General features: G+C 40.5%; 1 protein-coding gene and 1 long non-coding RNA gene across 6 annotated transcripts in view; both read right to left on the reverse strand.

Moving 5' to 3' along the window:
- Window positions 1-56,112: 56,112 nt before the first annotated feature.
- LOC134542666 (uncharacterized) lies at window positions 56,113-191,378 on the reverse strand. Its single transcript, XR_010076841.1, has 2 exons — window positions 191,242-191,378; window positions 56,113-62,382 (listed from the first exon to the last, which is right to left on the reverse strand). It is a non-coding gene; the product is annotated as an uncharacterized LOC134542666 (long non-coding RNA).
- A 45,203-nt stretch (window positions 191,379-236,581) lies between these two features.
- LOC134542651 (PC-esterase domain-containing protein 1A-like) overlaps window positions 236,582-288,358 on the reverse strand; it is an 87,813-nt gene continuing 36,036 nt past the window's right edge. The window contains exons 1-12 of one of the 5 annotated variants that reach the window (XM_063387067.1): window positions 270,086-270,111; window positions 268,507-268,631; window positions 264,345-264,424; window positions 263,344-263,430; window positions 261,692-261,834; window positions 259,480-259,630; window positions 258,247-258,374; window positions 255,467-255,540; window positions 252,646-252,927; window positions 250,815-250,918; window positions 243,514-243,604; window positions 236,582-237,855 (exon numbers count right to left, since the gene is read on the reverse strand). In XM_063387067.1, coding sequence (XP_063243137.1) covers window positions 237,617-237,855; window positions 243,514-243,604; window positions 250,815-250,918; window positions 252,646-252,927; window positions 255,467-255,540; window positions 258,247-258,374; window positions 259,480-259,630; window positions 261,692-261,834; window positions 263,344-263,430; window positions 264,345-264,424; window positions 268,507-268,582 — 1,455 coding nt within the window. In that variant the 5' untranslated portion in view covers window positions 268,583-268,631; window positions 270,086-270,111 and the 3' untranslated portion in view covers window positions 236,582-237,616. The other 4 variants (XM_063387064.1, XM_063387065.1, XM_063387066.1 and 1 more) reach the window with 4 other exon arrangements.

Below are 288,358 nucleotides of genomic sequence, written 5' to 3' on the forward strand. Positions count from 1 at the left end.
CTGTAGGCGAGGCTCTAGACTCAGACCCAAAACTACCATTTAGAGAGTCATTACACGAACCACCACCCCATACAAGGAATCAGGCCATAGAAACATTGCCTGCAGCACAGAAGCCACCAGCTATTGCTGAGTGGTGACAGATAGGGAACCACTCCAACAAGTCATGGCCAACCCAGTACCGCTAGTGTCCACTAGGAAACTATTACTGGCAAGTGAACTGCCCAAAAAAAACCTCAAATATCGGAAATGGTTCATTAGGAGTGTAATAGCTGCAGTTCTGCCCCTGTGCCATCATGGATATTGGGATATATCACCACACCAGCGAACATCTGATGCAGATCCCTGTCACCATAATTGGCCGACTGATAGTTGCCTACGTCGACACTAAGGTGGGTCACAAATTCAATATGCAGCACCTGACACTACCTTCAGACATCATGCCAAAATGCTGTGCACTGTGGCTGGCCATGAGCACTGGTAGCATGGTAATCGAGAATGCCATTATCGAGGTATGTAGGAGCTGGTATCCTAATAATCAGCAGTTGTGGAAGGCCTCTGGGAGGACTTGGTGCTGGGACAGCAGTGGCTTGTGTCGAAGGATGTTATTATCGAGCTGAGCTTGGGCAATGTCAATGTCGGCCGACACATGCACCTAGCTGTCTATGCTATTGGAAGTGTACCACACATACCTAGGGAACCAACTATGTTATCAGACTTGGATTATGATGTGCCTACTGGGATGTGATAGGGCATATACTGATGTATAGGCAGGACATTTTCGCCACAGCTAAACCCCTATGACACACCAGGGGCGGATCTAGACTTTTGTTTTGGGGGGGTCACCACCGTCTAATTTATCACCAAACCCCAAAACTGAAGCGCGCGTCCGGGGGTCCTTCCCCGGAAAAATGTGGATTTGAAGGAGCAAAATGGTGCAATTTAAGAATCTTTCGTATCTTAACATTGAATAAACCGCTGGCAGAAATATTAACATTCTTTAAGTTAATATTCACTACCAATGATATCTATCAAGGTTTATTATGTCCAAAGAACGAATTGCCCAGCATGCATAATTCAACCAACTACATAGGACACAGCACACTGCACTACAGTTGTGTTGTGATTTCAATCTGAATTAGTTTGGAACATTTAGTTGTACATAAATAATTATGCCATGATTGCCATGTTGGTTTGTTATGCATATATTTACAGGATAAACTCAAGACGCCTTTTGCTGGTCTTTGCAAATTTTGTAATTATTGCTTCAATGTCTAGCTGAATGTCTTTGTGGATGTGCAGCAATGCGAGACCAGTAAGTCTTTCTTCTCCCATTGTTGATCTGAGCCATGTTTTGAGACGACGAAGGGTTGAGAATGAACGCTCTGCTGTTGCTACAGAAACAGGTAGTGTAGCTAGGATTTTAAGAAGTTTGTTGATAAAAGTGTACATTACTGTGTCGCACAAATCAATGATATGAGGCAGAGCACTTGGTATTTCAATAACACCCCCAGATTCACGCTTCCATTTGGCGACCCAAAGTTTGAACTCTTCCAGGACTGTGGAGACCGGCACATTTAGGAGCTGCTTATACATCTCTGCTACCTTCCGCACAACTTCCAGATCTTCTTCAGTGTAGGTTGTGCGAGGCAAGAGTATTCCCAGACTGAAGATATCCATGACATCAGGACTGAGCCTCTTCTTCAAATCACTTATGATATTGTCCAACAAGGGAATATAAACTACTCTTCGATAATATTCCTCAGGGGATTGAGCTACATTTGGTTGAGAAAAATAATTCTCACGATATATCTGCCGTGAAACAATACGTGGTGTTTTCAGTTCCACATCCAACTTTCGTGCAAGATCTGCTTTAGCAAATAGTTGCCGAAAAACTAAATCGGCTTCCTGTCTCTTCTTCTCCAGGACACTAATGGTGTCTGTTACAGCACCCATAGCCCTCTTCAAATCCAAGGTGTGTGTTTGAAGTAAATGGCTTAGTGACACAGTTGTTCCTGTACAAAGACAAAAAAAAAAAAAAACTCGCAAAATTGAAATCACACCCGAATAAAATATGGCACCAGAAAGAGGGGAATGAAGTGTTTCTAAACTTACCTAATACATCACTCAGGCATATGGAAGAAACAATGAACTCTTGACTGATTAGAGCATGTCGAAGGCACTGGGCATCAGATGCAGTTTTGCTGTCTTTCCACTGTGACATCTCGTACAGAGCATCACATATTTTTACCAGTGTGTCACCGTGGAACTGCAAGTGGCCGTCGTGCCTCTCCACCCAACGTGTCTCGCAAATACCCTGCAGTGAGGTCCCACCTAGAACTCTCTTAAAGAGTTCATGTCTCTTTGCTGAGGCATTAGCAAATAACACAATTTTCTTCATTGTCGCTGATGTGTTGCGGCAAGGTACGACATTAGACGATCGTGCAAGTGAATTGTTCAACAAATGGTTATTACAAGGACAATGTTTGGCATGAATGGCTGTCTTGGCAAGTTCATGAACTGCACCCTTCATTCCAGAAACCATAACTGAGCAACTATCGGTGTCTATTCCAACACAGTTTGTCATATCTACATTAAACTTTTTGCAGAGATCAAGAACTATGTGTGCTAGGGCGATGCCAGTTAGACGAGTCTCCCCATCAGCATCTTCGGAGCGAATCATATCATATGCATTACTGAATGTGATGAAGTCCTCTCTAACCGATCCATTGTGAAGGTAACGAAAGGAGATACTTAGCTGTTCAATGTGTGACTCATCAGTTGTTTCGTCAAATAAAACAAAAGAATTTCGCTTCTTTCATTCTGGCCAAAATCGACTCTTGTATTTCTTCTTTGCATATATCAATAAGTTGATTCTGTGTCATTTTGCTTATGTATGTGGCATTAGCTGAAGTAGTTTCCAAGTGGCGGCGTAGGTTTGAATCACCAGAGTCAACTCTGAAGCGCAAGAGAGCTCTAAAGTTCCCATCATCTTTCACCACAGAACTGGTCTCTTCATTATTCGCATTTAGCTTTACATTAGCACTGGGACCATCACCGTATTCATGTAAGACTCCATCGTCCCTGTGGCCACGCAATGAAATATTTTGACGACCACAAAAGATGATGGTGCTGACAATTGGTCGTAAACGTTCTCGATTTTCTTTAACTTGTGCTTCTCTTTGTGAGCAAACCTGATTTGCAACTTCGAGTGATGGTTGGTGATATGTTAAAATAAAGTTTTTTCCAGCTTCAACAGTCCACTGGTGATACTGGTTCCGCTGGTGCGTCATAAGAGATCCTTTTCCTCCAAGCAGATCATCGAAGGACTTCAGAGGTTCCTTGACCATCCTTCTAAGAGGGGTGTTGGTTTGAAGGCCACCCCCTGAGCCTGCAGCAAAAAGGACACAGTACTTGCAATGAAGTCCCTGATCTTTGTGCGAAAGCACGAGCCAGTGAAATTTTTCCAAGTGCGATCTCTGGGCATACTTCTTTGTCTCTTTCCCCTTCTTGGTAACAATACAGTGAGGGAAAACATAATCTGATGGTGGTGTCCAGTGTCGCTCTAATAGCATAGCCTTGGTGAAATCATTTAAATTGGTTTGGCCTGTGTAATATCCATTATCAGACGAAAACTGACGTTGTGCCTGTGGCTTGTTTCTATCTGGCAATATGTGCTCATTAACAACTAAGGCAACAGGTTCAGGAGCTGGAACGATATGGCAAATTTTATCCACAGATGTATATGGTAGTAATGACGACGATGCACCTCTTGTCTCAGTCTCAGATTTTGACTTCTTACTGAAAAACTTGTCAATAGTTCTACCAGATGCACGACGTTTTGCTCCAGTCACATTCTTCAAGGAATCACCCTAAAATAAACCAAGGAGAGATAAAGTATTATTGAAATTTTTGTGTCTGTATGGATTTTTTTTAAAACAATAGTTTAATATTGTATGGTTGGCAAAAATAACATATAAGAATAATAATAGCAATAAAACATTAACTTATTTATTTGGTTGATAAAATTAAGTACTTATTTTAAAATGAATGCAAGCATTCACAATGTCGCGTAGCTTGCGTGCGTACATAACAGAGTTGATCAACTCAACTTTCTACTTCGTACGTACGTGCAAACGTAAGACTTAACACTTAAGATAATATTAATTATTGTTGCGAAATAATTTCGCTCTATGTTGCAATCTTTTTTATCACTTCCCATACAGCACAGTGACGTAGAAAAAACGTGAAATATACGTTGTTTAGGAAACCTGCTGACGTTAAATCATCATCTATTACACGTATATTCAACGTTTTATCAACATAGAAAGAACATCGAAATGTCCGCGACAGGCGACGTCGCCAGATGGACGTTAATTCTACGTCGATCGGAGGACGTGGATACCACGTCGGCTAGGCGACGTTTATGCTATGTCTATTGGAAATCGTAGAATCTACGTGGCCATGTGGACGTGAATTCAATGTCAGTTGGTGGAGGTTGATTGTACGTTTGGTTGAGGCCGTGGATACCACGTCGGCTAGGCGACGTTGATGCTATGTCTATCGGAAGTCGTAGAATCTACGTGGCCATGGTAACATGGATTCAATATCAGTTGGTAGAGGTTGATTCTACAGGTATGTACAAACATACCAATTTTCTCAGGGAAAAAAAATATTTTTCTTCCTGCCAGTGATATTCTCTACACTGAGGCATGAAAATTGCTTAAAAAGCACATATTGTAAGTGTTCTTACAGTGCCTAAGAATGACATCTCAAAATTGATACTCATTTAAAATAGTTATACACTGATTTAAACCCCCCCCCCCCCCCCCCCATACCCAATACAGTTGCATTTAATTACATTTTCCATATTTAGTCAGCTGTAAGCATAAGTAATTGCAAAATGTGTGGTTTTTTTTATTAAATACCATTTCAATTAAATTGGCAAACGTCAAAAAAAAATTTCACACTGAAACTTAAAGTACTATTAGATCACTCCATGACACAAATTAATTGAAAACATTGGGTGCTAAGTAACCTTAAAAAATGTGAAGAGAATGTAACATGATAATTAAATATTTTCACAAATATAACGTTTTCATTGTTTTTTTTTTTTTACAAATTACAACTCAAAATCACTTAAAACTGCTTATAGGCAGAAAAAAATTACAAGTGAATATTATTTACATAGTATTCAAAGCAGTTGAAAACAAATTAATATAATTCAAAATATCAAAAATTGGCAGCATGTTGACATTTAACAATTTTTCTAATGACACGTATTTGAGGGTACAAGCCCAAGCCATAATTTTTAAATAATATTTGACCGACCGGTTTCCCAGTTAATAGGTACCCTGAACTTATAATGATGACTGGTGGCCCATATCACAAATAAACACTAAACAAAAATATACTTACTTATTAAGAGTGCTACATGTAGAGTTTATAAAAAATTGCTTTTTTTCTATAAAAAAACCTGTTTTATTTTACAAAAAACAAAAAAAGTTTTTTTTTTTTCACAACAAAGATTAACTGTAAAGTATGAGCTACAGTATATAAAATAATTAAAAAAACCTGAAAAGTGGGGGGGGGGGGGGGGGGGGGGGGAAACTAAGGACAAAGTTTTTTTCTAAAAAAACATTTATTTTTGAGGGAAAAAAACACATGCTTTTTTTTTCATTTACAACACTAGCTACATCTCTTCTTCGCATGTTTTAACCAATTAGAAATAATGATGGACACTTCAGTCTCAGTAGCAGACGGATAATGGAAACGAACCACCCCTGAAACAAATTTTTGAAGGTGAATGAGTTCCACATGTTTTGTTACAGGGAATCAGTGCCTATACTACAAACATTTATTTTGGTATTTTGTTGCTTTTATGTTATATTTTAAGGCCTGATATCACACGGGATGCATTATGACAAATTTTCTAAACTCACTATTACAATAATTATAAATGCAGATAAATTTACTCAGTATGTGAATGGCCAAAGAAAAAATAGAAATTACAAGGGGTTTAGCATATCTAAAAACTTCGGAAAGATTTACCATTCTTAGACGTGGCAGAGAAGGAAGAGATCCAAAAGGAGTGGCAAAAATAGAGTGATAACTGTAATTGAAATCTTCTGCTAATACCCACTCTCGCTTGCTTCATAATTTACTGCACAACAATAATTCCCATGGCAGCAAAATCAAGCTACACACGAAATTGTTCCTCAGCTGTACACAAATATACATCTGTTTATACTTGACTAAGACACTGCAATTATTAATTTTTTAACTAATTGAATTTTTTTTGGCTAACCTAATTAATACTGGCTACTCACTCATAACAACATGTGAAAGTTCCAATTTTCTGAAATTTTTCTTCCCTTTTGCTCCCCACCAACTGTACTCTGCAGCCAGTTGATTTGTCAACATTCTTTTGAACAAATTTGTGACACTTCCTTGTAAGTGATTTCCTCCAATTACCTTCAGCGATAATACGCCGTTTTTAGTCAGCATGTAAAAGTAATTCCGTACAATTCATTCTGTACGTCATGATCACAATATTAATATTACGGTAAAAGTTTCGTATTGCGTATCCAAGGAGATACCTTCATTATGATGGCATGTTATTCAAGTATATTTAATGCAGCTGTACTAACCTAACAAAACGTGCTAAATCACAACAGCAAGCATCATGTACCACAGCATCAATATTTACAGGATTGTGTCCTCAGGATCAAGTGATCTCCTTGGATACGCAATACGAAACTTTTACCTATATTACAAATAAATGTGTGACATCATAAGAATAATAGTTTATATGAATTTACAGTACCTACGTACATTAAAAAACGGTAAAACTGGAGATAAACGATATCTGTTAAAAAAAATATTAAAAATCCCAAAATAGTGTCATTTTGTGCTCCTTAACTTCCTCTTTTCATTAAAGGCGGCGGAGATAAGAAATTCCAAATATTTAGGAGATATCGCCGTTTTTGTAAAACTGGAGAGTAAAGTTGTGTTTTTTTAAAGGAAATACAGCTAATCTACATATTTACCTTAATATTACCCACAATTCTTGTATTGATACTGCAATGGGATTTTTTAATGGTAGCACATCAGAACTTCAAAGTATCATTTCAGTAGGTTAAAGTGAGCCACTGCCGCTATTTTTACCTATAACCGTTTACCACTGCAACAGGAATCATAAACATGCATTATTCCGATTTCCTACATAACAACACGCAACGTAACGTACCCAACCTAACTTAACCTTTGTTTGTTTGGTATCGTATTCTACAATACACCTGCAAATGCTTTTAAAAACTAAAAAAATAAGTCCTCAATATATTATTCACAAAAAGTGACGGGAACTTTTGTGTACACGAGCCCAACATTTTATTTTCGAAAACGGCCGCACGTGAAGTGTCTATGGAGGTTATGTATACAACATGGGATTCGCGAATCCACAACATAAAATACACTTCATCATTCTAAACATAACAAACAAAACTGCATTAAATAGTACATAGCCGTTACAAATCTAAACTTACCAAACTAGTCCAGAACCACAGAATACAGAACAACGCCATTACCCGTTAATGACCAACTGTGCATAAACAATTCAAACATCCGTTTAAATCTAATTTAAAAAAATACTTATTACATTTAGTAAAAAGGACAATGAACATTTATTAATGTTATATTATTATAATTTTACATTAATTAATTATAGAGTTATTACTATCTAAAACTAAACATGATGGTCGAAAGATAGACGTCATGCCGACGTCTTGTAGGCGACTCGAACGTCGAACCTCAGGGAAACTGAAAAACACGTCGCTTCGACGTGGACAGTGTACACTTACTTCATGGTTTCAAAGACCACGTCGATTCGACGTCGGTTTTGGTGACGTGACCACATTTCGACATTACCACGTCGATGCGACGTTTCTTACACCAAGTGTGCTGTATGGGTTCTACTAAAAAGAGTAATGTAAACTTATGTATTTCCGACATCTTGTAATGGCAAAAGGTTGCGAATTCAATCTCAAAAACTTAACATACGTGCGTGTATTCATACGTACGTTAAATGTGGTTGTGAATCCGCCTTTCTCTTACTTTTACTGGCTTACGGAATAAATGTAGCACTAAAAAAATGTTGACTGTCATACCAAAACATTTTTGAGCAGTTAGTAGGTATTCTATTTCTATAATTGGTACTAATTAAGCTAGCTACACAATTAAAGTCTAACTAACTTACTATTATATGTTTTGCACTTTTTTACCTGTAAAACACATCACACTTCACACTGTGATGCTGAATGTTGTAATATTGACTGGATTGACGTACACAAAACAAAGGAGATATCATAATGTTTCATGTGTGAGCCTGCACAATGCTTCTTGATTTTTCCATGCTATCGAGATGTGCGCACTATCTAGCGGCATGGGAGTGAAACATTTCTCATTTCTTGCTAAGTAGAGTGAAAGAATTTTTTTTAAATACGCGAACAAGGGAAAAAACTAGCGAAAAGCAATTTGGAACATGTTTGAATGTATGTTGTATTAAATAATTGTAAGAATAATATATATTGAAATGACTTTCTGAAAATAACAAGAAAAGAAACTAGAGAATGGCAACGCTAGTCGCCAGCATGTATCAAACAGAAAGTAGCTTTCATACATCTTGATAATCAGTGATCATTGAATCGGCGATAGTTTTTGATCTTAAGCAAATTATTCATTCTCAGTTCACTGCCTGGGGGGGGGGGGGGGGTCATTACCCCTGTGACCCCCCCCCCCCCTCTGGATCCGCCCCTGTGACACACTATGGTGACATAGTACTGGATTCTCACAAGACATGACCAGCTGGTCTAGGAAGGCCTCAGGACTATGGTTTCCAGTTGCAGAGAGTTATCTGTAAATAGGTGCAATAAATGCTAAGGGATGATGAAATAGAGCCCTCCACAAATGTATACAACTTGCATATCATCATGGTGCTTAAGAAAGATGGAATATGTTTTTGTGGACTTTTGTCCATAGAACAATGTGATCATTAGGCCCCCATCCCTTCATAACATCATGGAGAAGGCCTGGCAGGCCTGGGTAATGCCATAGGATTCATGACCTTGAATTTTCCCTCTAGTTATTAGCAGGTACCAATCCGAACAGAAGATAGGGATAAATATCGCCTTCACTATCCCTGTTGATAGGCATTTCCAATTTTGTACCATGCCCTTCTGGCTCAAGTGTGCACCAGCGACTTTTAGGCCATGATGACCCATGTGTTCGAAGAGTACATTGGACAGTTTGTGATGGCCTACATTGGTGATTTATTTGTGTATTCAGAGATCTGATAGGGTAATGTACACAACCTGTCACTCATGCTGAAGCAACTCCAACCTACCACTTTGCCATCGTCCGGGGTCTCGGGCTCGAGTCCCGGTGCGGCTCCTAGCGGGAATGGCTGTTGTCGATGTAGTGTTTCCGAGTGGGTGCCAGACTAGCTCTGTTTATAGTCGATAGGTGGGTCGTGGGGTCGATTGCCCTGCGTGGCCCATAGGATCGTCGGCGGTGTTGCGTGGGATATGAGGAGTTCCCTACTTGGTGGTGGTTGGGAGTCGTATGGTTAATTGATTAGGCGCTGAAGTAGTGCAACAAATGACATGCGTCGTTTATTCATGCGACTGTGGGTTTGGTGTAATACCGTTGATTACACACCACGTCGTACAGAGGGTGACGTCACACAATACAGAAGTTACACAATTACACAAAGTTAGTTTAAAAAGTTACGTAATAAAGGCGTGGCACAAGTTTACAAAAAATGTTACGTGATGGTGCGTTGCACAAATTTACTGAATGTTACGTGGTGGCGCGTCGCACAAGTTTACTCAAGAACGTTCCAGGTTCAAGGCGTCGCACAAAATTACTAAATGTTACGTATTAGCATGGCACTAGGCGGTTCTGAGCCTGGTAATACAAAAGCGGGGTGGGGGCGATTGGAGGCGGCCAATCCCGTATATCAATGTTTCGAGGCGGTGTTCGCGTCCACTGTAGTGGAGCGCGAACCGCAGCTAAATTCGTCCAAGTTCCCTTACGGGGTGGTGTCAGCGCCGGGGCGACTGGTTTTAGCTCAAGTTCTGTGGTTCGGGAGGCGGCCCGTGCCGTATACTGAAAACTACCCCGCAGACCAAGTGTGGTGCAGGGGGTTTTGAAAGTTATGCGGCCGGATTAAGTCCTGGACCGAAAATTGGACCGGGTATGCACGGAGAGATTATTAAAAAGAGGTTTCGAGGAAGTGACAATAATTACCAGAAGTGAGTTCAATGCAGACAATGGATGGTGTCTCTCCGTGGGACGTGCTTCCGCCCCGGTCCACGAGTCGCGCTGTACTGGTGTGATGTCATGGCGTCCGGCCGAGGCTCGGTGCCCCTCGCGCCAGGGTTGACCTCATTACGTTATTTTCTAATGTAACACGTTAATAAGAGAATTTAAGGGCGCTAAATTCCTACATTAATTATTAAGGCTAAATTAACATTACTTGTCCCTTCTACAATTTAGAGTTAGTATGTTTACGAATTATGTCCTTTAAATTATACGTCACGCCAGAGACTGTTCGTCTCTTGCCGGACTGCTCCGGTGGGGGGTAATAACGAAACACAAGGGGTTAATAATAATGTCGCATGAATTACTTAACTAATCTAGGCAGAAGGCCGCCAGGGGAACACTTACACACGTATCGACACATTTACACACGTGAGTGTCCGGGCACTCCTACGTCGCACTTTCGTTAAGCAACTTTTAATTTATACGTAATATTGTTTATATTCTGTGTGTGTTTTAACAACCTGGTCGGCTGTAATGTCGGTCTGTTTATTATGGGGCCGGGTTCTACCTTGGCTGCTGGTGGCTCGCCTGACTCGGGTGGGCCATGGCTAGGGGCGCGTTCCGTTAGTGGGTTGAATACTGGCGGTTGCAGGTCGGGCTTTAGGGTGACCTTCGGTCGGACGACGTCAACTTAACCTGTGTTTTACACAGAAATAGCACATCGGTTTTATTTTGACACATAGAAAATGCAGATATAATTGACACTCCCCCCCCCCTTCCCAAACAAACTTACACAAAACTTATTAACCCGAACAATCTAAGAAATGTGAACAGTTGCAAACATTTCTGGAACTTACCAACTAGCTGAGACTGACTTTTCTATTCTTGCAACTCCCTGATGGACTTGTCATCACAAAAGTGGTACTGCTGGACCTAGTAGGTGCTACTAGATGCATTGAGGCAACATTTTCCCATAGCCAACACCTTGAGTGAATTGATCACGAATGGGTACTCTACTTCCAGATGGACAAGTGCAGAAGCAGAGGATGCTGTTTTGTATCATATAAACTATGGCAGGAGCCAGCACAGCATGTTGCCGTAACTGTGAATACTGTTTATTTCTGACTACAGGAGTATTATTTTGTGCTGGCCGATGTAGGGGTGTGCTCATGGGCTCAAATATATGAGCCAGCTATCTGCTCCTAGAAGCTTCTCGCTGTCATTGTTCCTTTCAATGCAAGTATGTCCTCAGTGAGCTACACGTTCACCATCTGCTTCATTGTTGGTGCTGCTCTCTGAGAGTTGACGCTTTGCAACTTCACTGTTTATTGCCACTGAGCGATATCCGCCACATTTCCAGTCTGTTGGAAAACGGGTTCATGACATTATCATGTTGACAGTTTTTGCAGTTCCTTTTTTTTTCACAGAATAATTATTATGAACTATAACGATTATATCAATTCTGCCGTCAGCCGCGGTCTCGTGTTCGAGATCGGGCGCAGGTCCTAGCGGGGTGGCTGGCTTTCTTAGAGATTTCTGTTCCGGGAGGGCGCCAGGCTAGCTCGGTGTCTAACCGTGTGATGGTCGTGGGTTCGTTGCCCTAGCGTGGTCCGCTAGAACCGTCGGCGGTGATGGAATTTGTTTCCTGATTAGGTTGGGTTGTTTAGGTTAATTTACATACACTGTTCTGGTTGTTCTACGGGTCGCACGTCGCGCACGGGGGATGCGGGGTGGACTTTTTATTGTTCACGATTGACACTGGTTCATTACATTGGGCGCGAGGTTTACTCGGCGGTACATGACTGCCAATGAGGCGTCGGAACACGTAGAAGTTTTGATTACACTATTATTACAATTACACTTGATAAAACGGCACTCTGTGGTGCTTTTACATACACGATTACACTGCACACGTTATCTGAGAGGGACACCTGCGTGCCTCTACGTGCGTTTACTTAAGTCCTCACGCCAGTTGCAGTCGAGGGAGAGCGTTCGATTAGCATCGGCTAACCTCGTAATCTGTAACTTGCGACGCGCGGGCCCACCTGTGCGGACCGCGGCTCGCTACTAAATTAAAAACACTTTTGAGCTTGAATGTAGCCTGTGCCTGTGCACTGGGCGATTAAATAAAGTTCTGGGGTGGCGGGAGACGACCCGTACCGTATACTGCACGGCCCCACGTAATGCTTTGTGTGGGGCGTGTTAAATTGACGCGGCTGGGTTAGGCCCTACACCGGAAAAGGACCGGGCGCACACGGGGAGTATTAAAAAAAAAGGTTTTGGTTGTGACTATAATTACCAGATGGACGTTCGGTGAAACAAAGAGATGCTGGCTCCCCGTGGGACGTGCGCCCGTCCCGGTCCGCGAGTCGCGCTGTACTGGCGTGCAGCCCTGGCGCGAGGGGAGGGGTGAGCTCCCTGTCGCGCCAGAGTTTCTAAAGTTCCGTTATTCGTAAAAATCTATATAATTAACTAATTTTAAGTGGCTATAAATTCACATAATAAAACTTAACGATTAAGTTAATATCTATATATGTTTTAGAATTGACATTTAATAAGTTTGTCTAAAATAAGTTTGAATATTAGAGTAAAGCTGGAGACTGTCTGTTTCTTGATAACTACTCCAGTGGCGAATGATAATGCTAATTTGGGGCGGTTTGCGTTACGTCACACGTTTCACTACTGAATTTAGGCTGAAGGCCGCAAGGGTTGCACTCACAGCTGTTTTAGTAGAAAACTACACGTGAGTGACCCGGGCACTCCTACGTTGTACTTTATTAATTAGGGGTTTTTGTTTGTTTTTGATTACTTTATTATTGTGTGGGGAATTTTGTAGGCACGGGGAGTGTGTTGCATGCGTAATAAAAATGGTTCGCTATTCTCTACCTTGGGCTGCGGTCCGCTCACTTGACTCAGGTGGGCCATGGCTAGGGGTGCTTTCCGTTAGCGGAGCCGAGTACTGGCGGAAGCAGGTCGGGCTTTGGGGTGGCCTTCGGCCGTACGATGTCAATTCATATAAATTATCATAACTTTACTTTTAATTTAAAAAAATGCCATCATCCGAGGTCTCGGGTTTAGAACCCGGGATGAGCCCAGTGATTGCTGGGGGAGATTATTTAGTTATTTTCTTTATGAGGGGGCGCCAGGCTAACTGTTGTGATTGCCTGGGTCGTCGGCCCCAGCATGGATCACTGGACTCGCGGCGATTATTAATTTATAAACCTTACAAGAGCTTCCAAATAAAGCTGATTCAGGCACACTGTTATTACACAGTAAATATGAGTCTTCTACATAAATTACCTGTTGTTTGTTGTGGCAGCTGCAACACTAGGGTGGATATCACCACACACAATCGTCTGTCGCAGTTAATGTGCACTGTCGAGCGCAATCGCAAATGTTGTCGTCCTTATGAAGATGCACAGTTATGTTCTTTACCGCAGGACGGAGCGTCCATCCTAGGCCACGTTCTGTTGGCTACTGCCTTGCGGCAGCATCGCGAACTTCCTCCGTGCGGGCTGCGCGAAGGGTGTGTTCCGCCAGCTGACGGGGTGGGGACCGGGCTTTACCGCCGCAGGAGGTACGACGTCAAAACTGTGTAAAATCTAGTCGCAAAATCTTACATCAATAATAGACCTAAATTGTGTAATACACGTTTATGTCAGGTATTTATCGACTGGATGAGACTGTCAGCTACTGTAAGTCATGATTTGAGATTTCAATTGTTAAATAACAAATGAGTTGCTAGGAGAGAACCTTTGATTCACACTCAACTGATATCGCCAGCTGATCGAGACTTAAATGAAAAATAAATATGTGTTTATTAAAACACATAGAATTTGAAAAACATTTTAAAGAGCCTTTCTCGGCTGAAACTCCACAATTAATACACTCTCGGCTAGCGAACATTGTGAGTGCTCATAGCATTTTTGTCGACCAAATCCTAAAACTACTGTCGATGACTACGGATTGTTTACCAAAGAAGAGATAAAAAGAAATAAACTTGGATTTCTTCAGAAATGAAGTGACCTTGCTGTTAAAAAAACCACCGTAAGACTTAAGGTAAATCGGATATGAAAGTAATCTAAGCATCGAAAATAGGGTTGTATCAAACACGTCTTACAGAGGTAGGAATATCGCTCTTCTAAAACGGCGTAGCTCTATGACTCCAACGCAGCACTGAAGACGCCAACGTGGTGATAGGTGTATGCAGGCTACGTGAAGTCACATCCGGTTAATAAAGTATTTTGACACGATTTGATTTCCTTTTCTCAACGTCAACGTCAACATTGAGCAGTGTTCGTACGTGTGCACGTCGTCTGAGTGGAACATTTCCTTGTTGGAGACTAATATTAATTTTGTGATCTAATCACAGAAGAAATAATGGCACCTAAACAAAGGATGCGTATTGCTAACGAGAAAGCTAGCAAAAATGTTACTCTTCGAGGAAATGTCCCGAAATCATCAGTGAGTACAGATCAACAGCTGTCAAAGTAGTTTTGTTTATTGAGACGACATGACTGAAATATTTTATTTGTAGTGTATTTAATATTTCCATGAATATCTCACGTGTAGTCTTTTCATTTAAAACAAATCAGTGGAATTATTCCGTTGTAGTTCTCATGTATGTTAGAAAACTAACGAGGTGTCAAATATAGGTTATAGGTCAATTCTGTTTTTTTTTTCTTTTTTTTTTTAGATTTCAGTAGTTTTAAATAGAATTATATATACGTAAATTAGATTTTGTTTAATTAAAATAATTTATAAACTATGTTTCTTTCTAAATATGTGTGTATTTCGCCATGCCTTGAGCTGTTACACACTGTCAATAAACAATGTGTTCGTTAGAGATAATTAATAAATTAAATATTATCTTAATGTATACTTGATGAATAAATTTGCTCTCTCTTTGGTAATGTCAGGCTGACCTCTTTTTAATGGAGCGAAAACAATGTAGCATGCTACATATATTATGTCAAATATACAGTTGTTTATTCTGAATACTGGTGTTACAATTTTCATATTTAAAAAAGGCTTTAAAAATACACAAATAGAAGGGAGGCAGGGTTTTATAAGTTTGTAATTGTATATTGTATGTTTCCATATGGATACTAGCTACTCTTTGGGGAAGAAAGACCCAGCTACAGTGGGATTGTCCCAGGGCCGGAACTAATGGGGGGGCATGGGGGGCATGTTCCCCGGGCGGCAAATATCAGGGGGTGGCAAAATATGAAAAGTGGTTCACTAAAACAAAATGAAACTAGTCATTAAAAAAAGTTTTGAAAGTGTACATATCGCAACCAATAAGTTAGCCAAGAAATTAAGAAATTCTATTTAACTTGATTATGCATAATTTGTAAATATATTCGTACTTAAAATGCGTTACTTCACTCTAAGAAACAAGTATTACCATAATTCGTGGTCTGGAGTGAGTAAAACCCCTGTGATGAGAGCTGGCATCTCAAGGACCCGTTGCGCGGGTGATCACTTGGCTGAGCAAGATGTAGCCCTTTCTCTGATAAATACCCTCATTTTTCCAGCCCCTACTCAGTCGCACCTGTGTTTTCGTACCATGTGCGTCTCTGCCTGAGGACGGGAGCAAATAGCAGTTCCCGAAACGTCGCTTGTTTCTGTTTTGGAAAAACTATTGTGTTTGTTTCGTCTATTCGTTTTGTAGTGTTTTTGTCTCGTTTCAACCATCGTGCTTAATTTTTTTGGGTTCAATATTTTTGTGTCGTCATCATTTGTGGGGTTTTTTCATTCTCTTAGTACATTTTTCTTTGTTTTTATTTGTTTGTTGACCATATTCCTGTTACAGAATATTTTGTGGTGTTTATATCCTGTTGACAACAGCAGTTTTTTGCTTAATTTGTGCTTTTTGTCTTTTGGTTATATTTACTTATTTATTCATTTTATTTTTTACTTTTCTTCTACAGAAAAAGTGCTTAGCAATGGTGTATGTCAAAAAAACTTACATCAAGTAATGTTGGAACTCATTGACAGATTAATTATGGAACTGAGTAACAGGTTTAAGGCTTTGGAGAACATTAACAAAAAGTTTGGATTTTTAAGTGGTGTTCAAATTCATAAAATGGAAGTAGAAGATTTAAATTCAAAGCAGCAGAATTACGAAACACAGTGCCGATCTTAACAAAGAAGAATTCGTATTTGAAATTGAAAGTTTTAACCACCTTGCATAAACAGTAGACTATGAATTAAAAGATGCTACAGCATCAACAATGTTGAGCCTTATATACAAAAATAAACTGGAGGAGACACATCCTAACATTACTACTGCTCTGAGAATGTTTCTCACCCTTCCAGTTACAATTGCGTCAGGTGAAAGAAGTTTTAGTAAACTTAAACTTATTAAAAGCTATTTGAGAAGTACAATGGGCCAGCAGAGATTAACAAATCTAAGTATTATATCTATTGAACACAAACGAGCTGCTTTGATCAATTTTGATGATATTATTAACACTTTTGCAGCTAATCATCATGTTCCTTATGTAATTTTAGTACTTAATAAACTTATTGGTAAGACATTAATTTTCACTGTTGTGCAAACAATAAACAATAGTTTGATAACAGTCTATTTCATTATAATAAAAAATGTAATTGTATTAGTTTTCCAATTAGTGTACTTGATAAATAAAAGTTCTCAATTATGTATATATATAAGTGAATGGTATCATTTCAACCACCACTTTTAACGAAAAAGGGTATTTTATAATATTAGTAAGGAGGGGGCGGCAAATTAAGCTTTTCCCCCCCTAACGAATCTCCTAGTTCCGGCCCTGGATTGTCCACATCTGTGATATGCGTTACCATTTCTGAAATATGATTAACCCATATTACACGTGATGCCACTTCAATGTTGCTGTGATACTATGGTCAAGATGCCCAACTTTAATTTTGGGTATAATTTCAAAGTCCTATTTTTTTTTGTTAGTTTACAAACCTAAATGATTTTTTCAGCTTTTACTTACTAACAATTCCATTTTTTTTTTTTTACAACAGGATAGTGTAATACTGCCAAGTTTCCCCCCCCCCCCCCCCCCCCCCAACCATTTGAGCTAATGGTTGGTGTTCAAAATACCTTTTAAACAAAAAATTTCGTACTTCTTGTAGGAGGTATAATAACTTCAGATGGATGCATTTTTATTATTCAAGTAGTTGCAGTGATTTTTCACTTTTCCCCATTCCCTTCCTTCAAAAAACCTTCCCTTGGTACAATTTTGCCTATTAACTAATGCAGTCCAAATTTTCCATCTTTGTTTGTTATGTATCAGCCTGGAAGTAATATGTGTTTAAAATTATTACAGATATGTTTTGTATAGGCTCCAAAACTTTGTATATTTATCATGTTTATGTTTTAATATTATCATTAATATTTTGAGTTTTTTTATTTACTTTTTATTTACAATTTTTTGTGGGAAATATTTAACGTAATGTGTAAGCGAATAAAAAAAATAGTGCGTGGAGTCCCTTCACGCGGAAGAAGTGAAACTTCGTAATGTGGAAATGAAAATAGGAAGGGGTAGAAATTGATTTTTAGTGAAATCATATTGTATCAAATCAAACTAAAATAAATCATGAAATCATTCAACGATAAAAGCTGTTTATTTAATTAAGCGGACGGGTTCGCCCCAAGGAGAAAATTGACGCGGCAAGACCTCGTGGACATAGAGAAATGACACACACTATTTATGTGTCTATGAAACACGCATTCACTCTCGCTCTGTCTCTTTCTATTCCCCCTCCCCAGGAGCGTTAAACGTTTAACGTAACCTTGTTGGAAGTTGCATTAGAAGTTTCACTTCAAAAATACTAATAAACTAGCTACCTCTGCAATGTGTACGCTCTGCTGTTACCAGAGGGGAGAGGAAGTTAGCGGAGGGCCGTGATTGGCCGTTAGTTTTGGGGAGGGGGTGAGCCCTCTGAGGGAAGGGTTCCTTAGCCCTGACACATGTGGTAGGATGTAACTTAGTGCTCGTTGGTCAAGGAGCCACAACAATCAGTCCAGGGCATAACCTAGTAATTTTTTTAAAATTAAATAATTTATGTAACTCACTTGGTGTTCGGCGGTGAAGAAGTGTGACCTCGCCATGTGTTATTGGAAAACAGTTTTCTTTTTGAATCTGCAAGCTTTGCCAGACACCCAAACCACATTGAAGTGAGCAGCTTGCCATGCAGTAGACTTACCTGAAAATCTGCGATGAGCCAAATATTCTACTAGTCATGGTGAAATGATTAAATTAGTGAATTAGGAACTTTTTGAATTGGGACTGTAAGTTCAAAGCAATGATAACAGCAGCGTGTATCCGTGTTTTCGTGATGCGGAAGAAAAAAAAAACAGCAATTTTGTTTGTTTTTAATTTTCCCGACTTGCACCAATTTACAAGCGGAGTCCCAACAGTCTATAAAACAAGTAATATTTTTTTGAGTTAGTTAACAATGGTTTTGGAGTCTAAGGACCTTAAATCAAACTCAAGCTAAAAATTTTCTAGAAGTCAAACCATGGTAACAACTGCCTTAATTAATCTTTCTTTGAAATTTACTTAAAACATATGTTTGATAAAAATTTTTATGACCAAAAGCAATACAGAGTTATATAACAATGCCTCTTCTTGAATCATTATGAATGGTTAGCATGGCTAGTGTATGTATTTATGTTTATTCGGATAATATGTTATGCACCATGAATTTGTTAATATACTGTATCACACATATTCACACATGCTCTTCATTAAAAAATAGCTATAAAAACCTTATCCATTTCAGCTATTCTCACAAGCATCAAAATATTAAATTATATTTTTTAGTTATGACTGTTCTAGTTCAAAGGTATTAGTTTTGACAGTTCAGATTGACTAACGAAATTAATTACAAAAATGAAAAATATATACTAACATAATATATACTAATATTTAAAAATGTCAATAAACACACAACAAATATCAGTGACTAAAGTAATTAGCACATGCAAATGACTAATAATGATTATATTATTAATTTAAATTTTATCAATAAATATTTATAGTTAGTTGGTACATTTTACTTATCCTCATTTTAGAACATGCATGTGTATTGCAAATATTGTACTAGAAACTCAGGCCTTTTAACATGACAAATACTGGCGACACGCGACTGTAGCGATCCAAGCAGCTTGTCCTAAAGAACGGCCAGAAAAAGCAAATTTCTGTATATTACAATGGCTGATCTCGGCACAGATTTCCGATCGTCGTTTGAAATATTGTCATAGAGTAATGAATTTACACCCCATACATGAAAACAGTGTATTCCTAATCGAAACAAGTTTTTGCAATCTACAAAAACATATTAACTTCAAGATTATGACAAATTACGTAACTTAAACATGACGACAAAAATACAAAGATCATTCATACAACTTTTAACAATGAAACATACTTAATTTTAAACCTGAATTTTAGTAAATGGTTTATTTCTTACATAATTCCGTGAAACATTATAAAATAGTTAATTTCCTAGGATAGGTGTTCATCTGAAAAGAAAACTCAAAAATTGTATTTTTAAGTACTACTGTCCCGACATTTGTATCATGTCGCTAACTTAACTGTATCAATTGCTTAAATAGTGAACTATTGGTAAACTACTTAAAATATTGCAATGCTGTTTAGCAGTCATCCAATAGAATGAGAGGAACTCAAAAATACAATTTTCAGAATTTTATGTAATTTTTTTAAAAGAACACATACTCTAGATTATTACCATTTAATATTTATGAAAATGCTTCTAAAAACCTTATCATATATAAAAAGAATAAACAATTAAAAGCATGAAATGTTGCAGATATATAACTTTTTCTTCATACTCATTGAGATTTGTTTCCATAAAGGTTGTAGACTCACATTTTTCACAGTTAGATGAAGAGAGTAATATTCATCTTATTTTAAATGGCAGTTGTGCAAATTTTCACTAAGAGGTACCAAACTTCCCTTTAATGATTTTTAGAAATCTTATGTACCTACTTCTTTTATGTTCTACTTTTTTTTTTTAAGGTCAGGTGTATTAAATTTCAACAAGCTTGGAATAAAACTTTAAATTTGTATTAAAAACATGCAAATGAACAATATAAACTCTGCTTTATATGTATATGTATATATACACACACATTCACGTATAGGTACTCAATCATTTTGATTTTGTTCATAAGATATATTTTTATTGTAAGTAAAACATAAATGTTATATGCCTACCCAATGTGAAATAACCAAACCCATCGACTATGCTGTGTATTTAAAGTTATTATTATAACACTTGCTTAAACAATATCAATTAACAATATAAATTTCTTTAAACGATGGTGTTAAAATATAATAATGAGTAATTTAATAAAATTAAAATTGAAATGTACAGGATACGTTCCCAAGTACTTTCGTTCATCAACCACACATATTACAACAGGGCTAAACACAACTATTGCAATTGATAGTACAATATAGTATTATGGATATTGCAATCCCAAAATTATAACATATTTTTAAGATGTGGCTATTAATAATTGGTCCGACTATTAAAGTTTATAAAATTTATTTCAGGACATTTTTGCTATCACAGAGAATTATTTGGCACACCGATAAGCTTGATATGTCCCCCGGTGTTCATATAAGTAAATATGTGTGTGTGTATGTGTGTGTGTGTGTTAATGCAGCCACTTGCAGACGACTTCGGTACCAACGCTCCTAACGAATTTTAACTTCAAAAATGATCGAGCAGTTAGCAACATTGTAATTGTTTCAACCAAATATTGCATGAACTTTTACAGCCATAAGAAATAACCACAATTGCAGAAAACTTGGGGAAAAAAGTACATTCTAAATAGCCAAGCTATTCTTATCACAAATCCACTAACGGCGTAGGATCCTGCCCTGCCGCTAGAATGTGCTGCTTAATGTATCTCCTTTTTTTCCTCCGACAACTTTCTTTTAATGTTATACTACAATATGTGTGTATTATATTATGCTCTAAAATGTGGTGAACAGCATTATATTAAAATATATATAACAAACCAGCAAATATTTTATTAATAAAACAACATATCTATTCTTTACAATAATTACAATACTTAAGTATTTTACTGTATGTATTTTTAAGTTGTTTGGTTAGTTTAAATATTGTACTTTATATCATAATTTTTATGCTTTGTTTCATCAAGAAAGTTAGTTATCATTTCAAAGTTATGAAAAAATTCCTTGCTTGGAGGAGGAACATAAGCACTGGTTTAGGGGGGGGGGGGGGAATAGAACCACTTATCCCGTTGTTTTCTTTCAAATTCTCTCCATTTGTTGGAATAATAGATTTTGTAGGATTTTTGGGGAGGGGGGAGGATATATCCCTCCATCTCTCCTCCTGTGTATACTCCTGCTTGAAACAGAATATTGTTTAATGCATATGGTAGGCATAAAATGTGAAATAAAATAATTTAACAATGATTTCACAGTTTTTAAATGTGACTGACCAAACCTAATCATGTTAGTGCAACGAGACACTGCCCAAGTGATCATGTATCGGCTACCACTGCCCTTGGAGAATAAAAAATTAAGCTAAAGGGGCCTCTAATGTACAAGAAAAATGAGGTAACTCATACACATGATGATGAGAAATGTTTTTTTTAAGACTACAGACAAATCTGACATACTTACCAGATGTTACTTGGTACTAAAAAAAACGAAGGATTCGGCTGTGCTGAAATGTGTTTTACCTCTGTGGTGCCTGGTCAAATTTAATCGCCTTGCGTCACCAACAATGACGCATAAGATGCTTGAGAGTCACTTGCGCATTTTCACAGAGTTCCAACAAATTTTATGATAGCGTGTGGCCATGGGCGTATATAAGGGGGGGGGGGGGGTCAGGGGGTCCGGACCCCCCCCCCCCCCCCCCCTTAGTATACGACATAATTAAAATTAGCAGAATATTGATGACGAATAATATAATCTGTGCCACAAAATATGAGCACGCGTCAGAACAATGAACTACCTATATGCTACGTGGACACTGCGCCTTGCCATCCCCCCTCCCGACTTCCGCGCACCTTCATACTGCGCATGCGCCGCACCCGCCTCCCGCGCGACACTCTTACTGCGCATGCGCACATCAGTCGAGTCTCGCGATCTTGATAGAACCACGCGCCATCGCCAGTCAACATGATTTTTCAAGCCATCTTTTGCTACTATTAAATGTCTACTCTTGAATAAAATTTTATTATGAAACGGTCATCAAACCAAGTATCACTTTTGAATTTTTTTGCAAAAAAGGAGAGAGTGAAATCTCACCTTGAAGAAGTAGATGGAGCGGACGCGGGCCCGTCCACAAACAGTAACGATGAAGCGAAGAAAGGTAAGTCTTACCGTTGTAGCTATGTACTATCTATCTGTAATTAATAACAGTTAACACCTAAGTATATACAGTGCAACCTAATTTTTATGTTCTTGGGATTAAGGAATTCTAGTAATTAACTTTTTTTTTTTACTTGCATCATAATTTTCCCTATATTATTAATGCATTATTTTCCCGTTTTATGCGAAAGCATTTATCGCAAATTACGTTGCAACAGCGCTGCATTTAATAGCAAACCACCAGAAAAGTTTATACTAAACATAAACAATAAAAGTTGAAAGTGAATAGTGTGAAGTTAACGTATCAAACATTTCTGTGTTTGGTCAAATGCTACTTTGTTCGCTGTTTGTAAACAACCAACTTTTCTTTTTGTACCACGGTAAACCATACAGCCATGAACCAAAACTTTGGTGACGTGACAACAAAATTAAGTTCAGTTTTATATCTCTCTCTTTTTAACTTCAATGTATTATGCATGAAATAAATGGTAAATACTTTAACATAACAGTGGTTTACTGGGCCATTTTTGAAATATTTTTATGCAATTTACCATATTCCTGAAAATAAGCACGTTCGTGCATTTTCGGCAATTATCGTTTACATTTGAAATATTATTGAAACGGCAGTTCACATCACTAAATTTCCAAACATTTCAATGGAAACCACTGACCTTTTTACTTCTGGACGTGAACAATCTTTTGAAAGACTTTCTTTTTTGTTAAATAGAATTGTTTCCAATAAACATCTGAAATAAATAAAATGTTCAATACTTGATTATACACACACACAAAGTCCCATAATAAAAAGGGAGAAAATATCAAGATAATAAGTTGACATTTTGGGTAGCTTCAAAATGCAAATCTCTTACTCAAGAACTGGAAATTTCATGTTCAGCTATTAATAGGCCTAATCATGAAGAATTGGAAGATTGGATAGATTAATTTTTTTACCATGTGAATTAATTTTTTTTAAATATATGCATAACATAAGCATTCCTGACATTTTATTTAGTGTGATATATTTGCTTCTTATTGTTTCTATCATAGTGAGATAATAAAAAAAAAGTTTTTTAACAATTGTCTTTTTTTATGTTTTTCCTGTTTTTACATATTTCTTTCCCGGTCCCTTGAAATATGTAAAAACGAGGTTTTACTGTATCAGTAATAAAGGTAAGAAAAATCTGTCTCTGGCTTGCCGGTGCCGGATATCTAAGTTTGGTAAGATCGGGTTTTGGAGCGAAGGTTATTATATTTTAAATATCTCACGGCCTGGAATTTCTTAATTAATTTTATTTTCAGTAAACTATTTACTTAATCATTCAAATTAATTTAATGAAAAATGACATTAGTTCTATTTATGATAAATTATTTTATTAACAAAAACAACAGCCGATCTCCATCCCACGAACTTCACATGAATGACACTTGTTCAACACGGAAACAAGAAATGTTGATCTTTTAGTCAATTAATTTCACTATGTATGTACTTACTCAAATATTGAAAATTGATGCTATTCTAATATTTATGTAAACAGTGTTGTGTTTTGTGTAATTTTTTATTTATTTTTTTTTTTCCTTTTACAGCAAAGGTAGATTTGTCTCCGGATATATCCATGAATTATGATGTTGGGAGATATGTATGTCATCCTCCAAACAATTATGAGGAAAAACTAAGAGCATTAAAAGAACCTTGGATTCCACCGGACATATTCAAGTTTCCAGTCACTGGTAAAAAGAATCTGTCCTTTCAACGTCATTGGATTGCCGAATATTCGTGGCTTGTTTATTCAAATGTCATGCAGGTAGCACTTTGCAAAGTATGTGTTGTACTTGGAAAAATACAAGGCGGTCGTGGTCACCAAGAACTTGGAGCCTTTGTTAGTAAGCCATTTACTAACTGGAAGAAAGCTTTAGAGAGCTTTGATCACCATGCAGATATAAAGTATCATAAGTTCGCTATCGAACAAGCAGCAAATTTCATGAAGATTACAGAAGGCAAGGCGCTTGATGTTAGTGAGTGTATTAATGTAGAAAATAACAAGATTGCTGCAGAAAATAGAAAAAGATTGAAAGCTATTATAGAAACAATTCTTCTTTGTGGGCGGCAAGAAATGGCGTTAAGAGGGAGTCGAGATTCTGGAGAAATTGGAATAAACGAACCCATGCATAATGACGGAAATTTCCGCGCGCTTCTTCGTTTTCGTGCACTATCTGGCGATGAAGCACTTAAAAATCATTTAATTACACAAAACCAACACAACAGAGCCATGTATACCTCATCAGTTATACAAAATGAACTGATTGCAATAATTGGTAATACTATTCAAACGCAAGTGCTTAAAAGGGTTCGACAAGCAGGTTTCTTTACTGTATTAGCAGATGAAACTGAGGACATATAACGAAGAGAGCAATTAGCGTTGTGTTTACGATATGTTGACTGCTCGACTGGAAATTCTGTCATCCGAGAAGATTTTCTAGAATTTATCAACGTAGAAGATGTTTCAGCTCAAGCGTTAGCGAAGACTATTATAACGCATCTCTTAAGCTATAATTTGGACGTGGATAAATTTATTGGGCAAGGGTTTGATGGTGCTGCAGTGATGAGTGGTCGCTTACGAGACGTGAGAACAATTATCGCAGAACAATACCCAAAAGCGCAATTCGTACACTGTGTGGCTCACGTTCTGAATTTGGTTCTAGCGCATTCAAGTGACGTACCTATGATAAGAAACTGTATCGGAACCATAAAAAGTATAGTTAACTTTTTTCATCAATCTCCACTTAGAGACAGTCTTATGAAGAAAATTGCAGATCAAAATAATTCATCTCATTCAATGCTTATCTCTCTCTGTGAGACGCGATGGACAGAAAAACATGTGGCTGTTGAGAGATTCGCAGAAATGCTTCCAGTAGTACGCACAGCACTTGAAACACTTCAGGATTCTGCTAATAGAAATGTCAGCACTGAAGCATACCAACTGCAAACAGCTATGGAAAACAGCCAATTCATCGTGTCATTATTTGTACTGAGAAAAGTATTTTCATATACAGTAAATCTAAATAAGGCAATGCAAAAGATCAATGTAGATTTGACCAATATTTGCAGTTATGTAAAAACAATAAAAAACACTTTACAAAATATTCGGAATGAAAAAGAGTTCGCGATCCTTTTTGAGCAAGCAAAGAATATCAGTGTAAACGACATAAATGTTCGAAGAACGACTGGAAGGCAAACTCAGCGCAGTAATGTTCCAGGAGAAAATGCTGAGATATATTATTGTCGAAATGTATTTTACCCTTTCATTGACCATGTGATTACAGAACTTGATGCACGCTTTAAACCACATGAAGAAACAATAGAAGGTATTCAAATGCTTCTGCCAGAGAAGATCAATAAGGACTCCAGGATAAGCGAAAGGCTTAAAAAAATAGCACTATTATTTTTGGGAGAAACTGAGGCAAATAATTTTTCAAGTGAGTATGAAATATGGCAGAATCATTGGGAACATATGGTGAAAAAACCATCCACCGCACTAGAAAGTCTAGATCAGTGCGAGAATCAATTTTTTCCTACTATAAAAAAGCTGCTCACTATTTTGGCCACACTCCCAGTGTCCACAGCAACCCCAGAAATATGTTTTTCAGCCCTAAAGAGGTTAAAAAACTACTTGAGAAACAGCATGGGAGATGAACGACTAACTGGGCTTGCGTTGATGAGCGTTCATCGTGACATAGTTTCTGAAGTGGATTCAGATCAAATCATAAATATGCTGGCCATAAGACGTAAAAGGGTAAATTTAATACTTTGAAGTTTTCAATTTTTAACTTTTTACCTCTAATTTATTATTTTATTTTGAAGGCTTTTTTATGCCAAATGTTTTAATTGACTGTAGTTTTTTTTATGTTGATTGTGCAATATGGAAATAAATAAAAGCTGAAGCATCACAAAAAAGATAGAATAAAAATACCTATGCAGTTTTAAAAAAATATTGATATACAATATTATGTTTATGTTATCTATCTTCTACTTTGTTACTTTTATTATAGTTAAATAAATTCTTTACGGACATTACTTACAAATTTTATTTTAATGTACTTAAAGTAACTATTGTTTGTATGTAGCTTAATTTTATGTAGCTGAACTAGTGTGTACCCATTTCATGTTTAAGTAATTGCTAAATGACTATGATTTGAGCGTTAAGATTTTTAGCCTTTACTCGCGGACAAACCACCCCCCCCCCCCCCCTCCTCCTCCATGTGAAAGCTATTGCTACGGCCGTGCGTGTGGCATGGGTTTATTAATACATACTACGAAAGATGACCATTTTTTATCGGTAGTTTACTGTTGAAAATAAATATAAAAACAAACTCAAAGTCCTGCTGGCTGTAAAAGTTTGTGTGTTCGTTCATACACGCCTGTTATCACTTGCTGCACATTTTAGCACTTAGTGATCACGATGAGCAGTGAGGAATTTGGGTCTAATGTTATACAGCCTATCTTGGAGGCGAGTCTGTTCACCGTAACACATTAGAATCATCACAGTGCCAGCAGCATCACCATCTAGTTGTAGGAGGGCCTCAAAGTAACTTTATTGAATGTTGCTAAAAATTCCAAAATCAGTAGTCATAATTGTCGGGTTGAAAGATTTTACACTGTTTTCAGCTTAAGGCTCAGTTTCACATGCCATGTTGGTTTTTTTCATCTTTTCATAATTATTTTTTTTAAGAGTTATAGCCTTCGTAATTATCATTACTTGGGGCAACTTTTTACACCCATAATAGTACAATATTTGTTAACAGTATTTATGCAAGAACAACAAATGCAAGGAAGCTAATAAGTTTACAATTTTATAAATAGCTCCTAAAACAGGTTATGGCGAAGAGAAAAAAAACTGTGACATGTGAAAGAGCCTTAAATGCTAAAATGTTTCGATTTTCAAAAACAAGTAACATATTAGCAGGGATGTGCCTAATTTCCTATAGGTAGGGGAGAATAATTTCATTAAATACACATTATGTTGAATTACTGTTTTTTAATAATTCAGGTTTTTTTTGCAAGTGGAAAACATGGCAGACTTCGAAGTGAGTGTGTGGAATTCTTGAGGTGTTCCTGATACCCCCATACATTCATTCAGTCAATGCTCTTTTGTCATCTCACCACCCTTTGTCGGCTATCATGTATGTCGATGAAACTTGAAGCCAATTCATTTCATTACGCAGTGATAGCTGAAGATAATAAATGACATGTTTTATTGTTGTTGTGCAAAGTATCTGTAATTATTGTATTCTTTCTTATAACAGCTGTAGCCCACTGTTTTCTTTGGTGAAACCAGACACAGTCTTAAGACAGGTGCATATTGAAAGGTTGAGAGGGCAAGATTTCTCCTCCAGTTTTTCAGTTGTCATCCTGCCGATGTTGATGCGTGGTTGGGTGGTGTCTGAGGGCGCCAACTAACCTTTAACAGGGGTGGTTGCTGTGGGCTAGTTCACAGCACGAGACTCCGTCTCTCGGTGGTCGAGACGTCGCCACGTGGCAGGCAGGAGTGGTTGGACCACACACACGACTAACTTGTCACGTTCTCGGTACGCACACAAACACCGATCGCCGAACTCCGCGAGTCGCACACGACTGCTCGCGCCGAGGGGTGAAGGCCAACTGGTGCGTACTGGTAGGTCCCGTTAGGGCTCGAGTTGATCTCCGCTCTCCATGACAATCGACCTACACCCATTCGAGACACTACCACCGACCACACACGCCGACCGGTGAGGCACCGAGGTGGCATAACGACCTGTGCGAGCCATGGGAGCACTTGGGACGACGTCAAAAGCCCCCCCCCCCCCCCCCCCCCCTCACCGAGGCCGTTATGCCCCTCGAAGCCTCGATCGCACGCATTGCCTCGGGGCATTTCCTCCGTAGGTACACTGTAAGTTCTCTGGAGTGCACTGTGTCTGAGAGGTGTTGGTAGATGTAGTGGGCGATATGCGGTAGCAACCTCATCACTGAGCAGTGGTGTGCATCCGGGAAAAGGTTCTGTCTAGGGTTGGTGAGGCCCCCAGCACGGGCCCCTAGTGGTGGTTGGTACCCCTCATTTATTCCGAACCTGACAGGGGGGGACATGAGGCCGGGTCGATCGCCGCACCACCTGAGTTTGTGACGTGGCGTCTGGCTCAGCTTGGTTGGGTACAGGTGGTGCTTTCCTTGTGTCGTCGGCCTTATCGAGAGGGACGATGGTCACTCCTCCGTCCTCCTGGCTGGGTTGCCCGTTGCCTCGCTGGTCTGCCCCTGTGGACTCAGGCTCGTCAACCCGCACCGAAAATGTCGATCTCTCCAGACTCGCATCCGCTGGCCATTTAGGGGGGGACATGCCCTGGGTAACGGCAGATGCCGTTAACCCCAGATAGTCCCAGTAACCCAAGCGCCTCATCATGTGCTGGGGCTCGGGCGACGAGCAAGTATGGTGCACATTCGCCGTCTGCATGGCCTGTGACAGGAGGGGTTGACTTGTGGCTGGTGTCATTGGGCTTGGTGATACTATGGTTGCATGATCTGTGTCCGATGTTTGTCTGATGTCCTTCTTGTCCTCTGTGGACCTTTGTGCAGGTGTCCCGGACCAACCTTAGGGTGGACTAACCGGAGATCATCTCGGTGAACCTTGGCGGCTCTTCCACTCCGTGTTGTGACCGCGTAGGTGGTAGGCCCGAGTCGCTTCACTACCTCACGGGGTTCGGACCATTTAGGGGCCAGGCTTGCGCAAAACTTCTTGCCTCTGGAGGAAAGGTGGTGACATCGGACGTACACCTGTTGCCCCGGCTCCAATGGCAGGGGTGGGTGAGTGGTCTGAGGGGTATGAGTGGCTCCAAACTGTGCCTGATTCCGGCGTGCATCCTCCCGTCTTTCGGCGACAGGCATTTGAAGCACTCGTTCAGCAGCGCCCGCTACCCGGAGTTCCCCTGGGAGGGCGAGATCCCGTCCCTGAAGCAACTCCGCAGGGGAGTAGCCGGTTACCACGTTTCGGCGGCGACGGAGGCAGTACAATATCTTGGGGAGGAGCACATCCCACAGGGTGTGGTCGTCCCCCAGACGTAGCCGCAACTGGACTTTGATGTCCTGGTTCCGGCATTCTGTCGGGTTTGCTCTTGGGTGGTACGTGGGTGTCGTGTGGTGCTCCACCTCCCAGCACTTACAATCAGCCTTCCAGCGTTTGAATTGTGTGCCATTATCTGTGAGTAGCACTCGGGGAAACCCATATCGTGGGAATACTTCGGCATCGAGGAGAGTGGCGATGGTCTCAGCTCGTACATTGGTGACGGCGAACGCTTCTGCCCAGCGTGTGAAAGTATCCGTGATTACAACCAAGAATCGCTTCCCGCGGTATGTGCGGGGGTATGGGCCCATTACGTCGAGAGCCACGGTGTGAAATGGGTCATGTGGCCTCCTGGGGCACTGTTGCTCTACCCCGTCAGGCCGACGGGCCTTGCGCTGTTGGCATGGTTGGCAGTCTCGCACATAATCGCGGATGTCACCTGCAACGCCCGGCCAGTGGAACCACTGCCGCAGTGCCCGCTGGGTCTGGTCGGCCCCCGGGTGTCCCGCTAGGTCGTGATCATGATAAAAATGCAAGGCAGCCTTCCGTCCGGCCAGCGGCACGTGCGTGCGCCACGAGCTCATGTCTCCGGGCACACGGCTCTGGAGTACCCCGTCAAGACTACGTAGGTGGGGAAGCTCCTGTTCTCTGCATTTAGCGAGGTCTGCTTGACTGACCAAGTCCTGGCTCTGTGCGAGACAGATGATCTCCATGAGGTTGGCTAGGGTAGCTGGCGCAGGGTCGCGGGGCCTCTCGGCCGTAGTGGCGTATAGCGCTGCTGGCGGGGGCTCACTTGTAGACCCCGTCTGGGGGTTGCAGGGGGGAAGTAAGTCGTCCCATCCCTGATCATCCTTGAACACAGTGTTGGCATCCGGGTGACGGGAGAGCTCGTCCGCCAGCTGGTTCTCCTGCCCAGGGACGTGCTCCACGCGAAAAGCGAAGTTCTGGAGCATCAGTGCCCACCGTGTGAACTTGGATTTGCCTCCCTGGGCGGAGTTCAGCCACTGCAGGCACTGGCTGTCAGTGCGGAGCGTGAAGCGTCTCCCCTCGAGGTGGTGTCGGTATCGCCTGAGTGCCCACACCACTGCGAGACACTCCTGCTTGTTGACGTGGTACCGCCGCTCTGCAGGGCCAAACTTAGCACTGGCGTACTCGATCACCCGCCTCTCTTCTCCAGCTCTTTGTTGGTAGATTACTGCCCCCATACCCTCCAGGCTCGCGTCTGTCTGGACGAATAGGGGAATATCGGGCACTAGCCGTGACAGGGTGTGACAATCCCTGAACTGCTGCTTGACACAGGCGAGGGCCTGCTCTGCCGCGTCCGTCCATCGAAACCTGCTCTTGGGTGACAGGAGGTCCGTCATTGGTGCGGTGATGGTGGCGAAGTTCGGGATGAATGACCTGAGCCAGTTTAAAAGTTCCATTAGCTTCTGCAATTGTTTTCTGGTACGGGGAGGCTCTTTCCCCTCTATCAGGGCCAGCTGATCTGGCAGGGGTCGACACCCGTCCGCGCTCACGAGGTGCCCCAAGAACTCCAGTTCCTTCGTGCCGACATGGCACTTGCGTGGCGCACACGTCAGTTCGTGCGTGGCTAGCCGTTCGAGGACCAATGCGAGGTGATGTGCATGATCCTCCCACGATCGTGACCATATGATCACGTCGTCGAGGTAGGCCGCGGCAAACTTGCCAATGTAGCCGTCCAAGACGCGGACCATCATGGTCTGGAAGGTCGCAGGGGCATCCATCAGCCCGAACGGCATGGCACAAAACTGAAACCTGCGCCCATCGGGTGCAGTGAAGGCTGTCTTGGGGCGGTCCTCAGGCCGAAGTGGCACCTGCCAGTAGCCGGACTTCAGGTCTAGTGACGTAAACACCTGGGCATCGTCCATGCTGGTGAGCGCTTCTGTAAGATTTATGAGTGGGGGTGGTGCCGGGATGGTTAGGTCATTAATTGGCTTAAAATTGATGCAGAAACGCAGGGAGCCGTCTTTCTTACTGGCCATGACTATGCGACAGTTGTATGGTGATGTGCTGGGCTCTATTACCCCATCCCCCAGCATTTCTGTGATTTGTTCCTGGATGGCAGTGAGCTCGCGGGGACCGAAACCCCCTGGCTTGGCGAATGGAGGAACATGGGGTACCATGGGTATACAATGTTCTGTAATATTCGTGCGGCGCAGCCGATCAGCTGACGCGAACACCTGCGGTTGCTGCCTGAGGGCTCTGTCTAGAAGGGCACAATAGTCTGGTGGTACGCCGTGGCGTAGGTCTATCAGCTGGGTAGGATCCGTCCAGGTAGGTGGGCGGCGATGTGACAACCCATACACGGTCCAGCGCCCCTGGGTCCCGACATGCATCCTACTTGCCCCGACTTCTATGTTAGCATCCTCCTGGACTAGCCAGGGTAACCCTAAGATGAGCTCATCCCTGAGGTCCTGCACTACGAGTGCGCACGTCCTGGTCACATAGTCTCTTATGCAGACACTCACCTCCACACGCCCAGTCGTGACCGTGCTAGATCCCTTTGTTGCGAGCTGAATGGTGTCTGCCTCAGGTGTCACTTCAGCATCAGGGACAAGGTGGGCCGCAACGTAGGTGTGAGTCGCCGCAGTGTCCACCAACGCCTCCACCGGCCTCCCATCCAGCGAGACAGGGATGCGGATGAGGTTTCCAGCCTTCGGTCCCATCCGCCCCAGGCGCGGTGGTGCTTGGCTGGGGTCCCCAGCTGTGGGTCGGGTCACCGGCGACGCCTGGTGAATGGTGTCGCTCGCTGGCGACATGGGGCTGTCCGTCATCGGGTGCTGTGGGCCGCCTCCACTGGCGAGTGGTAGGTGAAGCGGTGTGTCGGCGGAGGCAGGGCGTGAGGTCCGGGGACAGCGGCGTGTCGGCGGAGGCAGGGCGTGAGGTCCGGGGACGGCGGCCAACTGTGTCGTCGCCTCCTAGTTGCAGTTTCCCGACGGCGCAGGTCCTCCCCTTGACGCCATCCACCGCGCCTCTCTGGTCGGGCACACTCTATGCCAGTGGTGTTCGGGCGTCAGGCAGTATTGGCAGCGTGGCGGATGATCGTCACGTTCACTGGAAGGGCCACCACGTTGGCTGCCTGCCCGTGCTTGTTGCGCCGCCTGGCCGCCCTGATTCGGACGCGATGCCACTCCCCCCTCCTGTAGCAGGTTGGACGGAGGTTGGGCATCCCTTGGTGGGGGAGGTTGCACATATCGCACCACGGCCAGGGTGTCCTCCAGGCGTCTTGTCGGCCTCGCCTGTGGGACTTGGGGCGGCGTGACGCTCCGGGCGTCTCGTGCTGCCTTGAGGTCCTGTTCTACTTCCGTTGCGAGGGCGAGAAAAGCGTCTAGTCCCTTCTCCACTGCAGTACGCACGAAAGGCCGTACCTTGGGTGTCAAGAGCTCGACAATGTTCGGTAGCACATCCTGTATCCTACCGCGGGGTGTTAGACGTCGGTAGAGCCGCAGCTTCCCGTGCACAAACGCTTCTACTCCTTCCCCGCTAGACTAGGCTCGGCAGAACAACTCGTTCATGCAACAGGCCCGTGCGCGCGAGTCATCAAAGCGTGCCTCCAGGCGTCGTGCAAAATCAGTCCACGCGGTGTCGTAATCGCCTGTCTGAGACCACCAGGTTCGGGCATCGCCGCGCAACTGGCTGCTGGCGCGTTCTGTCCACTCCTCTGGTGCGATGTGATGGCGTGCTAATTTTTCCTTGCATACCCGCAAGAACATGGCTGGGTCCTCGTGGGCGTGACCCGCGAAATCCGGCAGTATGATCGGCCCACTCGCGACGAGCGGCGCGGGAGTCAGCTGTGCGTGGTACGCTTGCATCATTGTGCTCTCGCAGGTGACGCAGAGGAACAACCCATCACGAAAATGCACGAACTCGCGTACTTCAGCGTACGCGCGGTGTTTTGTGACCCCGCACTGTAGGCATCGGGCCGTCTCGCCTGGCTGCGCGCGGCTGCGCACAGCGTGTTTGTTGTACCCATTGCGGCGCTTCCCGGCTGCTCCTCTTTGACGCGGACGCGGCCGCACGCGCACTGACACTGACACTGAGCACTCTCGTTATTTACGAGTGACTCCGGAAAGGGTCTACAGGATGTCTACAGGTCACGAAAGTCACAAAAAAGTCACGAAAGTCACGAAATTGAGGGATTGGTCACGAAAGTCACGAAAAAGTCCGGAAATTAATGTAAAAAGTGTAAAAAGTAATGAAACTTTAATAAAACGGACTTTTTTTTAAATTGGTTTTGTTTATGTCTAGTACGGTCAGACAAATTTAATGTACAGGTCTACCAACTATACATGTATTTGTAGTAGCATTTATGTGGGGTAATACCGTTGGGTAATACTCAGAAAGTGACTTTTTGCTGTTGGTTAACATGAACAATTTCAATTGGCTCTTCGACTTTCTTGGCTGTTCCACTTTGTGCACTGGCCTTTGCTGTTACAAGATGGCGTAGTACATGGCTGTTCATCCTTGCGGGAAATTAACCGCATGATTGAACGTCTCTGTGTACTAGGAAGCTGTATTTTTAACTGTGATACTAAAATACTTTTAACGAGCGAAGTTAGGTTTTTCGTTTGTAAAGTAAGCCAGAACTAAGCGTGTACAACTATTCGAAACAGCATACAGTGATGTGCTAGTGCGGTATTTGGCTTTATGACTAAACTTGAGACACATCACAAAAGCAATCTGTGTATTTTAGTGTTGTAGGTGTTACAAATCAAATCACGACGAATAATTTAATATGAAAGGATGTACGACGTTATGATTAACACATTTGGCCTCTGCTTTATTATTATTATTATTGTTGGCGGCAGAAATTACAATCATGGTTAGGTAAGTTACGTTTGTTGACATTGTTAACGTTTATTTACTCTTTATCATGGTAATTATTTATGCGAGAGTGGAAGCAAGCGTTTAAACTCGTAACCAAAAAAAAAACGTATTAACTAAAAAAAAAAATTAGTCTATGGTATTTGGCTTGTGCGGAATTCGGTGGAAATAATTCGTTTTCGGGTGCGATTCGTGTGCGAGACGATGCCTGGACAACTCCATCAGCTACACACATGATTGTGAGTGTTTTTATAATTTAATTCGCTCACAAAACACTTTTTTTTATAAAGTTGACATTTGCTATTTTTAACCTATAAATCAACAATGGGTTAGATTGTGCTTCAGTGTAGCCAACTGCGGCATACCCACGCGGGTATGGGCTGCTTCCATTAACAGACTAAGATTTTCTTAATATATCTATAAACTATCTTGTGTGATAAACTGCGAACAATTGCGAAGCCTTATTTTCTTTATTTAATTATTTAATAATTATTTAATACATTAACATTACTCTGTTTTGATTATTTGTGGATTTTCGGCAATTAATATTTAATACTAACAGTTCATAACCTTTATTTAACTTATTTTCTTCAAAACACTTTTCTCAAAACTTTTATTAATATTTAACCTGAAAATAATGTGTTCCACCAGTTAATTTTATTTTAATTCAATGTTGTGTGCCAAAAACCTCAAAAAGTGCTTCGATTTATTGTTTTGAAAGTTTTTTTTTCACACAATTTTACCGTGATTTAGACAGATAGTACACTGGCGTCACTCCAGGCGCGCTGCGAGCGCGCAGACGAACTGTAGAGTCTGCTCAGTGACCATACAACAAGGACGATTCTGGCGAAAAACATTTTTTATTTCTTCTAAATTCAGGACTTAGTTTTAAATAATGGAAACCACCGAAATGAACTCAGACGAATACCCGGCACTACCCAATTTGGCCGCATCACCAGAAAAATGGACTTACGCCCGTCAAAAACCGAAAAACTGTATCAATACCAATGAAACGAGCATTGTTCATGCTACAGCCTCACCAGTGGTCCCTGACCATACCGAACCACTTTCTCGCCCAGTGAAGCCCACAGAGGCTCCTAGGAAGACCCAATCCACATGTTTCAAGGTGTCGGAACTCCGACGACTGGATGGGTTGATCCCAACATCCAGTCTCCCCCTTGCACTCACAACGACGACATTCACGACCACGACCGCCAGCATCTCGCCAATCAGTAGCTGTGTGCACAATTTCGTTCCCGTACAGCCAACAACACCACCAACTGCAACAACAAACCGACCCTCGACACCAACAACTGCAACTACAAGACCTGCAACAACAACTCCAACAACAAATACTGGAACAGCAGCAACAGCAACAACAGGAACACGAAATACAACAACTCATGCTCCAACAACAACACCAACAACAACCTCAACAACAAATCCCTGCCCTACTGGACCTCCCTCTGGGGCCACCACCACCAGCTCAACAGGCACCACCACCAGCTCAACAGGCACCGCAGCCGCCGCGTGACGTAGTCATGGCGGATGGCTTCGTGAGGCCCAAGAAGGCCATCAAACGCGCCAGGAAGGAGTCGATGGGTTCCTCCTCATCTGTCGCCTCCACCATCGCCACCAGCAACAGATTCGCCGACAACCTTCAACTGGACGCAGACGACGCTGACGACGCCCCCACTCCCCCGACAAAAGCACGAAAAACACCACAACACCAACAACAACGAAGACAGACTGTCAAAAAGGACCATCAACAGGCCTCCACTTCATCCGCCCCCGCCCCATCCCAAAACCGCCCTCCCCTACAGCCCAGAATGCCACCCATCTCCTGCATCGTCCCAGCCCACGCACAACCATTCCTGACTGCCACCCGACTCCAAAAACAATTGACTGGTACCCTCACCATCACCAGTATCAAGGACAAAACTTATTTCTACACATCAAACGAACACGACCACACGACGCTCTTCCACTCATTGAAACAACGAGGCTACCAGCCGTTCACTGGTCGACGTGATGACGAAAAGTGCGACAGGGTAGTCATAAAAAGACTACCACTTGTGACGACTGCCGACGAACTAAAAGAACAATTACTCCATGATGGCTACCCTGTCTCCACCGTGACCCCCCTGAGGATGGGGCCTGACGCGGACACCAAGCCCTTCTTGGTGTCCACCAACAAATTGGGGGAGGCACCCTAACTCCTTCAAATGAGAAACCTTGGCGGCTGGGTGGTCAGGGTAGAGAAGTACCGTGGATCCGGGAGGGTTCCGCAGTGCTATCGCTGCCAGACCCCCGGCCACCCCTCCAGCCTGTGCGAGCGCACTGTCCGGTGCTTCAAGTGCGCCGGGGAGCACTGGTCCCGGGAGTGCACTGCCGGCCCCGACAAGAAGAGATGCTGCCTCTGCAAGGGGGCCCACATCGCCACCTCACCTGAATGCCCCACTCTCATCGCCTACGCAAAACGCCACCCACTCCGCACCACTGCTGACACCCCCACCACCACCACCGCTGCACCCCCCCCCCCCCTCCACCCAACATCACCTCAGCCCGGTCCTTCCCCCCCCTCAAGGGAAATGCCTGAACACAACCACATACGACCACCACACCACACCTCACTCCACCAGCCAACACCTCCCCGGCCCCCACAAACAACCCCCCTGCCCCTGCCTCCACAGATACTTCCTCACTCACCGAAATATTCCACACCATCATCTCCTGGGTAAAGAGCTATCTACCCATCATCCGCCGCACCATGACTGCCCTCTCCCAAGCCCCCACCAAAACCGAGAAATTCGAAGTCCTCCTCCAAGCTCTCCTCTCATTCTTTGAATGAATCCTCCCCCACCCCTCAGAATCCTCATCAGGAATACCTTCTCTCTCCTTCCTAAACTACCCGACCTCCTCCAACTCCTCCAAACCCACTCCCCCGATGTCGTGTTCCTTTCAGAAACCTGGCTCTCCCCCACCGACCAACTCCAGATCCCCGGCTACGCCGCCCACCGCTCTGACCGGGATGGTCGGGGAGGGGGGGTGGCACTGCTTCTCCACTCCCGAATCTCCCACCACCGCCGCCACATCCAAACTTCCCCCGCGGCTGAGGCGGTCGCTGTGTGGCTCCACGGAGGCCCTTACGCCCTCACCATTGTATCCCTTTACCTCCCCCCACAGCACCCCTTCCCCACAGCCGACATTGTGGCCCTCGGCAGGCTCGACGCGCACGTCGTGCTTGCGGGGGACCTCAATGCCACACACCCCTTCTGGGGCTGCACGACTGCCAACAGGAAGGGCAGGTTACTCCGCCAGCTCCTCCGCACCTCCCATCTCACCCTTCATGCCCCCCCCTCCCCAACATTCTACCCAGCCCAGCAGAACAGGCACCCCAGCATCATCGACCTCGCCCTATCCTCGGCCCTCCCCCTCATCACAGACCTCCGCACCATCACCACCGGCACCTCAGACCACATCCCCGTCATTGGCTCACTCCACTACTTACCACACACCAACCCCCACCTCCCCCGCTTCGACTTCCAGGAAGCGGATTGGTTCTCTTTCCAGAACGCCCTTTTCCAATCCCTCGACCTCACCACCCCCTTCAACTCACCTGCCGATATTGACGCCAACACCCTCACCCTCACCCGTGCAATATCGGACGCTGCCCACTCCCATGTCCCTATGACACCACCACACTCCCTCATCATCCCCTTCCCAAAGACCATCAGAGACGCTCTGTCCCTCCGGAACCGCTTCCGCGCTCGCTGGCAGGACACCAGATCCCCGTTCGGCAGGAGGGTGTTCCTCCTGCTGAGGGGCTGGTGTCGCCGGCTGACGGCGGAATGGAGGGCCCGGCAGGAAACACAGCGTCTCGCCTCCCTCTCCACAACCACCGGCTCCCTCTGGTCATACCTCAGAAGGCTCAAAGCCACCCCGTCGACCATCCCACCCATCACCACTCCTGCAGGGGTGGCGGAAACCGCTAAGGAGAGATCCGAGGCGGTGGCCGCCTACCTGCAAACCACCTTCGCCTCGGCCACCAACAACTCACTTTCCTCTGACTCCTCAGACGATGAATCCTCCCCCCTCTCCCACCATGTCACTCTCCCCCCCCTTCCCGACACCCCTCCCTTCCCCCTGGTCACCCCCAGGGAACTGAAGGCAACAATATCCCACTTCCGTCTCTGCGGCCCCTGGCACAGACTCAATCCCCACCCCACTCCTGCGCCAACTACCCCGGCAAGCCATCGTCTTCCTCACTAAGCTCATCAATGCCATGTTCCTCCACTGCCACTTCCCCACCTCATGGAAGACAGCCATTGTCTGCCCCATCCCCAAACCTGGAAAGCCACCGACCCTCCCATCATCCTACAGACCAATCTCCCTCCTCCCCATCCTGTCCAAGGTTGCGGAAAGGACCATCCTAAAGCGCCTCCTCCTCGTCATTTCGACCCACAATCTCCTCCCCTCTCATCAGTTCGGCTTCAGACCACACCACTCAACTTCTCACGCCATTGCCCGGGTGGAGCTGCTGGTGGTGCAGGGCTTCTCCCGGCGGCAACACACGGGCATGGTACTCCTAGATCTCGCCTGAGCCTTCGACTCCGTCCCTCACGCTCAACTTCTCCACCGCCTCTCTGCCACAGCAATCCCCCCGCACCTCATCCGCCTTCTCTGCTCCTTCCTGGAGGATCGCTCCTTCCAGGTGAGAGTAGAGAACATCCTTTCAGACTCCCGATCCATCCAGGCTGGCGTCCCTCAGGGTGCCATCCTGAGTCCCATCCTCTTCATCCTACACATCTCCGACCTCACTCCCCCTCCCGGCACCTACCTCGTTCAGTACGCTGACGACACCTGCCTCATCGCCTCCTCCGTCTCCGAGGGGCTGCTCAGGGATCGCCTCAGCCGAGGACTCACCTCCCTCAACACCCAATTCCTTGCGCACGTCATCGGACTGAACCACACCAAAACACAGGCTATCCTCTTCTCCCGTTATCACCCACACAAGGACCGCCCCCCCAGAATCAACCAACACACCATCCCTTGGTCGCCCACCATCAGATACCTGGGAGTCACACTGGATGCATCCTTCACCTTCATACCACACCTCGACAACATCCGCACCAAAGCCAGGGCAGTCATGGGACAGCTCGCCCCAGTCCTCCGGCCTACCTCTGGCACCTCCCTCCAAAACAGGATCACCGTCTACCGCACACACGTCATGTCACACCTCACGTACGCCTGCCCCAACTGGACTCACTCATCTCTCTTCAACCTCCGACCCATCACCAGAACATATTTCCTCGGCACCAGACTCATCCTGGGACTTCCCCGCTCCACCTCACGACAACAACTCCTGCAGCAGACCGAACTCCCCCACATCCATGACATCATCATCAAATCAACAAAGAAATTCCTCAAAAAATGTTCATACAGCCTCAACCCCCTCATCAGACTCGATGCCGATCCCCCCCCTGACTCACCACACCCCAGAAGACCCCTCTTCACTACCGACCACCTAGAAGCGGAGGACTCTGAAGATGAAGAAGACGACATCCCATTGGGCGGGGCCGGCGGCTAACCCAGGGGACCAGCAACTCTACAAGAATGTGCTGCGGGACCAATGATTCACGGTACTCCAGCACCTCTATCATGACCACCCCACCGAAACATCATCCCAGTTGCCGTCTGCACAGGCCAGCCCCGAGCCAAACGGGCCTGGTCTCATCACCACACCATCATCAACTTCACCAACACATGTAAAGAAACACTTCACCGCTCATAAATCACCAGCCCCCAAGGACTCTTGTGTTGGGAGGGGCCCAGTGCCTTGTATATCATATTGTAAATATCTGTTTTTTATTGTTTATTGTGTCAAATTTTCTCTTTCATGGAAATAACCTTTTGTACTACTCTTTTTCAAATAAAGATACTTTTTTTTTTTTGGCGGGGTGGACCCCCTGGGGGGGTCCCCCATTAAAAAAAAAAAACTTGCGTGAGTTTTAAACTTGTAAACAAACATTTTTTTTTATTTAACGAAACGTGACGTGACCATACATTAACCAATAACATAATTTTCCGAGTTATACCCCTTTTATTTCAGTTTTACACATTAATCCCTTGTATTTCACAAACACAAACAAATATGTAGTGATATTTCAGTTATATATAGGCCTATATGCATGTGTGTGTTACGAAAATATATTTTCTCTCTTTCATCATACACGTTTATGATAATTAAATCTATTTTATTAAGACATTTTCTATAATATAAACACAAGTACATTCCCGCCAAATTAGCATTAAACGAGCATTTGTGTTGAAAATATCTTGCAGATTGTGTGTATTATGAAATGTCTCGTGGGTGTTTCTGTGTGTAGTGGATAAATTGTGATTATAAAAATGCCTGGTAAATGTAGTTTTCGAAAAAGCTGGTATGAACTGCCATATGCAGGCACCTGTAAGTTGTGGCTGAGACGCGATGAATCTGATACAAATAGAGCATTTTGCTGCATCTGCAGAACAAATTTTGATATTGGTCATGGAGGTGTCAACTCGGTTAAGACACATGAAAAGGGTAAATGTCATCTTCAGTTAGTGAATGACTTGAGTTCAGGCAAACAATCCCTAATAACTAGTAGGCTTAAGCTTAATTCAAATGTTTGTAGTGATGTGACAGATACTAGGCCTAAACCTTCATGTTGTGGGCTTGATGCATCTGATTCAAGTTTACTTGAATCAGATTGAAACAAAAATTGCTGCGTACAGTTTTACGCAAAAACTAACGATTAGTGGTCACTAAGGTCCTGAAAAGTCCTGAAATTGATTTGCCAGATATCTGTAGACACCCTGGTCTAAAACAGCCCTCACACAATCCATCCATGTCGATGTCCGGATCTCTCTGCATCCTCGTGGAACGTGGCTGGCCGCCCCGGGAGACGGGATGTGTCCGTGAACGCGGTCCGCGGTCGAGTGTGCTGATTCGGCTGCCTTCGGTTCCACTCGGTTAGGCTCGGGTGCCGAACGGCCGGAGTTGGCTTCTTTGGTGACGTGCGCGCTCGGCGGCCCGGAGAGGGGGAAGTGGTGGCCGGTGCTCCTTTCTAGCGCGTGCGTTGCTGGGGTGGGGGTGGGGTGACCTTGTTTGCCCTTGGGTCCCGTTAACGGCACTGGTCAGACGCGCCCTTTGTCCTGCGCGCGCGTTTTCCTCCCCTTTGTCCTGGCTCGCCTTTCGACTACTTTGCCGTAGTTTTGACGGGAATTTTTCGGGTTTTCTTTGCCTAAATTGTTTGCAATTTTGATGAGCCACCTAGATGGGCGCCATTTGTCGTCCTGCCGATGTTGATGCGTGGTTGGGTGGTGTCTGAGGGCGCCAACTAACCTTTAACAAGGGTGGTTGCTGTGGGCTAGTTCACAGCACGAGACTCCGTCTCTCGGTGGTCGAGACGTCGCCACGTGGCAGGCAGGAGTGGTTGGACCACACACACGACTAACTTGTCACGTTCTCGGTACGCACACGAACACCGATCGCCGAACTCCGCGAGTCGCACACGACTGCTCGTGCCGAGGGGTGAAGGCCAACTGGCGCGTACTGGCAGGTCCCGTTAGGGCTCGAGTCGATCTCCGCTCTCCATGACAATCGACCTACACCCATTCGAGACACTACCACCGACCACACACGCCGACCGGTGAGGCACCGAGGTGGCATAACGACCTGTGCGAGCCACGGGAGCACCTGGGATGACGTCAAGCAAGAACTAACTATGTTTGACTGTTTTAAGTTTGCTGTCAATTTTTATAATAAGAAATGTTTAAATTAATTTAAATAAAGTAAATTATTTAAACTAAAAGAATTACCAGGTTATGCCCGGACCATTCATTTAGGCTCCTTGACAGATGAACTCAAAGTCTGGAGAGGTTTAAATGTTTTATTATCTATTTTATTTGAAGAATCCATTAAAAAAGGTTAAAAAAAATTGGTTGTCTGTAAAGTCAGTTTACGGACGATAGTTTAACATGACGTCATAACAAAACATTGATGAAATGATTGCATACTTTTATGATTAAAATAGAATCATTTTTATTGAATTATCACTATTTTGTATGGATACAAAGAAGGAGTGAAATGATATCTACAATTTAATTGATAAATTTACTTTTATTTGCACTCATTAATTCAAATATGTTTATTACTTTAACGAACAGATTATTTTAACTATAACTTTTATACATGTTTGCTATTTAACTTCTTCCAATCTGTGTTATTCTGTTAAGGATAGGACGATGATAGGAAAAGTAGGAAACGAATGGGAGTGTTTCAAGTTTAATGTGCCTCGAAAAAGTCAAATCGATGGTTGTTCCAATCGAGTGGAAGAGAGATAGATGCGGCGCAAGCATACAATAAGCGTAACAGACACAGCGTAATGGGACACTTTTTCATGCGTGCAGCCGGCGTTCTTCGATTTATTAGACATTGTTACGTCAAAAAAATTACATTGATTAGAAAAGATGCTGTGGGAAACTAAAGTTGAGACAAGTAACATAGGAATAATATTTTTATATATGATACATAAAACTTTTATAATTCATTTTCAATAAATTTTGTTTTTGAGAGATTGCATTTTTTCATCTGGAATTAAGTAATTAATTAAGTATATTACAATTTTTTTCTTCAAAATTTTGTAAGGATTGTTTTAATTTTAGTTCCCAGAACCATTTGCTCAAGTACCTGGATTTCTCTGTAAAAAATATTGCTTTTCAGCCATTTTTGTATAACACTGAAATATATATTCAAATGCTTAATCATCTGGACTTTCACGTTCATACCACTAGGTAAAGATTTTAAAGCTCTTGAGTAGATGTTGTGATTACTGTTGGATTCTTATAGATTTTAATTCATCGTTATAACGTGTTTGTTTTTTCTCCCCTAGAAAACTCAAGAAGATAAATATCCTGTTGGGCCGGGACTGCTTGCACTCTTTATCTTTGTCGTCTGTGGATCAGGTAAGCTTGCACTTATATTTTCAAGACCATTACAAGCATCTTAGTCTGTGTATCCATGTGTATGGGGTTTGGGGAGGGTGGGGGATGGTTGTACATAAGATTGAAACCAGGAAGTAGTAAGTTATTCCATAGCTTACCAGAAAATATTAAAAGCATTGTGTATGACAAATATATAACTAAGGTTATACTTAAAGATTATTTGCTCGCAAACTCATTATAAATGTGTGTGTGTGTGTGTGTGTGTGTGTGTGTGTATGATGAATTTTGGTTTAAATACCAGTTTTGATCATCCCACTAATATTATAAATGTGAAAGTTTAGATGAACGGATGGATGTTTGTTACTCAATCACACCAAAACGGCTGAACGGTTCGGGATGAAATTTGGCATATAGCGAGCTCATAACCTGGATTAACACATAGACCAAATATTTATATGAAATTCCATCCCTAAGGGAGTGAAAAAGTGATAATTTCATTTTATAACAGAAAAAATCATATGTCATAGACATACAAATAGTCAGTGAGTGTCATTTCTCCATGTCAGCCACACGATCATACACATAATAAGGTCTGGCAAATTCATATTTTTCTCCTTGGTGAGACCAGCCCGCTTAGTGGAGCTCGCAGCGGTAGCAAAATAAAGACGCTAATAACAGTTTTGTTCTTAACTTCGTCAATAGATAGATTTGCCTTTAATTTTAAATGCACCATCATTTGATGTGTTTGTCATGTCTTTAATTTTCGTTTGTTTGTGCCGTATGCGTTCCTATACCATTAATCCGATTGTGATGAAATTTTGGTGAGTTGTTATACACATGCGCGTGAAGGTTTCTGAGACGGTATTACTATTTTGCAATAGTTGGAGCACGAATCATTCCAAAAAATAAAAATGTGTTTATTTCATATTATATAGCAGCACTTTGTCTGTTTTTGTTGTATAAGTGCGCACGCATGACAATTTATTTAAATATACATAAAAGAGAGACAGAGAGAGTGATATATATAGTGAGATAGAGAGAGAGAGAGAGAGAGAGAGAGAGAGAGATAGAGATAGAGATAGAGATAAGTTGAGATAGAGGCGAGGTATAGAGAATTAAATGGGTTAGATAAAGAGAGATATATATATAAAGAGCTATATAGAGATTTATACATAGAAGATATAGATAGTGGGAGGTATATATGTAGATATAAATAGAGATAGAGATACATAGATATAGATAGAGATAAATATATATTTAGAGAGATAGATAGATGATTTGTATATGTAACTACTTCAAACATATTACAAAACAAAACTGAATGAGGTATTGCAATGCATGCTGAGCATTAGCTAGATAATGGAATCTTTTCAAATTTTGTAATCTCTTATTTTTCAGCTTTTTTCTATAGTGCTTTATAGAGTCTAGATTTTATACAGACCACCAATTTTAGATATATACAGGTAAATAACTATACACTGGCAGAACAATGTCTGTTAGGATCTGAAAGTGATATAAATTATTTTGCATATTTGACATTCAAATTAAGAAGACAATTATTACTAACTACATCTGATTTCATAAAAGGTCCCCTTCACCCTGTGTCCAGCCCGGGCAACGCCGGGTACTGCAGCTAGTTTGTATCATAAAAGATAGTTATAATTTACTTGTAAGTTTTATTATGACATATTCCTGGTGCTTTAGTTATATTTTCTTTCTTGGAAATTAAATTATTTGTATCCAGTACATTAATGTTGTTGAACTTTTGCTAAATTGTGATTATTTTTATGTGTGTATAGTTAAGGTTAAGCTAATTTTATTATGTTAAAAGAAAATTAACTTTTACATGCATTATAGATGTAACTTACTAACGTTAAATATTCTGTATATTTGTTCATGTAGGTTCTACAGAATGTAAAAAAAAAAAAAAAAAAAATCTGATGAAAAGGTGATAGGCGACATAACAATAGTTATCACAAAATATTGCATAAGGAGTTAAAAAGTTTGTTTGTGGGTTTCTGTTGCTTTACCTACTACGTAAAAATTTTCACATTTTGCTAAAGGTTTTTATTGCTTTTTAAAAATGGAACTGAATAATTATTTTTGCATATAATTTGAATTTTGTGTCTAGTGACAATGAGGCCATTCATGGAGTCCAATTATTTTAAGGGACCATTCCAGCTTAGAGTTCTGAGCCATAACAGTCACACGGGTGACTAGTATTACTAGTATTACTAGTATTAGTATTACTAGCCTACCAGCTAATTTTAAAAAGAGACATGTGTTCAAGCCAGTGACCACAAGGTTAGATGTCTGAGACACTGACCTGTTTACTACTGGATGAGGCAGTGTGACACTTGTAAACGTGAGTCTGTGAAAAGTTGAATTCAAGTGATATATTTTTTGTTAAAACTATTCTTTTAACTGATGTTTCCATGTTCAAGGCACAATGTAAATGCTACCAACTTATTGTTAGGATAAATACTTTCTTATAATTTGATTATATACATACAATAATACAGGTTATGTCACAGTGTAAATGTAACAAATTTATTTTTAGGGTAAATACTTTGTTATAATTATAAATTGATTATTAATATACATTATCATAGTTTATTATAATGTAATAGATTCACAAATTTAATGAGATACCTTTAAAACATCCTGTAAAATAACCTGGACTTAGATACAGCAGGAGGGTGGCCACCCTGATTACCCAGTTTTGAACAGAAAATAAAAGTGCTGACAGTGACTCAGTCAAAGAATACATAACACGAATATATTCCTGAATTTGTTCAAGCTGCTTACAATGTACTGTATGTGTCCAGGGCCATCGAGAGCAGGCCGGGGCCCAGGGGATACTAACAGTGGGGCCCCTCCCATCACTGTTAAAAATACCTAATGTTATCAACAGTGAAAGGAAAAAATTTATTCTCTTATTAAAATACATTTAAAATAAGAAATGACATGTACTTATGTTATTAAAAGGTCAGAAAATTATTTATACTAACATTGCTCTATGCATCAAATCATGAGAACTGCAAGGTACTTCTTTCTCCAAGTTACCACCATTTGTGTTAGCACTTGTTACAAGGTCGTCACGTGAACTCTCTGTGACACTGCTAAGAGCATTTTCAGTTTTATCAGAGTGTACAGTGGAGATAACGCTGCATGTCATGTCATTGTCATCTAACCCATGAGTAATATCAGTTTGATTGCTTTTATCATTAACTTTTTCCAAGTCTGATCTGTTGTCCTCCAATTTAGCTGTAACTACAAAGCCTGTAATATATATCTGGCCACGACTAAAAATCTTGTCCCGAGCAGCCTTTTCTTTTCTGTGCCCCAGATTTATGATGGAATTCCATGATAATCATACCTAAAAAAAATACCAGTTAACTTTATGCTAACACAATTATCAGTTTTAACAGATTTTACTAGGTTTGTTATAGTAAAGGGTTAATTTTTTTTTGCATCTATTTAAAACTTATATATTTATAGGATTGTGTGATTGAACCTTTCCTCCACGAAACGAAAGCGAAAAAAAATTTATGAAGTTTCGCGAAAGTGAAACGAAAACAAAAGTTATTGTTAGATGAATCCAGCCTTTATTTATTGAAACTAGCTATATTATAAACATTTTAATACGCAGAGAAAAAGTGCGTAAAATATATACCACTTGTACATTTCAAAATTGTACATTCAGAAGTAAATATGTACTCTGCTGTTTGATAGCACAAATTAATCAGGTTTTTTTTTTTTCAAATGTTACATGATTTGGTTACAATGCCACAACGTTAGTACAATACTATTTTTTGTCAGCGTCTGACTGAATAGTAGCCTATCTGGCTATTCACATTGTTGGCCATGTTTGTTTACACTTTATTGCGATTTCACCGAAGAGCAAAAATAAACACGCACACTATTTAAATAGCATGTAAATAAATCTTAGTATAAATCTTTTCAAATAGATAGTATATTGTTTGCATTACTTGCATATGTGAATGTGGTTAAAATACATTGAATAATTTTTTTTTCTGAATCAATTAAAAAGAAGCGAACATTGTTAAGCTATCAAACATTTGTTTAGATTGAAATATTTAGCTTATTTATGAATTTAGATTACTGAAATTCTAATTGAAATCGAAATTAGAGTGGAAAAATTTTGATTTCGAAGTAACTTACCAAACATTCGCACAACCCTTAATTAATTTAATATAATTGATTGATTGTAGACTGTGGACGTGGTATTGTGTAAACTGCAGAGAATGATTTTAACATGGAAACAGGCACATGCACAGACGTTATGAACAACATTACATGTGCTTAAACTGCAGAGCAGATAACTGGATGCACTTGACTTACCAAGGCCAACTATTGAATTCTTGGAATTGTTCGCACAATCGTAAAAGTCAGGTTGCATGAGTTGTAATATACTACATTTTGTATAGCACTAACACACTCACACAGCGACCGATGCTACATGCCTACATGTAAATGTAACTTCATTTTGTATCTCTCTCTGCACTGCACACAGGGAATCGCTACACGCAACAAATATTAGGACTAGGCACACGCGCAACAGGCTGTCCGCTCAAGAGCTCACTGTGACGCCATCTGTTATCAGCACCAGGTACTAGCAGTCCAGTCAGTCAAGTGTCGCTGGCTCGCTGCTTACTAGACAGTACATAATTCACCCGGTTTTTTTTATGGCAATAATATCCAATAACATATTTTATAGAGGTCTTAGACAATAACATATGATTGCAGTGCAAAGTATACATACATTTAATAGTCATTTAAATCTACCATCGCCTTTTCAGAACGAAAACGTTGACATACTATGCTCGGGCCTCTGGCCCCCTAAAGGTAGTCGGGCCCCGGGGATTTTACCCCTGCTTCCCCCCCCCCCCCCCCACCGCCCCACCCCAATTCCTCTCGACGGGCCTGTATGTGTCCAACAACATTTGCAACAAAGCTTGATAGTTGATATACAATGCTTAGGTATAAAGAAAAATTTCTGAAAAACTTAATGAAAAAGCATAAACCACACGTGTGAGTAGTGTTGAACTTAAAACTTCCCAGCAGTGAAACTGTTTGTCCAAAGGATCAGTTACAACTCCTGCTTATAAATTTTAAAATTGGCATATTGTTTGTATCAGTGGTGGCTGGGGACTTTGTAAAGCCTTACACAAGGCTTTTAAGCCAAATTGTAGCTTAAATATTGACAATGGCTTTCCTAATTTATCTTGAGAATTGCTGTTGCCACAGGTGCATCGTAATAAATGAGTAGCTAGTCACGGGGCTGTGGGCGTTGCTTGGCCCTGGTTTCTATTTACATTTCACAGGCTTTTGTTTCCATAACGTGAATTAAATTTTGCAAATTCTTGCACTGAGATTCAACTCCTGTAATACACAATTCTGAATCTTTTCTGTTGCTTACAGCTGTCTTCCAGATAATCCAGAGCATCAGAGCAGCCTAATATGCTGTGTAACAGCTCCTTGCTCAAGAGAGTATACCGGTTGGCATATTGACTGCGCAAAATGAACTGAAAGCACAAGGAATATTGAAGCATTTTATATATTAATAACTCCATTTTTGTAGGTAGAGAAAATGCTATGGGGACCTGTACCTGTTGTTAAATTTAAATTAATTTCTATAAATTGGTATTAATTTTTGTGTTGTCTTTATATGGTGGAAAGCATTTCTTATGTTTATCTTTACTTTTTCAGATAAATTTCACCAAAATAGATTTTTAAAAACCTGTGCTATTTTGACTGCAATGTTTGTCTTTCTGGTGATATTTTTGTGCATTTTGAGTGTGTGAAGTGAAGTTCAAGCTATTATTACAAAGGATGTGAATATTTATACATGTATATTGTAAATAATAAGTTTGATTTTTATCAGAGTTTGTATGACTTTAGGTACTTAGAACTATACTCCTTCCTAGAATGATCAGACCATTCCAAAGAAAGTTATTTCAATTTTAAGAAATGCTTCTTGTCTTTTGAGGTAACCATGTGTTGTGCTAACGAATAAATTTGTTGAATAAAATATCAGTTTTATATTTTTTTATAACTATTCATAAAACTGGTGAAAGTCCATCCTCGAACTTAGCTTGTTTTACTGGAATGAAACCTATTGTGGATGTTTGATGAACTAATACACAATAAATGGTTATGGTTGTATATAAAAACAATTGAATACCTTTAAAAAAAAGCTCCTTTCCATACTTAATACTGAACTGTTTAAAACTCTAAAATGTTTTCTAGGGTTGAAGTGAGGTACAGTACACTCCCGATTATCCGCGAAATTAAGTGGCAGGGCCACCGCGGATAGTGAAAATCACGGATAATCCACAAAAGAGCCCAAAATGGGAAACAAAAAAGGAAACAATAATTTCTACTTAAATTTTTTAAATGATGCTAAGATTTTAGTAGTTTACTGAATAATTAACATACAATACATTTCAGTAATTTACAATTGTGCTCAACCATACGACTAGAAACAAAGTGCGACAGAGACAAAAATTGCAATGCATGCCAGCCTACTGCGTGAGTTCTGAGAAGGCCTGTGGTGTTTTACTGAATACTGCACACAATACACTCGTCAGTAGAGTTCACATTAGCTCACTTGTAATAAAATACAGATTTACATATGTGTTGTATTTTTTCGTAGCATGCGCGGATAATAGGGAGTTTACTGTTTGTTGTAATGAGGTCATACTACATACCACTCAAGGTGGAAAATGGTAGCAGGACCAGGGAAAGAATTTAATGTGCTGGAATCGAGTTAACATTTGTGTAAACAACTGGCTCAATCTGTAGAAATAGTTCATGCTAGTGTTGAAGAACTGTGTTATAATCGCGCATCACAGTGGTTCTTTGTCTCTCGAACACTATTTGCAATACCAGATCACTCGACAGTGTACATATCTGCCAGCTAGAGTGAATGGATACACTTACAGAAGGATAGATAAAGAGTGGGCAACTCTAACTCACTTAAGGCTCTCTCTCACACCAGACTGTAAATTTTTTTTGTCATTACTTTCTTTTTAAGTTCTATTTTTAAAATTTTAACTTAATACCTACCTCTCTTTGCAAGTGTTCATAATTTATTATCGTCCACTTCCATGACTTTTTACACCCATTATATTACACTACTAAGGAGAGGTAAGGGCAGTGATACCCTACTCAACTACTCAAGCAAGCTCACCGCAGTGTGCTTGTATAATAACTGCTAGGTTGCTGGATCAAATTTTGCTGCGTGCTTTTTTATCTTTTTCCCCCTCCCTTTATATATATATTTTTTTTTTAATTTACTTTATACAATGTTTTGAATAAAATTATTGGAATAGATGAAAATTTGGGTGTGACAGAAAAATGCTTTGACAGGAAATATATTGTATTTTTACCAAATTCAAAAGAAAACATACAGTTATAAATAGAGGCACGATTATATGGTAATGCGCGATAAAACGAAATAACACCGAAAACCGCTTGAAAACACGAAATAAAACGAAATTGTGCGAAATCCACGATATGTCACGAAATTTCGTCTATCCTGATTATTTACGTTTTTTTTTTTTTTTTTTTTCATTCTGTAAGGACAATTCACTATCTTCAGCACAATAAAATATTTCTGACAGTAACTAGCAGCCATATATATTATATGCGACGGTGATTCATTATAGATTTTAAAATGAAGTCTCGGAATTAACGTAATATTTTCATTAAACGGTAATCTTGTGTACCATAATATTTTAAGATGTTGATAACTATGATACAATGGCCGCCGTTCACTTTCTGTAAATACAAAAATAACAAACGTCCAAAATATGTTTTTCTAAGATTACGTTTTTAATCATTAAAATATTACACACTAAAGCACATTGCTTTTACTGTTTATTTAAAATAAATTACGTAGGGTACGAAAATAATATTAACCCTGCTTAACGTAACGATTGTAAATAATAAATAGTACATGTTTATGTCGGTATTTATTTCCACGTACGTATGTTGGTATTCGGTATGCGTTTGTATTTGCATATGTTCTCCATTGGCTGTATCCGAATACTGGCCTAATGGATCCCTTAGCTAAGGGATCCACTAAAAGTGCATCGTAGTGGACGCGGCCATCTTTGTGTTGAATCCGAATTCTCACAAGGGATGCCGATGCATCCCTTCACGCATCCACTAATTCGAGATTTCTAGGGATGCGACACTCGCATCCACTAACGCGTCCCTACATCCATTAGCTTCGGAATTGGGTTTTATTTTGTTTGTGTATAATATTACTTCAGATTTTCTGCAAAATATTTGTTTAAAACATAAGCGAAAGTGATAACTTAAACAGAGACAAATTAAGACGTTAATAAATATAATAAAAATACGAATTTAAACTTAAAGGATAATTCAAAACTCATAAGTATTTTTAAAGTTTACAATTTATAAAATGTATTTTATTTGGATCGCTAACATATATAACATACACGTTACATTATTTTTTAATTGGTAGGTATTTATTATTTACGTTTTGCTGAATATTCGTAGATATCCCTACACAAAATGGCTGCGTGAACATTAGTACGACTGACAGTCAACAGGTGGTGCTAGTAGTAAAAGTATTCGGATACTATCCATCCATTAGAAATGCGTCCTCTACATTGTGGCTGCATTTGCTAAGGGATGTAGGGATGTGTGTGCTAAGGACGCATCCCTATGTATTCGGATACAGCCATTGTTTTGATCTTTCCAGCACGGCAAGTTTTTAACGTATTAAGAGGTTAAATTCTTCCTATGTGATTTAAAAAATTTTGATAATGCCTAAAACGAAGGTTTCTGCCAGTGACCGATCGAAAGAATTTTCCAGCGAAGGATTTTATTTCAGTGATAAAATTTTAATGTGCAAATTCTGTAACTGCAGGCTAGACTACGAGAGACGCGATACGCTTGTGAAACATGTCGCGAGTGAGAAACATAAGCGTTTGAGGCAAAACTCATCTGTTAAACGACATCCTTGTCTTAAGAGTCTTTAATGCCATTAATTTGCTGTTCCACCCAAGACATGTGAGTAGGGTTAGCATAGAAGATGCAAACCTACAGAAGTCTCTGCATAACTTGCCTTCTGTTTCCCATCTTCCCATTGATACATTCATACATGGCTATGTTGCTTTCAAAAAACTAATTGAGGATGAACTTTCATTGCCAGAAACAAGCCAAATTCATGTTGCAAAGGTACTTTGCTCCCTTAAAGGGGACTACAGTGAATTTGCTCAAGCCAGTTTAAGGGCAATCTGGTTCCCAACATCAAATGTTGATGCAGAACGTTCATTTTCCAGGTACTCACTGGTAGTTAGTGACAGAAGACAACGTTTCAGTCCAGAAAATGTGGAAAATTTTACTATGATAGCATTTCAATAAAACCGTCTTAATAGTAACTTTGGAAGTGCTTAATTGTGTAATTTTGTAGTGTATGTGATTGTTATTAAGTCATAAAATTTTTAGTAGTTATTTAAAAGTTTGAATTTATGAATTTGCAAATGAACTTAATTATCTATGAATTTGCAAATGAACTTAATTGTAATTAGATCATGAGGTTTTAGTGTTTATTAATATTTGTTTTAATAAATTTGCATGTCGTACAGAAAAGCAAGAAAATTTTGCCGTGGGTATTTTGAGCAAAAAAAATAAAACCATATAACACCGAAATCTTTATTTCTTTACACCGAAATTTGTCTTAAAATAACACCACAAAATCTTGACTCTAGTTATAAATTAATATTAAAATTAAATGGGTAGAATGCTACAAGATTGTGCGATGAATATAGAAATATTTATGAATGTAAGTGAAGTTGGTTTTTCCACTGTTACTTCAAAAAAAATCTTAACTGCAAGAACTCAGCATTCATACAATGTGCTAGATTTTGTATAACATAGGTATTGCTTTCCGTGTTTTTATGATGAGTAGCATCCAGGCACTTGTTTTACCCCCAAGTGACATAACAGTAGATCTAGGGTAAAATAAGGTGGATGCCTTTATTTTTTAAATTTTTATTTATAAGAATACATTTCTTTTCCATTTGGTAAATATACAATATTACAGTATGTATTTTTGCAGCTAAAATATTTGTTTCACACCCAAAATTTCATCCATTCTAATATTTTTTATTCTAAACATACATAGAAATCATGGAGAAGAAAAAAGACTAAAAAAGTGATAAAGGGACTAATAAAGGGAGAAAAATGAAAGGGGAAAAAAAGCAATGAGATTCCATCTAGCGACCGAGCGGTTACTATATAAGGAGGCTGCCGGGATGAGCAGCGGGCTCACGTTCAGTCTACTTAAGTCACTTAAAATTTCAAAAAAGGCATCTTTCTCGGGTATGCTTCGCTATCTAGTCAAATGGCAAAAGTCGGGAGGTGACCTTCCCCTACACATGAAGTACGGAGATGTTCTGAGACCCAACAACCCTGCCCTCTTCTGTAAGCGAACATCTGTTGAAAATATTTGGGGCAGAAATATCGAGTTAACATTTTTTAAATAGCACTTAAATAAGAGTAATGATGAAAAAATAATAAATCAACATGGTGAGTAAGATGGAGCCTTAAGGCTAAGATCCTGAGTTTCTCCCGAGCGCGCAAAGAAAGAACACAACACACGTAGTTCCAAAATCCTCGATAGAGAGCACTAGCTGTACGGATGAGCTATGGTATGATGAGGGGGGGTGGGGGTGGAGGAGTAGGAGGAAAGAGCGCGCTTTTCTTAGAATTCCTTATCGCCCAGCGGGGTGTCATGTTCTTCAACGAGCTGAGGGGGGTGGGGGAAGCCAGCCAACTGCCTGCCTCGGAGAGAAGTAAGATTTCCGCTCGGTTTTCTCTGTCAATTCTCCCCAGACTTCTTCGACCGCTCGACCCTCAGCGCGTAAGAGAATAAATATTACTATTTTCAGTACATTTGACATTTCAGTTATAAACCCGTAGGTAACCGTATGCAACCTTATGCAACCCAGCAGAATTATAATAAATATTAATTTTGTGCATACATATGCAAACAAATATAAAGAACACTTCACTTATACGATAAACATATTGTACATTTTACCGCGGTGGGTTGGTGGCGAAACTCTCAGATTTGGTCTCTTCTGCAAGTTATGCACACAGCTGACCACTACAATCAGTGAGGTTGGCCAGTAATGCAGTTTTCCTTCCCGTAAAAAAAAGTATTGTTATATACTGTACGAAAAAGGGTTTGAGCTTTTATGGGTTTTCTTCCTTTACACATTTTGCCACAGATATATGATTGAACATCTAATTACGCGACTTTCTGTTGTAAAGTGATATTTTTGGGTATATGATTAAAATTTATAGTTTTCTGTACGACGATATAAAAATGACCTTTTTATACAATCAATTTATATTTGTAGTTGAATATATGTCCACAAAATATTGCCGCTTATTGCACTAATTTTAGTTGTTTGAATGTATTATGCATGTAAGTATGTATAGACGAGGATAGAGCTGAAGCATTTTTTGGTTTGCTTTTAGCCTACCTGCAGCTTGTGGCTTTCGATGACCCCTTCATTTTTATTTATCATGTATGATGTTTGAAATCTATGTCATTAGTTGCTCAATGACCCTGGCATTCGTCAAAAAAATTTCTTTTAAAAATACGTAATTAAAATTTACAAAATATGCTATCGTGTAGTAATTTATAATTGCAACATAAATATTGGCGGTCGCGTCTGACGAAATGGAGAGCACCTTCATGCTATCCCTACGGGTGACGTCAACCATCACCGGTAGTTCTCCTTGTAGGTATTTATGTACTGCAGGTCGGACAAGCATGAAATAACATATGTTGTAATTAATAATTATTATTTCTATAATTAAAATTTAACTCTGAAAGGGTCACAGACCTTTACCACAAACCACCTTCGCTACCCAGTCAGAAGTGTCTGAATGAACATATGTAGGGAGTAGGCTATTCGTCGTAGGTAAAAAAATAATATTTCAGAGGTGGCTAGATAAAGTGATACGCGAAGAGTAGTAATTCTTCCCTTCCCAAACCGTTAAAAAAAAAAAAAAAAAAAAAAAAAAAACAATTGACACGTTACCACATGCAAAACACTGCTTCAGATCTGGACCTGGATCAGGTAAGTAGAAAAAAGGCGTGCATAAATTACGACCACTGATGTAAAACACGGAAATCAACCAGAGTCTAAGTGATTAGGAGCGAGGAATACTAGTACAATAAATATAAGTCATGGACGTAGTTTTATAGTAATTTATACTCACGTATTAGAAATTGTAATTGCTGCATACCAAATTTACATTTTAAAATTGCATAATAAAGAAAAATTGAGAAAAAGTAAAAATTAGTAAGCTTAGTATATAATTAAATGTCTTTGGACAAATGAAAATAAAACAACTAGAGGACAAATTATTTATTAAATAGCAATGTATTAGACAAATTTTGTAGTAAAATAATTACACATCCATTGCAAATTAATGAGAAAAATTATATTTTTTCTTATATATACAAGTATCATTACATTACATTTTCCGCAACTGGTATACATAATTATGCTATGGGCCCTGTCATTATACATTGTCACTTTTTAATCAAGAATATATAAGGGCATAAACGTATGAGACCGATTTCTCTGACATCACGGCGGCCATTTTTAGTGTCAAAATTCCTCAAAAATGACTCAAAATTCCTTTTAAAAAAATTCCTAATTCGAGGGAAAAATTCCCGTTTGAGGAAAAATTTCCCGTTTTAGTCATCAAAAATGTCAACGGCTTGTAAATTCCTAAAAGCGGCTTAAATTCCTTAGCGTCAAGCCGCTCTAAACTGCCGAAGTCATGACCTTGTCAATTAGGATACCATCACCGCCATTGTGAATTATGTCGTAACTGTTGCAATTATCAGTACGCCTACTATTTTGAAAATACGTAATTTTTATGCTATAAAATCGGCAAAAAATTTAAAATTTATTAAATAATTTAATTAACAAAATTTAAATAAAAAATATTTAAACACACCGTTGCACATATCGTTACGGCCACCATCTTGGATTCCAGAACTGTTGCATGTTTCGTTATGCCCGCCATAATGGATGTGTATAACGCCATCATTTCACTTTTCTTTACGCCCGCCATCTTGAATTATAGATCTTTGCAATTTTTGTTACGGCCGCCATCTTGAAAAACAGTAATTATTGTCCAAAAAATGCATTAACGTTATTAAAATTTATAAAACATAAAAATTTAAATAATATCACTTCGCCATCTTGGATTATGAGATCACTACCACCATCTTGAGAATCCGTATTTATTTTCAGATTTTAATAAGAAAAGATTCAAAATTTATAAAAAATTTAATCAATATTTAATAAAATATTATTTAAAAACACACTTACAAAATGAAGTTCGGAGTCCTCGGTTCTAACCCGGTGAGTGCAAAAAATAAAAAAAATGGCGACCCATCCTTCCTCCATGTAAGCCGCCATCAGAATGACTTCCCACCACTAATGCTAAAGTGTATATATATGTGTGTGTATATATATATATATATATATATATATATATATATAGCCCGCTAGTATGACGTCACGCCCACCATCTTGGATTACGACATCACAGTCGTCATCTTGTTTATGTTTGCTAGAGTGCGCTACAGCCAGTTAGTTTAATTTTTATACACACGATAATTGCAACAGTTACGAGATAATTCAAAATTGCGGTGATGTCATCCTAATTGTCAAGGTCATGACCTCGACGGCTTAGAACGGCTTGACGCTAAGAATTTAAGCCACTTTTAGGAATTTTAAAGCCGTTGACAGTTTTGATAACTAAAACGAGAAATTTTCCCTCAAAACGGGAATTTTTCCCTCCAAATATTAATTTTTTTGGGGGAATTTTGACACCAAATATTGCCACCGTAACGCCAGATCAATAGGTCATTGACCCCATCCTCAATCCTCAGCCTGAAGCCAGGGCTTGGAGCAACCAAACTATAATACTACTACTAACATGTTTATTTAGGCCGATCCGAACTAAAGTTATGTAGTTATGAGCTTGCAACCTTGCGTACTTCACTTGCCCTTGACGAATCTGGACAGGTTCAATGTTTGGCCTCTTCACATGGTAATATCTAGCCAAAAAGGATGTTTACATTTTATTTTTGCACACAATTTTTATTGAGAAAAATGTTTTTAGCCGAAAATAGTCATATAACACTTAATTACTGTCCCGCGAATTTATGGCAATTTAATTTATTATTTTACCTACGTTTTGTAGTTACCAACAGTAGGCTGTGCATGTGCATGTAATTGTTTAAACTTATTTGTAAACGTGTATAAATAATGTTTTCATCAAATTTATAATAAAAATTATTAATGTTTTTTAAGAGTTCTTAAATTTTTAAAATCAAATATAACCTAAAATCGTTTTTCAAAATGGTGACGTTTTTTCAACTGGAAGTACGTGAGAAGTACACAGATTTATTTACTTGCGTACTTGAATTTACTTAACTTTCAGTTATGCAGCCCTTGTGATTTCACTTCCAGGGACAAGTACGTATAGTATTATATACTTTAGGCGAATACGGACACGGCCTTACAAACTTCAATTCATCTAGAAGAATTAATTTAATTTAATAGAGTTTAAAATTGATTTTATGAAACACGAAAGCTATTATAAGTTTAAATCCACTGCGGAAACACTTTCTAAGGCAGTATTTTTTGTGGTTCTCTGCAAGTGTATTTTTTGGTTGTTTCTGGATCGATAATGAAGTTTTTTTTTCATGTTGTTTTGATATATAAAATGGATACAAAGATAAAAATATAAGGAACAGGATGAATCTTAACGATTTAAATAGTTTTCGGTAGTGACTGAAGTGGTTTATTCATTTAAATACTTACTGTTCATTTTATTTTGTTTTACTTGGATTTGTTTATAACTCTAAAAATTAATGCAGCAACTAATAGAGTGATTATAAAAAATGCTGTTCGTATGCAAATGTATTGGCATGAATTTGCTAGCCTTTAAATCATTGAAATAAAAGTGATCTTTTTTTTATAGAGTTGGGTAGATTTCGGAGAAAGACTTCCTATTGTAGCAGTTACCACTGTGTAACTTCCGGAAAATTTCTACAAAGTTTTTCGTTACATAGTTTAGTGTCCCCAAAATCATCATCTCAAAACATTATATATGCATATATATAACATACATAAAATTTTATGAACACGATAACTACGTAATTTTGCACGAAACATTTCCAAATTAATGAAGAAAAAAAACAATGAGAAATCTTGGTCGAGTTTGTTAATGGAAAATATCTGACCAATGGGGCAGAAATGGGGAAGGTTTATTTTTTTAAATAGGACAATTGCTATAACCCGCGCATCCGTATGAAGAGTTATTATATATCTCGTTTAATTTATACCAAAAACCTTTTGTCAAAATAACTGCAAGGTTAAATAAAAATGGCTCAGAGGACAAAAGAATTTCTTAACTTCCTTAGCAGGCACGCCATCAAATCAGTTCAAATTGTTTGTAAACTTTAGATGTGTTCTAGAAAATGTTTATAAAACTATTTTTGATAAGTCTAAACATTGTTGCAAGGAGTTCAAACGATTAGAATTGAAAAACAAACAAAAATTATAACATTCTTGCCACATAAAATATAAAATACATTCTTATTTTCTGCAAACTTAATAAATAGTCTCTACAACTTTAGTCTGAAATAATACTTTATACAACCAACCTCCAACCAATACTGTAAGGGATTGTAAAAAAAACAGTGGCTAAAGAATAGAACATTTCTTAACTACCATTCACTACCAAATATGATACAATTTATCGAAAATCTTCTAAATAGTATCTAAAACGTTTCTCTGAAACAAACATTCGTACATTTGAGAATTTTTTTTTTTTTTTTTTTTAAGGAATTGTGTTGGCGTCATCCGCAAAGCTAATGAGATACACATTTTTACTGATTCTTCCGCAACATTCACGTATTCAATAATAGGTTTGGACAATGCTTTCTTGGGCAACCCCGATATTTGTTGTTTGGATATCAGAATTGACAATGTGGACCTAATCATTCAGGCTGAACAGAATGGGTACTATAAATGCTTCATGTCATTAAGATAAAACTGAAATAATTTGTGTGTTTTTAAACTATTCCCAGTTAAAATAATGTTTTTTATTCAACATTATATTTTGATTAATCGTGTCAAATCGTGTTAGATACGTTACAAAAAATTCCTATCGATTCATCATCAATTGCCTTGTATCGGTATCTTTTATAACAAAAATCAGCAAAAGCTGTTTCAGTGCTTCTAGCTGTTGTAAATTTGATAGTATTTTGTAATTTTCATACATATAATTTCAACACATTGTTCAAATATTATTGCAAAACAAGACATAACTGCTATCAGACGTTAATTTTATATATTTGATTTATTACCTTTCTCATGCAGAGAAATAGTTATTGCAATTTGAAGATATTATGGAAAGATTCCAGTAGTAAAATATGACTTTATTATAGGAAATAAAGGAACGTATATACCATTAGAAAACCAACCAACTAAAAAAAATAATAATTATAAAAATTAAAAAATACTTTACTACACATAAATCACAAATTTTAAATTGCCAAAATTACAATAACATTCAAAATATTGCGTGACCTGATACCTACAGAGCGGACCATGGGGCGAAAGAGGACGCGTGTTGTTGTAAAAAGTAAAATAAAGAAAAGACATTTAATAGGTCACGTTTGATCCACGCAATATGACTATAATCATAAAAACAATAAATCTTGTCTCAATAAAAGTTTACAATTAAAGTTCTACAGAGTTTCGTTAAATCATATCTGTGCAATATTAGGATATAGATGTTTCATTGCTCAATATAGTTCGAAGGAAATGGAAGAGTTTTTAATTGGCTTATTTCTATTTTCAAAACACAACGACTTACTGTCACCGAAACAAGTTTTGAAGTCGAAAGTTTAAAATAAATTTTATTCCCTACAGAAATCCTCTGCGATAGTTGGGACATCTAGCGGGCAAACTCTAAACTCATCGTGCCTGACGTCTAGCGGCGTAAAGCTGAACTAACACATCATTCGTCCATTTCACGAGCTACACGCGTCCGTTACATGACAAGTTTTAAACTAAAATTATTTAAATTCTGTACGTAATGTTTCAGTTTTGGGCTACAGGAATTGTAAAGGATACTCAATTTGATTTGTATGTAAAATAAAGACCGTGTACAGTTCTTATAAATATGAAATACGTCGTTTTAAAAATTTCTTAATTACAATTTAGTAACAAATAATTTTTTGATAAAATTTTTTCTACCACAATTGCAAAAATCAAAGCTTGATCTTATAATGCTGTAATTTACAATTTTTTTACCGACAGTGCTATTCGTGGGATAAATAATTTCCGTCGTGCTTGCAAAACTATGGATCTCGGCCTTAAGCCACATCTCTTAGATGTTAAATTTTTAACAAATTTTTTTTTTACTTTATTTTCTCTGTGAACTTAAAAAAAACTACACAACACAAACTACATGCATTTATGTACATGGTACATTAATGTTAAATTTTTTTAGTAAAAGCATAAACTAAAGTTTATAGATTGAATTTCACATTTTAACCTACAGACTTTAATAATTTGGGTGAATTTTGGTGTTATTTCAGTTTCGTCACTATTCACCATATAATCTTGCCTCTAATACCTGATGGTGGTTGTAAACATCCTCTTATTTATCCCCCTGCCTGTGCATATCAGCAATGGAAATAATCTGAAAGGGTGTAAGATGTAACCAAACCACACAAATATAAAAACTATGCCTTGTTTATAAGATATTTAGAATATAGTATTTAATTGCAACAAGGACCACCCTAATGGCAAAAATTATGTGTTGATGAAAGAAATGGTTGTTAATGTAACATGGAGGAATAATTAAAAAGATTAAAATTGTTTTCATAGTTATCTCAGTCATAACAAACCTTAGTTTACATGCCAGGAACTAAATGTGCTTACCTATTTCAATTATAATAATAACATATGATATACACATGGCAGGTAGGTACATAAATAGGTACATTATAACTAAAAATTAACTTCACTAAACTGGTGTCACGTCACACATAAAACACACAAACAATTAAAAGTAAAAAAAACTAGAAAACATTATCAATACAATAACTTCAAAAATGTTGTGGATGAAAAAAAATATTAATTGCAATGCTTGTAAACAAAACAGAAAACATTATCAATACAATAGATTAAAACTTCAAAAAATGTCTGGATGAAAAAAAAAATATTATTGCAGTGCTTGTCACTAAATTCAAGGCACCATTGTCTCCATTAATTTCTCACACAAATTTAACTTTTGGTTAAAAAAATTTTAGTATGACTAGCTGCTAGTAAACACATTTGAATTTCAGCACTCTGCACCTCCAAGAACATTTATAAAATAATGGGTGCAAACAGCAAAACACCAAGGACCCACACAAACATCAGTACGGCATTGGCCTTCTGCGGTGCCGTGAGCTGTACTTGGGCGGATTCCAGGAACTGTCCGGCGGTGCATACGAGTCGGACCACCATTGCTCCTGCGATGCTCCTGCAGTCTCGCATGCTGTACGCGGGCGGCTATTTCATCTTCTATAGCCACTACCAGCATGTCACTCATCTGTCTGTAACGCTGTGTAACCAACGATGCATTATCGCAGCTCGCTGCCGTCCCTGTATAAAAGACAAGAAACAATTTCCTCATGCTCAGACATTACCAGTTAATAAGTTCAGTGAATTAATTTTCTGTGGAAAAAATTCATTTACAGAGAAACTCTTTTACGAGACTGTCTTCAGAAAACTTCTTAACAAGGAAAACTTTTTAGACAGGAAAAGGAATTTTTTTTGTCCATAGTTGCTATTTGTATACTTGAACAAATTGACTAATGGTATCATTTGCTTATGAAAACTAGGGCCTATATCACTGGCAGATACAGACGAGGCCATAGCGGCACAACTCCCCCCCCCCCCTCCCCCCACCAAATGTATACTAATATTATAAAGTTGAAGAGTTTGTTTGTTTGTTTGTTTGTTTGTTTAAACGCGCTAATCTCAGGAACCACTGGTCCGATTTGAAAAATTCTTTCAGTGTTGGATAGTACATTTATCGAGGAAGGCTATTATAGGCTATATTATATTATCAATAACATTAGGGATCCTTACTAAAAGTGCAATTTAGAATCAAATGCGTTGGAGGGGGTTAGATACAACATGCAGTACACGTACAAAGTGTGTGTGACAATGCTGCAGGTGCTAGAAGTTTATTTCCTATTGCCTATTAACATTGTTGCCACACACTAGATGCCTTATCATTTTTAATTTTCCCATACAAGTAAAAAACACCCGTGTGATATTAACAACGAAGCAATCAGTACCCTCATAAGAGTTCAATTAGTATTTAAATACTTTTATCACTTAAATCACAAACCTAAACTATTGTTTTTTTTTTCCTCTCTGTGTTTAATTTGTTTTTTATTGCTCTTTTTTTCAAGTATATATATTTTACAGACTGGAAACTTCACAGTAATGTTCCTTATGTTACGCAGGATGACATTTTCTGAAAATTAGATGCCATGGGTGGTTAAAACCAGGCAACAGTGGATACTTTGTCTGCATGAGAACAGGATTTTGCATTGTTCATGCCTTCTGCGTCTCCATGGCAACGGGCATCGCGCGGCAGTGGCGTACCCACAAGGAGGGGCATGTATAATGAGCGGCACAAGAGTGATCTGCCTGTATACTGCCGTAGCGAAGTACGGGTACATCAGTTGTACGTTGCGTGCACGAGCCGGGAAACCATCGGTGCAATTAATTTTCTCTCCGGTACATTATACAGCATTGTAATAAATTTTCACTGAATTTTTTATTTATTTACCATTACTGTAAATGGAAGATGTGGCTTAATTTTTTTCCATTATTATAGCAGTGCGAAGCCGGTTCGGGCAGCTAGTAATACTCAAATTTTCTCTTAATCCCTCCTTATAATTTTCCAAAGTTTAATAAAGTATTATTTTACTGCATTGCTATACATAATATAGGACATTTTTGAACCACAAATAAAATGTACTTAATATTTCAATTCCAAATGTACTAAATTTGCATTAGATAATGTATTTTGGCCCTCTCCTGACTGTCATTCTGGATCCACCCTTGGCCTATACATATATAAAAACATTTTTTTTTTAAATTTCTTAGTGAAAAAATTAATTCTTGGTTATGTCACCCTTTTTTGGCTGAGTGAGTGTGACATTTTTTTTCTTCTGAATCATCAGATTTAACTCTGGAAGGAAGAGGATGGGGAAGGAGTGTAGATTACATGGGAAAAGTTCAGGATCATCTTGGGCTGAATTCTGTATCTTCACACTTATCATTAGGTATTACTTTAGTTCCGGATAATCATGAGATGCAATCAAATACCACTCCATGCTTGTTTGGTTCATTCATTACTCTGTTTATTCCTATTGACATGGAAACAGATTTGGTCACTGGGTGTTCCTACTCTCTCTAGCTTTGAAATGGAGACCAGCATTTCCAACGTGAGAGCAGAACATTGTAACTATTAGGTATGCAACCTGCTCTACACATTAATCTCTACCGAAGTAATAACTTATTAAAGTCTATCTTCAATGCATTTCTTTACAACCATCCCTGTATGCCAATATCTTTACTCTACTCATACTAAAACACCCTCTGCTCTCATCCTTGTTTAATCACATAGTTGCATACATGGTGAATAACAAAGTTCAGATTGAGGTTACAACATTTGTAAACATGTCAAAGTGAATTTACACATCAAATTCATATTCTAAATTTGCATCATAATCCCATTTTTAGTTGATGCAATATATTACTAGTAAATAAGTTGATGCCAACCGCCGGTGCTCCCTCTGGTTCGCACAGGCCGTTATGTCACAACAACACTTATGTACTCTTAAGTGCATCGAACACGCCCAAGCGTGATGTCCGCCGAGTGAGTGTAAGTGCACCGTGACGAACACCAAGTCGATTACAGCGCCCGGCCGGGTGTGGCAATGCGCTAAACTAAATCATTAATTATTCTTTCAAATCAAAAACAACCAAATTAATAACAATTAATAAGATAATTAATTCAAGGGAAATTATGTCCAATTGTTCTATAATCATGTATTGTGAAATATGTCTTTTAAGTCCAAAACTGGTCGGAGCTGTTTTCCCGCGCTTCACGTGTCTAGGCGCTAGGTCGCAGGGCGCCCTCGCGCTCAGTTACTGTCGGGAGCTCGCAGGGGTCGGTCGCTCCGGGAACGCAGAGCCCTCAAATTTCGCGCTACACCCAAGTCTCAGCAATAGTGTAAGTTCTTCAAATCCTTTTACCAGCTCTGTGCCGACCCCACCCAGTCGCACGATATTTCGTGCGACTCGTTAACTAATCATTTATTCCCATCAGGGAGATTTTCAACTCTTTACGTAATTTCATGTCCAGAGTTTAAGGACAGCGTAATTGAGTTACGCAGTTTTCCGGCTTCCAAAGCCAAGTAATCGTTATCGTCGAAGGCTCTCAGCCAGCCACGTGTGTCGAGTTTTTACTCATTAATTTACGTATCTAACTTTCATCGTATTAAAATGTGTAACAAGTAATGTGCATTCTAACCATGTATAACTGTTTATTTAGTGACTGTAACTTGTATGTTTTATTTAACGGGACCTACGTACTTTTCGGGACTTTTTATGTTTTGCAACAGGCTAGATTGCAACTAACTTTAGAACATTCATTCGCACGTGCTGTCTTACATAATAACGTCCATCTCTGTATAAGCTGCGGCAGCATTGCAACTCCGCGACTATCCGCCGCGTCTTTCACGTTGATAATCGGCCACAGTAGAAGTCCGCATATACCACTTTTCAACCTATCCTGGCCGCGCGTACCATCTACGCATAGAGACTCGCGTGCCGCGACGGTCAGACAACAGACGCGGCCAGTACTTGGACCAGTGTGTGTAACGGTTCTCAATAAAGTGCAGTGTCGTGTCAACCAGTTTACCATTTATTCATAAGGGGTCCTGGGTGGCCTGAACGGGAAGCCTAAGTTCCACATAGAGTTGAGGACCTACCCGAACACGCCTAAAGACTTCACCTTCGGCCAAGTTCGGGCCTTTGTTTTTATATTCATGTCAGCACGGCCATGTTGGTAGTTATCAAAAACACCTAATAATAATAATTGTGAAGTTGTGTTTAATTCATAGAAAGAAAGTGTATATTTAGTAATCATCTTAAGTTTATTATTCATTGTTATATCACAAGTATTTATTATGTTCAGGATCTTTCAACGCACTAAATTAAAACAGCAAGCATCATGTACCTCAGGATCAAGTGAAAAACTTGGATACGTGACTGAACTTTAACTAGCTTTCAGATTTGTGTTTAAATTAAGTGATATTTATCATCATTTAGTTCATTTTTTCTCTCTACAGGTTTTAAAGTTTAGCCTAGGTAAACGTAATTTTTTTGTACATTTATCCCTTGGATTTGTGGTACAAGATGCTTGCTGTTTTAATTTGTTACGTCGAAAGAGTATGGACATAACAAATACTAGAACATCACAATACAAACAAATTATCTCAGGTGTTGTGAAATAATTTATTTTGTAGCTGTTTTACATTCATATATATATAATAGTAATATCACAAGTTAGTTATGCCCATGTTCTTTCAATGTACCAAATTAAAACATCAAGCAACATGTACCACAGGAACAATGTATACAAGATCATGCCATATGGATCAAGGGATGAATTTGAATATGTTATACAGAACTTTTACCAATTTCACTTTCGGGACCAGTACGTATCACAATCTCATTCATTATCACATTAATGACATCATTAACATGGCACGTTTATGTCATTACCATATCTGTATTATTATGTGACTAGCATGATTATATGCTTGTTTTGCACAAAATATGTTTGTGTATTAAACTAACTTTCTGGTAACTTATTTTGGTAAATATTTACTTGGGCGGTATTTCCGAAAAAAAATGTTAAAAATCCGAAAATACCTTTATATAATGCTCTTCAACTTACTCTTTTCATTAAAAGCGGCGGAGATTAGAAATTCCAAATACTTTAGGAGATATCGAATTTTTAAATTTCTTCATATGTAGTTGAGCGGTATTTGCGAAAAAAAATGTTAACAATCCGAAAATACCTTTATTATATGCTCTTCAACTTCCTCTTTTCATTAAAAGCGGCGGAGATTAGAAATTCCAAATACTTTAGGAGATATCGAATTTTTAAATTTCAGCACAAAACCAGCGCATTCCTGTGGCGTACGTGACTGCACCATTGTTTCTTGTTTACGTACAAGTATTTTTTTTTTATTGGATAATGTCGTCACGTGATTGTTCGTGATAGGCCAGAATTCAAATGAACTAATACGTGATTATTTAGTTCAATTATTGTTTAAAACGGTGTTTAATTACCACCTCCAACTTAGGTGAGTTTTTAACGTTTCTAATTGTAAAGTCTTATTTGTTATTTTGATATTGTTGCGCAAGTAATAAGTAACAAAAAAATTTACGTCAGTTGTTACTGTACATCCTTTGTTACGGGTTTGTTAGGTAAGGTCAGTTACATTATAAATAATTTAAAACTAAGGAATAATTAAAATTAATTCACATTATTTTTAATATCACCTTAGTTTGAAAGTATTTATAATGTAACTGACCTGACCTAATCGACCATTTTAGTTTACTGTTCACCCTTTGTCCGGGTTTGTTTGGTCAGGTCAGTTACATTATAAATATTTTAAAACTAAACAGCCATTAAAATTAATTCACAAAATAATTTTTAATGTCGGCTTAGTTTGAAAGTATTAATAATGTAACTGACCTGACCTAATCAACCATTTTATTAATTACGCATTCACGATTCACGTATTCACGTCTCACGAACACGGCAAAATAACAAAAATGGCGCCGCTCGAATGGTTCCACAGGTCTTGTATTGCAAAATTAAAAAATTCGATATCTCCTAAAGTATTTGGAATTTCTTATCTCCGCCGCTTTTAATGAAAAGAGGAAGTTGAAGAGCATATCATAAAGGTATTTTCGGATTTGTAACATTTTTTTTTGCAAATACCGCTCAAGTACATATGATGAAATTTAAAAATTCGATATCTCCTAACGTATTTGGAATTTCTTACCTCCGCCACTTTTAATGAAAAGAGGAAGTTGAAGAGCATAAAATAAAGGTATTTTAGGATTTTTAACATTTTTTTTCGGAAATACCGCCCAAGTAAATATTTACCTCTATACTTAAATACAAGCCCTACCTGTACCAATATAGAACACCATACTGAAGATATATTACATGTCATTGTTATTTCTCAAGATATACTTATATCTGGTGTAAAAGAAGCATATGAATCTCCGCCGCCCAAAAGTTTTTTTTTTCCAGTGTTTGTACTTTAAGAACGTACAGGTATGCTTTAAACCTTTGATTACTTGCTAACCTATAGGAATTTAAAAAAATCTGTTTTCAGGGTAAAATCAGGGCTATGTCTAGTGTCAAAAAAAGGTTTTTGTCTAATTTTTTTTAGTTTGTGGAAAAGCCACAACGTACGATTATTACCCACCTCTCTCCTAACTGCAAATAAAATGCACAAAGTAATTGTATTGTTTTGCGGCTTTTAAATGAATAAAGAAAAAATTCCAAAATCCTTTTTTTCACATCCTGATATCCATCGAAATATTTCCCAAGAGGATGTTGAGGTACTTTAAGTAGTTTATCGTTTTTAAAACTCACAAGATTTTATTAAGTTTGTTTTAATCAACTAAAGTAAGAATAGTAAAAATTATAACTTTTTTTTTACTTCCTGATATGTTTTTGAGTCATTATCCAAGAGAGCAATACTTGCAGCAAGAAACTAACACATTACTCCATATGTGACAAAATCTGATTATGAGGCCCTTGTTTTTATTGAAGCAAGCTTTTTGCAAGCACAGCAGGGACTCGCACATGGCGGCACTTGCGATATCACAATCATGAATGTTAAAACTATAAAACTATTGGTAGACTGCTTGATGTAACACAGTGCTGTCTTACAAAATGATTAAAAAGCATTTCAGGAAGCAAAGGGTATTTTGTAATTTTTATTTTCTTGTTGAAAAATTCTGATAAACTGGAAAATTAGAATGAACACAAAACACTACTACTTAATTACTATAACATTTCTAAAAAAAAAATAGAAAAAATAAACCACCTACTTTTCTGGCTGCTTGTCTTAAGTTCACACCAAAAATATTTACTGTTCTGCCATTAATCTCATTTAGTGTTGCAGCATGCAGTATCACAAAATGCAGTCACTACTATAATCACCACACGTTTATATTCTACACATCTACCTGAGAAACATTAAGAGCTAAGTGCTGTTAACTACTGTTACTACTTGTATTAGAAGCAGTAGTAGTTTTTTTTTTTTTAATTAATATGTGTAGGTGCTAATATTGCCATAGCATTAAAACACCAAACACTCTTTGTGATGTATACAATATTTCCAATTTTTTTTATGTAACTGAATGTTTGACAAATATTAAAAACAAAAAAAAATAGTGAAAGCTGTGAATACATGAAGAACAGTATACATTTAAATAAGATACCAAAACTATTGAGCTTATCAAATTATACATATACTTACCAAATGAAATGTGTTGACCATCTGGTGTGTATCATGTTGCCATGAATATTATTTTTCTGCTATATAGTTTCTGTTAAATACTATGTATTACTTTATTGCTCTACAGTTTCTGTTATGGACTTTGTCTCCAGATTGCCATTTATATGACTTATTCTTTACATTCTCAGTACTTGTAATTGTTTCTGTTTGTTGCAGGCATGTAAGGAAATTAGAAAATGAGCTGAAACATTAAACTCCTTGGACACCCCATAGAAAGGAAGAATTATTTTCTGTTTAATGCTGGCATGTGAAGACATTAGAAAATTTTCTTGTATATTAAATTCTTTGGACATTCAATGAAAATGAATTATTTTGTGTATTTTTGTTATAATTGTGCTTTTTTTATTTCACTTAGAATTTTATTTCATTGCCATTTAATTGATAGTAACTAAGAAATTGAAATAAATTTTTTTATGGAGAAATAAAGAGTATTTTTCACAACTGTTATGTCTGTTCATTGTACTTCACCCGATGGGCTGCGATTCTGGTTGCCCGACCTAACACACATCGGCCATTCGGTCCTGCACCAACAACAACAACAACAACAACAACAACAACCTAATCTATCTACACTTCCGGCCTCCACACTTCTTGGCATGGCTGCCAACCTAGAACTATTGCACACATACACTACACTCCTTCCCTCTAAGAATCATTCACCCTACTACATTAACAATTTGGTTCTTTCTGTAGACACAGAACATAGTCATTGAATTTCTTTGGCTTCTCTCTGACACGTGATGACATCTGCTTCGCTGCCACTGGTGCCGTTCCCAGCTCCGGGTCCTGTTCCCTTGAGACAGGAACATCCTGTAGGGTGAACTGCAGACTCCTGTGCAGTTCGTCTGCTGGAGGCCCCCACCACCCCTGGTCCTGTTCACGGGGTGCAGAAGCCCCCTGTATGACGGCTTGGGAATGGCTCTGCCGCTCCCTCTCCCCCGGTCTGCTGGGAAAAACTCCCTCTCTTGGATGCTTTTGATCATCCAATGCGAAACCCAAAAAAGGCTCCGCACTGTCTCCTTGCGAGACCAGCTGGGCTTCTTGTTGTAAGGGCGGCATTATCGCCAACCCTAGGGTTCCTTTTTGTCCAGGCCTGCTACAACCTCTGCTGCTTCTGGATGCACCCCTGACTGAAGTGCGCCGCAGTAACTGGTCAATATGTCGTCTGGTGATCAGCCCTCTGTCCTCTTGAACCTGGTAAGTCACTGGGCCTTCCCTCCGCAACACAACCCCTGGGACCCACTTAGGGCCGGTAACATAGCTGCGAATTAGTACCGAGTCTCCTTCTCGGAAGTAACATCCAACATTAACCCACTTCTCCCTGGCTCCCCCATCCATCTCTTGACCTAATGAATGGGGAGACAACTTGTCGAAACATGTACGCAGTGTACGACCTATTAATAGCTCTGCTGGTGTTTTCCCTGTCACCGTACTGGGAGTTGTGTGCACTGCAAATAACATTCTCTGTAGTCTAGTAGTCCAATCCCCTGATTTTAACTTCCTCAGCTTATCCTTGACCGCCTGGACCGTCCGTTCTGCTAGCCCATTACTTGCTGGATGATATGGAGGTGCGTAACGGAAGGTGATGCCGTTCCTTTGCAAGAATGCCTTCATTTCACCCGATGTAAAGGCCGTTCCATTATCTGACACCACCATGTCCGGGATTCCATGGGTGCTAAAGATGCCTCGCAGCTCCCGTACCACGGCTGCTGATGATACTGTTGGCACCAGCTTCACCTCCGGCCATTTCGAAAATGCGTCCATCACAATAAGGAATGTTTTCCCTTGAAACGGGCCAGCAAAATCCACGTGCAGACGAGACCATGGTTTCTGAGGCACACTCCAAGCTGCATGTGTCTTTGCCGGGGCTCTCCGTTCTGACTGACCGGTCTCGCAGATACTGACAACATGCTCTATTTTACTGTCAATTTTCGGCCACCAGAAGTAACTCCGTGCTACAGCCTTAGATCGCACTACACCATCATGTGATGCATGTAACCTTTGTAGCAGATCTGCTTGTAATTTGTGTGGAATCACCACCCGTGTTCCCCACAGCAAACAGTCTCGATAAACTGTGATTTCCACCCTTCTATTCCAATACGGTCGAAACTGCTCCTGTGGTAACTCCTGAGGCCAGCCCTGTAACACAAACTGTTTGACCTGTTTGAGGACTGGATCTTCCATTGTGGCCTGTGCGACTGCATGAGCGTCTAAGGGTGCTTCTGGCATTTCCTCCAACATAAGTACTTCTGCCACTCTTGGAATGGGCTGGTCTTGTCGAGATTGCATCACCCTACTTAAGGCATCTGCATGTCCAATCTGCACCCCCGGCCGGTATGTGATTGTATAGTCGTACATGCCTAACAGCAAGCTCCAGCGTAGCATACGCAGTGACAAAATATCTGGAGTCGGGCGCCGTGGATCTAACAATCACAGTAATGGTTTGTGGTCTGTTATAACTGTAAAGGACCTGCCTGCCAAATACTGCCGAAATTTTGTCACCCCAAATATCACGGTCAAAGCTTCTTTATCGATTTGAGCATAGTTACGTACACATTTCTGTAATGTGCGAGACCCAAATGCTACTGGCCGTTCCTCTCCATTGTCCATGACATGTGCCAAAACCGCACCAACTCCATATTGTGATGCATCGCAGGTTAGCACCAAAGGCCGTGAAGGATCGTAATGCACCAATACACTGTCTGCCTGTAAGAGCTCCTTGGCCTTGGTAAATGCACTAACATGTTGTTCTCCCCACTCCCACGCAGCATTCTTTTCGAGGAGCCGGTGTAGTGGCTCCAGTACATTTGCCTTGTTTCCCAAAAATCTCTCATAAAAATTCAGTAACCCTAAAAATGCCTGTAGTTCTTTTACATTACAGGGCTCTGGCACATTGGAAATAGCTTTCACTTTGTCTTGCGTAGGGTGAATACCCTCAGCATCTATCTTGTATCCCAAAAAGTTTACTACTGTTGATGCAACACACATTTAGCTTTCTTTAATCGCAATCCAGCTTTTTCAATTCGAGAGACCACCTCTGTCACTCTAGCCCAATGTTCCTCTTCATTTGGACCCGCTATCAACACATCATCCAGCAGTACCACAACACCACTTATCCCGGCTAATAGGGTTTCCATCAATCTTTGAAATACTGCTGGGCCACTACTCACTCCAAACTGCAACCTATTAACCCTTGCCGTCACCCGACCTATGTGAAAGGCCCGGGGGGTACCTGACGGGCGCTACGGGCGTCGCGGTGCTCTTGTTGTCCGGAGGGGCGCCAGGCTAGCGGACTGCTAGGCCGTTGATGTTGGGTCGTGGGTACTCTGCCCCCGCGTGCCCCGCCAGGTACACGGCTTGAATCTACCCTGAATGGTTCTCTCTTGACTGTGAAGGCCGCTCGGCCGTGTGGAGGACGGGAGACTCCGGAAAATTAGTATACACGAGTTGGTGAGAATTACCTTTAATCTAGTCCCGCTACAAAACACTCTCACCAACACTTGGCGACGTCTAGCCGTTACACGATTAATACAGAAAAAACATAACGCTACGCGACATTAATGGTTACCGCGGCAGTCTCGCGGGACGCGGGTCGATGCTCGCTGGAGACGGCCAGCGCCGAACATTAATGGGTGCAGGGGTTGCTCTATGAGCGGGCTCCTAAATTCGGCGAAACACTTACGTGTGTGCAGCCGGCAGGCATATGTACGGCGACCTTAAGTAAAAACACTTTCGCTGGAGTCGGCCAGTACCGTACGTTTTGTGCTACGATACATATATCGCGGTATCACACTGAAGACGGTCGGGATAGGCCCGGCTCCGCAAAATACGCGCCGAGTCGACGTGGGCAGCGGTGAATTAACAAAAGGTTTTAAATTTAAAGATTTAGTACAGAATAAAAAGTAATAAAATGAAAGAAACTTGGATGCTGCCCACGGACACACGTCTGTTCCCGGCGCGGAGTGGTTCGAGACTGCCGGACATGGCCGCCTCGCAAGGAAGAGAAACTTTCTCTTCTTTGTGAGTCGGCGTCAAAATACTTATATTAATTTAATTTACTATATTACCAGTTAAAACATGTTTCAAGTGCCCAATTAAAATGTAGCACCTGGTAATTGGTGCTTAAGGCTTAACAATAGTTTTAATGTATTTAATTATTTAAAATGTGACATCAAGTTGGCGACTGTAAATTTACTACCATGTTGTCCCACTGTGAATTGTTTTAGAGGGACTTCTCCTATTCCGACATTCACAGGCATTTTAATTAAGGCCAGTGGCCGCGGTGACTGTTAATTTGGTTTGTTGTCTATTGGGGTCACGCCCAAGGCGCTCGCCTGACTCATTCCGGCTGGGCAAGGGGCGCGCTCCGAAAACGGGATACGGTACTGGCGGTGCGGAGCACGGGCTTAAAGGCCATGGTCGGTACGACGTCACCCTAAACAAGCCCTTAATCGTGTTGACCGTTAGCAAATCCGCTGTTGAGTCGTCAACTCGTACCTGAAGATAGGCCGCCTCCAAATCTAATTTTGTGAAGTATTTTCCTCCTGCCAATGATGCCAGTGCTTCGTTGATCGTCGGCATGGGATAACTCTCTGTACTGCATACAGTGTTTACTGTACCCTTGTAGTCTGCACAAATTCGTATGGACCCATCTGCCTTCATTATTGGCACAATTGGGGTTGCCCATGCAGAGTAAGGGACAGGCTCATAAACTCCTCTTGCCACGAGTTTGTCAATTGCCACTCCTACCTTTTCTCTGATCGCAAATGGCACTGATCGACTTTTCCTAAAAATAGGCTTGGCTTCGTCTTGAAGGGTGATAGTTACTGGTGGACCATTGTACTGTCCCAGATCACCATTGTCGAACACACTAGGATATCGTAATAGTAGTTCCCGGACCCACCTGTTTTCACCTTGCACTGACTTTGACCCATTTACATCGACCTCATTCATGTTCCCTCTGCCCTCTGCCACTGTAAATATACCTTCAACTGAAACACCCAAGGGCTGATACCAATTTCTCCCCAATAAACTGGGCCCATTACCCGCAGCTACCAACAAGGGAAGCGTCGCATTTCTGCCACTGCTCAATCTCACCTCAACCTTCTTAGTCCCTTTTACCATCAACTGTTCTTGTGACCACGTGCGCAAAGCAATGTTACATCTGTCCAGGACTGGCAGCTCCGGCCACACCAACTTGTAGGTTTCCCAGCTAATGACTGAAAAACTGGCCCCCGTATCAACTTCCATGCTGTGATTATGGCCATCAAGCCACAGGTTTACAACCATTGGTGCTCTAGTCTACAACTCCTGGAGGTTGTACAGACTATACATTGCCAACATGCCCTCTTGCTCTTGCTCCTGTAGGCCCATTGCCGTATCAGAAAGCACATGCGTCGTACCATTATGAACTGTTCCTCCCGTCTTTTTTTGTATGATCCTGTCTGTGTTTATCTTCTTTTTCTTTATGCATGCTCTTTCTAAGTGACCCCGTCGTGAACAGTAACGGCATACTGTTGTTACATGCCTACACGATTCTGCTGAATGGGGCCCTGAACATCACCAACATGGCTGCTTAAGGGGAAATTCTGGAAATTGTGTCTTTGTAACTACATGCTCCATACGCTTGCTCTGGTCTGTACCTCTTTCCCCTGCCACGACATGCACCGCATTGTGGTCACCATCAAGTGGACTTACCTCTGTGCTTGCATCACTTCTTACTTGCGAGACATTCCTCCCTGCTGCCTCTGCCGCCATGGCAATGTCGACCGCCTCCTTGAAACTGAGCTTATCCTTAGCCAACAAAGTATGCTGTACCGCCCTGTCACGCACCCCACACACCAGCCGGTCCCGTAACATTCTTTCCAAATTCGGGAAGTTACAATGTGCACTGAAACATCTCAACTCTGCTACATACACTGCTATACTTTCTCCCTCATTTTGATCTCGTTTGAGAAACTTGTAGGTCTCCACGATCTCGCTGGGCTTCGGCTCAAAGTGCGCCGTGAGCTTCATAAACACTTCACTCAGTTGCACCGCATCAGTTCCGTTAGGCGCGATTAAACACGTGACCAAGTCATAAAGCTCTGAACCACAAACTGTAAAAAATACCGCACACTTTGCGTCGTCAGTTTCAATTTTATTTGCAATGAAATAAAACTGAATTAGTTCTCGATATGACTTCCACGTGTCCCGACCCGCCACGAATTCCCCAATCGCTCCGATGGTAGCCATACTTGCTATAGCTCCAGTATTATTATTCTCACCCGCACACCTACAAAATATCCTCGTCGCCACTGTTATGTCTGTTCATTGTACTTCGCCCGATGGGCTGCGATTCTGGTTGCCCGACCTAACACACATCGGCCATTCGGTCCTGCACCAACAACAACAACAACCTAATCTATCTACTAGAGGTGGGTCGAAAAGTATCAACCTGATACTTTGTCACTGATACGCGCCTGTATCAGGAACGGCAAACGAGTACACTTGAAAAGTATCAGAGACTTTAGTATCAGTTCAGAATTCAGCTGGAACAACACAACGGCCAATGAATACAGTACCCGATCGCAGATGACGGTCACTTGGGCGGAGCTTGTGAAAGGGGAGGGAGCAGGAACGACGAATAAGGGATAAAGAAGGGAAAGAATGTAGGGGAGGAAGCGCAGGGGAAGGCGTTGAAGCCTTGAAGGAGAGGCGCAAAGCGATATTGTTACAAGCAGGGCTGCCACTCATGGGTTTTTCCACCTAGATCTGGGTTTTTCCAATGGTGTTTGGGTTTCTGGGTTTTTAAATAATGAATTCCAACAATTCTAGGTTTTTTATAATTTTAATTATTTTTATACCTAAAACAATAATAAAGGTAGTAGCTACTGTATCTTTTGCAATATCTGTTTGATAAATGCAAACAAGTCTATGTGTTTCACACACAAAAATACATATAAACACAAAACTAGTTTTCAAGAAGCTAAGTCGAATATTAAATTAGACACATTCTTCAAAGAGGCTTGCAGAACACAAAACCAATGCAACAATTAACCTTCAAACCAATCTTGTAGAATCAGACTCTGAATAAAGACTAACGTACATGATGCAGTTTTATAAAAACAATTACCGGTTTAAAGGATGCAGTGATGGTGTTTGTTTTGTCATGTATATATTTGTAGGTTTTTTTATGATATGTACTGGTCCAAGAATTACTTATACAGCCATTTTGCTGCAGTGTAATTTTCTTGTATTGGTTGTATTTAACAGTTTTCAGTCTTGTAAGGTAATTAATTGTTTTATATTAAAACCAGTTATGTTTATATTTTTGAATTAGTACGCAAACATTTTCAACGATAGCATTTTAGACGCATCTGGGTTTTTTTGTAGGTTATCTAGGTTTTTCATGAATATCAGAGTGGCAGCCCTGGTTACAAGTCGTTTTGTTTATTCTCCTACTTCAAAGTACGCTCAGTGCGCAGTGCGTGCACCGTCTCGTTCAATAATAAAACTAATGAAAATTTAATATTAAAAAGTACATTAATACAAGATATAATATTTATATTTGTGCACCTAACAGCTATGAAAATGCAAATAAATACTCAGTTGACACTAATAACAGATGTAATCAACATATGGACTTTCTTTTTTCGAAAACAATTAGTAACTAGTGTTTTTATACATTAAAAATGCACGATTTTATCAAAAATAAAAAATAAAAAACAGATAGGTACATTAGTGAGCATAAGTTACTATATCAATGTTTACGTTTCAAATGTTTCTTCAGATTAGTCGATGATTTATAACTCAGTTTTTGTTTACACAAATTACAATTAGCAAACTCATTATTTTCCGTAAAAAAATTTCACACAAATGAAGTTTTTTTCGTGCACTTATCAATTCCTTATTTCACTATAATGATACTAACTACAAAGCATGACAGCCCGCAACATGGTGATACACGGCCAGGACGAACTGCAGAGAATGTTGTACTGATTGATACTGGCTGTATCAGGCGGGCATGAGAGTAACAGAGGTAGAGAATTACCGGGCGTGATAAATAATGTATCAGATTCTCCTTCCGGTCGCACGGTCTGCGTACGCGGAGCTTTGTTGCCTCCTGGGACCGTCTGATACAGAAGTATCAGAGACTTGTACCTAGGTACATTACTGTATCAGTATCAGGTTGGGACTGATACCGAAAATTGCTGTCCCAACCCACCTCTACTATCTACACTTCCGGCCTCCACACTTCTTGGCATGGCTGCCAACCTAGAACTATTGCACACATACACTACAACAACCTTATATTTCATGACTGTCTATATCTTCAAAACTTACCAAACTTAGGCGATTCATATGGAAAAAATAATGCTGTCATTTAAATGGAAAGAAAAGTGTAAAGATTTTTGCTGAACGTTCATAATAAATAATTTTACTTTTTAACATGTCAGTTATCTTTAAAACACATTGTAGTTATTAGTACAAGAAAGAAAGTGCAAGATTTTATGCCTTTAAAATATTTGTGTTTAAATATTCAATGTGTCTTCGTTTTTTTCATTCCACAGCACATAAATGAATTTCTTTATAAAGTGTACACATAAATTTAAATGTAACATGTAACCTTTTATGTGGTATCGCTTTCAAGATACATTCACCCAGTGTGTAGGTACATATCAAGTAAACCAAGAACAATTAGGAAAGCTACATGGATAGGGTTTTTTGTACAGGAATGTTACGGATAAAATAATACAATGGAAAGAGATTACTGTTGACCCAAAAAAAGTTTAATATTTATGTTTATTTTCATAAAAAAAATATATTCTTTAGTGACAATGTAGGCTGCAAATGTCTCATACATTACTGAATTTCTATACTGAGCATTACCAACACAGAGCTTACACAGTAATATTTCCTCTTTACATTATACCATCAGGTGACACTCCAAAGTCTAAAACCATGCTATTGTTTTAAACAACCTCAGTATGTACCTTTATGGACAATTACTTTTATGGTGAGAAACAGAATGTAGTAATTAGTGCATAAAAGTAACTGTTTATTATTTTTGCCAACAGAATTTCTGTAAGCCTGGTTAATTAAATTCAGTATGCCAGTATATTACATGCAGTGGTTAGTTTAAGTGTAGTACATTCTGATAAATACTAATGAAAGTGTTAGATGCAATATTCCTTGTATCCAGTAAGTTTTTTGTTTGTGACAGGCTATGAGACATACACTCCAACATAATACATACAATTCACTTAATAGTCATGCAGTATATCTGCACAGTATGAACCTCACAAATATAATGAAACCAGTTTTTAGTGAACGACCAAAATATTAACACTCAGCATTTTCACACACATGTCTTAAATATTGTGATAAATGTTTTATAGACTTTCTCACCTCTAAATCTTTTTTCTCTCGTCATCTTTGCAGAGCCGGGCTTATCCCAACCGCCTTAGATTTAACCCTGCCACGTGACCACGCCGCAGGGTCGATAATTACGGAACTGGCTGACTCCAGAGGTAAGTGTTTTAATTTAATGTAGCCGTGCATATGTCTGCTGGCCTCAACAAAGACATTAAAGCACTTGTAGATTCACGGCTCGCAGAGCCTGTTCAAGTCGTAATTCAAAAACTTACGGGTATGGCCGACTCCATGCAAATCCCCAATTAGAATGCTGTTAGATGTAACGTAAGCACGTAACACAGCAATCAGAAACTTTTGTCAGGGTAAAGTATAAGGTATAATGCATAGTGTAACCCGCAATGCATAGCATGCTAATAAATGCAAGAACAAATTGACAGTGATTTCCAGTGCCCCCTTACATAAGTTAGGCATCAGCCAACCATGCTGCCTGAGGAGTGTGATACAACTTCTCTAGTTAGTAATTCAACCACCGCCACGATCCTAGTGAACAAAGCTGGGGCCGACGACCCACACAACAGCTGCATAAGTTAGCCTGGCACCCTCCCGGAAAGAAAATAAAATTTTTAAGCTGTAAATATATAAAGCTGATTTTGAATTTTCCCTGAAAAACAATTGAAACATGCTATAGATACAAAAATAAATATCATTATCCAGAAACATGTTGAATTCAGTTAAGTTCAGTTACATAGTTGAACAGTGACGAGATTCTGCAAGATAAGAATAGTCTCTGTCCTTAAGAGTGCGCGATACATGTGGTTCCAAGCAGCAAAATCGACGTTTGCGGTGGAGCAGATTCTGTAAATACCATGACATAAATTGGATTTTGGTAAAATATTATTTACAGAGTAAGGATGGATCTTAAAATGTCATTACTCGAAATTTCGGTATGCGTCTTATTTTATTAACTAATTATTCCTAAAAACGGCGAATTTGAGTAGACGAATGCTAGTATAATTTGATTGGAAATGGGAAACAAAAGAATAATATTATACAACACATATGTGCGCATGAGTTAGAAACAGCAGGATGCATTTAGAAGCAATACCAGCTGAAAAATCTGTTCCGCCGTAACCTTTGTAATCGGTATACGAAGAACGAATTTTACACATCGTAGTTCACGCGTCCGCACACAGATGTCGGGCACTCCGCACGCAGAGGTTCATTGCAGTAACACATAACAGATGTCGCACATGTCGGAAATCGTCACTACTTGTTTTGTTGTATCGCGCTACCACGAAGCCACATTTTTAAATTGAAATAGGTGGGAAACGCTGCAATTGGTGGCAATAAGACGTGTTTTAAAAAGAATAGTGACAAAGGAAACCTGCTTCTTTCTGCAAGGCGGAAAAATAAAAGTTAGGTAACTTTTTAAATTGATGATATTAGTTTGTTTTTGATTCCAAAATCTTTAAAACTAGTGTATAAAACTTTCCATTTATCTGAATATTTCAAATAACAGCAGCGCAGAGACTGTAGCATCCGAGACCGGCCGCAGTGTGGGAAGATAGCGTGGGAAAGGGCGGGCGGCGCCGGGCTGGCGAAGCCAGTGCGCATTCCACGTTCACACGCTGGTGACAGTAGATAGGACAAACTGAATCCTTAATAAATATAGTTTAAAAAACTAAAGAAACATGCTTTTAAAGATTATCAAACTAAAAAGTAAGAAATTTTAAAATTAAATTTATGACAATAGTATATAAGCAATACTAGTATAAATGAGAAAAAAGCTTGAGGCGCTTTGTGCCATATTTTTTGAATATTAAGCGCCCCATGCTTTTTTCTCATTTATACTAATATTGCTTATATACTATTGTCATAAATTTAATTTTAAAATTATTTTTTACTTTTTAGTTTGATAATCTTTAAAAGCATGTTTCTTTAGTTTTTTAAACTATATTTATTTTTAACTTTTTAGTTTGATATTCTTTAAAAGCATGTTTTTTAGTTTTTTAAACTATATTTATTTTTAACTTTTTAGTTTGATATTCTTTAAGAGCATGTTTTTTTAGTTTTTTAAACTATATTTATGTATAATTATCATAGGGAAATGAGTTACCGACACTACCTATTACCATCTGAGATAACTATTTGGAGTTGCAACGTCACAAAGAAATGGTAAAGTCTCTACGAATCATTTGCAGTTAGATGTATGGATATAATATTAGAATTTACCGGGGGGAAAAAAAAAAAAAAACAATTTTTTTTTCGGCGTGGCCGGGAGCAGAACCCACGATCGCTGAATCCGAAAGCTGACGCCACAGAAGTCGCGCGCCTTAGACCGCTCGGCTAACGAACGTAATGAAATGGGTGGGACATTTTACAGTGATGAGTCACTCACTCTTAGTCGAAAGAGTTACAGACGGACAGACAGAGTTACAGACGGACAGACAAACATACAGGTGAAGCTAATATAAAGCATATAAAAATGAGATCATACCCTGTTTCACCAACATCGGAAAAAAAAATTACAAGTTTTGATCTCTTTAGTTTATTACATATCCAATTATTATAATTTGACACCGTTCCGGCTGCCTCCCCGTCAAAGCTATCAAGTTTTGCGGGATGGGTCTCGGGGTTTGGGTTCGGCCAAGTGGCGGGAGGCAGGGACGTGTCCGTAGAGGTGATCCTTGGGCTGTTTAGGCCACCCAAGACGCCTTATACTACAAATGATGCACTCCGCTACGTGAAGTGTGGTTTTTATTACACACCAACCTCTACATGGTGCTATCCATCCCCTGGCCGCGACTGTTCGGGGTTAGAGAGCTCTGCGCATGTACGGCTGTTCGGCGATGACCCCGCTTACTATGGAGAGGGGGGAGTTTTGAGCGAACAGTACGTGGCGGACGTTGCTGCTAAGACCTGCGCGGTGATGCGCGGTGATGCACGGCCAGTGGTGTTGTAACTCACGATCTAGATGCGGTTGCGGAATTGGCGCGAAGACGACCAGCCTCTTCGAGCTCCCGGTGGGTACTGACTCACTCGTGTAGCACAGCGCTACAGCAGGCCTGCCAATTGCGCGCCAGAAGCGCAGCGCGCGGGAAACAGACGCGGCCAAGTTTAGGACCTATTCGCACGTTGAACAATGGAATTAACAAATAAAAACATTTGATGAAATATACATTACATAGTTTATGTCTGTGAGAGAAAACATGTGCCCTTGATGCTATAGTCCGGCGGAAGCACATTGCCACACCCGGCGGAGTGCTTCCGCCGAGGTGGCCGGTAGTGGTGCTAGCTGCGGGTCGTTCGGTGCACTCACACTCGTTGCACCATGTTGCACGCGCGGGCGTGTTCGTGGCACACGACTTTGAGAGGCGTCGGAGAGGCATCGCGGCCTGTGCGACTAAGAGGCGCACTATCGGCTGGCGTCAAATGCCCCCCTCTATCTGAGGCCGCTATGTGCACCGACGCCTCACAATGATCGCACGGGAGTGATGCACTCGAAGCGCGGCACTGGGGTGGTGTACTATGCCTGGGGTGAGATTCTAGGCCCTGAGCATCTCTCTTCAAACAAGAAAATGACTGTGTGCCTTCCTCACTATGCTCGTTCCCCCTCAGTAGGGGCAGTGATGTTTTGATGTGGATAAGCTCCATTGAGTTGCACTGTGGTGGCACTGTAGGGTCCCTGGCCTGGCCCTGATGATTGGTCCATTCGTACTCAGCAAGGTGAACCGGAGCCCTGCGGGTCCTCTGTGGCCGCAGTGGAGGGGAGGGGGCTGCCGCTTGCTCGGGTGTGATGTTCGGCGGGAGGCACCCCTTCAGGGGCAAGAACTTGTCCGAGGTATTGTCCTCAGTCTCGTCCAGGGGAGTGATATCCTCAATAATGTATCTCCCGGGCTCGACCAGGGTGTAGGCCTGGCTAGCTTGGTCTCTCTCAGGCTCGTCCGGGGGGGTGACATCCTCAATTATGTATGTCCCAGGTTCGGCCAGGGTGTAGGCATGGCTAACTTGGTCTCTCTCAGGCTCGTCCGGGGGGGTGACATCCTCAATTATGTATGTCCCATGTTCGGCCAGGGTGTAGGCATGGCTAGCTTGGTCTCTCTCAGGCTCGTCCGGGGGGGTGACTTCCTCAATTATGTATGTCCCAGGTTCGGCCAGGGTGTAGGCATGGCTAACTTGGTCTCTCTCAGGCTCGTCCGGGGGGGTGACATCCTCAATTATGTATGTCCCATGTTCGGCCAGGGTGTAGGCATGGCTAGCTTGGTCTCTCTCAGGCTCGTCCGGGGGGGTGACATCCTCAATTATGTATTTCCCGGGCTCGTCCAGGGGCGTGATATCCATGGACTCATGTTCGTCTAGACAGCACGTCCGGACTGGAGCCCGCCGCGTGCGTGATGGGTACCTTCCCCCAATGTCAGTTCCTTCCTCCCCCCCTTCTGACTCATCACCTGACTCGTCGACAGACATCTGGGGGTTGGCATCTACCAAGCTCATGTTCAGCATCCATGATGGCTCATCCCATTCCTCTGTCTCCTCCTCGTCATTCTGTTGCCATATCGGGGAGTCCTGATGGGAGCCACCCGCGGTGTCGATCGGAGGGCTCAGTGTATGGGCAGTTGGAGTTTCCAGTTCGGGGGGGGGGCAATATGTATCGGCTCAAGTCCCATGTTATCATCAGATGGTGGGGTGGTGCCCTTTGGCAGAACCTGCTGGTTCGTTACCTGCTGGCCCTCTGATTGAGGCACCCTCGAGTTGGGCCCTGGTGACACGCCTTCCGTTACCCCGGGTGCTACCAACCGCAGGTCATCCCTGTGGACCTTGGCAGGCCGTCCCCGGGGGGTACGGACCGCGTATGACGTGGGTCCGGATTTCCAGAGCACTTCCCTTGGCTCCGACCACTTGGGGGCCAGCCCCGCACAGAAATTGCGAGCGACCGATAACAGATGGTGCTGCCTCACGTACACCCACTGTCCAGGTTGTAGGGGCGTTGGGGGGTGACTGGTCAGTGGTGTGTGCTCCGATAGGAATTGGTTTTGCTGTTGCCTGGCCTGTTCCCTCCCTTCCTCAATCTCCGGACGGATTAGAGTGTCCGTGATGGCCGCTGCCACCCGGCACTCCCCTGGTAGGGCGAGGTTCTGTCCATACAGCAGCTCGGCCGGGCTGTGGCCTGTGACGGCATTCGTACGGCGCCTAAGACAATACAGTAACTTGGGTATATGTACATCCCACTTAGAATGGTCGTCCCCCAGGCGCAATCTTAACTGTGCTTTTACTTCTTGGTTCCGACGCTCGGTCGGATTGGCCTGGGGGTGATAGACAGGGGTGGTGTGGTGGTCTAGGCCCCACCGACGACAGTCAGCTCGCCAGCGCTTCCCAGTGAATTGACACCCATTGTCTGTCAGTAGTACCCTCGCGAAGCCGTAGCGCGGGAAAATTTCCTGGTCCAGTAGAGCTGCTATGGTCCCAGCTCGCACATTGGACACTGGGAAGGCCTCAACCCACCTTGTGAAGATGTCCGTGATGACCACTAAAAATCTTTTGCCCCGAGTGGTCCGGGGATATGGCCCCATGATGTCGAGTGCCAGTGTGTGGAACGGGTCACGGGGTCGACGGGGGCGCTGTTGCTCCACTCCGTCCATCCGCCGCGCCTTCCGCTGTTGGCAGCGCTGACACTGTCGCACATAACCCCTAACGTCGCGGGTGATGCCTGGCCAATGAAATGTTTTGCGGATGTCCGTCTGCGTCTGGTCTGCCCCGGGGTGGCCAGCCAAGTCATGGTCGTGGTGAAAATGTAGTACGCCAGCTCGTGCGCACCCGGGTACGTAGAGACGCCATGCCTCCATGTCGCCAGGCACCCGTGTCTGTAGCACTCCGTCTACTACCCGTTGGTAGGGGTGGACTGTTCCCTCACCCGCCTGCACTTCGGTCTGAGTGGCCTCGTCCGTCTGCTGGGCATGCTGCACGGCCGCCACTAGGGCAGTGAGGGTCTCGAACACCTGGATTGGGGCAATGTCCGGGGGCGTGGTCACGGCGCACAACACCGCTGGTGCCTCCTCCCCGGTGGCGACAGGTAGGGTACCTGGTGGGGGTAGTAGCCCCTCCCAGCTGTGGTCGTCCTGGAAAGTGGACCTAGGGTCGGGGTGACGTGACAGCTCGTCAGCGAGCTGGTTGTCCTGCCCCTTCACATGCTCGACCGCGAAGTCGAAGCTCTGGAGCATGAGTGCCCACCGCGTGAACTTCGACTTGCGGCCTTGGGCGGAATCCAGCCAGCTTAGACACTGACTGTCTGTCCTCAACGTGAAACGCCGGCCCTCCAGGTGGTGTCGGTACCGCCGCATCGCCCAAACGACGGCCATGCACTCCTGTTCGTTCACATGGTACCGCCGCTCGGGCTGGCCGAACTTGGCGCTCGCGTACTCCACTATCCGGCGTTCCTCGTTTTCCCCTACCTGGTATAGGACGGCCCCCATCCCCTCTTGGCTTGCATCTGTCTGCAAGTATAGCGGGGAGTCGGGCCGCAAGCGGGCGAGTCGGCGGCACTCCCGGAACTCGTGCTTGACGGTGGCCAGTGCATGATCTGCCTCCTCTGTCCACCGAAACCGGGTATTCGGTGACAATAGGTCGGTCATAGGGGCAACTATGCTGGCAAAGTGGGGTACAAAGGATCTTAGCCAGTTCAAGAGACCTAGGAGTTTTTGTAGCTGCTTACGGGTGCTGGGTGCAGGTTTGGATTCAATGAGGTTCAGGTGTTTGGGCAGCGGCCGACAGCCTTCGGCATCCACGAGGTGCCCCAGGTACTCAATCTCTCGCGCACCCACGTGGCATTTGTGGGGGGCGCATGTGAGTCCATGTCTGGCCAGCCGCTCAAGGACCAGGCCTAGGTGGCGTGCGTGGTCCTCCCACGACCGCGACCAGATGATCACGTCGTCTAGGTACGCTGCAGCAAACTCGCCGGCGTAGCCATCCAAGACGCGGACCATCATGGCCTGGAAGGTCGCAGGGGCGTCCATCAGCCCGAACGGCATGGCGCAGAACTGGAAACGCCTCCCATCAGGCGCGGTGAAAGCTGTTTTGTGCCGGTCCTCCGGGCGTACCGGCACCTGCCAATATCCTGATTTTAGGTCTAGCGAGGTAAAGATGCATGCATCGCCCAGCCCCGCCAAGGCATCCGTGATGTTGATGAGGGGAGGGGGGGCAGGTATGGTGACTGCGTTAATTGGCTTGAAGTTGACACAAAAGCGCATTGAGCCATCCTTCTTACTGGCCATCACAATCAAACAATTGTAACGGGACTCACTTGGCTCAATGACGCCATCGCGCAACATCTCAGCGATCTGCGTCTGGATGACCTCGTTCTCCTTGGGCCCGAACCCGAACGGTTTGACGAACCGGGGTTCATGTGGCCTGGTCGGAATGGCGTGCTCAGCGACCGTGGTGCGTCGTAGCATATCAGTAGCAGCAAACACTTGCGGTTGTTGTGCCAATACCCGGTTAATTAGGTCTATCTGCTCGGGTGGTACGCCATTTTGCAATTCCTCTAGGGTGATGGGGTTCTCTCGCCGAGGTGGTAGCCGCCGACCCAGGCCGTATACGGTACGCCTCTCCTGCTTGCCGACGTGCACCCTCCCCGCCCGCACTTCTACTGTAGCATCCTCCTGGGCTAACCATGGCAACCCTAAAATCAACTGGTCCCTGAGCCCATCCATCACGAGGGCGGTGGTTTGACTGGTGTGATCTCTAATGGCAAGGGTGATTTGGGTGCGGCCGACCGTAAGTGCCTTCGCCCCCTCGGTGGCTAATTGTACATTCTCACGCTCCGGGATCAGGTCTCCCTCGGGTATGAGTTGAGCTGACACGTAGGAATGACTGGCAGCCGTGTCCACTAATGCGTGCACAGGTTGCCCATTCATGGCCACCGGTATCCTAAGTAGGTACCCAGCCTCAGGTCCCAACTGTCCCAGGTGGGGCGACTCACCCGACTGCTCCAAGGGCGCTGCCGACGTCGTCAGAGGCACGTGGTGGCTGGTGTAGCTCGCCGACGACCTGGTGCGGGCCGCTGACGGGTGGCGCTGGTCATCCCCGTCCGTCGTGACGGGGTACGCCGGTGCATTAGGAGGCACCGCAGGTGCTGCCGTGGTCGCCGGGGGCACCCGGTAGCTGGTGTAGCTCGCCGGCGACCTGGTGTGGGCCGCTGACGGGTAGCGCTGGTCATCCCCGTCAGTCCTGACGGGGTACGCCGGTGCATAAGGAGGCACCGCAGGTGCTGTCGGGGTCGCCGGGGGCACCCGGTGGCTGGTGTAGCTCGCCGGCGACCTGGTGTGGGACGCGAACATCGCGACCAGGTGAGGCGGGCCGCCCCCACCCGCGCTAGGTGGATGGGACGGCAGCTGAGTGGTCCCCGCAGCAGCGTGCGGGGGCGGCGCCGACGCCAGGTGGACGGCGTCGCTCGCCGGCGACCTGGGGCAGGCCGCGAACATGTGAGGCGGGCCACCCCCACCCGCGCTAGGTGGATGGGACGGCAGCTCGGTGGCCCCCGCAGCAGCGTGCGGGGGCGGCACGGACGCCATGTGGACTGCTTCGCTCGCCGGCGACCTGGGGCAGGCCGCGAACGAGTGAGGCGGGCCTCCCCCACCCGCGCTAGGTGGATGGGACGGCAGCTGGGTGGCCCCCGCAGCAGCGTGCGGGGGCGGCACCGACACCAGGTGGACGGCGTCGCTCGCCGGCGACCTGGGGCAGGCCGTGAACGGGTGAGGCGGGCCTCCCCCACCCGCGCCAGGTGGATCGGACGGCAGCTGGGTGGCCCGGTAGTTGCCCCTCGGCGGCGGCGGGCCCGTGTACGGCACTACTGCACGTTCGACCTCTGCACGCGCCGCCCCCTTGGTGGACGGGGCTGACCGGGGCGTCGCGACGCCCTTGGCGCTGCGAGCTGATTGGAGGTCATGCTCTACGGCTCGTGCTCGTGCAAGAAAAACATCCAGCCCGCGAGTCACTGCTTCGCGCAAGAATGGGCGAAGTTCGGGGGACACTAGCTCCACTATGAAGGGCAGTATGTCGCTAGTTTGACCCCCGGGTGTTAGGCGGCGGTATAGTCTGAGCTTGTTATAAACAAACGTCGCCACCGCCTCCCCGTCACCTTGGCAACGGCTGAACATCTCACTCCGACATGTGTTCAGGGCTCGGGTGTCATTGAAGCGCGCCTCCAGCTGGCGGGCGAAGTCTTCCCAGTCTGTGTCGTAGCTGCCCACCTGGGCCCACCACTCGCGCGCCTCCCCGCGCAGCTGCGCACTCACGCGTTCCGCCCACTCTTCCCGCGGTATCTGGTGCCGCACGAGCCTCGCCTCGCATGCTCGCAAAAACACGCGCGGATCCTCGTGGTTGAGGCCCGCGAACTCCGGGAGGGTAATAGGCCCGGTGAGGGGGCGGGACGTGGTAGCTAGCTGACCCCCTGGGTGCCCTCGTGCGCGTCGCTCGCACCCCCCACACAGAAAAAGTCCGTCCCGGAAATTTACGAATTCCAGCGCGTCTGCGCATGCGCGGTGTTTAATTGTTCCGCACTGCTGGCATCTCGCTATCTCGCCTCGGTAACCGGGACAGTGGACAGCGGCGCACTGGGGACCCGCTTGGGTTCTGGGCTGCCCCTCCGTCTTGACGCGTACCGTTTCGCATGTGCAGTACAGGTGGGGGTACTCACCGGTGCTGTGGCTGGTGGTGTGCGGCTTGCCGCACCCGGCGCAATAGCTCTCCATGGTGATGGCTACGTCCGGCCTCTTGTCCATACGCGATCCGCGGCTGTCCGACCCGAGCGTCGGGATGAAGCGTCGGTGGCGGGCGCGGGCAGATCCGGGGGTGCGCCCCCTTGCGCTTACGACCGAGCGGTCTTGCCCGCACGCACGCGCCTCGCGGTTGTTTACGCGGCCGCGGCTGGTGACGGCTCGGTGATCTTCGGGCGCGCTCGTTTGGCCTCGGCGCGCGATCGGTCGGGGCTCGAGGGGTTAGTCGGGAGGGGGTGAGCGAACGATCTGTACGAGTGTAAGGGGGGGGGGGGGTGGAACCGTGGAATGCGGGAGCGAGTGAGCGAACGATCTTGGAGCGGGAGGGGGGTGGTGTGGCCTGATTACCCCAGCGCGTCCCGTTCCACGGCGCCTGCACGTCTGCGCGCGCTTTCTCTCCCCTTTGTGCTGTCCCTACGCGTAACTCTGCCGGATTTTCAGCGATTCGGATGGCGTTTGCGGCGTTGTTATGTTGCCACACTAGGTGGGCGCCATTTTGACACCGTTCCGGCTGCCTCCCCGTCAAAGCTATCAAGTTTTGCGGGATGGGTCTCGGGGTTTGGGTTCGGCCAAGTGGCGGGAGGCAGGGACGTGTCCGTAGAGGTGATCCTTGGGCTGTTTAGGCCACCCAAGACGCCTTATACTACAAATGATGCACTCCGCTACGTGAAGTGTGGTTTTTATTACACACCAACCTCTACATGGTGCTATCCATCCCCTGGCCGCGACTGTTCGGGGTTAGAGAGCTCTGCGCATGTACGGCTGTTCGGCGATGACCCCGCTTACTATGGAGAGGGGGGAGTTTTGAGCGAACAGTACGTGTCGGACGTTGCTGCTAAGACCTGCGCGGTGATGTGCGGTGATGCACGGCCAGTGGTGTTGTAACTCACGATCTAGATGCGGTTGCGGAATTGGCGCGAAGACGACCAGCCTCTTCGAGCTCCCGGTGGGTACTGACTCACTCGTGTAGCACAGCGCTACAGCAGGCCTGCCAATTGCGCGCCAGAAGCGCAGCGCGCGGGAAACAGACGCGGCCAAGTTTAGGACCTATTCGCACGTTGAACAATGGAATTAACAAATAAAAACATTTGATGAAATATACATTACATAGTTTATGTCTGTGAGAGAAAACATGTGCCCTTGATGCTATAGTCCGGCGGAAGCACATTGCCACACCCGGCGGAGTGCTTCCGCCGAGGTGGCCGGTAGTGGTGCTAGCTGCGGGTCGTTCGGTGCACTCACACTCGTTGCACCATGTTGCACGCGCGGGCGTGTTCGTGGCACACGGCTTTGAGAGGCGTCGGAGAGGCATCGCGGCCTGTGCGACTAAGAGGCGCACTATCGGCTGGCGTCAAATTACATACGGCCATCTTTGTATTGTCTCGTGGTAATAATGGGATTTGAAAGTAAAAGTATATAATTTAAAATGTCACTGAAAACTAGATGCTGCGTGGCATTTTGCTGAAAACGAAAATTAGATCACGTTGGCCTGTCATTCTCCATATTACCTGCTAGGGCTGCTACTGTAGTTTTTGAAGATGAAAATTAAAAAAAATAATAATAATGGAATGGAAAATAAATATAATAAACAGAAATAAAATTCATTACTAAACGATCATCAGTTACAATCTGGCTGTAAAATTAATTTGGACTTTACTAGTGCAGAAAAATATTATATAAGTACATACACTTGTTGAACTTTATTCTAGATGAATTGGTGGTCATGTTGGTAAAGGCGTTATAGCCGTAAACAATCGTTTAAGGGTTCGAATCCACTTAGAATTGGTCTTTTTTTCTATTGCGGAAATAGTTTAACGTTCCATTATAGGGACTAACATAAAGAAATTTTACAATATCAGTAGCCTTTATCGAAACAATATAAAATATGGCGACTACAAAGGTGCCAACTATCACACACTAAACCTTTCTCAGGTTGTATCTGGCTGTAATTTTTTTGTTGTCAAGTTGCAAAGAAATGGTATGATCGCAAGCAGTAGCGGATCCAGAGGGGGGGCTAAGGGGCTCAAGCCCCCTCCAAAAGCATCTGGGTCCACTATTGTTTTAGTGTTTGCCTTGATAAAGCCTAGCCTCAGCTGGGTCAAGCCCCTCCCAAACCAAAATCCTGGATCTGCCACTGATCGCAAGGGTTTTGTTTACAAATTTAATCAAACGATCATTACTATGGGAGTGGCGCCTCTCCCTTTACTTACTCTATGTGTTGCGGCCGGAGGTTTTTTCCCCCCCCCCCTCGTTGCAGCAATAGTCGTTAATATTTAATGATATGTTGTTTATAACGACGAAATACACACAAGTAATACCAAATATATTTAGTTCGAAAAGTAAAAGAAATAAAATGGGTGAAAAAGGGGGGGGGGGGGGGGGGGGGCAAATGGGCCAGCCCCGATTTTACAAAGGCAGCGATTTTACGAATGCCATCCTTGGAACCGTGAGCCAAGGGCGCCCATACCCATGGGCAGGGTAGGGCCGTGGCCCCCTCCCCCAGCTTTCAGGAAGAGGAAAAAATGTATGGGTTTTTGAGGATTTTTGGCAAATTGTAATTTTTGACACTTTTTGTCAATTTTTGAAGGTCTGCCCCCCCCCCCCCCTACAAACTACCATATGGGCGCCCTTGCCGTGAGCATACGTAAAATCGTGGTTCTAGTATTATTAAAATGAGGAAACTAACAAGTTCTAGTGTTGTCACAAAAAACGAACTCGAACCCAAATTTATTGACACGAACTTGAACCGAACTATTTCAAAGTTCGGTTCGAGTTCGAAATTTCGAACGTTCGCACAGCCTTATGCAATACAGTAGAGCACTCCTCAACCGGAATCATTGGGGGGAGGTCTATTCCGGTTATGGGAAAATTCCGGGTAAGGGGAGTTGCGGTAGGGAGGCAAATAAAAAGGCCTTTACATGCTGCACATATTAACTTATATGTATAGCCAAAGTTCTACTGTAAATATTTTCCACAGTTATAAAACCATACAATAAAAAATATGTATATCTACAAGTACTGTTTTCAAAACGTACCGGGTCGTAAAACCCCGGGCTGGTTGAATAACCTTCATTCTAGCAAGCTGGCAAGCGGGTGTTTCTTATCTCTGTGGTTGGGTGGGGGCGTGCGTGAGCGAAGAGGACGATGAAGAGGGTTCGGGGGAGGTAGTAGGACTACAGCTACAGTGTTGTGTTACTTCTGTGTTGACGCACAGGATTCAGGTTGAGGTGCGAGGTTCCGGGTCAATGACCGATTGCTCTGACGTCACGGCGGCCATCTTGGATGGATGTGACCTTGAAATTTGACCTTGACCTTGAATTTGACCCTCAAAAATTGCCAAAATTGGGCAAAAATTTCCCAAAATTCCTCAAAATCCGCCAAAATTTACATTTTAGTGGAAAAAAATTCCGCCAAAAAATCTCAAAAAAGTCCTCAATTCAAAAATCAGGATTTCGAAAATCCTCAAAAGTCATTTTGCCTTAGAAACCACGAAAATTCCTAAAAGAGGCTTAAGCATCCTTGTCTACAGCCTCCGATAAGCCTCTGACGTCATCTAGGATTATGACCGCCATCTTGGATGATGACGTCACCGTAGCAATTTCCGTTACGTCCGCAATCTTTAACTTTTTTATTTACTATCCGTTTTTAATGAATTTTTTTTAAAATTTATAAAAAAATTTAATTAATAAAATTTTAATGAAAAATATTTAAAAAAACAAGCATTTACGACACAGCTCAGAGTCCTTGGTTCGAACCTGACAGTGCAAAAAAAGTAAAAACGGCGACAAGCTCCTTCCTCACAGTGGCTGCAGGCAGACTGACCCCCACCACTTTTTCCCATTCATATATATCATCATGTAGTGTGACGTCATGTCCGCCATCTTGTCTTTGTTTGCTGGTAGCCATCATCACGTTATCGTTGGCTAGAGTGCGCTGATGACATGTTAGTTTAATTCTTACCCGCTAGAGTGCAGTAATCATTTATTACTGTGACACCCGTCATCTTGAAATTTGGCCGCCATCTTGGAAATCCGTAATTTTTATGCTAGAAATTCGGGAAAAATTCCAAAATTCAATAAAAAATTAACTCATTAAAGTAATGATTGATTTGATCTATTCCCGTCCTTGGTTCGATCCCTGACCGATACCAAACAATTTTAATTTAAAAAAACTGCCACAAAAGTGCCAGGTTCGAGAAATAAAACACCGCAAGTTCTATTAAAAACTTTTATTACATAATTTATATTCTACTACAGGATAACTTGTGCAAGCTGGCAATCTTATAATCATTTAGTTCCGCATCGGTGTGAAATGACTAATTCTTAGCTCCAATCGGCTTATGCTAGACAGAGACCAACCAGAACCTTTACTAACATAGTCCTCCTCTTCTTGACAGAGTTTCTGGATACCGTGTTTAACAGTTTTCTTCACATCGTCAGAACTGTAAATTACTGCAGCCGATGTCTTGAATGCACATTTCTTCTCTTTGTCATCGAATGGATATGGCTTTCCATATAAGCAGTCCAACCACAAGTTATATTTCAAAGGTCCGTTTGTTGCTATGTCATCAGTAAGCTGATTGATTATGTTCTGTCTGATATCGTCAAGAAAATTACAAATGTCTTTCGACTCACTAAGCGTATTTAGATAATAGTAGTCTTTCAATGTTCCACGAAATGCAGACTGTGCCAAGTAGAAGCCATTATCATTCACCTGTAGAGCACCGAACACAGTCTTAGGTTTAGTTCCATTTCCAGATGTCATAGCAATCGGTTGCTGTATATCGATTTTTTTGCTTGTACGCTCACGAGTCACCAATCTAAAGCGAGGAGTCGAAATGTCTGCAGGTATTTCAGCAGTAGGCGCAAAGACTTTACCGTTGCATTTGTTCGCATGTCGTCGCAAATTATCTATTCGAGTAAACCATTCATGACACTCATCGCAGCGAAACTTCATGCGAGATGGATTCTTCTTACATTTACTCCGTTCATGTCTTCGTGCATCATGGGAAAATGCAAAAGTCATATCGCAGTAGCTGCAAGGATACCGTGGTGATGAAGACGAGCCTTTCAGACCTGATCCAGATACTGACGTTGCTGCAGTTGTATCATTTCCAGGCATACTCTTATGCACATCAATCATTCGCTGTTGTATAGAAACCTTTACTTTCTGCCGCGCAGCTGGTCCTTTGCATGCCTTCATGTGCGTTTTCATATTATCTTTTCTGGCAAACTGCCTATGACATTTCTCACAAACAAACATTTTACGATATAGGTTCTTGGCACATTCGCTCTTCTCGTGGCGTCGAGCATTGCTGTTGTTTGAGATCTTGTCGCAGTAACAGCACCGATGTTCGTTAGTTGTTGTCAAATCAGCAACCATTGAATCCTCCATCGAGGGTGAAACAGCGTTCGTCGAGGTTTCCTGTACAGCCAGCACTACCGGTATTAAAGTCTCTTCTGCCGGTGGTATCTCGACTGTTGAAGTCTCCTCCAGTGTTGACGTCGACGTTGCCAACGGGATCTGCCCCACCATCGTCGTCGCTGAAGTCATGGTTCCCGTAGTTGATGGTACAACCTCCATCGAGTTCGACGTTAAAGACGGTAAAGATGCCATCGAGGTCTCAAGAACAGGTAATTACGCGACTTATGCACCAGAAGAAACAAAATAGGTCATCCTTACACCATCGTCGTCAGTAACAAACTGAGCTACCTGATTTTTTTTTCTTTTTCCTAGCCTAAGTTAATTCTAAGTGTGTAGGGGAGGTTCCAGGTTAGGGGAGGACCTAAGTGTGTCTCAGGCCGAAGCGTATACACTCTACCATGCGGGTTTTTAACCATGCAGGACAAGGGCGCGTGCATCGTGTGCTTATTGGGGTTTACTGGCCAGCCATGGCTGCGATTGGCGCCATGACTGACGCCCCATTGGTCGCCTAGCTTAAAAGCTAGCTAATGTGACCCAGGTAAAACCTGCATAGACACAGGGAAAACCCTGGGCCGGTTCATGCGGGGATCAAATAACATGCATTAAGCAAGCAGGTAACTACTGGACAAGAGGGAAGAAGGGTCCAGGTAAGAAGAGTTGGAGGGGCTGAAAAATCAACCATGCTGGAGTTGGGTGCTTGTTCCTTGCGGCCCGCATTTAAAGTTGGGAGCTCCTGGGTTATTATTAACCAGGGGCGCAAGCGCCCCCAGGGGTGGGCGACTTCACTCGTCAGCCCAGCCACAGCTGCCCAGGCAGCCACAGTTAAAACAGAAGTGGGCAGACGAGCCAGTAAACCGGCTCGAACTGCGGGCGCACGGAGCGAAAGGCAGCTTGACGTTGCGCAATCTTCATCTTCCTTCTTCAGGTTAACAGCAGTACTTTTCAAGCCAGGGTGGGGGGAGGGAACCAACCTCGCCACCCAAAATCCCCGAGACGGTTTAAGGTCGCGCCGCTCGAGGCTACTGCTGCCACAGCTACAGCAGCCCCAGCTGAAGGTTCCTGATGTCTTCCTTCAGAGTTCCGATGCATTTCAATTCCGTTGCGCGCGCAGCAGTTCACAGCTCCGCAAGTTCCAGCCCGCAGTTTGTCTACACTTCGCATTTTTTTCAGCACATCGAGCTCCCCTGCGGTGCCTTCGCCGACGAAGCTGCTTCCTGCCACGCGCCGAGCTACATTCAGGCTACCTTTCACCCCGATAGCCGTAATAACGACTCCACAGGCCGGCCATTGGTCCGCGGACTGCTATTGGTTATTCACAGCCACCCCAGCGAGATTGCAACTCTCGAGCTGGGCTCCCGTATCCGCCACCCGCGGGACGCGGTCGGTAGCAGTTGGTGCTGCTAGGCCGCCCCCAGCACGCACACAAATTCCACACGCACTGCCAGCCTTCGGTTACCCAATAGGGCGCAGGGAACTCCCAGCCAACAGCCCGCGAGAGAGATGCGCACGCCCCGAGAGACGACCACCGACCTGAGCTACCTGCTGTCTAGGACTCGCTTATATACATGCAACGGATGGAATAATACGCTAGTCAAATCAAGAACCATTTACTATAATACTAGAGTCAAAACAACATTTAAAAAAGAGGATCATATGATCGAAAAAATTCGATGAGGTGTTATACGTTCGTGTCTCATGAATTCGATCTCTCCAATATACGCTAGGCTCCAAGAGCTACAATTCGCGCCATCAGATCGAAAGCTCCAACACGCAATGTACGCAATGTACGCAATGTACGCGCAATACACGCAATAAATGTAATGAACACACAGTACACGCAGGAAACGAAATGAAGAAATAGTACACACAGTAAACGGAACGAACACGTATTATTCTCGCAATTGACGCACAGTACACGCAAAGTACACGCAATGTACGCAATGTACGCAATATACGCAATGTAGACACAATGACTACGCTTCGTTCGCGCAGGACAAGCATTTAATGAAAACGAAGCACATTTGGATGGAAATTCTATAAAACGAAAGCGATCGTCAATGATAAGTTAGGATATAATGCCACCAACAGTCTATGAATCCATCAGTTTTTAGTTCCATAAGTCATTGGCACCAATAGTCATTGGATCCATCAGTCATTTACTCCAACAGTCTTTCGGCTACAAAATTCATTGGCTCCTACAGTCATTGGCTCCAACTGCCTTTTGTTTCAACAGCGCCAATGATATTTGGCCAGAATGCTACGAGTCTAAAAGGATCTAGCTTGTTACGAGTTATTCATGGCTGCGAGACTGCATGGCTAAAAGACCGCGTGGCTACGAAACTACATGTCTTTGAAGCTACAAGAATACAAGTCTACTCGGCTCCAAATGCTCCAACAGCTCCAAATGCTCCAACCACTCCAAAAAGGCTCCAAATGCTACAAAAGGCTCAAAATGCTCCAACCGCTCCAAAATGCTTCAAATGTTCCAAAAGCTCAAATGCTCCAACAGCTCCAAAAGGCTCCAAAAGGCTCCAATTGCTCCAACAGCCTTTTGTTTCAACAGCGCCAATGATATTTGGCTAGAATTCTACGAGTCTAAGAGACTATGAGGCCACAAGGCTACGAGTCTTCAAGTTTACGAAACTGCGAGGATAGAGCCTACAAGACTATATGAGTACTTGACCACGAAGCTACTCGTCTACAAGGCTCCAATTGTGACATCTGTCTTTGGCTGAATTTTCTCTTTGGCTCCATATGCTCCACCAGCATTATCTTATAACATTACAAGGCTACTTGGTTACGTAGCTGCAAGTCTACAAGGCTCCAATTGCCGCATCTGTCTTCGGCTGAATTTTGTCTTTTGCTCCAACTGCTCAAACAGCATTATGTTGTTATAAGATTACAAGGTTACTTAGTTACGTAGCTACAAGTCTACAAGACTCCAATTGACGTATCTGTCTTCGACGGAATTTTCTCTTTTTTTACAACTGCTCAAACAGCATTATGTTATGTTATAAGATTACAAGGCTACTTGGTTACGTAGCTACAAGTCTACAAGACTCCAATTGACGTATCTGTCTTCGACGGAAGTAGTATAGCATAGTATTTCCGAGGACAGGCTTCAGGCTGTGGTGCCGGTGCCGGTGTCCGCCATCTTGGATTGTGACGTCACGGCGGCCATCTTGGATTGTGACGTCACGGCGGCCATCTTGGATTGTGACGTCACGGCGGCCATCTTGGATTCTGACGTCACGGCGGCCATCTTGGATTCTGACGTCACGGCGGCCATCTTGGATAAGCGTAACGGGACATAACGTAACGGGACATAACGTAACGGGATAAGTATATCACGGCGGCCATTTTGGATCCGCCATCTTGGATCCGCCATTTTGGATGACGTCATTGTGTGTGTTCTCGAACATTCCGACGTTGTGTTTTCCGACATATTGGATCCTATTAATGCTGCAATTTTTGTTACAGTCGCCATCTTGAAATTTGGACGCCATCTTGAAAATCCATAATTTTTATGCTAGAGATGCGGGAAAAAGTTCAAAATTCATTAAATAAATTGAAAATAAATATAATGTTTGATTATATCGATGTACGTCCTTGGTTCGATTCCCGACGAGAGTAAACAGTCGATCCTTCCTCCATGAAAGCTACCTAGACTGATCTATCACCACCAATACCAAGGTATATATCGTCAACTGGTATGACATCATGTCCGACATCTTGTCTTCATCCACTGGAGACCACCATCTTGTTTTCGTCTGCTAGAGTGTGCCGATATCATGTAGTATAATTATCTGGTCACCACACCTTACACCTTGACATTGAAATTTGACCTTTACCTTGAAATTTGACCTTGACCTTGACCTTGAAATTTGACCTTGACCTTTAAATTTGACCTTGACCTTGAAATTTGACCTTGACCTTGAAATTTGACCTTGACCTTGAAATTTGACCTTGACCTTGAAATTTGACCTTAACCTTGAAATTTGACCTTGACCTTGAAATCACACCACAACTAGAAGAACTCTATCTTTGCTCAACAATGATAAGTTTACAAGCTAGCAGAAACTGTTTATGCATTTTTATTTTTTTTATTTTTTTATTAATTTATTTTTATTTTTAAATATTTTTTCTTGTAATTTTATGATATCAAAGAAAACATGTGGTGGTTTTCTCTGTGTGCTTCCGATTAATCTGGTCAATATTATGATGGTTTTCTCCGTGTGCTTCCGATTATTATTGTTAATATTATGGTGGTTTTCTCAGTGTGCTCCTGATTATTCTTGACAATATTTTGATGGTTTTTCCCGTGTTCTTGCAATCATTCCTGTGGTTTCTTCAAGTGTTTCTGACTATTCTGAGAAACCGCTCTCTGCATGGATTTTTTTTGGTCTAATGAGACATGTCATTTTATTTGGAGTTACATTTAATTCGATAATTTCTGCTACTAAATCAAAACTTGCAATATTTTTATCAGGTGGAATTAACAAATATCATTACTCAGTCAAATTAATATTACGCCATGAGACATCTGTGGAGCACCAACATGCAAGACAAACTTCCTTTTCCTTGGAGTCTAGCGAAGCCATCCTTCTTTTGCGATCGTTAGTGAGCATCCCGCATCCCGCATAAAAGAACTAAATATTATTTACCTGCAAGCAACATGTGGCGACATCTGTTGTTGAAAAGCAGAACTACATGCATAAAGTACTTTTGCATGAGATATATTAATTCTCGCTGATGAAATGTGAAAAAATTTCTATTTAAGTATTGAATCTAATTTAAAACATTCAATTGGTATCTGGTATTAGTCTCAGTAACTAATATGAATTCCGATTTGGGATCTAACGCTGTATCGAAAGAACATAGGTGTAAGTTTTGCAGTAAAGAGTTTATCTTGAGAAAGAATAAAAGACAACACGAGAAGAATGACTGTGTTAAAAATCCCCTGCGCAATATGATAAGTTGTGTTCGATGTAGCAAGTCTTTTACGCGGAGAGAGAGCCTAAAAAGACATGGCAGAACTTGTAGCGCCAAGCCTGCGTACAAGCTAGAGGACAACGATGAATCTACTAGCCTAAGGAAGAGTGATCTGCATTACGACAATAATTTTCTTGGTTCTTCCGATCTCGACAAAGAACTTAAATTGAAGAAGGTTGATGATTTACGGAAGAAAGAAGACAATGGAAGAATCCTTAACGTGAAAAGTGAGAATATATTCCAGCCGAATTCAAGTAGATCTTTCCTACTTTGTAAAAATGATGGACTCCTAAAAAGAAAGCATGAAGACGATGAAGACACTTCAACATCATCAACATCGAATTATTACGGTAAATTGGGTGAAGACGATTCCTTCTACGGTGATTGTTACAGTGACTCTGAGGCTGTTGACAAAGACATAGACTATGATGAAGCACCTAAAGCTGCCAAGATCGAAGAATGTGGCGGTGTCCTGAGACCGAAACGATGGAAACGACGTGATATATTAAATAAATCTGATCATGCTTGTGATGATCACCGTCTCAAACATGAAAGTTACCATGCGGTTGGTGGTAAAACGGAAGACACCAGAGATCATAATATTTATTATAAAGGTGCAAGGAAGATGGTTGTAGAAGAGAATGATTACACATCATGGAAAGATCCAAACATATTGGTTGACCAGCTAAGACTTCTACATGGTTCGCTTTGTGCAGGAAACTATTCGTGCATCAAAGAAATATCCTTCATACTCAAGGAACTGAGGAATGCTGGCTACATACAATAATGACTTGTTTTACTTGCATTTGTATAATGTAAAGCAATAAAATAAATAATTTAAATTATAAGAATGTAATGTTTTTATTTCTTGTATTATGATTTCTTACTAAGACTTAGATCTCGTAACTTGTGCTTCCTTTTTGCCTTTTTTAGTTGATGGAGCTTCCAAATGTGCTTCCTTATTCGATGATGCATCCAAAATATGCTGCCTTTTCGTTGGCGGTGCTTCCAAATGTGCTGCCTTTTCGTTGTCGGTGCTTCCAAATGTGCTGCCTTTTCGTTGTCGGTGCTTCCAAATGTGCTTCCTTTTCGATGCCGGTGCTGCCTTTTCGTTGGCGGTGCTTCCAAATGTGCTGCCTTTTCGTTGTCGGTGCTTCCAAATGTGCTTCCTTTTCGATGCCGGTGCTGCCTTTTCGTTGTCGGTGCTTCCAAATGTGCTTCCTTTTCGTTGGTGGTGCTGCCTTTTCTTTGTCGGTGCTTCCAAATGTGCTTCCTTTTCGTTGGCGGTGCTGCCTTTTCTTTGTCGGTGCTTCCAAATGTGCTGCCTTTTCGTTGTCGGTGCTTCCAAATGTGTTTCCTTTTCGATGCCGGTGCTGCCTTTTCGTTGTCTGTGCTTCCAAATGTGCTGCCTTTTCGTTGTCGGTGCTTCCAAATGTGCTTCCTTTTCGTTGTCGGTGCTTCCAAATGTGCTTCCTTTTCGATGCCGGTGCTGCCTTTTCGTTGTCGGTGCTTCCCAATGTGCTGCTTTTCGTTGTCGGTGCTTCCAAATGTGCTGCCTTTTCGTTGTCGGTGCTTCCAAATGTGCTTCCTTTTCGATGCCGGTGCTGCCTTTTCGTTGTCGGTGCTTCCAAATGTGCTTCCTTTTCGTTGGTGGTGCTGCCTTTTCTTTGTCGGTGCTTCCGAATGTGCTTCCTTTTCGTTGGCGGTGCTGCCTTTTCTTTGTCGGTGCTTCCAAATGTGCTGCCTTTTCGTTGTCGGTGCTTCCAAATGTGTTTCCTTTTCGATGCCGGTGCTGCCTTTTCGTTGTCTGTGCTTCTAAATGTTCTGCCTTTTCGATGCCGGTGCTGTCTTTTCGTTGTCGGTGCTTCCAAATGTGCTTCCTTTTCGATGCCGGTGCTGCCTTTTCGTTGTCGGTGCTTCCAAATGTGCTTCCTTTTCGTTGGCGGTGCTGCCGTTTCTTTGTCGGTGCTTCCAAGTGTGCTTCCTTTTCGTTGATGGTGCTTCCTTTTCGTTGTCGGTGCTTCCTTTTGTTTTTCCTTTTTTGAAGGTGCTTCCAAATGTGCTTCCTTTTTTTTGTTGATGGTGCTTCTATTTTTAATGTTGTTTTGACTCTAGTATTTTAGTAAATTGATCTTGATTTGACTATCGTATTATTCCATACGGTGCATGTATATAAGCGAGTCCTAGACAGCAGGACGCTCGGTTTGTTACTGACGTCGGTGTTGTAAGGATCGCCTAGTTTGTTTCTTCTGGTGCATAAGTCGCGTAATTACCTGTTCTTGCGAACTCGATGGCATCTTTACCGACTTTAACGTCGAACTCGATGGAGGATGTAGAATCGACTACGGGAACCATGACGTCAGCGCCGACGATGTTGGAGCAGATCCCGTTGGCAACGTCGATGTCAACACTGGAGGAGACTTCGATATGTGCTGTTCCACCATCAGCTGAAGTTTCATCAGCATTGAATACTTCAATTAATGAAGAGCGTACTTCGCATCAGTGCAAATACTGTGGTGCATCATTTACTATCACCTCAAATGCTCGCAGACATGAAAGAAGCGGTTGTTCTAATAATGTTCAAAGAATACAATTTCAGTGCAATAAGTGCAATAAACTAATTTCACGTCTCGATAGCTTACATCGTCATTATAAAAAATGCTCCGAGACCTATAATGAACATGGTTATTGATTTGACTCATGTGTTGTACCGGCTAATGAGACTATATAAGTGATATGAACTTCAGTCCGTCTCTGGCTGCGGTGATGACCGGATCGGATAGACATTTAAAGTCATGTAAAAGGCTTAGTCCGTACAATAAGAAGACTGTTTGAATCGAGGAATCCAAAAGGCTTTAGTAATTTGTCTGTGTATTTTTTTTGTACTTGTAGTAGTGTAGTATGTATGTAATAAAAGTTTTTTTAAAGGAACTTGTGGTGTATTTTATTTTCTCAAACCTGCCACTTTAGTGGTACTTTTTTTAAAATATTAAAGTTGTTTTGTATCGGCCAGGGATCGAACCAAGGACATTAGTTGATCCAATCGATCATTATATGGATTACAAATTTATTTAATGAATTTTTAACTTTTTCCCGAATCTCTAGCATTACAATTACGAATTTCCAATATGGTGGTCTTGATGTCTGATAGGATGATGGTAGTAGATGATTTAAAGTCTCTTTAAGAATGTTGAACATGGTTTATTGGAATTATTATTTTTTTCATAAAATTAAACATTATTGCATCGATCGAGGATCGAACCAAGGACTGGAGCGGATCGAATCGATATGTAAGTTAATGAGTGATTTATTTAATGAATTTTGGAATTTTTCCCGCTTTTCTAGCTACATTATTACATGATTTCAAGATGGCGGCCTAATTTCAAGATGGCGGGGGGGCACCTCCATAATAAATGATTACTGCACTGTAGCGGGTTAGAATAAAATTATCCAGATGGAAATGTACTCTATAATACAAGTACACACACAAGATGGCGTACTCCAGCAGGTGGTAGCTCCTGGTAGCCTGTACTGAACATAAAATTTCGGATCCATGATGGTCGACAAGGACAAAGTCAAATTTCAAGGACAAAGTCTAATTTCAAGGTCAAGGTCAATTTTCAAGGTCAAAGTCAAATTTCAAGGTCAATGTCAAATTTCAAGGTCAAGGTCAAATTTCAAGGTCAATGTCAAATTTCAAGGTCAAGGTCAAATTTCAAGGTCAAGGTCAGATTTCAAGGTCAAGGTCAAATTTCAAGGTTAAGGTCAAATTTCAAGGTCAAGGTCAAATTTCAAGGTCAAGGTCAAATTTCAAGGTCAAGGTCAAGGTCAAATTTCAAGGTCAAGGTCAAATTTCAAGGTCAAGGTCAAATTTCAAGGTAAAGGTCAAATTTCAATGTCAAGGTGTAAGGTGTGGTGACCAGATAATTATACTACATGATATCGGCACACTCTAGCAGACGAAAACAAGATGGTGGTCTCCAGTGGATGAAGACAAGATGTCGGACATGATGTCATACCAGTTGACGATATATACCTTGGTATTGGTGGTGATAGATCAGTCTAGGTAGCTTTCATGGAGGAAGGATCGACTGTTTACTCTCGTCGGGAATCGAACCAAGGACGTACATCGATATAATCAAACATTATATTTATTTTCAATTTATTTAATGAATTTTGAACTTTTTCCCGCATCTCTAGCATAAAAATTATGGATTTTCAAGATGGCGTCCAAATTTCAAGATGGCGACTGTAACAAAAATTGCAGTATTAATAGGATCCAATATGTCGGAAAACACAACGTCGGAATGTTCGAGAACACACACAATGACGTCATCCAAAATGGCGGATCCAAGATGGCGGATCCAAAATGGCCGCCGTGATATACTTATCCCGTTACGTTATGTCCCGTTACGTTATGTCCCGTTACGCTTATCCAAGATGGCCGCCGTGACGTCAGAATCCAAGATGGCCGCCGTGACGTCAGAATCCAAGATGGCCGCCGTGACGTCACAATCCAAGATGGCCGCCGTGACGTCACAATCCAAGATGGCCGCCGTGACGTCACAATCCAAGATGGCGGACACCGGCACCGGCACCACAGCCTGAAGCCTGTCCTCGGAAATACTATGCTATACTACTGACGGAATTTTCTCTTTTGCTCCAACTGCTCAAACAGCATTATGTTTTAAGATTACAAGGCTACTTGGTTACGTAGCTACAAGTCTACAAGGCTCCAATGCATCATGACTACGTGACTAAGAACCATGAGGATACAAGACTGTGCGATTGCAAGTCTACATGGTTACGTGATCGTGAGGCCACAAGACTACGAAGCTACCAGAACACAAGATTACGTGATTACGAGGCTACAGGACTACGAAGCTTCCAGAAAACAAGATTACGAGACTGCGAGGCTACAGGACTCTAACTGACTACAATAGCGCCATTCAGTGGTGAGAGTTAATTTATCTCATGCAAAATAACCTGTTTAAAGTAGTATCGATTATTGTCAACAGACGACACCACATGTTGCTTATAGGTAAATATTATTTATTTATTTTATGTAGGATGCGGGATGCTCACTAACGATCGCAAAAGAAGGTTGGCTTCGCTAGACACCAAGGAGAAGGAAGTTCGTCTTGCATGTCAGTGCTTCACAGATGTCTCATGGTATATTATTTGACTGAGTATCTGAATAAAATTACCTGTCTTAGCCACCAAGTTCATTGTAGTTTGTATCAAAACATATTATTTGACTGAGTAATGGTTGTTTATGTTTTAAATTCCACCTGGTAAAAAAAATTGCAAGTGCTGAATTAGTAGCAGAAATTCACGAATTAAATGTAACTCCAAATAAAATGTCATGTCTCATTAAGTAAAAAATAATTCATGCAGAAAGCGGTTTCTCAGAATAGACAGAAGCACTTGAAAAATCCACAGGAATAATCAGGAGCACACGGAGAAAACCATCACACCTTTCTTTGATATTTGAAAATAACTGAAAAAATATTTAATAAAAATAAATAATAAAAGATTTGAATTGAAAAAAAATTACAAAAATACATAAAATTCTGGCTTGTACTAGAACTCTCTTGGCTCATCAATGAGAAGTTCACAAGCTTGCAGAATATATTTATGTATGTGGGACTTATTGTTGAGGGGTGCTCTAACTGGACTACTCTTGAAATGTCACACGTGAATGGAAACTTATCAAATAAGCGTAGCATAGCAATTATATATCGCGTCTATTAAAAACATGATTTCAGAGGATTTAAAAACGGCTATCCAGGACTCTTTTTGGTCATTACATATTTTCTATTGCTACATCTGGACACACATTAATGTTAATTGTTGCTGACATCACATAACACAGTATAAACAAATACTAAACGTCCAAAATATATATGGCACAACTGCATTGCCAATTCACTATCTAGCACTAGCGGCCGGCCGAGGTCGACGTGCGACCTGAAAGATAAGTTGTAACGCTGTAAGCAACTACCGCGTCTACCATAAAAGGCAAGTGAATGGGTGTTATGGGTTTGACGGAGGGGAAAAAGGAAAGGGAGGAGGGCATCGTGTTGTGAGGTTGTACGGGCCAGCAGATGTTTTCCTCAACTGTAGTTCCGGATAACTGGATGCCGGATACACGGGGGAGGAGTACAGTTTAATAGAATATTATAATTACATCATAAAATGTTATTGGTCCCGAAATGTTTGTATCAGTACGCAGTGTAACATAGTTACACTTATTTGTAAGTGAGGACTATTTCAAACTTTTGGGCACGGTAAACGTATCTTACGAGCTGCTATAGCTTCAATTATTTTATGTGTACTACTTTTGGTGGTGAAGCTTTTATGTGCTCTTGTTCTGTTTTGTGCGAGTACATTACAATAATCGTAATTTTCATCGCGACAGGAGAACATTGTAAAAAATCTCACGTGTCTAAAAATTTCATAAATACGCATGAACAGATGAATAGAAAACAAATTGCAATGGCTACTAAGGTACTATTCCATCTTTAACAATTAATCGTTAATTTGTGGTATCATATGTGGTTTTCTACTAAGACTATGCTTTATTTCAAAATAAATTTTGACGTACTTTATATAGTAAATTAAAAAAAAACTTATTGGTGGAAAATAACTTGAAAGTTTATGTATTTTATTGCTCAAAGACTTGTTGGAACCTACAGCTTCGAAGCAATTTGATACCCCGAAAATCTTAATGAAATTTAAGAACCGGTACTAATACTTAGCTTACCAACATGGAGGATTTTGGGCTCTTTTGGCGAAAAACCGAGACTGCCTAAAATGACTCATGCAAACTGAGTCAATAAAGGTGCTTCACCTACACCATTACAGACATCCTGCACTACGCCAAGAGACCCTGACCCTTTGACCCCATAACACGTAACATTTTTGAAATTTTGTATTTCCCCCAAATTTAATGTTACTGACAATATTTCATTTTCGTGACTTTATATTAATACATACACGACTATGTGACCTTGAACTTTACTACATACCCAAATGAGCCAAAAATCCCCCCCCCCCTTTATATACGCCCATGGACCTATCCTACTGTAAATTCATTTCATATAATTTTCTTAAAATATAGGTACTCCATAATCTTTTATATTTTCTGCACACATTACTAATTATTTTGTGGATGCGATTTGTAAAACTTCGATTCTTGCAAGGGCCGAACACGGAATGTCATCTTTCTAAAGTATTCTATATACATTTTTAAAGTTAGTAATGTATTATATATATTATATGTGTAAACTTTCTACTGTTTTCCATATAAATATATATATGTAAACTTTCTAATGTATTCTATATACAACATGTATCTAAAACATACTGACAAATTCTGGCAGAATATTCCTGGCGAAAATACAAGACGTAAACCTGTGTACCATACTTTTCTCGTCAATGGATTGGAGTTTTGAACCCCCAAAAATCAAATTTTCTTATTCTTGAATAACTTTCACTGCATCTGATGATTTTGTAGAACGCAAATTTTTCACCATTAGATACGTAGGTTGTAATGAACATCCTTCAATGAATATAACTGCATTTCTGTTTTAGCACATTTTACCACCTGAAAAGCTAATAATAAATTTAAAAAAACCGGGGCAGGCATTACAAAGCACGTTTGCAAGGTGTAAAGTTTCCTTTCTAAAAAAATCATATGCCACAGTTTACTTACTGATGATGTTAATTTCAAGATATGGAAAATTCCATTTTCGGAGGTTCGTAACTCGATTTATGAGTAAAGTGGTTATTAGGCTTTCGTCTTGTATTCTTTACAGAAACAGCCTGCCGAAGTTTGTACATGTTTTAGTGTTTTAGATACACGTTGTGTATATATGTAAACTTTATATGTATTCTATATATATATAGTGCTCAATAACCAAGAGTAAACTTACTTTGGTTACGTTAGTGAACCTATGACTAGCCTATGGAAAGAAAACGCTACGTAACATGAACGAAAAAAATATTAAGTAAAACATAATTTTTCACTCAAATTAATTACAACTTTCAATATTAATTTTCGATTGTCTATTTCGTGGGCATCTTTATCGGAAAGCCGCGGTGTGCTAGGGTTAATGGCTGTCGCTCATTAGCTGTTATAGTCTCTGTATCATATTTAGATATACGGCAGCTTCAATTACAGAACAGCCACTGAGCGACAGGCAGCAAGCCCTCCCACACCTTAGGCCGCGGCCTTCCACCATAGACGGTCATGGCTCTTAACGATACATATAATTTATTCTAATATTTGCCGCAATATAGATACACTACTTAAAATATAACAAGACTCTCTGAAAAAGGATTGAAACCCAGGCCACCGCGAATGCGAGTTTAGTGATTATACCTTCAGAGGTAGTATATAGGTGGGTAGTTACCACGACCATGTTCTACGTTATATGAGAAGAGACATACTGTAAACATTTGGACATGTTTACATGTTTATAATTATTGTTGTATCTTAACTTTATGTGTATTTCGTTATGTTAGTAAGAGTAACTATACATTTTTATGTAATGTATGTAAATGCTGAGTTGTACATGGTGCGACGACCCAGAGATATTCCATAGTTCATCAGTTGACATTGATATTTGGGATATTATTCTTCTTTATTGAACATTTATTCGAGATGTATTGTTCCGTTTATTACTGACTTCGCATGTAGGCACTGTTAGCTATGGTCTTCGAGTATTGAATTCTCGCCAGGTAAGAAAAGAGGTTGTTTAATTATTCTTCCTAGCTTAGATGCTCGTTGGTCGGCCATTTTCGGGAGGAACGAGAGACTTAAGTTTGGAACTGCGGAGTGAATGGACGTTCTCTGTGCGCGTGACAGTTCCTGGGTTCGGGAATTGCGCGCAGAGGACAAGAAGATACGTGGCTACCGCGTAATTAGTTATTTTTGCAAGTCTTAAGTGAAGGAAATCTGATTCTTCGTCATACAGACTATAGGGAGTCGCATTTCGCAATTAATTTTACTACCGCGTCGGGTGAATATCCGTCATTGTGTGTGTTGCAAGACTTCCGATCATCTTCAAGGCCGGGACACACATATCCGCACCGTGTCCGAGCCGTGTCCGCAACACGGCCGACTGTCGGTGACGGAGGCGGGAGGCCACACTGTTCCGAGTGTTGGCCGTGCGTACGGCTCAACACAGCCATCAGTATTGTCTCAGTTCTGTTCTCTGCGTGGTGTGTTTTTCTGATTTCGATCATGTTTTCAAAATTTCGGAACAGTGATCTAGCGATGATTGCCTTAGCTCTAGAAGAAGAAGAAAACGAGGATGCGCTGAAAAAGAGGAGACAAAGAATGAGAAAATGGGTGGACAGTGTATGGAAATCAAGACCCATAGAGGGAGAATTTATCACCCTGTTTCCTCGTCTCATGGATGATGACATCAAGTTCTACGGATATTTTCGAATGACACGAAATACCTTCCATCTTCTCCTCAACAAGTTGGAAGAAAACCTGAAGAAGAAGGATACTTTTTGGAGGAAATGTATTCCACCAAGAGAACGTTTGGCGGTGTGCTTAAGGTACGTGCCCATATTTTGTTAAGTATTTTTAAAGAGCTCACTAAATACAGATTTTCAAAATGAGATAATCAAAACTATTACCCAGGCTTCTCATTCTCAAGCCCCATGCTTTACGGTGAAACGTCTCGTTTTTAACCAAATATTCTCCTATCATATACGAATAAATGAGTTTATTTCCAAAGTACAAAAATTAATACAACACTTGTATAGCAGGAAAGTGACTGAACACGTGTTCCAGTAAATTTGTTTAGTGGACAAAATTAACAAAAATTGATTTAACTGTATTCAAAACATGAAATAGACTCTTATAATACAATTAAATAGAGTTCAGTCTTTCCATAGTCTAAATTGATGTTATTACGTTCTGCATTGTTATATTACTTTGTTTATGTCAGCCCCATCTTTAGGGAAGTCATTGTAATTTTATTTTAAATAAAGATAGTTTACATTTTTGTGCTTCATAACAGCAGTAGTGTTACTTACCCCTTTCATTCACTACCACGTTAAATGTAGTTTTGAAAAGTGGAAACAAGGGCTATGTACAGTATTTGGTTAATAAATCATATAACAGTTTGAAATAGAACAAATTAAATTTGAGACAGTAAACTGTGACGTATAGTTCTGGTAACAATATTGTTATGGTAATTAATTAAATAAAACATAAAATGTCCTGCTCAAAAACATTAAGCTCAAATATCTCAGAAAATAATATTTGTTACATACGCTATTCATCAACTGACCCCTTGAATTGTATGAGAGAGTTACCAATGGTAATAAAAAACACATAATTTCAAAACATTTTACTTATATTAAACAATATTTGGTAGTAAACATGTTAATATCATAGTATTTACATTTTGAAAAACGTTGTAGGAAAACCCACGTTGAGGTGATTCATTGGTGAATTCCGAATGTGAAGAAGAGTCATTGGTGCCTGTGCCTCTTGAAAATGAAGCGTGGTTCATCGTAGGCAAACTAAGCGGGTTTGTCATTTGTTGGTGGCTTTCGTTAGGGGAATGGCGTTGAGGTGATTCATTGGTAAATTCCGAATGTGAAGAAGAGTCATTGCTGCCTGTGCCTCTTGAAAATGAAGCGTGGTTCATCGTAGGCAAACTAAGCGGGTTTGTCATTTGTTCGTGGCTTTCGTTTTTTAATAACTGCTTCAACTCAAACTCTTGCACAGTGGTGAAAATTACAGTTTTTGCCTGGTTCAACAATACGGGATCCAAAGACTTTAGAATAGGAGCGAAGCCAGCAAGAAAAAGTTCAACAGGGTGTTGAGAATTGGTTGCACTGACTTTGCTTTTTTCTGCCTCTTTTTCGGCTAATATGAACGCCATTAGTTGGCTCGACGGAGACTGCTGAGCAGGTTTTTCATTATTGGGTCCCCTGCGTTTAACGTTGAATGGCATAGCAAAGTTTTTGTTTTTCCCAGGAATGGCTTGCATGGACTCAGCTAGAGGAACTGGAGAGGTAGGCTCAACTGTAGTCTGAGAACTGGTACCAGGATATTGTAAAACATCGTTTTGGCTTACAAGCTCACTTTCGGGATCATGTTTAGGTTGCGCCACACTTGTGTCCAATTCAGAATTGTCACTTTGGTCTTCCATTGATGGCACATTTGAGAGGGTTTCTCTTTCCACAATATGAGGGAGCAAAAATTCTAAAACATCTTCGTACTTGTACCTTTGTTTTTTAGCTGCAGCTTGTCCTGATTTTGTTTTCCTCTTATGTAGAGTTCGACGAAACTGGTCACGAATTGAAGCCCACCTTTTCCTGCACTCTTCCGACCCTCCTAAAAACAAAAAAATATGGTTTTAGAATAATATAATAATTGTATGTTACAAACTATCATATCGTTGTTTTCAGGTTTCTTGCAACTGGGGATACTTTCAAGACAATTTCCTATAGCTACAGGCTGAGAAGATCAACTGTAGCTGCTATTATTCACAGTACATGTAAAGCAATTGTGGACGTCATTCAAAACGAGGTCATGCCTGTGCCAGATGAAGCAAAATGGAACATTGTGTCATCTGAGTTTTGGGTAAAGTGGCAGTTCCCTAACTGCATCGGTGCTTTGGATGGGAAGCATGTTACAATTCAAGCTCCGAAGTTATCAGGCAGTTTGTACTGGAATTACAAACACTCATACTCCATTGTACTTCTTGCCTTAGTTGACCCATGCTACAAGTTCATTGCCGTAGACGTCGGAGCTTACGGAAAAAATTCGGATGGAGGTATTTTTGTAAACTCTAATTTTGGAAGAACTCTGGAGAATCGCCAGCTCAATGTTCCCACGAGTAGAGCACTACCTGGAACAAATGTCGAACTGCCAATGGTAATTGTAGCCGATGAAGCCTTTCCTCTCAAAAGTTACATGATGAGACCTTATCCAGGAAAAGGTTTGACAGATGACAGGAGGATATTTAATTACCATCTAAGCCGAGCCAGGAGGATTTCTGAAAATGTGTTTGGAATTTTAGCACAGAAGTTTCGCATATTCTTCCGACGGTTGCAAGGAAAACCTGAAAACACAACTACTTTAATACTAGCTGCTTGCGTCCTCCACAATTTCATAAGAGAAAATGAAGGAAGTAACATGGCAGAATTAAATGAAAGCAACGAGGGTATTGAGGGCAACTGCTTTCTTGAAGACCTACCACGTGTACGAGGAGGGTCAGCAAGAGAAGCGTTTGCTGTGCGAGACACATTCAAGGATTTCTTCAACTCTCCAGCTGGAAGTGCAGAGTGGCAAGCAAGGGCTGCACTGGCAGTATAATGCACCCAAGATTTAAGAAGTTTCTGCATAATATATCAATACATAGTGTAATATATTTTCATATTGATTTTTGCGCAAGTTGTAGTTAAAAATAAAATAAAGCTCACTTTCGTTTTTTTCGAATACCCGAAAATATGTATTTACCCTTTTTTTGCACAGGAAATGTTAGATATCTCAAAACCAACTTAAGATATCTAACTGAAATATAACCACTTACCTAGGTAACATAATGCTACATCCTATGCATTATTAATACCTAGTCACTTTTCGATTTTTCTAACGTAATTTAAATAAATTCAAATTGCAAATGTTGTTTTAAAAACTATAATATTTATGAAAGAAATTTGAAAATATTATAGCAATATGAAAATGGATGGAAATTGAGTACTTTTAATTACCTACAAGAAAAATGAAACACAATGCAATATATCACAGAATTTTCATAGCATATTAATTTTCATTGTCATCGTAAACACTAAAAAACATTTCAAATTTGTATTGCCAACTGTTAGAAATTGAAATTTAAGATTTCTTTTATGGTTTTCGCTACGCTCGCAGTTTAGTGTTTAAGCCATTATTTACCTCGACCTGCGACCTCGGCTTTAAGCTGTAAAACAAAATGAAGGAATATAAACATTTAACATACCTGGTGCTTTCAGTGTCTCGGTAATGATTTTCCACACCCTTTCCTTGTATTCGGCATTCCGATATTTTTCATCACTTTGATCGTACAGGACAGGGAATTTCCGCACTTCTCCAATAAGTTTTTCGCTCTCCATGTTGCACGAGCCAGCACCGTCACCGTCAAAAAATAAACTGAACTAGTCTGCGACGGCACGGCCTCGGCGCGGTCTCCGAGCACCACGACGGTGCTGACGCGGTGCGGTGGTGTGTGTCCTTACACGTTTGAATGCCTTGTTTTTCTTTCTCGCCGTAGCACGTCCAACACTCGGCAGTGTGTTGGCGCGGACACGGTGCGGATATGTGTGTCCCGGCCTTCATGCTGCAGTTCCTGTCTGCGCTGGTGAGAACTGCCCAATCTAAAGATTTTTCAGCACACCTGGAATGGCGTCAACAGTAGCTGTTATCATCAGTATTGCAACTGGATCGTAGTTTAGACTTTCTTTCACAGCAAGACTGCTCGTATATCCTGGAAAGCTGAGGACGAGATCAGTGGTCCGAGAAGAACGGAGTTTCAACTGCCCTCCCCTGAACTAAGCCGGTGTAAATATGCCATATTCACAGCACTATGAAACTGAATAATTTTTATTTTGTCTTTGGACTCGAATGAACACTATGAGAAAATATTATTTTATTTTATGTGATTTGTTTTTGCAAAGAAGTGCAATATCTTTGCTGGCTTGTAACAAAAAGAGAAGTTTTAAAATGAAAATGGAAGTTTCGGATTGTTAATAGTGAGTTCTAAATAAAATGTTTTGCTGTATGAAATAATTAAAGAATTGTATGCCAAGAAATAGTTTCATCAGGTATGTGTGTACAAATAGGAATAAATTGCAACTAGATACTATCCCAGTGGTAGAGTACTAAAGAGCTCATGACTCTAACTGAGTGATAAATTAGCCGGCAAAAACTTTTAAATTTGATATTTTAAGAACTTTTGATACGTGTTTTGCGCTCAACTATTAAAGGCAACGCTAGATACGAATATTTAAATATTGCTATAATTAACTTCTGCAGTGATCATTTTTTTTATTTACAAATCTATGACACTCTAGGTTACACTGGTAATATTTATATTTAAAATAAATATCAATCATACTGTGAGGGTTAGTTTCCCCGCAGAACTGACACCATAACGTGGGGCCTTTCGAAAAATCTAGTTGTAATTTTTTTTGTGATTACTATAATTAGTGTACAATGGAAACTCGTGGACGCAGCCGTACGAGCTCTGTACGTAATTCTAGGGATAACAGTGAAGAATCAGTTACCTATAGGTTGCAACCCATTGTAGCGTCTCCTGTACAAATAGATAGTGACGATGTAGAGGCAAGCCAGCATATGGAGCGGCCAGAGCCTGCCATGTTAACTGAGCAGTCAGTTCCGTCAGGATCACCGACGGATTTGTCTTCCATGATGCAGATGGTCATGGAAAGTTTATCACAAATGAAAACTGACCTTAAAACTGATCTTAAAACTGAGCTTACGCAACAAACACAACACCTTGCGCAACAAACACAACAAATGAAAACTGAGCTTACGCAACAAACACAACAAATGAAAACTGAGCTTACGCAACAAACACAACACCTTAAAACTGAGCTTACGCAAGAATTTAGGCAAGGACTGAATGAAGTAAATAGCAGTGTTGTAACAATCAGTAACAGATTGGAGACACATATAGAAAGTACAAAGCAACAGCTGATAGATGTACGGAAACGATGTGATGATTCAACTCATGCATTATCTCAGGAAATAACTGATCGTTATAACCAATTGGAAGGTCGTGTAGAACAAATAGCTGAGCAGGCTGCACGAAATAGTAACAACATTAATGAAATAAACAGTGCATGTCATGCAAAAGTTAACGAGGCAATAAACCAACACCATGCGGAAGTAGACGAACGCATTACACTCGTACAGAAAAAACATAATGAAACTAACGAACAGTTAGACGTACGTGTATTACATCTGGAAGAAAAGGTGCTTCAATTACGTCTATATAATATAATTAATACTAGTGTACCATCAGCAAATGTAACGACCAATGCTGATAAGCACACACCCGAGCGTATTCGCACAGTTAACTACACGCACGACGAGGCACAAGACTCGCCTAGACCTACGTCATGTAAGAGAGTATTAGACCAGGTAGCGGTTATGCATCACCCTATTCGTCAATGGTCTGAGTCGTTACCACAGTTCTCAGCTGGAGAAAACGAAAATCCAATGCGATTTATGCGTCCATGTTTAATTTGACAGACGAAGAATGTTTGAGATGCATGAATTTGGCACTTAAAGATCACGCGTATTATTGGTGGGAGTTGAGCCAAGTCTCAACGCACACTTACACCGAATTCAAAGACAAATTCCGACAACAATTTTGGAATACACGAGTGCAGGGAAATTTGAGGTCACGCCTGCATGCAGAGAAATATTATCCAGGAAAATCCAAATCCTTGGAAAATCATTTCTCACAAATGTATGAGAAAACGAGATATTTAGATCTACAAATGGATCTTGAAGAATTTGTGTCTATGCTTATATCTCAGCTCCCAATTAGGTACCAAATACATTTTACCGGAAGACATTTCGACGGCATCACGGAATTTCGTGAACAGCTAGTAGCATTCGACCGATTGGAACGACTGTCACGGAACTCTACTGAAGTAGAGAAGCCAACACAGCAAAAACCAGCGCCCTTGTACCAGCCATGGAAGGGAAATAATGAAACTAGGCACGTGAACCTTAACAGTTGGCAGTACTGTAAAGGTAGCTATCAGAACAAGTCATACAACCATTATAGAGGAGGAAAGAAAAGAAACAACTGGTGGGGAAAACGCAACCGAGCTGACAGTGACGACGAAAATTATAGTCAAATACAACTACAAAAACAGCCGCGAAATAATAAGCGGGAGGAACAGTCGAGCAAACACAGCGGCCGCGAGGAGGAATCAGCTTCGCCTCGTCGGAAGTCAGACAGTGGGTCGTCACACCATCAGTACCGTCAGCCACAACAGCAGCTGACATCATCTGCAACGGTTCAGCAACGTCCCGATTTCAGCTGTCCACCACCGATATTCTCATATCCACCTCACGGATATTTTGATAGGCAGGCTCCTATACCGCCTATTGTCAATACATTACAGTCAGATCAACAACTTAGCAACATGACTGATGACCTCACTGCTGTTATTAACGACAGGCAGCGGTCATTAACAAACTGTTAGTAATGTAACACTACCTACGAGGGAGGAAGTAGAATCACTTGTCCACGATCGTCTGATGGCAGAAGCGAAAGGTCGCCAGAAGCGAAATAAAACCTCTCGCATTAGCAACTTTAAGGTTGGAGATCTAGTACTAAAAAGGACCGCACCAACAAGCAACAAGTGGTCACAAGTCACACGTAAACTATTCATGTTATACAGCGGATCATATCAGGTGGCAGGCATAATTAGACAAAATTGCTACACGTTACAAGATGTTACGACTGGACAACATATTGGTAATTTCAACATAAATCAATTAAGGCCATATCATACTCCTGTAATATGAAGAAACCAACAGCGCGGTATGAAGCTACTATTACGTTTTAACTACGTCAACCTGTATTATTGTGTCAGTATAAATATAAAAAAAAAAGAAGTTGAGGACATTTATATTAACCTCAATTTGTTCAACGGTGTGTATAAGGTCATTTTGTTTGGTTAAAAGGAAAACTGATGAATAAAATTGTCGGGTGAACTGGATTAGTGTACCATGTTTAGTGTTTATTGTTTAATGTTTTGTATTCGTTATCCAGTTTATTTAGTTTGGAGTCATGTGTGAACTCCCAGGCTATTTTAGGTTCAGTACGAACTTTAATGTTCAAATTCCTAGGCGTTGACCTATTTGGGATGTACTCTTAGCCTAAATATTTATTGTACCATTGACCCGCACTTTGTTAATCAATATTTTTTTTCTGCGATGAGCATTGTATACACACGCATAGAAAATGTATTTATACCCTACTAAGTATAAGTCTACCTATATTTAATGACACAATATTTGAGAATCATATAATAGTAGTGAATACAGCCTTTCTAAGTAGAGTATTGGCATCAGATAAAGGCCTACATCAGCATCACATACATGCGTTGCAGTGCAAACATGTCTAAACTAATCTATATTGATCCCAACAGTGTATTGCTTGATATAATTACGGTGTGATTCCTTAATTTTTTTTGTGAGCATACTTCCTCGTCTCGCAGTAGAAAACAAACAAAACTCGTAATTGTAATCCCACAGGGTTACGTGACACTGAAGTGGACATCCCTTTCGCCCACATATCCTAAATACTTACAATTTAGTTTGTAACTAACGATTATAGTATATTATGTATAATTATCCAATATTTAATTTGCTATTGTTTAAGGTTAATGAAAAATGATCACTGAAGAAGTTTTTTTTATAAATAAGTTTTATTAGGGTCGCAAGTGGTGAAGAGGTTCGATATAATATTTAAGGCGCAAACGAACAGTTCGAGTAATCATGAACGCTTAACGTTAAGTGCGCGAATGATTAAACATAATGACAAATACAGTGTGAGACGTGTGTTATAGAAGAATTTACGACGAGTAACTGTACGGATGTAGAATACATCAACATAGTGTTCATGGTTGACGATAATGGTAACGAAAGTATATACTATTGTTGATCATGCACACTGGTCTGGTATCCCAAGTCTCCCAGCGATCCCGCAGCGGAACTGCTATCAGCAGTATTCCAGACATGGGATTGTCTGGAAATGCGACGACTCCTCGTTACGGCAACGATGTGTCAGTATTTGACATCGGACGAGGATACTCTCATCTAGGACCCGGGGTACAACGATGGCACCATCACAACCGAAGATGAAAAACAAATTTATTTTGAGGCCACGGTAAAGTATTTTCATCAAGTGTTTCCTGATAACAGTGGCAAGGTAAGCTGAGACTTTGTTTACTACGTGCAACTGTGCTTGGAGCGGCGAGGAATCGGAACAGTTTACGACGTCTGCACACTCAGTGTTACCAACCCTCTGCAGTGATTCAGTTCCATAGTTTAATATAAACATACAAACTTTAACAAACTAATGTGTAAATTTAGTATGGAAGCGGCAATCTGTAAATATGCCATATTCACAGCACTATGAAACTGAATAATTTTTATTTTGTCTTTGGACTCGAATGAACACTATGAGAAAATATTATTTTATTTTATGTGCTTTGTTTTTGCAAAGAAGTGCAATATCTTTGCTGGCTTGTAACAAAAAGAGAAGTTTTAAAATGAAAATGGAAGTTTCGGATTGTTAATAGTGAGTTCTAAATAAAATGTTTTGCTGTATGAAATAATTAAAGAATTGTATGCCAAGAAATAGTTTCATCAGGTATGTGTGTACAAATAGGAATAAATTGCAACTAGATACTATCCCAGTGGTAGAGTACTAAAGAGTTCATGACTCTAACTGAGTGATAAATTAGCCGGCAAAAACTTTTAAATTTGATATTTTAAGAACTTTTGATACGTGTTTTGCGCTCAACTATTAAAGGCAACGCTAGATACGAATATTTAAAAATTTCTATAATTAACTTCTGCAGTGATTATTTTTTTTATTTACAAATCTATGACACTCTAGGTTACACTGGTAATATTTATATTTAAAATAAATATCAATCATACTGTGAGGATTAGTTTCCCCGCACCGGATTATTTCCTTACTAATAATTTATTTATTAGCTAGAGGCTCATGCAATTCAATTTAACCCTGGACATTACTGGAATTAGATATCGGTATCAATGGGTCGTCGCGTGCTAGGAAAATTTGTATAAAATTTAGAGTTATCAAAGTTATCATTTTTTTTGTCTTATCTCCTATAATATTACTTAATAAACTATGATGAATTGAAATGTGGTAAATTTATAAACCCGTATGATACTCCTTCACGTTGACCTGATACTAGATCACACCCATTCAAAACATCACAAAATAAATTAAAATATTTAATTACTGATGACCCATCAATGTGGAGTGGAAAACAGTAAATTCTAATTCCAATACATTAACCACAATAACGTGGGGTCTGAAATCTAGCCTAAATTTGAAAATACGTTTCCTTTCTGTAGCGAGAAGTTGGCTCAATTTCAACATACCTAACACAATGATAATATAGTGAACTGTAATTCAATTTCGAAAAACCGATATGGTAATATTTTGTATTCAGAAATAACTTCCATTGAGATAAAGTCCATGTTGTCCGAACTTTGACGTTCACTTTTTAAAAAGTTTCTGGCAGTCCAATAGTTTTCTGGTAAAATAAGATCTTTGCAATCCTTTTCACAGAGACCTTTCTCACAAGCTAAACGTCAAAATTCGTACAATGAAATAGATTATAGTAGTTCTGTTTAAATTATGATTACCAGTTGTGATTGCAATAATAATAATTTATGTGTAATATACTGTAATGCCAGTAACATTGACTTTTAAGTTCACTTAATTGGTTACGGAGCAAATATTATGTTGATCGATAAAAAAAGGTATACTTAATTATACACAACATACATTTATAAAATTTAACTTAAAGTTAAAATTAAAGTATGTACATTTGGATTTACAGAAAATATATAAACTATTATTTAGGTCCATTGCGGGGAAAAAAAGATAAATTCTTGTTTGACTTTTCTTAAAATCAAAAACGTAGACTACACGGACTTCACTTTTTTTTTGTAACTTCGAAACGAAATTTGGAGAAACAATTAACAAATTTTCATTTAGAAAATAGTATTCTAGCAAACTGATTAGGATAATATTTCCTGGAGTAGTTCAGCTTCAGTTGCCTGAGCCAGTACCTACCTATTAATTCGGGTGCCGGGACGCCGGCCAGACAGAGCGGAAAACTGTTCCAGCCTATCAGGATGCGCCATTGGTATTAACGCCACCTCGCGTGGTAAGAGCAGAAAAAGTTGAGGTCAAGCCGATATTTTGTAATGCGGAAAGTGCCGAGATCGCCGATTTTTCAGAATTGAAAATGCTGTTATCTTCTCAAACTATTAACAAATTATGTTGTGTTTTATTATCTACAAATCAACGGTATATTTGTTACAAAACACGAGTCAGAAACGTCAAGTGTATTAAAAAAGGTATAAATAAGAAGTTTCGTTCTGCAGTTGTCAGACAGATGACAATACTAAACTATTAGGTATGTAGTGTAGACTTGTATTGAAGTTCTTTTTTTTTTTTTTTCGCTTGCAGTAAAATGTAAAATAAACATGAGTGATAATTTTACTTTGTAATATTTTATGTACCAGAACTGTTGAACGGTTTTTATTTAAACGAAGTGGTGTTGTATCACACAGTAACATCCACGAAGCGTAAAGGTTATAAAATGGACGCCGAAACAGTTAAGCATAAAATCGGCGTTCCTTTAAACGAAAAAAAAAAAAAAAAAAAAAAGATCTATCTGCTCTGTCTGGTTTGTATGAAACGGGCGTGATAGTCCAGTGTCGTCTTGTGCTTCTCAGCACATCACAAAGCCGTTTCCTCGACTGCTTCAGCTGACTCATCCCACCCTATCAGCCGTCCTTCATTTGTTCTATCTCACCCTCACCAGGTGGCATTCCGTTTTCCTACTAGTTCGTGGGATTTCCACATGGTGCCGCGCCGTACGCTCTTCTGGCCGAATGCAACGCTATCCTACGAGGAAAACCTAAACCACTTCAACTGACCACGCGCGAGAAAATATTATCTCCCTCGCACTCTTAAGTGAAACAGACTGTGGCTAAATGAGGCCCAGTAATTTTGAGCAAAATTGTAATCGTGCAAGTTCCCATGTACCACAGCTGTATTTACCTTATATTATATGCAGGGGCGCAACAACTAAATTTCCAAAAGGGGGGCAATATACCTTTTTATAAAGAATCATCAATCCCCCCCTATTGAAGCGGGGGGTCCGGGGGCCCTCCCCCGGGAAAAATCGTATTTCAAGGTGGAAAATGGTGCTATTTAAGCAGTTTTATTATCTAAAAATTGATTACACAGCACTTTCTTTGCCCCCGTTTGACCCCACTTCAAGGTTTCAGAGGGGGGGGGGGGCAAAATACCCTTCCCCCCCCCCCTGTTGTTGCGCCCCTGATTATATGTATATGCACAATAAATTTAAATATAATTTAACAACTTAAAAAACAAAACAAAAAGACAACAGAGTACAAAATAAATTTCAAAGAATTATTTCATTCTAAATATCAGTATATAAAACTCTTCCATTGCGTATAAAATTTTTGTAACTTTTACTTCCGTACATTCTTAACGATACGAAACATGCACAATGCCATCTAATGACATTTAACAAAACTATTATGTTTTTGTCCCTAGTTGTACGTTACGTATACGTTTTATACGTTAAGTGAAATAATCTCATTATTAAGTACTCTTTTTTAAAACATTAACTAATGTAAAATATTTCATTATCGAGCTTTAGCAAACGACTTACGTGCAATCACTGACACGTATAGAGGGAGGTTTATAAATCAATGACTCATTAGAAAATGTACGTGTTTGTTTCATCATCTGTGAAATATGTAAAAATATGATCGTGTAAACCTCAGAGGAATAATTAAGTGTCGTATCTCAGGACTGAGATTAGTTGTCGGAAACGTTTGATGAAAGCTTTTAAACTAGCAATAGTTCTAATGAAGGAATAGCCCAGTCAAAATATGCTAAAATTTCGCTCGTAGTCGAATTAAATCCGATATTTTTGTTACACTTTACACGTATTTAGTAGTGTCCAGGGGAATTAAAACCAAAAGTCCTGATGAATAGGAAGTGAGGTAGAGTCATAAACTAGAAAGAATTATAAAAAAAAAAGGCATTTGTTTTTTATTTTTAAAGAAATATCTCGTAAATGATTAACCTTAAAAGAAAACTTTTTTAATAAAAAATAAAAGAGAATTAAAAATCCTATAAAAGATTATTTCCTTTTTTCATATCTCCGATATTGTTTGAGATAGTCTCACTTAAAAAATGTTTTTTTTTCTTTTTTAAATTTTATCTCAAACCTTTTTCCTATAGCAAATGACCTATATATTTGTGAACCGTGCCTCTCGTATGCCAAATGTTGTCACTTGACTTTACAAGACATGTTTAAGCTAGAGTCCATGATGACCCCAGAATTCAAATTTTTGCATATCAGGGTCACTTCTCAAAGAAAAGAACTGATAGTGTTTGGTCAGACACACCAAAGAACAGACTTAAATGCGTAACATGAAAATTGTTAGGAGCCTCACACGAGGACGAGGATTCACTGATAATTTATTGAGCGAGTGGACCTTGGGGATGACTGAAACTGCATGTGCTCATCATTGAAGAGTTATGCGGTATTCATTTTATATCTTTGAACAACTTGATTTCTGACAATCTCGAAGAAGTAGGGATGCCACAGATCAATATAAGATCTCTGCTTAGCTAAATAATCACCCACCATTTCCTGGATCACAACAAATCATGTCTATAGCAACTGGACTAGTAGGGGATGCCACAGTTACCTTTTTCAATGCTATAGTAATTGGCAAGCAATCAATACAGAGTAATGTTGGAAAAATTCTAATCAAGCATTGTCACGAAAAGATCAAGCTCTCACTCTGGCGAATATTAGCTACACTATTACTTTCAATTGCAATAGCTCATTTATTTATAATTTGTTAGTTTTCCAGAGGATAACGATAAGTTAAGAAAAATTGGATGACTTGATCATGTATATGCAGCAGGGCCGGATTTAAGATGTGGGTGGCCCGGGGCCCACTTGGGTGGGAGGCTCATTGATTCAAGGTGTTGCAATATGTAATGCAAAATCACAAAATGAAACGAACACAAGTTTATTTACTAAATTTATTCACACAAATAATTCAGTTAGAATTATTTGATTTTTTTCATTAAAAAGTATAGTATAACATAACTTATTAATTACACATAAATATATTACAAATCAGCAAATGAATAGCATTATAAACCCATTACAATCCAGGCACTTTCCTTGATTTTCGTGCTGCAAAATCGCTTATGATGTCACCAAAGTCCAATTCACGCAGTATATCTGACTCGATGCTCATGATAGCCAAATTTACAAGTCGTTCCTGCTTCATGGATGTCCTTAATCGGTTTTCAATTAATTTTAGTTTTGAGAAGGAGCGCTCGCCACTGCAGTTTGTTACCATCAAAATTAGATATATCCTTAAAGCTATCTCAATGTTTGGGAAAGTGTCCTGTACACCCTTTTTCATGATAAGCTTGTACATGAAAAGTTCAGTGCTGATATCGTTTGGCTCTTCGTCAGTGAATATATTGGCAAATGTTACAAACTGACACAGTTCATCAATAAATGTAATGTCCAAGTCATCTGAATAAGACCTGACGAGCTGCTCTGCTGCGGCCTTAAGCTCATCTGAAGACAGTTCTTTCATATGGCTAAAAAGCTAAATTGGCTTGCTATATATTTATATGTCTGAAGACGTTGGTCAAGAGAAGTGATAAACTGATCAATAATGGGCAAGAGAGTGTCTGTTCTGTATTTTTCAGAAGGGCTGAGTTGTACTTCTTCTATATGGCCATAATCCAATGGGTTAAGACGCACATTTTGGCGCTTATGTCGAGTTTTCATCTGAACATACTCTGTTGAAACAGATAGCTCTACGCCTTGCTTCTCATAAATTTCGAAGGAGTTACGCTTTGTTGCAACATAGTTTTTCAAGCTGGTCAGTGATGCCTCAGCTGTATTTAGATCGAGTTTTGCTTGTTGTAGATTTTTACTAGTAGCATCTGTTCTTTGCAGGATATCATTCCAGAAGGTGGTGTAAATACCAATTTCAAGCTGATTCATCTGTGTTAACAGTCCTTCTGCTTCACACCGTACACAGCCTTTTTCTTCTAAGTCATCCACAATCTGTTTAAGTACATTCTTAATCTGCTGATAGTCAAACTTAAGTGCCTTAGTTGCGTCAGCTCTGCAGGACCAACGTATTGTTGTGACATGTTTGAGCGTCAATGCTGAGTCATTATTTTTCAAAGCCTCAGTCAGAAGCTGATGCCGATGCGTTGAAACTGTGAAGAAGACGAACAGCTTTTCCAGGAAGTAGAAAAATTTTATAGCACTCGAGCAGCTTTCTACAGCATTTTTAGCAACCAGATTTAGAGAATGTGCCATACAAGGAATCCAGGATGCAAGATTGTTCTTTTCTCTCATTTTGGCTTGTAAACTATTGTACTTTCCACTCATTGCAGAGGAATTGTCATAACTTTGACCGCGGCAGTTTCCCAGGTCTAGGTCATGTCTCTTCAAAAATTGCACTAAGCCATTGAACATGTCTTGAGCACCATGGCCTTTGTTTGCCATGAATGTTACAAAGCGTTCTACGGGGCCATCTTTCTCCATATACCTCAATACAAGGGTTAGTTGGTCAATGTGGGCTGCGTCGGGTGTGGAGTCCAAAGAGATGGAGTAATATTTTGATTTCTTAACTCTGGAAATAATTTCTCGGAGGACTTGTTCACCCATTACACTGATAAGTTCTTCCATTATTGTAGATGACAGGTAGTTTGTGTGACCCTTGCCGCGATTGGCTTAAGTTTCTATATGCTGTGCACGAAAGTCGTCGTACTGGGCGATGAGTTCAAGAATACCCAGAAAGTTTCCATTTCTAGGTGATCCCACTAACTCGTTATCTCCTCTAAATGCTAAGCCACGCTCGGCAATAAACATTTACTACTCGTTTCAACACTGATCTCCAATAATGCTCTAGACATTCGACCTGTTGGGTCAGCTCCGTATCAATTCGCCCAATTGCTTTTAACCTCAAATTGAAAGCAATAGTAGCCTTCACATGTTCCGTTGACCTCTCATGACTTTGTATACATTCTTGGGAATGTTTCCAATCACAGAATCCATTAGACGAAAGCTGAGAAGACTCAGGTGCTGTAAGTGTAGTTAAGCACTTCAATCTGCACGTGAAGCAGTAAACACGTCCATTAGAAGGAGCGAAGCATAACCAATTCCTCTTTATGACTTCTCCATTATGATTTTGACGACGAAAAAGCCCATGTGTGCATATTCTTGGAATATTGCGGTCCTTTCTAGGTTGCTGAACCGAGTGTACAGTGAACAAACTTTCATCACAGTGCCGGATTGTTGACACACCCCTTTTCATCCAGTAATCCCGCATCTGTTCCGAAATCATGGATGGCCAAAGTCCAATGTCATTGCCCCTTGGTGGGCCCTCAGATTCTACATAAGATGTGCCACTATCAGCCTCCTTTTCTATGTGTTCTTCAGTTGGACCAGTTACTACTTCTGCCTTTTCTTCGCCGAGATCTACAACCATTTCCACTGAAGCATTGTCAGGTTGATCACGTTCTGGAAAATCATCACTCCTTTCCTACACATGTCTTGATTGGACAGTAAAGAACTGGTCCAATTTTCTTATATTTGCCACCTCTTCTGCTGATTTCATTGTTGCTTCTTTTGCCTTACGTCTTTTAGAAGCACCAGACTCCCAAATTCTTGTGCGATGTCTGTGTCTATCTACTTCACGATTGTCCATGCTGGTAATCTGAAAATAACAAAAGAAATAAAAAATGCAAAGTACACTAATACTTGCATAATTTAAATATGTTTAAACTGTTAAATTACATAATTCCATGAGATTTTGAATAAAATAAACATTAAAAAAAATTCTACCAAGTAATTACGTAACTACTCTGATTTTTATTTATTATCAGACAAAACATAACATTTGTCCATCTTCCAATCAAATAATACATTTTTAACTGTTTAAATATATTTAACGTATGTAAATAAGAGTTTAATTTTGCGAGAAATAAAAAATTAAAATCTAACCATAAAGGGATCTAGCAGGTTTCAAACCCGAGCTCACAAATTACCAGCTCATGATTTTATCCATTACACTACACCAGAAACTTATCAATAATAAGAAAAAAGTGATATATAGTTTCTTTAGTAAATTAAAACTTTAACTGACAATTGCAGCAAAGTTACAAGTTATTGCTATGCATTAAACCCTAAAAATCTTCCAAATAAATAAAAAACTCAAAACTTTACCCAATGTTTAAATGAAACAGAGTTTTAAAAAATATATCCACTTTTACATGAAACTCCCATATAACACAATGTTAATGATGGGTTCAACTACTAGTAGTGCCATTAGTTCGCAGGCCACCGCAAGCTTCACTAAGCCTATTTAGAATGAAGATAAGTTGCCAGACCTATCTATATGACCGTGGACCTGACCAAATAGGCAGGGAAATGATGGAAAGTGCATTATATTAAAATTGAGATTTCCCTCCAAGTATTTTGAGGTTAGGTTTACACTGAAAGCACTGTTAGCATGCATTCATTGTTCTTTTTAATTAGAATAAATAAACAGTTTTTCACTTACCAAGATGTATCATAAGTCAAAGTCCAGGAATATGACTATTGATAAACATTACATGGAAAAATAAGAATTAACTTTTAAACAAGTAAACTACACATAACTGAGATCGCACTTGTCATAGGGACTCATAACATCACTACTCTCTAGAAGACAAAGACTAGTTCTGTACTGACATTGTGATTGTGCTGCCACCTATGAACAAGTTAGAAAATGAAACCTACTTGCTAGGATAATGATCATATTCCTGGTCACCAGTAATAATAAATCATTTTTATTATTTTTACATATTGCAATTTGTATTTTTCAAGTAAAATAAACATACTAAACATATTATTGTGAATAATTATAACTGGTGTAAATTAGTAAATTATCAGCCATTTTAACTTAATGTAATGTGCATCACTACGTTTTTGGAAGAACTAGCCAGTGCAATAATGTTGCATGATTTTTAATAATTTTAACTAATTTAGAATATAAAGTTTGGTTATTACATTTCTTATCAAGCTAGAGATGTCTTGTTAAATGTTCCCTATAATTGTAAACAGTTCACAGCAAAAATACATTTATTTTTCCTGTTTTGTGATATTCACCCCTATATTGGTGGGAGGCCCATTCTTGGTGGGTGGCCCAGGGCCCGGGCCCCTTGGCCCCCCCCCCCTCCCCCTTAATCCGGCCCTGATATGCAGTATGAGTTGGCTCCATTTCATTTAGCTCTCTTTGACGAAGCTGGGATACGCAAAACCAAGAAAGCAACCCCGTACATGTTTTATGTGACAAGGGAGAATTTGGACTTGGAGAACGCTGACTTTGTTCTTAATGGTGGATTCTTACTACACAGTCATATAGCCGACAAGTGGTACTGATTCATCTATTTGCCCAAAATATGTCAATTACATTATCATTTCTTATTTATCATGACTGTTGATGTGGCATTCCGTGCAGACCACTGAACAATTGTAACACAAAATCATAAACATTGGATTGAATTTGAGCACATGATTTACTTTGACTGGGCTAGTGTCTTCCATGCTAATTTTTTTTCTGGATACATAATAAAATATGCTGGAATTTAAATTGTTCATAACTTATATAGGTAATAACAGTAGAATTCAAAGCATTTTAAACAGTTTTAGCTACTTAAAAAAAGTACTATGGTGGTTGTGTGGACCAATTTTTACCACGTTTTTGTTTTTATTTTTGTATAAAACTAAAGTTCGAACTTATGTTTTGCTTACACTAATCCACTAACAAAGTACGTTCTCTAGCAAATAAACGCAAAATTTTTCACCTGACCTTTTTTAACAGCGATCATTAAGCTACTAACATCTTAATATTGTAAAGTATAAACAAAAAAAAATACCAATGCAGCTGCAGTCTATCTACTCACAAATAATTATTGTTTAGTTACCTATTTCTTAAGCACATTTTGCAATCAATCTTAAATTTTTTGTTGAGGCGCTTGCCAAACAAATGCATTTTATGTGAAACAGCTGACGTGGGTAATATTTGACTAAAACTTTGCGTTTATTAAAATTTACATCGAAAATTAACTAGCGTTCACTCGGTTTTAGTCAAAATGATGAAATTAAAAATTGTGTTTGTTGTAATCTAATTAGTTTTTTTAAAGTAATTAAAACGTGGATATTTTAAATATAAAAGAAAATAATTCTATACTAATTCATATTAAATAATTAGGACCTTCCTCGCATAATCGCGTCAACTTTTTCTTTACACAGTATCTAACTGATACATAATGTAAAACAAAATTGGCAAGTTATAATTCACAACTTCCCTGTCGATACCCAGCGATTGAAGCGATCGCAGCGGTGGAGTTTGGAACTACAACAATTCTTCTGAGAAACCGGACAGAAAAATTTAACCTGGGCTCGCGACTTCTATACATTATATATATTCAATGCTATCACTGTCCAGAAGTAGGAGCGATGATCCAGACATCGCAAATACGACACCGTACCTCAGCCAAAAAAAAATTCGACCACTGAGCGTACTTTCATGTGGGACAATAAACAAAACGACTCGTAACAATTTCGCTCTGCACCTCTCCTTCCCCTGCGCTTCCTCCCCTACATTATTTCCCTTCTTTATCCCTTATTCGTTGTGCCGCTCCCTACCCTATCAAAAGCTCCGCCCAAGTGACCGTCATCTGCGTCGAGTTCTGCGCACATTGGCCGTGGTGTTGTTTCAGGCGAATTCTAAACTGATACTAAAGTAATTGATACTTGAATAGTGTACTCGTTTGAAGTACCTCATACAGGCGTGTATCAGTTACAAAGTAGCAGGATGATATTCTGCAACCCACCTCTAGTGGAAGGTGGTGTGTTTACAAATACGTGCATAATCGTGAATGTGTTGTATACTGTTATTTCTCGTGGTGAAAATGGGAAGAAAAGGTCATTTCCATTCACGGTCGCATAAATGAATACAAAAGTGAACAGTTCTACGAAAGTGATACGAATATTTTAATGTGCGATTTATGTAATCGCCGTCTGGAGTGAAAAAAAAAAAAAAGATGTACTTGAAAGCACATTACATCTGAGGGACATCAGACTGCAAAAAAAAAAAAAAAAAAAAAAAAAAGATTCACCGAGTAGTCGGATGAAGAAAAAAAAGTCGGTAAAACGGCAAGCAATGGTGTCATTTTTAAAAATGCTACAAAATGCTAAATTTCAAATTCAAAATTCTAAATGTCATTATTTTAAATGCTATAAATCACCATCTCTACTTATGTAATATTTTTTTTCCTTATTCATAGGTTTTCATTGCTGAGAATACAACAATTGAACTTGGAGTTAAGTTTTCAGACGTAGATTACGTTTACTATTTTCACTCCTTTTCAGTTCTTGATTATCTATTTATTAGGTTCTATGACTATTATTTAACCTCTGAATTTGCAAATTTTCAGTTCGAAAGATTACATTCTGAAGAAGAATAAATTTTACCAATTCATTAGAATTAATTTAATATATTTTTTTTAAATAGTTTACATTTGATTTTTTATTTATTTTTTAAATTAGTTTTGTAATTTGTAAATTATTAATTTTTATTTTGGTTATTAAATCGAAATAGGTTATTTATTTGTAAATAATTTAAATAAGATTTAATTGTAATTTGTAAATATTACAGTAGTTATTAATATAACTTTATTATGTTTATGTTTATAGAATTGAAGTTATCTTAAAAACAAATGACATTAATTTTGATACTTTTTTTATTTTGTCAATATAATAACGCTATCCATTTGCTTTAAGAGGGCGATAAAGGGCTTCATTTAGAGATGTTTTAGTGGTCAATGCGACGGCAAGTAGAGGTCAAACCAGTTAATGCAGATGAATGAGATTTTTACACATCATTGAGGAAAGGTATAATGACTGATCCCAGTTGTTAGAATGTGGTTAAAGTTGTTATTAATAAGCAAAATTAATTAGTAAAAAGGTTAATATTAACACAAATTTGACAACTTGCAGAAAATAAAGTAATCGGAATAAGAAAAAAGTAAAAACTGAACGATTTACATGTAACATTCTTTTATAGTATATGATTTTTGGAAATAATTATCTTTATACAATTGCGAATTACTTGCACACGCGTAAGTCACTGCACATTCATGTTTGAGCCGAAAATTTGCCACTTCACTTGTAATGCCTACAGGCATAAGGATGGGGTGGAACGCCATAGCATGGCAAGGATTGCGAACGGGTATTTGTAACACAACAACAATTTTTAACAATGATTAAATTTTAATAAAACTTAACAAAAATAAATAACAAGGAAATCATTTACGTAACAAATAAACCAAGTGCTTAACACACACAGCAAAAGAGAACGAGCTATTATCAAGGCTACAAAAAAAGGTGAGATTTTACGCCGGCGCATCGTGGTACAAAACATGCGCGGTAGACGCATTGAAACTGCCAAATTACAAGATTGTCAAAACGCAGGGAAAACCCACTGCCTTATGCGGATTACGTGCGTTACAAATAGTAAGTTACATTATCTTAAAATGAATAATTACGTTACGTTTTACGTACGTCGACGACTCAGGAGAGAATAGTTACAAACAAGTGAAGTTAAATTAAATTAATTTACATGATTTCCAAAAGTAATATTCCAGGTGGCGATAGAAAGGGAATTTAGACAAAACATACAATATTCAAGAAACGTTTACATTATGGCAAGGGCCACCGCCTTACTCCAACTTACATTTTCTTTCCCCCGAGGTCGCGCACGTCGTACAAAGTTAAAGTTTAACTGACTGACTACATGCTGGCTAACAACCACTCGAGCTCTATACGAGGTCAGGCAAGCTAGTTAATACTAGGAGAACAAGACCAAATAAATTGAAAACGTCTGTTTGTATAACATATGTGCCGCGCAGCGCGCATGCGCCGAACGGAGGAGAGGGGAGGCGAGAAGCAAGCAGGCATACACTAGGAGGGGGAAGGAAGGAGGGGACGACGAGCCGCCGCCCGCGCAGACGCGCGGTGTTTGAAAGAATCGGCGTTCCTTACGCTTCAACTCCCCTGCCCTGGAACCACCGTGCTCGCCGCCCTCGTGAGAAACAAAGTCAGTGTCCATTCTAAGTTATAGGTTGCCAAAAAAAACTTGAAGTGTCCACGAAGAGGTCTAACTGCCAGTCCAAAAAATTTCCAATAATTTTCAAACACGTACACATACAATCCAAAAACATACACGTGATTAAATACGCCATTTATATAGGCCAAAGATTCTTGAATATATAAATATCTTGAATATACAAAGTCCAAAGTCCAATTACATTGGTTTCTTCAGAGCTGAAGATTATTCTTGAATTTAGCGGGACGTCCCAGGAAAGTTCACGTTCAATTGATTCGAGCACCAGAGTTCGAGAGTCGGCAGCCGATGCGCCTCCAGGCACAGCATGCGTCAGGCGCAGTGTTGCCAGGTCTACTGTTTTTGCAGTAGATCTCCTTCTTTTTAAAAAATCTACTGTTCTACTGCTAAAAAGCGAAAAGTCAAGCAAATCTACTGCTTTTTCCTGCCTCAACAATTTTTTTTATTAAAATTAACAAAAACGGCTTGAATATTAACTAAAAAGTGTATATTTTTATGTTCTTGAGTTTTCTAGCCTGCAACAGTTCAAATTTTAGTGTCACACTGCGATATATCGATTTACTGCGAGATACATTTAAATCGAATCTCTGATAGTTACCTAAGGGACTTTCCCCTCGTTAGTGGTGTGTGGCTGTGGCATGAGCGTATCTTTTTCCGGGAGTTCCCCACCCCAGGCGCCCTTATAGGTTGAGATAGAGCTGTCGTCACTCGTGACTCGTCTCGTCCGTCTGTCGAGTGTCGTCATCGTGTCGTGTCGCTGTCGCCTGTCGGTATCTGTTTATCAGTCATCAGATTTGTGTGCTTTGAAGTGAAACAGTTTATGTTACTGTTATTGTCTCGCGGTCGCCTGTAATAATTTCGGACGATGTGGTGTCACGGACAAAGTGTGCCGTTGTTTATTACGAATGGATTTTGATAACGCTGAATTTATTATTAATTATTTGCTATGAGTAAAAAGGTGAAGTATTCTCAGAAGTACAAACGTGAGTGGGAAAACGAAGAGTTGTTTAAGGGTTGGTTACAGTCTAGCAAGAAAGGATGCGGTTTTGCATATTGTAAGTCATGTAACTGTGATATTAGCATTGCTTCTGGAGGTAAAGGTACATTAATTAGACATGTAGAGTCTGATAAACATGTGCAATGTGGAAAGGAACTTATTGGTCAAAAAACATTAACTTCATTTGCATCTCAAGCAACCAATTTAAGTAATAACGTCAAAGAAGCTGAAATTCGTCTTTCTGCATTTGTAGCAGAACACAACATTTCATTTAATATAATTAGTCACTTGACACCCCTTATTAGATCAGTTTGCCCTGATTCTGAAATTGCAAAAAAAATCAAGTGTGGCCGAACCAAAGCAACTGCCATTGTTAAACATGTTTTAGGGCAGGAAAGTAAGGAATTACTTTGCAATATATTGAGGGAAAATAAATTCTCGGTGATTGTTGATGAATCAACTGACACAAGTTCTACCAAAAATTTATGTGTAGTCGTACGAGTGCTTTCTGGAGAAGGGGTTGTAGTTGACGCATTTTACGATCTCATTCCTGTGAGTGAAGCAAATGCTGTTAACTTGCATAACAGCTTGGTACAGTCATTTGAGAAGGAAAATATTCCTTACAAAGAAAACCTAATCGGTTTCGCTGCTGATAACGCTAGTGTAATGATGGGTAAAAGACATTCATTATCTATTCTTTTGAAAAACGACATGCCCGACCTTTTTATAATGAGGTGTATTTGCCACTCATTCCATTTGTGTTCATCATATGCTTGTGCGAAGCTTCCAAGGGAACCGGAAGATTTGGTCCGTGATATTTTTAATTATTTTCATTCAAGTTCTAAACGTATTGAATCCTTCAAAGAATTTCAAAGTTTTGTGAATGTAAAGCCACATAAGCTGTTGCATCCAAGTCAGACAAGATGGTTATCCCTTGAGTTGGTTGTATCTCGGGTTTTGGAGCAGTATGATGCCCTCATACTTTTTTTCACCCAGGCTGCCTTTGAAGATAAGTTATTAGCATCAGATGCCATTCTTCAAAAATTAAAATCACCCTTCAACAAATTGTATCTTGAGTTTCTTCAGTTTGTTTTGCCTATGTTCAATATCCTGAACAAGCAAATGCAGAGTGAGCAACCACAAATTCAAAATTTGAGGCCGAGTGTAGTTTCTGTATTAAAAACTCTCCTCGAGTGCTATGTTAAACCAGAAATTGTAAGATCCATTGATGTAGATAAAGTTGATTATAAAGATCCTAGAGTTTTTCTGCCGTTGGAAAATGTCTATTTTGGGGCAAAATTTAATATTTCTTTGTCAAAAAAAAAAACTTTCTGAGCAGCATGTGAAACTTCTCAAATTGCGTTGCCTAGATTTCTACATTGAATCTGTGAAACAGATTACAGATCGTTTTCCTTTCAATGATCCTATTTTCACTATGCTTGAAGTGCTAGATCCTACTAAAATATCACCTTGTCAATCTATTGCACCACTGGCTTCCCTGTTTCCAAGATTAATAAAAGAAAATGAGATCCAACAACTCGATACAGAATGGCGATTGCTACGTAATACGGAAATTGGTGGTAGTAGTGGCAGTAAAGACACAGTACAAGATTTCTGGGATAGTGTCCGTAAAAAATCATACGCAGACTCCAACCAGGTATTTCCTTTACTAGCCAAATTTATTTGGAGTCTTTTGAGTCTACCCCATTCGAGTGCTACAGCGGAACGAGTGTTTTCAGCAGTGAATTTGATGAAAACGAAAACCAGGAACAGGCTATCATCAAAGACAGTATGCGGTTTGTTACACACCAAGAGACTAGTTTCTAAATCCGAATGCTTTTCTTTTGATGTAACTAGTACAATAATTAAGAGAGTTCAAAACAAAATGTATGACAGTGATGATGATGATGATGATGATAATAATGATGACTGACGTTTTGGTAATTGAAGAAGGAGCAGGCTACAAGCAACTTTTTGTTTTCATCAGTTTTTTATAAGGTCAGTGAAAATAAAAAAAAAATTCTTGTGGTTTGTGTATCTTAATATGTAATGTGTGTGAAACAAGTTTTTGTTACTAATTTAAAAGTAAATGTGTGTAAAAATAGGTTTACTAAATTAATTGTAAAGGAAAGCTATATGTTTAGGATATCTACTTCTTTCTACTGTTTTTTCACGGTTCAATCTCCTGTTTTAATGAGTGGTAGACCTGGCAACACTGGTGTGGACCCACAGTCGCGCGACACGCGGTGTTATGCGTAGGAGCAGGGCCGGAACTAGGAGATTTGTTAGGGGGGGCAAAGCTTAATTTGCCGCCCCCTCCTTACCGACATTATAAACTACCCTTTTTCGTTAGAAGCGGTGATTGAAATGATACCATTCACTTATACATAATTGAGAACTTTTATTTATCAAGTACACTAATTGGAAAACTAATACAATTACAATTTTTATTATAATGAAATAGACTGTTATCAAACTATTGTTTATTATTTGCACAACAGTGAAAATTAAAGTCTTATCAATAAGTTTATTAAGTACTCAAATTACATAAGGAACATGTGATTCTGAATTAAGTATAATATTGTATTGATAACCATACAAAGAAATTCAATTCAAAATTTAATTTTTCGAGCATGATTAGCTGCAAAAGTGTTAATAATACCATCCAAATTAATCAAAGCAGCTCGTTTGTGTTCAATAGATATAATACTTAGATTTGTTAATCTCTGCTGGCTCATCGTGCTTCTCAAATAGCTTTTAATAAGTTTAAGTTTACTAAACCTTTCACCTGACGCAATTGTAACTGGAAGGGTGAGAAACATTCTCAGAGCAGTAGTAATGTTAGGATATGCCTCCTCCAGTTTATTTTTATAGATAAGGCTCAACATTGTGCTTAAAACTTTCAATTTCAAATACGAATTCTTCTTTGTTAAGATCGGCACTGTAAGTGTTTCCTAATTCTGCTGCTTTGACTTTTAAATCTTCTACTTCCATTTTATGAATTTGAACACCACTTAAAAATATAAACTTATTGTTAATGTTTTTCAAAGCCTTAAACCTGTTACTCAGTTCCATAATTAATCTGTCAATGACTTCCAACATTGCTGCTTTATACAAATCTTCAGCACATGCAGAAACTTCATCTTCACATAACTCACCGGGTAAAGTTTTATTTTTTCTTTTCCTTTTTTCTGAGAACTCATTTGATATTTCATTGATGCTTGCTAGGAATTTAGCTTCAATGATAGCTGCAGATGGAGTAAAGTCTCTACACGATTTCAGGAATTGTAGAAGACCCTGAAGGTTTCGGGCAGCCAAATCTAGTGTAAGGTCTTCTCTTTGCAAAACTCATTGACATGATTGATCTTTTTCAAAATAGCATGCGAAAAACACAACATAGTTATGAATTCCAGTTTCTTAATATTTTGTAAAAGAGACCTGGCCTCGCATTTAGTTTCAGGTGTCGACAGATTATGATTTTTAAGCTCCTCTAGAGCCTGTAAAATGTTGCTGTAATGTTTGTAGACAGCTTCGACCCAGGGCCGGCGCGTCCGTACAGGCGAACTAGGCAACCGCCTAGGGCGCCAAGTAGCTGGGGGCGGCGCAGCACGACACATAACAGCTCATATAATATGTTTAACGATTATTGAAACTAGATGAAAATGGATTTTTGTAACAGTTTGCAATGTTTATATTGATATAAGTAATTATTTGAAGTCCACGGTGACCTGTTTATGGTTTGTAATAAGTAAAAAAGTAAAAAAAAAAAAACACAAGCCTGCTTACGTGATGTATTTTGAGGCAAGGAAATTTTTTTTTGTGGTGTCTGGCGGGGGAGGCATTAGGTTTTTCGCCTAGGGCGCCAATTTACCTTGCACCGGCCCTGCTTCGACCGCTTCTAATATTGCAGAAAATCTAGTTTGCTCTCAGATTTTAATGTTAGTGGCACATGTTTCTTTAAAACTTCCCAACATGAAGTTGAAGTCACAAAGAAAGAATAAGTACTATTTAGAGTTCCAAAATGTTTTGTGCCTCAGTAGTAGCAATAGCCGCATTAGCTCCTACTAAATTGAGGGAGTGAGCAGCACATGGAACAAAATATGCTAGATTGTTCTCTTGAAGAAATTTGAACTGGAAACCTTTATACTTCCCTGCCATGTTTGCCCCGTTGTCGTAGGATTGCCTTCTACTGTTTTGTATGCTAAGTCCATCTTTTACTATTTTTTTAAGAATATCTTGGCTGAGACCTTGACCTGTTTTGTCACTAACTACAAAAAAACTCGGCGAATTACGATGTCTGTTTAGTGGCAGCAGGAGCAGACAGCCCAAAAAGCCGCTAAAATGCGACAACAAACAAAAGAGCCTGCTCCGACGTCCCTCTGCACATCAACAGCCTTCCCCCACAACGCCGTGAAAGGAGGGGTGGTAAACCATACCGTCGCGCGAGAGTCCGTCTTACACGAGAACCAACGGCGTAACTAATGCATTTTATTTCATCATTTCACCACACTCTCAGCCACTTAATGACGTCCCAGTATTTTATAAAAAAATTTCAACATCCATTTGTCCACAGAATAGTTCGTCAGGGCGTATTTGTGTTAGTGAGGCGAGATGATAAGCAAGACTCTCACTGGTGTTACTAGCGCGGTATCGACTCTAAGCACAAGGCTCTGAACTGGCACGCAGACTTCTCGTCGTACACAGGATAATTATGAAAATTGAGCGGAAACCATTTCATTAAAGGGCGGCTACATGTAGATAAAGGTGGAATGCAATATTTACCGGGCGTTTCATGTCTGAAAACTATACCGAAAACACGCGTTTTAGCTGTATTCCTTCTTATAAAAATACAGTTTAAAAATGAAATACAGAAACAGAACTACAGGGGAATCCTAAATTCTTCAAAAAGTTTCGCAAGTATTCCCTGCTACAGTAAAAACAGTGTTCTTGCAAAGCCTTTTTTAACTTCTTTAATTTCGGAACGAATTTTCTTACAGTATAAAACTCGTGAATTTTTCTCTGCACAGCACCACATGTGAAATCGTCTACTTCGATTATTTTCATGTGCTCTGTTTTCGTACCCATTGGTGTCGAAAAAGTAAATCTTGTTTAGCTCTTTGCCTTACCATCTGCTAGGATTCGTTTTACAGTTAAAATTGAGACACCTGTTGCAGCACTTGCTGTATACAATTTTAACAACTTTTTGGTTCGCTGAAATGTTTTGCATTATTGTATTGTAGACTATCTCTCGAGCTTGTTCCCGCAGTGGCGAGCCAGATTTAATACACGATTTAAATCCCGATGGTTCGTGGTTCGTGTAACTAGGATTGCTAGACAGCCGAGCGCGATCGGTGTTATCAGCCAGGAAGCGATTAAGTTACTAATCCCTTCCACTACTCGACGATCTCGTCAAGTGATCACCCGCGCAACAGGTCCTTGAGATGCCAGCTCACGCAGTGGTTTTACTCACTCCAGACCACGAATTATGGTAATACTTGTTTCTTAGAGTGAAGTAACGCATTTGAAGTACGAATATATTTACAAATTATGCATAATCAAGTTAAATAGAATTTCTTAATTTCTTGGCTAACTTATTGGTTGCGATATGTACACTTTCAAAACTTTTTTTTAATGACTAGTTTAATTTTGGTTTTAGTGAACCACTTTTCAAATTTTGCCGCCCCCTTATATTTGTCGCCCGGGGCACATGCCCCCCATGCCCCACCTTATTTCCGGCCCTGTGTAGGAGTAATCATAATAAAGGGTTCAAAAGCACGTTATGCGCATTATTATTAATTTACATTCGGTAATTCCCGATAAACGGCGAGGGCGGGCGGCACACCAGGGGCGGTAGCACTGTGCCGAGGCACAGTGACCAGGACCCATCAACGGCAGAGAAGATCAGCCGTTACAATTTGGTGTCAGAAGTGGGATCCCACCGCCTCGTGCTATCGTTTATCGGATTGCAGAAAGTTGTGTCACGCGTATCCGCGCCGCGCTGTATAAGGAAGATGTCCGTGTTTCGGTTTGACAAAAGTTGTCGCAGGTACTAATGTATGCGAGTACTGTATGCGGGCGTGGACAGGCGGTGCAAGAGCCTACGTTACCGTGCCGCGAGACAGCCGTCGCCGGCCGTCCCTGCTGTCGCGCCGCGCATGCAGCTGACTATCGCGCGCGCGCTCGGGTTGCATCAAGGAGTTGCATCCTGCCGCGCTACGCGAGACTCGCCGCGCTGCCGAGCTAGAGTCCAGCCGCGCCAGGCTTCACCACGTGCGGTGCATCCGCGAACACCATGACCAGTTCATGCAGCCTGGATCTCGACATCACTGGAATGAGGTGAGGTATTCTTTCCTGATATACTCTACAATCTAGTTACCATGGCATCGAACGTACAGCTGGAAGGCCACGAGCTTGATCTGCAAGCCGCCCTAGAAGATGGAAATGGCCGATTCAAGGACAGGCGCAGGATCCAGGATCCGACCGCCATCTTGGATTACGTCATCGGCGGCCATCTTGGACTCAAATTTTCCCCAACATTCCTTAAAAATGACTCAAAATGATTCAAAAATTCCCGTTTTGAAGAAAAATTTCCCGTTTTCGAGGGAAAAATTCCCGTTGCGAGGGAAAATTAGGATTTCGAAAAACCTCAAATGTCGTTTTGCCTTAGAAAGAACTCAAAATCCTAAAAGCGGCTTAATAATCCTTAGAGCTAGCCGCTTTAAGGATCCAAAATCCTAAAAGCGGCTTAAGCATCCTTAGAGCTAGCCGCTTTAAGCCTCCGAGGTCAAGAACTTGAAAATTAGAAGTCTATAGCAGCCATTTTGAATTATGACATCACCGTTGCAATTTCCCTTATGCCAGCCATCTTTAAAATCTTTATTTATTATCCGATTTTAATAAAAAAAAATTTAAATTATTAAAAAATTCTATTAATAAAATTTTAATAAAAATATTTTAAAATATATATACATTTACGACACGGAGCTCGGAGTCCTCGGTTCGAACCCGACGAGTGCGAAAAATTAAAATGAAGTCCGATCCATCCCTCTTGGTGTCTGCTGACAGACTGACCCCCACCACTTATGTCAAAGTATATATATATAGCGGCACCTAGTATGACGTCATGTCCGCCATCTTGGAAATTCGTAATTTCAATGCTAGAAATTCAGGAAAAAGTTCAAAATTCATTAAATAAATTTGCAACCAATAAAATGATTAATTAGATCGACTTAGGTCCTTGGTACGATTCTGGATGATGAAAAAAAAAATTAAATATAACAACAATTTAACATAATAGTGACAGGTTCGTAAATAAAACAACACAAATTCTTTCACAAAATAAATTTTATTACAAAATCTATATTTTACTACAGGATCACCTGCGAAAGCCAGCAATCTTATAAACATTTAGCCCTGCATAGGCGTGAAATGACTAATTCTTAGCTCCAATCGATTTATACTAGACAGAGACCAACCAGAACCTTTACAGACATAGTCCTCCTCTTCTTGACAGAGTTTCTGGATACCGTTTTTAACAGTTTGCTTCACATCGTCAGAACTGTAAATTACTTCAGCCGATGTCTTGGATGCACACTTCTTCACTTCGTCTTCGAATGGATACGGCTTTCCATATATACAGTCCAACCACAAGTTATATTTTGATGGACCGTTTGTTGCTACATCATCAGTAAGCTGATTGATTATGTCCTCTCTGATATCATCAAGAAAATTATAAATGTTTTTGACTCACCTAACATATTTAGATAATAGTAATCTTTCAATTTTCCACGAAATGTAGACTGCACCAAGTAGAACCCATTATCATTCACTTGTAATGCACCGAACACAGTATTAGGTTTATTTTCATGTCCAGACGTTATAGCAATCGGTTGCTGCACAACGATTTTCTTGCTTGTACGCTTACGAGTCTCCAATCTAAAGCGAGGAGTCGAAATTTCTACAGGTAGTTCTTCAGTAGACACACGGACTTTACCGTTGCATTTTTTCACATGTCGTCGCAAACTATCAATACGTGTAAATCATTCATGACACTCATCACAGCGGAACTTCATGCGAGATGGATTCTTCTTGCATTTACTCCTCTCATGTCTTTGTGCTACATGAGAAAAAGTGAACGACATATCGCAGTAGCTGCAAGGATACCTTGCTGATGAAGACGGGCCTTTCAGACCCGATCCAGGTACTGACGTTGCCGCAGTTGCGCCATCTCCAGGCATTCTCTTATGAACATCAATGCATCGTTGTTGAATAGAAACCTTTACTTTCTGCCGAACAGCAGGACCTTTGCATGTCTTCATGTGCGTTTTCATATTATCTATTCTGGCAAACTGCTTATTGCATTTCTCACAAACAATCATTTTATGATAAAAGTTCTTGACACATTCTCTCTTCGTGTCGTCGAGCATTGCTGTTGTTTGTGAAAATCTTGTCACATAGTTGTTGAATCACCAGCCATTGAAGTCTCCATCGAGGCTGAAACGAAGTTCGTCGTGTTTTCCTGTGTAGCAAGCACCACCGGCATTAAATTCTCTTCTGTTGGTGGTACCACGACTGTTGAAGTCTCCTCCAATGTTGACATCCTCTTTGCCGTCGAGATCTGCTCCTTCCTCGTCGCCGCTGACGTTAGGGTTCCTATAGACGATGGTACAACATCCATCAAGTTCGTCGTTTTAGACGGTAAAGATGCCATCGAGTTCACAAGAACAGGTGATTACGCGACTTATGCACCAGAAGAAACAAACTAGGTGATCCTTACACCGATAACGTCAGTAACAAACTGAGCGACCTGCTGTCTAGGACTCGCTTATATACATGCACAGGATGGAATAATACGCTAGTCAAATCAAGAACCAATTACTATAATACTCGAGTCAAAACTACATTAAAAATAGAAGTCCACTCAACGAAAAAGGCAGCACATTTGGAAGCAAATTCGACAAATTAAATGGACACACAATGCACGCACTTGCTCTCTGTCCAGGGAAGAAATTAGATTAGGTCCTGAAGAAGGAAGTGTCCTTCGATGCAGAGGGCTGCGGGATCGCTCCCTACTATCATCCATTTCGCTGTCGTTGGATGAAGTCATGGTGACAGGAGCGCGGGTAGAAACTAGTCGAACTAAACCATAATTCTGTGAAATACAGGCTGCCAGTCGCAACCCTGTAGCTGGTGCGGTGGTCATGGAAATAAATCCTAGGAACATCCCAAAGCTTGTTAATGTGTAGTTGTAGTCGCAGTCGCTTAACACCAGACAAAGACCATCCGTACCCCTTTCATAATTAGTATTCTTTTTCTTTACATATCTTAAAGATGTATTCAGTAATGACAACCTCCACTTCAAAAACTGCAAAGAGTGGAACATTCGTGGTTTTTAAGGCCCTCTTGTCTTTACACGTACCCATTGGCTTTTCACAATTACACTCAAGCACGATATACCTAATACTTGAGTGGACCATCCTCTTCAATTTCCTCCCAGAAGTTGGCTTATTAATTTAACCTTGATAGAGTCCAAGTATGTACGTGTGTCCTTGACAGAACTGGTATTATTTTCTACCACACAAGTCTTCAAGTTACCCCAGATTCCCACTTCTGCAATGATGAAGTCGTGGATGTTGGTCAAAACCCGCCTCTGTCACCAGCTATGTTCGGTTGGTGCTTGGCTTAGGTATGACTACAGGCTTAAGTGTGGCCATTCTCTGCTTCTTAATTGATAGTGGATCAGGACCCTTGCACACTTTGGTATGTGCTTTCAACTTACCAACCCTGGCGAACACTTTAACATAGTTCCCACAGGAATACATTTTATGGCTAGGGTTGAGACCGCAAGCCTTCTTCTCATGATGTGTGACATGGCTGGAGTTTTCGAAGGTTTTGTAGCAGAAGCTACACTAGGTGGCTGAAGTCTTGAGGGCAGCACCAGTACATGTTGTAAGATATTACCGCAAAATATCACTGCGAGCAACCATCTTTCCACACAGATGACACTGCTTGAGGTCATGCTGCTGGTTGTCAGCACACTGACGTTCATAACGGTAGCAGTTATTAGCTGCCGTATAGGTAGCAGGGCAGGCAATTTCTGCATGGTTGATTCATCACAACAATCGGTAGTCTGTGCTCAATGCACGGAACACGCGAAGGAAGCCCGACGTACGGAGAACTATAAAAGAAGTCTTAAGAAAACAATGTAGCTAACCATTACATGAAAATGTTTGCATACATAACTTCAAACCTACAAACTACAGCTTCAACAAACCAATCCTTAAGTTAGCACTACCTTGCCCGAAAATAATCTAAAAATCACTAAAATGTTAAAGTACTGTAACTGACAAGTTACACTGAAGTAGTCAAAAAATATTCAAAGTCCTGGTAACTGGAAACTTTTACAAATTTTTAAGTACAGAGAAGCATTTAGCTGAAAAATATTCAAAGTCCACACAACCCCCTCTCCACACAAATGTTTAAGTACAGAGAAGCATTAAGCTGAAAATATTCAAAGCCCTACATAGTTACATTTTCACACAAAAGATTAAGTACACAGAAGCATTTACCTCAAAAATATTCAAAGTCCACACAACCCCCTCTCCACACAAATGTTTAAGTACAGAGAAGTATTAAACTGAAAAATATTCAAAAGCCCGCACAGCTACATTTTCACACAAAAGTTTAAGTACACAGAAGACCCTAGCAGAAACAAAAATGTTCAAAGTTCTAATAGCTAACAAAATTATTTAAAAGATCATATAAAAAGGAAAAAAAAATAATACACAGCCTCAAATCCACTCATTTACACTAAATCCAAAAATTTAACCCACAAACTACAACTAATCATACTACCCCTCAATATAACAAAGAAGCCCCTGCTTGAAACCAACCAAACTTAAAATTTGTTACAATTTTAGCACTAAACGTAGCTCATGTGCAGATTTTCATAACAGCTCCTGAGTTTCGGTAGGTCTGTGATGTGTGAAGGGGTATGGGGTAAAAACCTTTATCAACCATGCAACAAGTATGATTAACCTCTATAGCTTGGTCCAAGTACAACCACTATTAGCTTTACCAATTAGAGATGGGGTCACGAGGTACTTTCACAATCATGACTCATCTCTCAATAATGTCTGAGAGTCTGAGCTATCTACAACTGTCTCAAGAAATTCACGGCATCGTGGACCCAAGTCCCTCAGCACACAGCCATTATCTACACACACAGTTAAACTTCTACATGACAATGCTTGACATGATAAATGTTATAGTTATGGAAGGAAAAATTCAAATCTAATACTTTTTTTGGATTCAGAACATACACATGCATGTGTGAAACTAAGCATGGGACTTGAGCGAAAACATTAGTTGCTCACGAAACATTTGGTGTAAATAACTTCATACCTACAAACCCACATTAAATCCATAATTCATAGTGATAAATTATCAAACCAACCCACAACACCATCAAATTAATCCGCACATTAGCATATTGCAGCTACCCCCACCACCCTTTGAATTCAATCTAACATAAAAGTCACTCAAATACCACCAATGTAAAAATTACAAGTCGAAAAATTAAGTCATTTCAGGACCGCAGGACCTTCTTCGTCTTTAGATAATTACAGTCATTTAGACCATCATGAAATTTTTATACATACTAAAGGACCAAGTGACTTTGAAAAATATTTTAGTAACACCAAGAGGTTTTCAACTAGTAAATATTCAGTCACTACATATTTTACTACGCGCAATCAACAAAAAGTAAGCAACATCAACGAAAAGGCAGCAAATTTTGGTAACACAATCAAAAAAAGGCAGCACATTTGGAAACACCATCAACAAAAAGGAAGCACATTTTGGAAGCACCATCAAAAAGGCAGCACTTTTTGGAAGCACAATCAATAAAGGCAGCACATTTGGAAGCACCATCAACAAAAAGGAAGCACCTTTTGGAAGCACCATCAAAAAGGCAGCACATTTGGAAACACAACACACTATTAGTTAATTAAATATAAATGTTACCCCACATATGACTACAAATGTAGTCAATTCGGCAGCAAATTTAACCAATTTTTTCCATCTGTCTACAAATGTAACCCTCTAGCCTATGTATTCCGATCTTCACCCCACTTCGTTTCAGAGTATGATGGGTGTATTCATACTGTTTATAAAGCTATGTTATTATGTAGCATGCAGGATGTATACTTGGTGTTCGCAAGAGAAGTAAGGATTCGATAGTTCTCAATGGAAAGAAAATCAAAATTTGTGTTGTCCTCGTAACAAGCTACCATTTCTTATATGTAACATAATAGTGAATTTTAATCAAGTGTCATCGTTATTTTCATTTGGTAAACTAACCGAAATTCTCAGCACATAACCAGTCACATGTAGAAATAATCTGACTATGGTGGATTATTACCCCAGAATTCACTGAAAAATGCTATGTGAGAATCAATTTTATTTCTAAAATAAGGTCACATTCTCCAGTTCTAAGAGTGAACATTATGGAGGATGTATATATACTTGATGTTCACAAGAGAAGTAAGTATTCGATAGGACTCAAGAGAAAATCATCAAATTCTTGTCAGGTAAAAAAGCAGAAGCACACGAAAAAAAAATTCTGACACAGTACAGTTGAAGCAAACTAAGAAATCCATCGAAATTTCACATGAAAAAATAGGATCACTCAGAGAAAACCATCAGGGAGAAGATGTCGTTTATAAACATCAAATATTATAATTTTTTTTAAAAGTACAATTTTAATCCTGCTTAAGCTACATGAGAGTTCTAGCACAAGTCAGCTTGTGAACTCTTTGCTTAAGCAACATAAGAGTTCTGGCACAAGTCAGCTTGTGAACTCTTTGTTTAAGAAACATGAGAGTTCTAGCTCAAGACAGCTTGTGAACTCTTTGCTTAAGCAACATGAGAGTTCTAGCGCAAGTCAGCTTGTGAACTCTTTGCTTAAGCAACATGAGAGTTCTGGCACAAGTCAGCTTGTGAACCCTTTGCTTTTTGATTGTGCTTCCAAAAAGTGCTGCCTTTTCGTTTATGGTGCTTCCAAAATGTGCTTCCTTTTTGTTGATGGTGCTTCCAAATGTGCTGCCTTTTTGATTATGCTTCCAAAATGTGCTGCCTTTCGTTGATGCTGCTTCCAAAATGTGCTTCCTTTTTGTTGATGGTGTTTCCAAATGTGCTGCCTTTTTTTTTATTGTGTTACCAAAATGTGCTGCCTTTTCGTTGATGTTGCTTACTTTTTGTTGATTGCGCGTAGTAAAATATGTAGTGACTGAATATTTACTAGTTGAAAACCTCTTGGTGTTACTGAAATATTTTTCAAGGTCACTTGGTCCTTTAGTATGTATAAAAATTTCATGATGGTCTAAATGACTGTAATTATCTAAAGACGAAGAAGGTCCTGCGGTCCTGAAATGACTTAATTTTTCGACTTGTAATTTTTACATTGGTGGTATTTGAGTGACTTTTATGTTAGATTGAATTCAAAGGGTGGTGGGGGTAGCTGCAATATGCTAATGTGCGGATTAATTTGATGGTGTTGTGGGTTGGTTTGATAATTTATCACTATGAATTATGGATTTAATGTGGGTTTGTAGGTATGAAGTTATTTACACCAAATGTTTCGTGAGCAACTAATGTTTTCGCTCAAGTCCCATGCTTAGTTTCACACATGCATGTGTATGTTCTGAATCCAAAAAAAGTATTAGATTTGAATTTTTCCTTCCATAACTATAACATTTATCATGTCAAGCATTGTCATGTAGAAGTTTAACTGTGTGTGTAGATAATGGCTGTGTGCTGAGGGACTTGGGTCCACGATGCCGTGAATTTCTTGAGACAGTTGTAGATAGCTCAGACTCTCAGACATTATTGAGAGATGAGTCATGATTGTGAAAGTACCTCGTGACCCCATCTCTAATTGGTAAAGCTAATAGTGGTTGTACTTGGACCAAGCTATAGAGGTTAATCATACTTGTTGCATGGTTGATAAAGGTTTTTACCCCATACCCCTTCACACATCACAGACCTACCGAAACTCAGGAGCTGTTATGAAAATCTGCACATGAGCTACGTTTAGTGCTAAAATTGTAACAAATTTTAAGTTTGGTTGGTTTCAAGCAGGGGCTTCTTTGTTATATTGAGGGGTAGTATGATTAGTTGTAGTTTGTGGGTTAAATTTTTGGATTTAGTGTAAATGAGTGGATTTGAGGCTGTGTATTATTTTTTTTTCCTTTTTATATGATCTTTTAAATAATTTTGTTAGCTATTAGAACTTTGAACATTTTTGTTTCTGCTAGGGTCTTCTGTGTACTTAAACTTTTGTGTGAAAATGTAGCTGTGCGGGCTTTTGAATATTTTTCAGTTTAATACTTCTCTGTACTTAAACATTTGTGTGGAGAGGGGGTTGTGTGGACTTTGAATATTTTTGAGGTAAATGCTTCTGTGTACTTAATCTTTTGTGTGAAAATGTAACTATGTAGGGCTTTGAATATTTTCAGCTTAATGCTTCTCTGTACTTAAACATTTGTGTGGAGAGGGGGTTGTGTGGACTTTGAATATTTTTCAGCTAAATGCTTCTCTGTACTTAAAAATTTGTAAAAGTTTCCAGTTACCAGGACTTTGAATATTTTTTGACTACTTCAGTGTAACTTGTCAGTTACAGTACTTTAACATTTTAGTGATTTTTAGATTATTTTCGGGCAAGGTAGTGCTAACTTAAGGATTGGTTTGTTGAAGCTGTAGTTTGTAGGTTTGAAGTTATGTATGCAAACATTTTCATGTAATGGTTAGCTACATTGTTTTCTTAAGACTTCTTTTATAGTTCTCCGTACGTCGGGCTTCCTTCGCGTGTTCCGTGCATTGAGCACAGACTACCGATTGTTGTGATGAATCAACCATGCAGAAATTGCCTGCCCTGCTACCTATACGGCAGCTAATAACTGCTACCGTTATGAACGTCAGTGTGCTGACAACCAGCAGCATGACCTCAAGCAGTGTCATCTGTGTGGAAAGATGGTTGCTCGCAGTGATATTTTGCGGTAATATCTTACAACATGTACTGGTGCTGCCCTCACGATTTCAGCCACCTAGTGTAGCTTCTGCTACAAAACCTTCGAAAACTCCAGCCATGTCACACATCATGAGAAGAAGGCTTGCGGTCTCAACCCTAGCCATAAAATGTATTCCTGTGGGAACTATGTTAAAGTGTTCGCCAGGGTTGGTAAGTTGAAAGCACATACCAAAGTGTGCAAGGGTCCTGATCCACTATCAATTAAGAAGCAGAGAATGGCCACACTTAAGCCTGTAGTCATACCTAAGCCAAGCACCAACCGAACATAGCTGGTGACAGAGGCGGGTTTTGACCAACATCCACGACTTCATCATTGCAGAAGTGGGAATCTGGGGTAACTTGAAGACTTGTGTGGTAGAAAATAATACCAGTTCTGTCAAGGACACACGTACATACTTGGACTCTATCAAGGTTAAATTAATAAGCCAACTTCTGGGAGGAAATTGAAGAGGATGGTCCACTCAAGTATTAGGTATATCGTGCTTGAGTGTAATTGTGAAAAGCCAATGGGTACGTGTAAAGACAAGAGGGCCTTAAAAACCACGAATGTTCCACTCTTTGCAGTTTTTGAAGTGGAGGTTGTCATTACTGAATACATCTTTAAGATATGTAAAGAAAAAGAATACTAATTATGAAAGGGGTACGGATGGTCTTTGTCTGGTGTTAAGCGACTGCGACTACAACTACACATTAACAAGCTTTGGGATGTTCCTAGGATTTATTTCCATGACCACCGCACCAGCTACAGGGTTGCGACTGGCAGCCTGTATTTCACAGAATTATGGTTTAGTTCGACTAGTTTCTACCCGCGCTCCTGTCACCATGACTTCATCCAACGACAGCGAAATGGATGATAGTAGGGAGCGATCCCGCAGCCCTCTGCATCGAAGGACACTTCCTTCTTCAGAACCTAGTCTAATTTCTTCTCTGGACAGAGAGCAAGTGCGTGCATTGTGTGTCCATTTAATTTGTCGAATTTGCTTCCAAATGTGCTGCCTTTTTCGTTGAGTGGACTTCTATTTTACATGCTTTATATTAGCTTCACCTGTATGTTTGTCTGTCCGTCTGTAACTCTTTCGACTAAGTTTTCTTTTCTTGCAAAGCACATACTTTTACCAGTTTCAATTGTTTCTTCCTCTGTGCTAGCCTTTCAGCTTGCTTAACTATTTTTACATGTTTATGTTACATGCTTTATATTAGCTTCACCTGTATGTTTTTTGTCTGTCCGTCTGTAACTCTTTCGACTAAGAGTGAGTGGCCCATCACTGTAAAGTGTCCCACCAATTTAATTACGTTCGTTAGCCGAGTGGTCTAAGGCGCGCGATTTCTGTGGATTCAGCTTTCGGATTTAGTGATCGTGGGCTCTACTCCCGGCCACGCCGAAAAAAAAAAAAAAATTTCTTTTTTTTCGGTAAATTCTAAGATTATATCCATACATCTAACTGTAAATGTTTCGGAGAGACTTTACTATTTATTTGTGACGTTGCAACTCCAAATAGTTATCTCAGATGGTAATAGGTAGTGTCGGTAACTCATTTCCCTATGATAATTATACATAAATATAGTTTAAAAAACTAAAAAAAACATGCTTTTAAAGAATATCAAACTAAAATGTTAAAAATAAATATAGTTTAAAAAACTAAAAAAACATGCTTTTAAAGAATATCAAACTAAAAAGTTAAAAATAAATATAGTTTAAAAAACTAAAGAAACATGCTTTTAAAGATTATCAAACTAAAAAGGAAAAAATAATTTTTAATTTAATTTATGACAATAGTATATAAGCAATACTAGTATAAATGAGAAAAAAGCATGGGGCGCTTAATATACAAAAAATATGGCACAAAGCGCCTCAAGCTTTTTTCTCATTTATACTTGTATTTCTTATATACTATTGTCATAAATTAAATTTTAAAATTATTTGTTCCTTTTTTGTTTGATAATCTTTAAAAGCATGTTTCTTTAGTTTTTTAAACTATATTTATTTAATGTAGTTTTGACTCGAGTATTATAGTAATTGGTTCTTGATTTGACTAGCGTTTTATTCCATCCTGTGCATGTATATAAGCGAGTCCTAGACAGCAGGTCGCTCAGTTTGTTACTGACGTTATCGGTGTAAGGATCACCTAGTTTGTTTCTTCTGGTGCATAAGTCGCGTAATCACCTGTTCTTGTGAACTCGATGGCATCTTTACCGTATAAAACGACGAACTTGATGGATGTTGTACCATCGTCTATAGGAACCCTAACGTCAGCGGCGACGAGGAAGGAGCAGATCTCGACGGCAAAGAGGATGTCAACATTGGAGGAGACTTCAACAGTCGTGGTACCACCAACAGAAGAGAATTTAATGCCGGTGGTGCTTGCTACACAGGAAAACACGACGAACTTCGTTTCAGCCTCGATGGAGACTTCAATGGCTGGTGATTCAACAACTATGTGACAAGATTTTCACAAACAACAGCAATGCTCGACGACACGAAGAGAGAATGTGTCAAGAACTTTTATCATAAAATGATTGTTTGTGAGAAATGCCATAAGCAGTTTGCCAGAATAGATAATATGAAAACGGACATGAAGACATGCAAAGGTCCTGCTGTTCGGCAGAAAGTAAAGGTTTCTATTCAACAACGATGCATTGATGTTCATAAGAGTATGCCTGGAGATGGCGCAACTGCGGCAACGTCAGTACCTGGATCGGGTCTGAAAGGCCCGTCTTCATCAGCAAGGTATCCTTGCAGCTACTGCGATATGTCGTTCACTTTTCTCATGTAGCACAAAGACATGAGAGGAGTAAATGCAAGAAGAATCCATCTCGCATGAAGTTCCGCTGTGATGAGTGTCATGAATGGTTTACACGTATTGATAGTTTGCGACGACATGTGAAAAAATGCAACGGTAAAGTCCGTGTGTCTACTGAAGAACTACCTGTAGAAATTTCGACTCCTCGCTTTAGATTGGAGACTCGTAAGCGTACAAGCAAGAAAATCGATGTGCAGCAACCGATTGCTATAACGTCTGGACATGAAAATAAACCTAATACTGTGTTCGGTGCATTACAAGTGAATGATAATGGGTTCTACTTGGTGCAGTCTACATTTCGTGGAAAATTGAAAGATTACTATTATCTAAATAAGTTAGGTGAGTCAAAAACATTTATAATTTTCTTGATGATATCAGAGAGGACATAATCAATCAGCTTACTGATGATGTAGCAACAAACGGTCCATCAAAATATAACTTGTGGTTGGACTGTATATATGGAAAGCCGTATCCATTCGAAGACGAAGTGAAGAAGTGTGCATCCAAGACATCGGCTGAAGTAATTTACAGTTCTGACGATGTGAAGCAAACTGTTAAAAACGGTATCCAGAAACTCTGTCAAGAAGAGGAGGACTATGTCTGTAAAGGTTCTGGTTGGTCTCTGTCTAGTATAAACCGATTGGAGCTAAGAATTAGTCATTTCACGCCTATGCAGGGCTAAATGTTTATAAGATTGCTGGCTTTCGCAGGTGATCCTGTAGTAAAATATAGATTTTGTAATAAAATTTATTTTGTGAAAGAATTTGTGTTGTTTTATTTACGAACCTGTCACTATTATGTTAAATTGTTGTTATATTTAATTTTTTTTTCATCATCCAGAATCGTACCAAGGACCTAAGTCGATCTAATTAATCATTTTATTGGTTGCAAATTTATTTAATGAATTTTGAACTTTTTCCTGAATTTCTAGCATTGAAATTACGAATTTCCAAGATGGCGGACATGACGTCATACTAGGTGCCGCTATATATATATACTTTGGCATAAGTGGTGGGGGTCAGTCTGTCAGCAGACACCAAGAGGGAAGGATCGGACGTGTTTTTAATTTTTTTTTTTGCACTCGTCGGGTTCGAATTGAGGACTCCGAACTCCGTGTCGTGAATATATATTTATTTTAAAATATTTTTATTAAAATTTTATTAATTGAATTTTTTTATTAAAATCGGATAATAAATAAAGATTTTAAAGATGGCTGGCGTAACGGAAATTGCAACGGTGACGTCATAATTCAAATTGGCTGCTATGGAATTCTAATTTTCAAGGTAATGACCTCGGAGGCTTAAAGCGGCTAGCTCTAAGGATGCTTATGCCGCTTTTAGGATTTTGGATCCTTAAAGCGGCTTTCTCTAAGGATTATTAAGCCACTTTTAGGTTTTTGAGTTCTTTCTAAGGCAAAACGACTTTTGAGGTTTTTCGAAATCGTAATTATCCCTCGCAACGGGAATTTTAACTCGAAAACGGGAAATTTTTCCTCAAAACGGTAATTTTTTAGTCATTTTGAGTCATTTTTAAGGAATTTTGGGGAATTTTTGATTCCTAGATGGCCGCCAATGATGTAATCCAAGATGGCGGTCGGATCCTGGATCCTGCGCCTGTACTTGAATCGGCCATTTTCATCTAATCGCCCTGAATTTGTTAACGTCCCGCCTTGAACACCTAGAGCGCGAAAATTCGGTACTGAGGAGAAATGCCACGAGTACACCCGTGACTGTAAGTGAAAATAATCAGGAAATGTCTCAGTCTGTTTCTGCACCTGTACGAAACTTCACTATATTGTCCACGATCCCAATATTCAGTGGTAGGCCGGAAGATAATGTTAAAATATTTTTCATTAAAATCGAGCAAGCTGCCAAGGTGTGTGGCTGGTCTGAAAGTGAGATGCTCGCCTTCGTGAAACTCAGGCTCGCAGGTGAAGCTTTAGATTTTGTTCTTGCTGACAGTGCATGTCAAGAAGCTGCCACTTTTTAAGAGCTTAAAAAACACCTTTTTGAACGTTTTGGCAGGAAGCACACGACTCGTTTCTATCGCGAACAATTGAGCCGTCTCAAAATCTCCGACCATGAAACCATTGAACAGTTTGCTGACCGGATACGCAAAATAAATGCTAACACATATGAATTAGGTCCTAATGACGAAAGAAATGAAGCCATTAAACACGAGGCTGACCAGAGAGCTCTGGATGCTTTCCTGAATGGTTTAAAGGGTGAGGTAGGCAAGTTTACACATATTTCTCGCCCACAAACATTTAAAGAGGCCATTGAGTCCGCGATTAATGTGGTTGAAGCAGATAAACGCCCTGGTAAAGAGCCCGAGAACACCGGTAAGTCAGTACTTGCCTTGAACCAAGTAAGGGGGAAATGCTTCTTCTGCAACAAGGTAGGTCACAAGCTGAAAGATTGCCACAAGAGGGCGAAAGCATGCTTTGGTTGTGGGAAGTCAGGACACCTGGTGAGGGAGTGTCCTAACAAACTCTCTAGTGCATGAAAAGGGTAAGTTAAACACTTACAGGACTGGACTAGCCACGAGTTCCAGTCCTCAGTGAAGTGTATACCCGCGACAGTGTCTGACAATGACTTAGAGGATTTGACAGTAGTTGTGAGTTATGGAGGTAGACCACTCAAGTTGTTAAAAGATACTGGCGCTCAAGTATCACTTATGTGGCAACATGTCGTTGGAGATGCAGCTTTGACGAATCTTGGGAATCCTAAATTTTGTATTTCAGGCCTTTCGGGTCACAAGCTGAAGAACTTGGGAGTCACGACTGTTACTGTACAGTTGGGTGAACTAGCCTTTGAGATGATTGTACAAGACGTCCAGAACAACTGCAAACGTTATGATGGGATTATCGGGATAGATTTCTTGACACTCACTGAGCAACTATAGATGTAGCAAAACAGAGTCTAATGCTGGGAAACAAATTGTACTCCCTGGGTCAGCGTTCTGATGGGCAGACAGTACGTGTAAAGGACTTTTACTTGGGAGTGATCAACCCATCTGGTCCAGAAATACTTACACCGTCCCCAGCACATCTAGCAGCTGCCGAGAAATTACTGCCAGGTACAGGAAAACTTGTCCATGTTATGGTCTCGCTCCCTAATGTTTGTAGAGTAGATAACTGTACCCTGTTATCAGAACCTGTTCAAGTTTGCGATATGTTGAATAATCAGCATTGCTATGTGGCTAGAAGCATTACTACAGTTAATGCTCAGGAAGGAAAAGTAGAAGCGCTAGTGAACATGGTGAACATGAGTCAAGCTGAGGTAGAAATTCCTCGAGGTACCCAGGTAGCAGTAGTAGATCTGCTGAATAAAGAAGCTGTCCTGTCTTGTTCGTGTGATAAGGACAAGTCAGTCGTCAGAGAAGACATAAATCAGTCGAAGTTTTCGCAAGATTTGAAATTATGTGGTCGAGTTAATGCTCACGAAGCAGAAATAGATTTTTCCAGTAAGTTAAGTCATTTGTCAGGTGAAGATGCACAGATGCTAAAGCCAAAATTACAGAAGTACCAACATCTTTTTAGAGAGAGAGAGAGAGAGAATCTGCCAGTAACACCTTTGGTACAACATCGTATTAATACAGGGAACCACAAGCCTATTTCCTTGAAACCTTACCATGTACCTTTTCAACAGCAACAGTTAGTGCAGAAAATGGTGGAAGAACAGCAGCCAAAATTTGTCGAGCGAAATGGTCTCCTATTTAGAGAGACTCGTTTGGGGTTAAGGTTAGTTGTCCCGAAGTCCCAAACAGTCCATCAATGGCAAAGAGGTTGACGTGAAGAAAGCTACCCCCAAGCCTGATGGCATGAGTGGCATGCGTGGGGGCAGAGGTGGACGAGGTGCTGTGCGTGGCCGTGGAAGGGGAGTTCGAGGAAGTCGTGGAGGAGGCTATGGTAGCCAGGGCTGGGGTAGCCAAAGTGGCTACGGAGGATATGGTAGCTACGACCAAGTTATGGAGGTTATGGAGGCTACACGGACTACTATGTAGGTGGCTATGGAAATTATGGAGGCTATGGAGGCTATGGAAACTATGACTACTCTGCATACCCAGGCTATGGTAGTAACTATGGCAGTACAGGTGGTGGTTACAGTGGGAAGCAGAGGGGTGGGGCACGCCAAACTCAGAGACATCAGCCCTATTAGTTCCCTCACCTGTCACCCCATTCATCATGTGTTTTTGTGTCCTTTGTCTTGCAGATTAGTTGTCATTTCCATTGGAAAACAGTGGCACTGCACCATTCCACCGACGTAATTTTTTGGGATGACATGTGAAAATTGGAAAGTGTGAATGTGCAAGTGATTTTAAATTATAAACAATAGTCGTGGAACTATGGCATGCTGTCGCATGAACTGAAGCCATTTTTTATTTGAAGTGTTTGTGTTCTCAGTGCCGACGGACTTTATGATGTCGACAACTTCTCTGTATCTATTGCATTTTGTCAGTTGATTTGTGAAGTGAAGGAACTATAATTTGTACGTGAAGATTAATTACGGGCATCTTTTAGAGGCAGTTCACATTTTAGTCTTAAGATATTTGGTAATGCGAGCTATTCCTGATGAAACAGCATAAACCATAGCAAAATCTTTTGTGTTCGACTGGATTTTGAAATTTGGTGTGCCAGATACCATTATCACGGATCAAGGAACTAATTTCCTTTCAGACCTAATGACACAATTATGCCAAATGCTGCATGTAAAGAAGTTGAGAACCACTCCAGGGCATCCACAAGGAAATGGGAGAACAGAACGTGTACATAGGACCATTGCTAAAATTATTAGCCATTATGTCAGTAACCGTCATGATGATTGGGATGTCTACTTGCCATATGTGTGTGCCGCATACAACAGCCAAGTGCACACCAGCACGCAGTTAAGCCCATACGAGGTAGTCCATGGCATGAAGATGTCCACTCCTTATGAGCACCTGACTGTACCTCCATCAGTTGGCAACAGCCATGTCGCCGAGTTCGCAAGAAAACTGCGCGATGTGTGGAAAGCAGTGAAGCAGCGCAACCACACCGCATTCTTACAGCAAGCTACGCAGTACAACAAGAAGGCTGTGCCAGTGAAGTACAGGATTGGCGATCTCGTGTTCCTGAGCAACCCGGTATTAAAGAAGAACCAGGTGAAGAAATTTCAGCAAGCATGGAAAGACCCATATCCAGTCATTGAGGTGTGTTCGCCAGTGACCCTCAAGCTGCAGCTGCCTTTCCGCTCTATCACCGTTCATGTTAATCGAGTGAAGCCGTACACTGATACAGCCATTCCACCTTCTGCGTCTGTCGACCGCGACCGTCCGAGAGGAAGACCTCGGAAACAACCACCAGCAGCACCCGCAGTCAAGAAGCCGCAACCTCCTGCTGCAGACGCCGTTGCTGTGCCAAGGCAACGCCAAGCAACATCGAAGGTACCCTCCCGTAAGTCACCATCGTCACCGGTGAGACCTCCCATCCCCTATAACCTGAGAAGATATCCGTGAAATGATATCTGTGTATGCTGTGCTGTGTAACATCTTTATCTTTTGTTTTGTCTTAGCAGTGGAAATCCAAGTGCGTCAGTCTAATGTGGGTATTGTGTTTGAACGTCATAGTGATGTAATCGTGTCAGATAGTGAGTACATAGTTGTAGTTAATTTTAATATTTCTGTCTTATCTCAGGAGTGTAAGCTGTTAGGTGACATGTTAGACCTAGTTTATAGTATACACCAAAATGAGTCCCGGAATAATGATAGCAGTTATGACAATAATTTTTATCTAGCATTGTCCCAGTTACGTGGTGCCTATGATTATTTCAAAGCAGAAGTTAATAGCTTCACCTATTTGCTTCCAGAGGACAATACTCAAGTCAGGAAGAAAAGAGGATTGTTTAACCTAGGTGGTAAAGCTTTAAAAGCTATATTCGGCACTGCAACTTCTACTGATATTGAGGATTTGAGCAAGCTCCTCAATAATGTTGATTCTAATTCTAAGAGTCTAGCTTCTGATGTCTCTAATAATGTAATTCTTCTGAGACATCTAGAAAAGCGCATTGTAGATAACACCCAGATTGTCATAAAAATCGCGACAGATTATGTTAGTCACTATGAGAATTGGTACCAGAATATTAGTAGTAATGTAGAAAAATTGTTGCAAAATGCATTTGTCATGCATTCTGGGATAGATTTGCAGGGTATATTGTTGCGTGCTAGCGAAGTACTTACCAATGCACGTTTTGAATCTAGCAATTTACGTCAAGCTATTGAGAACAGCGTTAATCATAAGCTTAGTAGTTCGATCATTAAGCCAAGTATGTTGACATTTTGACCTTGATAAGTGATAGCCTAACTCTACCAATTCACATGATCGCAACCGTAGAAGCAGCTAATTTGCATATTTATTATGGGTTGTCAACAGTTCAAACAGTGGTTCATGATGATTTGTTGAGACTTGTAATATCAGTACCGCTTGGAAATGAAGTAACAAATTTTGAATTATATGAGTTACACCCTTATCCTGTATTTGTTCGTAATTTAAGGCAACATGCTGAATTCGTCACACATGATTTTTTGTTATTAAGCTCTGATAGAAATTACTACAGTTTACTTGACCGTCATAGCCTAGAAAACTGCCGTACACATTGTGTTACTCTATGTAAAAGTGACTTTGTGTTGTACGACCGGAGTGAGCCATCCTGTGAAACTTGTTTGTTCCTAGGCAAGAATGTAACTACCTTGTGCCCTGTCAACATTGTGAAATTGTCGAAACCTTTCTTTAAAAGAGCTCACTCTACTTGGTTATTTGCAGTAACTGATCCAGTTGATATTACTTTTGTATGTAAAAGTGCTAAGTTTACCTGGCCTCCCATAAGTAAAACCATATTCGGTAATGGAATGATACCCAGACTGTGATTTGATGTCAAACCGTTTTAAAGCTCTTGCCACGATAACTGATGTAATGCATTGGAATGTCACTTATCCTGTTTTGCATATACCAGATCTAAGGCTAGAGGTCACATCAGAAAAAAATATTTGGTTGGTTACCAATAGATACTTCAGAAGACAAAAACCTGCTGTCAGAAATTGACGAGTATTTACAGAGTAATGAGTATAGTGTACCATATAGTCAGAGGTGCCCCCCCCCCCCCCAAACACAAGACTCACCCCCCCCTCCCAATTTATTGAGCCCCCCCCCCTTCCCGAAATTTTTTGTGCCATTTTCTCAATGATTTACTCAATGATTTTATAATATTATACTATTTTAATATTATACTTTGTCACATTTTGCATTAATTAAAACTGATTTTCTAATAATAATTTTGGTCATATCAGATCATATTTAATATTATAATTTAAGCATACTATGACATGTGACAATGTTCTTTTCAATCCTTGCTTGTTACCTTAATAGCTTAAAAATGAGATGAAATAGTATCGCAGCATCACTCACAATAGTTCAGCAGTACATTGGAAAATTTTAGAAATTCTGAATTAGACATATATTTAAAACAGTTAACATTGAGATATATAATATATATACATCTTAGCATAACAAACAAAAGTAATACATATAACTCCCTGTTTGAAAATCTAGCTCAAATTGAATTTGTGTCTCCTTGCAATAACTTTCACTAGCAAAAAAAAATTGCATGATTAAAAATTAACACTGATCTATATCCTTGACAAAAGCTTCTTCCTTGAAGATGTAGATCGAGAGAAGTTCTCAACGATTTCATCATTTGAAATGGATGCAAGCACATCTTTTACCGAACACAGAACCATTAATTTGACAACCATCTGTCACCCATGCACGATATCAGCCTGTTTTTCACTATACGTAACTTACTCATTGCTCTTTCTGCGGAACAACTTGTTACTGCCAATGAGAGTAAAGTTGCATAAACAACTTTAATAGCTTTAAACCCAGAAAAGTTATTGAGGCATCGATAAGGTTTCAGAAACCCTTGGGTTACCCACAAAACATTTTTCTTTTCATCTCCCTCATCTTCCTTTTCCTCTTCATCACCATCGATTTCTTCTGTATCTTCCCAGGTTTTCATTAGCCACTTCAGTCTCTTCATCTTCCTTTCTTGATGTCCTTGGGCTTTCTTTTACCACATCGGATAGTGAGATATTTGGATGTGTGGCAAGGTATAGATCACTGAAGCTGCTCAGTTCTTCAGCCACCGAGTCACAATACCACTTGTATAAATCACATAACTCTTTGATGTCTTCAGATTTAACATTATCTTTCTCTGCATTAATAACTCCTGTGTGAGAAAAGTGGCTCATTTGCAGAACCATTTTTAAGGAATGATCGGAAAATCTATCCTCGAGCTGACGATGCAGAGAATCTAAGAGCTTCAAATACATTTCAATTTTAAGTTTACGATTTAGGTCTATTATGGGCTCGTCAATTCCAATCTCGTCCATTGCCCTCTTCCTAAACCTTATTCTTCCAGGTACTGGTACAAGTGGATGAATATCATGTTTTTTCGCAAAATCTTCCGATTTTTTTTTAACACTTTGGACCAACCTTCGTCACTTCGGAGGTTCTTGATTTTAGTCTTAACACTGTTAATGATTGTTTGAACAGTCCCATAATCTATAACTACACCTTGATGACTAACTGTCACAGGATTCATTACAGTGAATACAGACTGGGCGACATGAAGAGCAGTGATTACATTAAAAGAGTTTAGCTTGGCAAGAGTCACGGTTTCTCTGTAAAATTTTTTTCTGTTCTGCAAATCCTCTAAAGCTGACGTAATCTCCTCGAAGCACAATATTATAACTTTTATTGCTTCGGCTTTGTTTGACCATCTTGTTGTTTGCACCCTCTTCAGTCGCTTCCTCTTGTCGCTCAACTTTGTTCTCAAATCCATTTTCTCAACAAAAACATCATGCCTTTTATGCCCAGAGTTAAACAAGCGATATAATTCTTCCAGCACTGAAAACAATTCTCGAATCTGGGGGCAAAAATCAATTGATTTCTCAAGAACGAGGGCGAATCTGTGCGAAGTACACCAAACATAGAAGGCAGTGTCATACTCATTTTGAATTAAAGTTTTAAGTCCTGAAAAATTTTCCCTCAGTGTCATACTCATTTTGAATTAAAGTTTTAAATGTCATTCATTAGTAGGGAGAGCGTGCCGACTCTGGAACATAGGCGAGGGGGGAGCGGGGTAATCCGGGGATTATCCCATTTTTTTATGGTTTTTTACGCATTTTTTATTGTTTTTTATGTGCAAATCCAGTTTTTTATGCGCTAATCCAGCGGCTAATCCGCTAATCCAGTGGCTAATCCGGAGATCCGCAAATCCGCAAATCCGCAAATTCGCAAATCTGCTAATCCGGAGATCCGCAAATCCGCAAATTCGCAAATCCGCAAATCCGCAAATCCGCCATTTTGTATTTCTAGAAATTTCCACCAACTTCGAATCGTGATGTCATGATTCTGTGTCGTCTGCTGGAATCCCGCCATCTTGATTTCTTCTGGCCGCCATCTTGTTTCGTCTGCTGGAGGCCGCCATCTTGATTTCTTCTGGCCGCCATCTTGTTTCGTCTGCTGGAGGCCGCCATCTTGATTTTTCCTGGTCGCCATCTTGTTTCGGCTGCTGGAGGCCGCCATCTTGTGTGACGTCATATACTTCTGTTGGTCGCCACCAGGTAGCAGCAGGTATTATTTTATTTTAACTAAAATATTTTCAGTGCCGAGGCTGGGATTCGATCCATGGGACGTGAAAACGTCCAGGATGTCGTGGTTACGAGGCGGACGCCTTGACCACTAGACCACGAGACCAATTGGAATATGGTGGAATAAATAATCTATATATGCTACGTACTGACGGCAAGTTTATGATAAATGGGGGAGGGTGTTTTTGCCTTCCTTAATGCATACCTAAGGCGCCACATTTGAAATTAAAATTATTATACAGCCGCCATCTTTAATTCCAGCACAGACTACCAAATGGCGCTAAATTCAAAAAATTAGTTGCCAGAGGCGCCGCCATCTTGGTTCTCAAGTTGGCTGGTAGATGTCGCTAGTATCGCGCGGCAAATTCAAAAATTAGTTGCCAGAGGCGCCGCCATCTTGATTCTCAAGTTGGCTACCAGAGTGTGCCACCGTCGCCATCTTTATTTCATATTTCAGCTGCCAGGGCACAGCACCATTCGATAGATCGAATGCTAATCGATATATTTACTTTTATTTCATATTTCAGCTGCCAGGGCGCTGCACCATTCGATAGGTCGAATGCTAATCGATATAATTACTTTTATTTCATATTTCAGCTGCCAGGGCACAGCACCATTCGATAGATCGAATGCTAATCGATATATTTACTTATATTTCATATTTCAGCTGCCAGGGCGCAGCACCATTCGATAGGTCGAATGCTAATCGATATATTTAGTAACAAGTGTTGCTACCAGAGGGCGCGATATTTAAATTTAAAAAAATATTACAACCTTTAAACAATTCTCCGCCATATTGGATTCAACAGCCCCACCATCTTGGAAGCACATGATACACCCAAGGACTCGTTCCAATACATGCACAGAGTGCACCGAAAAGATTGTTCCCTTACATGCACAGAGTGCACCATATTGAATGATCATGATATGTGTTCCTTTATATGCATCAGAAGCAGGCATAAGAAATATTTTCTTATAGGCATACTTTAGTGTTAGCTTTCCTGTAATGCATTTAATAATAGTGTAAGCTCATTATTATTATTTAGTGATAGTGAATTTATAACTATGATGTGTATTCTCATTCTCTTCGTCTCGACGTGGCGGAAGATTCTCTGGAGTGTAAGCTGAAAAAAAAAAAAAACTTGTGTTTGAATTTATAGTGGTATGCTGCTTTCCACATCACCTTAGAGACTATGTCTCAGGAGGTACAGCATTAGATGCGTTAACTCCTTTTTTTTATACATGGCGAGTTTCCCCGAGAGGCCTATTTTCCATGTTTAACAAGGGCGCAAGCATTATGCTTCACCGTCACTCTCTCCGAAGCCGCTGTCCACTCCATCATCTGGCTCCACTTGCTCTTGAGCCTCCATTACAGCTTCAAAGCATGCTATAATACCGTTGTAAAGGTATGTTAGAAACTCGTATTCCTCTGGAAATGCAGCGAACAAATTGATCGCGGAGACCTCTAGATGGTGTACTATCGCATCTATATTCATGCCGATGCAAGCATGAAGCGCATATTCAATGCAATCGCGCATTTCCTCAAAAGCAGCCATGTTCATTATGGAATTGTCAGAGACAGAATGAAGACTATAGTTGACCTGGTCTTGACGGAAAGATGACATGCAACCCCGATGTCGCGCTACACATTCCAATGAGGCGCCCAGCGCGGGCTGACGTCACTGCTTGTTGATCCCAAGCTGCAGAGTGCTGGGTCGTGTTCAGGAAGTAGTCCACACATTATAAATACATTGCAGGAATAGAATCTCAACAACAGCCCACACAAACGATTCCATAGAATATGCTTCGATTGAGAACAAGCAATAAGGTAAAATAAAATGTGTATATGTAATCTTAAACTCCCATATCCTTTCTCTTTACCCATGTCCTCACGGACATGAATTTTATTTACCAAGTATGTATCAGGGTATTTTGTAATTTGAATTTCTGAAGCATAAAAAACACCTTGTATTTCATTTCCATCCATATCACTCAAGTTATACACACGCGGAAAGCTGGACCTCATAGCTGTTACTTTAAACACTTCGTGAGACCAATTCGGTGTAAACCCCTTTTCAAAAACTTTCTTGTTTCGTGACACGCGTACATGATCCCCCACACGAGCCTTAGGTTTTCTAGGGTCAATTGTCTTTACATATTTGTAAACACTTTGTAGCAAAGAGTCATCCTTCACTTGATTCGGAGCCATGCCAATGGTGCGGTGGAATCTGTTATTGTAGACACGTAGAACTTGTGGTAAAATTTTAAGCCACTTATAATTTCCTTGAGCTGAAAACTCGCGAAAAAGCAGCGATTTTAGAGATCTATTAAACCGCTCTACCACACTTGCTTTAATCTCACTGTGAGTGGAATAATGATTAATATTTTTTCTTTTCATAAGAGCTCTGAAAGTTGAGTTATAAAATTCTGTTCCCGCATCACTTTGAATACTTTTAAAACTTCCTGCTTCTTTCAAAATACTTCTCATGGCAGCAGTAACCATCACACCTGTCTTTTGTTTAACTGGAACTGCATAAGCACGTTTGCTGTACACATCTATGGCAGTCAGGATGTACTTGTAACCACTGTTCACTTTACTGTATGGTATCATTTCTACCAAATCAATCTGTAGTAAATCATGGAGTCCATATGTTAAAACCTTTCTGCGAGGAAATATAATACGTTTGCCTCGGTGAAGCTCGTATGCAATCCCACGCTGTGCGTCGCTCATTTTGCAATGTATCCTGATTCTTGTAACTCTTCAAGTATCGAAAGGATTTCGTTATTGTGTCCGGTGTGGCCAGAAGCCTGCGAGGCCATTAACAACCTGAGTCGATCTACTATCTCATTCGGATCATTCCAATAAATGAACTCTCGTTTACGACCTAAATCCAATGTTTTATGTAACAATCCACTTCCTCGTTGCTGCGAACCAATATGTGGAAACAGTTGCTTAATGATATCAAATTTCGCATGTGACGTGCTTTTATAGAGATTTGTTGCAGGATCATTCTTTTTAAAATAAGCATTTGTAAGCTCTAGTAGATTACCATATTGTTTAAGGGCCGATTCCGAGTACGTATGCGGCTCTCTGCGAAATAAAAGTTCAAATAAACCAGGAGCAGGTTGTATTAGTTCATCTTTAACGCGAATCATATTGTTATCGTGAAAAAATACTTCTGTGTCCCCTAAAAACCAGCGGTTATGTCGTTTAGATACACCATAGGTTCCATCACCAGAGCGAAGGTTGTAGCTCTGCAAATAAGACTGCACTCCACCTAAAGAATCATCATATGGAACACCGTGATGTTTTAAAGGAATAGCGTTCGAGTCATCACTGTCGCTTGATTCTAAATATTGTTTCACAGTAGCTTCTTCCGCAGAATCCTGCTTCACAGTATCGATAGACTGTGCGAGCGATGTAGTAGGTCCAAGTTTATCCAAACGCGAATTAACAGACTTGAATATTTCTTCATTAATTGCATCCCTCTCCAAACGAGCTCGTTTGGCAAGTAGATACTTTGCACGAACATTTTCTATGACGCGCTCCAACTTACTAGCCTCAAGAGACATGACTGCAGAGTTAGCGATAGCATATCACCCTTTTATATACAACTAGCATCAATACGTGAGTGATCTAGGCATGTCTAGAGCTTGATGGTTTTGGAGGTGCTGGTTTTGGAGGTGTTGGTTTTGGAGGTGCTGGTTTTGAAGATGCTGTTTTTGCAGGTGCTGGTTTTGGAGGTGAAGGTTTCTTAGACAACACACCGCGAGAATATTCATCAGGAGTAATCGTCAAAACACCAACAGTGCGATTCATTTGTGAAAGCTGTTGTACAATTCCAGCATTAATTTTCAATACCATCTCAACCATGTTAGCATTTAGTGCATCATTTAGTTCCTCTATAAATGTTTGTGCGAATAAATCTAACCTGCTCTCCAACGAGCTGCACATATCACCCAACTTTGTCGACACAGCTGAAAGACTTTCATTTAATTGAGCAATTAAATGCTGTTCTTTAGCCTCCATATTGCGCAAGAACTCCATAATCCCCACTTGCACATCTCTTGTTACAGTAAGTGATCTGTTGATATCTGTAACTTGTCGTGTCATACCATCAGTCATCGAATGCAAAGCATGTGTAAAAGCCCCGCTTACTGCGTCAACATACTTCTTATTAGCAGCATCACCATCTTGTTTAGGATCACCAACTCTCTTCAAATGTTTCCAGCTTAAGTCGCAGTCCCCTTCACGAGTAAATGTCATGCATGAGTCGTGCGATCGTTTAAGTCCACCACCACCGAACTTTGACATCATGATTCATGAACCTATCACAATAAACTGATCAAAACCACATCTGTAACGCCCTTTATGTAGAGGAAAATCTTTAGCTATCACAATGAAACCATGCTCATTAGGACTGTTCCAACAGTGACCGCAAAGAGTTTTAAATCTCTCAAAGCTCATATCTGTACCGACATGGTCGGAAAACACATGTTTTAGATTAAGATCGTCCATTTTAAACAAAATTATTAGATTACAATTATCTCGCACTAATTGCTTTCGGGTTTGGGTATAAGTTTGTACCAAGTAGAAACAGTCGATCTTGTGGTGTCGCCCCATAGAATAATACTTTTGAACAATGCTTTGTTTATCACAAGCAACATCATCGAAGATTAGCACAGAGTTGGGGAGGGCTTGACTGGGGTCTAAAACATCAGCATTTTCTCGAAATTTAAAAAATTTCACTCCCCCGACATTTTCCAGCACATGGGCTAAACGTTGATATTTTGGTTGTTCTAGGGACTTGCTATATAAATACACATTCTCAAAACGTATCCCATTGGGGTGTTCTAGAAGTGAAAGAATAAGACAAGTTTTGCCAGAATTCGAAGGACCTGACACTATACACCGTATGGTATTTGGTAACAGAGATCCATGACGTTCTTCAGTTTACTAAACACATCATCATCAATTAGTGAAATTGGTAAAGCGAGCTGTTGTTGAACAACCTCCATTCTTAATACTAAACCTAAACACTATAAAACAGTCATCCTTATAGTGAAACCACTCAGTGTCTTGATATGTCTTGTATGAGACGGAAGAGAGGTTCAGGCTTAGTTAATTCTGTTATAAATAAGCTACCATTCGAGGCACATCTTCCGGGCTACAATTTCTGTGGACCTGGCACGAGACTAGCCGAGAGACTAGCAAGAGGTGATCGTGGTGTGAATGCACTAGACGAGGCGTGTCGTCTTCACGATATTGTGTATGCGAATAGTAATAACTTGGCTGAAAGACATAAAGCGGATAAAATATTAGCTGACACGGCCGAGAAGATTAGAAAGTCTCCCGAAACTAAATTTGGACAGAGAGTATCCGCGTGGACCGTTAACAAGATTATGAGAGTGAAACGTAAGCTTGGTGCAGGTTTAAGATTTTCATCATCATCAAAGAAGAGAAACCGTAAATCTGTCAGGAAAGCCCTGGGGAAGAAGGGTGGTCTATTACCATTTATATTTCCAGCACTCGCTGCATTAGGCAGCTTAATTGGTGGAGCTGCGGGTGTTGCTAAAACTGTTTCCGATGTCCGGAGTCAGGCACGTATGCAAGCGATAGCACGTGCAGCAAAAAACAGTTCAGGACTTTATCTACGCCCCTACCCACAGTCGGGTGGTGGGGGAAAGCGAAGAGGAAGAAGAAGAAAGAAAAATCGCGGGAGCAGGAAGCGATAATCAAAAACTTACCAAAGCGAGCTCTTACAAACCTCGAGTTAATGAAGGCGATAAAAGAATTGAAAATACCATACTTTAGACAAATATACATGCGCGATTCGCTACCTAAGAAACCATTGCGTAATGAAAGTGCTATTTTGAATCTAGACTCATCCAAAGGACCGGGAACGCATTGGACTGCTTATGTCAAGACCGGTCCTAACGTTGAATATTACGATAGCTTCGGAGACTTGCCTCCACCAGTGGAACTGATACGATATTTAAACAAGTGCAACATAACCTATAATTATGACAGGCAACAAAAGTTGCATTCATGGAATTGCGGTCACTTATGCTTAAGATTTTTAGTATCAATATATAAGAAGCATTAGTGTTATCATAAGCCACATATGCGACAGAGTGTTTATAGAGAGACCACACACAACGCGAGACGCAGTGTAAACTAGACAAAATGTCAATAACATTAATTTTAACTGGGAAGAGCTCGATTATGAGAACCTACTACTTCCCTCCCTTGCAATTGGATGGAGAGTGGACAATGGCATTGATCGATCTGACAACATATAACTCGATACCGAACATTGATGAAAATAATCAAGTTTTTCGATACATCGCAAACAATGAACATCATGAAATGAAATTACCAACAGGTGCATATGAAATAAGTGACATGGAAGCTTACATAAAACAGAACCTACCTGCAGATTCAACATTTCTATTACGAGGCAACCCCAACACCTTACAGTGCATAATGTTCAGCAAGAATATACATGTGGATTTTAGTGGAAAAAATACATTAGGTGAAATGCTTGGATTTTCTTCTCAAGTATACAAAGCAGGTGAGCTGCATGAATCGACAAATCCTGTAAATATATTCCCCGTGAATGTTATACGAATTACAAGCAATGCTGTGGGACACACATACTTGAATGGTAAATTAAACAACACTATTCATGAATTTTCCCCCATAGTACCTCCGGGATATAAGATAAATGAACGACCTACCACGCTCATTTATGTCCCAGTTACCGTTCAATCGATATCGGAGCTCGACATTCAAATAGTCGATCAGGAAGGACGCTTAGTTAACCTAAGAAAGGAAGAAATAACTCTAAGACTGCATTTGAAAAAACAATGGGAGTGAAATATTTTTCTAAGCATAAATGGAGCGGTTCAGGTGTGTCCTTATCCAGTAGACGACGAGACATCAAGCGGCTAACATCTGTTAACGTGAGATTCCTTAAAAAACTTGGATTTAGAGTTTATCCTCATGGAGAACACCGTTCTTGAAGTCGAGCAAGCACCACAATTTGAGGATTCTATTTCAAAAACTGAACTGCATATTTACAAACCATACTTAAATGGACCCTATGCCCCCAACTTTGAAATCCGTATAGTGATTCAAAATCATGATGCATACACAAACATCTCAAAATCCTTTTTGCGTATACGTGGAAAACTCGTAAAGGCAGACGGACGGAAACCGGACCATGCAAAGATTATAAACAATGGTGTATTACATATGATCAATCGGATAGGATTTGAACTGAACGGCGTTCTTATAGATCAGACCAGATCACTAGGAGTGGTATCTACAGTGAAGAATTATCTTTCACGAACTCGTGATGAATACGCCATCAGCAAAATGGAGGGATGGTGTCTCGAGGAAAACTATAGCTTGCCTCTAACAGCCGATGGTGTTTTCGAAATCTGTGTTCCGCTAAGCCATCTCCTCGGCTTTGCTGAGGATTATCACCGTATACTTCTAAACTCAAACAAGAGTTAATTATAGTTTTAGAAAATACGTACATTAACTCGATCGTAGATGCGAGTGCGCAGCCTCAAGCAGTTAATTTAACCATAAACTCTATCGATTGGGCCGTACCACACATCCAAGTGTCTCCAGCGGAACGCACGCGACTGCTTAAGCTTGTGGAGAAAGGCAGAAATATAGATATAGCATTTAGATCTTGGTCTGTTGAAACATATCCCAGCATGCCACAAGCACAAAATGTCAGCTGGTCAGTAAAGACAAGCTTCTCGATGGAAAAACCACGATACATAATAGTCGGCTTTCAATCGGCTAAACATAATGTAATGGCTGCCGATAAATCGAGGTTTGACCACTGCAACATAAAGAATATAAAACTATTCTTGAATTCAGAAAGTTATCCATACACGGATTTGGACATAAACTTCGACAATGGATTTTACTTAATCGCATATGATATGTATTCAAATTTTCAAGAGTCTTACTATGGAAAGCAGAATGCACCTTTGCTTGACCCTCATCAGTTTAAGGAACTGGCTACGTTATTCATGTTTGATGTAAGCCGTCAAGCTGAGAAAATACCTTCGAATATCATAGATTGCAAGTTGGAGATCACAAGCTCAGACAACCTACCGATCTTAACACAAGCATTTGCAATAATATTGCACGACAGACTTGTCTCCTATAATCCACGAGACAAAGCTGTTAAAATACTGGGTTAAGCATAGTAGAGGCTCAGTCGTGTCTCAGCCACCATGAAGTATGTTAATCTGCAAGGATTTTTCTCTCAGTATGGCTTTATTACCAAGGAACTTAGCATTGCTGACTCTGAGGGGAACATAATTACGCGAACATTCAAACCGCCGTTTGAGTGGAGAGACATTAGTCGTAAATACCGGAGAAGTAATGCGTGGCTCACTAAAAATTTTCATAGTTTAAAATGGGAACACGGATTGTTTCCCTACAACAGTCTTTCCACCATCTTGACAACTCACTTGAGTGGAACTGTAATAGTTGCTGGAAGCGAACAGAAAAGATGGTTGGGTAAACACTGTCTCAAACACATGCACATAGTGGATGCACAAGAGGAATATGGCTGCCCGGCTTTCAAAAAATTAGACATAATGTATGCTCAAAATCGTGACAGCATAAGACCTGTATCGTCTCGCCGTAACGTCGCATTGCTTAGGGCTTGGATGCTAGAACACAGCGATCCTGGAATGTTGGATGACGCGCTCGAAATGGAATCAACAACAAGCGAAGCAACGGTAAACATGTCTGGACTGGAGGCGCTATAAATTGAGGTCATCGTCCCGGGGTACGACAGTCAGCATACAGTTCGCGGTCGTGCGGGCGTAGACTCACTATATATTCAAGAAAAATGACGTTCGATCCATCGGCACGCTACGCAGACGTGTCACCCGGCTTTCGTCGTGTGGCATACCTTACCGGAGATGGAGAGTTCCACCTCATAGTCTGCAACTTCAATCATCACTGGAGCACCGATTGCGATCTGGAGGCTCCGGACTTTATTGAGACGCCCTGCAATCAGGTAGATTGTGTTGTGCACTACTTGAGACCCGACAGTAAATTTCCTACTACCTTAGAAGAACTTAAGGCAGCAGCCGCTACTGAAACTATAACCTCAGAACCAGATTATTCTGCAGTAAGGTGTGATTTGAGACGCAGCACGAACCCAGAGACAGTTGTGCATTGGGAGGAGCAGTGTGACGGTTATGTTCACAACACAACTTATGAAAACAGTGTTTGCTACGAGACATGTAGTTTCCTTCAGTGTAAACTTTATCGATTCACCCCATTCGCTTAAGTTTGAGAGCTAAGACAATACCTATGTCAGTCATGTTATCACCGCGATTCCATGATATAACTCAAAGCCAAGAAGATGCCGTAATAGATGAATTGTGGGCACCGAGCATCTTAACATGGGATGAAGCGACAAGATATTTTAATTATCCTCCTGATCCGCGATCTAAAGAAATGAAGCCTTCGACTTTGTTTGACAATACCGAAAATAGATATCTTTACAAACGTGCAAGTCTGAACTGTGTTGAATTTCATGTAGAGTTCTATGAATTTGATATTGGATTGAGTAGTCTTCGATACGTTTATTTCGAACTTTGTCGCGAAAATACTCATTTCCGACTGAGGTGGCACGCTGATAGACCATACAAGTCCGTGACTCTCTTGACTGTTTTCGACTGTCAGCATAAAGACTGTGTAATAAATCTTAGTCATCCAATGGCAAAGTTTCCCTGTACTATTGATGAGCTCAAGACATCCCGTGACAGAGACTATGAAAGTACTTTCTCCGAATGGTGTACCGGAATTAAACACTATCGCCATAATCCCGCTACATGCATGTGGAACCCACCTCACGACACGCCTTGCAGTAATCATTTGTGTTCCTTGTCGAGAGGTCGTTTATTACGAGAAAACAAATTCTCGGTGTCGACGCATCTAAGCAAGCAACTATGGGGATATAGATAATGGACTGTTCTACGAGATGCTCTACTCTATGGAATTTCGTAATCAATTTATTCATTCGGATGGGCAATATATTTTTAAATAGGATCGCCGCTTCCTGGGTCGACAGTCGAGCTGAAACTGTGTCGGTGTGAGGATCTGTGCCAAGCAAGATGTCTAACTTTCATTCAAGCAAGAAATACGTGAGTGTAAATCCTGGTCTAGGCAGTGTTGATTACAGCGAGTGGAGTCAAGACAATTTAAAACACATATCGGAAAGCTGTGACGGCATGTTTCACTCGAAACAAATACTCGACCCAGGACCTCAAGACATACCATTTGAATTAATTAACTGCTCGGGTTATGGACAATGTATTGTTAACATGCTTCGACACGATACAGTGCTGCCTGCCACGAGTGAAGACGTCTACGCACACGCATTCAACCAGACAGCTACCCAATCGGTTCAGGTTATCCCTGAATGCATTCAAATCAGCCCTGATTCGCCAACATCCATCATACCTGTAGCTGAGCCAATCACCGAGGCGACACCGAAGTCCACCAGACGACAGCGAAAGCCTGCTGCCTCTCGCAAGAGTCGAACCAGAGATCTCAGTCATTTAGGACCGGTGAGTCAAGATGTCGGAGTTCAAACAGAGTCTAGTGCTTCCATACAAAGAACTGACGAGATGGCCCGGGTAGCAGTGCGCTCATTACTTCTAGAATTATTAAGCAAAGTATAATTGAATTTTTGTCACTTTGTGTATGTAAATGTTTCAGCTGAATACGTAAATATAATATTCTTTGTGTGTAAGGAAATGTTCAAGTTAGCATTCAAATCTTTTTTTTATCGTCACTTTAATACTCTTTGTATGTAAATGTTCAGGTTTGTATGCAAACATTATGTGTGATTTTCTTGTAATATTTCAGTTTTGCATAAAGTTTTAAAATAAATTGTTAAAAGCATAATGCATATTTTATTACCGAAACTGTTTGCAACTTAAGTAAAGAACGTGTAGGTTACTGTATTTTTTATTAATACTCTTTTCAATTATATAATTTTCTGGTTTAGTATAATTTAAAAAAAAATGTATTCAAATTATCCATCAGTCTCTGCGCCCGCACGTTCACGAAATGTATGTTGACTACAATAAAACTAATGTGTAACCTCTGATTTATTGTTATGATTTAAGTATTCCTCTGATATAAAATAAAAGCTAGCATTGAAACGTCCTGCCTTCCTGGGCCGACCAGCGGGTTGACGTGCGAGAGCCCGTGGATGAAGCTCTCTATTTTCAGAGAAAGGAATTTGTTTTTCCAGACAACTGTCGTCGCACCTAAGAGGTGTCTATATGCTGTCACAGACTTGGTTGACAGTTTCTGCAATCGTTGTAATGCATTACAACGATTGCAGAAAAATGTTTTCAGTAAGCTATAATAAAAAAAACATTAATTAAATTTTAATTCTGAAAAAAGTGAATGGTAGAAAATCTACTTTCTAAAACAAAAAACATATAGTTTAACTAGTTTTCCATGATCACCATATTATTAAATGATTTTACCAAATATAATCTACTCAACTTTCTTAAATTAATAATTTTCAGTTTATAACTGTCATCTAAAGCCGACACACAGAGTAGGCGATTCCGCGAGAATTCAGGTCATCGCCCGACGCAGATTTATATATATATACACCTGCCACAGAGGTCGGAAACCTCATTTGATCGCAGCCAGCCCTCGTCAGCCCTCGATACCTCCTCCGCAGAGAGACGTTCTTCTCCAGATAAGGTATGTGTTCTGTCAGTTCTGACTGACAACACGAGATGGAGTACATTCGTTTCGTTAAAACACGTTCGCGCACTGTGTTTACAGTTCTTATTTAACAATATGTCCACTATTTTAAATAAATAAACACGTTAAAACGGTCGAATTAAGCAATAACTAAATCCATGTATTTATATTACTTAAATTGTGTATTATCACGGAAAAATTACTAAACTCTATTTTTTTTGTTGCGATTATATTACTTTGAATATTATTCCAACTTGTTTTCATAATTATTTTTACAACGGGATGCGTGTATTTAATATTTCTTTAATACATCTTTCATTCTGTTACTGAACACTATGCGCGATTTATAAAAACAACAACCATTCAGAGCTCGTTCTTTGCTTGCAAACAGTTAAATAAATTTTGTCAAACTTTAAACAATATTAAGCGTGATATGAAGTTGATATACATTTGTTTTCAATACAGTATGTTCCATGTAAATAATAATTCTCTACATTCTCAGAATATACCGACATATAATTAATTTCTTGCACATTGTTTACATGTCTTAAACATTTTATATTTCTACATTATTTACAACTTGAAATACTTCACAAATAAATATTACAAGAAGTTTTCTCATGACATACAATTATTTCATATTTACACTTATTTTTTCAATACAAATTTTTACACATATTATGGAAAATAATAAGTGCTGATACAGCTGTTGGTTTCAGTATATTAGAGCAAGCATCTTTTATTTATTTTTCAGGTTCTAACTTGTTGAGCGTATCCTTCTTTATTTTTTTTAAATTCCTTTTATAATAATGTCTTCTCCATACTCTAATAAGCGTGCTAGATTTGAGGAAAGCGAGCCTTCGATGTCTGAGCTCGATGAATCATCTATTGATTCATTGATTTCATCTTCATCATCATTTGAGTCTGTGATTTTATCGTCGGCTGATGATTCATCCAACCTAGAGATCGAAGACACGCCACCTCCCTCTTTGCCTAGCCTGAAGCCCGTCGCTTTAGATTCCGCATTGCAGGGTCGACTTGTTGATTCCAGAATCGCGAATGATATTCCCCAGCCCGACCCCAACATTAATAGATTTCTCTCCAGGTGCAGGGAACCCTTTCTGGACGTAGTGGGTGGCGTTCTCCGCCCATTCAAAATTTATCTTACATTGGCCGCGGTATTTATTAAGGAGGATCCTGTGCAGGGGCCCATCAGTGATAGCTTCCACTTCGCCTCCAAAAGTATCCCTGTTTTGTTAAGTGAGGACGTAGCAGAAATTTTCAGTTTCACATTAGTTTCTGTGCTTATGGAGCATGTAAGTGAGTTTGCTTTGCGCGGGTCTGGATGGATGTTGAGTCATGTAAAACATCTCGACATGCATGTCTCTGCATACCGACCATTCACGGTGGGGGCCGCGCATACAAAGTTGCCTGCATTTTTGTCTAACCGCAAAGCTTGTGTAAACATCGAGACTGACCGTGAGATGTGCTTTCTGTATGCCGTTATGGCAGGTGTGACGCCGGCGGCTGGGATGGTTACTCGTACTGGATCGTATCCTAATCCTCTCGAGGTTTTTGATACGACCGGTATGACGTTCCCCATGACACTGCATCAGGTTAAGATCTTTGAGAGTCTCAATAATATTTCCGTGAACATTTATTCTTGCGTGAGTGATCAGGGAACGATTATTGACGAGGATTTTAACAAACCTACTGATGCAAGTATCCAGCCGATTTGCATTACCTCTATGCGATGTGATCGCCATGTGAATATTTTGGCTATTCGTGCGTCTGGTGCTCCCGCTCATCTCCATTTCGTGACTATTAAGAATTTGTCCCGCTTGCTTTCTTCTCAACTCTCGCGTGATCAACATACAAAGTGGGTTTGCGAGCGCTGTCTTCAGTATTTCCATACTGTGGACAAGTTGAACTCCCACACTGATTTGTGCAGCCAACACACGGCCGTTCGGTCAGTATTCCCGACTGAGGAGACTAAATGGCTCGAGTTCACAAATGTATCCAAGAAGGAACGTATGGGCTTTGTCGCTTATTGCGATACAGAGACCTACTTGAAACCGATGTCCACCTGTTTACCGGAGACCGATGCCTCCAGCACCACGACGGTGAACGAGCACGTGCCTTATGCATGTAGCATTTTATTAGTTTGTTCGTACGATGCTTCGCTTACCAGATATGCGCACTTTGAAGGGGAGAATTGTGTTGCCGACATGGTCTCTACCTTTATTGATATGACTAAGTGGGTGTGCGCGATTTATGCTAAGACCGTTCCCATGAAAGCCCAGACTCCTGCTGTTGCTGCGCGGTTGGCGAGTCAGACACATTGCCATATATGTAATAAGACACTAGGTGACAAGTCAGTGTTGGACCATGGCCACCTGACCGGTGAGATTCGTGGCTATGCGCATTCTAAGTGTAATATTGCATTTAGACTGCAGAAGAACCAACTGGTGGCTATTTTCCACAATCTTCAGAATTATGACGCCCACTTTTTGATGAGACCATTAGTCTCACGTCATATTGCACAACCTGACGGTTCCTCCATTTTGGAGAACCCCGGGGAGGTCAGGGTTATAGGCACGTCTCTTGAAAGTTACAAGAGCATAACAAAGTACATACCGATTACCGGTAATGATGCGAGAGGAGGTACTCGAACAGTGCGTTTAAGATTCATTGACTCCCTTAACTTCCTAACTTCATCTCTGGATACTTTGGCAGGTAATCTCTCGCCTGCTCAGCTGAGCCTCACTCGTGTCCAGTTTCCAGAAGACGCACAGTTTGATCTAGCTCGGAGGAAAGGGGTGTTCCCATACGATTTCGTCACTAGTATGGCAGAACTGCAGACGACCTCACTACCCCCTAGGGAAGCATTTCATAATGCTCTTAGTGGGACTGACGTGAGTGACGGGGACTATGCTCACGCTAGATCTGCGTGGAATGTTTTCCGCTGTAAGACTTTGAACGATTACGCGTTGCAGTATTTGAAGGTGGATACGTGTTTGTTGGCTGACGTGTTCGAGAATTTCCGTTCAGTTTGTTGCCAGTCCTATGGCTTAGATCCGGCGCACTATATTACGGCCCCATCACTTGCGTGGGACGGTTTGTTGAGCAAGTCTGAGGTGTGTCTGGAATTAGTCACCGATCCAGATATCTATCTTTTCTTGGAGAATGCTGTTCGGGGTGGGATCACCAACGTTAGTCGGCGCTATGCGAAGGCTAACAATGTTTACATGAGCGATTATGACTCCAGCCTGCCGTCTTCCTACATCTGTTATTTCGATGTAAATTCTCTCTATGGTCATACGATGCTTGGTAAGCTTCCGGTGGGCAACTTCCAGTGGGTGCAGGAACTCGAATATGCAAACTGGAACTTTAGCACCATGGACACCGATGGTGACTGCTCATGTTTTATAGAGGTGGATCTATCCTTTCCGCGTGAATGTCATGACCGGCTATCAGACCTGCCGCTTGCACCTGTGAATGGCGTACCGGTGAACGGCAATATGTCAAAGCTCTTATTGACACTTGAACCGCGAAAGAACTATGTTTTACATGCAAAAACACTGCAGCACTACCTTACGTACGGGGCCGTTCTTGACAATGTTCATCGTGTTTTGCGCTTTGAACAAAAATCCTGGATGGCATCGTACGTACGGTATAATCTGAATTGCCGTGCTCAGGCAGCGAACCCCTTTGAGAAATCCTTCTATAAATTAATGAATAATTCCGTTTTTGGCAAATCTTTGCAGTCGCCGCGTAGGGAGCGTGACATACGTGTGGTTTCGCGGTACGATACCATATATGGTGCGGCAGAGTTGATAGGTCGTCCGTCATTTAAGGCAAGGCGGATCGTCGATGAGAATCTGGTCCTCATTGAGTTAGCCAAAGGTTCGGTAACCTTCAACAAACCCCTTTACACTGGTGTGGCCATCTTAGATTTATCCAAATTGCATCTCTATGATTTCCACTATAACTATATGCAGGTTAAGTTTCCCTTTCCATCTCTGCACCTGCTTTACTCAGATACCGATTCTCTTCTGTACCACATCGAGTGTCGCGATGTGTATTCTTCGATTCTCCCCGATTTGGCTTCTCGATTCGACACTTCGAATTATGCTCCAGATAATGCTCAAAGGTTTCCATCAGTCAACCACGGCATGACTGGTGTCATGAAGGATGAAGCCGCTGGACGCATCATTACTGAGTATGTTGGTCTTCGCCCCAAACTTTATGCATACAAGATGGACGATGGTGCTTTTACGCTTAAAGCCAAGGGTGTGAAGGCCAGTGTACTCAGCTCGCTACTTTTTGAGCAATATCTGGATTGCTTGCAAACAAATTCACGGGTTTGGGGGACTCAATATCATTTTCGTTCACGAAATCACATTGTTTGTACTGAACGCGTGACTAAGGTGGCGTTGTCATCAGGTGACGACAAGCGGAGCATTTCCGATGATGGAATTAGCACGCTTCCATGGGGACATTACCGTCTAGATCCCTGAACCTGAGTTCCCCACATAATAAGAGATTCTAACTTTTTTTTTATTTTATAATTTTCCAGTTTATTTTTTTTTTGTACTATCCTCATACCTTGGTACGCTCAATAAGCATTGCTGCTCCGAGTCGAGTTGTAGGAAAACAACAGCACTCCAAACTCCTCCTCCGCTCGGAGTGGTCAACTGGGTAGATGGCAACCAACTTCGATTCATTGCCTCCCCCTTCAGCCATAAAACATTAAGAATGTTGGACAGAACTCATGCACTACTGTACTGCGCATGTGGAGATAAAACCATCGGTATGTTTAACATGTAGAGATTGCACTCATCTTATTTACACGGTTCAGATAGTGAATCTGATAGTTTTCTTTAAATGCTAGTCTGTTTAATAATTTAAAGTAAATTTGAGTCTATCCTGATTTTAAATGCTAATGTGGTTAAACTTTGTTGCATGTCATCTTTCCGTCAAGACCAGGTCAACTATAGTCTTCATTCTGTCTCTGACAATTCCATAATGAACATGGCTGCTTTTGAGGAAATGCGCGATTGCATTGAATATGCGCTTCATGCTTGCATCGGCATGAATATAGATGCGATAGTACACCATCTAGAGGTCTCCGCGATCAATTTGTTCGCTGCATTTCCAGAGGAATACGAGTTTCTAACATACCTTTACAACGGTATTATAGCATGCTTTGAAGCTGTAATGGAGGCTCAAGAGCAAGTGGAGCCAGATGATGGAGTGGACAGCGGCTTGGGAGAGAGTGACGGTGAAGCATAATGCTTGCGCCCTTGTTAAACATGGAAAATAGGCCTCTCGGGGAAACTCGCCATGTATAAAAAAAAGGAGTTAACGCATCTAATGCTGTACCTCCTGAGACATAGTCTCTAAGGTGATGTGGAAAGCAGCATACCACTATAAATTCAACACAAGTTTTTATTTTTTTTTTTTTTTTTCAGCTTACACTCCAGAGAATCTTCCGCCACGTCGAGATGAAGAGAATGAGACTACACATCATAGTTATAAATTCACTATCACTAAATAATAATAATGAGCTTACACTATTATTAAATGCATTACAGGAAAGCTAACACTAAAGTATGCCTATAAGAAAATATTTCTTATGCCTGCTTCTGATGCATATAAAGGAACACATATCATGATCATTCAATATGGTGCACTCTGTGCATGTAAGGGAACAATCTTTTCGGTGCACTCTGTGCATGTATTGGAACGAGTCCTTGGGTGTATCATGTGCTTCCAAGATGGTGGGGCTGTTGAATCCAAGATGGCGGAGAATTGTTTAAAGGTTGTAATATTTTTTAAATTTAAATATCGCGCCCTCTGGTAGCAACACTTGTAACTAAATATATCGATTAGCATTCGACCTATCGAATGGTGCTGCGCCCTGGCAGCTGAAATATGAAATAAAAGTAAATATATCGATTAGCATTCGACCTATCGAATGGTGCTGCGCCCTGGCAGCTGAAATATGAAATAAAAGTAAATATATCGATTAGCATTCGATCTATCGAATGGTGCTGCGCCCTGGCAGCTGAAATATGAAATAAAAGTAAATATATCGATTAGCATTCGATCTATCGAATGGTGCTGTGCCCTGGCAGCTGAAATATGAAATAAAGATGGCGATGGTGGCACACTCTGGTAGCCAACTTGAGAATCAAGATGGCGGCGCCTCTGGCAACTAATTTTTTGAATTTGCCGCGCGATACTAGCGACATCTACCAGCCAACTTGAGAACCAAGATGGCGGCGCCTCTGACAACTAATTTTTGAATTTGGCGCGCGATACTAGCGACATCTACCAGCCAACTTGAGAACCAAGATGGCGGCGCCTCTGACAACTAATTTTTGAATTTGGCGCGCGATACTAGCGACATCTACCAGCCAACTTGAGAACCAAGATGGCGGCGCCTCTGGCAACTAATTTTTTGAATTTAGCGCCATCTGGTAGTCTGTGCTGGAATTAAAGATGGCGGCTGTATAATAATTTTAATTTCAAATGTGGCGCCTTAGGTATGCATTAAGGAAGGCAAAAACACCCTCCCCCATTTATCATAAACTTGCCGTCAGTACGTAGCATATATAGATTATTTATTCCACCATATTCCAATTGGTCTCGTGGTCTAGTGGTCAAGGCGTCCGCCTCGTAACCACGACGTCCTGGACGTTTTCACGTCCCATGGATCGAATCCCAGCCTCGGCACTGAAAATATTTTAGTTAAAATAAAATAATACCTACTGCTACCTGGTGGCGACCAACAGAACTATATGACGTCACACAAGATGGCGGCCTCCAGCAGCCGAAACAAGATGGCGACCAGGAAAAATCAAGATGGCGGCCTCCAGCAGACGAAACAAGATGGCGGCCAGAAGAAATCAAGATGGCGGCCTCCAGCAGACGACACAGAATCATGATGTCACGATTCGAAGTTGGTGGAAATTTCTAGAAATACAAAATGGCGGATTTGCGTATTTGCGATTTGCGGATTTGCGGATTTGCAAATTTGAGATTTGCGGATTTGCGGATTTGCGAATTTGAGATTTGCAGATTTGCGGATTTGCGGATTAGCGGATTAGCCACTGGATTAGCGCATAAAAAACTGGATTTGCACATAAAAAACCATAAAAATGCGTAAAAAACCATAAAAAATGGGATAATCCCCGGATTACCCCGCTCCCCCCTCGCCTATGTTCCAGAGTCGGCACGCTCTCCCTACTTTCATTTTCCCCCTTCCAAGAATTGTCACAACCGTAATAGGCGGAAAGAAAGATAATTGATACCGCGTGCAATTCTCTCTCTCTCCCCCCTCCCCCCCCCCCCCTTCGTTTTCTTGTTGTTCCGATGCTACGTCCGTCGCATACAATGCGGTGACCTAATAATTTTATTTGTGCATAGTTTGTAGAAAGGTCCAGCGCATGCCCTTATATTAGTGCCACATACATCCCGTGAATAGTTAGTAAGATACAGAAGCCTGGAAAACCCATTTTTGGCCATGTTCAGGGGTAATAAAATGTTGTTTTTTATGTACAGTTCATTTTGAAAATATATTTTAGTTCTTGCCTAAAGTTTGAGTTCTTTTCATACCAAATCCGTTTTCTAAAATTTTCTGTAGTATTCTGTTTAAACGTGTATTTTAAACACTATGTAACACTGTTCTTTTGCTAGGTAGGCGAGCGCCTTAATCAAGGGCAGTCGTTTGAAATGTGTGTTCTTTTCTATACTAATATTATAAAGCTGAAGAGTTTGTTTGTTTGAACGCGCTAATCTCAGAAACCACTGGTCCGATTAGAAAAATTCTTTCAGTGTTGGATCGTACATTTATCGAGGAAGGCTATATGCTATATTATATTATCAATAACATTAGGGATCCTTACTAAAATTCCAATTTAGAATCAAATGCGTTGGAGGGGGTTAGATAGAACATGCAGTACACGTACGAAGTGTGTGTTGACGATGCCGCAGGCGCTAGAAGTTAACGACTATTTCATTGTTAGTGCAGTCCTCATTACCGTTGAAATTTTGCGGGTACTTTAAATATAAAAAATTGCCCTTTTTTCAAGTTTATATATTTTACAGACTTGAAACTTCACAGTAATGTTCCTTATGTTACGCAGGATGACATTTTCTGAAAATTAGATCCCATGGGTGGTTAAAACCAGGCAACAGTGGGTACTTTGTCTGCATGAGAACAGGATTTTGCATTGTTCATGCCTTCTGCGTCTCCATGGCAACGGGCATCGCGCGGCAGTAGCGTACCCACAAGGAGGGGCGTGTATAATGAGCGGCGCAAGAGTGATCTGCCTGTAGACTGCCGTAGCGAAGTACGGGTACATCAGTTGTACGTTGCGTGCACGAGTCAGGAAACCATCGGTGCTATTCATTTTCTCTCGGGTACATTATACAGCATTGTAATAAATTTTCACTGAATTTTTTTTATTTACCTTTACTGTAAATGGGAGATGTGGCTTAATTTTTTTCCCATTAGTATAGCCGTGCGAAGCCGAGTCGGGCAGCTAGTAGATAAATGGCGTGAACACACGTTTACATAGTTTCGGTATAAAAACGTGTTCTAACACGCTGCAGCGCGATTTTCTGGCATGTAAACGGGCCCCGTAATAAGTGTCTGATACCGATATGTACATTTGTATTGCTTATTATATTTTACACTTACCTTTCTCATTCTGGTTCATAAATAGCAGTAAATGTCGATGTTCCCTCAACATAAGGTTTCCACGCAAAACTATCACTGCACTTCACCTCAATTATTTTTTTCCTAATTTCTAAATTGTGCTTAACTTTATAAAAATGCTTCTTCTTGCAATGGTCTGCCCACTTATCATGTCTAACAGTCCCTTCACACAAAATCTCTAAACATTTATATTTATATTGCGTTTGCTTTTTCGGCATGGCTACAATACCAGCATTATATCACGATTACACTTCAAAAACTAATTAATTCGAAGATGATAACAATAAGAATAACGCACAAGCACAACCCGACTTCGCACTGATACATTCAGTAATGTCAGACATAGCTTCAGTGTGGTCTAGCCAATTCTGGGCGTCGCTGCCAGCTATAACAAGCAAAACAATGAAATGAGAAGGAATGCGTGTAAAGTGATAACAATTTTCCTTTACTGTCTATATATTTCTGACTTGTAAAGAAAGTGTGGGGAATAATCGAAAATAGGGTCTCAACTATCAGGCGGGCATGAGATGAACAGAGGTATAGAATTTCCAAGCCTGATAGAATGCATCAGATTCTCCTTTCAGTTGCATGGTCTGCGCAGGCGTGAAGCTTTTTTTTTTTTTTTTACTTTTGAGTGTGTGCGCTTATTGTGGAAGCGGGGATAGGGTTTATCCTGAACCGACAGATGCCAAACTGCTTTTGTTGAGGAATATGCAGGGTTGCCAATTTGATTTACAAGATCCCTTTCAATTATCAAAGCACCAGAAACGTATTGTTATGATTTACCTGCGGGTTCGTAAAGGATAGCCCAATTAAAGATTTTTATCACACACAGTTTTATTTATTACCACTACTTGTCACTTACAAATAATCTTCTAAATTGGCAGATAATTAATTACACGTAAAAAAGGTCAATTCCCCAGTCACTCGTTTCACACACCTCGCTGGACCGCACTTCCGGTGCAATGCTCGCCGCAGCACCACTCGTGGGTCTCCGCCGCGGGACTCGGTCGCCACACTCCGCCGCCGTCACACCCTTCGCCGAGATCCCACACGACGACTCACTAGCAACTTCACCCGGGACTCCGCCGCGCCCGCGACTCTATCGCCCGGAACCTCCCGACTCCACTGAACTCACTCACTCCCTGCCCTGGAACTTTCGTCCAGGGACTTCGCCACTCTGCCGCACCCGCGGCACTATCGCCCGGAAACTCCGCCGCGGGAGAACTCCCCACTGAACTCACTCTTGAAGGTCGGCCCAACCTCCTTATATAGCCCTTGGGTTCCCGTCCAGAACAATCAGGCATGTCTCCGAGATATCACGTGACCTTCGCCGTCGAAATGCCCAGAAACGCGTCGTGAGTCCTCGAAGGACGCGGCGGCTGCTCAAAGAATGCCGATAAACGCAACAAGCATCGGGTTCCCACAAAACGCGCCGATAAACATGTCTGAATCCTTTTATTCCGCTGTGCGGCCTCTTTTAAGTAACTCGATCTGAGGCAGGTGCGTGCTGCGACGGTCAGGATGTTGCGAGACAGTATGACACGAGATACCAGGGAGAGGATGCTGGTGGAAGGGGGCGCAGACAGGCCGAACGAGTGCGGCGATGCCAAGTACTGCAGCCAAGCGCGATCGTAACATTGCCCCCTCCTTAAACCTGTTCGTCCCGAACAGGTAATGCATCTCCTCCTGGAGGTCCCCATGCTACTCGAAGTTTAGGCCTCCTGCCTTTCCTCCATCGCGGGCTGTACAGTCTCACCAGATAACCCTCTCTCTCTCATTAGATGTAGCTTCTATTGTCACCCGGCGACACTTCTGCGTCGTAGATGCCCCATGTCGTTCAGCCAGCTGCCCGAGACGGGCTGACCGATGCCTTGGACGGACCTGATACTCTTGAGTGCATTGCTTTTTGCCTTCCAACAGTTTCCTTGTTTCTTCCCTTTTTCTCTCCATTTCTTCTCTCGCAGCTACTTGTTCGCACAGCATTTCTTCCCGGCTCTTCTTCGTCTCTTCTTGGTTACTCGTGCCCTCTTGGTTCTTCTGTGTCTCACCTGGACTGCACTTAGTTTCTCCTTGTACCCTCTTCATGACTCCTTATGTTCTCATTTTCTCTTCTCGGTCTTTCTTCACCTGTTCTTGGTCTTTCTTCACCTCTTCTTGGTCTTTCTTCGTTTCTTCTTTGCACTTCTCTATCTCTTCTTGACTCTCTTCTCGGCTTTTCTTCAGCTTTTCTTGGCATTTTCCCCTCTCTCTTTCGTCTGTCTTCGTTTCTTCTTTGCACTTCTCTATATCTTCTTGACTATCTTCTCGGCTTTTCTTCAGCTTTTCTTGGTATTTTTCCCTCTCTCTTTCGTTTATCTTCATTTCTTCTTTTTCAATGTTCCTTACTTTGTAACTCATCTTCACTACTTCTGTTCTTTTCTTCAGTTCTTCTTTCATCTTCATGTCCTGGCTAATTTCCTCTTCGCTGTTCCCCTCTAGGCTGGTCTCCTCTTCGCTGGTATTCTCTTCGCTGGTCTTCTCTTCACTGGTCTTCTCTTCACTGGTCTTCTCTTCACTGGTCTTCTCTTCGCTGGTCTTCTCTTCGCTGGTCTTCTCTTCGCTGGTCTTTTCGTCGCTGGTCTTATCTTCGCTGGTCTTCTCTTCGCTGGTCTTCTCTTGGCTGGTCTTCTCTTGGCTGGTCTTCTCTTCGCTGGTCTTCTCTTCGCTGTTCTTCTTTTGGCTGGTCTCCTCTTCGCTGGTCTTCTCTTGGCTGCTCTCCTCTTCGCTGGTCTTCTCTTGGCTGGTCTCCTCTTCACTGGTCTTCTCTTGGCTGGTCTCCTCTTGGCTGGTCTCCTCTTGGCTGTTCTCTTCCAGGTTTATCTTCATTTCGGTCTTCTTTTCATTCTTCATTTCTTCCTGGCCATTCTTCATTTCATTCTGATCCTTCTTCATTTCCTCTAGGCTATTGTTTGAACCACTCTTCGTTTCTTCATGATGGTCCTTACCCACATTATTTTCACTCTTCACTTCTTTCGCAGAGTTCTTCATACTGGTTCTCCATGCCCTCATGTCATTCACCATTTCTTCCAGGAGAACCCTTATCTTCCTGATATCTTCTACATTTAACTCTTCAGCAGCCATCTCTCTCTAAAGAATTTATTAATAAAACAACCTAAATAATTTTTTTTCTAATACTGTTCTTAATTTTAAATGACCTAGCCGAACCTTCTTATTAAACTAACAATATCTCTATTACATTCAAAACTAACACTGACTACAGTATGCTCAAACTAACTCTAGAAAATTTCAAATTCACTAAAGTTCTAAACACTAACTATATTCTCGTAAACTAAATTCTATCCTTAACTTTTAATCTAATACTGTAACTGAATCCTAAATATATTAATTAGGGCTATCCCACTTCTGACACCAAAATGTTACGATTTACCTGCGGGTTCGTAAAGGATAGCCCAATTAAAGATTTTTATCACACACACAGTTTTATTTATTACCACTACTTGTCACTTACAAATAATCTTCTAAATTGGCAGATAATTAATTACACGTTAAAAAGGTCAATTCCCCAGTCACTCGTTTTACACACCTCGCTGGACCGCACTTCCGCCGCAACGCTCGCCGCAGCACCCCTCGTGGGTCTCCGCCGCGGGACTCGGTCGCCACACTCCGCCGCCGTCACACCCTTCGCCGAGATCTCACACGACGACTCACTAGCAACTTCACCCGGGACTCCGCCGCGCCCGCGACTCTATCGCCCGGAACCTCCCGACTCCACTGAACTCACTCACTCCCTGCCCTGGAACTTTCGTCCAGGGACTTCGCCACTCTGCCGCACCCGCGGCACTATCGCCCGGAAACTCCGCCGCGGGAGAACTCCCCACTGAACTCACTATTGAAGGTCGGCCCAACCTCCTTATATAGCCCTTGGGTTCCCGTCCAGAACAATCGGGCATGTCTCCGAGATATCGCGTGACCTTCGCCGTCGAAATGCCCAGAAACGCGTCGTGAGTCCTCGAAGGACGCGGCGGCTGCTCAAAGAACGCCGATAAACGCAACAAGCATCGGGTTCCCACAAAACGCGCCGATAAACATGTCTGAATCCTTTTATTCCGCAGTGCGGCCTCTTTTAAGTAACTCGATCTGAGGCAGGTGCGTGCTGCGACGGTCAGGATGTTGCGAGACAGTATGACACGAGATACCAGGGAGAGGATGCGGGTGGAAGGGGGCGCAGACAGGCCGAACGAGTGCGGCGATGCCAAGTACTGCAGCCAAGCGCGATCGTAACAGTATTTTCACATTAGAAGGTATAAGTATGTAAATAATATTTTTTGTCTCGTCTTTTAACACCCCCCACCCCCCTGAAATTTTAATGACGTAGTCTGCGTCGTTACCCACCTTGTGGGCACCCCTGATATAGTCGAATCATACAACTAGTACGTAAGCCTGAGTCCAGTGTAGCTGGTACCCTCAGTATTATCAGTGTATGCTTAGTGGGTTTAATTAATATTACGGTAGTTATCCTGTTTATGTTGTTTAAAAGGTACTACTTGTCTAAACTAGTGAAAGATTGTTCCACAGACTTAAAAGAAGTGACTGCGTCGGAAGTAAAGGTTGTATGGCCCCGTGCCAGAGAGCCAAGTGTGGCAGAACAATAGAATCATTGTTCATATGTCGTACTTGTACTGTATGTCGTGTATTAGTATGTTGGCGTGAGTGTCGCTGTGGGCTCCACTCTTCGAGGGGGAGAGTGATTGTAAGGTCTTGGGTGCATCCAGTGGGTCGTTCGTGTAGCCCCACCCGGTAGCTCCCTGCACGCCATTGGCTGTGGTGTCGGCGAGGTGCCGGGGGAGTCGGGAGGAGGCAGCCACTGAGAGAGGTCGCTCATGACGCCTCGCTCGCGTGTGGACCCACAGTCGCGCGACACGCGGTGTTATGCGTAGGAGTAATCCTAATAAAGGGTTCAAAAGCACGTAATGCGCATTATTATTAATTCACATTCGCTAATTCCCGATAAACGGCACACCCTCCTCCCCTTGTCTGTTGGGGGCGGGCGGTACACCAGGGGCGGTAGCACTGTGCCGAGGCATAGTGACCAGGACCCGTCAACGGCAGCGAAGATCAGCCATTTCACGTACTTTGTTCGGTAGCACTCAGGAGCCTGACAGGCATATTGTAAATAAATTTGGAAAACAGGACCTTTTTGTGGTACAGTTGCTTTAAAAATACCTAGTTTTAAAATATTTTAACAAACAAACATAAGGTTTTCAATATTTTTATAAAGAAAAGATAAGCCCTCAAAGTATTTACCAGCGACATCAAGGAAGATAACATTAATATAGAGAAAAAATGGCAAATTATTAAAAGGTGGGGTTTTGTTGCACATCTTTAGGTGGACAAATTGTGAGATATGTGCGGCCAATACCGCCAAGGTGGAAACTTCAAAATAAAACCAGATTTTTACGTGGCCCAGGCAACATTTTTGAAAAATGATACCTCGGTTACTATAGATATCAGTAAGATGTCAGCATGATAACATTTATCCTTACATCATTTTTTAGTCATAACAAAAATGTCAGTGGTATGTCAAAATTACGTAAAAATTCATTACCTAACTATGACTTACCAGTGATGTCAGACCTAGGTCTGGGCAATGCACAGTATACACAAATTAAACTTCTCATGTGGTCAATATAACTTCACTTACTGCTACTACAGCGTGTCGGTGACGCGAACTCAGAAAATTTTACCCATCCGAAAAGAGTCCAACATACACATGATACAGTCGAATATATACAATGTATTATGTGTATATATGCGTATACATGTACACAGGCCGCTGCGCGTCGCCAGTCTGGCGCAACATATCACTAAGCATATCCGTGACGCGAACCCATAAGTTTTGCCCCTACCGAAAATCGCTCAACGCGGCTAACAAGTTTCCACTTCAAAATTATTTTAAGGAATGGTAAAAACAAATGCAAGTTCTCAAAGACACAGAAGAGCACCAAAACATTAAAGCTTACACAATATTCTTAAAATCTTTTAAACCTAGTACCTAGTCACCGAACATAACTCTAACTGATTCTAAACCACTGGAACCACAACTATATCAAAATTCCAGTCCGAAGGATTTTTATTTTCATATCCTGCAAATTAGAGCTCATTTTATTCGTCAGAAGTCGCATGCAATTCAACGTTTACACTTTTGTTCTAACATCTCATGTTGTCATGTTAAAATTTTATGGTGTGGTTGTGGTAATAGCTAATACAAATTAATTTTCATCTCACTAAGAATAGTTTTTAACTTTCTCTTAAGAACAGTGGCGTAGCGTGGGTGGGGCGGAGGGGGCGGCCCGCCCCGGGCGGCAGCCCGCGGGGGCGGGTCGCCGGCGAAGCGGGTTGAGATCTGATCTATGATTCATTCATTACATGTGTCAGACACACTATAATGTTCCATTTTTATCTAAAATTTTGCGCACCAACTATTTTTTAATATTTATTTAAAAGAAAAACTGCGAAATCACTGACAGAGCTCTTTATAACGTTTGTTTGTTTACATACGAATGGCAACATCGCATCACGCCGCGCCGCCCGACGCGCGCGAGCCGAGTTGAGCGGCACTCCTTATTATGTTAATTACTCATACGAAATCTTTTGTTTCACGCGTCGGCCCGTGTCGATGCCTCTCTTTCGCACTCATTGAATATATATATATATATATATATATATATATATATATATATATATATATATAATATATATAATTGCTCACGAGTGTTTTTAATGGCAAACCCTGGCCGTTATACGTTACCGTTGCTGCAAGTAATTGTACGGATATGATGAATCCTTCGCCATACCGTCTTGGAGTTTATTTCGGCGCACATAATTCATCCCTGGAAAATCCTCGCGATATTCACACACGCCTCACCAACTACTCGCGTTCATCGTACCAAAGCGTTCTAAATTATATAAATGAACCCCGTTCATATTCAAAAATGAACACTCGTATACAGTTACTTCGATGTGGAACCATCACCATGGCCAACCCGCGTTTTACTTCACGTGCGCGCCCGCCTGGGCCTACCAGGCGACTCCGCTCGCCCGTCTCACCTGACGTCACACAATCAGCTGTTCTGCTCGCGCGCCGTCTAGCGCAGCGATTACCAACATATTCGGTAGTGTCCTCGAACTTTCCAGACCAATTTAATAACTTAAAATCTTAAACTTAAAAATAATAAGACTAAACAAGAATTACAAATTTCTTTTTTAAAACAACATATAACAAACTTAAATCCAAAATAACTCCTATTACCAGGGCATCCGAAAGATTAATAAAATACGTTAACCATTTCTGCAAACATAAACATTATCAAAGGTATCAGCTGTAGCACACATGCTACAGTACTTATCTTTGTTTGTTTTAGTGCATCGTGAAGTACCGTTACGCAATCACGCTTTACTCGTATGTTTGTTTCGCGAGAGTTTCGGATACGGAACGAAAGTCATTTTGATTGTGTTTCGATCTTTTAAATACTGTTGAATCTTCTAAAACTAAACATTTAGAACTTTACCCAATCTTTGAACTAGTTTTTGAAAATGAAAAGAGTCAAAGAAAGCGGTGCGGAATTCCGCAAAAAAAAAAGGCTAAGAAAGAAGCAGATGCGAAGAAGTCTGTCTCAAGGTGCATTACTGAAATATTTTAGTTCCAGTTCTGGTTCGAAAGCCACGTTAACGTCTTCGGTGGCATCCTGCAGCAGCGGAAGTGATTCCAGTGTAAGTAGGTATATGATTCCTCCATCTAGAATCATGCATGGCCTAGAATTACTCCAGTTATTTATTATTATTATTATTATTTATTTATTTATTGTTTACAAAAGTTACAATATTTCTTACATTAGTCTCGCAAAACCTATTCACCTAGGTTTGTCTGCGAGTACGGAGTCGCACTCGTTCATTAAATCTTATTTTATAATACACTTAAAATTTCTCTAATAGCTGTTTGAACATTGATTATTGTTTAAAAAGTATGGAGTATATTAACACATAAATTACATTGAGTTAAGGTACATCTTTTTAAGTTTACGACTGAATTTTGTCCTGCTACTTGAATTTAAAACTTCAATAGGGGATGTTTTCTAGTAGTAGTCTAGGAATATTTTTTTTTTTGTTTTTGGATAACTTGATTATTTATGGTACCTGTCATACAAAGAAAACATAATTTTTCATTTAGCTCAAAAATGGCGCCAAAGATTTTTCTCAAATTTCTCGTCATTTTATCTTTTAATAACATCTATAACATGGCTTACTCAGTCAGTTTTTACCGGGAAACTCTAAAGAAGGTAGCTGCCATACAAAATCAATTTTGTTTGTAAATTTTCCTATAAGCCCGGCAAACCGCGCCGTCACCAAAACCACTTTTATTTTGTGATAGATAAAATACTTATTTGAAATTCGAACGTGTCCTCCGGCAAATATTCATGGGAATACATAACTTATTTTACAGGTACAAGAAGAAGACGTACCTGCCGTCACAGTTGGAAGTAGTTCTGGTCCCACCACAGAGCAGGATCAAGACGAAGTCGACTCATCAAAAGTATCTCAAGCATCTAGTCATAAGCCTGCAGAAAAAGTGAATGTTGCCAAAGAAGACATAATTGAAATCGTGCCTTCTGCTCCTGCCGAAATCAAAGATGTGAATATCGACGATGTAGGTTGCTGGCCTTCTATGACCGACGAAGTAAGAACGCTTCTAGTACGTCGCGGATCTGACTCAGTACAGCACATCGATTCCAAATTTGCCGATGTTGTTCGCTCAGGGACTTCAACGAAAGGCGGTAACCGAAAACTAACCAAAGAGTGGTTCTACAAACCATTATCTAACGGCGAAAAGGTTCTCCGAACATGGATGGTGTACTCGCCTTTGAAGCAATCCTTGTATTGTTTTTCTTGCAAGCTGTTTGGCAATTCTGGCTCTAACTTCGCATCTGAAGAAGGATTCAACAAATGGTGGAAGCTAAATCCAAGAATAGGAGACCATGAAAATAGCCTGGGCCATGAACAGAGCTTCTTGAAATGGAAGGAGTTGGAAGTTCGCCTGAACTGTAAAGCAACCATCGATCAGAAACAACAAGAAGTTTTCGAAAGTGAGGAGAAGAAGTGGAGGGATGTACTGTACAGGTTGCTGAATATTATCCAGTTCTTAGCCAAACTGAATCTGGCCTTCAGAGGACATCGAGAAGACATTCGAGGAGATGATAGTGGCAATCGCGGGAACTTTCTGGAGTTAGTGCACCTCCTAGCTAAATACGACCCTCTTCTAATGGAACACCTGACAAAGATAAAGCTGGGAGCAAGAGTCTCAGTTTCGTATCTATCTCCAGAAACCCAGAATGAATTTATAAACTTACTGGGACAGCAAGTTCGATCCACCATCATCCGTCGTATTCAAGAAGCTAAATATTATTGCGTAATCTTCGACAGTACACCATACATCTCCCACAATGACCAAATGAGCCAAGTTCTGCGATACGTACATATCGAAGGAGAAAAAGTCGCCGTGGTAGAATCTTTCATTGACTTCTTCGAACCAAAAGGAAAAAATGCAGAAGATCTCAGCAACGATATAATCGCGAAGATAACATCAGACGGACTGGACATACAGAATCTGAGAGGACAGGCTTATGACAATGCTGCCACAATGTCAGGGATCCACAATGGAGTTCAAGCACGGATTAAAGCACTGAATCCGAAAGCTATATTCGTTGCATGCACAAACCACTCACTAAACTTGGCTGGGGTACACGCTGCTTCTGAATCAGTGGATTCCGTGATGTTTTTTGGAACTCTGGAGAAGCTGTTTGCCTTCTTTTCCGCATCAACTGTTCGATGGAACGCTTTGGTTGCCATCACAGGTCAAGCAGTAAAACGAGTCGCGCTGGAGCGCTAGACATGTAGCTGTCAAGATGCTTAAAAATAAGTTTGAGGTAGTTCTTGAGGTACTGGAACAATTAACAGATTCATCTCAAACTTCCGAAACAAGATCGGGAGCCAATCTTCTCCTGACAGCCATGCAGTCATTTAACTTCCTAACTTTTCTTGGCTTTTGGGCTGCAGTGCTACCTGAAGTAGATGACGCACAGATTTACCTGCAGCAACGAGGACTAAGTGTGGATAAGTGTGCTCAGAAACTCTGCGCTTTGAAAACCCTCTTAGTGGAAAGTAGAGACCGTTTCGTGCAAGAAGCAATTGACTTTGCTAAGACTCTCTGCGAAAAACTCGGAATCGAACTCAAAACGAGAAGAATTCGCAGGAAAAAACGCATGCATGGCGATGAATCTTCTGAAGATGCAGCTTTGTCTCACGAACAGGAAATCCGTCGAGAGATTATCGCATCTTTCGACAAGATCATTCAAGAAATGACGACTCGATTCCAGCAAATTCAAGAAATATCGGACAAGTTAGGATTTTTGATGCCAGCGAAACTTTTGGACAGCAAGTTCGAGTGTGATCTTTCCCATGTATTAGAAGACATCGATAAGGACGAGTTTCAGATGGAGCGGAAGCGTCTTCAGCAGTTTGTTGTTGTTGCCTGTTCTGAATCAGAGGAAGATATAAGTGGTAAAGGACCACTGGAGCTCCTCCAGTTCATTCAAAAACTGAATCTCGGAATTTCTGTTCCAAATATAGTCATCTTGATTTGTATATATTTGACTTTGGCGATTAGTGTTGCAAGTTGTGAGAGAAGTTTTTCGAAGTTGAAACTAATAAACATTACCTGAGATCTACTATGAGCTCCGCTAGACTATCAAACTTGGCTATATTGTCGATTGAACAAGAATTGGCTGCTAATATTGATTTTGACAAAGTTATTTCTGACTTCGCTGCTCATAAGGCCCGTGGAATCTGCTTGTAAAACCGCTCATCCTATTTTAACTTCAATAAAAGGTACCTCATTGCATGTGAAATTTAATTTTAATTAAGCACCTATAGAATGGGGGCGGCAAAACGGGTCTCCCGCCCCAGGCGCCGAGATGGCACGCTACGCCACTGCTTAAGAAGCCACAGAAAATGAACAATTTCCTAAGACTGTGGTGAAGTATGTTCGTAAATCATTTGCCTGGTTAAATAATAAATATTTGTAACGTAAGACGACATATTTTCTTTCTAAAAGTCGATAGATAATATGGTGCCAAAACAAGGGGAAATTTTTTGCACATCATCTATGGTAATATTTTATACAATAGAAATATACGTAATAAATTAAATTCATATCTCAATATAAATTACGCTATCTTTTTCGTAAGAAGCTACTGGAAACAAACTTAAAGTGTGATTTATCTAAAATCGTATGCGTCATTTAGTTCTTTACGTTTTTTTTTCTGGGCATCAAGCAGATTTTCAATTAACCCTTGTTTAGCATCGGTATGAATGTGACTAACTATATAAGTCAAACGAATACAGTTTAAAAATATAATATTCATTTTTTTGCTAAGTCCAACTGAAAATTGGACTTGCTAAAAAATCGGAACGACGTAGTGTTTTTGCTTTATTTTGCAGCAAGAGACTAAATATTCCAAAGTATAAAAATTTGTTCGGAGGTCGATAATTTTTAAAGTAAGTAAATTTTTAGCCGACAATTTTTTAATATAATTTTTTTTAAGGTTTAGTAAAAAATCAGTGAACGACCCAAAATATCGACTGATCGACGGTGTCGCATCCTCGGTCAGCGCGGGAGTTCGTGGCCCCAGGCGTGTCTCGCAGAGCCGGGGGCAGCGCAGTCGAAGAGCGTATGTGAAGTGGATGGAGCAGCGCACCGTCCGCCATGTTTCCCGCTTGCTTTCATGCCTTCACCAGCTGATACACCCCCTCCCCTTTAGTAGTACCATCATGAAAGAATAAACCAACTTATTACAATGTGAGATAGGCCAAACAAAAACACACACACCTACACACACACACACACACACACACACACACACACACACACACACACACACACACTTCGCGCCATTATCCCTCGCCTCTCTCACGGCGAGAAAACCCATTCTTTTATTCCTCCTCCAACCAAACAATTGTATGAACCTAGCGCTTATCTTACCTCACGGCGTCTCTCGGTTCGAACAGCAGCCTGCGACGTCTAGATGTTATCACTATTAACCTCCGCTATCAGCGAGCGACGAGTTACAGCCAGACAGCCATGCTCGACTGTTAGCGTGTGGACGGCGCCTGTGTGGTTATATTCGGCCTCGCGAAACTGCTATAAAGCATCCCACTCTTAGATTGCAGTGTGGAAGTAAATGGGCGCATTCTCTCTCTCTCTCTCTAACACACGCCGATTGCCGTTAGCACTGTCCTTGTTTCTTCGTGCGTTGTTGCCAAATATCAAACGAAATTTAAAATTTTAATTTTTGGACCAAGATTTTTTTCATATTGTATAGAATCAAAATACGCATCAGGCAATGCTTATTTTGAATACTTAACAATATTTTAAGTGTCCGAAAAAATTAAAAAACATAACTTATTCGCTGCGAACTGTTTTGAAGTATTCCGATATGTTTCACATCAAAAAAAGAAAACCTACATGTGTATTTCATTCAGATTTTTTTTATTAGTAAATTAATGCCTTAGGACGCCACCGAACAAATGTTAAGACAAAAACTGTACAGGTTTCACTTAAATAATTTTTTTAATATATTGAAATGCATTTTCTCACAAACTGAAACATCAAAAAGTTGACCCGCGGAAAAGATTTTTTCTATTAAAGATAGATGGGGAACGAAAGCGAGAAAAATGTTCACAATGAATTGAATTAGTTTTTAAAAGCAGCCCCATCTCAATTGCTTCTACAGTTTCCGTGGAAATAGCTGTTAAAGATGTGTCTTATCAGTACAAGAGCGCGCGCTGCCGTCGTAAGAGGAAACAGGGTCGTGTGTTTAGATAAGTGGGGTTCTGTCCTACAAGCAATTTCAAATACATGGCTTCCTTAGTCAACAAAAAATATTATAATCGATTCTTGAACATAATATGTAAAATGTATGAAATAAATACGAAGGAATTCAATAGCGATCATGGTACAAAATTTTGAATTACTTTTCTATCCTTCTCAACACCAAGCATCTTATCAAACATTGTTTTAGACAAAGTTTTGGAAAATAACTATGATATTATTACAAACAATTTAAACAGATTTGATAAGGTGTCTACTAAGGCAGTTACGTTTTTTTGTCCGGTGAAAAGTTTTTTCGAACCCATGCAGTTATGGCTGGTCGTATCAAAAATGTATTTAGAAAACATTTTTCGGCATTAGGTAATCCGAGTTATCATACGTTAAAACGGATTCGATATTATTCATATTATGGGAGTTGTTGCGATTTTTCTGTTTTTCAAAAAATCTTCCCCATTTCGAACCAATTGTTCGGATTTTTCCCATAACTTACTCGACCGAGAATTTCCATTACTGTTTTTTATTTATCATTTTGGACATGACTTGTCCAAACATACGGCATTTATCGGGCCCATGAAAATGTGATATATATATATATATATATATATATATATATATATATGGGATTTTTAGAACAGAAAAGAAAACTATAAGAAATTTTCGTCTACAATAGGTAGTTTTTATTTGAAATTTACATAAAAGTGGTATTATTACAATTTTATATGTGTAATAGTATAAAATATTATAAATTACGATATGATTTCTTAAAATGCTTCTTGTTCGATCCAAATTACAAATACACGCATCTCCTGAAATTCGTAATGTGTTAGAGATTTGGCAACAGCGCGCGCCATAAGCCGTGTACTGCAATCTAAGAGTGGGACGGGCTATATAGAGCATCCCACTGTGTGGAAGTAAATGGGCGCATTCTCTCTCTCTCTCCAACACACGCCGATTGGCGTTAGCATTGTCCTCGTTTCTTCGTGCGTTGTTGCCAAATATCAAACGAAATTAAAATTAATTTTTGGACCAAGCTTTTTTCCATATTTTATAGCATCGAAATACGCATCAGGCAATGCTTATTTTGAATACTTAACAATATTTTAAGTGTCCGAAAAATTTTAAAAACATAACTTATTAGCTGCGAACTGTTTTGAAGTATTCGGATATGTTTCACATAAAAAAAAAAAAGCCCTACATGTGTATTTCATTCAGATTTTTTTTATTATTAATTAATGCCTTAGGACGCCACCGAACAAACGTTAAGACAAAAACTGTATACAGGTTTCACTTAAATAATTTTTTTAATATATTGAAATGCATTTTTTCACAAACTGACACATCAATAAGTTGACCAGCGGGAAATTTTTTTTCTATTAAAGATAGATGGGGGACGAAAGCGTAAAAAATGTCACAGTGAATTGAATTAGTTTTTAAAAGCAGCTCCATCTCAATTGCTTCTACAGTTTCCGTGGAAATAGCTGTTAAAGATGTGTCTTATCAGTACAAGAGCGCGCGCTGCCGTCATAAGAGGAAACAGGGTCGTGTGTTTAGATAAGTGGGGTTCTGTCCTACAAGCAATTTCAAATACATGGCTTCCTTAGTCAACAAAAATATTTTTATCGATTCTTGAACATAATATGTAAAATGTATGAAATAAATACGAAGGAATTTAATAGCGATCATGGTACAAAATTTTGAATTATTTTTCTATCCTTCTCAACACCAAGCATCTTATCAAACATTGTTTTAGACAAAGTTTTGGAAAATAATTATGATATTTACAAACAATTTAAACAGATTTGATAAGTTGTCTACTAAGGCAGTTACGTTTTTTTTTGTCCGGTGAAAAGTTTTTTCGAACCCATGCAGTTATGACTGGTCGTATCAAAAATTTATTTAGAAAACATTTTTCGGCATTAGGTACTCCGAGTTATCATACGTTAAAACGGATGCGATATTATTCATATTATGGGAGTTGTTGCGATTTTTCTGTTTTTCAAAAAATCTTCCCCATTTCGAACCAATTGTTCGGATTTTTCCCATAAGTTACTCGACCGAGAATTTCTATTACCGTATTTTATTTATCATTTTGGACATGACTTGTCCAAAAATACGGCATTTATCGGGCCCATGAAAATCCCATATATATATATATATATATATATATATATATATATATATATATATATATATATATATATATATATATATATATATATATGGGATTTTTAGAACAGAAAAGAAAACTATAAGAAATTTTCGTCTACAATAGGTAGTTTTTATTTGAAATTTACATAAAAGTGGCATTATTACAAATGTATATGTGTAATAGTATAAAATATTATAAATTACGATATGATTTCTTAAAATGCTTCTTGTTCGATCCGAATTACAAAGACACGCATCTCCTGAAATTCGTAATGTGTTAGAGATTTGGCAACAGCGCGCGCCATAAACCGTGTACTGCAATCTAATCTTCTCGCCCTACATCTCCCCTCCTCCTCCACACCCAGCGCCACGCGGCTTACGCAACCGTCCATCACTCTGTGAGGAGGTCCGCGCGCTCCCAAATGCATGGCCGCCACGCACGACTACGGGCCCTGGACCCAGGCCCTCCCCCAACACCGTCTACACCACGAGGGCACCTAGACCCCCCATCCTCAGGGGGCCCCCAAACCACCGACAATTTCTCACACATTTATTCTCAAAACATTTTTGTCGAGCACAGTACCCAACAGCGCCACCGTCAAAATTTTTGCTTGTTGGGTTGCACTAATTAATAATATTTCAGAACTCATCCTAATTTACTAAGCACACCATCTAACGATGAAACATGTAAGCCACTCCAATTCCAAAGTCAAGCTGCACAGTCTAAACGAGGCCTAAAATAGATGTTGACATTGTCTATAGAAGATTTTGCTCAACATAAATCCCGAAAGAAACCATTATCTTAATCATAACCAAAAAACCAGCAGCATACAAAGTAATATCATTAATGACATATTAGAATGTTTATTTGACTACCCATAATACATAGAAGATCATAATAGAAAAAATGTTAGTATAATTCGCTATCTTTACTTTCCAAAAGGGCCCCAAATTCTTGTGTGCCCAAGGACCCCAGCATAGTTTAAGACGGATTTGCCCTTCCCAATTTTACAATCACGGGCTGCATTAAAATTACATGGTCATTTCTTACCCAAACTCTCTTTAGAATATCATTTAACCTGAAAATACAGGGTAGGCCTGTAATTATGAGTTACAATTTCATAAATAAAAACTAAGCTTTATTTGTATAATTATTATTACTTTAAAATATCCACGGCAGGTACGTACATTTATTTCATACACTGCGATAAAAATAGTTACAGAAAAATAAAATTAGGATTTATGTAAATCATACCCACTGACTACAAAATAAGACCACTTAACTTAATAACAGTTTTTCGAGCTTTCTTCGGCCTAAAATCAATTACATCGGAAAAGTAAAGATTCGTGGCCAATTCATTCTCAATTGCTTAATTACTAAATTATAATAGTTAAACATTTAAAACTAAACAGGGCTGGGCCCGGGCCCTGGACCCAGGGGTCCACCTAGTCCCACCCTTGTGGGGGCCATGCCCAAACGACTGAATTTCCGATCATCTGGCAGTGGATTGTTGCACGAGATTCAAGTTGTGCGTTGGCAAAACAAAAGCAACAGTTTAAAACACTTATTTTCTCTCGCGTTCATAACATTGTAACTCAGCAAATCTGATAATAAATACATCTACCAATCTCTTAGTGAAGCGCCAGGTCTATTAGGACTGAATTATTACTTGTACAAAATACCGTAGTATGTTTTCAATAACCTAACATGCATGGAAATTTAAGTAATTTGGTTTTAAACATATACGGTAAGTGTAATGTATATCAAATGAAATTGCATTATACTAAAAAATTAAAATCATTAAAATTATGAACTTTTAGGATTATACATTCAACAAATTTTTAGGATTACGAAAAACATCTATTGTTAATTCTGAGCCCATTTGTAATCACAAGCACGTGTGATTACTCCACAGGTGGTAAACATAGTACATATTGTTACGAATAATATGGGGAAAACTGAGTTCATAAGGTATAGCACAATTAGGTTTTATTATATTTTAATCGCACTTCCCTTCACTCGCGGAGGCCGGCGTCGTCGTTTATAACCCCATGGCGTCCTACTCGAAGGGACGAGAGCGGCTGTGACGAGTCGCGTCATCCCGGGCCGACCCGACGCCCGAAATGTCCAGAAAGGCGACGTTTATTCGCGCAACTCCGCGCGCCGGCCTCAAGAAACCTGCAGAATTCCCAGGCCACTTAAAGTGTCAGTGACGATAGTCCGACGCAGAGAGCGGAGGGGGATGGTTAGCCAGACCCTTGTAATCCGGCCGGGCACGAGTGTCATATGTGACATCAGCACCCGTGGGGCAGCAGCCAGACTCACTGGAAGGCCTGTTTAGGTACCTGGTTGCAATCCATATAGTACAGATAAGTACTAAAACAAATGCTAACAGATAAGATAGCCAGAGGATCACGGCGATTACAGGTAAGCTCATGTGGCGACTTTTTGAAGTCAGGGTCGCCAACATTACAGATCGATCATAGGGAACTCACACTCCCCTCATCGCAAGCCAGAGCATCTGACTTCACCCAGAAAGAGCACAGGAGCGAGCAGGCAGTACTCATGTCCAGTGTACTTGGACCCCGCATAGTTAACTTGCACTTGTGGTGTGCTAAAGAGATTCCAACATGTATGATTGTTGGCCCTTATAAAAAATTGTATTAGCCAGTCGAACAGGATGTTAAGTAGTATGAAACTGTTCCTCCCGTGCCAGGAGTAGGAATGTGAATTGTGTCCACCATCTTGGTTTGTGACATCATAGCGACCATCTTGGATTTCACAATTTTGTTTTCTAGAACTTTTCACCCTCTTGAATTATGACATAATCGTTGCAATTTTAGTTTTGGCCACCATCTGGAGAATCCATTATTATTATCAGAAAAATTTGAAGAAAAAAATTTTTTTATAAAAACCTTTAATTATTCAAATTTCAATAAAATATTATTTTAAAAGCAATTATGTTATGGAGTCCAGGGGCGGATTCAGGGCCGGGCGACCCGGGCAATCGCCCAGGGCCCCGCGCCTAGTGGGGCCCCGCGTCTGCCCTCACCCTAGCACTTCTCATGTAAGGTGTATACCCCCTAATGTTTATTAGAACCTCTTTTATATGTATTACCCGCAACATGCAGGGGACAAGTGTCAGATAATCGGGTTGGAAATATGGGACACTTTCCAGCCGGCGATGCTGATTAGTGTTTGCTTCAGGTTACAGTTGTCACAGATACGGCGACAACAAGGCTTTGCTCTGAGTGTCGTTTTCCTCTGATATATCTTTGGGGAAGGGCAGTGAAAAGTACACACAGTTGTGCTTTTTTTGTTATATGTTATATTACTGCTGCCAGTTATCAAAGGAATTGGAAGTATAGGACGCTATATATACCCTAAACTTCCTCTCAACATTCTCAATTTACGTGACTGTAGTCAGCGGCTGATAATTAGCCTTCCCTTAACTTTTATGATATTCAAAAGTGGAGGGGGTGTGAACGTACGCGTTACAGACCGATGTTGTTACTGCAGTGTCGCCAGATCAGTGGAAATATTAAAAGTCATTTCTATTCGTTCGTCCTGTTATTTTATTGTAACTACTTTCAATGATATTTATTAATAGGGCTAGTTGTTTTTAATTAGACAGTTTCATAATCAAGGCTGAAATTTTTATTTGTTAGTTTCAGTCAGATTAATTTACAATGACCTCTCGTGATCGTGAATTTGGTAGGAAATATGATTCTGGCAGTTCCAAACGGAAAAAAATTGAAAAACGCACGGAACTTGAAAAAAAATTAAGTGGTTCTTTAACAAAATATTTAAAGACTGATAAAATTACTGTAGATAAGGAACAGTTGTGCGTTCAAGATTCAATACCAAGACATAAAAATACCCAGTAGCCAAAGTGAATCTCCCCTGAAAAACAATGAAGTGTTGTGTTCCGAGTGTATGTCTGCATCATCTGAACATCTGTGCGTGCGAGATTCAACGATGGCAGAGGAAGAAGTTACTGTCGCTGCAGAGGTAGGACTCAGTAGCAACGAGGTGATGTATCCTGAGTCGACGTCATTATCATCTGCACATGTGCCATTAGAGGATAACGATGCGGTCTTCGACATCCGTGATGAAATGGATACCTTACCTACCAGTGTAACTGTGAGTGACCCTTTTTTATGGCCTAAACAATTAAGTGTCTTACAAATAACTAGTATAGTTCAAAACGGCCCTGTGAGGGTATACAATAAATCTTACCCCAAAAATGAAAGTGGTCGACATTTTACAGACACACATTATATAAAAACACTTATAAATGGTGAAGAGCAATAAAGGCGATGGTTAGTTTATTCCGAGTCAAAAGATGCTGTTTACTGTTTTGCATGTCGTTTATTCTCTCTAAGACCTAATCCCAACAGTGCCCTTGGATATAATGAAGGTATGAGTGACTGGAAGCATCTATCCGAGGTGCTCAAGTCTCACGAAAAGAGCAAGTGTCACAAATAATGCATGGTAAAATGGCTTAGTTTAAAAAACGGCCTTTCTTGTGAAAAAAAAACTATTGATTCACAAACCCAGGCCCAGATTCGAGCTGAACAACAACGCCGGAGAGACATTTTAGAAAGTCTATTAGCCATCGTACAGTTTTTGGCTAATCATAACTTGGATTTCAAAGGGCATGAAGAGAGGTTGTCCAATTCGAATAACAGTGGAAATTTTTTAGATTTGGTTAATTTGATTGCAAGATTTAAACCAACATTGCGAGAGCACTTGCACCAAACTATAAACAAGACAGTTGCCAGAAACCACTACCTGAGTAAAACTATTCAGGATGAATTTATCGACATAATGGCCAATCATGTTAGAGCTAAAATAATAGATAAAGTATTAAGGAATAAGTACTTTGCAATTATTTTGGACTGCACTCGAGATATAGCTCGGATTGAACAATTGTCAATAATTCTAAGAATAACAAACCAAGACACTGCAGAAATTGAGGAAAATTTAGTACAATTTGTAGCTGTAGAAAAAACTACTGGTGAAAAGCTGGCCTATTACATAATAAACAAATTGGAGGAGTTAGGCTTGGCTCAACTGTAGGGGTCAAGGCTATGACAATGGTGCTAACATGCATGGGGAAAGAGCGGTGTTCAAAGAAGGCTACTCAACATTAATCCTCTTGTATTCTTTGTACCGTGTGGAAGCCACAGCTGGAACTTAGTATTGGGAGACGCTGCTTCATCTTGTGCTCAAGCGCAGACAATTTTTGGTCTTTTGCAGAGATTGTACACCGTTTTCTCTTGCTCAAGTGAACGATGGGGTATTCTGAAGTCGTATGTCAACATTTCTCTCAAACCTCTTTCCGAAACCAGATGGGAGTCCAGAATTTAATCTGTAAAAGCTGTGAGGTATCAGCTAAGCAATGTTTGTGATGCTTTGTCAACTCTTCCTAAGAGTAACACAGACTGTGGTTTAATAAGTGAGTGTCAATCGTTAGAAAACGAAATTACTACATACGAGTTTGTTGCATCTTTTGCGGTGTGGTACGATATTCTTGTCAAAATAAACACCATCAGTAAGGCATGGCAAAACGTAAAGTGCATTTAGGTGTGGCAGTTAAGCACTTAGAAACATTTTTTCAAGTGGTTAGATAAATATCGTCTGAGCGGCTTCAATACGGCATTGGTAACAGCAAGAGAAGTAGCAGAAGAAGTTGGCATCAATAGCGTGTTTAAGAACAGCAGAAGATGGCGTAAAAAGAAAATGTTCTTCTATGAAAGAGAAGATGAAGCTCCCGAGCTTCCACCTGAAGATAATTTCAAAATAAACTATTTTCTGGTGGTAGTAGATGCAATACGAATAAGCTGTCAGCCAAGATTTGCAGCTTTGAAGACCTATAAAAGCAAGTTTGGCTTCATGTATCAAATCAAGGGCCTACAGAACATGAGTGACGAAGATCTGATGAATAATTGTCAAGAGCTACAAATTTCATTGTGCACCAGAGATAAAAGTGATATTGACGATGTGGAACTCTACGAGGAATTAAAAATGTTGGCCCTTGTCTACAATGGAGAACAAGACGATGTATTTTCAGTTCTTAAGTACATTGTACAAAATAGCTTGATAGATGTATACCCAAACATTTTTGTAGCATTGAGAATAATAGGTACAATTCCTGTGACAGTAGCATCTGCAGAAAGGGGTTTCTCCAAGTTAAAGCTTATTAAGACTTATATAAGAAACTCCATGACACAAGATCGACTATCATCTTTAGCCCTCCTCTCCATATAAAACGAGTTGGCAAACACTCTAGATTACACTGATCTCATAGAAGACTTCAGCCGGAAAAAAATGTCGCAGGGTTACATTTTAATGAATTGCAGTGAAAGCAAAAAGTCACAAGAGCTTGTATTGTGAGATGAGTTGGTGTTGTAATATTTTGCCTTGAAATGTTGTAGTTGGTTTTTTTTCCCTAAAACCATTTTTTTTTCATAAGTGAGGGGAAAAAATTCACCCATGTTATTTTTGTACCAAATTATTTTACGATTATTTTACATAATTATATAGCCTAAACAGCTATTTATATAAATTAACCCTCATTTACATGTGGCATATATTTGAGTATTTGTACAAAAACAATTAAAATTTATTTTCGTATTTTTATTTTTCTTCTTTGTATAATTTTTTTATGTGGAAAAATATCGTATGTATGTAAATGAAAAAAAAAAAGAAATATTGTTTTTTGCTTTTGCTTTTGCTTTTTTAAATGTTTTTATGATTTCACTTTAAAAAATATTGACAGATTTTATAGACTTATAAAATGACCAGATTTCACCAGAATTAAATTGTATGCATTAATAAAACTAACCCAATTACAATTTACCACGAAAGAAAATTTCTTTACCGTCATCGAAATTTAGGTTTCATATAGGCTCAAAAGTTTAATTTTCTAATTTTCCGGGAGAGTGACCACAAATCCCCCTTTCCACAGTGGTATTCCATACTCCAGTCTGATAAGAGGGAGCGCGTCGTTTGGCCTAAAATATTTGGCCTAAAACTAAGACACCCCCCCCCCCCCCCCAACCTAGAGATACAAGGGCCCCGCTGAAATAAATTGTCCAGGGCCCCGCAGAGTCTAGGTCCGCCACTGATGGAGTCCTGGGTTCGATCCTAGTGAGGGGAAAAAAATGGCAACCGATCCTTCCCCCATGAACGAAACTATTGAAACGCCTAGCTCGCGGTGACGTGGGCATTAATTCTCTTGATGAGAAGTGCATGCAGCACGATATTGCCTATTCCCTCGGCAAGGATCTGGAATCTAGGCACCGAGCTAACGAGATATTGGCACAGGAAGCCGAAGATGTAAGTAAATCGTCAAATGCGAGACTAGGAGAGAAAATCGCGGATCGGAGCGTTTCCAAAATCATGAAGGCAAAGACTAAATTATGGAATGGGTGATCGTCGTCAGACCAGGCCTTGCAAGCTAAGTCTGGTCTTCGAAAGAACAAGAAGGATGGTTTCCTAACTCTGCTGTTACCCGCCCTTGGAACATAAGGCGGAATCACTGCGGCTGCTGCGAACATAAGCCAGAGCCGTCAACACTAGCAAGAACCAGCAAAAACAGTTAAAGGAAGCACGGCACAATGCCAACATGGAGAACATTGCAATCGGTAAAAAAAAAAAAAAAGTACAGGACTTCACTTTTGGACTCGCAAAGGAGATTGAGGCATGTCCGCTCACCAATATAGTTTTAATCAAGTATGCTCGAAAACTGAAAACACCAAATTTCCGAGGTGTGTTTATGTGAGACACTTTACCCAACAAGCCAAAGACCCGTGGGCGCGCCATTATCAATTTAGACGTGTCGAGCAGGTCGTGGCACGCACTGGGTAGCATACACAAAGTCTGGAAAAATAACAGAGTACTACGACAGTTTTGGAAATTTACGACCTCCGCCATAACTTGGACGGTACCTGGGACGGACCACTACAATACAATTTTTCTACAATAACGAAATCGAACAGTCGCCTAACCAAACAAATAGTGGACACTTGTGCCTTCGGTTTTGACTAAAAAGGTAATCTGTAGCTAATTTTTTGTGCTTATAAATAAACTGTACACATACGAAAACAAATCAGTCATGTTGATAACACTGACGCCGACCGCCAATGCTCCTCTGTCGCATAGACCGCTATGCCTCATCAACGTCTCGCAAAAGCGTGTGCACCGAACGCGCCCGTGCGCGCAGCAAAGTGCAGTTCGTGCGACGAGGCGAACGCCATACAACGAGTGCTACACCGGCGCAAGGATCCGGCCGGGTGTGGCATATCCTTCCGCCGCACTACAACAAATTGTTATAATTATGTTTTTCCACAGGATTTTATTAAACATTATTTTTTATTAATTAATAATTAAGTCTTTGCAAAATCATGTTTCAATGTGCGATTTGTCCCGAACCTGGCCGGTTCAGTTTCCCGCGAAATTCACACGTTTCCGCGGGAGGGCTGGCGGGGGAGGGGGGTCGCGCGCGGCGACACCGCTAGTGTCCTTCGAGAGCTCAACCAGGCCGGCAGCCTGCGCGCAACGCGGAACCTTCAACCTTTGCATTCACCGACATGTAGTTTTCCATAGTGTAATTTCTTTTCAACCTTTTGTATAGTTCCGCGGTCGGCCTAAATTTACCATGAGGTACTTAACTTAATTCAATCAGTGCTCCGAGATGAGTGTTTTACGTCATACGTAAGTACTGTGGGGAGAGTATGTGTTTGTACGTCGGCGCTTCACGCCCAACCTAGCCTACAGGCTACTTAGTTTTGGCCCGCACGGGGCAGCCAGCAGGCAACACGTGCCATCCAACTTAATAACGATTCAGTCCCTGGGACACACCTAGTCACCACGTAGAGTCGCCGGAGACACGGGCCTACGTGTTGCTAGCCCAGTTTATCAAGTGTAATGTGTTAGTGGAATAGTTGTTCGCCTAAGTGTAATTCGTCATGTCAGGGCTTATGTATCACCGTCGTACGGCAGTGCGCCACCAAACTTAATAACGATTCAGTCCCTGGGACACACCTAGTCACCACGTAGAGTCGCCGGAGACACGGGCCTATGTGTTGCTAGCCCAGTTTATCCAGAGCTAGGTATTAGTGTAGTGTATTGTGCTTCAAAATATCGTGTGCCATGTCAGTGTCTTTTGTAACTTTCGCGTCACGTATACGAGTCTGCCCCTCACGCGCATAAGAATCGTGAGCCGCCACTGAGGAAGTGAGCTGCGCGTGTGACTAGTCGCGTCGGGCAAACCGTTACGGCCAGAACGGGCAGCACCATGTATTGGGCTGTGCTGTATTAAATTCACCAACTATCTGAAGAGGTTTTGTGTTATTATTCAGGCGTCCCGAGTGGCCTCAACAGCTCGGGGGGCCCTACTGCGTTGACCCCTACCTCTAGCCACAAGGCCGAACCTTCCCTGAGAACACAAACCTAACAAAATCACGTCTATATAATCGGAGGTAGCGGGGACGGCGTCAAATTGGCGCCCGACTAGTGTGGCTTTAATTTTCTAAAAATTAATTTCCAAATTTTGTTTCAAATTTTTCAAATTTTTTCTCAAATTTTTCAAATTTTATACTTCAAATTAGTGTACCAGTAAGGGCTCGCGTAGGAAGTCGGGAATCGCGCGGAAACGGACGCGACGCGCAGACAGCCAAAGGAGCGGGCACCTGGCGATAGGCGCGCGTCAAGTTACACGCCAGACGCGCATCAAGTTACGCGTCAGGCGAGATAACGGCTGTGGGAGCGGAAGTCCGCGCGCCTCGCACACGGATCAGGTGGCGCAGCTGCGCAGCTGCTACGCGCCGAACAGGAGCACGAACATGAGCCGTGACGGAGCGGTAAAGATAGACATGGAAGGGGTATGCCACGCATGCCTTCTGCCAGGGTTGCCAATAAATCATGCCGCGGCAGGGGTTTTCGCCACCTGTACCTGCGACACAGATAGGAAGCACAAAACAGACTTTGACGACAGAAAATCAGGGCCGACGTCTACAATTCAGTGCGGCGCGAGGGGATGTCATCGGTGGCCCGATGAGGTGGCGTTCTGCCACCAGTGCGGCACCGTGAGGCACCGCTCGTGCACCGAGGCCCGGGAGTTCCTTAACTTCCGGAATGGGCTATTCATGTGCCGCGCGTGCGAGCTCGCGCTGGACAGACCGTCAGCGACGCCGGCGGCCCCTGTCGCACCGCGCCCCGGCGGCACCCTCAAGCTGCCGGAGTTCGGAGGGCAGGAGCACGAGGACCCCGCAAAGTTCCTGCGGACATGCCGAGACAGGCTGGCACGATACGCGGTGCCTACAGATGAGTGGACGGAGAAGGCGTGCGATCAGCTGAGGGGGTGTGCCCTTGACTGGTGGACCACAGCCGGAGAATACGGCATGGAGTGGGGTGACTTCGCCAACGGACTGGAGGAGCGTTTCAACGACGCCCGTGCCCGGGCCCGGTGTCAACAGTCACTGTTCTGCCGGCCTCAGGAGGCGGGGGAGAGCGCGGAGGCCTTCATCAGGTCTAAGGCGCGGCTCCACCGACGGCTGGCGGAAGGGGAGGACGACAGCAGCATGCTAGGGGTAGTCGTCCAGCTGATGCTGCCCGAACTGCGGCCATTCCTTAGGGCCGCCACCGACAAGGGACTGGAGACGTTCGTGCGGTTGGCGAACGAGGTGGAGCGCCACGTGCAAGCTGTCCGTCGCAGCCGCGAGCCGCCCACCCGACGGCCAGGTGCGTCGCCACCGATGTTGGCGGCCCCCGAGGTCTCCAGGGCTCTGGTACCGTACGTGGAGCCAGTGCCGAGGCAACAGGGGGAGCAGCCGTCCCGACGTACCGCACCCAGGGAGAACACCGGGGCACCAAACCAGGGGGCTCCGCGCTGCAAGTACTGCCGTGAGGAGCGGTACCACTGGCACGACGTCTGTCCCACGCGGGCAGCTGTCTGGCAAGCCCGTGGGGCGGGCGGCCTTACGTCGGGAAACGCCCGCTAGGGGGTAGTGCCATGGCTGGCCACTGTCCCTGGAACCCTAGCCCGGCCTCCACTGTCACCCCGGCGCGCCCCGTCAGGACGGACGGGCGCGGCGCACTCGACTCGTCAGCGGCCTGCACCGGGTCGTCGGCGAGCCGCACCGGACACCAGGTGGCCCCGGCGACACCGGCAGCACCTGCGGTGTCCGCGGACACACCGGCACGCCCCGTCAGGACGGACGGGCGCGGCGCACCCGACTCGTCAGCGGCCTGCACCAGGTCGTCGGCGAGCCGCACCGGACACCAGGTGGCCCCGGCGACACCGGCAGCACCTGCGGTGTCCGCTGACACACCGGCACGCCCCGTCAGGACGGACGGGCGCGGCGCACCCGACTCGTCAGCGGCCTGCACCGGGTCGTCGGCGAGCCGCACCGGACACCAGGTGGCCCCGGCGACACCGGCAGCACCTGCGGTGTCCGCTGACACACCGGCACGCCCCGTCAGGACGGACGGGCGCGGCGCACCCGACTCGTCAGCGGCCTGCACCGGGTCGTCGGCGAGCCGCACCGGACACCAGGTGGCCCCGGCGACACCGGCAGCACCTGCGGTGTCCGCTGACACACCGGCACGCCCCGTCAGGACGGACGGGCGCGGCGCACCCGACTCGTCAGCGGCCTGCACCGGGTCGTCGGCGAGCCGCACCGGACACCAGGTGGCCCCGGCGACACCGGCAGCACCTGCGGTGTCCGCTGACACACCGGCACGCCCCGTCAGGACGGACGGGCGCGGCGCACCCGACTCGTCAGCGGCCTGCACCAGGTCGTCGGCGAGCCGCACCGGACACCAGGTGGCCCCAGCGACACCGGCAGCACCTGCGGACCGCCTGACGGCAGCGGCAGCGCCCCGGGAGCAGTGTGGTGAGTCGTTCCAATTAGGGCAGTTGGGACCTGGGGCGGGGCATTTACTCCGGATTCCCGTCAGGATGGATGGACAGCCGGTGCATGCTCTTGTCGACACGGCCGCCAGCCACACGTATGTGTCGGCTCAATGCTCGAGCGTACGGGACATTGTCTCAGATGTGGAGGAGGTACAGTTAGCGACGCAGGGGGCGACAGCGCGTATTGTTGGCCGCTCGAACATCACCCTCTCCATCAGGGACCATGTTAGTCACACAACAGCACTAGTAGTAGAGGGACTACGGGAGATGCTGATCCTAGGTCTGCCTTGGCTGGCGCAGGAGGACGCCACTGTGGAAGTCAGGGAGGGGAGGTTGCACGTTGGCCACCACGAGCGGCGCACAGTTTACAGCCTGGGCTATCGGCCACCCGCCGAGCAGGGGACACCCATCACGCTCGCGGACTTGAGGAACGGTGTGCCCGCTGCCCATGTAGAGCTCATAAACAATGTCTTGTCTCAACAGCCACAGGTGTTTGCGGCCACAGATATGCTCCGCCGTACCACAACCACGGAACACACCATCCCCACCCGACCTCACCAACCCCAGTTCGTAAAACCATACGGGTTCGGACCCACTGAAAGGCACGTCATCCAGACCCAGATCACGGAAATGTTACGCGATGGAGTCATCGAACCCAGTGAGTCGCCATACAACTGCCAGATTGTCATGGCGAACAAGAAAGATGGCTCCATGCGTTTTTGTGTGAATTTCAAACCAGTCAATTCAGTAACCATACCCGCCCCACCACCGCTCATCAACATAACAGACGCTTTGGCGGGGCTGGGCGACGCCCGCATCTTCACGTCCCTGGACCTCAAGTCCGGGTACTGGCAGGTGCCGGTACGTCCAGAGGACCGCCCGAAGACCGCGTTCACTGCCCCTGACGGCCGGCATTTCCAGTTCTGTGCCATGCCGTTCGGGCTGATGGACGCCCCCGCGACCTTCCAGGCCATGATGGTGCGTGTGTTAGACGGGTACGCGGGCGAGTTCGCCGCCGCGTACCTGGATGACGTCATCATCTGGTCATGGTCGTGGGAGGACCACGCCCGGCACCTCGGCCTGGTCCTTGAGCGGCTGGCCAGACACGGCCTCACGTGGGCCCCCCAGAAATGCCACGTGGGCGCGGCTGAACTGGAGTACCTAGGGCACATGGTGGACGCGGAGGGTTGCCGCCCTCTGCCAAAGCACCTGAACCTTATTGAGTCCAAACCCGCCCCTCGAACCCGCAAGCAGCTGCAGAAGTTGATGGGCCTTCTCAACTGGCTGCGCTCGTTCATTCCGCATTTTGCCAGCGTCACCGCCCCGATGACGGACTTGCTGTCACCCAAGCTCCGGTTTCAGTGGACCAGCGAAGCGGACGCCGCCCTGGATGCGGTGAAACGGCAGTTCCGCGAGTGCCACCAGCTCGCCCGTCTGCAGCCTGACCTTCCCCTGTTCCTTCAGACAGACGCCAGTCAGGAGGGGATGGGGGCCGTCCTATACCAGGTGGGGGACAAAGGCGTGCGCCGGGTGGTGGAGTACGCCAGCGCCAAGTTCGGCCAGCCCGAACGGCGGTACCATGTGAACGAGCAGGAGTGCATGGCCGTCGTTTGGGCTATGCGCCGCTACCGCCACCACCTGGAGGGCCGCCGGTTCACGCTGCGGACGGACAGCCAGTGTCTCCGCTGGCTGGACTCCGCCCAGGGCCGCAAGTCGAAGTTCACGAGGTGGGCGTTGATGCTCCAGAACTTCGACTTCGCGGTCGAGCACGTCCCTGGACGGGACAACCAGTTCGCCGACGAGTTGTCGCGCCATCCCGACCCACACAACACGTTTCAGGATGACCAGGACTGGGAGGGGCTGTTGCCGCCAGGGGGAGTCGCGCCGCCGGTCACTCCAGGGGAGGCGCCCGCAACTTTATTCCACATCCCAAGGGCCCCCGATTATCCCGCCGTCTTGCCTGTGGAGACACTGAGCGGATTAGTGGAATTCGTGAAACAGGCCCAGCGGACAGACGACCCCACACAGGCCGAGGTGCGGTCATGTGGGGAGCAGGTTCACCCCTACCACAGGTGCGTGGACGGGGTGTTGGAGACCCGGGTACCAGGGGACATGGACGCCTGGCGCCTTCATGTGCCGCTCGGTGCCCGCGAGCAGGTCATGGGCTTCCACCACACGCACGAGCTGGCGGGACACCCAGGTGCCCACCAAACCCAGTTAGACATCCGTAAGACCTTCCATTGGCCGGGGGTGACGCGGGACGTACGGGACCTGGTGCGGCGCTGCCAGCAGTGCCAGCAGAGGAAGACGAGGCGGTCTGACGGGGTGGAGCAGCAGCGCCCCCGACGGCCCCGCGACCCGTTTCACACCCTGGCCCTGGACATAATGGGGCCCTACCCGCGGACCACCCGGGGAAGGAGGTTCTTGGTCGTCATCACAGACATTTTCACCCGGTGGGTCGAGGCCTTCCCGGTGTCCAACGTGCGCGCCGGAACCATAGCCGCCCTGCTGGACCACGAGATATTCCTGCGGTATGGTTTCGCGCGCGTGCTGTTGACGGACAACGGCTGTCAGTTCAGCGGGAGGCGCTGGAGAGCTGACTGTCGCCGTTGGGGTCTCGACCACCACACCACCCCCATTTACCATCCCCAGGCCAACCCCACTGAGAGGCGGAACCAGGAGGTCAAGGCGCAGCTGCGGCTGAGGTTGGGGGACGACCACTCCAAATGGGACGTCCACCTGCCGAAGCTGTTGTATTGCCTCCGGCGCCGCACCAACGCTGTCACCGGTCATTCCCCTGCCGAGCTTCTGTACGGGAAGAACTTGGCTTTGCCCGGGGAAAGCAGGGTGACCGATGTTGCCATGGGCACGGTGGCGCGCCCCAATCATGAGGAGGGGAGGGAGCACGCCAGACAACGGCAGGCCCAATTCCTGGCGGCCCACACGCCCATGACTAGTCACCCCCCACCCCCCATCCAGCCAGGTCAGCTGGTATATGTCAGGCAGCACCACTTGTCATCCGGGGCGCGTAACTTTTGTGCGGGGTTGGCGCCTCGATGGTCGGAGCCGCGGGAGGTCCTGTGGAGGACGGGCCCCTCATCCTATGCGGTCCGGACGCCAAGGGGACGGCCCGCTAAAGTGCACCGGGACGACCTGCGCGTAGTCGCGCACGGGGTCAGAGTTGGCCCAACGACCCCCTCTTCACCATCCCCCACACTCCAGGAAGCCACAGATATGCCGCGGGAAGGAGCAGCACCTGAACCCACCACCCGGGGGGACATGCACACGGGCGACACAGACGTGGGTAGCCCTGATCAGGCACATGAGTGCAACCAACCCGACCTCCGGGACACCCCGAGCAGGTCCCCGGTGCCGCTGGCCACAGTTCCGCACGTCCCCGAGGAGGTGGGGAATCCGTTGGTCTGGTTTCCTGACGAGGAGGGGGAGGAGGTCTGTGAGGAGGAGGACGTCGAGCCACTGTGGCCGCTGGACCTCAGCCTGGCGGACGCCACGTTCCGGGTATCCGTGGACGAGCCCGAGGAGGGGGAGGAGGAGCCGGACAGTAGGGATAGGCGCCCCACCCGCAGACGTCGGGCCCCGGTCAGGACGTACTGCGCGGACGACAGCGAGCTGGTAGAGTTCGCTCCTGTCCCCGCCGTGGAGGCGAGCTGCCCGACCACCCAACCGGACACGAGGGGACCTACCACACTCTGCACAGTGGAGACCCCTACCAGCACAGTCCCCACCACACGACCACAGAGGGCCCGCCGACCCCCGGCCTACCTGGCGGATTACGAGTGGTCCAGGTCCCCGTCGAGCTACTCCACCCGGGCGCGGCACGTAAGGGGCGATCCAGGTGTGCCAACACTCGTGGCCGGACCCCTATCATTCCCCCCGCCCACGTCATCCATTCCACCACCCTGCCACACCCCGACCACACTGACCCCCCCACCCACTTGTCACCATATTGAGCTAGAAGAGGCGCACGTCGCTGCCCAGTCCCAGGGGGGGAAAGGACACGGGTCAGGGCGTAACCCCTTATCATTCATTGAGTGGGAGAGGTATTCAGGGCAGAATGTTTACATCACAACACACCACCACTCCGCCGCGTAGTGTAGGGCTCGCAGTGCGGCGAACGTCAGTGAAGTGCTCAGCGTGTGAAGCGAGGCGTTGATGCACATAGCGGTCTCAGAGAAGGGGGGGCATTTGACGCCGACCGCCAATGCTCCTCTGTCGCATAAACCGCTATGCCTCATCAACGTCTCGCAAAAGCGTGTGCACCGAACGCGCCCGTGCGCGCAGCAAAGTGCAGTTCGTGCGACGAGGCGAACGCCATACAACGAGTGCTACACCGGCGCAAGGATCCGGCCGGGTGTGGCATATCCTTCCGCCGCACTACAACAAATTGTTATAATTATGTTTTTCCACAGGATTTTATTAAACATTATTTTTTATTAATTAATAATTAAGTCTTTGCAAAATCATGTTTCAATGTGCGATTTGTCCCGAACCTGGCCGGTTCAGTTTCCCGCGAAATTCACACGTTTCCGCGGGAGGGCTGGCGGGGGAGGGGGGTCGCGCGCGGCGACACCGCTAGTGTCCTTCGAGAGCTCAACCAGGCCGGCAGCCTGCGCGCAACGCGGAACCTTCAACCTTTGCATTCACCGACATGTAGTTTTCCATAGTGTAATTTCTTTTCAACCTTTTGTATAGTTCCGCGGTCGGCCTAAATTTACCATGAGGTACTTAACTTAATTCAATCAGTGCTCCGAGATGAGTGTTTTACGTCATACGTAAGTACTGTGGGGAGAGTATGTGTTTGTACGTCGGCGCTTCACGCCCAACCTAGCCTACAGGCTACTTAGTTTTGGCCCGCACGGGGCAGCCAGCAGGCAACACGTGCCATCCAACTTAATAACGATTCAGTCCCTGGGACACACCTAGTCACCACGTAGAGTCGCCGGAGACACGGGCCTACGTGTTGCTAGCCCAGTTTATCAAGTGTAATGTGTTAGTGGAATAGTTGTTCGCCTAAGTGTAATTCGTCATGTCAGGGCTTATGTATCACCGTCGTACGGCAGTGCGCCACCAAACTTAATAACGATTCAGTCCCTGGGACACACCTAGTCACCACGTAGAGTCGCCGGAGACACGGGCCTACGTGTTGCTAGCCCAGTTTATCCAGAGCTAGGTATTAGTGTAGTGTATTGTGCTTCAAAATATCGTGTGCCATGTCAGTGTCTTTTGTAACTTTCGCGTCACGTATACGAGTCTGCCCCTCACGCGCATAAGAATCGTGAGCCGCCACTGAGGAAGTGAGCTGCGCGTGTGACTAGTCGCGTCGGGCAAACCGTTACGGCCAGAACGGGCAGCACCATGTATTGGGCTGTGCTGTATTAAATTCACCAACTATCTGAAGAGGTTTTGTGTTATTATTCAGGCGTCCCGAGTGGCCTCAACAGCTCGGGGGGCCCTACTGCGTTGACCCCTACCTCTAGCCACAAGGCCGAACCTTCCCTGAGAACACGAACCTAACAAAATCACGTCTATATAATCGGAGGTAGCGGGGACGGCGTCAACACTTATCTTGACGGGTCATAATTCCGAGCTGCGTGCTGTTCATTTCCCACCCCTGGAGTTGGAAGGAGAATGGCGTATCGGACTCGTAGATTTTCAAACGTATAATGCCATACCGAATATCGACAAAGAAAACTGCAAGATCTGCTTACCGAAAAGCGACGGAAGCGCCCATAAAATACAGTTATCGGTTGGCGCGTACGAGCTGAGTGATATTGCAAGTTACATCAAGCAAGCCCAATCTCCAAACACCATGTTTGAATTTCAAGATAATTCTAATACATTACAGTGAGAAATTTTGTGTAGCGAACATATTGACTTTACGAAATCTGGGACGATAGGTACGATGCTTGGATTTGAACAGAAAATATAGGCTGCCAACAATTTGCACGTCTCCATACAGATGTCATAAGAATAAATTGTAACTTGGCAGACGATGTTTATACAAATAGTAAAAAAGTAGCTGCATTTATGAGTTTTCCACCACCGAACCCACTGAGTTGATTACAAGTGCCGCAAATCATAATTTACTGCCCGGTTATTGTCAAGACAGTGCACAAAGTAGTCGTCTGTATAGTCGATGAGAGCGATAAACTTGTAAATTTTTGCGAAGAACAAATAACATTACGCCTACACTTGAAGAGATGGGCCTGATTTTCTAGAATTACAAAGCAAAGAAACAACCCAGCCCAAAACCAGTCTTTAGCGAGGTCATGGTGTGTTAACAATCCTTAGCGTGAAATTTCTCCACCGTATAGGCTACATCAGGGGTCGGCAACGTGTCGATCGCGATCTACTGGTAGATCACGAGACAATATTTAGTAGATCACGAGCGTTATTGAAAATTCACGAATTTTTCCACCCACTACGAACCACAGCAAGACTTAAATGAAATTTAAACATCAAGAATATAACAATTCTTCATTAGCTGATTGAGGAACAATTTAAAAAAAACACTTCACGAATGATACCGGTCATTTACAAATATTTTTGAATAGGTATAAAGCTGTCGCCGCCAGTAAAATAAAAAAATGTGTTATTTTGCATAACGGTTTTTGTTATGTAACGAAAATATAAACAAACACGATACTCAGTTCAGCAGCGTAGCCATCTTGATCTCATATAGCAAATGTCACGGATGTGGGGCTACATTTTGATGTTTTCTACGCGCTAACAGAAATTATGGCAGAAAATGTATTGAAAGCGAAATAAGAAATAAATATTGCGTTTAGGAAGTTATAATAAACTCATTTTCCGAATTAGATATTTTCATGCAAAGTACTTAGAGAATTTTTGTGGGTACCTACATATATGTTGGCAATCCTGCCAGAATAAAAACGTAGTTTAAAAGTTTCCTTGTTTTGCCATCACATGCGACTTCGTGATCGAGACTCGGGGCGGTCCTAGTGGTTTTAGTGGCTCTTAATGAAATCTCCGGCGGGCGCCAGGTTAATTTGAGTATTAACCGAGGTGGTCGTGGGTTTTTGCCCCTGAGTGTTCCACTAGGATCGGCGGCTGTTGGTGGAAGGGAGTCCCTGCTTTTAATACGCACTGGCCCTAAACAGTGTAGAAGACTGTTTCCTAACTGTCCAGGGGGCGTCTATGAAATAAAGAAACGTTATTTAGGTGCTGGTTTTTAATCCCGCATCTCACAAAGTGTGGATGGGCACAAGTTATACAATTACACTTGACAAATTCGCTGACACTACACACACTCGCACTGAATAATTAATTACGTGTTACGTTGCGGCACTTGCAAATAAGATCCCTACATGGGCTTGGGGGTCGTCGAAGAGTTTGAGTGGGTTAACGGCCACTCCTGTGATAAACTGGAACTAGCTTCGTGCCCGGGCTCACCTGTGTGTGTCGCGGGCCCACGAAGGTAATGTTAAGAGAAAAGTCTTTAAGTTTGTAGCCGGAAGGAGTCTGCTCGACGAATTATAATAAGTTCTGTTCGCGGGAGTCGGCCCGGACCGTAAGGTGACTGCGTCGCGAACCGTTGTTGCGCGACGAGAAAAATTAACGCGGCCGGGTTAAGCCCTGCACCGGAAAAGGGCACGGGGGCACGCGGGGAGAGGGAAAAAGAGGTTTTAATGAATTATAATATTTATCAGTATGAAGAAATCAGGAGCACAAAAGTTGAAGTCTCCCCGCGGGATCACACGTCCGCCCCGGCCCGTGAGTAAAACTCTACTGCCGCTTTGTGCCGGCTTGGGGGGGGAGGCAGCGTCATGACGCGCCGAACTTTCTAATGTGCCATTATTCCAAATTTATAATTATAATTAGAAATTATTATTTCTAGAACCCTCGTAACTTAATGACATCTGTCTGAATTAGTTGGCGGAAGGCCTATAATAATAATACATAATAAAATTGAGATTAATAATATTTGAAAATAGAAAGTCAAGCTGGAGACTGTCTGTCACATGTTGACTACTCCAGTGGCTATTTGCAGATAAAAACGGGGAGGTTAATTTGGTTGATTTATGCTGTTGTTAATTATTGGCGGAAGGCCGCAAGGGATGTTCCGAACGTTTATTAACTGCGGTTTCCCACGGGGAAAACCGCTGCACCCCTACGACGCACTTTCACTCTTAAGGGTTGTTTTGATAATTAAAAATCACTTAATTACTCCCAGTAATTAATGAAGCATAAGAGCTGTTTGGTGGAGTAGACATATGGGCGTAATCTATTTAAACACTCACCGACGTCGACGGCTCGCTTGACTCACGTGACCTGGACTAGGGTTGCGTTCCGTTAGCGGGGTTTAATACTGGCGGGTGGAGGCCGGGCTTTATGGCCATTGGACGGACTGCGAAAACATCCCCCCCCCCCCCGGAGAAGTCCGGCCTCGCCCGCGATAGACCCCGCCACGGTTTGGCAACCCTAGCTCCGGCAGCCGGTGTGTGCAGGTGTGTGCAGGTGTCGCCTCGTTACTGCGGAGGCAGTATGGCCGAGGGGCGGCGTCGTGGCGCCTGTGGAGGCTGCAGTGTGCGCGCCCATATCGGTGCATGTGGCAGGTGGCAGTGGCGCACCCTCTGTGGAGGGCGGCAGTGGCGCACCCTCTGTGGCGGGCGGCAGTGGCGCACCCTCTGTGGCAGGCGGCAGTGGCGTGGCGCTTCCAGCAGGTTGCATGACACTCGTTGGTGGCGCGCCCACAGTGTCGTGAAGGGCAGTAGTGACGTGACGCTTGTGGAGGCTGGAGTGCGCGTCGCCTCGGCAGCTGCTGTGGCAGGCTGGCCGAGGGGCGGCGTCATGGCGTCTGTGGGGGCGGGAGTGCGCGCCTCCTCGGTGGCTGCTGTGGCCGGCTGGCCGAGGGGCGGCGTCGTGGCGCCTGTTATTCCTGGCAACCGGTCAACTCGGGTGGTGTTCGTGGTTGGTAGGCCTGTCCCCTTGCTCTTGGGTCTTCCCACATCGAGCACCTGGGGGTCGGGTTGTCCACCTGTCCCCTCAGGAAGTCACCCAGGTCGTAATCGGCCAGGTACTTCGGGAGTTGTGGGGCTCGTCGGGGGCGCTCATTAGAGCCCTCCGCCTGGTTGTAGGGCCTCTTGTAGCTTGGAGCTGTGGGGGCCTCCCCTTCTGTGGTTGGTTGGTGGGGTATCGCTCGGTAGGGCCTCCTCTCCCATTCCGGGATGCCAGGTGGGTCGTGCATCTCCGTCTCTCCGTCGTCCCATGGGCTCCCCATGTATGGGTCCTTGGATCGGTGAGACTGGTTCCGTTGTCGCCATGACCTTTTCCGCGACTTCTCCCCGGGCAGATCGATTCGCATGCGGAAGGTGGCATCAGCGAGTGAGGCGAAGTGTCCCCATGCTCCCCGTGTTGGGGACTCGGGTGACACATCCCCCTCTTCCGGCTCTGAGATAAGTGGGGTTGGGCCTGAGCCCTCTTCCGCTTCGGCCCCAACCAAGTTGTGTGAGACGTCTGTTATTGTCAGTGTCCGTGACCGTCTTCGGCGAGGGCGCCATAGGTTTGGTGTGGGTTCCAGGGCATATTCCCCTAAGTGCTGTGGCCGGCATCGGAGACGACGTGGCTGTGGCCTGGGCCCCTCCTCCGGGTCCTCCCTGTGGCTCTGGTCGGTGGTGCTGGCCGGCTGATTGTGGTGGCCTTCGAGTTCGCCCACAAGGTCCCCGGGTGCCTACGCAACCTCCTCTAGGGGCTCGGGGGCTCGACTTCTGCTGTTGTGGCTCCGTCATTATCACACTCCACTGCGGTTCCGGGTAGCCCTCGGAGGGAAAGTGGGCGTGGCTGTCCTTGTCCGTGTTGGCATCGGTGGGGTGTCTGGTAGGGGTCTGCACCCTCTTCTGCGTCAGCCTCGGGGGTGGGCGGTGTCCCTGCGGCCGGGAGCCTGTCTCCTGGCAGACTGGCGAGGCGCAGGTCGTCCCGGTGTACCTTCTTCACCTTCCGCCCCCCGAGGTTTACCAGGTATGTTGTCCTCCCCAGTCGGCGCTGCACGGTGTAGGGGCCTCCCCATCGTGGTGCTAGACCGGCACAGTAGTTGCGGGGTGCAGCTGACAGCGGGTGTACCCGCGCGGCCAACTGGTCCCCGGCCTGTACGGTCGGCGATGGGTGCTGCGTCACAGGGGTTATCTCTTCGGCATAGGCCCTTTGGCGACGCCGGGCATCCTCCTGGACTGTTGTGCGGCACCGGTCGCGCTCCTCTGCGGTTTCTGTGCGGTGTTGTGGGACCCCGTGAGTTGCCCACTCACCTGGTAGTGGCAGGTTGTGTCCTTGTACCATCTCCGCCGGCATCATGCCAGTCGCGGCGTTTGTCCGGCGTCGGATACAAAACAGTGCGTCAGCCACATGCAGGTCCCATTGCGTGTGATCCCCACTGAGATGTATGCGCAACTAAGCCTTCAGCTCCTGGTTACGTCATTCGGTGGGGTTCCCCCTCGTATGGTAGGCAGGCGTGGTGTGGTGTTCGATGTGCTGTTCGTTGCACCAGGCTTTCCACTGTCGCCCCAGGAATTGGCTGCCATTGTCCGTGAGGATGGACTGTGGGTAGCCCCAGCGCGGCAGGAACTCGCTAGACAGGATCTCGGTGATGGTGGGAGTTCTTATGTTTCTACACGGGTATGCCTCTGTCCACCTCGTGAAGAGGTCCGTGACCACCAGTAGGAAACGTTTGCCGCGGGTTGTGCGGGGTACGGGCCCATTATATCCAATGCTATGGTCTGGAACGCGGTAGTTGGTACCCGTGGCCGCTGCTGCTCTTCGCCGTCTCGTCTCCGCGCCTTCTTCACTTGACAGGTCTCACATTCCCGAACGTACTCTCGCACGTCGTGGGTGACGCCGGGCCAGTGGTAGTGCTGGCCGACGGTCCGTCGTGTCTGGTCCGTCCCTGGATGGCCCGCGAGGTTGTGGTCATGGAAGAACCTTAAGGTCGCCTCCCGTGCCTCAGGCGGTACGTAGACTCTCCAGTCGCGATGGCCTCCAGGTGTCCGGGTCATCACTGTCTCGTCTCGGATGCTTCACGCCTCGTGGTCTCCGGCTGTTGCTTGCCGGCGGCGCCGGTCGGCGTCCTGCGATGTCTCCTGAGCTCTGAGGACGCGATTGTGGACGTCGGCCGCTGTACTCGGTGGGCCCTCGTCGCCGTGCACGTCGGCAGTGATGCGTGCGCACGTCGATTCCAGGTATGTCCGTTCGTCTTGCGGGCTAGGGGGCAGTATCCCTTTCCAGTTCTCGCCGTCCATTAGCTGTTAGGTTCTCGTGACAGTAGATCGGGTAGTTGATTCTCGGTACCAGGGACGTGTTCTACTTCGAAATCGAAGGACTGAAGGAACAGCGCCCACCTAATCAATTTCCCCTTCCTCCCTTGCATTGTATGCAGCCACGTGAGACACCTGTTGTTCGTCCACAGCGTGAAGTTTCTCCCCTCTAAGTGGGGGTGGTACTTTTTCATCGCCCACACTACCGCTAGGCACTCTTGTTCGTTGCTATGGTACCGGCGTTCGGCCGGACCGAACTTGGCACTAGAGTAGTCCACTACCTCCTTGTCACCGTTCGGGTTCACGTGGAACAGTACCGCCCCCACCCCAAGGGCACTTGCGTCCGTTTGCAGGTACAGGCGGCGGTCGGGGTCCACTCGCGCCAGCGTGTGGCATCGTGTGAACGAGGTTTTGATTTCGTCAAACGCGTGTTGGGCCGCGTGGTTCCAGTGATATCGAGATTGTGGTGACAGGAGGTCAGTTAGCTGCGCTATTGTTCGAGAGAACTCAGAAATGTAGCACCTGAGCCAATTCACGAGTCCGACGAAACGTTGCAATTGCTTTCGGGTCCGCGGTACCTCTGCCTCCGCGATCTTGCGCAGGTGGCCGGGCTGGGGGCGGTTACCTTCGGCACTCACAACGTGTCCCAGGAACTCTTACCTCCTGTGTCCCGATGTGGCACTTGTGGTGGGCGGCTGTCAGGTGGTGTGTCGCTAAGCGCTCCAGCACTAATTCCAGGTTTCGGACGTGGTCCTCCCACGTCTCCGAGAAGACTATTACATCGAAGACTATTACATCGTCCAGGTAGGCGATCGCAAATTGGCCCACATAACCTTCCAGTACCCTCGTCATCATCTCCTGAAACGTGGCGGGAGCGCATTTCAGGCCGAATGGCATGGCCCTAAACTGAAAACGGCGCCCGTCTGGGATTGTGAAGGCAGTCTTTTCCCTGTCCTCAGGACGTATCGGCACTGGCCAGTAGCCGGCTTTCAAGTCGAGGGTGCTGAATACCCTGGCTCGGCCTAGCCCCGCTACGGCGGCTTCGACACTGATCTGCGGTGGGGGGGAACTGACCGTGATGGCATTCAGTGGGCGAAAATCTACGCAGAAGCGTAGGGAGCCATCTTTTTTAGGCGCCAGCACGACACATGCAATGTAGTGGCTGTTAGATGGTTCTACTACTCCGTCCCTCAGCATCTCTGACACTTGCTCCCGAATGGCGCGCTGTTCCCGGAAGCCGTAGCCTCTAGGCGTCTCGCGCACGGGGTTGTTATGAAGTGTGGATATGTGGTGTTCCGCCACGGTGGTGCATTTGAGGGGGTCGGTTGTCGCGAACACGTCCTGCCTCTCCGCTAGCACACGGTTCACCCTATCCTGATACATGTGGGGGACATCATGTCGCAATTGTTCTAATGTTAACAGTTCTGCGGGGGTCTCGGGTGTGGTACCGGTCGCGTACACAGTGAAACGTTCTTGGGTGCCTATGTGAACTCGCGCAGGCCTCGTCTCTACCACTGTGTCATGCTCAGCTAACCAGGGCTGACCCAATACAATTTCTTCGTGTAAGTTTTCGACGACAAGGGCTGTCACTGTGTTTGATAGGCCCCGAAGGCTTACCTTAAGCTCCACCTGTCCCACCATCACGCCTGGTTGGGTGCTGGTTGCCAACCGCAGCTCGGCCTGGTGTGGTCGCAGCGCGCCGGGTGGCACCAGGCTCGGAGATACGAACACGTGACTCGCGCCCGTGTCCACCAGGGCGGCTGTGGGCCGTCCTTCCACCTCCACCGGGAGGCGTATCAGACAATCCCGGGAGCGGGACAGTTGGTTCAGGACGGGCGTGGTTCCGTGCCGGTCCTGCACGTCTCGAGCTGCAGTTGTCGGGGCAGGGCACTTAGTTCCGCGGCCCCGGGGGTCCGTTTCCCGGCGGGTGAGTTGGTGGCGGTCGCTGTGGTGGTGGTAGTGGGCAGTCCATGTGCCAGTGGCGCGTTCCAGGCGAGCAACCTCGTTGACATCGGGGTAGTGATGTGTCGGTCTGCCTGGATGGGCCGTCGTGACCGTCCCGTGCGTCTCTTCCGTTGGGCCTAGGTGCCTCCTCAATGGCACGTTGCCGTGTGGACGGTTGTTGTTGTCCATCGGCCCCCTCCGGTAGGTTCGCTAGGGGCGAGCCTCGCCTCGCTGGGAAATTAATTTGTCCCCTGTTGGTGCTTGGCGTGCTGAGGCGCCATAGCCCCTGTATAGGTTGCGCTTGGTGTCTATGGCCTGTTGGACATAGTATTCGATAGATTCGTGCCGCTGGCATCTCAAGAAGGGCTGTAGCTCATTACATAATAGGGCTGTCACAGTAGTCAGTGCGTGTGTCGGCTCCCTGCCGGGCGATACTCGCCTGAAGAGTTGTATTTTCTGTGCGATGAATTGCTCGACTGGCTCGCCGTCCCGTTGTCGTTCGCCGTAGAACTGAGACGTACACTGTACGATGGCTTGGTCGGTATCGAAGCGCCGTGTGAACGTGGCTGTGAAGGCCTCCCAGGGCATGCTGAATTGCCCCCACAAGTTCCACCATTGGCGAGCGGTGCCTTTCAGCTGCTCGCTGGTGCATTCCGCCCATTCGTCCGTGGGTATCCCGGACCTAGCCAGTCGCGTTTCACAATGTTGCAGGAATGTGGTAGGGTCTTCGTGTGCAATCCCACTGAACTCGGGTAGCACTAATTTGCTCTGGTTCCACGATGGTCGCGTGGGCGTCCAGGAGCTTGGTCCGGTTAGTGAAGCTAACATTCAAGCTCTTGTTGGGTGTGGTGCGGCATGCACATAAGTCGGGTACGATGTGGTCTTCGTGTCGATCAGCGTGGTGCTAATCTCGGTTTTTACTGTAGTGGGTGATATGGGCGTCTTGGTGGGTTGCAGTGGCCATGGCAGTTCGATAGCCCCTGCCTCTTGCTTGCACTCGCCCCATGGGCAGCTGGTCACTTTCCCTGTCGGTGTGCATTGGCACGTGCTGTACCATGGTAGTGTCCTTGTCAATAGGTCTACTTCCCTAGGCAGTAAGCAGTACGCGCACACGGTAGTCGCCGGCGGTGACTGCATGTTGTTGATTAGCTGCTGAGGGTGGTGCGCGGTGTTCCGCGCTTAAGTCAGTGAACGGGCGAGGCAGTGACGAGTCCGCTGGCCGGTCGCGCGCGCCGGGCCGGGCCGAAGGCTGAGAGGTGCCCGGACAGCCCAGGGCTGGAACTAAGGGGGGGCATGGGGGGCATGTGCCCCGGGCGGCAAATATCAGGGGGCGGCGAAATTTTAAAAGTGGTTCACTAAAACCAAAATTAAACTAGTCATTAAAAAAAAGTTTTGAAAGTGTACATATCGCAACCAATAAGTTAGCCAAGAAATTAAGAAATTCTATTTAACTTGATTATGCATAATTTGTAAATATATTCGTACTTCAAATGCGTTACTTCACTCTAAGAAACAAGTATTACCATAATTCGTGGCCTGGAGTGAGTAAAACCACTGTGTTGAGAGCTGGCATCTCAAGGACCTGTTGCGCGGGTGATCACTTGACGAAATCGTCGAGTAGTGGAAGGGATTAGTAACTTAAGGGCAAGCTTCAAGGTCGCGGTTGTGAATCACGTTCACCAGATAGTGTTGGGGTGGAGCTGAGAGCGACAGATCGCAGACAGAGATAAGACCGTGGCAGCGAGTGGGCCGAAGGGTGGGAGGGGGGCGCCGTTCGGATCACGTGTCCATCCGGTGTTGCCAACTGTGTGTCCCACTGAGGGGAACAGCCGCGTGCCTAGCTAGGGGCGGACCGTTAGGCGAGAGACACTCACTCAGCAGAGTTTCAGCACTAGAAGCCCGGGACAGCCGGAATCTTCATTGGGCATCGTATAGAGCAGGATGTTTTTGGAGATGAATTCAGATAATACGACATCGATAACGTTTTTTTTAATTATAATCCTACAACCAATGGTCAGTTAAACTGAAATCTATTGCATGTCACGTTCAAGGATGACGTGCACTTACACGTCCCATAACATAAGCCCCGTCACTCTGGCGGGTTTTTCCTACACACGCATTTCATTTTATGAACAAACCTATTTTTTTTTTAATTTAAAATATTTTAACTTATCCACATAATGTATGCGAATATTACACTTGTGACCAAATGTTTGAATTATGTTTATAGATATAAACATAAATATATATATATATATATATATATATATATATATATACTCGAGTTATAGGGCAGGACTATTTTCATAATATTAAACAATTTGTCATTTATTAAAAAATTTAACAGTAGTCGAGATGCGTTTCTTGAAATATAGTTATTTATTTCAAGACACAAATATTTCGTAAGAAATAAAATACGATGTACATACATGCATATACTTGTTACACATTGGCAATGTAACAAAATGTAAAAAATTAGGACCTAATACAAGTATGTATTAAAACTTAAGTTTATAAAAGAATTGCCAAGTGCAAGTACAATAGGTAAATCAAGTACTCCGTATCGTTCATGGATATGTGTTCTTAGCTTGCAAACTTGTAAACTGAAGTAATCTGTAAATTAGTAGTATAAAAATAATTTAATATAATTAAATATCGTATTCCTTACACAGAAAAAAATGTTTTTGGACATTTACACAAAATTCCTTTAGAAATCGGTTGCCAAGAAATATTTCGTAATATTACAAGAGAAAATATAGTAAATTTCTACAAAACATTGATATGGTTATTTTTGAATTTATGATTTGCGTTTTTCGAAACAAAGCTGAATATTTACTTTCGCGCTTACGAATATTGCAATATTATATTATATTTCGACTTTTTTGTACAAGAGTTCATTTTTTAACCCTTGGAAAATATAATAATATTTAGCAATTGGACTTCATAATTGTTTATTGTGCTTTTGTATGTGCGTATTTAGTCGTGGAAAGCTATACAGGGAAAAGTTTACAAATAACTTTGACTAATTCAGGTACTGGGACAACCCAAAGCATAAATGCCCGGGCAATAATACAATCCCACATTTGCAGCGATTTGCTTTCATGCAAATGTACAGATTTACAAATATCTGTAATTTTGTTTGCATGAATATTTCAGTTTGATTGAAAAAAATTACAGAGTACTGTCTAAGCTTTCCTGTATAAGAATCAACAGTGTTTCAGTCATATATTGGCTGTAACCACGGTAAAGTTAATATGATTGACGAGCTGTCAACTTTGCAGATGCAGCGTTCCTAACGAAGTATATAATATGTGAACATGGAAATTTTTATAGTTTGTCTTTTATGATCTACAAGCCAGTGCGGACAAGACCTACAAGCAAATGCGGACTGACAAATGACCATATTAGACAAAACAAGGTTGGTTACCAAATCTGTTAGACCTTTTACCTGAAACAGGGACGGAAAAGTAAAAAGAGGCGAAATAAGTATAGGAATGTATGTCCGGGCACAGGCGCCGGCGCTGGTGCCGGTGCCGGGTCAATGACCGACTGACCTCTGACGTCACGGCGGCCATCTTGGACTCAAAAGTTCCTCAAAATGACTCAACATTCCTCAAAAATGACTCAAAATTTCTAAAACATTTCCCGTTTTTCAGGGAAAAATTCCCGTCTTGAGGGAAAATTTACCGTTTTTAGACCTTAAAAATACCAGCGGCTAGAAATATCCATATTGAGGCTTAAGCATCCATGTCTACAGCTTCCGATAAGCCTCTGACGTCATCATTGAATATGTCATCATGTAATATGACGTCACCGTTGCAATTTCCGTTACGGCAGCCATCTTGAAAATCATTATTTATTATCCGATTTTAATGAAAAAAATTAAATTTTTTTATAAATATAACTTTTTTATAAATATGGATATTTCTAGTCGCTGGTATTTTTAAGATCTAAAAAGGTAAGTTTTCCCTCGAGACGGGAATTTTTCCCTGGAAAACAGGAAATTTTGAGTCATTTTTGAGAAATTTTAAGGAATTTTTGAGTCCAAGATGGCCGCCGTGACGTCAGAGGTCGGTCGGTCATTGACCCGGCACCGGCACCAGCGCCGGCGCCTGTGCCCGGACATACATTTCTATACTACTGGCTAATCGAATCACAGCCAGTATTATCAGTCTGGATAGGCCTATAAATAGAGATAGGTAAATTTCGCGCATTAATTTCGTCGCAAGTTAGTATGAAAACATTTATACTGTTCCACTGAGTTCATTTTTGGGCGATAGTTATTTGGCTACCCCTCTGCGATGCCCAACTAGGAGAAAAAAAAAAAGTAAATCAGGTAGTGCTGATCAACTAGGATAAGAAATCAGCCAAAGGAAAAGCAAACATGGGTTGAGCACATGTAAGACATTTCATTCTATCCTGATTCCAGATTAATTCATGAAATTTCCGTGTCCCTACATGGAAGTAACTTAGTCATTTTCTCAATTTTCTAGAAGTGGCCATCCAAACCTCATTAAAAAATATATATTTCCTTTTAGTTTCCCATTACCAAGCAAATAATGATAAATCAGCATTTATTAACACACACAGAGATTTTCAGTAGAGTAAAATTGTTCTTAATGCATGAAAAATAATTATATATATACACATACACACACATATATATATGTGTGTGTGTGTGTGTTTGTGTGTGTGTCATTGAAATATAACTTTACTTTGAAAACGAAGTTTTTTTGCGAAACTGAGATCTCTCCAAGATAAAGAAGTTTGTTATAAGTTAGTAAGAACTACACATTAACGTATTTATATGTTTTTATCATTAATTTCAGTTAAGTGTAAGACATTCTTAGCTGAAACCGATTTACATTTTTAATATTCAATTGCTGCAAGAAAAAAAAAACCTCATAATAATAAAACATTAATGAAACCTGCCAGAATTTGAATAATTTTCATCCACATATAACTTCACAGCTAAAGTATTACATAATAATTAAAGTTGTTTGCTTTGATTTTTAAAAATTATTTTCAAGCAATTAATATCAGCTGAGAGTGAGTCAAAATAATTACAAGAAATGTTTTATGTATTTTTGAAACATAAATACGGTTCCATACGTTTCAAAGCTGTAAATTTTACAAATATTTTTCTTTATTGATCAGTAAATGCAGCGATATGAGTTTATATTTATGAAGGATCTTATCAGAGGATGTGGCTATGACAATGCTCAAAAAATTGGTATTGTGAAAAATGTGTCTAAATCAGAATTAACACAATATTAGATTAACTTTTCTTAAAAAAATTTATGTACCCTCTGCCATAATGTTTAATGCTAATGATTGTACAACTATTGGTAACCGTGTATTAATTATTACATTTACCGGTACTACAAATTGTTATTACGTAGAATGATCACTTCTTAAGTTGTTGCGAAATGTGAACCACAGTTAAAGAAAATACATTAGGTTTGAAAATCATGTTTTATATTTAATATTTTACAAAGAATTCAAAATAATAGTGACATTAACTCATTCAGTATAATATATCATACAAAATAGAAAAATGAGAAGAAAAACGATAGGCTATAACTGATAGTAGAAACACAGTTTATATCAGCATAGAGACCAAAAGACACGTATATTACTACAACATACAAAACAAATAAATAACCATAATGAAAATAAACAACTATAATCAGTTCGGAATTCAGTGTAAATAATATTTTAAAAGGTATGTCTCAACAGAATTAAAATATAAACTTCAGATAAAATTATAACCTTATATAAAACTCATGTACAGTTACTTCCAAAAAAAAATTTTTTGCTTTCGTTTAACTTAATGTTTTCGATGTTAGAACAAATTTGAACACAACAGAACATTTTATGGCAATCGTCTAGAGTTTCAAAGAACAAAAATATCTTACTTCAATTATATTTACATTCATTTATCCCTTGCTTTTTCCGGGTCAGTTTTTGACGTCTTGATTGCTGTTTCTCTGCCAAGCTTCTTTCAGCTTCCAAAATGTAGTCTGGTTCTCTAATGGCTCTGTCTATGCTTTGATTTGGCACCACTATCTCAGGCAGAAAACACCTACGATAAAATCTAGTCAGTTTCGGCAACATTTCTGTTTCCCGCATGAGCTCATCTCTTTCTACTCTTTCTATTTGTACATTCTGACGAACAACAGACATTACCATGAAGTAACAGTATTCGCGCTATGTATGTTTAAAGTCCCTTGCAGCTCATAAAAATAAAGGTGTGAACGTTTAAGAATTAAACTTCCGTTTCATTCACACGTGGAAAAAACTTTCTTTTTCTTATTGCAGTTTCTTGGAGCCCTTGGTCAACTGCAGAAGGCACACACTTGATTTCAACAATCACATTTTCTTCGACCACAAGTCCGTCAGGGCTAGCACTGAAATATCCGTATTAGAGATCCAAAAATAAACCACACTTCTGTACAACTAATCCGGTTTGTGCTTGAAACCTCTGAATGGCAATATGCTCATTGCGACCACTGTACTCCATTGCCAGTGTCGAAAACGGGGGCGTGTAAAGTAGGTAAGTGTTTAACATGATTTGAACAGGACATAGATTCTTTCCGGCGACAAACAACGCCGAAATTACTGACTTTTAACCGCACACGTCTCATTTTGTGCCATAGCTCACAATCAGCTAGCATTTTTGTTCGTTTCACGATATTAGTTCTTTCTCCAAAAGTGACTTGCAGTGATTCGATGTAATCAACAATAATTACATAAGTAGTTTTGTCACAGAAATAATACTCCTAAATATACTAACTTGTGCACCTGTTAGATGTCAGACATGCAATTATAACATGCCAATAATATACATTTTTAATACTATTCATTACTAATAAATAAAAATAAACGTTATTAATATAGTGTTTTTCAGTCACATTATAGTAAATATAAGACGTGTGTATAATCACAATGGCAGTCCATCGGTGAGTGGGCAAAGGCGTCACCGAAACTCAGAAATTATAATTTATTACTACTTTTAAAGTAAATTGATTTTTACATTAAATTAAAATTTTTAATAAAATGTTTGTTTTACATAGACGTATAAATAATTTATACATGGTAAAATTTAAAAATTGAATAACATAAAGCATATTTTACAGAAATATTTCGGGATTGTTTTCTTAGTTTCTGTTTTATAATCTATTGTCGCCGACAATAAGTGCCAGCACGTAAAATTGACAGCAAAGATTACAAAAAATTATAGACAAAATTGCATCCTAATAAAAATGGTATTTATAGCTGCATATAAAAATCAAAATTGCCCCGCATGCATCCGCAATTTTACGGCTAACATTGTCACTAGAACAAATGTGTAATGTATCATTAATACATTTTCAAACTATAGGCTTATTTTTACGCATAAAAGGAAACGTTAAATTCGTTTAAAATGTTTTTAGAGCAAATATATTTATCAACTCTTACAAATGTTAAAAATTAATTTCCAGGATTCAGTTTTCAATATTATTTTAAAAGTTTTACAGTAGGTCACATATAAATGTCTCATATCCGTGTATGTATAATAATATATATAACACATGTACATCCTTTTTATTTTTAGCAGTACCTACGTGCCAGAAGCATTTTCTTTTTTTGCGGATTTCTTTCGCTTTGATAATTGTGGCCGTTTCTTGAGACATTTTGTGCTGCCGATAATCGCACAATGCGTACCAAGACTTGATAAATTTCATTGAATAAGTCACACGTAGTCGAGCGTTCCGAACACTAATACTACACAAGAGAGAATGAGTGACCTCGGTGAGACGCTGGCGCCAAACACCTTTCCCCATCCCTTCCCATCATGCAAAGTAGTCGAGGGTGCAACTAGCCACGGGCCTCAACGCCATCAAATTTTTTTATTACAAAAAGTTCTAATTGACAGAATGTGAGTGTCGCTAGGTTTTTTTTATCTACTCAGGTCTACCAATAATATCAAAGTTTGAAGCAAACCTCCATAATGTAATAGTTTGTGCGTCTTCAGAAACATTTGCATTTTCAGGAGAAGCCTAAACCTAAAGATAGCAAAAGCTATTCTATGTTATTTTTTAAACTCGTTATTAAAATAAAATTTTATCAAGTATGTGTAGATATTCAGATAGGAATTTGAGATCTGTGTCACAATAAATGTGAAGTTAAAATTTTTAATAAACATTTGGTTTAGACAGGATTGTTTCGATGAAGCGTCGGTGTGCATAAAAGTGTGACATAAAATCCTCCTAAATTATATACGAAAAAACGACCACAGAAAAAGCTATTTAAAATAATGAACAAATTTAATTTGTGAAGACGAACTGCGCGAGCACAATTTATACTGTTTTTAATACATGCCATCGTGCTATCAGTTTTTGTTTTATTTGCTGTCCTGTAAAGAGTTAAACATTAACCACTGAAGTTGTAAATGCAGAAATGTCACTACCTCACGCGCAATGTGTTACAGATGACTAGTCCGTGTCCGTCTCCCTGGCTCACAGTCGCGAGGGGTGGGTGACCTTCCAGGAAGGAGCTGGCAACATGGCAGCGTGTCTCCGCCACCCGCGCGTCATCCTCTTCCCCCCTGGCACCCCTCGTCCACAACCACGTGCTAGAGCCTCGCGGCCTCAATGTTTCCATTACAAATAATCATCCTGTGACTTTGTTTTTAGAGATAGAGTATCAGCCCCGCTGACTTTTTTAAAGAATTCAACTCAGTCAAGGTTCCAGTACAGCCGTTTAAGCGATTAAATGAATAGCCTGAAAACTATGATACTTTGAATATTATATCACATGATATCACCATCTTGAAATAAAAAATTAAAACTTTTAAAGATATAGCGCTGTTAAGGTCTTCAAAATCTACAACATGGTTTTTGTTTGACGCCGTTATCACAAAAATTGTGGAAATCGCGCGGGAATTTGTTTTGCATGTAAATGCCTATCCCGCGGCCGGAGTGAATTTGGTTGAAGCCCGGCCTTAATCGCTTCCTGGCTGATAACACCGATCGCGCTCGGCTGACTGGCAATCCTAGGTACACGAACCACGAACCATCGGGATTTAAATTGTGTATTAAATCTGGCTCGCCACTGCGGGAACAAGCTCGAGAGATAGTCTACAATACAATAATGCAAAACATTTCGGCGAACCAAAAAGTTGTTAAAATTGTATACAGCAAGTGCTGCAATTTTAACTGTAAAACGAATTCTAGCAGATGGTAAGGCAAAGAGCTAAACAAGATTTACCTTTTCGACACCAATGGGTATGAAAACAGAGCACATGAAAATAATCGAAGTAGACGATTTCACATGTGGTGCTGTGCAGAGAAAAATTCACGAGTTTTATACTATAAGAAAATTCGTTCCGAAATTAAAGAAGTTGAAAATGGCTTTGCAAGAACACGGTGTTTTTACTGTAGCAGGGAATACTTGCGAAACTTATTGAAGAATTTAGGATTCTCCTGTAGTTCTGTTTCTGTATTTCATTTTTAAACTGTATTTTTATAAGAAGGAATACAGCTAAAACGCATGTTTTCGGTATAGTTTTCAGACATGAAACGCCCGGTAAATATTGCATTCCACCTTTATCTACATGTAGCCGCCCTTAAAAGTAATGGTTTCCGCTCAATTTTCATAATTATCCTGTGTACGATGAGAAGTCTGTGTGCCAGTTCAGAGCCTTGCGCTTAGAGGCGATACCGCGCTAGTAACACCAGTGAGAGTCTTGCTTATCATCTCGCCTCACTAACACGAATACGCCCTGACGAACTATTCTGTGGACAAATGGATGTTGAAAATTTTTTATAAAATACTGGGACGTCATTAAGTGGCTGAGAGTGTGGTGAAATGATGAAATAAAATGCATTAGTTACGCCGTTGGTTCTCGTGTAAGACGGACTCTCGCGCGACGGTATGGTTTACCACCCCTCCTTTCACGGCGTTGTGGGGGAAGGTTGTTGTGCAGAGGGACGTCGGAGCAGGCTCTTTTGTTTGTTGTCGCATTTTAGCGGCTTTTTGGGCTGTCTGCTCCTGCTGCCACTAAACAGACATCGTAATTCGCCGAGTTTTTTTGTAGTTAGTGACAAAACAGGTCACGGTCTCAGCCAAGATATTCTTAAAAAAAAAAAATAGAAAAAGATGGACTTAGCATACAAAACAGTAGAAGGCAATCCTACGACAACGGGGCAAACATGGCAGGGAAGTATAAAGGTTTCCAGTTCAAATTGCTTCAAGAGAACAATCTAGCATATTTTGTTCCATGTGCTGCTCACTCCCTCAATTTAGTAGGAGCTAATGCGGCTATTGCTACTACTGAGGCACAAAACATTTTGGAACTCTAAATAGTACTTATTCTTTCTTTGTGACTTCAACTTCATGTTGGGAAGATTTAAAGAAACATTTGTCACTAACATTAAAATCTGAGAGCAAACTAGATGGTCTGCAATATTAGAAGCGGTCGAAGCAGGGCTGGTGCAAGGTAAATTGGCGCCCTAGGCGATAAACCTTAATGCCCCCCCCCCCACCCCCCCGGCAGGACACCACAAAAAAAATTTTCCTCGCCTCAAAATACATCACGTTAGCCTAAGATTTTGTCAACAATCAAATGTAAGCAGGCTTGTGTTTTTTTTTTTACTTTTTTACCTATTACAAATCATAAACAGGTCACCGTGAACTTTAAATAATTACTTATATCAATATAAACATTGCAAACTGTTACAAAAATCCATTTTCATCTAGTTTCAATAATCGTTAAACATATTATATGAGCTGTTATGTGTCGTGCTGCGCCGCCCCCAGCTACTTGGTGCCCTAGGTGGTTGCCTAGTTCGCCTATATGGACGCGCCGGCCCTGGGTCGAAGCTGTCTACAGATATTACAGCAACATTTTACAGGCTCTAGAGGAGCTTAAAAATCATCTGTCGACACCTGAAACTAAATGCGAGGCCAGGTCTCTTTTACAAAATATTAAGAAACTGGAATTCATAACTATGTTGTGTTTTTGGCATGCTATTTTGAAAAAGATCAATCATGTCAATGAGTTTTGCAAAGAGAAGACCTTACACTAGATTTGGCTGCCCGAAACCTTCAGGGTCTTCTACAATTCCTGAAATCTTGTAGAGACTTTACTCCATCTGCAGCTATCATTGAAGCTAAATTCCTAGCAAGCATCAATGAAATATCAAATGAGTTTTCAGAAAAAAGGAAAAGAAAAAATGAAACTTTACCTGGTGAGTAATGTGAAGATGAAGTTTCTGCATGTGCTGAAGATTTGTATAAAGCAGCAATGTTGGAAGTCATTGACAGATTAATTATGGAACTGTAAAAACATTAACAATAAGTTTATATTTTTAAGTGGTGTTCAAATTCATAAAATGGAAGTAGAATATTTAAAAGTCAAAGCAGCAGAATTAGGAAACACTTACAGTGCCGATCTTAACAAAGAAGAATTCGTATTTGAAATTGAAAGTTTTAAGCACAATGTTGAGCCTATTCTACAAAAATAAACTGGAGGAGGCATATCCTAACATTACTACTGCTCTGAGAATGTTTCTCACCCTTCCAGTTACAATTGCGTCAGGTGAAAGAAGGTTTAGTAAACTTAAACTTATTAAAAGCTATTTGAGAAGCACGATGGGCCAGCAGAGATTAACAAATCGAAGTATTATATCTATTGAACACAAACGAGCTGCTTTGATTAATTTGGATGATATTATTAACACTTTTGCAGCTAATCATGCTCGAAAAATTAAATTTTGAATTGAATTTCTTTGTATGGTTATCAATACAATATTATACTTAATTCAGAATCACATGTTCCTTATGTAATTTGAGTACTTAATAAACTTATTGATAAGACTTTAATTTTCACTGTTGTGCAAATAATAAACAATAGTTTCATAAAAGTCTATTTCATTATAATAAAAAATGTAATTGTATTAGTTTTCCAATTAGTGTACTTGATAAATAAAAGTTCTCAATTATGTATAAGTGAATGGTATCATTTCAATCACCGCTACTAACGAAAAAAGGTAGTTTATAATGTCGGTAAGGAGGGGGCGGCAAATTAAGCTTTGCCCCCCCCTAACAAATCTCCTAGTTCCGGCCCTGGGACAGCCGCACGAAGAGGATTCGTGAAGGATTAGGGAGGGGAGCGCTGCCCGGATGACCGCGCGAAGCGGGGAGCGTCGAGAGGTGTGGGGAGGTGGGGGAAGAGTGCCCGGACAGCGGCACAAAATGGAGAGCGGGAGGATGCGAAAGAGGAGCGGGGTTGGGGATGGGCGCTGTGCTGTGACGTCAAGTGTCCGCGCATCCCTTGTTCCGCCGGCTGCCTTTTCCAAGAGGTGGAAGGGGACCCTTTGTCTGCTACTCTGGCCGCGCCTGCCTGTCTGACCCCAATCACTTGTCGCTCGCAAAATGGCCGCTTCTTGCCCACGCCGTGGTCCATTTGAAGAAAAATGGCTGGAAACTGTTAAAAACTCCGGTTTTCGCCACACGCAAAGGGCGCCAAATGCCGTCACCCGCGGTCTCGTGATCGAGACCCGGGGCGGTTCTAGTGGTTTTATTGGCTCTTAATGAAATCTCCGGCGGGCGCCAGGTTATTTTGAGTATTAACCGAGGTGGTCGTGGGTTTTTGCCCCTGCATGTTCCACTAGGATCGGCGGCTGTTGATGGTGGAAGGGAGTCCCTGCTTTTAATACGCACTGGCCCTAAACAGTGTAGAGGACTGTTTCCTAACTGTTCAGGGGGCGTCTAAGAAATAAAGAAACGTTATTTAGGTGCTGGTTTTTAATCCCGCATCTCACAAAGTGTGGATGGGCACAAGTTATACAATTACACTTGACAAATACGCTGACACTACACACACTCGCACTGAATAATTAATTACGTGTTACGTTGCGGCACTTGCAAATAAGATCCCTACATGGGCTTGGGGGTCGTCGAAGAGTTTGAGTGGGTTAACGGCCACTCCCGTGATAAACTGGAACTAGCTTCGTGCCCGGGCTCACCTGTGTGAGTCGCGGGCCCACGAAGGTAATATTAAGAGAAAAGTCTTTAAGTTTGTAGCCAGAAGGCGTCTGCTCGACGAATTATATTAAGTTCTGTTCGCGGGAGTCGGCCCAGACCGTAAGGTAACTGCGTCGCGAACCGTTGTTGCGCGACGAGCAAAAATTAACGCGGCCGGGTTAAGCCCTGCACCGGAAAAGGGCACGGAGGCACGCGGGGAGAGGGAAAAAGAGGTTTTAATGAATTATAATATTTACCAGTATGAAGAAATCAGGAGCACAAAAGGTAAAGTCTACCCGCGGGATCACACGTCCGCCCCGGCCCGTGAGTAAAACTCTACTGCCGCTTTGTGCCGGCTTGGGGGGGGAGGAAGCGTCATGACGCGCCGAACTTTCTAATGTGCCATTATTCCAAATTTATAATTATAATTAGAAATTATTATTTCTAGAACCCTCGTAATTTAAGACATCTGTCTGAATTAGTTGGCGGAAGACCTATAATAATAATACATAATAAAATTGATATTAATAATATTTGAAAATAGAAAGTCAAGCTGGAGACTGTCTGTCACTTGTTGACTACATCAGTGGCTATTTGCAGGTGAAAACGAGGAGGTTAATTAGGTTGATTTATGCTGTTGTTAATTATTGGCGGAAGGCCGCAAGGGATGTTCCGAATGTTTATTAACTGCGGTTTCCCACGGGGAAAACCGCTGCACCCCTACGACGCACTTTCACTCTTAAGGGTTGTTTTGATAATTAAAAATCACTTAATTACTCCCAGTAATTAATGAAGCATAAGAGCTGTTTGGTGGAGTTGGCATATGGGCGTAATCTATTTAAACACTCACCGACGTTGACGGCTCGCTTGACTCACGTGACCTGGACTAGGGTTGCGTTCCGTTAGCGGGGTTTAATACTGGCGGGTGGAGGCCGGGCTTTATGGCCTTCGGACGGACGACAGTTTATAACGGTTATAACTTCAAAACCATCAAGTATGTAACGAAAATAATGGCTTTATTCGTGATGTTTATTTAACGAATGCCTTTTAAAAATACACAGCCACAGTTTATGCATACGTGTATGACGAACCGATGTTAAAAAATAAACGAGATTGTTTTTTGTAAAACCAGAGTCGTCTTGTGATGACACCTCTTATCCCTGAGGCCGGGTTTATAGAAAACGCAAGAACGCAGAAACTCAACTACGGTAAAAGTCCAACCTTAACTCTTCTACCAGCACGTTTATAAAAAACGCAAGACACGCAAGAACACAACGCAGAAGTTGTTCAACTTTCTACTTCTTGCGTTTTCTCCTTGCGTTTTGGCCTTCTATACTGGTTGCTTTAGTATGTGATAAACTGAAACTGTCATGTAATGCATATAGAAGACTCTGCGATTGTAATCGTTACGCTTGTGTTTGTTTATGTTTTGGCTGGCATTCTTCTAGTGAATACAGCGCAATGGAGGAAGCTGATGAATTTCTTGTTCAGCTTATCCAAAAAATTTCCCTGCCTGTACGATAAGTACAACAAAAATTTTAAAAATAATTATGACTTATTCCTGAAATTTTATTTTTTGACGTTGGCAATGGCCGGCGTCCTCACGTTTTTTATAAACGACTGTGAATTTCTTGCGGTTGTCGCGTCCTGCGTTCTTGCATTTCTGCGTTCTTGCGTTTTCTATAAACCCGGCCTGATCGTATTCACAACCGTTGATTTATAATGCCAAATACTCTAAACAGGACACAACTGCGTGTAAATACTGTTTTCTGATATTCATGTGACAATTGTTGGCCGTGCAACAACGTTTACTATTACATTTATTTTAAGCCAGTATTTCTTAATTATTGACTGTGGTGTGATAAGTTAATCACTTGTGATGAGTGCACCAAAGAAACAAAAGACTTACAACTTCCATGCATGACTTTTTTGTCACTGAAACAAACTGCAAATGCATTTGTTTACTGTACAAAGTAAATATTGCATTTGTGAAAAAGAGTAATATACAAAGACATTTTGAAACAGTACATTCAAACATAAATAAAGAGTTTCTCCCGAACTCAGAAATGAGGCGAGAGAAAATTAAGAAACTCAAAAATATGTTGTCAATACAACACATGTTTACGAAAGTGACAGATAAGGGCACAGCAGCCACAAGTGCTTCTTATCGCATTTCTTATGTGTTAGCAAAACATAAGAAGCCATTTGAAGACGGGGAGTTAATTAAAGAAGCATTTCTTGAAGCCGGTGATGATCTGTTTGAAAATTTCAAAAACAAATCTGAAATAATGGCAGCTATTCAGTCCCTGCAACTTTCAGCTAGAACTGTCACAAGAATAGTTGAAAATATGGCAAGTGATGTCATATCTCAAATAAATAAAGATTTGGATGCATGCTGCTACTTCTCTCTCCAGCTGGATGAGTCAAATGATGCAACTGGCATTGCTCAGTTGCCAATATTTGCCCGACTTGTATTCAATGACTTTTCAGTCAAAGAAGAATTGTTGAAACTGATTCATTTGAAAGGCCATACTAGAGGTGAAGATATTTTTTTTGCAGTGAAGCAGTTTCTTATATCTGACAAAATTCAAATTCACAAGCTTGTGAGCATTACCACTGATGGAGCACCTGCCCTTATTGGTTCAAATAATGGCTTCTTGGCTCAGTGTCGAAGAGATAAAAGCTTTCCAAAATTTTTGTCATATCATTGCATCATACATACATCAGCAATCTCTGTGTGGAAAGTTCTTGAACATGAATGAAACCATGAAAGTAGTTGTGCAGATTGTTAACAAAATATGGGCCCATCCTCTCCAAAGACGACTCTTCAAAGATTTGTTGGATGAATTACAACTGCAGTATGGAGAGCTACTTCTGCATTGTGAGGTGCGTTGGCTGAGTAAGGGCAAAGTTCTTCAACGATTCATTCAACTGCTACCTGCCATTACAGAATTTTTGAAAGAACAGGAACACTCCATGGCAAATCTTCTTGAGGATTAAAGGTGGCTTCATAATTTGGCTTTCTTAGTTGATCTCACAGAAAAACTCAATGATTTGAACATTAAATTTCAAGGGAAAGATAGGGAAATGGTTGAAATGTTATCTGAAGTAGATTCTTTCATTGAAAAACTTAAATTTTGGGAGAAAAGCCTAAGAGGAGTTGATTTAAGGCACTTTCCTACCCTGAAAGCTCAAGTAGAAGCATTGGAGACCCCATATGAAAGAGAAGAACATGTAAAACTTTTGTCTCATTTGAAAAATGATTTTGACTCCAGATTTTCAGAATTCAAAAAGATTTCTCTGATATCCCAGTTTGTCTCTTTTCCATGGGCAAACCTGAATCTTGAGGAGTGTACTTCCTCAATGGAGACGACGTTCAACATTGATAGAACAGCTACAGAACTCGAAATTATTAAATTGAAAAATGACTTGCATGTGAAAAGTGTTGCAGAGCCAAAGACCTGTTGGCAAGTCATTCCTCAAGAGAAGTATCCAGTGCTCACTGATGTTGCACTTCGAGTGAGAGCCTTGTTTGCTTCAACGTACCTATGCGAGTCTTCATTTTCCAATATGAACTTCATCAAAAATAAGTACAGGAGTAGGATAACTGATGAACATTTGGAATCATTCATTCGTCTCAGTGTAACCAGCTATTCACCAAACATCAAAGCTATTGTTAAGGAAAGTTCCTGCCAAGTTTTCCACTAAGTGGAGATATTTTTCAATGTTATTGTAATTTTTAGTGTTTCGTCTATAACTAACAGACCTCCTTTAATTCAGTTATTTCTATAATTATTTCTTTATGCACTGTAACCATAAAAAGTAGGGTATTTTAAAACTACCAGGAAAAACCAAATAGAGAGACTATTTTGTAAATGTGTGAAAGTAAACTTGTTTATGTATAATCGATAAAACAGAACAGTAGATCATTTCAACATATGGCGACTTAACAGTAGATCACCTACATTTCCAGGTTGCCTACCCCTGCCCTACACCAAGTACGGAGATGTTCTGAGACCCGGCAACCCTGCCCTCTTCTGTAAGCGAACATATATTTGGGGCAGAGATATAGAGTTAACATTTTTTAAATAGCACTTAAATAAGAGTAATGATGAAAAAAATAATAAATCAACATGGTGAGAAAGATGGAGCCTTAAGCCACATCTCTTAGATGTTAAGTTTTTAACCAATTTTTTTTTACTTTATTTTCTCTGTTAACTTAAAAAAAAACTACATACATTTTTGTACATGGTACATTATTGTGAATTTTTTTATATTAATTTAATAAAAGCATAAACTAAAGTTTATAGATTAAATTTCACATTTTAACCTATAGACTTTAATAATTTGGGTGAATTTTGTTGAATTTTTGTGTTATTTCAGTTTCATCACTATTCACCATATAATCTTGCCTCTAATACCTGATGGTGGTTGTAAACATCCTGATATTTATCCCCCTGCCTGTGCATATCAGCAATGGAAATAATCTGAAAGGGTGTAAGATGTAACCACACAAATATAAAAAAAAATGCCTTGTTTATAAGATATTTAGAATATAGTATTTAATTGCTACAAGGACAACCCTAATGGCAAAAATTATGTGTTGATGAAAGAAATGGTTGTTAATCTAACATGGAGGAATAATTAGAAAGATTAAAATTGTTTTCATATTTATCTCAGTCATAACAAACCTTAGTTTACATGCCAGGTACTAAATGTGCTTACCTATTTCAAATTATAATCATAACATATGATATACACAAATGGCAGGTAGGTACATTAACAGGTACATTATAACAACTAAAGATTAACTTCACTAAGCTGGTGTCACTTCACACATAAAACACACAAAATATTAAAAGTAAAAATACTAGAAAATATTATCAATACAATAGATAAAAACTTCAAAAATGTTCTGGATGAAAAAATATTAATTGCAGTGCTTGTAAAAAAACTAGAAAACATTATCAATACAATAGATAAAAACTTCAAAAACTTACTGGATGAAAAAAAAATATATTATTGCAGTGCTTGTCACTAAATTCAAGGCACCATTGTCTCCTTAAATTTCTACACAAATTTAACTTTTGGTTAAAAAGTTATTAGTATGACTAGCTGCTAGTAAACACATTTGAATTTCAGCACTCTGCACCTCCAAGAACATTTATAAAATAATGGGTGCAAACAGCAAAACACCAAGGACCCACACAAACATCAGTACGGCATTGGCCTTCTGCGGTGCCGTGAGCTGTACTTGGGCGGATTCCAGGAACTGTCCGGCGGTGCATACGAGTCAGACCACCACTGCTCCTGCGATGCTCCTGCAGTCTCACATGCGTTCCTTGACTGTACGCGGGCGGCTATTTCATCTTCTATAGCCACTACCAGCATGTCACTCATCTGTCTGTAACGCTGTGTAACCAACGATGCATTATGGCAGCTCGCTGCCGTCCCTGTATAAAAGACAAGAAACAATTTCCTCATGCTCAGAAATTACCAGTTAATGAGTTCAGTGAATTAATTTTCTGTGGAAAAAATTCATTTACAGTGAAACTCTTTTACGAGACTGTTTTCAGAAAACTTCTTAACTGGGAAAACTCTTTAGATAGGAAAAGGAAAATTTTCTGTCCATAGTTGCTATTTGTATACATGAACCAATTGACTAATGGTATCATATGCTTATGAAAACTAGGGTCTATACCACTGGCAGATACAGAGGAGAGGCCATAGCGGCATAACTCCCCCCCCCCCTGAATAATACTTATATTTTCTCTTAATCACTACTTATAATTTTCCAAAGTTTAATAAAGTATTATTTTACTGCATTGCTATGCATAATAGGACATTTTTGAACCACAAATAAAACGTACTAAATATTTCAATTCCTAATGTACTAAATTTTCATTAGATAATGTAATTTGGCCCTCTCCTGACCGTCATTCTGGATACACCCTTGGCCTATACACATAGGCGTGCGCAGGACTTCAGTAGTGGTGGTGCCAGATTACACAATAGCCCTGTCATTCACGGACCCCCAACCTAAAGCGGGGAGTCCGGGGGTCCTCCCCCGGAAAAATTTGGATTTGAAAATGCAAAATGGTGCTATTTAAGGTGTTTCCGAACAAAAACATTAAATACACAGATGTAAAAATTTTAACATTTTTTATGACAAATTATGGCTTTGAACGTTTTAATCGCCAAGAAAACTACCAAACTATTTACAGTTTTAAGCTCAGTTTGAGCCATAAAGTAAATTGCACAAATTGTTTACACGAAATTCATGCTGGTGGCTTTGAAAAACCGTACTTACATGTTTTCTGAAGACGCCAAATAAATGCTAGAAAAAACATTCTTAAATGTTAAGTTTTAAAATCAACAAATCAAGGGAGTTTTTGTAACATACATCAATAATGTAAAATGTTAAAATAATAATAAAAATACACATATAAGAGTGGGCAAAAGTTTTAACTTTTGGAATATAACAAAAATGTTTTGTCGGCGACTGCATATAAGTCATTGAGTAATCCTTTTCGGGACCCGGCTTTTTAATTTTAATCACCCATTTATACATCATACAGACAGATATATACAGGAATTAACGAACCATAACCACTGTCAACTAGTGAAAATAAAATAATTAATAAATGAGTGATCCACGTAAAAAACACATGCTGTACTCGTGTACTCATTAGAACAGTAAACTGATGAGTAAACAGTAAGAGTAAACACTACACAGTAGTGCTACCTGGCGGACGGCGGCTTTTATTCCGTGCGCCTGCCGAGTGGAGTGAACAGTGGACACCGAGCGCGCATTATATGTAATTCAAGGAGAACTAGGAGAAGTATTTAAATTTCAGAAGTTTCGTAGCCGCGGCCCGCGTGTACAACACAAGTAATTGCACCTGGCTTGTTTCCGTGTGTATAGTTGGTTCGATTGATAATTGATATACTGATAGTGTTATGAGCACATATCTGTAACTCGACACGATTGGAAAACATATTTTTTTGGAAATAATACGGTTTTTTGTAGGTATGTATTATTTCTGTTTTTAAAAAATAAAATAACGTTAACCCTAATGGTGGTGCCAAGGCACCTGTGGCACCTACTGTGCACACGCCTATGCCTATACATATATAAAAACTTTTTTTTTAAATTTCTTAGTGAAAAAATTAATTCTAGGTTATGTGTCACCCTTTTTAGGCTGAGTGAGTGTGACAATTTTTTCTTCTGAAGTCAACAGGTTTAACTATGGGGAAGGAGTGTAGATTACGTGGGAGAAGTTCAGGATCATCTTGGGCTGAATTCTGTATCTTCACACTTATCATTAGGTATTGCCTTAGTTCCGGGAAGTCATGATGTGCAATCAAATACTACTCCATGCTTGTTTGGTTCATTGATTACTCTGTTTATTCCTATTGACACGGAAACAGATTTGGTCACTGGGTGCTCATACTTTCTCTAGCTTCTGCTCTCACAAACGTGAGAGCAGAACATTGTGACTATTAGGTATGCAACCTGCTCTACACATTAATCTCTACCAAAGTACTACCTTATTAAAGTCTATCTTCAATGTATTTCTTTACAACCATTCCTGTATGCCAATATCTTTACTCTACTCATAGTAAAACACCCTCTGCTTTCATCCTCGTTTAATCACATAGTTGCATACATGGTGAATAAAAAAAGTGCAGATTGCGGTTACAACATTTTGTAAACATGTCAAAGTGAATTTACACATCAAATTCATATTCTAAATTTGCGTCATAATCCCATTTTTAGTTGCAATATACTAGTAAATAAGTAAAATGAAACTAAGGCCATATTTTGCATCACTTTTAAATAAATTGACAAACAAAATAATGTAATCCAAACAGGAGATGAAACTAACGTAATGTAACGATAACTATCACCTTCATAGTAGGGGAGAGTGAGGTAATGTGGCACGGTGGGCAAAATGACCCAGGGCTGTCTCTCATCGACAAGTCTCTAAAACTATGTGTGAACTATGCTGCACTCTATAGTGTTTATCCCCTCGACAGTCTGTGTAAAACGGTGTATCGCTAGTCATGCTTGTGGAGAAGCTATAAAAGACTAGTTTTTGTGACACTTTTGAGTCTATCTGCACCTAATTATGTATGTATATTATTTGGCTCTTAAAGGTACAAACAAGTTATTATATTTATATTTCTTTTAGGCCTGTTTTGTTCATTTAAATAATTATTTTAATTATTAGTCTATTTTATAATGAAACAGCTGGTTTATAATCTCAAATTAGCCAAGATTTTGTGAAGAGAATGTGGAGAAGCAGAGTATCATCAGCAACTATGCTCTGCGGGACATAGTGTGTTTTGGAAAACCACCGCAGTCAGTGGTGTCTCGTCAGGGCAAGCAAGGCAAGCAATGCTTGCCCAGGCAGTTTCCAGACATTGTATTTCTTAAATAAATATTTATTCAGAATAGTATTTTACTTTGGCCCGTGCAGTTAGGTGTATGTATTTTTTACACTATCTTCTTGGGACTCAATACTGTGCGCTGTGCGCTATAAGAAAAGAACTCGTTGACACACAAAACATGCTGTTCTAGAAGCGTTGCTAGGTTTAGAAGCGCTGGTAAGACTGCTTTCAGCAGGAAGGCTGCCGCAGTAGTTTCATTTCGGAAGGGGGGTGGCATGGTACAAAGGTTCGAGGAGGAGATTGGCTGTAAAAATACGTGGTAGAAGCTACGAAGGTAACACTTTCTTGCCGAACTGAAGCGAACATGGCCGAAGCAGACGGTGGAATTCTTCCGCCGATTGCTTCAGCTATGTCCGCTACAGTTCGGCACAGCAGAAAAAAAATTGTGGCGTTTCAGGAATGGAATGGTTGACGTGCCAGTTTCTTGGTACACGTACCAGTTAACAGTGTTTCTGATCACGTATGAAGATAATTTATTTTGTGTTGTTACGAAAAATATCAAGATTTAATTTTTACTTTTCTAGTACATTTGTTATGAGGTTCTTCTCTTTATTTTAAGTACTTATTTTGCCATGTGTTGTCTGTTTATATATTTTGTACCAGATATCGATGATACTGCACTCCCACTCAGTATATAAATAATGTAGAGTAGGTATTTTATTATCAGAATAATATAAGTCAAACATTATTATGTTTCAAAAATAATTTATAATTAAAAAAAAGTCACTTTTTCTACCTGTGGAATAGTCAATGTTCTGAGGCCACTTGTGGCGGCCTCAGTCGTCTTGGTTATTACTATTACCTTTATTTTGCATAAAGTTTATTTTAAGATGAGTTAATTTTTTTAATAACATTATTTATGTGTTTATATTATTTAATGGTGTATGTTATTATTTATTTATTGTAACTTTTTAATTGTATACCTTTTTTATTTTACGTTATTCTGGAGTGGGACTTGCAAGAAATAACCAGAACGATCTAGCGGAGTGAGGGGAGGTAGTAGAGGAGGGGGGTGACGTCAGCTGACGTGACAAGGGGAGGCGACGGCCAGCTGTTTGCAGCGAGGGGAGTGTGTGTTTGACCGCCGGCCGCGGAACTACTTGGTTGATAGTAGAATTTGCATCCCAGCGAGGAGTAACTGGTGTTACGTTACGTGAATAAGATTTAATATGACGGTAACGCCATGACACCTTGGGCGAAGCAACATAAGTGGTGGTATACGAGAACGCGATATTTGGGGGCCTAGTGCACGGGCCACCGATACAGCGCGATGCAAGAGGCGCTAATAAGTGAGTGGGGTTTACACCCGACCCCGGCAGTCACCAACTACAGAGGTATGCTTCAGTAACAAGTAAGTGCGAGAACTGGATTTTGTACTTTTTGCCCGGCTGGTATGACTTATGGAAGACGTGTTTGAAAGACAGAGTGCGGCGACGGGAATTGCTGGTTGAATTATCTAGACTGAAGGACGTCACTATTTCGTTTCCCCCCCCCCCCTCCTCCGTAATAGACTCTATGGGACTTTGGAATATAATTAAGTTTAGTGTAAGAGTGTCTGTATACAAATGTCGCTACATGCGTTGAATTCAATTATAGCAATTTAAATGATATCTCGAATTAACCTTTTAGATCCCTTTACCCTTTTACAGTACTTAATTTTGAGCATCTTATTTTTGGTAATTCATTATTATAACTATCGCAATAGGTTATGCAGGACTGTCGGTAAATTTAGCATGCTAATGATTTATTTTGCGCACTGGCCAAATGTTACACCAGTCCATGCGCGTCTGTTGAATGTAATTTTACTACACTTTCAATATCAGCATGGCAGTGGTGACGCGTATACGGGACTGGCGTGGCGAGTGCGGACGTGTGCAACTACCCCGGTATAAGGGGGGTTGGCCACAGTTCATTTAAGAAAACTACTTAAATAGCACCCTTTTGTACCTTCAAAACCATATTTTACAGGGGGAGGACACCCGGAGCCCCCCCCCCCCCCCCCCCAGGCCATGTTTTGGGGTGAACGGAGTTGTTGCTTCCCCTCATGTAAACCTCACGCCTCGCCACTGACCACAGTGGGTGCGAAGAATGAAATGGTAAAACAACATGATGATAGTAGTCTCCGAAGACAAACAACAAATTCAGGGTAATAAAACAGCTAGTTTTGATTTAGAGCAGGGGAAATATTTTATTTTAAACCGGGAACTATTTTGATGCTTCACAACATTTTTTCAGCACTTCTCTAGTGCAGCTTTCTGCTGAGAACAGTAACAGTTCAGTAGCACCAATTCTTCCAAATCTCTCAAGAAAATTGCAAGGTCATCCAGCTTTTTTACAATCCAATCTTCATAAAATTGTCATAAAAATTTATACTCTATTTCACAGCACTAAAACATTAAATTCTTACTATAAATGATTCTATAAGAAGAAAACATCAAACTAGGATTCTAACACAAACACCAAAGTGATAGTAAAGGCAAAGTCTATGTCAGAAATAATGTTGAACCAAAAAACTAAATGTTAAGTGTAGGAATATTGTAAAAAAATTAATACCACATATCAAGATAAATTACTGCAATTGCATCCACCCTACACAAATCATAACTATATATACGTAATTACAATTAGCTGATATGATTTGGACAATAAGTACTTACAGTTTCCAGTGGAATGATTTGCAGAACCAGCTCCGTACTTATTTACATTTGCTACCAATGAACTGGACCAAGCAAAATTAGTAGAACCATCCTGTAAAAAAAGACACACACACACACAAACATACTTCACTGAAAGTAACATAAAAAGTTAAGGGACAGGTAAATGATTTCTGTGACTGCTCTTTGAATATGGGTATTATATTTGAGTAAAAAATAAGGCCACCTAAATTTTCATCCCCACAACAACATGATGGAGAATTTACTTCATAATTTTGTATACAGTTTTTCTACAAGTGTTAATTAATTGACCATATATCCAATATTATGTACTTTTTATGTTAAATTCTAATCTGTATTTTGTATTACATATTCCACAAGGAAAAGGAAACTATTTTTTTTTACAATGATGAAACCAATGTTCTTGTCTTAATAATAAGAACTAGTCTCGTATTCTCGGGCAACATAAAGGTCCCTATGAAAACTATTCAAATAGTTTAACAATATTCCAACAAGCACAACATCACAGCTGCTGCCAATCAAGTAGGATTATGACTTGCAAAAGAGACGGGTGGGATAGAGAAAGACAGTAAACCCGTTAAACACAATACCATTTGGTTCGGAAACAGGAAAGACAAAGGACCAAAGAATGCTCGAACCACACTGCCGCCAAACCTTCAGTTTCTTTGAGCCTGTTGCAAGTTAACCTGAGAAAGACAAGGCTTGTCAAAACCGTAAAATATGCTTTCAAATTGTATCTACATTTATAACAATAAATATTAATATAAATTTTGTAACATTGCAATTTTACAGCACTTTTTTTAAGTAACGCAGCATTTAAAGACTAGATTTCATTATCTCCTCCATTTCCTTCAAAAGTTATTAAATTCATTTTTTTTCTTATGTCAGTCTCACACGCTATGTTGATTTTTACGTTTTTTTGTCACTACTTTTATACCGATACCTCCCTTGCATATGATGTTATGCCGCAAATATTTTCCACAAATATTTACTCACTGTAATATCTTGAGTATGAAGGCATATAAGTCTTAGTAATTATCATAACTTGCGTGACATTTTACACCCGGATAGTACATTAAGTAAATATCTGTTGACAATGTTTGTGGAGTTCCCACTGATTTTTTTTGGACTCTGATTTGGTTGCACTTAAGGCTTAATTTTGCAAACATTTATTGATGAAATTCTCATTTTTTTAAAATACTATATTAAATTTTTTATGTGTGCCACTAAATTCAGCCACTAAAATTGAAAGAAAACTTATACAGAAAAAGAACAATTTTACATGGTTGGTCAGACAAAACAACCACGTCTTCAGCTTTTATCAAGAAGAGAGTTAAAAATATATCAGAACTGTCAGGCATTATACCTGTCTTTAAAACAGCGCACAATGCTGGTGGTTAATTTAGTTTGAAATGGGGCCAAAGAAGCTTCTATACATCTGGTAGAAACATCCAAATATAAACTCAGGAATGACATGCTACGAGATGTTTTTCAAGTAGATATACACAGCAACAATCTGGATGCACCCCGCCTCTACCCCCCTAGCGTTCTAACTCCCGCAGGGGAAGTTTATTTCGACAGCTCACGCAATTATCTTTTCCCATGGGTTGACAAAAGCAATCCAAGCACAGCACACACTGCAGAGTTGGCCGGCACTAGGGCTGTGCGAATGTGACTTTTTCAATGCAAATCAAATGTGAATCAAATAATTGCAAATATTTGCGAATAGCGAATAATTTGCGAATATTTTCTAAATAGGTTCTAGGTATAAATCTGAATAATTACAGTCAAAATTTGGCATATTATAAATTGTTGTTTAAAAGAGTAATGTTCTTTAGCTTTATATACATTTTTATTACTCAAGTAACATGTAAATTTTATGTCTCTTCTAATGGTTTAGTAATAAAACACAATCAGTGATATAGAAATGTCTTCATAAAAAGCCAAGCCTACACCTTGCCATAAACATTACGTACGTTGCAGTGTAAAAAGACCAATTCCTTTACATGCTCTGGATCCAGGCATTGCCTCTTGGAAGTGACAATGTTCCCAGAAGTAGAAAAACAAGGTTCTGAACTTCACTTCTTCTTCTGAAAATTAAAAACGGCAAAAAAAGTTTATGAAAGTAAACAGATCTTCGATATATCACTTTTATTCTCGGCAGTAAATAGTCAAGCGATTACCAATTGATATATTGAAGAGTTATTTATTACAACTTCAATATTCCGTACTCAGAGTCTTTTGGAATCAAACGTGTCAAGGAAAAATAATTTTTAATGAATTTTGTTTATCTTGTCTTTTTAATTTTATCTAATTATTTACGTAACATTTTCGGTAGTTTAAAAAGCGATTGCGCTAGAGCAATTCTAGCAACACAATTCTCTGGCCATGGGCCGCTCTGCTGGCCATCAACACAAACGGACACGTTTTCTTTTTTGCTGTAGCCATGATGGCCGCTGTGTTTACTTTTCTATAGTTAAAAAAAATTCTCTAGTTTTGTATTAGTAAAATTAATAGAATGTTGACCAAAGGGTATGTGTGCATTAGTTTTTAAAGGTGAAAGCTGATGCACTGGCATTGTTTTAAATAGTTTTACACTTTTATACGGCAGAAACATGGCTCGCCCGAAAATTGTGCTAAGGACAACTGGATATAATAAATTAATTATGCTACTCATCACGTAAAGTTTGCAGTAAAATCGTAAGAATTTATGATAATTTTCATGCTACATTGGCTTTAATTGTTCTCAGTATACCATTTACCTAACCTAAAATTTGATGTAAGTAAAGGTCTTCTTACAGTTTTTTTTTCTTCCATTATGTCTCTCGGAAAATGATTTCTCGAGGTTCGACATATTATTGTATCACACGTTTTGTCAAAAAAAAGTAATATAGTAGAATTCCGCTGATGCGACCCCTCACGGTTTGCGGAAAAAGGGACTTATAAACGGAATGGTCGCAATTAAGAATTCGGGCCAATTTTTACCCCCCCCCCCCCCCCCCCCCACACACACACAAATATATCCAAATACATAAAAAATCGCCTTTGTTCGCATAGATTTCATATTCAAATAGTCTATGGTGTAAAAAATACAAGTTTTTAAATTCATATTACACCTCGGACTCGCATACCCCGAACAATGGGTTCCAATAAATACTCGCGCTAAGTGAATTCGCGTCACGCGAGTTTGGCTATGCTAGCCGGCTGGTGGTTATTTTCGTTCAAAACGTGGCGAAGGAACTTGTGTGGATCAGATAGAAAACATTCGGCTATGAACGAAAGATATAAGAACAATGCTATCCTGAAATGCTGTGGCATGTTTTTGGAGTAGATAATCACAGCGACAGACCGACAGGATGCGCTCCCACCCTTGCCGTCAGCGATGTTTATTTCGACAGCTCAAGCAATTATCTTTTCCACATCCCTTCGCAGCGTAAAAAAAAAGAATAAAATCACGTTGGAATGCAGTTGGAAAAGTAACTATGCAGTAAAATAAATATATTTACGGCCCTGCTAAATTTTTCTATTCAATAAAATTCGAGGTATTAGTGATTTTTCAGCAGAAACTATTGTGTAACTAATAAACAAATTGTATCATAATAACTTTAACTTATAAAGTATTTATTAACGGCGAAGGATAGTCGTATAAGCCCATAAAAATATTTATTTTACCGAGAATTGACTGTACAAACTGCCTTTTGTCGCACGCGATGTGGGAGGGGATGAGGATGCTGACAGTTTCTCACGCAGAAGGTTGAAATAAGGGAGAGAATGTGTTGAAATGTTAGTTGGAAAAGGGGGGGGGAGGTGTTTTTACATGGTTTGTGGCTCTGGGAGGGATGAGCCTTGAAGAATTAGCAGGGGATGGGAGAGGTAAGCGACACATCACGTATGACGTCAAGCCGCCGCTACCGCCAGCCAGGCCGGACGAGTTTCTTATGCTCTCGCAGAAGCTACCACAGCGGCTTTTCGTGTGGGCGGGTAAGATAACATGACAGCTGAGACGGATTTTCGTGCGATAGTGGACGCGCCGAGCTCGGCTAGACACTGCCGCGTGGACAGTCTAGATGGGTGGTATCTATTTTTAGCCGTCTTTGGTATGCCTACCTGCTTAACAGACTTGTTTTTCAGCTGATTTTACTCAAATTTTCGACTTTCTCTGCTCAAATTTTTCACGGTTTCTCAAAAAACGGTCGTATAAACGGAATGGACGCATCAGAGGGGTGTCGCATCGGCGGGATTCTACTGTATTAATACATTCGAAAACTTTAAACGAATAAAATATTTGATTCGCACGAATATTTGCAATTTTGAGTATTCGCACACCCCTAGCCGGCACCCATCCTCCCCTGCACTCCCCTCTCTTTGTAACATTCCACGTCCCACCCACTAGCATGAGCGATAACAAGGCGATGTCACAGTGCTAAACCTCCTTGACCACGGCTTATAAATTAATACATTATGAAATCTGTGTCAAAATGAACTTGGCACTCCTTAAAACAAACAGTTGCACCACTTATTGCCCAGTGTTTATGCTCCTTTTGGGCAGAAGTACGTGGTCCAATATTTTTTTTCTTTTCAGAAGACATTTGTTATTAACCCTTTAAGTTCTGATTATGGCATGTGACAAAAACATGTATTCAACTAGATTTGGCAACAAAAAATTTTAATTTTTTTTTTTTGGAATTTGCTAATTTTATACAAAAATTAATTTACTGTTGAAATTTATTTACTGTCTTTGATTTTAAAACTTTGAGAGTGTGTGATATTTCTTAAAACATGGTAACAGACACAGGGGAACAGCACATTGTTCACACAGGTATCGCGTCTCCTTTCGCTTCTTCTGCCATATCGTGTTTGTGAGCAAACTCTGCATGGCTTGGTAGGGTGCATTTTCTTTTCAGTAGGTGGTATTGTCTCTAGAAAATGCTGCCCCAAAAGTCTTGTCGGTGCTTCTCGCAGTGATGGCTTACCTCGCTTTGTCCTCTCAGATGGTTTTGCATACTTCTCCAAGAGTTCTGAGACAACTTTGAGTTGAAAGTCGGCCAGACTCAAATTGTTTCCTGTTTTCATTTGTAAAGTGCATATGCATTCAACAATGCAAAGTCTACAAAATGAAAAAATAATTTTTTGTACCATTTTGTACTTTTTCTCACTGACTGGACAGAACTAAGCAACATGTCACATTTGTCAATGCCCCCCATGTTCATGTTATATTCTAGAACACAGCTTGGTTTTAGAATATCATTTCCTGATGATCTGTCCTTATTTCCCGTATTCTTCATTTCATTATTATGCATTGTGGTCAGTAAAGTAACTTCTCTTCTGTCAAACCAACGTACAAACAAAATGTTCTGTGAATGCATAGCCTCATGCTATCCCTTCTTTAGCTTCTTGGTAACTTTCGGCATGTGTTTTCTGCTCTTTCGCACAGTGCCACAAGCATTGGTCTTATTTTCATGCAGAAACTGGAACAACTGTGGACTGGTATACCAGTTGTCAACAAACAGTGTGTGCCCTTTATTTAGAAATGGAGCCATCATTGTTAACACTACTGACCCTGAAGTACCTAGCATATCTAAAAGGGTGATGTTTGTGCTATGACCTGTATAAATGATGAAGTCTATGATGAACCCTGTTTCACAATCACATAACAAAAAAAGTTTTATGCCGAATCTATGTCTTTTACTGGGAATGTACTGTTTAAATGATAGCCGACCTTTGAAAAGTACAAGTTCTTCATCAATTACCAGGTTCTGAAATGGGTAATAAACCTCACGCATATTTCTTTTCAAGTCATTGATAACCATCTGAATTTTATAAAGTCTATCTCCAACTGGCTGCAGTTCATTGAAACAAAAATGCAAATATCTCAGTAACAGAATATACCTGTCACGAGATAAAGTGTTACCAAATATTGGTGTGTGTTTGAGAGGATCAGTGGACCAGTACTCTTTTATAGAGAGTTTTTTCTGTCTTGTGAACAGGAACGTAACTGCAAGAAAAACATACATTTCCTCAAAGTCTGTATCAGTCCATGGCTTTTGTTTGCTAGTTCCTGGATCACCGATATTCAGAATGTTTTCCATTGCATACCGGTTAATTTCCGCAGCTATTTTACCTAACATATCTGGGGAAAAAAATAATTCAAAGAATTCCAGACAGCATGTATTTTCAGTGACATTGTCATCCAAAATTCCAGACATTTTATTATCAAAAGCATGTACAGTGGGCACAAAGTTACCTTCTTTCCATGTAAATACATCATTTTCCATAGGTCTGCCTGCAGGCCGTCGACTGCAGTCACCTTTTCCAGCCGCCCAATCCTCCAATTCCGATTCAGCATCTGTTTCTTCTACCGAAAACGTCTCACTACATTCACTTTCACTCGGGAAATAGTCACTTTCACTGTCTTCATTATCACTTTCTTCATTTACACAAATTTCTTCGCTGAGATTTGTTTTTTTTTGGCCGCAGTGTCCTACGTGACATTTTTATTTACTCGTGACAGCAATAAATTACAAAAATAAACATGTGTGGAATTACAAGTCTTTCCCACGAGAAAATGTTTTTATGGCTGTAAAATAAGTATAACTTACACTAAAAAAATTTCCGTCAACTATGGAATATTCCACAACAGCAACGAAAATATAATTACTCCACTGTGTTTATTTACCAACACACCATGGTCGGGATCCAAACAATAGCCATAGATAAACATGTGTAGAGAAGATGTAAATAACCGAAACAATGTTCCGGTATTTTTATTCTACGGCCAAACCATAGATAACATCATACAAGATGTATAGCACACTTTACTTCGTTATACGAATAAATTCGAGACCCGTCATGTTGACATGAACTTTGTTCCGAAAATTCTCGGGACCCGATTTTCGGCCATAATAAAAAAAGTAAGAATATTTTCGGGATCCGTCCTTGAAAGGTTAAATTCCATTTATATTTACTTTCAAAAACTAGTCATGTTAGTGCCAGAGATGACTTAACAAGAACCACGTGTGAAATTATTGCATATTCTGACGTATAGGGATGACAGGGGATGTTAAATGGTCCAAAATGTTTGTTACAACGTCTACTGTATCACAACCCTAAAATGGGAACCATGCAGGATCGTAACTGTATAACTGAAAAAATAAAAAGGCTTCTTAAAAATATCCCGAAGGAAAAAGTTTAATTACTACACACACTGAAAAGAATTTCCGTTAGAGTTTCATTCTTGTTTCATTAAAGAACAGAGTCAGTGTGTAATACTGAAGTGTACTAACCATTTTGTTGGTGTACTGAAGTGGTCTGGCAGACTGCAACCCCTCACAATTCAGAGACAAAAGTGGCTGGTATTCGTGAGTTTTCAGCCTTGGCACAGCACACGCTGGAAAGAGGATCACAAAACACTGAACTCTGTACATTATGCTAAGTACCTCTGGCAAAAAAAATTGTATGTTAAGTTAAGAAAAAATATTTATGTAAAAATAGGTTAGAATATTTTAATTCCTGGTCATAATGTTTTCCTGCATGTAACATTTTTTGTCTTCAACTCTTAAAAAATGTAAATACCATACCTGCCAACTTTTTAGTTTGGTCATCAAGAAAACTTTAAAATTGGGAAAATGTATCGTAAATCAAATGCGGCAATTTTTTACATGCTTTATGTGCAAATATTTTCTATTTTTCTATTCCATTTGGTTTCTGCTAATTTACTAATGACATGAAGGGCATATTGATGGCCTAGAATGAAAACCTCATACAGTCAATATTGTAAATGTACTGGGAAACTAAACCTATCCAGAATGTGCCAATTTACACAGCATGCATATAAAAAGCAAAATGATCAAGTACAAAACAAAAGCAATAGTATTCACTAAACAAGATTACTTATAGACATACCTTGCTATATCACATGTTTGTTACATATTTCAGTCATCTCCTGATTATCATCCTTGATGCAATTTTAAGACTTAGAATGTGCAGTAGTTGCCTTCTTTGCTTTACCTAATAAATCTGAGGTAAATCTTTGTTCATAACAAACACAATTCCTTCATTTCAACACAGAAATAGACTGCAAAGTTTTAGATGACATGGAGGACCTAAATTGGGTTCTGTTTATTTTACCATACTGAAAATGCGCTCACATTCTGAATTACTGTGGGGGATTGACAGAATTGATAGCATTTGACAGTCTGTTATACTTCAGGAAGCCATCTACTCCACGAACTCTTGATAATTCAGCCCACTTGACATCAACAGTTTCTCCTTTTTGCGATTTCAGAATACACGAGAATTCGTTGTTATACGCAGCACGGTAAGTCTGAATATATTTCTTGTTGGCTAGCTTACTCATGGTTCCCATCACGTAAATACAAACGAAAAAAAAAAACAGTTGCGCAGCACTACATTGGAACTACGAACAATAGTCAGCCATTTTGGACATAATATAAGGAACAAGGAACAGACCAAGGAGGTAGGGCTGACGTCACAATTGTGGTCCGTTCCTCCGTTTAAGGAAGCACTTTTTCGTTGCGTTAAGTGGAAAACAAACGTAGACCAGTCCAAACCATATACAAATAACTAAATATCTCTTGTTTTGTTTTCATTCCGCCTTCCGTCGGTGCGTCGGTAACATGGCCGGTACAGTAAAAGTTGGCAGGTATACATGGCCGGTACAGTGAACGGTAATAAACCACCACGCAAAAATAAATCCGTAAGATATTAAAGACGTCCGTAAAACCGTAAAATAGTCTTAAAATCCGTAAAACGTACGGACAATCCGTAAAAGTTGGCAGGTATGAAATACGTACCAGGGTTTCTACAGTAATCCTGTAATTAATAAGTTATTTGATTCATAATTTTACTATTCTTTAAATGAATACACACATCTATATAAACTATAAAACAAAGTGTTTCAGGATTATTGGAACCCTACATTAAAGTGGTTTAATATGACTGTCTAATCATCTTTATTACATTTGTATGTATTGTAGTCACTATATTCTCTCATCACTATAACACCTTTGTTCAGTACATGTCAATACAACAGACATAATCAAGCCTCCTTGATACATTAACTATTAGTCTCTTATATGTACTGCTACTACTTACAAAGCATGTTTTCTTTGTCATTATTCTTGGTCTGCCGTGTCTTTTTCTTCCACTTTTGCCTGGGGTTCCTGGGAACGGGGGGCTTGCACAGCGGGGACCTGACGATGGCAGTCACCTGGGGTGACGTGGCTGTGAGCTCTGGGTCTTTCAGCACCAGCGAGAGGGGAAGTCTCGGCAGAGCAACCGGCATGAACTCTTCACTGTGCAGCTCCATCAGTTCCTTCATTTCACCCAGCAATGAGCCTTCGAAGTTCCCGGGCAGTGGATGGTCCAGCGAAAGAGCTGAAACAAACACAGTTAAGCCCATTACAGAAATAACCTGTTAACAAGATTGGTGACCAAATACTTTTACATCATTTTGCACTTTGTGATGAGACTGTTGTACACGACTGTTACAAAAATACTGACTGGAAGTCACCTCAAAGGTTTCCTGCCGTGATTCACATCCACGAGAATTTCAATCAGACAAAACATTTAGCACAGACAGTATATATACACCAATCTATGGTTTTACAGTCAGAAGAAGTTTAAACAGTAACACTTTTCATGAATTCTCTGACTTTCTCATAACAGATGTGAAACATTATTACTGTTAGTCTTTCACAAAAATGTTTTTGCACACTTTGCTTTCTGTTTGTTGTATGTTGAACTGAATCATACCCAGCCATCTTTAAATAGTATAAAATAAAAATGCTATTTAGGTCTGTCTGTCTGTCTGTTTGCTTACTTCTTCTAAACTACACAAAGGAATTAGATGCAGTTTTCACAATCATTTGGAGAAATTTCTTTTGGAATGTTTATGTGTATAATACATTCGTATTATATTTAAAGATAGTAGAGAAATTTCAATGTTTTGTAGTCAAGCCCAAAAGACATGCTGACTTATACATGACTGATAACAACAAATTAAGGGTAAGCGCTAGGTGCTAGCAAATGATTTAAAGGGCTGTGTAAAATCTCTACAAGTACTTCCACAAAATTCTCACAGAGTGCAGTGTTGTAGCTGTCTACCACAGAGGATTTTTTCCTTCCACTGTGCACATATTGTTTATCTGAACTTCCTATTTTATCGCAAGCTTCATTTTTTTCATTCAAGCTTTACCGTTCATTATTTTCATAAAAAAGGGTCAAGTAATTTTAAATTTATTTAATCCTTTAGTTTAATTCAAGTTCTACCAGAAGTGTTCAGTAAAGGGCAGAACCTTGCTGCTACAATGTCACTCACCAAGATTTTATAGAAATGTTTACCTCTCATATAAGTGGTCTACTGTTGTCTTCAGTTGTTACATTCCTCCCACCTCCCCTAGAAGTTTAGTATTGAAAGCTTTCAAGTACTCTCTATCATGCCTACTTATTTCTTTTTACCCAGTTTCAATATACAGCCATGACTAGGGTTAGGAGTTTTCCGCGATTCCGCGATCGCGGAATATTTAGCAGAATTACAAGAGTCCCGCATAATCGCAGAATCACCGATTTTGCTGTACCTTTTTTGTCCATTTTGAGTGCAGTAATAATGCATGCAAGGGTTATGTTTTCCCAAATAATATCTTAATTATTATGGGCAGAATGAATATTTCCAAACATTGTATAAAACATACGTTTTCATATAATTAATGTGGCAATGCCGTTAAAAAATACAAATTTGTATTACCAAAATATCACTTACGTACGGAAAAATAAATTTTGTTTGCAGAGAATCCAAAGATAAGATTATAAGATGAGTAGCACATTGAGCGAGCGATCCTACCGGCATTTATGAAATGACTGTAGTCACAGTCGATGGAAATATGTGCGCATCAATCGACTAATCGATCGATACAAGGCTTCGAATACGAAAGAATGACCTTATGGCCGTTGGCGCAAGATGTAGGCCACACAGCATATTAAAAAATATAAATATATAGATATATCGTGATCCACTAAAGTAAATGAAAATATCTTTGAGTAAATACGTTTTTAAAGAAGCCAGCGGGGTAAAATCGCATGTGGGAAACAAGTCTGCGGCAGATAGAGCTAAGGAATTTCCAGGCGTGTTACACAGTGATGGTGGTAAACGTTTTTGCTCCATTTGCAATGTGTTATTGGACCATAGACGGCTCTCCACGATGCTGAAAGTTCAGTTTCTGTAAAACAGCTATTCAAAATTGTTTTTGTTAGCTCGTTGGAAAAACTGGCTTCTTTAGGTTGTATATGCATGTTTCAAACGTGATAAACTATTTTTAATAAATTGCAAAACTTTACAATTCTTATCGCAGAATTTCTTGTTTTCTATTGCAGAATTTGTGTTTCACTATCGCAGAATTTTAGCCTTTGGTGTACAGAAAACTCCTAACCCTAGCCATGACTATAAATCAAAACCGACTAGATTATGTGTTTTATAGAATCATAACATGGCATTCACTAACCCTTTCGGTGCTATACACAGTTTTAATAAAAGGAAATATTTCCAGGCGAGAATTCCAAACTTGCCTTGGTGAATCAATAATTCCAGCCATATGTTGTAATCCACCAACATTTTTGTCTATAGCCTTAACTGTCTTACACTGTCAAAACTAATGTCGGTTGTACAAACCATGTAATACAACTCAATGAACTGCAGTATTATAAAACAATTCTTTGTCTTGAAATATATGAAACTAGAACTTTTTTTTTTTGCATTTTTACAAACTTTCATAATAGCAACATTCCACCAAACTTTATCATTTTCTTCGCTAATTAAAAGAAAATTGAAACAAAAAATAAATAACACAATTATTTATTTTTTTGTCGCAAATAAAAAAAAATCAAGTGGCTAGACAGCAGAAACATTATATAAACTTACTGACATGTGTGAGCAGCAGATTGGTCATGAATCTCACAGCTGGGGCTAGCCAGTGGACACCATCCTTAGCTCTTCTGAAACCCACAGGACAAACTATCAAAACTGATTGTGATGGCATAAACATTTAAATTCTCAACACTTAATATTTGCGTGTAGTGCTTGATTACTTTCCTTGTTAAAATTCATGATCAAATAAAGCGCAAGTCTGTTAACATTAATATAATGCATGGTTATTTTATAATTTTTATTGATAGATGTTATAAATAGGGCCTAATTTGTTAATCACTAATTCAGGTTAAACATTGCAAATGTTAATTTTTTTTACTTCAATCCTGTATTTTATAAAATAAATGTAATACAACTTCGCTGAGAACAAAAGTCAATATTCACAATTATATTTGACTTGCAATGGTTTTAAACATTCAATTTGATATTCACTTCGCATCAAAAAACTAGTACAGTAGAACCCCGATTTTGCGAACACGGATTTAACGAAAACAGCGATTTAACGTTAAGGTTTTCAGGAACAATCAAAAAACACCAATTTATTAAAATAATAATATTGATTTCCAAAAAATTAAAATAAATTGTGATGGAATCTGATTAAAAAATACACTCTGTGGTGAGAGTAATAGAATGGAGGTACTATATATTAATATGTGCCTTTGCATCATCTGTCCAAATACGAAAAAAATTTTAAAAAATTGTTCAAATTGCTTAAAAACTCCGGGCGCTGTAACCGAATTGCGTAGGTGGGTGCCATTGCGCGCGCCTGGATAGATAGACTGTCCGCGCAACATGACGTCATGAAGGGTTTCTTTGTCCGCATCCCCCTCCCCCACCCCTATTCCTAGCTTGACTCACCACGTTATCTTCCAATCATGCCCGCATAGTAACAGTGCTAGCCAATAATCACACGTTTCCAAATATTCCCTTTCCCATCCTCCAGGTTTTTTCAATTTGTGACCACGTCACACCAATACGCCATTATCATTATTCTCTAGAGGTGTAAAAGTAACGAAAAAAAAGTGTACCCGTATGTATTCGTTACTATAACAATTAGTACTCGTTACTATCGTATCACGTTACGTTACTCGTTACTTATGATACCGCATAACATGCTATGTTATGATGCAGCAACGAATTGAGTCGTATTGTGTACGCATACAGTCTGACGTCGCATAAATAATAATAAATAGAATATAAACAATTAGCAATAGTTGATAATTAACAGTTTTTGTTAACCAAGAAACAATTAAATCTCATTAGAGCGGCTTTTTTATATTATCTCTTTTAAGATAAGAACAAAAAAAAAACGTGAAAATACGCGATAATAAAAAACAAAAACATACATATTTCTAATTTGTAAACAATATTTCTTACGTTGTTTCTGTTCCAATCTCAAACTTTGTTTACACACACAATACCTTTAATAAACAGTAAAAAAATTTGACGACGAATTTCCAAATTATACTTTACTTAATAAACAAACATCGTTCTAGTAACGAGACGCAGCCGTGTATAACGTTTCGTTACTCGTTACTATATGGCGCACCCATTACTCAGTACCGAATACATACGGTTTGCTACAGCTCTATTATTATTCTCAGTAAGAGCTTTGTGCGCCTGTTTAGTTTTTGGAATACATTTTTTATAAGTGCTGTTCGGACTTCGATTTTTTACTTTTCTTCTTGGATTTTTACTACAGATTGCGATTGGAATTGACTACACTGCCTGTTGACGACCTGCTTAGCTTTTTTATTGGTACATGACTTTATTTACTAACCATTTCTTTCTGGGGATTGTAAATAATTAATCATTGGTATCAAGACATCAAGATGAACGTAAATTTGAACATGTCAAGGCAGCGAGAAAACTGGTGCGTATACCAATAAACTGGTATTAGAACTGGACAAAACTGGAACACGGGCAGTGGAGCTTTTATTTTTTTCCGCTAAGCTCCCGTCTATTGGCTGGCTGCTGATGGAAGGTCATGAGTGTAGGCAGAGCGTAGAGTGAGTTAATCTGCGCATGCGCAGCTCAGCGAACAAAGAGAGCCAGCCGGCGTCTACGCCGCGCCGTAACAGCAGCTGACCGAGTACAATGACCTTTCTCCGTGTACGGCGCGCTATTGACGGTAAATATCCATCAATTTGCTGCCATTTTTTTTTTTTTTTTAATTTTTTACTGTGATGCAATGTGTATGTAGCTCGTATTTGTTATAAACGCTGTATGTTGCGACTGTATTTTAATAAACTTTAACGTATTTCTTACACTTTTCATATTTTTAAACTTTTTTTATTTTATGCCTCATTTTTCACGGTTTCTGAAAATCTATATGTACGACCGAGGTGTACGTACGAACCAGGGGCCGTACGAGCGAGATCAAAAACGTTGACGATGGAAAGATGACAAAGTCTGAGATAGCACGGCAGCACAAGCTATCAGCGTCGACCCTGTCTACCATATGGAAACGTAGGGACGCGATTATGAGTGTGGGGGTCATTGAAAATCGGTAAATCGGATTTAACGAAACATCGATTTAGAGTAAACATTTTCGGTAACCATAGCACTTCGTTAAATCGGGGTTCTACTGTATTCACACAGGCCTAGTTACTGTTTATTTTGGGACTTTCTCCTTTCTCTCATGACCGGTCTCTCAGTTTTGTTACTTTCTCTTAGCTTTTGTGCATGTAAGTCACCCTGATAAAGCCCAAATCCAGTCCACATTTTCAAAGTACAGTGATGATGGCCGAGACGTGGCGGAATCGTTCGCTTACAGGATCATCTGCATGCGGAAGTAGTAGTGCAAGTCCAGCACGTGGAAACCATGGACCCCCACTACATCCCTCGTGTACATGTTGGCCTCCATCACCTCGAAGCGTAGGGTATGCCTCAGAAACTCTATCTGTTTAGAAGCAAAGCACAGGAGTGAGAAAAATATTACACAAAAACAATTTCGTGTATTTTGTGATTGTGGATCAACCTAAAGGTTGGTAGCAATGAGCGAGAGTCAGAGTCAAGTCACGTGAGCAAGGTACATTGATGTATGAACAGAGAGATGATAGTGAAAATAAAGAAAAGCTTCCGTGGAATCGTGACAATGTTTAGAAATTAGCAGCAGGAATTAGTTTTGTTACACCCATAACTCACAATAAATTAAAATTTTAAAACCAACTGTAAAAACAAGATATCTTTCAGTTGCATATAAAAATTATTATTTTTTTAAGATTCCAAAAATTTAATAAATTATTGAATGCCAATGCAAGTAATGTATACATATTTTTCCAAAGAAAGAAGTAGATCATTTATTTCCATTGATAAGTCACAATCAGTGCAATATTCTCAACTTAAGAAATTAAAGCTTGGTTTCACACACCACATAATTTTTTTTGTTTTCTTGTCAATACTTTTATTTAAGGGTTTTAATTTAAATATTAATACAATATTTCCCTTGAACTTGTCATTCTCTAATGAATATTTTCAACAACAATATCTGTTGTAAATATTTGTTATAGAACAAAGGCAAGGGAGGTATTGTGTTAAAATTTCAATTTAAAAGCACTGAAGAGAAAATTAAAAAATAAACATGGCATATGAGACCTAGCCCTAAGTGTTACCAAGTACAATATAGAGAGTAGAAAATTCTAATAAATATCTAATTTAATTATAATGGTATAAACTTGTGATCCCAAGATGAACCTTAAAGGATTTGGTCTATCTAGGCCACCAAATAATAAGCAGAGATGAATCAAAGTACATGTCGTCAACAAATAGTACCATCACATATCAAGCAATTGTACTGTCACCTGACCTGACACAGCACACACATATCAACAGTTAAGATGAGATAAAATGTTCCACTTTAATTTAGAGGAGGTAGCGCTTACACATTGTTGGCAGGCATTTTACATAAATTTTATATTTCTAAAATTTTTTATTAATATTTTACTTTAATAACTACAATTTTAAAAGCAGAGTACATGTGGTCATAAGCACATCGTGAGCTGTACCTGTTTGATGAGCGTCCCACCGTAGCAATGCTGGGACACAGGTGGGGCTGTGGTCCACACAAAGAGAGTCTCCGGAGGCAGGCTGCTCTTCAACAACTTCATCAACTTCACCATGTTGTCTCTGTACTTGCTGACTCCATCCGGACCCCACCTGGACAGACATTGGTTGCTTCTCAACATACTGTCTGTACCAATCAAACTTTCATCGTGCACTGCAGCGTGGTTTCCATGCCAATCGTGGACCTGCTGCCTGGTCCCTTGATTCCTATCATCCCAAAGTTTGAACCTTCTTTACCGACTCTGTTCCGGTCATCCCATGTTTCTTACTTATGTCACCATGTTTCTTGTTCACTACCTACAGGTCACTTTCTGATTCATATCAGTCATCCAACTTTGCCAAACCATTGAAACTGAGCCATTTCTTTCTTGCATCAAATTATTATTTCAAATAGCATTTGGAAATAATTTAAAAATTCACAATTCTTACCAATTTCTTCTTCTTTTTTGTAGCAAAAAAACAACTTGAGTGATGATACAGCAGAAACATTACGTAAACTCGTTAATTAATACCGTAGCGCTAGTTACTTTCTCCGCCTGTGTTGTTCGTAGGCTGTAGAGCCAGCCAGCAGCGTGTTGGAATGTATTGTGTTGTCGCAATCAGGGAGGCTCCGTGGATTGGAAAAAGGGAGGGGGGAGGGCGCCGCTGTGATGATAACAGGGTATCCCGAACCCCCACTGACTGCTCGTTTGCCCCATAGTGCCCGAGAAGCTGCGGGGGGTAGGGGGGGGGAGAGAGAGAGAGAGAGAGAGAAAGAGAGAGAGAGAGAGAGAAAGAGAGAGAGAGAGACAGAAACGAACAACACTTTCTTGCATCACATATTATTTCCTTAACATACCTCTTAAAAACTCAACTCACAATAGTCCTTAGCACCTATCAGTTCCTTACCCATTCAACATGACTTCCAGTCACATCACGGGGAAACCTTTCTCTATATGTCCACCAATTGTTCACTGAACAGCAGTTCACGCCCACATCTAAAATAGGTAGGTCATTTTTAAACCAACCTGTTTGAAAATGACATCTGTACTATGAACAAACCACACGGCTGCAAGTATCCAAGTGTTTCTCTGCATGTGCTTTTTAAGCAATTTACAATGAAAACAGAGTGCTATATTCTTTCAGAAGTAAAATATTTTCAGGCCTTTAGAGAGTGAGAGATTTTACAAAGTTAGTAACACCATTATTTTACAAGTAAATTTTGTGGCTTCTTCTTACTACTCCAATTATTTCAATGAAACAATTATGTGACAGGGACAAAATTGGCTGTGGTTGTAGAACTTCGTTCAGTTAAACATAATCCAGATGCTCAGTGTTCTATCTGAAATGCTGTTTCTATTATTTACAATAAAAATGTTGCTCAGCTTCAGCGTCAAAGATGTACACCTGCCTTGGGAAGTACTTTAGACCACAAGTCATGGTGTTTTTTCAACTTATTTTTTGTGATTAACCCATAGCCGAGTTTGTCAGTCAAATTCAGGCTCACTCTGTATATATTTTTAATTACATTTGATATGTACTTCAAAGAAAAGTTAATAATAATAATAATAATAATAATAATAATAATTTAGATGTAAACATTTTTTTGTACAAATTAGCCTTAAAATTGCCAAAATTTTAAATATGTATACTTTCCATTCTAATTAACTAAGCCAGTGAGATGGGGTTATCAGTGTTTGTTAGTTTCTTTCCAGCTCAAGAGAGCACATAAACTCAATCTGGCTGGTTAAGTTTGTATAAATAATATGTATTTTGAAATTTGGGTGAATTCAAAGCTGATTTTTTTATGAGTTAACTTCAAAATAATTTTAAAAAAAAAGCTGTTTTCAAATTTTTCCTTAGTTTTCATTTTTCTTGCCACAATTCTAACTTTAATAACCTGTCAAATTAATTAACTCGTAAACTAATAAACCAATTTCAATACATGGAATTTATAAAAACACGTTTGATGAAAAAAACAATGGAAAATAATATTACAAAATATTGCACCAAATATTTAAGGAAATGAATGCTTATTGGTAATTTTGTTATGGTCCTAACTTCTGACAAGTAACATACATGCAAATACACACATAATAAAATAATCTCAATTTAGTATTTAACCGTAAGTGCCTAAAAATATGGTACAGTGTTTATAGCAAATTTTCAAGTTACCGTGTTACATCCCAAAGCAAGGAGTTCATGAATATTATATCAGGCGCTGGCATCTTTTTCGTCTTCACTTTGGTTGCAATCTCTTCCACGTATTTGTTCATGCATTTGGTGATAAAGTAGAAGTCCAAATGAAAATCTATCGTCTGTTGAGAAATGCACAAAAAAAAACTCACAATGCTCCGTGTCCAAGCACCTCACATATTGCACTTTACACACCATACAAGTCAAGTTAAAATTTTAAGTACAGACAAATTCCCTTCAATTTGCTGATTCTGTTCTGCTAAACACCAATTATTAATTCAAAGTAAAACTACTAGGAGCAGTTTGTCACCATTTATAACAAGGTATTCCATACAATGCTCAAAAGAGGGGCAAAAAATGTACATAATATTAAATTTATATAAAACAAACTCTGATCTAAAAAATTGAAACCAAGATGGCTTTTGCAAGTACGACTCAGAAATAAAAACTTAATATTATCAGATGATGCTCTTGAGGAAATACAACAGGAAAATGCATTTCCATAATTCCCATGCCATATTTTAATTTTAGAACATACAAGGTTTCAGATACATTTAAAAAAAAAAATTTACTGCCTTAAAAAGTTGTGTTCAAAACAATTTTGCTCTTTGTTCAATAACTGGCACCAGAGCATACCAAAAAAAGACAGCACTAATGGCAGAAATCAGGCATTGGAAAGAGGACGTAAATTCCCATTTAAATGCACACTGCAATCTATAAATGAGACAAGCTCTACAGTAGGTAGTATTCTAGTATCTTTTAAATGAGACAAGCTATACAGTAGGTCAGGGGTGCAACAACAGAGAGGGGGGGGGGGGCAAGGTTATTTTGCCCCCCCTCTGAAACCTTGAAGTAGGGGCAAAAGGGGCAAAGAAAGTGTTGTGTAATCAATTTTTAGATAATAAAACTACTTAAATAGCACCATTTTCCACCTTGAAATACAAATTTTCCCGGGGAGGACCCCCCGACCCCCCGCTTCAGTAGGGGGGATCAATGATTCTTTATAAAAAGGTATATTGCCCCCCCCTTTGGAAATTTAGTTTTTGCACCCCTGCAGTAGGTAGTATTCTAGTATCTTTTAAATGAGACAAGCTATACAATAGATAGTAATCTAGTATCTTTATTATGCCAGAAATTTAGTGGGGGGTGTTGTATATGGCCAAGTTGGCGAGACTGTTTAGAATATATAGGTTAAGATGGCAGTGATATATAAGAGTAAGTTAGATATGTACTACGCCAAGACATTTTAACTGTGATTAGTGTACATGTGATTGAGTGGCAATAATAAGAGTAATAGAGTACCAAAAGTCCTCAGTATTATTTTAAGGAACTACAAAAGGGGGGGGGAGGGGGGGGGGGTTAAAAAAGAATGTGAATGTTCCCAACCCAAAACCCCATATTCCAGTGCTTGTCCAGTAAGAATATTGGGATGGTACTCATGTCAGCCGTGCCACGTTGATGACATCAATATTTTTATTGAATTGTGATGCATAAAGTCCCATCATAATTTATAAATAACTAGAAATTAGTACAATCTTTTAGCCTTTGTGTGAAAAATAAAGTGACAGTAAATGTAACACAAATACCATAATGAAAAAAGGTACACAGCCCATGATTCACAAAATGTGCACCTTGAACTGCCTCACTTCGGTGTAATCTCTTCCTCGAGTCAGTTTGTCACCAGCGAGAAGTTTGTCCCCCATGAACGATGGTTCCAGCTGGAAAAAAAATAATAACTGAATCCAATATTGCATGGGTTAACAATGGTTTGCTTCTTCAAGAATTTTTTGATTAGACCATTAATGTTTCTCTGTGAATAAAAACCCCACATAATGTTCTGTGGTAAAAAAAAATTGCATTACATTCTTATTATTTGCAGCTTAAATAATAATAAAAAAAAGAAAATAACTTGAACCTTTGACCTCTGTAATTTCATATAAATGCAGTACGTACCAGTATTTAGTTTAGGTTTACATCTTGTCGACAATCTAGCAACAAATTTACAGCATGCAAGTCAACTACACTGCAGAAGCATTCAACCACAGCCCAGGGGCGTAGGAACCGGGGGGACAGGGGGGACGTGTCCCCCTGAACTTTTTGGGTGGAGGGGACTGTCCCCCCCAACTTTCTAGACCGTGATATTTTTATTTTATAATATTATTCTGGCCAACTTTATTTGTAATTTCTTCACTCATCAAATTTTATCTTAAGGAAACAATAATAATTTTAACATCGATGTATCCAATGGTTAGATACAAAAACTGCTTAAAAAGTGCTATTTTGCACTTTTAAAATCAAAATTTTCTGGTGGAGGACCCCCAGACCCCCCGTCTTAGTAAGAGGGGAATGGGTTTACATGACATCAAAATCATTATTTGTCTTCCCCAACTTTATGAACACAGCTACGCCAATGCCACAGCCCAGTATGTGGTGAGGAACGATATCCCATCAATTTCGGAAAGACATGAAAAACTAAGTTCAGGAAAACAAGGAAACTGGTGATTTGGAGGTGCTTGGTTCAAATGTCCGTCTAGGTTCACAACCACCTAAATAGTATTAAAAAAAACTTGCTTAAAAAGATTTTTAATAAAATACAAATTGCAATTAGGTATTAAGATAAAGAAACATTTACCTTCCTTTTCAATTCGTTGGCACCGATCAAAGCATTGCGATTTAGAAGATACACAGTATCTTTGTAAAGAGCCCTCATATCTGTGGATGAAAAATATATTCATGTCAAGATTCAAAAAACACAATTTAAAAAAATATACTAAAAAATGAGTTTTGTTTTATTAAATTGTATCATATCTAGTTATGTGATACGTATATTTTTATTACTTATTTGTGGTACACTTATTAAAGCTAGGCTCTGATCAGGAGTGCTTCTTTGACTGTAACGTTTGGAGATACCTTCACATGGCTGTACATTACCCGAAACCGAGTGTTGAATGCCTCTGAACATGGATGCAAAGTGAAACTGAAATCTCCGAACTCACTCACAGGAATGACTCCATACTAGAAACAATGACATATCAGGTGAGGGTGGTACTGAAGGAGTTGTGAACAGATTAAATAAAGCAACAAAGAACATCAACGGTTGCAAAGTCTCAGAAAGCATCTTCAACGTTTATTTGACACCAATGTTCCTGATAAACCCACCATAAATTCATTCTCATTCAAAGATGTATTTATACACCCTATGCCAACTGGCATTTTCCACTTAGATACAGCCCCCGGAAAGAACGAAAGAGAAGCTAAATTGGTAATTACTAATTAAAAGCATTTCTTTTTCACTCAGTTTCTAAACATTTTTCCTCTACCCTAGTCATCAAGTGAAAAAAAATATTTAGAAACTGCATCCACGAACTAGTAAAAGCATCATTTACATTATCAGGGTTCCCATATTATTACTCTAGACAATTTTCATGAATTTTCCCTATTTTCCCTGGCCAACCAAAAAAATTTTCCTTTGTCTCTTTAATTGATTTTTCTAAGATAAAAATGTAACAATAAAATTAAGTAGGCCTATCAAAAGACATTTCGACAACACATAAAATGTCAAACTGACCATAAAATCTTTTTCCCATAAACAGTTTACAGTGTTATTAATTTCTATCAATGCTAAGCAAACAACACTGCCCTTTTCCAGGAAACTCATGGAACATTAGTAGTACCTACTCCAGACACTATTTTCAGAAGTTTTTTTTAGAGGCAAAAACACCACTTCTTGGGGTTCACCCCATTATATTTGTGTTACCTTTGAGAAATAATCAGCTATTAAATACCAGATGGGAACAAGGCATTAAAGGTTATTGTAACTACTATTCATGCCAAGAAATGTAAACAATTGAAAATTAACAAGCCAGTCTAAAAAAATATATTAGAATAGCAATCACTGCTGTATTTCAGATAACCTGATTTTAATTTAAATCCTGAAACTTTTTTTTAAATATATATATATTTTATGTGTAACATCTTAGCTCTCGATATACAGCATTCTTAGCTCTCAGTATACAGCATTTTGTGAATGCGACGCTAGTCAAGGAACGGAAATGTGCAACAGGAAGTAGGGAGAAGCGCGCACCATTCAATTGCTACGCGCGGCCTACAGTTGGCGCTAGTGCTGCCGTGTGTCTGCATGCGCAAACATTTCCATGGCGTTTCAAAAGAGAGAGAGAAAGAGAAAACAACACAGTAGTCTTGAACAGTGCAACGCATTGCCATGTGGCTTTTCTAATACATTATAATTCTGCTGTGAAATCATAATGTATAATATAAATTAAATAATTTTAAATGTTTTGTATTAAAATAAATATTGTGTAAATACATTGTAATACAACAGGTTACATGTTAAACACCACTGACAAGTACCTACTGAAAGACTAGCTCACTTTTATTTAAAAAAAATTTTTTGGTAAATATTTACTTGGGCGGTATTTCCGAAAAAAAATTTTAAAAATCCGAAAATACCTTTATTAGATGCTCTTCAGCTTCCTCTTTTCAAAACAACCGGCGGAGATAAGAAATTCCAAATACTTTAGGAGATATCAAATTTTTTAATTTCATCATATGTAGTTCAGCGGTATTTGCGAAAAAAAATTTTAAAATTTCGAAAATACCTTCATTATATACTCTTCAACTTCCTCTTTTCATTAAAAGCGGCGGAGATAAGAAATTCCAAATACTTTAGGAGATATCGAATTTTTAAATTTCATAACAATACAGTGCATTAATGAGGCTTCACCATTGTTTCTTGTTTACGTTTTACGTTTACGAGTATGAATTTTTTTCATTGGAGAATGTCGTCACGTGAGAGTTCTGTGATTGGCCAAAATTCAAATGAACCAATAGGTGATTATTTCTTCATTTATTGTTCAAAACGATGTGTAATTACAACTGTCATCCACGCCATTTGATCATTAGATGTTGTAGTCGTTCTGGGAATTCGTTTATCATTATCGTGTTACATTCTGTCTTTCAAATGGCCTGTGTTTCTGGGAATAGTCAGCTATGCGGCGGGTGTTCCTTGGATGTATTCGATTTTGTGCATTTGTGTGATAATTGGAAATTTTTGTTTGAATTTTTAGTTGATCATGGAGTTTTGAGTAGTGAGGTAAAGTGCGACCAATGTGGGACGGTAATTGAGTTAGCCGAGGACAGTGATTTTTTTCAATGTCACCGGAAAACAATAACTCGTGCCAATAAAAAAGTTAAAAGGGTGCCTTGTTCTTTCAAAAAATCTTTCAGAAACGGCACGTGGTTCTCCAAAAGTCTTCTTTCGGTTGTAACGATAATGAAGATAACTTATTTCTTTTTAACGATTCATCACCCAAATACAGATTACATTCAGATGAATTGCAATGTTTCCTTGAAAACCGTTGTAGATTGGACGTCCTTTTGTAGGGAAGTTTTAATTAAGTGGAGTTTGGAAGTAAATGCAGGGAAAATGGGTGGGCCGGGGAAAGTTGTCGAAATTGACGAGGCTAAAATTGGTAAACGTAAAAATAATAAGGGGCGAGTCATCCAAGGTCAGTGGGTTTTTGGCGGAATTGAGAGAAATAGTGATAACATTTTTCTCATTCCTGTCAAAGATCGTACTAGCAGAACGCTCCTGCGCGTGATCAAGAAGTACATTTCGCCTGGAACAACAATTATAAGCGACTGTTGGCGTGCTTATAATTGTCTTTCTCAGCATGATTATCTTCACCTGAAGGTAAATCATAGTATGAACTTCATTGATCCCGACACAGGGGCGAACACCCAAAGAATAGAGAGACTTTGGCGGGAAGTGAGGCAGAATGTACCTCGATATGGTCGACGAGTTGACCACTACGTCGGGTACCTTGCGGAATTCATGTTCCGTCGGAGGTATCGCGACGTAGGTGAACGACTGCATCATTTCCTGCTAATGGCAAAAGAAATGTACCCGCCTCCAACTTAGGTGAGTTTTTAACGTTCCAAATTGTAATAACAAAAAAAATTTAAGTGAGTTGTTACTGTGCATCCTTTGTTACGGGTTTGTTAGGTAAGGTCAGTTACATTATAAATAATTTAAAACTAAAGAATAATTAAAATTAATTCACAAATTAATTTTTAATGTCGGCTTAGTTTGAAAGTATTAATAATGTAACTGACCTGACCTAATCAACCATTTTATTAATTACGCATTCACGATTCACGTATTCACGAACACACGGCAAAATAACAAAAATGGCGCAGCTCGAATGGTTCCACAGGTCTTGTATTGCAAAATTAAAAAATTCGATATCTCCTAAAGTATTTGGAATTTCTTATCTCCGCCGCTTTTAATGAAAAGAGGAAGTTGAAGAGCATATAATAAAGGTATTTTCGGATTTTTAACATTTTTTTTCGCAAATACCGCTCAACTACATATGATGAAATTTAAAAATTCGATATCTCCAAAAGTATTTGGAATTTCTTACCTCCGCCAATTTTAATGAAAAGAGGAAGTTGAAGAGCATTAAATAAAGGTATTTTCGGATTTTTAAAATTTTTTTTCGGAAATACCGCCCAAGTAAATATTTACCAATTTTTTTTAGTAAACTGTAAATAATAAAGTTTCAAGTTCATTAAAAGCATAAGAATTGAACTACTACCATTACATAATTTTATCTAACAAAACCAATAACTACTATTTGGAGATATTTATAGTTATTCTAAATGTGAACGAAAAACATAAAATTATTAATCAACCAAATAAAATGAACCCTTTTTTTATGGAAAAGTATGCACAATTATTCAAAAATTTTTATAAATACACAGTTCAAACTTACTTGAATCACCCAGGAATATAACATGTTTGCCTCTCAGCAGGTCTGTCGCATTTGATTTTGTGAATACATCTGCCATTTCAATTGTGGATCAAAAACTCGCAGTACAAATATTGTCAAGCAAACAACTGCAAAAGAGTTCAATGGTATTAAAGGCATATATGTTAATCACATCTTGGAAAATACCATACAACTACTTTACAAAATAAACTACAGCTAGTTTTAAGTTAAATAATACACATAATTGACATAGGAAAACATATTGATGCCAGCTTCATTGACTTTGAAAAAGCATTTGATAAGGTATCACATGGTAAATAAAGATGATGCATTAAGTGAAGAGGGTGGGAAGGAATCGCATGGTGGTCAATAACTGGAGATTATTTTATTAACAGAAAACAGATGGTACGTGTAGAGAACAAGTTGTCCGAAGAAGGTAGAGTTACATCAGTGGGGCCACAGAGAAATGTTTTACGACCATTACATCAAAATCATGACCAATTCCACAGAAGGTTTAATGGGTAACTCACACCCTTTTTTCACTGATGACTGTGTCGTGTATGATGAGACAGAAGTGAGAGGCTTGCAGGCAGATTTGAACAGTTTGGATCAATGGGTGGAAAGAAATGGATTGAAGATACATTTTAGAAACACCAGGGTTGTAAGATTCACAAAAAACTATGGTGAATAAGAGGTTTTACCACCAGAGAGGAAGAAATAAATGAATCAAAAAGCTACAAATACTTTGGGCTGGTTCTCCAAGGAAATTACGGTCGTGGCAGGGGGGGAGGGGGGCAGGAACTAGTGGAGAAAGTGGTAAAGAAGAGCAGGCAGGCATGGGTATGCTGGAAATGGTACTGAGGGGAGGAAGAAGTGTGCTTTAAAAGGCTTAATTCACCAAGGTGCACCCCATGCTGGAGCATGCTGCAGTGTGTGATGTCTGTACACAGTGGTGCTTGAATACAGAGTAGTGTAGCTAGTTGGGTGAAGAGCAAGTGGAGGAGAATAGATCATGTAACGGGGGAGTGTGTAAAAAGATCATCACAGATAATGAGTAAAATGGAGTGGAAGAGTTAAAAATATTTAAGACAGGAAGAGAGGTTGGTGAGAATGTACCAAATGTTGAGTGTGAAAGTTGGGGAAGGGGATAGAAAGAGAGCAACCTTCAATATGGAGGGAAAACTTCAGAAAGGTATTTTGAGAGAGGCCAAAACGGGGGGAAGAACTAATTGGTTACGAGAACAATACGGTAATGGAATAGTTTGGCTGAGGAGTATGTAGTTGTAAAGAATGTGGTGCATTTGAGGAAGAGTCAGAGCAAATTATTGCGGTCTCTTTGACACCAAGACTGTGTCCAACTGCAGCAACAAAATCAAGAAGATCCCATATACTATGTCCTGCAAGTTATTTTTCCTTACTGTCGATAAGCACATTTAAATTATCTTAAAAAATTATTTAAAACATAACTCGATAATTGATGTGCTGTAATAAATCAGGCCGTGTTCAACATAGCGAATATAAATCGGCTTGATTTCATAATAGAATATTCCCGCCCACACACAAAAAAACAATACTATCTCACCTCGGTCAAGTTCCATATGTATATGCGAAACAGCAACAAAATACATACAGTATTCTGCCATGATGGTTTCCAAGACAAAACCTCTAGACAAAAACATCCGCCCTAACCATTTTAAGAGCAGAGCTCTTTATTAAAAATAAAAATAAAGTCTTTACACTACGATATTTATAAATATACATTAATTTATAAAAAAAAAAGGAAAAAAATTCTGAAATACATTCTACTGTCCACTTTTTCTAAATGGGTGGACAAATTTTCTGTATATGCTTTTAACAACAACTGAGTGCATTAAAAACTGGAAGTAGACCGCGCGAAAAATGCTATGAAATTCAATTATTATTTAATTTTATTGCTTCCATTCGAACCAATGAGAGAATTAACACACTTCATACAATGTATGTCCTTATCAAAACTTATATTTATTTACTTTTTAAGAGCACAGGTATTTAAAAATATACATTAAAAAATACCCTTGCTCCCAATTTTTTTTTATATTTTAAAAAATTCGCAGCTGACAAACTAAGTAATGAGCACATATACCAGCATTATCATTCGATTGCTACAAGCTTTCTCTACAAAATGTAGTGTCCACTTTTTCAAAATGGGTCGACAGATTTTCTTATATGCTTTTAGCAACAACTCCGTGCAAAAAAAACTGGAGTTAGGCCGCGCGAAAAATGCTACGAATTCAACATATTATGAAATTTTATTGTTTTAATTATGACCAATGACAGAATAAAAACACATCACATAATGTCTGTCTTTATCAAAACTTATATTTATTTAATTTTTGAGAGCATAGGTCTATAAAAATACTACAATAATAATCACCCTTGCACCTAAAAAAATATTATATATTAAAAAATTCGCAGCTGGCAAACTAAGTAATGTGCACATATACCAGCTACATCAGTCGATTGCTACAAGCTTTTTCTACAAAATGTACTGTTCACTTTTTCAAAATGGGTCGACAGACATTCTGTATATGCTTTTCGCAACAACTCCGTGCATGATAATCTGGATTTAGGCCGCGCGAAAATGCTACGAATTCAACATTTTATATAATTTTGTTGGTTTCTTTTAGACCAATGTAATAATAAACGTAGTTCACACAATGTCTATCCTTATCAATACTTATATTTATTTACTTTTTTAAAGCATAGGTCTATAAAAATAGTACATTAATAATCACCCTTGCAACTCAAAAATTATTATATTTTAAAAACTTCGCAGCTGACAAACTAAGTAATGTGCACATATACCAGCTACATCAGTCGATTGCTACAAGCTTTCTCTACAAAATGTACTGTCCACTTTTTCAAAATGGGTCGACAGATTTTCTTATATGCTTTTAGCAACAACTCCGTGCATGAAAAACTGGAGTTAGGCCGCGCGAAAAATGCTATGAATTCAACATTTTATAAAATTTTATTGGTTTTATTATGACCAATGAAAAAATAAACACACATCACACAATATCTGTCCTTATCAAAACTTATATTTATTTAATTTTAAAGAGCATAGGTCTATAAAAACACTACATTAATAATCACCCTTGCAACTCAAAAATTATTATATTTTAAAAAATTCGCAGCAGACAAACTAAGTAATGTGCACATATACCAGCTACATCAGTCGATTGCTACAAGCTTTCTCTACAAAATGTACTGTCCACTTTTTCAAAATGGGTCGACAGATTTTCTTATATGCTTTTAGCAACAACTCCGTGCAAGAAAAACTGGAGTTAGGCCGCGCGAAAAATGCTACGAATTCAACATATTATAAAATTTCATTGTTTTAATTATGACCAATGACAGAATAAAAACACATCACATAATGTCTGTCTTTATCAAAACTTATATTTATTTAATTTTTGAGAGCATAGGTCTATAAAAATACTACAATAATAAGCACTCTTGCACCTCAAAAAATATTATATATTAAAAAATTCGCAGCTGACAAACTAAGTAATGTGCACATATACCAGCTACATCAGTCGATTGCTACAAGCTTTTTCTACAAAATGTACTATTCACTTTTTCAAAATGGGTCGACAGACTTTCTGTATATGCTTTTAGCAACAACTGCATGCAAGAAAAACTGGAGTTAGGCCGCGCGAAAAATGCTATGAATTCAACATTTTATAAAATTTTATTGGTTTTATTATGACCAATGAAAAAATAAACACACATCACACAATGTCTGTCCTTATCAAAACTTATATTTATTTAATTTTTGAGAGCATAGGTCTATAAAAACACTACGTTAATAATCACCCTTGCAACTCAAAAATTATTATATTTTAAAAAATTCGCAGCTGACAAACTAAGTAATGTGCACATATACCAGCTACATCAGTCGATTTCTGCAAGCTTTCTCTACAAAATGTACTGTCCACTTTTTCAAAATGGGTCGAAAGATTTTCTGTATATGCTTTTCGCAACAACTCCGTGCATGAAAAACTGGAGTTAGGCCGCGCGAAAAATGCTATGAATTCAACATTTTATAAAGTTTTATTGGTTTTATTATGACCAATGAAAAAATAAACACACATCACACAATATCTGTCCTTATCAAAACTTATATTTATTTAATTTTAAAGAGCATAGGTCTATAAAAACACTACATTAATAATCACCCTTGCAACTCAAAAATTATTATATTTTAAAAAATTCGCAGCAGACAAACTAAGTAATGTGCACATATACCAGCTACATCAGTCGATTGCTACAAGCTTTCTCTACAAAATGTACTGTCCACTTTTTCAAAATGGGTCAACAGATTTTCTTATATGCTTTTAGCAACAACTCCGTGCAAGAAAAACTGGAGTTAGGCCGCGCGAAAAATGCTACGAATTCAACATATTATAAAATTTCATTGTTTTAATTATGACCAATGACAGAATAAAAACACATCACATAATGTCTGTCTTTATCAAAACTTATATTTATTTAATTTTTGAGAGCATAGGTCTATAAAAATACTACAATAATAATCACCCTTGCACCTCAAAACATATTATATATTAAAAAATTCGCAGCTGACAAACTAAGTAATGTGCACATATACCAGCTACATCAGTCGATTGCTACAAGCTTTTTCTACAAAATGTACTATTCACTTTTTCAAAATGGGTCGACAGACTTTCTGTATATGCTTTTAGCAACAACTGCATGCAAGAAAAACTGGAGTTAGGCCGCGCGAAAAATGCTATGAATTCAACATTTTATAAAATTTTATTGGTTTTATTATGACCAATGAAAAAATAAACACACATCACACAATGTCTGTCCTTATCAAAACTTATATTTATTTAATTTTTGAGAGCATAGGTCTATAAAAACACTACATTAATAATCACCCTTGCTACTCAAAAATTATTATATTTTAAAAAATTCGCAGCTGACAAACTAAGTAATGTGCACATATACCAGCTACATCAGTCGATTGCTACAAGCTTTCTCTACAAAATGTACTGTCCACGTTTTCAAAATGGGTCGAAAGATTTTCTGTATATGCTTTTCGCAACAACTCCGTGCATGAAAAACTGGAGTTAGTCCGCGCGGAAAATGCTATGAATTCAACATTTTATAAAATTTTATTGGTTTTATTATGACCAATGAAAAAATAAACACACATCACACAATGTCTGTCCTTATCAAAACTTATATTTATTTACTTTTTTAAAGCATAGGTCTATAAAAATACTACATTAATAATCACCCTTGCTACTCAAAAAATATGATATATTAAAAAATTCGCAGCTGACAAACTAAGTAATGTGCACATATACCAGCTACATCAGTCGATTGCTACAAGCTTTCTCTACAAAATGTACTGTCCACTTTTTCAAAATGGGTCGACAGATTTTCTGTATATGCTTTTCGCAACAACTCCGTGCATGAAAAACTGGAGTTTGGCCGCACGAGAAATGCTATGAATTCAAAATTTTATAAAATTTTATTGGTTTCATTATGACCAATGAAAGAATGAACACTTATCACACAATGTCTTTCCTTATCAAAACTTATATTTTTTTTTGAGAGAATAGATCTATAAAAACACTGCAATAATAATCACTCTTGCACCTCAAAAATTATTATATATTAAAAAATTCGCACCTCCCAAACTAAGTAATGTGCACATATACCAGCTACATCAGTCGATTGCTGCAAGCTTTCTCTACAAAATGTACTGTCCACTTCTTCAAAATGGTTCGACAGATTTTCTGTATATGCTTTTAGCAAAAACTCCGTGCAAGAAAAACTGGATTTAGGACGCGCGAAAAATGCTATGAATTCAAAATTTTATAAAATTTTATTAGTTTCATTTAGACCAATGAAAGAATAAACTCACATCACACAATCTTTGTCCTTATCAAAGATCATATTTATTTAATTTTTGAGAGCATAGGTCTATAAAAACACTACATTAATAATCACCCTTGCAACTCAAAAATTATTATATTTTAAAAAATTCGCAGCTGACAAACTAAGTAATGTGCACATATACCAGCTACATCAGTCGATTGCTACAAGCTTTCTCTACAAAATGTACCGTCCACTTTTTCAAAATGGGTCGAAAGATTTTCTGTATATGCTTTTCGCAACAACTCCGTGCATGAAAAACTGGAGTTAGGCCGCGTGAAAAATGCTACAAATTCAACATTTTATAAAATTTTATTGGTTTTATTATGACCAATGAAAAAATAAACACACATCACACAATGTCTGTCCTTATCAAAACTTATATTTATTTAATTTTTGAGAGCATAGGTCTATAAAAACACTACATTAATAATCACCCTTGCAACTCAAAAATTATTATATTTTAAAAAATTCTTAGCTGACAAACTAAGTAATGTGCACATATACCAGCTACATCAGTCGATTGCTACAAGCTTTCTCTACAAAATATACTGTCCACTTTTTCAAAATGGGTCGAAAGATTTTCTGTATATGCTTTTCGCAACAACTCCGTGCATGAAAAACTGGAGTTAGGCCGCGCGAAAAATGCTATGAATTCAACATTTTATAAAATTTTATTGGTTTTATTATGACTAATGAAAAAATAAACACACATCACACAATATCTGTCCTTATCAAAACTTATATTTATTTAATTTTAAAGAGCATAGGTCTATAAAAACACTACATTAATAATCACCCTTGCAACTCAAAAATTATTATATTTTAAAAAATTCGCAGCAGACAAACTAAGTAATGTGCACATATACCAGCTACATCAGTCGATTGCTACAAGCTTTCTCTACAAAATGTACTGTCCACTTTTTCAAAATGGGTCGACAGATTTTCTTATATGCTTTTAGCAACAACTCCGTGCAAGAAAAACTGGAGTTACGCCGCGCGAAAAATGCTACGAATTCAACATATTATCAAATTTCATTGTTTTAATTATGACCAATGACAGAATAAAAACACATCACATAATGTCTGTCTTTATCAAAACTTATATTTATTTAATTTTTGAGAACATAGGTCTATAAAAATACTACAATAATAATCACCCTTGCACCTCAAAAAATATTATATATTAAAAAATTCGCAGCTGACAAACTAAGTAATGTGCACATATACCAGCTACATAGGTCGATTGCTACAAGCTTTTTCTACAAAATGTACTGTTCACTTTTTCAAAATGAGTCGACAGACTTTCTGTATATGCTTTTAGCAACAACTGCATGCAAGAAAAACTGGAGTTAGGCCGCGCGAAAAATGCTACGAATTCAACATTTTATAAAATTTTATTAGTTTCATTTAGACCAATGAAAGAATAAACACACATCACACAATCTTTGTCCTTATCAAAGATTATATTTATTTAATTTTTGAGAGCATAGGTCTATAAAAACACTACATTAATAATCACCCTTGCAACTCAAAAATTATTATATTTTAAAAAATTCGCAGCTGACAAACTAAGTAATGTGCACATATACCAGCTAAATCAGTCGATTGCTACAAGCTTTCTCTACAAAATGTACTGTCCACTTTTTCAAAATGGGTCGAAAGATTTTCTGTATATGCTTTTCGCAACAACTCCGTGCATGAAAAACTGGAGTTAGGCCGCGCGAAAAATGCTATGAATTCAACATTTTATAAAATTTTATTGGTTTTATTATGACCAATGAAAAAATAAACACACATCACACAATGTCTGTCCTTATCAAAACTTATATTTATTTAATTTTTGAGAGCATAGGTCTATAAAAACACTACATTAATAATCACCCTTGCAACTCAAAAATTATTATATTTTAAAAAATTCGCAGCTGACAAACTAAGTAATGTGCACATATACCAGCTACATCAGTCGATTGCTACAAGCTTTCTCTACAAAATGTACTGTCCACGATTTCAAAATGGGTCGAAAGATTTTCTGTATATGCTTTTCGCAACATCTCCGTGCATGAAAAACTGGAGTTAGTCCGCGCGAAAAATGCTATGAATTCAACATTTTATAAAATTTTATTGGTTTTATTATGACCAATGAAAAAATAAACACACATCACACAATGTCTGTCCTTATCAAAACTTATATTTATTTACTTTTTTAAAGCATAGGTCTATAAAAATACTACATTAATAATCACCCTTGCTACTCAAAAATTATGATATATTAAAAAATTCGCAGCTGACAAACTAAGTAATGTGCACATATACCAGCTACATCAGTCGATTGCTACAAGCTTTCTCTACAAAATGTACCGTCCACTTTTTCAAAATGGGTCGAAAGATTTTCTGTATATGCTTTTCGCAACAACTCCGTGCATGAAAAACTGGAGTTAGGCCGCACGAAAAATGCTATGAATTCAACATTTTATTAAATTTGTTTTGAATTTATTGACCAAAAATAAGTACGGTACCACTTTAACGATCTTGAACCAACCTTAGCGAGTCACTACGTGCTCAAATATCTGTGTATTTGCAAAAAAAAATCTTGTTAACAAACCAAAATAAATTTGTTTTACTTAATTGAAAATACATCTGAGTAGTAAATATGAATTATTTAGAATCACACAAGACCAAATATATGTTGTTTTTTTTTTTATCTGCCAACCACAGCTTTTGTGTGTAACAAATACAATGCTCTATTGTGAATAGATATGCCGAAGTTAAAAATGTATTAAACTTTAGAGTAAACCTGAGATAGTTTGCTGATTTTGTCGCCGTGCTTGTTACAGTTGTGATATTTTATTTGCAACATATTTCACTTTAATATTTCATTTATTTCTTTATTGTAGTCGTGTGAAACGTTTGGGTCAAATCACCTGCCAGTGAGTCTGGTATATATACGGCTACAATGTTCTAGGCGCGACTGTACTTTCCTAAATGCCTTACCTTCCCCCCCCCTACCCCTTCCTCTTTCTCCTTCTTCACAGGACCGTTACACACCCTCTTTAAAACGAGTACTACCAGCAAAATTTCCAGGAACTGAGGGCACATGACAACTTGACAAGTAGTCCTTAGCCTCGCATTGACAATTCCACTACAAAATTCATGAGAATCACAGCATCGCGCAGGGCAGCCACCTTATATCGGCCATCATATCACCAATGTACGCAATTCAAATGAACAACATTAAAAATGCATATATTTTCTAATCCTAAATGACAATTAATTAAAAATTTGAAATAATACTCCTATAGATCGAAAATGATCGTGGTCATTAGAAAAAGAGATAAGGGAAAAATTGGAGTTGGGCAGTCCCACGCGTACATACCTATACTTTATCACTATTCACTTACAAACACGCGGCAAATTTTCACAAAATCTCGATCAGTATGAAATGATTGAGCAGGTACCTAAAGAAAAAAGGTAACGTCTGTTACAGCAAAGATAAACAAATGTAAAGAAATTTACTTTAAAAATAATAATATGTTAGTGTGCAATCTTAACTTCCTTGGGTATTCTTCATTTGAGAAAATATTTATTTATCTGAAGAGCGATGAAGAAGAAAGAGATACAATTTTTAACGTAGTGCAAGATTAACTTTAACATACCGGCGCAGAAAACTGATTAACTGCAAAGATGATTTTGACAAAAAAATGATAGAGAATCATAAGTTTGCTTGTAACAGTGTATATTATGAATTTTGCTTCAGAAAATTGCCATATAGATATATTTTTCAAAAAAATTATGTATCTTCCATTTTTTTAAAATAACACAAAAAACAGTTTGCTACATTGCATATATATATATATATATATGTACATTTGGTAAACTGCAATGTATACAGCTAGCTATATACGTTATACTTTTTTTGGAAACTAGACGTCAAAAATATATTTTTTGAATAAACAAGCATAATTATGTTCATTTTCAACTTATTTATGGGAATTTCATATTTAGAGATAGCAAAAGTTTTTTCTAGCATCATATTAATTTTGTATACTTACAACATAAATTTTATATATTCTACCAAAGTGTGTTCTAAAATATAAAATGTTTAATAATTTTTAAGAACTACATTTAACATGAATTTTTGTAAAAGCACACGATTATTTTTACTGTGTATGTGCATACAAAGTATAAACACTTATGAATACTATTCAACTTAATATGTATATTCTCGTAAGCAAACTGTAACCTTTCCTAACAACTTCGCACATATTTGAAAGAAATATAAATAAGTGCCTAAACAGTCATGTTCCCAAAATAAAATAAATGTCGATTAAGTTTTGCTAAGACACAAAAATGTTTTCTGTAAATTTAGCACAAAAATTTAATTAATTTACATGTTTACTGCATGCAAAGCATGAATCTTAAAACGAGACAAGTGTCGTCATAGTTATACCGAGACGATCAAGCTCACTTTGTCAAACCTGTCCTGTAATAATCATCTCGTACATGTTATAACAGGAAGCAAATTCATAAGCTATTTAATAAAATATAAATAAAACCTTGGTTAGAAAATTTTTGTTAATGAAAACCCTTTCTGTAAATAACGTAATTCATTAAAGGAAATGTAAATGTACAAGCAAACATAAATTACATTAATTAAAATGTACTATTTGCCAAAATATTTAACTGGAATGTTCATGGCGGCAAATGAAAAAAAATACATACAATTTTTGCCATAGCTCATAGAACTTGTAACAAAACTGTTCTTTTCTATAATAATTTATAAAAAACTTGCCTGTAAATAATTATTTTCTTTTCTTTAATTGCTAGGCCTAATATAGCATAAACTTTTGGTAGCAAGGCCTTACGCTCACGTATTTACATAAAAACCTAATTCTTTTTAATGTTATTTTACATGCCATTTTTTATGTTCTAAAATATATTTTGGGTCTCTTCATTACATTTTTTTATGCGGCTATCTATTATTTAGGTATAATGCATTTTAAATAGAATTGTGTTGGCTTTGGTAGCATCTTGTTCAGCCGAAACTGTTCATCTTTAAAAATTCTTTCAACAAAACTTCATTACAGCTGTAGGCCACGAGATCGCAATATTGCTTGTTTGAAATGTTAAGTAGTCCCAAATTTTGGTAATAAAAACTGTGCTGTTTCGTACCACAATGTACAATATATTTTTAGTATTCATGTCAACAATTACAGTCTTTAATAATAATGTAAGTATAAAAAATTTGTATTTTATTAATACAATACGAACTGTCTTATTGTTAGGGGCTGTCACAGTGATAGTTTTTTTTTTTTTTTTAGAACAAAGACTGTTTAATATGTTTTACTTTTCAGAACAGAATTTATCACGTTGTTAAAATTAGTGTTTTGTAGTTTTTTGAAGTGTTAAAAAGTACTTGGTAACATGGAATGACCCAAAGAATGTATTCATAGCAGGAACATGATGCTATAGTAGTTTTATACTTATAAATACAGTCTCAGTTATGAGATTAATAATTTTATTCGCGCGACAATTGAGTGTTAACATTAATTTAACATTTACTTATTTATATTAAATGCTCAAAAGCTAGTCTATTAAAAAGAATACTGATAAATGCTTGTTTGCAACTCTCAGCAAGAAAAATAGTTTCGAGATGGTCGGTGTGTTCAACTTACCGAGCTCGAGGCAACATTATCATCAAAATAACATTTACTATTACAGATGGTGGTGTATAACTCATATTATTTGTATTAACACGTTTTCAAAACATTGCTGCTTTTTCGATTGAATTGGACAATTCGATACCTACTTAAGACACATATTAGATGGTTGCAGAATAATCACAACCACCCTCTGTAAGCATGGGCGTAGTTAAGATAGTGTTAGTAAAGCTGGCAAAACATGTTTAAGAACATTACACATGAAAAAAACTGAAAAAAAGTAAGTGGGAAGACAAATGTATGTGGGGTTAGACACTCACCTGTCTAGCGAATTTCGTTGACATGCCTCAGAAAAATTTGTGGTCTCGAGATTATCCCAAATCTGAAATTTTGTACAGTGGCAGAATCAACATTTCTGATTAACATATCAAAAGTTTATCGCCACAAACCTTGTGCGTCACACTAAATACGTGCAGTTAAGTTCAAAATGACATTTTCTTGCAACTATCCACAGAAATGATTTTTCAAATGCAATTTATGTAGTAGTCTTTCAGTATGATTACGAGTCCATAGGCGTGCCCAGACATTCCATAAGGGGGGGGGGGGGGTGCTAAAATTTTAAATCAGAAGCTGAATTTAGAATGTTAAATAGCCTAAATACATTCACTCATTGACTTGTTTATATTTTGTGCAGTAACAACGAGATATGTTTACTAGTTAATATTTATATCTGTATAATTTTAACAATCTTGAAAATATGTTTTTTTTTCCATAGACAATGTTTAAAGGGTACTTACACATTTTCCCCCCTCGAATTTTCCAATAACTTGGTCCAGATCTACCTTGAAATGAACTTCTTTTTAGTGAATGCAAACACAGAAATTCAGACAACAGAACTTTAACAAACCTCTTAAAATAATTTTTTTTTGCTTTGAAATACATACATAATCATAAAAAAAAAATGAAATCAAAATTCTAGATGACACAGACGACACTCAACTCAAGAATAAATTTCTGATATCTTTAAATTAATACTACTGAAAGTTGGGAGTTTAAGATTAAATGGAGAGTATGTAGGGCATTCAATTGATTACAAACACTGACAGTTAATTTTTTTTTCTATTTACGCTCATTAAGGAGATTCGTTCAAGAGATCAAATGAATTTTACCATGTTGTGTTAGTAAATACTAAATGTTTATTCTCAATATATGTTCTAATCTATATTTTAATGTTAAGGGCACCGTCTGGCTGGAGGATTATGCTTGTTTGAGCCACATAAGTCGGGGAGCGATAAGGGTCAACACACACGCTTCAAGTGCCCCGGCTGCGCCTCTACTCACAAGGCACCAAACTTGCGTGCAGCGTTTTCGTCCCACGCTTTGCCATGGGACTTTAAGTGGTGCGCATGTCGCTCTGGTGGTTTCACTGGTTTTTACATATAATATTTCAAGATACAGTAGTCTGAAAAAAGCCATTTTTGGCCATTTTGAAGGCCTTTGGAAGAATGTTTGCAAAAAAACGCGGGAGCTTGAAAGCACCATAGTCCGACATAGCCTGATGTGTGATTTCTTTTCGTACGAGGTGGACGCACGTGAATTAAATTTTGTAACGAACAGTACGACAAATACTCTGCAACACCGTTTGCGCGCGAGGCAGACACTACCGTACAAGTTATGCATTAATGTTACATGCAAAGTGGCTTAATCATTAATTTCCGTTATTTGAACAAGGGCTCATCGCATAGAATTCGTACACAGCTAGTAGCCATGGCATTGAATATATATAATATTCAATGGCCATGGCCTCTCATGGCCATGAAAATGTGCACATATAATCATCTTTAATCTGCTTTGTAGATCAGGCTGGCGCAGACATACAATTGAATTAGCACAAAAATAGCGCATACGCAGTCATTGGACACACAGTCATCAGCACGTAACTACAGACTGCATTAAAATATCAAATTTATGTACATTCATATCGAACGTTTGTATGATGTTATAATACATACCGCGCCTCAAGTTTACACCTAGCCATAAGGAAAAGTTGTGGCTAGCCTTCCCTTAGCCTAATATCTTGGAAATCGAAAATCAGATAATTATGTGACTGTGGGGTTTTATTAGACGTAACGAAAGCCAAAATAAAGAATTACAGATTCCAGGATGTACATTTCTCCTTTAAATTAACTGTGTATTGTGTATTAGTTGAGAGTGTTTTACGGCCCTTTAACAGCCACATCTTAAGAGCCGATAAGTGTGATATTAAGTGAAGGACACTATGTCCAAGCTAGGATTTGAAGCCCGGACCCCTCACACCGCAGACCAGCGCCTAAACGATTACACTATGGGGGCCGGTTACAGATAAACAGGTATAGGTTACAGGCGATCACTGATTTACAGAATTATATTATTAGGAATGTCCCTTACGTGATTACAAAATAATTAGGGGGGGGATTTAAGTCATGTTGTACCTATTATGTACTATGTAATAACAAAACGACGCACAAAAATCAAACTGTTTCCATTTTCAACGAAGTCTGATTCATCTTAGTTTTAAGTTTTGACAACTATTCAGTTTTTGCTACTAAAATAAATAATTTTTGAGAGGGATAGGAGAACCCCGAGAAAACACGCCTACTTGTGGCATCACCCTAGCGCGATTACTATCACGTGCGAAAAGCTGGGAGTGATTCCGCCGGAAATCGAACTCGGAGCATCTTGGTGAAAGGCTTATTCTCTTACCACTTACAAAAAATTTTATGATATGTACCTGGTTGGTAGAAAATTACATTCTTTTCTAGCATTATTTCGTACTTTTTAAAATGATCCTCACACGACAGAACAATGAAACTAATTGCACTTTTTATAATTGATTTTCTCGGGTGCATATTTTTGTTAAGTAGTTGAAAACTAAGAAATACATATTTGTTTAATCTAAACTAAAAAATTCAAACATACATAGGCTACCTATCCATCGCTAAAATAACGGACCACTGCAAATGAAGCACTCGTTCATATTAACATTTTAAAGGCACACCAAAAAAGTTTTTTCTACTGTGCTTGACCTGATCTGGCGAAGTCGGAGAAGTCACTGTTTTAAACGAAACAACAATCGTGACAGGTTGGATGAGTTTTCTAACGGATATCGGGTAGAAATCCCGCAGATAGTTTTTAAATCCAGGAAGAAAAAAGATTTAAAAAAAAAGAGAGAAGAAAGATTATCTTGTGTTTACTGGCTACAATCGCATTCTAACTTTTCATAGGCTGCAGTCTGCACGTATTTATGACAGCGATATTGGAGGCTATTTATACATGTTGATAACTTCCCCCATTTGTGCCACAGATGCAGGAGAGCAATAAACATTCCCGCGTGTAAACTGTCTGACCGAATTCAAGTATAAGCTATAGACCATTTTAAGGGACCTCATGATTTAAATAAACTAAGGCGGCTGTATTTCCAGAACGATAAAATGTTTAAAAATATTGTTAATTAGCACGCTGCAACACTGAAACACAGTTTGAGTGTCACAGTGCCAGGAATATACGAATATTAACGAACGCATTAGAGAAAATGCCGATCTGAGTGATTACATTAGGGGGGGCCATGGCCCACCTGCCCCCCCCCCCTTATAGACACGCCTATGTATAAATCATATACATTCTAGAAACATTGCCCAGTAGTATGTTTTGGTTCCTCCGGGGACAGGCTTTAAGGCTGTGAAGCCGATGAGCCGACCACCATCTTTGATGGTGACGTCATGGCGGTCATCTTGGATGACCTTGAACTTTACCTTAACCTTTTACCTGCAAAATTTGCCCAAAATTCGCCAAAATACCCAAAAATTTCAATTTTTTTTTTTGAAAAAAATCCCGCCAAAAAATTACAAAAATTTGAAAAATAATGAATTTCTCTTTTCGAGGGTAAAATTCCCGTTTAGAGGGAAAATTTACTATTTTTAGTCTTTAAAAATACCAGCAGCAAGAAATGTTTATATAGAGGCTTAAGCATCATGTCTACAGCTTCCGATAAGCCTCTGACGTCATCATGGAATATGTCATCATGGAATATGACGTCACCGTTGCAATTTCCGTTACGTCCGCCATCTTGAAAATCTTTATTTATTATCCAATTTTAGTGAAAAAAAATTTAAAAAAAATAAAAAAAATTCAATTAATAAAATTTTCATAAAAAATATTTTTAAAACATACATTTATGACATGGAGCTTGCGGTGTCCTTGGTGCAAACTTAGTGAGGGCAAAGAAATTATAAAAATGGTGACCGTTCCTTCTCTCATGGTGGCTGCTGGCAGACTGACTGCCTGCTTGTGAACTTCTCATTTACAGAACAATGATAAAGTTCTACGACAAGCCAGAATTTTTTTGTATTTTTTTCAATTTTTTCATTTTTATTATAAATTTTTTCTGTGATTTTCTGTTATTATGTAAAACATGTAATGGTTTGGTCCGTGTTTTCCCGATTATTCTTGTTAATATTATGATGGTTTTCCGCGTGCTCCCGATTATTCTTGTCAATATTATGACTTTCTCCGTGTGCTCCTGATTATTCCCGTGTTTTCTCCAAGTGCTTCTGGTTATTTATGAAAAACCGATCTCTGTATGAATAATTGTTTACCTAATGAGACATGCCATTTTATCCAGAGTTGCAATTAAATTGTGAATTTCTGCTACTAAATCAGCACTTGTAATATTTTTAACAGTTGGAATTAAAAAAAAAAAACATAACTCAGTCCGATAATATGTGATAAGACGGACGAGAAACACTATCACGAAGGACGAACTTCCTTGTCCTTGGTGTCTAGCGAAGCCATCATTCTTTTGCGATCGATAGTGAGCATCCCGCATCCCACATAAAATAAATAAATTATGACACAACACAACAAGTGACGACATCTTATGCTAATAATCGAGACTACTTGTAACAAGTTCTTTTGTATGAGATAACTCTCGTCGCTGACTGGAGCTAATGTAGCCAGTTGGAGCCATGTATCCTTGAAGCATCGTACCCTTGTGTTGTGTGTCTCACAACATTTTTTTTGGCGTGACAACGTCTAATAAATTGATGAACGCCGGCTGCACGCACGAAAAAGTGTCCCGTAACGCACATTGTCCCGTTACGCTCATTGTACGCTTGCGCCGCATCTATCTCTCTTCCACTCGATTGGAACAACCATCGATTTGACTTTTTCGAAGGACATTAAACTTGAAACACTACCATTCGTTTCCTACTTTTCCTATCATCGTCCTATTCCTAACAGAATAACACAGATTGGAAGAAGTTAAATAGCAAACAGGTAAAAAAGTTATAGTTAAAATAATCTGTTCGTTAAAGTAATAAACCTATTTTAATTAATGAGTGCAAATAAAAGTAAATTTATCAATTGAATTGTAGATTTTATTTCACTCCTTATTTGTATCTACCTATACAAAATAGTGATAATTCAATAAAAATGATTCAATTTTATTCATAAAAGTATGCAATCATTTCATCAATTTTTTGTTATGATGTTGTCACGTTAAACTAACGTCCGTAGACCGACTTTACAGACAACCAATCTTTTATCATGTAATTTGTAATAAAAATGAAACATCCATTCCTCAGTTAAATAATATACCTCCAAACAACTGAGAAGCACTAACAAGCAAGACGAACTTCCTTCTCCTTGTTGTCTAGCGAAGCCTTCCAAGGGCGCCCATATGATAATTTGTAGGGGGGGGGGCAGACTTAGGGGTATGAAGTATTTTTAATATTTTGGAAGACTTAACTGCGGCTTGTTACTAGCCATAAAATAGTTCCAGTTCTGACCCTGTTAAAAATTTTTGTCCTGTTACTAAAATAATAGACCACAGTACTCATTCGCCATAAAAAAAATATTTATTGGCTACTTTATTAATTAAATATTAACTATTTTATTGAAACAAATGAATTTTTAGAAACACAAATGCAGGAATAGAGTCCTTATACTTTTGAAGCGTCTCGGGTACACGGATATCAAGAATACAGTCCTTCAACTAATTGCTCTCTTTACCCCTAAATAAATGTCGCGTAAAAATTAAATTAAAATAATTATAAAGTTTAAAACGTGTTGATCAAAAAATTCAACTTTGGGAGAGAAACGATTTGAGTATGTTATCACAGTCAGAAAACAGTTGTTTTTAAATGTAACACCAGAACTACGCTTATAATTACAGTCAAAAATTGTTTCACAATTAAATGAATATTACTATGTTTCGATATGAATCATAATTGCTTATCATTTAAAATTAGCACAGATGGATTCAGTAGTAAAGCGCAGAAAAAATTAGTTTATTATTAAACTAGACTATTTAACCAAACAGTATTTAGATGTTAAGGAATTAAGTGACACCAAAACCAATGAAAATAATCGAAAATTTCTAAATGCTGACATAACTCATATATCAGCTTTCCACAGAAGAGTTTAGTTCGGCGCAATTAATCCACACAAAACAACTGGACATACTATGTCGACGCGTATTTTAAGAATATAAGAAGATCCACATCGCAGTATAATTTTTTTTTTTCGTGTCGTGTGGTGCGGGCCCCCATTTGTGGTGCGGGCCCATAGGCTACAGCCTAGATAGCCTGCGCGTAAATACGGCATTGATAAACCCTTAAATAACATGTTCAGTACTTAACTTCAGAATTAAGAGTACATTAGAACCTCGATTTTACGGAGCCCGGACTGAACGAAGCCGCGATTTTACGAATACATTTTTTCAGGAACCATCTAAAATTCGGAAAATTTGACACCAAAATATATTTTAAAAAAAATTAAAAAAACACTATGAAAACATATAAAAATATTAATTTTTAATGCACAGCGTATTCATATTTTAAAGCTAATACAACAGCCATTTACAGTTAGTGAATATTGTATAATTTATTGCGGCATCAAACTCAAAATCGAAAAGAAAAAATGGACAGGTACACTTTATTTGTCGCAAAGTTCGAAATTTCTTAGATTGAAAAATTATGCCAAGGCTGTAAAAATATTTATTTTACCGCAAATGAACTATACTCAACATTCCTTACCCATTCCAACATTTCCAGCTCGTGAACATAGCAACTGAGCTTGAAACCTTGTGAAGCGTGAGAGAAAGAAACGATATTGAGTAGCTACTTCCTCTCCTTTCCGCTAATATCCAGCAACCCAAGCCATTAGGCATTATCTTGACAATTGTCGCATTAATTACCTTCGCTGCATCGGTTTCCCAGTAAAAAACGCTCAAAAATGGTATAAGTGACGCAGCAAGTAGACGTGACGAGCGGATTTTCAACTAAGCTTTTTTTTAACTTACTATACAAACAAATAATTCCCTATGGCTATCACAAATTCAAGGGCTTCTCGCACTAAAATGTACTGTGTTTTTAATGAATGTCTGTCGTTAAAGAGCAGCGTTTTTCTTCACCAAATAAGCCTATGATTAAAGACCGTAAAAATTCGCGGATTCCTTTCGAGACAGGCTGGAATCCAAACTCGTTTAGCTTAATGCTGCGTCAGTGATTGGACCGCAATTTACCTGAAGGACTCTGAGCCAATGGCAAACACTCAACAAAAGAAGTATCGAATAATAAGAATCGCAGTAAACAGTTTCCCCGAGTCGGTAGCCAATGACCATGTGATAGTTGCCAGAGTACATAGGAGAATCGTTTAGTCTATCCTAGTGGTCATTGAAACCGCGAATTTTTCCAGTCCCTACCTATGATCACTTTTATGAAACAGTACAGGTGTACACTGAACTGTGTGCTTGTTCTCCTAGATTATGTTACTAAAAGTGCGTTTATTAATATTTTTCAAGCTGATCTGTTAAAGATTAACTGATAAATATGATAAGGTGAAGTCCATAAAAATGCAAGGCAGGGAATTCTTCCAGCTCATCAACCCGACCCTGGAAAGTCTCGTCTGTTTTCAGTCGTCTCTGGCAAGGAGTGGACAAGTTTGCAAACTCAAATATAAATTTATTTTAGTAACACGCGTCTTACGAAAAGGAAAGATATCCAAGAAAGGCATGTCGGACAACCTACTGTCACCACACAAAAGTTAACATGATGCAATGCGTGGTGCAACTGTGTTTAGTCGCTGTGATGTCGCTTTTATATCACTCGTGCAATGAAGCAATTTGTGGAATGTTAAAAAAAAAAAATAAGGGGAACGCAGGGGAGGGCAGAGGGCAGACAGCAGTCATTGTTTTTACTATTTAATAT

The sequence above is a fragment of the Bacillus rossius genome, assembly GCF_032445375.1.
Source record: "Bacillus rossius redtenbacheri isolate Brsri chromosome 9 unlocalized genomic scaffold, Brsri_v3 Brsri_v3_scf9_1, whole genome shotgun sequence".
Taxonomy (NCBI): Eukaryota; Metazoa; Arthropoda; class Insecta; order Phasmatodea; family Bacillidae; genus Bacillus; species Bacillus rossius.